Source organism: Myotis myotis, unplaced genomic scaffold, assembly GCF_014108235.1.
Source record: "Myotis myotis isolate mMyoMyo1 unplaced genomic scaffold, mMyoMyo1.p scaffold_m19_p_16, whole genome shotgun sequence".
Lineage (NCBI taxonomy): Eukaryota > Metazoa > Chordata > Mammalia > Chiroptera > Vespertilionidae > Myotis > Myotis myotis.
This window is the reverse complement of record NW_023416320.1, coordinates 11,522,148-11,793,899: the sequence shown is the minus strand read 5'-3', so window position 1 is coordinate 11,793,899 and position 271,752 is coordinate 11,522,148. Positions and strand designations below refer to the sequence as shown.

The following is a 271,752-nucleotide window of genomic DNA, read 5'->3' as shown; positions in this document are numbered from 1 at the left end:
TGACTTCAGGGAGGGAAGACACATGTAATCAGATATAAGTTCTATATTTCACCTCACTGAGCTGTTGACAGTTTTTGTTATTTTCATTTAAATTTCATTTTTGGGTCAGAATACTGAAAAGTGTGCAGACTTGGAGTGAATAGATCCGTGCTCTACTTAACGTGGACTGACCATGGTAAAATAATTTAAGCTTTCAGAACCTCTGTTTTGAAATAAGTACCCACCTCATAGACTTCTAAGGAATAAAAATAACTTATCTGAGTGCTGTGTGCATTTGTGTGCCTGGCCCTATACGGGCTGATGCTGTCATTATCCCCATAAAGACAACAAGGCGTGAACAGTTAAGTCCGCTTCCTGAGGGCGGGGAGTAGACCAGACCAAGAGCCGGCCCGGTTGTGGCGATGCTGTGGGCAGCCTGAGACACCCTGCCTCCCCTGCTGAGTCACCGCCTCTGAAAGTGCCTGGTACTTTACAGTGGCTCCATGTAAGTTCTCCCTCTTGTTTCTTGGCAGAATAAATGATGTGATTTATTGACATACTCTAGCTTTTTATGTGCGAATGGTTTAAACATTATCACACAATTTCTGATTTGCTGAGGAAGCTTTAATAACTGCTTTATGAATTAGAACCCCTGTCCATGCGTCTTCTTTTCTTTTTTAAAATATATTTTATTGATTTTTTACAGAGAGGAGGGGAGAGGGATAGAGAGTTAGAAACATCAATGAGAGAGAAACATCAATCAGCTGCCTCTTGCATGCCCCCTACTGGGATGTGCCCGCAACCAAAGTACATGCCCTTGACTGGAATTGAACCTGGGACCCTTGAGTCCGCAGGCCGACGCTCTATCTGCTGAGCCAAACCGGTTAGGGCTCCATGCATCTTCTTAGCAGTGGCCGTAGAGGGGCCCATAGGACCTCCCAGGCATCATCTCATCAGCTCTGAGGGCCCCTCCTCAGTAAAAGAACCCCTCAAGCCCAGAGACCCCTCAGTGCCAGGGAGGAGGAAAATGCTCAGGTCCATGACTGTGAGCTGCCCAACCTCACGCCACACTGAGAAGGGGAGGGTGCCTTTCTTAACCAGTGAAGCTTTAAAATGTCAAACACACCCTGTAAGACTCAAGAGGATGATTTCCATCGAGATCCCCGAGGAAAGACCCAGGTGTTGGCGGCCACAGTTACTAAGTTCTGTTAAAGGGGATTCCTCGAATGGAACTCCTCTCGAAGATGACAGAACAAATGAGCATCATGGAGGCTTATACTTTCTTTCTAGTCAGGCTTTTCTGTTTAGGAAGCATGACACTTCTCTCTGGTGATTTTTGCATCTGTGATTATGGTGGTGCTGTTAGATCCCCAGAGATAGAGTGACATCATCTTGCTTAATTACAGAATTTTAAAAATATATTTTTTATTGATTTCAGAGAGGAAGGGAGAGGCAGAGAGAGATAGAAACATCAATGATGAGAATCACTGATTGGCTGCCTTCTGCACACCCTACACTGGGGATCAAGCCTGCAACCCGGGTATGTGGCCCGACTGGGAATCGAACCATGACCTCCTGGTTCATAGGTTGATGTTCAACCACTGAGCCATGCTGGCTGGGCCAGAAGTGTTTTCATGTCTGCGCTTAGAAATCCACTGTGCTTCCCATGAACTTTAACAGGTATGTGTTCATCATGTGGAATGGGAATACACCGGATCCTCCGTGACCAAGCCTCCAGCCAGTCTGCAGTCCTCATTCTGGAAAGTGGCAGCCCCCGTCCCCAGCACCAAGGAGCTCTGCACTGTCTTCTGTTCCCTTTGACAAGCCCTACCCTCCCCAAGGCCTGCCCTGCCCTAGTCTTGAGCTGCAGTTGGAAGAGAGAGAGGCTTGGAAAGCAAGCAGTGACCTTGTTCTCTAGCCCTGACTCTGAGAATCTATAAATAAAAGGGACCCAGAGCTCCCACCCCCCCAAAATTATGATTCTTTTTGTACAACTTCTATTAAAAAGAAAGTCTTATTAGAGAGAAATCATTCCAGTTCCAGAGTTATATGGCCAAGTCCCCTTTTGCTGATCGGAATTCGGCATGTGGTTAATGGAGTCCTAATTACTCAGACTGTGGCCGGACTTGGGTTCCCTGGCTTTCCACTGCTCAAATAGCACTCCTCGCTGTAGAATAAATATAGCTGGTCAATTTATTTCCCATGTCAGCCTTTTAAAATAGTTACGGGTATCTGTTGTTTCTGGATCATTTTATTTAGGAAAAAAACAAGTTGTAACAGAATCGACACCGTGCTTCTGAGGGATGCGATGAGATGACCCACCTCCAGCCCCTGAAGGGAAGTACTTGGTCTTCCTACCTCACCACGTACCAGGTTCACAAGGAAACAAAATGAACAAGGCACACCGTTCACAGACCCCTCTGTTTGTGAGTGGGAGCAGAATGGCTCGGTGGCTAAACACACGGGCCTGGGCATCAGACAGACCTGGCTTTGGAACTCAAGCCTACAATCATCGTGAAGTGGCCTGGGTACCCACCACCGGCCCTGGCCTCAGTGCAGGGCCTGGTAACTCTCAATTATTAGCATAATGATATGATTACTTCCCCTGTGGGCCAACCACCGTCTTGAATGGTGACAGCCCTCCCACCCCCCCCCCCTCACCCCCCCACCCTTGCTCCCCCAAAGACAGGACAGCTCCGGTTCTCCTGTAATCAGTCAGGCCTCGGGCACTGGCTGATTGGGCTCCCGGATGACTGGACGGCTTCCGCTCTTGTTGGAGCTTTCATTAAATAATACCTTAATTATTAGCTTAAGAGGACATTGACCACAGTCCCTGCCAATCCCCCCTTCCCGCCCCCCCCCCCCCCCCAAGCAGGAACCCGAGAACACTGGAGGCTACAGGACCCTTTAAGGCAGCGGTTCTCAAACTGTGGGTCGCAACCCCTTTGGGGGTCGAACGACCCTTTCACAGGGTTCGCCTAAGACCTTCGGAAAACACATATATAATTGCATATTGTTTTTGTGATGAATCACTATGCTTTAATTATGTTCAGTTTGTAACAATGAAATTGGGGGTCACACACCACGAGGAACTGTATTAAAGGGTCACAGCATGAGGAAGGTTGAGAACCACCGCTTTAAGGACAGGCATTCCTTTCCAGGCCCGCACACTCTGGTTTGCCCCAGGGCATCGCTATAGGGTCACAGGACTGGGAGTTTGTTCACCCTCCCCACGTTTACAGAGGAGGAAACAGGCTCGGGAGCTTTGCATGCCCGACAGGCTGAATCCAGGCCATCTGCCCTGCGGGTCAGTGCTCTCTGCCATCTCTGAGCATCAGAGGCCCAAAGGGAAGGGACACAGAAGGCAGTGTCCCTGACAGGTGGGCTGTCCCGGTCACAGCTGTGTCACGGAGCTGCATCGCCGGCTCCGCAGCTGGAGAGGAAGCACAGCGACCTCCCTACCAGGGCCTGCTGTCCAGTCCCCCTGCCCCTCCTCTGCGGGCAGGACGACCTCCACAGGCGAATCACAGCCCTTAGCTCTAGAACAAAAGGCCGCGAAGGTGTCTGAAATGACTACTCCCTGCGGGTGACGTCATGCTGTTTTGTGAGTCTCCATGGACTGTGCGGATCCAGTTTCCGTTGTGAAGAACATGGGCTGGGGAGAAAAGTTACTTCATTCGGAAAATTCCGAGAAGCCATAAATACAGTCTGCAGCTGATGCAGGCAGACAATGGCTTGGGGTGGGGTGGGGGGGAGAAGCCCCCCCAAGAGGAGGGAGGCCACCCCTTCACCCACCCACGCCGGGCAGCCCGCTCTCCCAGGCAGACGCGTGCTCCCAGGCAGCCACCCCCAGAGGCCACTCCGCGCAGACTCCATACCCCAGCGGCCAGTTGGCTGGGGACATGTTTTCCCTGGTTCTCATCCTAAATTGCCTCCTGCACAGCCCGTCCCTGGTGCACCCGGCACCTGCCCCTCCTCAGCGGTTTGTTGACCGGTGTTTCTGAGTTGCTGTTAAAGAAAATTAAAAATAACATTTTGTTTTGTTTTCATTTCTCACTCACTTTCTAGCTTGCAATCTCTTGTAAATCCTTTCTGTTTGTGTTCTTTTCATTTTTCCCTACAGTCTGCACTGTGAGGAATGAGGGTGAAATTTCATTTTGCTTTTCATGAGAAGCTTAAGAGTGTAATTCCCAGTCCAGATCTTCAGCGAGTCAGGAAGGCGTAACCACTGCCAGGAAAGACGAGCACAGAGCTTAGATATGGGGGCAAATTTTCAAGAGATGTTGCATCTCTCTGTCCACATCTCCTCTCTCTCTCTCTCTCATAATAAGAAAACAATATGGCAACATTACAGACTTTTGGAAGACAGGAGAGAGTCTCCTTAACCCAGCCCCTCATTCCATTCTTATATCTTCCTAGAACCAGGTCCCTCAGACACAGCCCTCATTCTGTCTTCCCTGTACTCCCTGGCTTTGCTGGGGAACCCCCCCCCCCCAACTATGTCCCTCCACAAGTCTGACCTCACAGCTTCACTGTGTCCCCAGGCTCTGTGAGCGGGCCCCTAGGAAGCCAACTGTCTCCTGCCAGCCCCCGGGCCCACTGGCTGCCATGGGGCAGGAGACAGCAAGTCTGAGCATCCCCAGGCAGGGAGGCGAGATATGAGAGACCTTAGAGGTCCAGGTTAGAAACTCAGTGGGAAGAGACAGCCCAGGAGAGAGGCCCAGGACAGGCTCTGGAATGGACTTAGGCCACTGCCACCCCCACTCCTGCCCGCTCCTCACTCCCCAATCCCTACACACAGAAACCTGTCGTCTGGCCTCCGGCCGGGGAACTCCAGGCCCCCACTCCTGGGCCCGCAGGGTGTGGGGGTGGTGGAGAGAGCGGCTGTGACAAAGGTGACATATCCTGGGTGGCAGAAATGATCTCCAGGCATGTGTTTTGCAGAGGCCAGCAGCACGGTGTCTGCACGATGTATGTATCTGCAGATGAATCAATCACACCCTGCCGTCCCCCAGAGGCACTGTCACCATTGAAAGGAAGGTGGTAAGTTCCCTCTCATTCAGAGAATACCTCCCTCTTCTCAACAAGCTGCCCACGGGTTTCTCACCAAGACAGTCATTCATTGCACCGGGAAGGGAACTTGCCCTGTGGAAATTCCCACTTCCTCCTGAGAAGAGCAAGCGCTGTGCTGCCCTTGGTGAGTGAGAATTCCCCCTGGCCTCCCCGCCTCCAAGGGCAGCTTTTCCCTCTGGAAGCCTGTGTGGGTCTTATCCTAACGCTCTGTGCAAGTCTGCAAAATGCCCAGGGCAGACCTAGGGGCGAGGGTCCCACCGCACAGTGACGGATGGATTGGAGCAGGTAGCACTGCGTTTCCCAGCCCGGCATCGCCTTCCGATGGCACCATTTGGTTTTCCTTTGGGCAGCAGCTCTTTCCCCCCCTCTCTGTTCCTGTGCTTCCCCAGGGGCAGGGGCACGGGGCCCAGGCCTGGCTGAGCACAGCACACCTCTCTGGCCGCAGGGATGGACACACACAACCCAAGCCGGGCCAGTCAGAGTGAAGTTTGGCGGGCACTGCCAGACTCGAGCCTAGGGCACAGCCTACCTGGGAATGAAGCTGATGCCGAGAAGAAGAGAGCTAAGAGATGGACAGAGTCCTGAAAGCATCCTTGTTGCTTCTGGCCCCAGCTGCTCTTTTCAGTTACAGAACCAAGCTAACTTCCCAACTTCCTTCCTTCCTGTGGCTCTTCGGAAGCCTGTATTTTACTTGGGGGGCAAGTTTCCAAGGGAGGTATGACCTACAGCTTCGTGCCCAAAGCCCGTGGGAACCCCCAATTTCACATAACCCAGAAAGGGAGAACTTACTGGAAGGTTTCTTTCTCTATCCTTACAACCCTCATTCACTTGGTTAGAGGCTAAGGGGCAGACTTGGGGGGAATTGGAGCCTTTAGTTAGACTTCTTGTTCATTGAGTGTTGAGGACTATGTCAGAGGATGATGCTACGATGAGTAAACCCTGGTTCCTGCCCTCCAGTCTGACACCCAATAACAAGATGAGCACAAGATAAATAAATGCAACACAACCTGGGAAAGAGTGAGGGTAGAGGAAGCCGGGAGAAGGGGTACTTGGGGCGTGGAGAAGGGACGCTTGGCTGGCCCTAAAGATCGGGGAGGCTGAGCGGAGTAGGAGTCAGTGGTCGGCTGGGTGAAAGAAGGTGGAAGGGCACCCGTGGCCCACAGAACAGCAAAGGTGGAGGCAGAGAGCTGTGAACCGTCCTGGGGCTGTTAGGGGTCCGGTGGTAAGAAACGAAGCTGGGGGGCGAGGTGGGCAGAGGCAGGGACAGTTTGGAAACTCTCATCTCTGGCCCCCGAGCCCAACGTGGAGCCAGTGTGGGACCCTCTGAGGATTTTCAAGCAGCCCGCTAGGTGAAACGACCCGCTTCCCCCGCCGGCTCACCATTTCACCTCAAAGGCAACACATCTGGGCCCCAAGCCTGGTCTAGGCCCGCACACTCCAGGCCACCACACGGCCCCAGCAACAGCTCCTGCAGCTGAGACCAGCGGTCTGTCTAAGGACAATGTATGGCATTGGGCGCTAGTAATAGAGAGCCCAAATAGCAGTGATTAAATGAAAAGCATGTGTATTTCCTCTGGAAAGCAGTCCAGGGTTCACCTGGGGGCCCCGGGGTCAAACGCCTGCACTTCTGGCATTTGAATCACACGCCTAGACTGCAGGGCCCGCAGCACTGGCACCCCTGGGAACTTGTTAGAAACACAGGATGGGGCCCACTCCAGACCTGCTGCACCATAGTCCACATGATCACAGACCCCCAAGGGACTTACGTGAATACCTGTAGTTGAACATGTTGCCTTATCATTCATTGCAGCAAAGGCCACTGAGCACCCTGGGGAACTGCGGGCCATCTCAGAAAAAGCTGTCTGAGCGGACTTGTAGGACTTGGGCTTTGGTTGGGTGCATTTGGGAAGAGTCCAGGAGAGGAGTTTGCTCTGGATTGGGTCTGTCAGGAGAAGGGACAGTTCTATTGAGGCGGGACAGTAAGAGGCTGGGGAAATTCCCTGGCAGGTAGAACGGGGAAACGGAGACATAGCTCAACAAACTGGCCGAGCAACTTACGGCAGGTGCAGAAGGTCAGCTCCCAGAGACAACATGAGGCCTCAGCTGTAGTCCAGCTCCAGGTTCAGAAACGCAGCAAAACCAGGTGGTGACGCCAGGACCAGCTGCAATGGCTCACGACCCCCTGCCCTGGCGCTAACCAATCAGTGGAGACCAGGACCCTGAAAGGGCGCACCTGGAAAACTGAGGGATATTCTGCTGAAACTGTCCCCCGAGACCCCTCCCCTCACATTCTCCACCCGCAAGAGAGAGAGAAAACCCTGCGGATGAATGACCCAGCACATGGTCTCCCTATGGGGGGACAGCCCCATTCTCTCCCTCCTCTTCTTCCTCCGAAGGTACCCATCTCCTAAACGCCAAAGCCGTGGTTCTCAACCTTCTGGCCCTTTAAATACAGTTCCTCATGTTGTGACCCAACCATAAAATTATTTTCGTTGATACTTCATAACTGTACTGTTGCTACTGTGATGAATCGTAATGTAAATATCTGATATGCAGGATGGTCTTAGGCGACCCCTGTGAAAGGGTCGTTCGACCGCCAAAAGGGTCGCGACCCACAGGTTGAGAACCGCTGCTCTAAGGGTTTCCACAAGACTTGCAACCAGGGGAGCAATGGGCAGTGGCAGCTCATTCTGGGCTAACCCTCGAACCTGTCTCCACGGCCCCTTTAATCTGACTTCCCCGTGAGCCACAGCAGCCCAGCCTGGGCTCTCCTGTGGTTTCCTCTATGCCCTTCCTTGCTTCACTGTCCCCAGCTCTAATGAACGTGCCTTCATGGTCACCTGCACTCGTGTTGTGAAATCTTTCCTGCACGAAGTCAAGAACCCACCGCTACAGGCTGGCCCTTGGCAGACCCGCTCAGGGCCCGGTCCCCTGACAGGTGACACTGTGCCTGGATGTCTTAGTAAATGTTATCCGTAAGGGAGGGCAGCCCAGAGGGAGGCAAATGCTGCCATTGGTAAAGGAGCAGCTGTCACTCATGCTAACCAGGAGAGGGAGATGTTCTAGTGTTTTGGTTGTTTTGTCTTCCCTTGGACAACATGATGAAGTGGTCTGTTCCGACTCACTTCATCGCGTTGCAGAGTGGCCTTGTGGGATGTTAGTTGTTCTTCGAGATTGTTTATGTCCAAGGAGAGACCGTCCAGGCCAGCTTCTAGCAGGACGAAGGCCTCGCTGAGTGGCAGGCCAGGTGCCAGATGTCAGGGCTGCTTTTCCTCTCTCTCCATTAAAGATTGAGCGTTTTCATTGCGGTTCGTTCTTTGAGGTCGCCTCATGGTCCCATCCGTGTTCCGGGGCAGGACGGGGAGCAGGGTGGAGAGCACGGGGCCCAGCTCTCTCTAAGTTTTTAGGAAGCCCCACCCAACTCCTTGCGTTTCTACCTCATCGGCTGTCCCTCGTTTCCAGAGAATTGGGAAATCTAGTCGTGGCTGGGCATGCTGCCGCCCTTCCCAAACTCAGGCACCTCTGGAAGGCAGGAGGAAAAACAGCCTGTCTCCAGAACGCCTGGGCTCTGGCTGGGGAAATTCCAGGCCCCGAAGGGTGTGGCAATCCTATCTTCTCCTCCTTATCAGCGTTTCATATTCCTGAGCCAGCACTGGCCAGAACCTTTACAGTAAAGATTATGGGAGCCCGTCCTCAGGGTTGTTCTTGGAAGGTAGGAGTTGCTTCTCGTGTTTCCCATACCTCTGGCTCGGGGAGCTGAGTGGTATAAACATACCAGGCAGCACTGCCCAGGCCACGGGCGGGAAAGGTGCTGGGACAGGAAAGGAGGTGCCTCCGGGAAGAGTGGGTCTGCTCTGTGAGAAGGTGCAGCCCCTCCTCGGGGAGGATAAGCAGTAGGAAGGGGACTACTTAAAACCAGGCATCAGAGCTCCTAGGAAGCAAGCACGCCTTCCCTTTTATTCCTGGAACCAGCACCACAGGCGGGAACCCCAGAGGTCAGCAGCCTGTGCACACAGTAGGTCACACTCATGCCCAATTCACAGGGACTCCCCTCCACCCCCACCTCCCACGTAACTACCATCTCAAGTAGAACTTCTCTCCCTTCAGAGTGTCACCCCCAAAGGGACCCCTCACCAGGGAAGGCGTGCGACCGTGCGAGGTTGGGCCCGGAGACTGGGAGGTGGCCGTGCTTGAGGAGCCGGGCAAGGCTGGATCCCGTCAGAGGCGGGGGATGGGGCCACCCCTATCTCGGGGCCAGTCTTTGCCCAGCCTGTCTAACCCTCACCCCTCTGAGGTCCTGGCCCCAACCTAGTCTTCGGGGGGGGGGGGGAGCAGAAGGGGCAGTGCCTGCACTATCCCTGCCTCTCTCTCCGCAGCGTCCCCGCTCCAACGGGACCGACCTGGCTCAACCGATGAAAAAGCCATTGCCGTGTCCCGGGGGTGAGATGCACATGGTTAACAAGCACAGAAAGGGCACCGCCAGCTTGGACTGTCAGCCCCCTCCCCCCAACCAGCTGGGAGGAGCAGGGAGACCCTGCTGAGGCACCAACGCCTCCCCAGGCCTGGGCCCCATCACGGGACAGACACCCCAGTTCCAGGGGGACCAAAAGAGGCCCCCGTGGAGCCCCAAGTGCCACAAAGCCGAGTCCAGTCATTGACTTTCTCCACTTTCTTTCCTGCCCCTGCCTTCTGTTCCCCAGATAAGCCCTGATCCACCCCGACTTGTCCTCCCCACCCCACCTCCTCCATGAAGTCACCCTGGGCTCCTCCTCCTTGGTCTGTGGTTCTCCTCTGGGCTCTTGGGCACCTGTCTCTTCATCTCAGCACCGGGGCGGTGGTGGCAAGCAGACTTCGCAGGAGACAAAAGCATTGAGGGCCCACCTGCCCCTGTGTGACTTGGACAAGGAGCGTAACTTCTCTGTGCCTCATCCATAAGTGAGAATACTGGTGTCTGCCTGAGCGGCTCTTGGGAGGATGAACTGAAACCCTGTTTGCACTGAGCCCTGTCCAATGCTTGGCAACACATCAGGCATACAGTAGGAGCACAGTAAGTGCGCAGCGGCGAAAGGGGCTGGATCTCGGTCTTCGGTTGCCTCCCGTGGGTTATGCATCAGGGCATTTGTTCCCATTATTCTATGGATTTGTCTCACCGGCAGGACTGGAGAAGAACGAAGCTGGTCTCTCATTTCCTCCGAGCCTGAGCCGCCAAAGAGACAGCAGGCCAAGTTCACAGAACTCTTCTCACAAAAATGTTCACTTCTCATCCCCCTTCCCCTCACAGGCATCCCTAAAGCAAGAGCAGGCTGAGGCAACGCTCTGCCCCGCGGACAGATTCCAGAAACACTCTCTGAAGATCTTCGAGGTCCCATGTGAACCATGGCAGTGACTGGGGCGCTATCAGAGTGGTGAGCATCTATAGCATGGGGTCATTGAGACCCTTCCCCATTGACCCTCCAGGACCTGGACCCGCCATTTTATGCACAAATGTCTTCCGTCATCCCCACCATGACCCCAGTCTACAGGTGAGCAAACCAAGGCTTGGCAAGGTTAAGTACCTTGTTCAAGGTCACACAGCTGATAAATAGCCGACCCAAGAGGTCCCAGCCCAGCCCACACAAGCACTGGCCTAGCATCTGAGAACCCAGCTAGGAGCTAGGTGGGCTCTCCCCTGGGCCCTCAGCTTCTTCACTTTCTAAACGAGGAGGGGGTGGGGGAAAGGCCACCCTCCCACTGCCCCGGCAAGGGGTTCTGAGTGGGGACAGAAAGGGACTAAAGAATGAAAAAAATTGTAATTGATAGCTAACCAGGGTCTCTCTTGCAGCAACATATATTTCCATTTCCCCTAAGTCGGGCAACTCCGGACATGAGAAAAGCACCCAGCTGGTTGAAGAGCGCTCTTTAACCCGTGACAAGTCTTTTGAATTTCTGAGAATTTTCTGGAAGTCACATGTCATTTTCACTTTCACCTATTAAAATCGAAGCTTGCATTCAGCAGTTAGAAAAGCTTTGGGCGCGGAGGCGGCCAGCAGCCCACACACAGGCTGGGTCTCGGGCCTGTGCCGGAGGTCATCGCTCTCGGGAAGCTGCAGGCTCGGGCACAAACCGTGAAAGAAAGAAAGACCGGGGGAAGGTCACACTGGACCAACCGAAAGTGCTCAACGCCTGTCACGATCTCCACTCACTGTGGGCCTGGGGGTGGGACGCAGCACATCCTGAATGGAGATCCTGGGCTGGGTGGAGCCTGAGGCCTGGATGAGACCCCTCCACACACCTGCTTCCTCCTCGGGCATCCCTCCCTGCCAGCTCTGCCAGGTGGAGGCCAAACCAGCCCTGGCCATGAGTCAGAGCAAGGACTCACCCGGGAGGGGCATCTGCTAAGCTCTTGGAACTCAATGCAAAAGCTGCTATTTTAATAGTCATACAATCTTACAGGTCCCCCCAGTACCCTGGCTACCATGTCTGTGGCATCAATGTTAAGTTCACTGAATACGGAGGAAACCCTGTGCACAGGCCAAGCAGAGGGTCTGTGGTGTGTGTGTGTGTGTGTGTGTGTGTGTGTGCACGTACATTTTTCAGGAGCGAGGATATTTGCATAAGATATCTTTGCAGATACCAGACAAACAGGAAGTTTCAGAACCTATGCTATTTCCTTTCACTGTGAATCAACAGCCTCCTTTTCTCATAGAGAAATGATGAAAATCACAAGCTAGGGCACTGGGAGGTGACGTTCGGAGAGGAGCTCAAAGGCCTCCAAAGTCACCTCCTCGGTGGGAGACTTCCCTGGACCCACCTCTACCTGCACTCCACTCGCCACCCCGGCTTCCTGGAGCGCTTCGGGAGATGTTTGGATGCCAGCCCTAAACTCATTACCAACACAGCCTCCAGCCTCACAACAGGTTACAGTGTAACTTACACCAATGCTGAACGAGACCCGGCCAGGAGGCCGGGGAGCCCGCACCGCCAGTTCCCACGCAAGGGTTGTGTCCCAGAGAGGCACTGCGGAGTAGCAAGCACCCCAGACTGGGCACCAGAGATCCTGGGGTCAGACTCCAGTGCCCGCTACAGGCACACCTGCCAACTGCCAGTGCTGCTCATTTCCACGGCAGAGGCGGCTATGGCTCCTGGCACATGGTGAGCACCCACCGTCACCAGGCCACCGTTACCAGGCCGAGGTTTAGCTCCTGTCACACAGTTCCTCGCACAGCCTCCAGGGGAGGGACATGCAGAGAAGCAGTGGCTCAGGACAGACCCCGTCTCGGCCTCTCCCAGGGTGACTCAGGCCCTCTGGCCTCTCTGCTCAGCAGAAAGTCACAAAAGTGCTGGGGAAGGGATAGGACCTTGGTTTTATCTGCTTAACTCAAATCATAGTGCCTCCCACTGCTACTCCCGGGGTAGGAGCTATCTTCCCATGAACATTCTGCACATGTTTATCACAGCAACACATTCCTGGTGGCCCCGTCCCCGAGGACATATTTACAGTACAAGCCGAGCCCGTGTGGCTAACGTGTCACACACTGGGGCCCCTGTGCTGTCTGGAAGGAACAATCCAGAGAAGTTTATTGGGCGCTAACCACTGACCGGGTCTGTGTCTCGGGCCAGAGGCACTGCCCCTCCCGGTACTCCTTGGACCAGTTTGTGATTTTTAAAAAATATCTTTTTATTGATTTCAGAGAGGAAGGGAGAAGGAGATAAAAACATCAGTGATGAGAGAGAATTCTTGACCAGCTGCCTCTTGCACAACCCCACTAGGGATCAAGCCTGCCACCCGGGCACGTGGAATCAAATCGTGACCTCCTGGTTCATAGGTCGACACTCAACCACTGAGCCACACCGGCCCAGCATGCACCAGTTTTTAAAAAGGGTTCCCAAGGCGTCCAGAGCGGGAAGCAGCTCTCCACATAAGAACGCCGCCCCCAGCTGCCCAGAGACCCAGGTCACCTCTGCCCCCAGGGAGGCCGGCTGGAGCCCATATCTGCTAAGAGCCAGCACGGCCGGTCGCCCGGGAGGCCTGAGGCCTCCTGCCTGGGCGCTGACGGCCTGATGGGCCCCCAGTGGTGAGGACGCACAGCAGCCGTCTCTCCCGCAGTGGGGCTGTCCATCTGTGCACAGGCCACGTGTGTATGAGGTCCTCGCCTGTCACCTCATAAAAGATGCTCCCGCTGGAGGAGCGTGGAAGCCGTCCAGGGAGGGCGATGGCTGCACCGCAGAGCCGGCTCTGGGAGTGTAACCTGGGCGACCACTGCCCCTCAGAGCCAAAGGACCAGTGCAGACCCAAATGCGATTTTCCGGTAACTGTTTTATCCCAGGACATCAGTGCTGTGATCTTCCTGAGTAGAACCCAGCAGGAATTCAACTGAGGTTTTTTTTGAGCATCTACATCTGTCCCTTGCTATGTCATGACGATTAATAATATAACAACATTGTAACCATAAAGCTGCCATTTCTTGTCTGTAAACTCTACTCCTGTCTCTAGTAGGTACTTATATATTCTCTCGGTTGATGTATAATTGGTCAAAACCCCCTGAGAGAGGAATTGTAATAGCAATAATTACTATAATTATACTTTTAGTAATAATGGATAATTATTAAAAATAATAAAATAAATTCTATTTTAATAAATATAACATTGATTAAATGTTTTCAACATGCCATCTCATTTGCTCCTTCCAAGACTCCTGTAAAATAAATATTATTACCCCATTTTACAGATGAGTAAGGGGAGGCCTGGGACTCCAGCTCAGACCTGCTGCTCCAGAGCCTAGGAGCCTTCCCACTGCACCATTCGGCCTCCCTTCCCAGCCCTGCTTCTTTGCACTGGTCTCCTGCCAGGGGCAGCAAGGGCCAGGGGGCTGAGGAACCATGGCCAGTAGGGGTGTGGGCAGCGGAATGGCCAAGGTCCAGAATGCAACGCCCCCTGGCATGCCCAGCACGCCAGAATTCTGGGGCTGGCTGGCTCCCCGCTCCTCCCTGCCAATCAGTGCAGACATGTGGTAATTTCCTCGTTAGCACGACGAAGTACTCAGGATGACTTCTGAAGCTGCACTGACAGCTCTGGATTAGCCACTCAAACAATTCGATTTACTTTGGGGGTTGAAGTAGAGGACGTAGGACTGAAAAAGATTAGCAGAAAGTACAGAGTTCCCATATACTTCCTACCTTCCCTCCCCACTTTGCCCTTTCAGTAACACCTTAATTTGACTTTGGATGTTTTGTGTCTTCATGCCAGTGCTTAAGCTGTTCTGCGGATTTGCAGCTCTTCCAATAAGAGTGAGAGGCCTCCCAGGACACAGCTCTACCAGTCCAGCCTCCCCTCCGTCCTGCCCCTCCGCCCTGCCCCTCCGCCCCTCCCTTCCCCGCGCTCCCACAAGTGCACCTGCTCAGACCCCCCACGATGGGGTTCACACCTTCTCCAGGGTAGAGAAGCGATTCCATGGCTTTTAGAACCAGTTAAATTTCAGGTCTTGCTGAGTGTACACAACGATCTTATTTATGTCAGGCTAGATAGTTTAGAACGTCAATAAAATTTGAAAGTAAAATTTTGGAATAATTCTGGAGTATAATTGAACTCATTGTCGCACACTATTAGATGCTTGAATTTTAAAATATTTGCTTTCTCTCTCTTCCTGAATGTTGTTTTTCTTGTTGAATTGCTCCTTCCTCTTCTTGACATACATACCTCTATGTGGGAAAATCACACTATTTGATTAGCTCAACAGGGCAGGATGCAGTCTTATTTGTCTTGGTAACGCCTGAGTAAATATTTATTAAATGGATATTTTGGCGAAACTTGTCTTTTTTCCCTCTCCAGTTTGAACATGTCTTTCCACTGAGTCAACCTTTACAGATATACCCATACCCATGCATGGCATTGGGATGTCATTAACATATGATTTAATACATATTTAAATGTACTATTTACTTCTCTGGGTCACAGAGCCTTAGAGGAAATAATCAAGGGCATGAGTTCAACCTCAAGGGTGTAATCCTGGGATTCCAAGCCCCCAGGTCTCCGGCCTTTCTCACGAAGTCTGCAGCCTGTTGCTCCTGCTGGGAGGGCCCTTAACACACTGCCCCTTGGGGCCTCACATAGGCCAGCTGCTTCTGATCCCACTGACAGGCTCTGCCTTCACCGTGGTGCCTTTTGGGAACCAATTCATAGAGGAGCCCCTGGGGCCTGGGGCCACTGGTGCTGCTTCCCTCTGTAAGCTGACAGCTGATCCGTGAGTTTTCGTTTATTTTTTTTTTATTGATGTAACTTTAGTTAATAACATATACATTTCAGGCATGCAACATTAGAATTTGGTGTCCGTATACTCTATTGCGTGCTTACCACCCAAAGTCTAAGTTTCCATCTGTTACCATCTATTTGACTCCCTTTACCCATTCTGGCCTCCCTTACCTCCCTGCTCACCTGTAGCCACCATCCGGTTGCCCATCTGTATCTACAAGTTTGTTTTTGTTTTGTTATGTTTGTTCCTTTTTCGTTTTTTATACCGCACATGAGGGAAAGCATGCTGTTTCTGTCCTTTTCCGTCTGACTTGTTTCACTTACTATAGCACTCTCACGATTCATTCATATTCAGAGTGTCGCCAATGGTAGCAGCTCATCCTTTTCATGGCTGCGTAGTATTCCATCGCATGTATATGCCACATCTGGGTTTTCATTCTTGCCAAGCTCTCAGAGGAAGCCTGTCGTGTTTGATTTGTTTCACTGGTTTGTTTGATTAACCTCTGGCTCCTTCCACTGAAAGATCCTAATTTCCAGAGAACATTTTGAATGACTGTCACACTCAAAGTCTCTCCTTCTGCTGTCCCAGGTGTGGCCCAAGAAGAGCCTGGCTCAATGAGGGGGACAGCTCACCCCGCCCTACTTCGTTCAGGGGGCCGACATCTGGTGTCCCAGGTGGTAGCCGGCAGCTCCAGTGTCCTCTACACTTTTCTCCAGAAGCTCCAGGAGTGAGCTCTCATGAAAAAAAGCAAAGTTTCTGCGGCCCTCCCTCCGATTCCAGAATTCCCGCGATGGGCATGCTGAATTAGCCCTGCTTTCGTGAGTGTAGGCCGAACCTCCGCTAACAACTAGACCCCAAAATGCATTGACTCAGATACAATGGAAGGGTATTTCTAGATTATATAACATTCCAGGGTGGAAGTCCCAGGTGTCTCTATGCTTCATGGTGATGCAGTGACCCAGGCTCCTTCCAGCTTTGGCTCCATCATCCCCACGGGCCTTGAGCCAGTGAGAGGGGAGCAACAACATAGAGGGAGCGGGCTGCTACCTCATAAGCTCCCCCCGCGTCACTGGCTGCGAGTCAGTCTTATGGCTGCTCCCACCTGCCAGAGGGGCTGGGAAATACTGCCTGGCTCCCACCCAGCAAGCGGGGGAGATGGGTTTTGGTGGAAAGCCCACAGCTCCTACCACAGGCGCAAGTTCACCCTCCCTTACCTTCCTGCTCTCACCGCATTTGTCACCTCTGCCATGTGACAGATTGAAAATTTTATAACCCAGGAATGAATGCAATCAAGAGATAGCCACCTACTGCTTCTGAGGAGCAGATAATAGAATCTGCTCGCCGAGGACTAATCCTGGCTGTCACGGGGACACACACCAGGTCTCGGCGCTGGTCTGCAGCAGTGTTCTCTGCGTTGCTATTTTGTTTGTTTTAAAATTGATTGTCCATGCTGTTACTCATTATCCCCAGGCCTCACCGACACAGACCAGCCCCAGAGGAAATGAGAACCGAACATTAGCAGACATCTTCCCTGAGCACAAATACATCTCAGAGCTTCCAGCTCAGTATCAGTCTTGTGATATTAATCTTTGGATAAGTTCCATTCAGACACAGTTGCCTTCGTGATATTGCTAATGGAAACCAAGACCAGGCTTGGGAATATAGTTCTTGATACCACGGTCCTGTAGCCTTTACCCCCCACTCCAGCTGAGGCTGGCTCCGCCCATCTGTGAAGGAACCATAGACGCTAAATTGACTTAGAGGAGCATTGGGTATTTATTGGTTATTTATTGGATACTAGAGGCCTGGTGCACGAATTCATGCATGGGTGGTGATCTGGCTGATCGGTGGAGCGGGGGGACGACCAGAGGGAGGGACCATGGAAGGTTGGCTGTGGGAGTGCACTGACCACCAGGGGCAGCTCCTGCATTGAGGGTCTGTCCCCTAGTGGTCAGTGCGCATCATAGCAACTGGTCGACCGGTCATTCGGTCATTTGGTCGTTTAGGCTTTTATATAGAGAGATTTATTGGAATAATGTGAATTTTGAGCTTGGAGATGGGGGAGGGGCCTAGAACAAAGGGGGGATCAAATATGGCACCTCCAAAAACTGTGCAGTGGTCCATGGGAAATTGTCCAACTGGAGGCAGGCATCTGTCTGATGGTGAGAGACTCCTTAATTTTTTGTTACCTTATGGTTCCATTTTCTCTTCCTAATTGTTCTGACTGAGCACATCTCAGCCAGGGTCTGCCCTGTGCTGTTAATCCACCGACTTATCTCCACTCGTCCTGACACCCTCCCCTCACTGTCTTAGGGCTTAACATCTCCCTGATATTCTTTGGTCTATGACTTTGGTAAGCCTCCCATTTCCAGGTTCAGCCCTCTCCACCATGAAAGTCCCCTGCCTGTATCTCTGCCCAAAAGCCCCCATGAGAACCTCCTGCTGTGGGCCCTCCCCTGGCTGGCCTTCCAGGGAACCCGTGTCTGGACTGCTTCCTGCTTGCTGAGGCCCCAGGATCTGGACACCCCGAGGCATGGTCCTCCTTCTCCTTGGTGCCTCCCTCCATCTGCAGTCTGCAGTGGGGTTAATTCTTCTGTTTCAAGACCCTATATACTGTCTCACCAGAGGATATCTTTCCATTGATTTTTAGAGAGAGTGGAAGGGAGGGGGAGAGACACAGAGAGAGAAACATCAATGTTGAGAGAGACACATCAGTTGGTTGCCTCCCACGTGCGCCCTGACAAGGGCCAGGGATTGGGCCTGCAACCAAGGTAGGTGCCCTTGACTGGAATCAAACCCAGGACCCTTCAGTCCAAGAGCCGACGCTCTATCCATTGAGCCAAACCAGCTAGGGCCACCTGGTCATTTTTTTTTTAACCTCATTTCTCTCTGTTCATCAGATTGGATAATTCTTGTCAATATATCATTAAGTTCACCCATGCATTCTTCTGTCATCTCCAATCTTATGTTGCACCTATCAAATACATCTTTATTTAACATTATATTTTTCAGTTTCAGAATTTCAAGTTTATTTTTTAATAGTTTCCATTTATCTATTATGGTTTTCTATCTTTGCATTCTTTGTGAACTTATTTTCTTTTCACCCTTTATCATAATCATAATAGATGCTTTACACTTGATCTTAGCCAAAAGGCCGAGAAGCGATATATAATAGATGCTTTAAAGACCTAGCCTGCTTATTCCAGTATCTGGGTCATCTCCATGTGTCTCCACTGATTGCCTTTTCTCTTCAATATGGGTTGCATTTTCTGTACTTGAAATAGCTAATGATTTTGAATTTGACCATTGTGAGTAATACATTGGACAGACTCTAGATTCTATTACGTCCTTTGGTAAAGTGTTGGTTTTTATTATGATTGTTGTTGTTGTTGTTTTAGCAGGCAGCCAACTTGGTTGAACTCAAACTTCAAACTCTATCTCCCTTCCAGTGGGCCGCAGCTGCATTCTCTGGTCCTTTTAGCCTTAGGTTAACTGCTTGGATTTTGACCCAGACATGTACAGCTCAGAAGTCAGCTACAGATTTGGGCAGAGTCTACATGCAGAATTTTGGTCCCCCTCTTTTGATGTCTATGCCTTCCGGGATTTCTACCTCCCTGTGTAGCTGCTGTGGCAGCCCCAAATTCAGTGCTCTGATTCCTCAAGCCAATAAGATTTCCAGTTTGTTTCCAAATGATAGGTATTCTGCACACTTGACTGGGGGTGTCTACCATGAGGTAAAAACCAATAAAAATAAAAAAAAGTTTCAAAGAGAAGCTCAGATAGGGCCATTTTCTTCTTCCATGTGTCAACTCCCCTCCAGTTTCTGCTTGATGATGGTCATGATTTAATGGCTTCACATAGTTGCTTTTTATTCTTCGTCCAGAGTTTATCATTGTCATCTGTGTGACATCTGTGTGAGCGTTAGTCCAATATGAACTATTATACCATCTCTGAAAAATAGACCTCTGTCTCAAATACTTTTACTCCTTTTAGAGACCATCACTGGGCAAGTTTTTGGATTTTTTTTCTAGCAAGCCTACAAAATGCCGCAGTAGGTAAGAGCCTGGACTCTGCAGCTAAACTTCTTGGGTTCTTATCTGACGTGGCGTGACTTTGTGCAAAATACTTGCCTTGACTGTGCCTCATTTTCTTCACCTTTAAAAACGGGAATAAATCCAGAGTATCTCCTGGATTTGCTGCGGCGTTTAAATAAATTAACATGTGAAGAGCTTGGAGGAATGCCTGTTCAAACGATAGGTAAGCCAGCTTTGCTGAATTTATTGGCATTATTTCACTTCTCATCTCAGTAAACCTTTTGGTGCACAGGGCTTGGGGCAAAGTTAGCACCCCCAAAGATATGCAGACTGAAGATGCCAAACTATAAACAGAAGGCAAAGGTTGTGGCTCCAGGCTGCTTGTTCTTTGCTAATTTAATCAGTTGTCATCTTCCCCTCACCACCCATTTCCCTTACTCTTTCAATAAAATGAACTGGCCTACAAAGTTGACCACAAGTTTCGTTCCTTGGGGTGGGAGGACCCCCATGCCTCTTGCTAATAAGACATCCTGTTCTGAAGCTTTTCTGTCCTTCGTGTTTGAAGGGCTACGGCATTTGCAGTGTCTAAATGAGAAAGCCCGTTCTCACAGATGCTTTTCTCCTTGGTCACATAACCCAGCCTTGAGTTCACATTCTGAACCAACGACTTCTCCTACCTGGTGTAGTTTATTATTAACCGTTTCCTTTAAACTTTAAACCTTAGCTGGTGCAGCTGGACGTGGCTGGTGTTGTCGATCGCTCAGCCCTGTGCATCAGGAAGATTCTGGCACTTGCTCCCCTCATATTTTCTCTCTCCGGCTCCCCCATCCCACAAATCAACGTTTTAAAAAGCCACAGTGGTTGGTTTCCCTTTTTAAAATGTTATCCCCTGATGAGGCTGTGAGAGAAGGCTGATTTCGAAAAGGGTTTAGTTCCATCAGGAATACAAAGTTGGCCTGAAGTCCGCAGGAGGTGTATTTTTTTAAACATTTGAATTCGAATACTTGTAAGCAGGACAGATACCACCAATCTCTATTATGTTTTTTTAAAAATATATTTTTATTGATTTTAGAGAGGCAGGGAGAGGGAGAGAGAGAAACAGCAATGATGTGAGAGGATCACTGATTGGCTGCCTCCTGTCCACCCCCACTGAGGATCGAGTCCGGAACCCATGCCTTGACAGGGAATCAAAACATGAACTCCTGGTTCATAAGTCAACACTCAACTATTGAGTCACGCTGGCCGGGGTCTATTATGTTTTGACTGGCTCCTGCAGCATTTGGGTTTGTAACTCTTGTGGCATGTTCTATCTCAGGGCATCTAGAAAAGAACAAGAAACCCAGGGCTTTGGCTCAGTCATTGGCATCTGAGTCAGGGTGCAGAGACCAGAAAGCATCAGTAGCAGCAGATTCCTATCTGAATATAATCACCAGAGATATAGAAACACACTTCGTATGCCCCAAGTCCCAGCCCCTCAGTTCTAGGTCCAGCCGCTATCACATGTTATGTTGGTTTCTCTTTATGGATGCACAAGATATAGTTGAAAGTCCACATGCACAGCCCCATTTTATATCTCAAATACAGTGTCATTTGTAGGCAATCATCATACGGAACAAGTGTGAATGCTCCTATATAAGTCAGGAATGATTCAGTGTTTAACTGAATGAAATGAGGTTGACCCAGGTCCTTGAAACTTCAGAGGAGAGCTTGGAAGTCCAATGGGAGCCGCTGGAGCCCCAAACCCAGGCTGAATGTTGCCTACTGTCACCCCTACTGCCTCCCAGCCTCGAGTCTCACTCCACTCCCCCCTCCTCAACTGGGACTCTAATCACTAGCCAAAGGGATCCTCCTCAGTCACCACTTAATCTTCCTTTCCTGCTCAGAATGCTTTCAATAACTCCCAGGGCCCTCAAAGGAAATCCCAATTCAATAGTCGACTTACAGGATCAGCATCTTGACCTGAAGTACCTCCTCAGCCTGGACTCTCACTACACCATTCTCTCCACTCCCTGACTTCAACCCAATGCTCCAGACACGGTCATAGATGAGTGATGTCCAGTCTTTGCCATGCTGTTTCCTCTGCCTGGGCCACGACTTGTCCTTAAAACCCCACACCCGCTCTTTTAGCTTCCTATTGCTGCTGAAACCAATTGCCACAAACCCGGTGGCTTCAAATAAAACAAGTTTAAACTCTTAAGACTCCTGGAAGTCAAAAGTCTGAAATCAGTTTAACTGGGCTGAAGTCCAGGTCTTGGCTGGGCAGGTTCCTTGCGGGGGCTCTGAGGAGAGACCATCCGCTGGCATTTTTCAGGGTCTAGGGGCAGCTGGCATTCCATGGCTTTGCCCCTCCTCCATTTTCACAGCACATCACTCCAAGCTCTGCCTGTGGTCAACTCTCTTTCTCCTCTGCTGAAGTCAAATCTCCCTCTGTCTCTCTTATGAGGACACTTGTGCTTACCTTTAGGGCCACCCAGATGAGCCAGGAGAACCTCCCAGGTCCAGATCCTTAATTTGATCACGTTTGCACAGTCCCCTTTGCCGCATAAGGTAACATTCACAGGTTCTGGTGATTGAGATGGGACATCTTTGAGGACTCAACAACCGGGCAAACCCCCACCTGCCCTCTGGGTTCTGCTCAGACTTTATTTTTCTCCTCCGAGAGGCCTCCCTGGTCCCCAAGACTGGGTTCAGGGGCTACTCCTTGGAGTAGCATGCTGCACACCAGATCTTAAGTGCCTTTTTGTCTCCTTTCTCTCAACTATGAGCTGCTTGAAGGCCCACCTTCTTTCTCTCAGTATCCTCCCAGGTCTGGTACATAATTATCTGCTCAGTCAATATATGTTTACATGGCCCAGCTGGTGTGGCTCAGGGGTTGAGCGTCAACTCAGGAACCAAGAGGTCACGGGTTCTATTCCCTGTTAGCGCACAAGCCCGGTTTGATCCCCAGTAGGGGACACGCAGGAGGCAGCTGATTGATGATGTTACTCTCTCATGGATGTTTCTATCTTTCTATTCCTTTCCCTTACTCTCTCTCTAAAATGTGTGTGTGTGTGTGTGTGTGTGTGTGTGTGTGTGTGTGTGTATTTTTTACAGGGATGAAGTGCCCTTCTGGCTGACAACTTCAAGATGAAAAGCCAGTAAAGTCAGCACAGAGGTCCCTGGTCAAGGTGATGGAGGAGCCTGAAGAAAGCAAGGCCATAGGTAGGCGTGCTGGCTGGCCTGGTCACATGAAGCCCCAGAGGTGTGTCCCTTGTGTTTGGACTCTAGAGCTTTGCATTAGGTGCACCACAGCCCACCAGCAACAGAGCCCGGGCTCCTCAGCTCACGTGCACTGCTCGCTGCACCTGTCTTGTGGCTCTGACTCCAGAGACGTGCCCTTGGGAACAAGCACTCAGAGTCCAACTGCGCCGCACCGCCACGTTTAGACACTGATTAACGTTTCAGAGAAACACAATCATTAGGCAAATTCCACCCACCCATCAGGGGAGATAGCAACACAAGCAAACATTAACCTAGATACACAGGCTTATACCCCACAGCAGCCCTAGGACACAGGCGGTGCCAGCTTGCCCCTGGGTCCAGGTAATTGCATGGCATGGTTGAAGGGAGTGAAGCTGACAGCAATGTGCTTTCAGTTTATGTCAACAGACATTGGCACACGCCCCCTGAGTGTGGACTTATACCTCCCCAAAGTTCACGTACAGACAAGAAACATAAACACCAGGACCTCCCAAAGCTATATTGTATTACCTCGCAGCGGCACATGGCTATTTTTGACAAGGCTAGTCTAGTTTTAATTATTTATGCCAAAACACATAAGCCACTAAAAATGTCCTGCAGAATGGGGATGCAATGGGAAAAAGGCCTTGGTAACCTGAGAGCTGGCTGTAGCAGGCCTCCTGCCCTTGACTCCTGCAGACAGCAAGCTTGGCTGGTCACTGCTGCATTCTTTTGCTGTGTGGTAGAGGGAGAGCCAGTAGGAGAGGCTTCGTTTGTGTGTGTGTGTGTGTTTTTGTTGTTGTTGTTGTTGTTTAATATATTTTTATTGATTTCAGAGAGGAGGGGAGAGGAAGAGAGAGCTAGAAACATCAATGATGAGAGAGAATCATGGATTGGCTGCCTTCTGCACGTCCCCTACTGGGGATTGAGCCTGCAACCCGGACATGTGCCCTTGACCGGAATCGAACCTGGGACCCTTCAGTCCGCAGGCCGACGCTCTAGCCACCGAGCCAAGCCGGCCAGGGTGGAGAGGCTTCTTTTGGATGATTAAGCATGGAAACCAGGCTGGGGAGTCGAAAGAGCTCACCTCTTTGAGACGGAAAATGCCAAGCTAGTGTAGGACTGACCACCCCTGTCCAAGGCATCCACCTGGTCTCTTCTGCCATCCCTGCCCCTTCAGTGTCGGGAGCTGGTGCTGGACCTCCTGGCACTCACAGTCAGAACGCTGGTCCTGTCGGAAGCGTAACATCCCTCGGCTGACAGGCCCTATGTGCAGCGGCGTTGACCCTTTCCAGACAGTTCCGAGGACACACTCTCTCCTTATTTCGCCAAGAAACTCCTTCCCAGCCTCCACTCTCCTCCTCCTCTTCTGTAAATGCCTGCATCTGTAAACGCCTCCTTCACTCTGAGATCTCCTCCATTGGAGTCCTGTGCGCCAGCGTCCTGGGCAAGGGAGGAAGAGGGCCACAGAGATAGACCTCGGAATAAATCAGAAATGTGAGTTTGATTCTGACATGTCACATAACTAGTGTTAATTATAAAACTGGAATTTCTTTTCTCTATCACCAACCCTGACTTGACATCCAGTTTAGGGTCATGGTTCAGAGCATGAGTTTTGGTCAGACAGACCTGGCTTAGCGGTGGTTCTGTCATTTATGAGCTGTAGGCCCTTGAGCAAACTAGTCTACCGATTGCTCCTTAGTTTCCCCATCTGTAAAATACAACATCAGTGGTACCTACCTCACAGGGGTGTTATAAGAACTAAATAAAATTGTGCATGTAAAAGCCTTAACAGATCCTTATATATATAGCAACTGAGCAACATTAGCTATTGACAGTGATGAGATTGTGGGTAAATATAAGAGCAACAGACAGAAACTGTCTAGACGAGAATGTTGGTGAATCCGCCACTCTGTCATCCCTAGCCCATGCTCAGGGTAGATGAAGATATGTATGGCAGGTGGAGACCTTTCCCAAGAGCACATGGCAGGCCAGGTCAGGTAGGATGGAATTCTGGAAGCCCACCCACATACCTCCTGGATCTCTAAGTGAGGCGGAGAGTCTTATCTTGATTTTGCATTGGTTTGGTTTTCTGGTTTATTTTTTTTAGAATTGGCCCAAAGAAAAGTATTTCAACAGTAACCGTCACAAGTGGGTTACATGCCAAAGGGAGAATGCTGAGCCACTGCTTGTGATGGGCTGGGCCTTTCGGCTTCATATTATAGGTTGAGGCAGAAAAGGAAATGATTCAGGGATAGCTTTAACTCACAGAGCCAGCAGCCCCCTGGGGTCAAAAGCTATTTCCCATGGGTACCAGGTCAGAACCTTTAAAGAAGGAGCTACCGGGGCTGAAGTAATCACAGACAGACCCAACTGGTTTTTGTGGCCGATAATGTTGTGGTTTTTTTTTTATTATTTGTTTGTTTTTTAACATAATCCAGATCTCTAGATTGTAAGACTCATATGTTGGCCTCAGAAAGTGTTTATAAAATTCTTAGTTGAACTCCATCCTGGGGATAAATCAAACTGAAACTAAATTGCAGGCACCACCCTTGTATAGAAAGGCTGGAATTGGTCCCAGGTTTCCAAAAAGTGGACCAAAAAAACAAAAGAAGGGAATCATATGATCAAGAAGGCCTTGCCCCACACTCTCAGCTGTTTTCCAATTCCAGGAAAAATGCTGCCGTGGACATGGCAAAGGAACCGGGGGCTTTGTTAAGATCTGGTGTCCTGGGTGAGCCAGGACGGTGGGAAAGCCCCCTCTGCCTCCTTCCCATTGCTGGGGATTTAAAGAGAGACTCTGCTTAGCAACCCCCTGGGAGTGTGGGAAGTGAATGTTTCACCAAAAAAATCTGGCCCAGCTGTACTGGGTTACTCTTTCTTGGCCTTCCTACCAAACTTAAGCATTCGTATTCTCTATTTGGCCATGACTTCCTGTCCTGGTAAAGTAGAAATGATTTTAATGTGTTGTTTTGTTTTGTTTTGTTTTGTTTTGTTTTGTTTTGTTTTACCCCAGTGTTGGCTATACACTCAGATGTGTATCTTTAAGTTTGACTTGGTAGCAGGATAGACCAACACCATCAAGACCAGGCCAAGAACTCCATCCAGTAGAGAATCGGCTTCACTTCCAGGGGATGTTCTCAGTGCACTGTCCTCAGAGGGAAATGCTCAGAAGGTCATTTCCATGGAAAAAGAAGGAGATCTAGATAAGAAGCTTTCAGATAGTGGGCCTCCATCAGCTAACGTAGTTTCAACCAAGTCCAGTTTACATCTAAGCCTCAGAACATTGACAGAAAGTTTCTCCACAAACTTACTAACCTGTTTGAAGCTTCTGAAAAATCATTTCTTCATGGCTTATGAGAGCTCTATTACTGCGAGGCTGTTATCTTTTTAAAAGTCCATAAATTTCATTCTTCCTTTGATGGGTATGAGGTGAAGGGGTTGGAAAATAGAGCAAGCCACCTCTCTCCACACCACTCCTCTTTGGGCAGGGGCTGCCTAAATAAAAATATTTCAAGTGTCAACAAATTTTCCTTAGTTGGTGATACCAAAAATATCAGAGAGAAGTAATCTATTCTTCTCCACTATGGCCTCTGGGCTTCTAGAATAGACGGGTAGAAATATTTTTGTGTGCGAGTGAAACTCAGAACATACCAAATTTCATAAGTCACATTGTTTATTCCTACCACAGTGCATTTAGAGCATTATCTGACAGGAAGTTTACTGTGTAAAGAAACTCATTCATGCCCGGCCAGCATGGCTCAGTGGTTGAGCATCGACCTATGAACCAGGAGGTCACAGTTCCATTCCCAGTTAGGGCACATGCCCTGGTTGTGGGCTTGATCCCCAGTGTGGGGCTTGCAGTGTGATTCTCTCTCATCATTGATGTTTCAATCTCTCTCTCTCCCTTCCTCTCTGAAATTAATACACACACACACACACACACACACACACACACACATATGAAAAAGAAATTCATTCATTTATTCATAATTATCGAGCACCCTACTATGAATAGTTTCTAAGCACTGGGGTTACTCCATTGATGAACACACACATCCCTGACCTCATGGAGTTTATGTTCTGTAAATACTTCTAATTGGAGACAAGCAGAAATTACCTAACTGATTGGGCATTTCTTTGGATTCTATCATGGGCTAGTGGTGAAATAGTTAAGAAAGGAGACCTCAAAGGCTCTACAAATGAAATGGTGGACAGGCATTTGGGACTGAATGGAAATCTCCAAAGTGGCTTCCTTGGGGGCAGCCACCGTGGAGGAGCACCCAACCTTTCTCATGATGGGCGGGGCCTTTGAAACCAGGCTGAGGGTGACTCGCATGGTCACATGGGCATGGTCACATGGGCGTGGTCACATGGGGGTTCACAGACCACTTCTTCACTGATCCATTTCCTGAGCAGTGGCTGTTAGCTTGGCAATGTGAGAGGAGAAGAGCAAGAGGAAAGTATGGGAGACCTGGGTCTGATGGGAAGGAAGGAAATTTGGGAGGAACTGGGCTTGAGAAAGGGGGCTCCTGAAGGTCTGGCTGAGACGGTTGTGCGGTCCATCTTGGGCTCGGTGTGCCTGTGAGGCTGCTGAAGCCTTTGGAGCCTTCCCCTATATTCGGAGCAGAAAGGAGTTCATGGCAAGGACACTGGCTAACTCACAGAGTCAGCAGGAGCCTGGAGAACCAGTCTCATAGATCAGCGCCGGAATCCATGCTGCAGAACTGCCCTGATGGAGACACTGTGCCCCGTGGCTGCCTCGCCAGGAAAAAAGGGCCACCAGCCCCCCACTCCATGCCCACTGGTCCCATGTCTTCCGGAAGAAACCTCTGCTGCTCCCCTTGCCAGCAGAATGGGTCCCACCACGAGCCTTGTCCTTCAAGTCCTCACTCGGACGGACGCTGTAACGGACTGTGGGCACCCAGACCATATGCATCTAATTGCAGAAGAATCTGGGACTGGATTTCTGGATTCTTCCCGGTGAACGTAGGGCTCATAAAGCTGGAATTTCCCAACTCGATACAAGATCGGTTCAAAAGCTGCTGGACAGCCAGAGAACGTGGCGATTGCTTCACTCAACCCTTAGTTAACCCAGGGCCAGTGTACGCCACCCACCAATGTTAAGTGCAATGTCAACGACAACAAAATTCTCTGCATAGCACAGTTCAGCTCTCCCATGCAAGCTAAAACGACGCCTCTGCCTGAAATGGGGATAACTGACTCAAGCTCTAGTGGCTGGGTTTGAGTAAAACCTCAGAAATAAATAAATAAATAAATAAATAAATAAATAAATAAATAAATAAATAATAGTTGAAGTCATCTTATCTTTTTGGAGAAAACTGGCAAGCAGTGTTTATGACAAGAAAACTTCCAGTGGGCATTTATTTGGTGATTAAGGAATTATCTTTTTCTGCACCCCTTAGTCTCATGCAGGGGAGAGAAGCCATTCAGCTCAGCCAAGTGCGTCTTAGAGGAGGTGAGTCGGCGGGATTTGCAGCTTCCTCCTGTCTATGTGATACGCAGCCCCTCCAGGAGGGGTTCTGTAGCCCCGTGAGAGGCTGGTAGAGGAGGGGTCACCCAGCTGGAGCCACTTCTGAACAGGCTGGAAGAAGGGTGCAGACAGGGCTCAGCGGCCTGCAGGCTGTGAGAGAAGCTGAATTCTAATCAGAACCTGAAATGGGCCCGAACCGGTTTGGCTCAGTGGATAGAGCGTTGGCCTGCGGACTCAAGGGTCCCGTTCGATTCCGGTCAAGGGCACATACCCAGTAGGGGGTGTGCAGGAGGCAGCTGATCGATGTTTCTCTCTCATCGATGTTTCTAACTCTCTATCCCTCTCCCTTCCTCTCTGTAAAAAATCAATAAAATATATTAAAAAAAAATAAATAAAAGAACCTGAAATGGGACCAGCCCTCCAGGCTCTGATGCCAACAGCTGAGATGTTCAGAACACAGCGATGGTTTATTCATCACAAAAGAAGGACTTTCCAGGCTCTTTGGGTTAAGGACGTCTGTCTCTCTTCCTGCTGCCTGCACCATCTTTGCTCGTTCAGTATTTAGAGAGCAAAGAACAAAGCCCGCCTCGCCGTGGGGGTCCTCCAGCCTTTCTACACCTGTTGCCCCAGATGCATAGCCCAGCCAAAGGCGCAAATGTTAACTGAAGTTCTCAAATAAATTCTGAATCTGATGATAAGATTAATGTCGATCTATGCAAAGACGTATTATGGCCCTATGGAAGCCATGGCCTACACAGTCCGGTCTCAGCACAAGACCACAATACGTGAAAGACAGTCCAGCCACCGGAAAGCACTGCTGTTTAATGTAAGTTCTTTCTCGGTGCTTCTTGACCAGCATAAGGAGATAGACGTCCGGGCAGTACTGCTCGGCCTTTCTTTGCTCTTCCGTCAGTTTCCTTCTCACACCACACATGCTCTGGCTCCTCTTTCCCCTGAGATCTTGGGAGACACCCTCTTCAGTGTTTGTCTGGGTGCTTCTCACCCTTCCATCCTTCTCGCTTTCTGCATCACAAAAGCTCCTAGGACCTGGTCTTGCAACACAGGGGCCTGGGGGAGGCGAGGGGGAGCAGCGCAGGTGCGTTAGGACAGTAGTTTTTGAACAGGATCAAATCTCTGCCAAAGCAGATGAATGTTCATTCAACGCACAGTTGAGCCCGCTTCCTTTGGCTCCACCTACTTCCTCATTTCGCAAAGCGCCTGTAAATGCCTAAATGTGCCGCCGCACCTCGGGTAGAGACTGGAAGGTAGGGTGACATCTGTGGGACGGAGGCAGAAGGGATGCAAACAGCTACGGAAGAAAATGTGAGTTCCTGGTAGAAGTTATAGGGGTGAGGAGTCAAGAGGAGGGGAGAAAAGACAGCAGTGGTGCCGACCCGGTTCAGTCCGCCTGCATTTCTGTTCCCCGGGAGCGGGCTCAGTGCATAACAACGACAAAAGTGCTGTGTTTGCTGAGTTGATTATGTGCCAGGTACTTTACACAGAGCGTTCCATGGATTCCACATGGCGAACTCTGCAAGGTACCATCCCTCCGTTTCAGAGAGAGACTTGAAGACGCAGAAAGGGGAAACCACTTGCCAAAGGCTTCACCTGTTAGCAAGCGGTGGGGTTGGGATTCAAACCTGAACAGTCTGACGGAGAGACCAGGCCATTAACGTCCACTCACGCTTTACTGTTTCCTCACAGAGAGAGGCTCCGCTTGGGAGGGTGGAGGGACAGACACACACGGAGGCTCCAACCAGGCCACGGGCCGGTGGGCAGGCCTGGTGTGTGCCGCACAGAGAGAAAGAGAGGCCCTGGGGGAAATCCATTTATCAGGAGACACGTTGCTTTAGGGAACGCTGCTCGGGCAGTAGCTCAGCATTGGCTAGGATAAAGCACCCCCACGCACGAGCAGCGGGACGCACAGAGTTTATGTCCTGCTCACAGAAACGCCAGCCAGACAGTCCGGGTCAGGCAGAGCCCCTGGGCTTCTCCTCACAGTGACTCGGGACCCGGGCCCTTGCCCCTCAGGGACACACGGTGGGGAGAGGATGAGGGAAGACACCCGGCTACTTAGCCACCTCAGCCAGACAGTGTCCCATCCTTCAGGCTCATATTTCACGGGACAGAACTAGTCACCCAGGGTGGGTTGGCGGGGGTGGGGGGGGGTGGGGGGAGCGCAGACATTAGTCCCTGACTGGTCAGCTGCTTCTCCACAGTGACTCTAGACCAGCCGTGGGCAAACTACGGCCCGCGGGCCGGATCCGGCCCGTTCGGCTGTTCCATCCGGCCCGCGGAGCTGAAAGAGCAGAGGGTTCTCTTGCTCTCCCCTCCACTCCTTCACCAGGAGCAGTGTTAACACGGCAACGTCGGGAAACACGGCCGCAGCTCCTTCTTCTGAGTCCAGTTTAAGAACCCATTGTGGCCCTCGAGTCAAAAAGTTTGCCCACCCCTGCTCTAGACTCTGGATGAAGACTGTGGCTCTTCAGGGATCAGCCGGCATTTCTATCGCCAGCACACTGGAAAGCAGAGATAGTGAATGATAGCCCGGCAAACGCTGGTGAATGGCACCTGAACGTTGGCCTTGTGTGGGCTGCACTGGATGTGGGACAATCCAGAGACCTAGAATGGGTGTTTCTCTTAAGGAGTGGACCCAGGAGGTCCAGCGCCTCCCCCAGGCATGCGTGGCTTTGTGAATCTTGGCCTTGCCACCCAGATTGGGGTCTGCCCTTGTGTGCAGTCCAATGTCACTGTATCTGCCTCAAAGGCAGCCCTGCCAGAGAACTGATTTTGAGAGCAAGACCATCCTTCCTATGGGTTTAGCTCGAACCAGTTACACCTGGTCACATGACTTACTGAGGTTTTTAAATAAATTTCCTATTGACAGGCTGCGCTGGGAGTCCAGGCAAGACATTGAATCCCAGGATCTAAATCTGTGGGCTAAAGACATTACAAAAAGAATTTGAATAAATGGTGCTATCGGAAGAGAAAGGAGCCAGAAAAAAAGGGTGGGCAGATTCCTAGCAAAAAACACGCACACACACAGAACAAACAAACAACAACAAAATAAACCACCAAGCTGTTCTCAGAGTCCTAATTCAAATTTTATGTCTTTTCTCCCCCAATTTTTATTACGTATGGCTCATGTGTCCCTTGGAAGTTTGTTAATATTATTAGTTTTGGAAAGGCGCGTCTTGCTTCTTTTCCATGTGCAACTATTTATTTCGTCAGCTGGTTCTCATTTCTGAGAGTCGGTTCGATGGTCCAGCTAAAAGGATAACGGGCTGAAATGTCTCAAATAAAGCTTAAATAAATAACTAACTTTGGTCTTTGTTTTCCAGGAGTGGACAAACGCAGTACTGAATCTGTCGGAACTAACCAGGCTCCTACTTAGGAAAATGCTCCTAGAAGGAAGTAATAGTGGATTTGAAAACTGTTGCAGATTTTTCTGAAACAGCAGTGTTCTTTCTGTCCATCTGACACGTTGAACTTGGAAAATGGTCTATGACAGCTCTTCAAAATACCCTTCAGAGGAAACCTGCAAAATTTCCCTTAGTTTCCAGATGAGGAAACCGGCTCTGGCAGCACAGGCATCGGTCCCAAGGTCACGGGGTGAGCACAGAACTGGGAGATCCCAAGTCCCAGTTGCTCGCTCCTCTGGTCAAGCCCACCTTCATGAGGCCACTTTTCCTCCCTTACACAGGGCAGATTCCCACAGGCCCAGTGAGTGGCTATGAGAACTTACAGAGCAAATGTAGAAATTTCTACTTAATGAGTGCTCAGTGCCTTAGTCAGTGTAATCTGAGCAGTCACCTTAAAGGCCTCCACAGAGCAAAGTTTCTTCTTACTCAAAACCCTCTTTTACCTACCAGCCTCCCTTCACGTTGACACCTCTCTCTCTCTTTCTCTCTCTCTCTCTCTCTCACCTCAGCATCCTCAGTCATCTTCCTGATGCCTCCTTCCCTCCACACTGCCTTCTCCAGGCAACCCGGTCCCCTCTCTGCACAAGCTCGGCCAGTTTGAGCGGACAGGTAGAGTGGGCTTGTGCGTGCCAGTGTCCGGATGTGGGCGGTGAAAGGCCGGGACAGGCTCGGCTGCTGCAGCCCATCAGTGGGGAACAGCAGAGTCTAGCAAAGCAGGTCACAAACTTGGACACAGAGGCAGGTGGAACCAGACCAGAATTGGTGACAGAGGTAGCCACAGAGCAGACACAGCTGAGGCGTCAAGGAAAAGGGCTCTCTGGGCATGCAGAGATCCTGCCTTCAAATCCTGCCTCTGACAATTGCCAGCTGTGTGACTCTGGACAAATGCCTTAACTTCTCTGAAACTCGATGTCTTCATCTATAAAAACTGAGGCTATGCCAACACTAGCACATACTTACGTAGCTCTTACTATATCCCAGATGCTGTTCTGAGCACGCTACATATATGAGCTCCTCCAGTCCTCACACCAGCACTCTGAGTGTGTACTGTTATTAGGCTCATTGTCAATACAGAAAGGAAGATACGGGGACGTCGACCAATTTCTCCAAGAGTGAATGGATCATGGTGGCTGAGCTGGGCCCGGACTCAGGCAGACTGACTCCATTATCTCACGGGGTTGCTATAAGCTTTATAAAGCTTCCCGTCAGTGCCTGGCACAGAGTAAACACTCAATAAAGATTCAGAAACAAAAGAGGCTTGTGGTGCGGGCAGGCAGGGATGGGGTCAGACAAGACCAGCAAGGGGAAGAGGCTGTGTGGCACATGTGGAAAGCCGGGCTGCAAGAAGGATACGAAGTTGGCTGCTCAGACAGACCAAGAGGGGTCCAGGTTTGAACTAAGCCCCAGGTCTCAGCTTAGCTGTCACTTCTTCCAGGAAGCCTTCCCTGATCTCGCATGACTGAACTAGGGGCCCTTCCTGGCTAGTGTGTCCTCTGGCACGGGGACCACGCTCCTGTGCCACACTGCACGGCGATCACGACAGCTTGCTTCTTCCCCCCACTGTGGGCTCAGCGGCAGCATGGCCTGCTTACCTGTGTGCCTCTGGCGCCTGGCATCCAACCTGGCACATGGCAGTCTCAAGAGCTCTACTTGGATGAACGAATGAGTCAACAAATCAGCACCAAGGGCCCCGGGGCAAGGAGATGGACAAGATTCCTGCATCTCATCTGGCTTTAGATCCTCAAAGCGTGAACCCCACTGAGAAGTCTTCCCAGCGTCCTTTCCACTCCAGGTGTGTGGGTCTGGGTGGGGGCTGCATGGGCTGTGAGGGGTGTGGCTGGGCCTGTGGCCAGGTGGCAAACAGTTTGAACAGCTGGGCTCCACCAGCGCCTGAAGGAGGACCTGTGAGCAGCCCATCTCCACTTTTAGGCTTCTCTGGCCCAGACCACAGCTGTCCTGGGAGAGTGACCAGAACAGCTGGGAATGACACATGGGGAAGTCACCCTCTGGAGCAGTCCTCACACATTTAGGACCCCAAGGCCTTCCCAGGGCAGTTCACGTAATGTGTGGAGGGAGCAGGCCACAGCCACGCTCCTCTCGGCAGACTTCAGTGGCAGCTTTTCTTACCAAGTCCGTCCCCAGCAAGGTGGGCACTGGGGTCACCCTCCCAACTCCACTCAGCCCACCTGACTCCTTCCTCGTCGACACAGGCTCGTCCTGCTCCCTCCAAGCCTGGGGTGTAGGGAACAGCCCTCTCAGGTTCCCCACGGGAACCTCTAGGGGAATTCCAAGCCCCACGGATTGCCTGCCGTCTGAACTTGGCCTCTCACAGTTGCTCAAGAGCTGGCACACGGACTGGAAGGTCAGCACAAAACGCCTTGGTTTTCCTTCCCTTAGCGCAGTCGCCCCAGCCAAGCCCCAGGACGCAGAAATGCCTTCTTGTGCAAGCAGGCCAGGATGGAATAGGTGTTGGCACAGAGTGTAAAATCAATGCACACTCCTCAAACAAGCCCAAGGTCAACTTTTAAGATTTTACCCAGCAGCTGCCATCAGGCCAAGCTATTTCTACAGAGCGAGGCAGGCAAGGTTAGTCTCGTAGGGCACAGGGCACACTTTCCAAACTTGGCCCTTCCAGTTGGGAACTATCTGGGCTTGAGACTTGGACCCTCAACCTGTGCTCTCCGCACCTCCTGTTCTGGAAGTGAGTTGTAGGAGGAAACAGGCTGAGCAGCCACAGAGCTGGAAGACCCAGGTGACTCCTGCAGACACAAAGGGCCTCCTGCTCCTCTGGCCTCCGGAAAACGCAGTGCAGGGAGCATTCCGGCAGCCCTCAGATATCCCCAGTAATAAAATCCCTCCCTCAGTGAAACTGTTGTTGTGACATACAAGAACGATGAAGCCAGAGGCGGGCGAGGCCGACACTGCCGGCCGGCTCCGTGACAGTGCGGCGCGTCTCCATCATGCTCTCGACCGAGAGGGGCTCGGGCCAGGCTGCAGACCAACTGGGTGGGTGGCTGCCTCCTGGCATGATCTGAGGATAGTGGGGCATCGTGACACTGGGAAGACTTAGGGCCCAGCCCCAGTGCCTCTCCCAAGACCTCTGCACTGAGCAAAAGGAGATGGTGGCGTCCGCTCTACATTCATGAGGCTTAAACCAAGGGATGAGCGTAGGTGACTGTGTTACGCTTTTGTTCCTGGCTCTGACCCTGCCTCTGCTCTGTGATGCTGGGGCTGGGATTCTGAGAACCCGATTCTCCTTTGCCAACTGAGAGTGGCTGTCGCAGGGCGACCACTAAGATGCAAAATATAAGGAAGCACTTACTCTCACCTAGGCCCTGCCCCTCACCACGCTACTGAAATGCTCACAGAGATTCAGACTCAATGCCAGTACTTACCACCTGCAACTTACACACATACACCCCGGTCTCACTTAGGGAGAGCCACCCTCCTGAACATTCCCCGGGTAGTTGTTGGAAGAATTTAGGCTTCTTTTTCCCCCTCCAATGACAATACACGTTGCTTGTAATCAGCGAGGGAACCTTCAGGGCTTTAGTTTGGCTGCAGAAATCCCCAGGGTGGGGGGAGGGGTCTGGGTGGTCCTCGCCTCCCGCCTCTGGGGAGGACCAGCTGGGTCCAGTGGCTTGGATTCATTGCTGTCAGTGCCGTGCACAGCTCACAGCTGGCCTAACCGAGCCGTGCCAGAGGAAAGGAAGTAGAGCGAAGGACAGATGAGCAGTCAACAAGGACAGGCTTGGAAGAAGGAATACAACGGAGTCCAAATTGCTAAGAAAGAAAGAAAGAGGTGCCTGCAGCTTAGAGGAGTTGTCCGCCAAGAGCCATCAGCCATTCGTGTGGCCATTATTACCCCAGTTCCAAAGAAACCACGCTCCCATCTGGTTTACAGGAAACAAGCCCTGTGGTGGTTAATGATTCTGTTCCCATAATAACATTCAGTGAACAACCAACACCTTTCGCCCCACTTGGCGAAGAAAACAGGCCGCGGCCATGCAGTGCGTGGAGGTATGAGGCTCCCTCTGTGAGTCGCCTCTGCCTCCCTCCCGCACACCTGCTGCTCTAACCAGTGTCGACATAACAGGGCCAGCAGTTAAGCTGTGGATGTCATGCTCTGGGGCATCTTGGTCACAACCGCCACACGATCTCTGGGTCTATATTTTATCTGAGGCCTAACTCAGGTTAGCCAAATCCCACACCCAGCAGCTGAGGGTCAGAGGACAGAACTCCTCCCCGCTCCCCCCTCCCACCCCCCAATGCAAGAAAATGTAGAAGCAGCCCAAACACCGTAGCACAGACGGAGTGGTTTAAACAACAGAAGTTTAATTTTCACAATTCTAGAGGTTAAAAGCCCAAGATCAAGGTGTCAGCAGGACTGGTTTCTCCTCAAGCCTCTCTCCTTGGCTTGCAGATGGCCACCTTCTCCCTGTGTCTTCGCGTGGCCTTCCTTCTGTGTATCTTTATCCTAATCTCCTCTTCTTATACGGACACCAGTGATGTTGGACTAAGGCCCACACACATGACCTCATCTTTCCTTAATGACCTTGTCTCCAAATACACTCACATTCTCAGGTATTGGGGGTTAGCACTTCAACGAATGAACTTGGTGTGCGGTGGATGGGAAGACAACTCAGCCCATACAATACTAGTGATGGTACCTGCAATGATAGCTAACATTTCCTGGAGTTGTGCCAAACACTCAACTTGAATTTAATTCTTAAAAATAGTTTCATATGGGAGGTACCATCACTCTTCTCATTTTACGTATTAGGGAGGAAGGCTTTGGGCGGTTAAGTGGCTTGTCCAAGGTTACATTACTACGAAGTATTGAGTCAAAAGTATAAAGTATAACCTGAGGTGACCCCAGGTCTGTCCAGCTTCAAAGATGCCCAAATGTCAGAGGATAATTTCTCTTTCCTGCAAATTAATAAAAACCTTGAACTAACCCTTAGCACACATGCATTGAAGAGAATAAGGTGAAAGATCTTTGGAAGAGAAATAATGCCTTGGGCATTTCACATATTAAAGGAAGAATGTAATATCTACCATTTCTGGATGATAGCCAGTTTCACAGTTGAGACTAAGCTAAAGAAAAAGAAAAGCAATGAATAATTAAACTTTAATTGTTGATGTTCTTGGCATTGCATCAGAAAACAAACGCTGATTATCCATTTTGGAGAAAACCCCAGATCTCAAGAACACACGTTGTGCTATGAAATCTGAACCTGACACAAAGACAAGAACAAGGGCTAAATTGAGTCAGTAAGAAACATCTATGTTTATTTTTCTCTGCTTTAAATATAAAAGTATGTGATTTTATTGATAGGCCACACCTATCTCAAGATTATCTGGTCTGCCGAAACCGGTTTGGCTCAGTGGATAGAGCGTCGGCCTGCGGACTGAGAGGTCCCGGGTTCGATTCCGGTCAAGGGCATGTACCTGGGTTGCGGGCACATTCCCAGTGGGAGATGTGCAGGAGGCAGCTGATCGATGTTTCTCTCCCATCGATGTTTCTAACTCTCTATCTCTCTCCCTTTCTCTCTGTAAAAAATCAATAAAAATATATTTAAAAAAAAAAAGATTATCTGGTCTAACGTCTTCATTATCCTTACCCGTGAAAAGATTCTTATTTATTATAATTTATTCAAACAGTTTATCAATAATCCAACTGTATCATTTTTAACATAATATCTATTTTACCTATTCTTTCCTCTCTGTCTCTGCTACCTGACCTATCCTAGCTAGATACTAGCCAGCTATTACTAACAGGAAATAAAATGAGTAATTGTAATCTTGAACAGAATATTTCAAACATTCCAAATAAACATAAGTAGGGGCCCTAGCCAGTTTCCCTCAGTGGTTAGCGTGTCGGCTGTGGACTGAAGGGTCTCATGTTCCATTCCTGGTCAAGGGCACAGACTCAATCCTCCATCTGGGTCAGGGCACATTCAGGAGGCAACCAATTGATGTGTCCCTCTCACATTGATGTTTCCCTCTCTCTCTCTCTTTCTCCCTCTCTCCCCCTCTTCCCTCCCTTCCACTCTCTCTAAAAATCAATGGAAAAATATTCTCGGGTGAGGATTAAAATAAATAAATAAATAAATAAATAAATAAATAAATAAATAAACCTAAACTGGGCTTCCTCAAAAATGTTAGAAATACTCAGCAAATGTGGCTGGTATTTGAATTAACTAGTTAATGTTAGCTATAGCTCTGTAATTAGCAACACTGAATATGCCATTATCATTACAAAAAAGGTATACATCTACCATCTTTTGTACATGATTTATCTAAGTTACCATACAAAGCAAGATGGAAAGATTTAGTTTATGCCCTTAAAGAGGCAATAGAGGCAATATATTAATATCAATAATCTACTTTGTATATACCCAAACTGGAAAAAAATTGATATTAAACTGCTGACCTTGAATTTATCCACAAAGAGCATCTCAAGACTGAAATAGAGAAAAAATACATCACTCCCAACCCAAGCCTTCCATCTGATCTGAACATAAATCCACTTAAACGCTGAGTTCCTGAATGCATAATGCGAAGGGGCTAATAAAACATTTGATAGAAGGATTAAGTGACCAAAGTCAGTAGTGGCTACACTGAGACTTTAACTGCCACAAACATTAATCAACAAACCCTCTGAGAAAAAATAGTCCCTTTATAATAAGATCAATGCTGCTTGTAAAAATCATAAATAATGATAAACAGGGCTGATGTCAACAGCAATATTACCACAAAGATACACAGGCTCACAATTTTACACAAAATACCATTCTGTGCCCAGTTTCTATTGGTAGGGAAGAGGGTGCATTGCACTTGTTTCTTGGAGGACTCAAAGGTATACGGCATAGCCCACCATCACCCTCCACCACGGAGAACCCTGCTCCCCACGCACACTCTCATCTCCAGACCCTCTCTCTCTTCCTTTAATTTCTCCCTCTACACCAGTGGTTCTCAACTTTGGCTGCACATTAGAATCACCTGGGAATCTTTTTAAAATCTTGATCATCCTCCAGAGATAAGGCCCAGAAATCAGGATTTTAAAAAGATTCCCAGGTGATTCTAATGTGCAGCCAAAGTTGAGAACCACTGCTCTACACACTGCAATTCCCCAACACTCATTACATCACTCATTATCTCCCCCCTCCCCAACACACACACACACACACACACACACACACACACATTTAAGATTACTTCATTATCTCTTCCTGGCTACACTATAAGCTCTAGAAGGCAGGTGGCAAATGTTTTGTTAACTTTTCTAGCTACAGTCTAGCATGGTAGTCACGTCATACTGTTTACTTAATGACTACATTATAAATTAGTTGTTTTTTTTATCATGTCAATGCCCTCAAATCTGTTGTTGGTAGAACATACCTTTATGCCAATATATGATGTGTTTCCCTGGTAATAACATTTTTATTGACGAAGTATATTTTAAAAATGCCTTATCTTTGTTGATAGAATGACCACTGTACACATTGCTGAATGTTAAACTGGCTTGTCAGAATAATACTCAATTAAACTAAAATTAGATATTTTCAGTGATCGAGTAACCAACTCTCTGCAATATCCAAAGAAACATACGCAATGAACAAATACTCTTTTTTAACTTTTTCGAGGAGAGAGTTTCAGGGGGCACTGAACAATGACTCTCGCGTCTTGGTAGGTGACTCAGAATTTAGGAGCAAGATGACAGAGTGAGAACAAGACTGTCATCTGGAAATTCCCCCAAATGAATACTTGTGGCCCAGCCCATTTTGAAACTCTGCTGATGGTGTAGACCTGTTGCTAGGTAACCTTGAGGATAGGACCGCGACTCTCTGCCTCCACAAAGCTGTGTTCCAGCCCAAGTAAACAACCCCACTGCTTTAAGCAGTCGAAGGGCTGTCAGCGCAATATTTTCACTCAGCATCGAAAACCTACCACTTCCAACCGTGGCTGGTACACAGCGCTCTCCTGCTAAGAGGACTCTGCTACTTAAACTAAGAGGAGACACACTTGAAAGCAAGGAAGTCACAGTCCATCTGACTCTCAGGGCCAAATGCTCAGAAGACAGAATCCCCATTTTGTGCTTGAGTAGCTGTTCTTCTGCTGAAGCCAAGTGAGGAATGTTGAATGCAGGTGTCCACATTTGCATCAGTACCTCCCACATTGCAATTCTGCTCGACAGTAGCATTGGGTTGCCGGCTTGGTTCTGTTAAGCAAGGGAACTGTTTTCATGGACTAGATCTAACTGAGATGCTCTGCTCAAGTTGAACTTAAGAGTCTTCCCAGGCCTTGAAACCCTAACCTTATGGCAAAACCTTCTGAGGGAAAGACAGTGAAGTGAGCAATACCAGACCCCATTCATGCCCTGCTCTCTCTCTGCCAGTGTTCTGAAAGATAGATTTTAGAAGTAGCACTTATTGAGATAGGAGTTATTATTTTGTTGCAGTTCCCTTAAGCTGTTTTTGGGTAATCCTTCAAGAAACTAGGAAGCTCCCATTTCTTTCTCTCTCTCCTCTCTCTCTCTCTCTCTCTCTCTCTCTCTCTCTCTCTCTCTCTCCACATATGTATTCTTTATCTTTGACTCTGCATTTTAAATTTTTTTTTCATAAATTAAGTCAGTCTTTTATGTTGCTAATATTGCATTAGGGTTCAGTGGGTATTCTGAAATGGGTGAGTAAACACCTGGAATAATGATTTCAAATATGTCCACAAATTCTTTGCCATGCTCCATTTAAAAGGTGAAACCTGCCTGGCCGGTGCGGCTCAGTTGGCTGGGCGTCTTTTTGTGCACTGAAAGGTTGCCAGTGGATTCCCAGGCAGGGCACATGCCCAGGTTGCGGGCTCTATCCCTGGTAAGGTTTGTGCAGGAGGCAGCCGATTAATGTTCCGCTCTCACATCAATGTTTCTCTCTCTCTCCCTCTCCCTTCCTCTTTCTCTAAAAAAAAAAAAAAAGTAACCTTCTTCTCTTAAGCATGGGCCAGATGTAGTGACTTGCTTAAGTCATAAAAACAATAGCTTCTGCCTGGCTCACTCTTGTATTGCTTTCTTTGGTGGAAGCAGCCACCTGTCTCTAAGGACACGGAATTGGCCCTCGTGCAAATAGAGACACCGTGGGCTGCCCCTTCAGCTCCCAGATGTGCTTGCACATGCCTGCATCCTAGGGGGTGTCCTGCTTATTATTAATCATGATGGTTTGTGTTGGCTTTCTGTGTGCGAGATACAAGAGTAAACGCCTTAGCATGCTCATCGCTGTATTTTTTAATTAAATATATCTAGTGATGTTTATGATATCCATATGTTTTGGAAAAATCTGCACTATACCAAAAATTATCTATAAGATCATTGGCCCTTCATCTTGTTTATTTAATCCTCACCGCAATGCAGTGAGGAAGCTCGAGTTGTTCCTATTGTCCAGGCGAGGAAACCTCGGCTCAGAGAAAGGTCACAGGCCTTGCCCGAGGTCACACGTGGGCAATGGGTTTGCACTGGAGCGCCCAGCTCCTGCCCGCGGAACGCACTGCCTCCTGGAGCTGAGGCCTCAGGTACATACGTTACACGGAGCCCCTTGCGTGCTCAGAGGCTGCCTCTACAGTATTCCATCCCCAGGCCTTGCCGAACTGATGATTCTGAAGAGAAGGAAGGGGACTCCAATTATTGCAGCTCACAGAAATGGCTGCTAACAACTGTGGGCCTCGGGCCAGATGACTTCCTAATCTTCTCTTTAATTGCAAAATGATTGCCCCATCGTGTTAGCTAACACCTCCATAATGTCATGTAATTACCATTTTTTGTTTGTTTCTTTTTTGTTTTGTTTTTTGTGGGGAGAACATTTAAGACCTATTCTCTTAGCAACTTTCAGGGATATAATACAGTGTTATTCACGAGGACTTCCTATACTTAACTGTGATGTTTGGGCCAGTCCAAGGACTGGTATATGACATGTAACAGGGCCTGAAGACAGGCTTGAGACTAAGGCATTCTTGGAAGTTTTGATTGCACGAATTAATGGACATCCTTTGCTAGCTTACCTTTTGTTGTTTGGATAGCAAGTACGCCTGGATCACTAATATTAGGGTGAAACTAAAGTGGAAAGCATTCCATCGACATGGTCAGACACCCTGAAAATTATAGGGGAGCACACCCCTAGGTCCACAGTGAAGGGAGGAGCGTTAACCCCAAGAGGGGCCATTTTCCTCCTCTGGAATTCTGCAATGGTCCCTGCTTTTGAATCTCGATGTCCATCTCATCAAAACCAGTTCTGGGTGTTTTCCAACTATACTGCACTCAGCGGGCTTGGGAGTGAGCTCCGAATCACAGGCCTCAGGATCTGCCCGGAGGTCCCTGATTTCTCTTTGTGATACATTCCTTCTCCGACCAATTTTAAATCTCCCGGCGCTGCTTAGTGGTTGGTGAACAGCCTGCAGGGCGGAGGTCTGGGTTTCTCCCGCCAGTTAGACATCCTGGCTTTGGGCGCATCGGGACTTAAGTTCTCTAAGGTCCACCTCTCTCCTGCAATCCTCAAAGTCACCTGCAGGCTTTAGAGAAGATGTTTTCCACTTCAAAGTCACCCCCAAACTTGACTTGCCTCCCCTGATCCACAGTGAGAGAGAAAATTCAGCCCTCGCAATTCCGGGTTGAGTATGCACCCAGCCCACTGCTTCCGTAACAACGCAGCCAGCCTCTGACTCATCCTCACCTTGCAGATGATTCATGCATGTGAACAAGCTTAGTGCATCCCCACCACCGCCGCCACCACCTCCGGAGTGCTCCCCAGCCATTCTCTGCCACAGCCAGAGCCCCCAGTCCCCAGCGTCCTGTCCTTCTTCTAGCCCCCCCACCCCATGCTTCTCAGGGCTCAGTGGGGCTTCTCAGAGCATTCCAGACAACCTCCCAGCCCCTCTCAGCAAGAGTCGGTGATGCCAGCTGGCAGGAGGGGAGAGTTTTCAGAACAAGGGTTTTGCAATCAGGAAAACCGTGGGTCAAGTTTAAGTTTCTTCACTTGTTGGCTGCGTGGCCTTAGATCCATTCATTTATTTCTCTAGTCCTTGGTTTCCTCGTGTTAAATGGGAAGAAACTGGCCCTGGTCAGGGTGCTCAGTGGTTAGAGTATTGGCCTGTGCATCAAAGGGCCACGGGTTCAATTTCCAGTCCAGGGCACATACCTGGGTTGCAGGTTCTATCCTCAGCCCTGGTCCGGGCGCATGTGGGAGGCAACCAATCCATGTGTCTCTCCTTTCTCTACCCTCCCCCCCACCCTCCCTCCCGCCACTCTCTCTAAAAATCAATGGGAAAAATATCCCTGGGTGAGGGTTAACAAAACAAAATAAAAAGGGGAGAAACTGTGCTTACCACATAGAGGGGTCAGGAGGATTGAGTAACGAGGCATGGAATGCATGCAGCACAGAACCTTCTAAGAGGAAGCTATTACAGTGGGGCCTTGACTTCGGAGTTTAATTCGTTCCAAGACCGAGCTTGTTAAAGAGCTCGTTAACTCAAATTACTCTGTCAACTCACTGCAAAAAATCGTGAGAGACAGCTGGTATCTCAAAAAACTCGTTAGTCGGGACACTCTTAAGTCAAGGCCCCACTGTATTATCCTTTTAATGCTGAAGACTCAGCTCTCCTCAGAGGCACTGGGAGCCCTGCCCACTGTGAACAGCCCCAGACTTGCACCCAACCATCTGCTCCTGTTGTCTCACAGTGCACTCCACTTGCTCACTCTTCCCAGCAAGTTCCCAGAACATGTGATCCTCTTTCCTGCCCTGGTGACATGGCACTGGTTCTTCCTTCTGTGTAGAATACTCTTGCTCTTCTATCTCCTTCTTCCTTTTTGCCTGGCTGACTTATCTGCTAAGTCTCAGCTTAGTGCCACATTGAAGGGAAGCCGTGCTGAGCGCTCCCCTCCTCACCACCACCGCCAGGCTTGCTCAGTGCTGTTAACTGCTGTACCTCTTTGGAACACTATCTGTTATGGGTTCACTCAGCGAGATAGACCACCGACTCAGAATTTAAATTTAAGAGCCTTTATTAAGCTGGCCAGCTGACTACAGTTACAGCACCCCGCCGAAGCAGAGGCTGAACTGCAGCGCTGACTACAAGAGTTACATTTTATTATTCAATTTTGTGGAGGCCCAGAGAAAAATGTGTCTTTCAAATTCTGGGCCCCCCCATATGGAGGAAACTCTCTTTATTTATACTTTTTCCAGTCCTTTGTCTCCCAAATTTGGAATGAGACTTCCGGACCTTCTGAGAAAGAAGGCCTGCATGCTGGGAAGAGGCCATGAGACCATATCTCAAGGCCTGGCCTGATGTCAGTACCTTCCTATCTATGTGTTTTAGGAACAGACAGCACAGCATGACCCGTCTGGCCAAAGCGCCAGATATGCAGCCCAGCACACTATCCACAATTAGACTCACTTCATTATGAACTTAACCATTGTTATGTGTCTATCCCCACCCCCAACTATAAGTTTCGTGAGGCAGAAATTGTATGCTTCATGGTGTTCTCATCACCTATAAAATGGCTTGTCACATAGAATGAGAGAAAGAGAGGAGAGGACAGAGAGGAGGGGAGGGGAGGGGAGGGGAGAGGAAAGGAGAGGAGGGAGAGAGAGAGAGAGAAGGGGAGGGGAAGGGAGGGGAGGGGAAGGGAGGGGGGGAGGGAAGGGGAGGATAATTTCTCATAAACTTCCCATGGAATATCTCAGAAACATGACTTTTCTATAAATTTTAAAAAGAATTCATTTGAAAAATATTAAATTTTCACAACGCTTTCTACTTGCTTAGGGTTTACCTACCACACCATGTTAAAGTAATCCATATACCACCCCCACCCCAACTCAACACACACATGTTTTAGCCTGACTACACCTATGCCAACCCCCAGGTATAACTGTTTCTGTGGGAAATGCACGCCCAGATCCAATCAAGCAACCTAACTAATAGTCCTTGGAAGCTCAGTCTCAGGGAGTGGAGGATGGCCTGTCTGTCCGCCAGACCATAAATGAAAATGGGAGAAGTTTCAGGAGGGCTGTAGTTTAAGTTCAACTTTAAAGTAGTAAGACTGGTTTAGGTATGTGCTTGGAGAAATCAGCCGCTCACCTGGTGGCTCTCCTTCGTGTCTCCCACCATGCTGCACCATGCACCCCCAAGTCTTCTGATTCACCTGAATAGGATACCTGCTCCCCTTCCCTTCACCTGATCAGACTCAGCCCACCTTTTAGGTCCATCCTTGGAGCTTCCTAAGACTTCTCCAGACTGTGCCCACGATGCCCTTCTAAACTCTTTGGATATTCAGCACAAGTCACTATCTCAGTTTGCTCCAGGATTATCTCATACATCCTTGATCCTTTTATGGAACTGGAACTGAAGTCCTGGCCATCTCCTGCCCCTGGCTATCTATCGCACATTACCTCGGAGCCTCCCTCACCTCACAGGAGATGGGGAGAATCAAATGGCACCAGCCAAGAAAGCCCCAGTGTCATATCTGTCAACAAAAGGTGTGGTTGTTTACATCCACCGAAGGTTTCTACTCGTGAAGGGGAACCACATGCTTTCTAGGAAGGAAGGAGATCTTATTAGTTCAGCGAGCCCAGCTGTTGGGTTGTGCGGCGTGACAGGTAGCGAGGACAGTCAGAGAGGCCAAGAGAAGGCCAAATAAGAGAAGTTGCGGGAGATACGCGGCTGAAGGATTCTCAGACAGCAGAAAGGCTGGAAAGAGGAGGTTGTTGGAAGGAGAGCATGTGAGGCTACCAGTTTGAAAAGAGAGAGGGCGAAGAGTGGGAACATGAAGATGACGGAGAGATGGAGCAGCCATTGTAAGGGTTGGAACTCTGGGGTAAAGAAAGACATGTTTAAAGACGATTTTAAAGAAGATTGCCCCACGTGGCATCGTATATGACCTCTTTCTCCTCTTCCTTCGAAACCTTCAGTAAAAATCTACCCTGGTCCTTGATGTTCTCAGAATCAGATGTGTGGTGTTTTCGGTTCCTTTTTTTTTTTTTTTCAAGAAGACAACAGGTGTGGCAGCTCTCATGGTGGGTGTGGGGCAAACACACAGCGCCCCAAGGAAGCCCAGCTTGGGTGACAAATCGGGGTTTTTCCTTCCTTTCATGGAGGGTGTCGGAGTCATTCTTCATTGATGTCAAGATTAAAGAAGAAAACCACAGCTTGGGAAAATGGAAAACAAAACACTACCCTGAGTCCCCCCAGGTGAACACTGCTTTTCCTTATTTTTCTCAAATCCCCGCTGAACCTCTGAGAAATGTGTTCTTAACCCAGGACACAGAGAGATTTCTGAAACAAGGGAGAACCCAGATCTTTGACAACCTATGTTGTACCCATGGACAGCTGGTTGCTGCTTACTTGTGGCTCAATTAATAGGAAGAGCAAATAATAATTATTAATAATAATAATTTAAAAAGTCCATCAATTCTGACCAATTCTTTCCTGCCCCTTCTCCCAAATGGGTGAGAAGGTGCCCGCTCTGCGGGAGAGCACAGGGCCCCAGCAACCCCACCCTGCGGGCTGCACGGCAGGCTCACACTTACTTAATTTGAGAAACTGGAGCAAGCCAAGAGCAACAGCTTGTGATTTGTGGGTGTCCACCGTGCCAGAAAGCGCTCGGCCTGTAGGCGACAGATGGGAGGGGGCGGCATTCCTTAGCTGCGGTGGAGGGAAGGCCAAGGGCCTCTTCCACTGTGGAACTGGTGGCTTTTCTCTGCTGAGGAGAGCAGGCCACGCTGGGGTGGCCCTCAGGAAAGTCTGAGTCTGCGGGCCTCTGAGCCTGAAGGTCAGGTGTGGTTACTTTTAAAATAAACTCTTACGACTATAACTCAGGCTCAGCGCCCCGCTCTTGTGGCCTTGGGCTGGAGACACTGGCCACAGCTATGATTTGCATTCACCAAAAATAGTCTTTGCAGCATCTGAAAGTGAGGTCGGGAAGCAAGAGCCACGCTCAATCTCTCACTCTCCTGCTGCTGGGTTTCTCCGTGGGACCAAATGGATCACCTCGGTCCTTGCTCCTCCCTCTTGCTTCAGTTGCACCTGCTCAGGCTGTTTCCTTATTTTGGACCATTTATGCACCAGACACTGTGCTAGACACTGGGGTTCAACGGTGGACAAAATAGACATGGCTCCTGCCCTCGAGGGTCTTAGAGTCTTGTTGGGTGTGTATTCGTTCCCTATGGCGGCCATAGCAAAGTATCACCAACGAGTGGCTGACAACAGCGGAGATGTGTTGTCTCACAGCTGTGGGTGCCAGAAGTCCAAATCAAGGTGTTGGTGGGGCTGTTCGCCTTCCAAAGGTTCTAGTGAAAAATCCCTCCTGCCCCTCCCACCTTCTTCTGGTTGCTGGCAGCCCTTGGCATTCTTGACACTCCTTGGCCTGTAGATGCCTCACTCCGATCTCTGCCTCGTCTTCACACGGCTTTCACCCCTGTGTGTCTGTCCACATTTCTTTCTCCTTATGAGGACACCAGTCACATTGGATTTAGAACTCACCCTAAATCAATCTGACCTCATCTTAACAAATTACACCTGTAAAGACAGTATTTCCAAAAAAGGGCACGATCTGAGGTTCCAGGTAGATAGAATATGGGGGGGGGAGGGGAGCGGGGGGGGGGGGCACAGTTCAACCAGGTACAGAGTATCAAATGATAAACCAATAAACACACAAGTAAAAAGGGATGGGGCAGAATTACATGGCAAGTGCGGATCTGCCTGTTTTCTATGTGTTTCCACCTCCATCTTCCTTCTCACTAGGGCACCTGGTCAGTACACACCAGAGCAGAAACACCAACGAAAGGAAACAGGACTGTCGGGGCCACAGGAAGATCCTCGGATGCACACAGCTTGCATCCTCTCCCAGCTAAGGTCCCAGGTAAGCCAGGCCCTAGAGGGACATTCTATGGGGAGGACCAGGGAGAGGAGCAGCTGGGCTGTCCTTGAGTGGGGATCCCTCCCACCCCCCGCTCCATAATTCTCCACCTTGTCAAGAGTCCCAGGCACTTGTAAGTCCCTCTAAACCAAGGGGACTTGGACACCTCTGTGGAGATGAGGAACAAGAGGAACGGAACAGAACCCACTGGATTTTCATCTGAGCCGAGGCCCTGGTGGCCACACCAGCACTGTCTGTGTGATTACAGACGGTGCCTTCGCACAGAATCACAGATGGGGCTGCTTTTGAATGAGGACCAGAGAGGAGCTCTCTCAGGTGGGACATCTGGATGGGAGAACGTTCACAGGCAGAGGGACAGGGTGAGGAGCAGCTGGTGTCCTGGTCCCGGGTGGAGAGATCCGGGTCCTCTCAGCCTCTGGACTGAGGCCCTGAGCTGAGGGAAGCAAGCACGGGAGTCACACTAGGTGGGTGGAGAGGGAGGCAGGGGCTGGAGCATCAGGCCTGGCAGGTCACGGTGAGGAATTTGGAGGTCAAGTCAATAAGACCCCATGACAGAACAATGGCAGGTGGTGGTGGCGGGGGGCGGGGGGGGGGGGGAGGAGTCTGGATGAGAAAGAGAAGCGTCAAGGATGACTCAGCAGATGGAAGGTGGAGGAGCAGGCTTGGGGCAGGAGGGCATCGAGCATTCATCTGGGGTCATGTGAAGTTTAAGGTCGTTCCAGCTGGTCATGTGGAAATCCCAAGTGGGTAGATGAATGGTTGAGTCTGAGCTCAGAGAGAAACTCAGGGCCAGAGACACAAATGTGGGAGTTACCTCAGGAGGGTCAACCAAGGTCAGCGCATCCAAGTCAGCTGGGTGGCACAGGGGAGAGCAATGGGTTTTATTTTTAATTAAAAAAAAAAATAAGCAAAACACTCTCATAAAAATGTCAAAAATTCAGACCAGCAATAAGAGGGCAAAGCTGTACTGTAAACATGTCTCCGTGTCAATATTTATCCTACAACACTGTTCCACAGCTGGCGGGTTCCCATCATAGGAGTACTTAGTTGTTCCCGATATTCCCCCTTTATAATCAACACTGAGCTGAACACACTTATAGCTTTCGTGTATATTCTTTCATCCTTTCTTCAGGATAAATGCCTACAAAATTAGAGGTTTATGCTTCCCATGGCTTTTGGTCATCGTCACGGCACTGCCCTCCAAAATGGTTGGGCCTGTTTATGAAGCTATAGGTGTGGTGTGACCACGAGGAGCGCTCAGACAGGGTGGGGTTCTCCCCCGACCGCCCCCCGCCCTGTGCCCACGGGGACAGGCAGATCCATGGGGTGGGGGTTGTAGTCTCGGGGAAACGCTCCGATGCTCATGTCTGCATGGGGAGCTTGCAGGCTGAGAATGTTCCCGAGAGGAGTGGTTCTCCTGAGAGCAGAGGGCGGTCAGGATGGGAGGCAGCACTCTCGGGGAGCTTGGGGCTCCCCGCTGCTTGGACCTTCGATGACTGCGGGTGGGTCCATGTTGCTCGTGGTGACCAGGTAGAGGCAGGTGGGTTAATATGCTGCCTTGTGCCTCTCTTCAGTCTCTCAACCTCACCTATCTCTCATTACAGCCTCTTCAGGATCCAGTTCCAAGTGGGGCCAACCAGCTTCACACAAGTGCAGCCTGGCATCACCAAGTGGGCTTTTGGGGACATGGGGGGGGTGCAGGGGGTTCGGGGGATGGGAGCCGGAACCTGCTTGATGCTCAGCATGTGCAACCTGGAACCTTCCCCCTTCTCACCGACAATCTGTCCCCAGGCGATGGCCAACTGGACAACGCATCTTTGCAACTCTCCCTCACCCCCTGCTCTGCCCTCCTGGTCTGTCACTCACTGGATCTCACTCCCCAATAAAGGGCATGCCTTTGTCTTTGGTTTGGCCCTGGTTTGGGGGGAACCCAGGCTAACACAGCCACACATCTAGGTGTGAGACCTTGGGAAATGCCCTAATCTCTCTCATCTCAATGTTATCATCTCCCAGAGGGGGAAACAAGAGTGCTTCCTGTGGCAGGCAGATCGATGCCCCCTCTCCCTCTAAAGATGCCCATGGCCTAATCCCTGGAACCTGTGCATACGGAGATGGACTGAAGATCCTTAATGACCTGACATGAAAATAGGAAGACTATCCTGGACCATCCAGGTGGGCCCAGTGCGACCAGTGTCCTTAAAGAGAAAGAGGGAGGAAAAAGAGATGTGGCTGCCGAAGAAAGACAGCGAGATGCCGTGCTGCTGGCTTTGAAGGTGGGGAAAGGGGCCGTGAACCCCAGAATGTGGGCGGCCTCTAGCAGCTGGGCAGAGCGAGGAAATGGATTCTCCCCTACGGCGTCCAGAAGGGAGCGCAGCCCTGCGGACACTGAGTTTAGCCCAGTGATCCCGTGTCAGCCTTCTAACCTTCAAAACTGTAAGGTAATATATTTCTTAGCTTAAGCCACTAAGTTTGTATGTTGATTTGTTACGGCAGCAAATAGAAACTATGCACTGGCTCATGGGCCATTGTGACCGTTTGATGAGACGATATCTGTAAGGCACTTAGCTCAGGCCTGGCACAGAGGAGATGGCTACTGCTGATGGTCCTGGTTGGTAGCAACTAACCCAGAGTGCCTGTCTGGCTATTGTATTGAGCGAATATCTGAGTCCCACCCCTGGCGGTTCAGAGGCCTGGGAATGGGGAGGAAAACTGGAGCCTTTCGCGTGACACACGTGACCCTGATGTACAGCCAGCGCCGGGCACCTTGCCTTTGAGCCCAGTTATAGCCTGGTCCCACCAGCACCACTCACCCCCTGTTCCCTTGGCCCTCCTGTCCTCGGCCCCTGTCGGGCCGCCCCAGCCACCTGAGAAGGACACCAGGGCCTGCATTAGCTGCCACATCCCTCGGTCTGAAAATGCCTTCCTGCCTCGTTGATATTTTTGTCACTGCAAGTGCCTCATATTCTGGCTCCATCAATGCACTAGATCTGTGGTCGGCAAACTGTGGCTCGCGAGCCACATGCGGCTTTTTGGCCCCTGGAGTGTGGCTCGTCCACAAAATACCACATGTGGGCGCGCACGTACAGTGCGATTGAAACTTTGTGGCCCATGCGCAGAAGTCGGTTTTCGGCCTGGGCGAGTCTATTTTGAAGTACTGTTGATATTTGGCTCTGTTGACTAATGAGTTTGCCGACCACTGCCCTAAGTCATGTTTTTGAGGCGGGTGTCCCTCAACATCACCTGGAACTTGTTAGAATGCAGGTTCTCCCTCCCATCCCAGACCCACTGAATCAGAAACTCGGGGTGCAGCCCAGCAGTGAGTTTTCACAGGGCCTCCAGGGGGTCCCGATGCACCGTGAAGTTTGAGCCACTGCCCTGGGCATTGTAACAGATGCCAAAGGCAGGGCCCCACCTGCCAGGGAGATGGCACGTCTCATTGGGGCCTCGGTTTAGTGTCCTGTCTATTCCTATCACCCTCTGGGGTCACACAGGATGTAAGGCTTATTCATTAATTCAGCAGATATGAATTGAGTGCCCACTGTATGTGGGGTCCAGTGGGGTACAATTTAGCCTAGGGCCTGACCTCACAGAGCTAACAGTGGTTCAACAAATTACCCACCCAGTCATACCTTACAAGGTACGGTTTGCAGATTTTTTTTTATTATTGTCTAAAGTTTCACACATGTCTTCTTTTTCCCCAATTGACCCCCACCCGCAACCCCCAGCCATTTCCACCCCGGGCAAGCCCCCACCGCCCCAGTGCCTGTGTCCATTGGCTATGCTAATAGGCATGCATACAAGTCCTTTGGTTGCTCGCTAACCCCCCCTCCCCTACCATTTGTCTCTAGATTGATATATTCTTTTTATATATATATATATACATATATATATATATATTTTATTGATTTTTTACAGAGAGGAAGGGAGAGAAATAGAGAGTTAGAAACATCGATGAGAGAGAAACATCAATTAGCTGCCTCCTGCACATCTCCTACTGGGGATATGCCCGCAACCCAGGTACATGCCCTTGACCGGAATCGAACCTGGGACCTTTCAGTCCGCAGGCCGATGCTCTATCCACTGAGCCAAACCGGTTTCGGCCCGATCTATTCTTGTTCATCAAATTATGTTGATCATTATATCCCACATATGAGTGAGATCATGTGATATTTATCTTTCTTCAACTGGCTTATTTCACTTAGCATAATGCTCTCTAGTTCCATTCATGCTGTTGCAAATGATAAAAGTTCCTTCTTTTTTATTTTAAACCTGTGCTTCTGGGATGTTCTTAAAATGCAGATTCAGTTTCTGCAGGCCTGGGGCAGGCCTGGGGCAGGCCTGGGGCAGGTCAGGGGCAGGTCAGGGGCAGGCCGGGGCAGGTCAGGGGCAGGCCAGGGCAGGCCTGGGGCAGGCCTAGGACAGGCCTGAGAGTCCCCACTTCTAACAAGCTCTCCGGTGATTCTGAGGCTGCTGGTCTGAAGGCGACACTGAGTAACAAATCTTTAAATGGCTTAAGCAGTGGTTCTCAACCTGTGGGTGGCGACCCCTTTGGCAATCGAACCACCCTTTCACAGGGGTCGCCTAAGACCATCCTGCATATCAGATATTTACATTACGATTCATCACAGTAGCAACATTACAGTTATGAAGTAGCAACGAAAATAATTTTGTGGTTGGGTCACAACATGAGGAACTGTATTGAAAGGGCCAGAAGGTTGAGAACCACTGGCTTCAGGCCATGTCAGATCCATTATCCCATTGTGGCCCACAGTTTCTCTCATGGAAAAGTGGGAGGAACTACTAGCCTTGTTTTCAGGTGAGAAAACCAAGGTCCCGAGACTCTCACGTCAGAGGTTTGCGCCATGGAACCCAGGGGGCCGCTGGCCCTGTGCCGCCTTATCAAGAGGGGCTGGCAGCCGAGACGAAGGACCAAGGCGGCCCCCTGATTGATTCCTGCCATGGGGTTTTATCACAGGCCGCAGGGCCCTCCCTGCACAGTCCTGATTGGGGGAGACTACGGCTGCTGGGGTCTCCCTCCAGTCCAGGACGTTGATAAGAAAACAGATGTGAACTGGCAATGCCTCCCGGAGTTCTCGGGCCAGCACTGGGCGATAAGGATAAGGACGGCTCCCCAGTCCCCAAAGGGAAAGAATAACACGCAGCTTAGCAGCCCCTCTCACGCGCCTCCTCCGCTTTAAAAAGTAAAAGTCTCCCAACCTCCCTCCTTCGGGGAAGGGGAAATGGGGTGCGGGCTTTCCTTGGCTCGCTTCCAGCCAAGGCAGCTGGAATCTATTTGGCACATTCACGGCCACTCTTTCCTGGTATTGGCTAGACCTGGGAGAGCTGTAAGAGCCCTGTCCCCCCTCTTGGGCCCCTTCCTCCCCGGCCACCCTTCACCTCTGCATCTTGCATCCCTGAGTCTGTGAAGGTGGCATGATTCCAAGGGATAAGGAGCTCCTTTGGGAGGCCCCACCCCACATCATATCCAACGTATTAGAAAGCAATCCACAGGTTACCAGCCGTGGGCAAACTACGGCCCGCGGGCCGGATCCGGCCGTTTGAAATGAATAAAACTAAAAAAAAAAAAAGACCGTACCCTTTTATGTAATGATGTTTACTTTGAATTTATATTAGTTCACACAAACACTCCATCCATGCTTTTGTTCCGGCCCTCCGGTCCAGTTTAAGAACCCATTGTGGCCCTCGAGTCAAAAAGTTTGCCCACCCCTGGGCTAGACTGTCAACATCTGGCCAACTTGAACCAACACTATTTGTTATTTTGGAGGTAAGATAATAGGAGTTTCACAATTCTGCTTTTGAAATGATTCGCCTCCAAGAACGACATCCAGTGCATGATTGGCCATGATTTCTCAACAATCCTTATGCACACGAGGACAGCTTTGCAAAGTAAGAAAAACAAGCCTTATTGTGTTCAAGCACGCTGAATTTTTTATGAATTCCAAATGTATTTCTAAAATAAAGTTTAATGTGATATTTTTGTAACCATTTAATCCAACCTTCATTCATTTCAATTTATAGTTTTCTTTTCCTACTTTGGAGCTCCTATAATTTTTTTTTTTTTTCAAGAAGAGGTTTAAACGTTTTTGTAGACCCTTAAGGGTACTTAATGGCTAAAATGGCCCTGGTGAGGGAGGGTAGGCTGGAGAAAATTCCTGCAGCTGGTGGACACCGCCTGAGGACACCACCTACCAGCCAGGGGGACCTTCACAGCTCATCCCTTAGTCCCTGCATTTCCTTATCTCCAGGGATCTAGTTTCATCCAAGAATTTGGTTGCCATGGTGACGGGGAATCTCAAACTATGTGGAGAAAGCCAGGGAGAATCACCCGGTCCAGGGGTTTTGTTCAAATTGAGTAAAGTTTAATTACAGGAAGTGTGGTGAGCAGTGGGCAAGGGGAGTGTAACCTAGTCAGGACTGAAAAGGAGCCACTGGGGGGAGGGGGGACAGGGTGGCTGTGGGACAGGGGTCTGGGGCCTGGGCAGCTGTGGGAAGGCCCTGACGTAAGTTAGTCCTGTGGGCTTAGGCGTTAGATGGCCTTTCAATCCTGGCTCATCTCCCTTATCATGTGACCCTGGGCAAATGATTTCACCTTTCTGTGCCTTAGTTTCCTCTGCATGATAAGGTAATAATAATAATGCCGGTCTCCTAGGGTTGTTGTTGGAATTAAATGAGATACTGCATGTAAAGTGATTGGTATATACTAGATGCTCAAATAGTATTGTATTCACATATGTATATATTTATTAAATTCTATCCAAATAATAGCTGTTTTATCTATTTATGTTATATTCATATTATTTCTTACTTTTATTATTCTGGGTGGGGCCATTCCCAGTATCTCTGCCCTCATATAGTACCACATGCCTTTAGTCCTGAGAGAGAAGAATATGCTTTTTTCACCCTGGCCGGTGTGGCCCAGTTGGTTGAGCATCATCTGATACGGGAAGCAACCGGTTGATTGATGTTTCTCTCTCCCTTCCTCTCTCTCTCAAATCAATAAAAACATATTTTTTAAAAAAAGAAGAAAAGAAAATGTGTTTGTTTTTTCCTGATGGCTTCAGTGCATGTTAGGACCCTCAGACACTCACAGCTCTTATCTGCTCAGCTAAATCTAGCAGCAAAAACTGGCTGAGGGAGTGTTTGTTAAAAGTTAAAGGATGAAAACAAAGCCCCCCGAGAAATATCAAGCCAGGTGACTTTGCTATAGCAGAAGTAATGAGACCACAATTAAGGCAAATGTGCTGGGTTAGTGATTCTCAGACCCAAGGGTAGAGTGGAATAACCCAGAGTCCCCCACTGAACCCTGGGAGACGGGAGGCGCGGCACGAGGACTTCCAGGGAGGCCTTGCTTCCACCCCCACGCTGTCGGCCACAGCTGAGTGTAAGGGGGACCAAGAAATGGGTCAGCCACATAGCCAAGAGGAACACCAGCCAGCCGCTGGCACTACAGGCGATTTTAATGCACAGCTAAATTCAAAAACTGCTCTCCTGGGGCAAGAGGTAAAGAAAATGAAAGTTTTAAAAACTGAGAAAGAGCCAGAAGGAAGCTAACAAAACATCTGACGGTGGCCCTGCCGGCCTGGCTCAGTGGTTGAGCATCCACCTATGAACCAGGAGGTCACGGTTCGATTCGCGGTCAGGGCACTTGCCCGGGTTGTGAGCTTGGTCCCCAGTGGGGGAAGGCATGCAGGAGGCAACCAATCAATGATTCTCATCATTGATGTTTCTATCTCTCCCTCTCCCTTCCTCTCTGAAATCAATAAAAAAATATATATTTAAAAACACACACAAATATCTGGCAGTGGGAGAGAAACTTCCTGTTTACAGCGTGATCACACACACACCTCAGTGTCCACCCTCAGCATCCCACAGCCCCGTGCGCGGCCTCCACTGCCCCGGGCAGCACTCCAGGTTATCATGTGCCCATGTGCCTCCTCTACTAGACCGGGGCATGGCTTTCAATATCTCCAGTCCTGAGTAGTAAGTGTTGGTTAAATGCAATTGCAGAGGAGATAGGTGCCAAAGGCGAAAATGACAGGCGGAGGAGTGAGCTCCCTGTCATTCAGATTTCGCCTCTCAGTAGCCGGGCAGCCATGGGCAGGCTCCTTCACCTCTCCGTGCCTTGGTTGCCTTGTTTGTAAAACAGGGTTCAGGATTGCAACCCCCTCAAATGCTCGGTGTGAGGGTGATGTGAGCTTATCTACCCGAATGTGCTTAGAAGGGTGTCTGACTCATAGTAAGTCCTGGGTTAGCATCGTTGCTGTTTTTGTTAGTAAAGACACTAAGAGACCCACCACTGAAAGGATGTGAGGGCAGAAATGCGCAATCACAGCTAGAAGGGCCTGCGCGCACACAGAACAGGGCGTGAGGAGGAGTGTGATGGAGACAGAAAAGTTTCCCCATAGACCGCAGCCGGGAAACTTCAAAGCAGGTAAACATCGGAGGGTGACATTTAACTTGTTACAGCGCAGGCGGGAACATCGCTGTTGTAGGCTCGGCAGGCTCAGGCAGGAAATGGGGTCAGCCGGGGCTGAAGGGTTGGTTGACACAGGTGACTTAAGGAGTCCCACGGTTCCAGGTCGAGGCTGATGTTTTGAAGGGGACTGGAGGATGTGTGTGGGAGAGAAAGACAGGTACACCTGGGCAATCTGAGATGCACCCGCTATTACCTGACTCCTTCTGCAGGCAACTCCTTCTGACTGCTTTATTTTGCATTGAAGTTTCTGTAATTCAAAAGATATGTTGTAGCAGCCACATGATAAGATTTCAAAGATATAGAGGAGTTTTGAAGCTATATAGGGAAAAACCCATCCATTATAAGACTAAGAGGGAGATAATGCCATGAATTTCAGCTCAGCCATTCAGGGTTTAGGTTTATTTCTTGTGACAATGGAATCCAGACCACTCTGATGACTCCAAAACCAGGTGTCTACTTTGTGGGTTACCTGAACCCTGCTGGCTCTTTCTCCATTCACCTGCTCCTCTGAGAAGGTGATCAAGACTTGGAAAACACGGAGAGATGCCAATTATTCAAATCTAATAATAACAAAGGAAGCACTTTGAGCCTACCCTCCGAGGAGCCTGGGTGATGCAGGCCATGGCTCAGGGGAACTCCAGGATCCCTGCTGTTGTTAAGACTCTAGGATTCAAATCCTGCCCTCCACCTGGGGATGGTGCTATGGGTCCCCCCTCAGGAAAGTGGGCACCAGGTGTGTGCTTGGATTCCTTTGAGACCAGTCTGATCCTTTGTGAGGTGTGTGATCAGAGTTGGAAGAACAGCCCATGATTAAAGAATGTTACATCAGTTCTCTCCTGCCCCTGGCCAATGCCTACAATTCTGTAGTCAGATCATCAGCCCTTGTCTGAAGGCCTCGACTACCATTACAGTCTTCCATTACATATGTTTATCTCGTATAATTGCAAGTAACCTTAAAAATCGAGGGATCTGAGGAGAGGGGCTCAGAATCTGGTGGGGGTGAGGCAGGGACAGGGAGCAGTGGATACCTTGCAGGGGAGTGGAAGGGAAGCCAGAGTGGCCAAAGTACCTCACCCCTCTCCTACGTTTAAATTCCTCCTAGCTCTCTACTGCCCTGAGAATGAAATCCACGGGGCCTTATTATTAAGAGTGTCATCCCCAAAGCCTATACTTTCAGGGGTCATTTCTATGGCTTGTTACTAGAGAAGTTTCTCTGTGTAGAGCCCCCGAAACCACGAAGAGGAGGTGCAGCATTCTCTCCTGAGTGTGAAGCTGGCTTTTGGTGTTCCTTTGGCAACTACCACAACCATAGATGATCATTCTTCTCTTCCTTTGGGAGAATAAGAGGGAGAGGACACAGTGGTTTCTGTTTAAAAAAAAAAGTCTCCAGCCATAGCTGGTTTTGCTCAATGGTTAGAGAACCGGCCCTTGGACGAAAGGGTCTCAGGTTCGATTCAGGTCAAGGGCACGTACCTCCGTCCCGGCCCTGGTCAGGAGGCCACCAATCACTGTGTCTCTCTCACATCAACGTTTCTCTCTCTGTCTCTCCCCCTCCCTTCCACCCTAAAAATCAATGGAAAAAATATCCTCCAGTGAGGATTAACAACAACAACAAAAAGAATGCCACCTCCAAATGCAAAAGACACAAGATGTGGCAGGAGCATGAGTTGCTGGGGCGGGGGGGGAGGGGGCGCGGGCAGAACTGTTTTTCAACCTTGAAGTCCTCTAAACTATTGATCACTTCTCATAGCTCTTATCAGCTTAAATCTAAACACTTGTTACAGGCAACAGAGTGTGAGCTAAGAAAACTACCCAAAGCAGACATGCTCTGAAATGTGAGAGCAAACTTTCATTCTTGTATGATTTCAATGTGAACTTATTCAGGACAGCTGTACCTGGTTCAGGCTCATAAAAGCAGCCCGTAATTGATTTGCCGTCTGTGATGGACTCACCGGGGAAAAAGCAGGCACCAAAAGAACAAATAAACACGCTATCACTGGAATAGTCTGACCCCCCCCCCCCCCGCCCCCCGCCCGGGCTGAAGGCATTTACCCTCCTCTAGCTTGGTGAGATGGAAGGAAATATGTGATGATTGCCAAAAGCACTGAGAGTGAGGAAAAGTAGTTCCTTCCTTTAAAATAATAAATCTTTCTCATTTAATGAAGGGAAAAAACCAAGGACCCACCAAGAGCACTTGTCCTTATTTCAGTCATTATTACAAACTGGAGTTTCTTCATGTCATTGGTTTTACTTGCCATGTGGCCATGGGTTTCTCTTCCCCACCCCAGATATTAGCATAGCTCACCCATCCCCCCTCTCAGGTCTTCACTGAAGTGTCATCTTCTCCGATACCTCCTCTCTCAATCTCTATCTAAAATCCTACGAAATCTCTCTACAATCAAGACCTCTACATAAAGTTCCCTCGCCACTACCTGTTCACCTTTCGCTTTTCAGCTTCTTAGCATTTATTGCTATTTCTCATACTGTGTGTTTTATTTATTCTGTGATTGCCTCCTCTGCTAAATCATAAATTCCACGAGAGTAGGGATCTTTGTCTTTTATTGTTTGTTTTATCCTCTGTCCCCAAACAAGCATAGCGCCTAGCACACAGTTGGCTCTCAATGTGTGTTGGTTGCACAGATGAGAGAAGAAATGAATCTATTTCTTCAATAACTACCAAGAGGTGCGACTAGAGAGTCATGGACAAAAATATCACTTACTCAGCCTTTATTTTCTACCAAGGACTGGCTAAGTGCTTTCCATATCTAAGGCAGAAAACCCCGAATGCTATTTGAAAAGATGGTTGCAAATTGTCCCCCTGGCTCTGGAGGAGGGGGCAGAATTCACCCTGAGGATCAAGCTGTCTGCTGCGGAGGAATTCAATGGCACTTTGCAAAAATGAGGGGCCATTGGCGGAAGTCGCTCTTCATAAATGAACTAAAATGATGAAGGTAGCATCCTTGGACAGCGTGATTGGTCATTTTTGTGAAGGGACTGCCAGTGTTCCCTCTGAATGTCTGAGCTCGGTTCAGGAAGAGTTCTGGACTTGAGAGTGAAAGCACATTTGAGAAGGAACTCCATTCGAAGGGAAGAGAACCCAGAACTGGGGCTGCTGGCTGGTGTCCGCGGAGAGAGGCCACCAGGGTGGGGCTTCTAATGGGCATCCCTGACAGGCCCACAGTGATGCTTGAGACCGTTTTAAAGTTGCCCCAATAACCTTCAGCAAATCTGTTGCACGAGACTATTGGGAGAGCACACCCTTGTACAGCTGCACTCGGTGTTAGAATATTTATTTCTGGAAAAGAGCCTCTTCCCCCATCCCTACCTCAATGGCCTGGCCCCAGCCCCAGCACCCTCAACCTCCCCAGATGCAGACACCTTTAGGACTGATTGGCCACTGCGTGGGTGCTGGGGGCTAATTCCAGCAGGTCATAAATGCAAGAAGTTCCTCAAAAGGTTGGTGGACCTTGAGGCTTCATCAGGGCAGAAGATACATATTATTGCCTGCTGGAATAGCTGAAAGCATTTCCCCAAACCTAAAGATTTGCATATATTAGTGCCTGCTGCCTGACAGCCAAAGGCAGTTCCCCCAATCTGACAATGCCTACTGTATACCAAACCTTACCTTTGATATGTATATCTGCTTTGCTTTAGGGCAGTGGTTCTCAACCTTCCTAATGCCGAGACCCTTTAATACAGTTCCTCATGTTGTGGTGACCCCCAACCATAAAATTATTTTCATTGCTACTTCATAACTGTAATTTTGCTACTGTTATGAATTGTAATGTAAATATCTGATATGCAGGATGTATTTTCATTGTCCCAAAATGAACATAATTAAAGCATAGTGATTAATCACAAAAACAATATGTAATTATATATGTGTTTTCTGATGGCCTTAGGCGACCCCTGTGAAAGGGCCGTTCGACCCCCAAAGGGGTCGCGACCCACAGGTTGAGAACCACTGCTTTAGGACAATTTGTGTTAATAAAAAGATAGGGGTTCAGAGATTCAGGGAACTTGGTTACTGAAGCTAGGTCTCCTCTGGCTCCCAAAAATGCCTTTCAAATTTATATTTCATGCTTATCTCTTTATTAATTTACTCGCAGCCCTTCTCCAGATTCCTGAACCCTTTGAGATGCTGAAAAACACCCCGGCACCTGGGCCACTGCAGTTGTTAAATATTTTGACTCTCACCCCTGCCTCCACACACACCAGCTCAGTTAGGGAGTTAAGTGGGGAGAATAGAGGAAGGACCAGTGTTCACACTGGGGTTGGAGCAGAGCAGAGGGAGGAGTAGAATGAGGAAGAGTGAGGAGACAGCTATAGGCAGAACCGGGGAAGGTGCCACGGGGTGGGAGTCTGGGGGTACGTGAGAAGCAACACTTAAGGCATGTAAGTGCTTGGCAACCTCTTTAGAATTATCCGGAGGGAACTGGTTTTCTCAGTCACGCAGAGCGAGGATTCAGGCTATTACATTTGGGTATTAAAAGCAAATGAGTTGACAAAGGACCAGGAAACGTGGGGATACTGAGAATACAAACCAGGCAGCAAGAACGGCCCTTCCCATGCTGATTCCGCTCGTTTCCATTTGATATCAGAGCATGGTTTGTGTCAGCAGAGAACAGGCTGAAAGAAAGCAGTACAATTCCCCTTGTGTTTCATCAGACGTTCTGCTGTGCGAGGAGGCGGGGGGCGGGGGGTGGGGCCACGCCTGGCGCTGGCTCCACGTGCGGTTTCAAATCTGACACATTCCACAGGCGTGGGCCTGCGGGGCCGGAACACGGGCACCCGCTGTGTTTGTTACGCTCTCTGATCAGCTCCCGCAGTCTTTTCTTTTCACTTCATATCGGGGAGGTTAATGGGAAGCTCTGAGGCGGAAATACAAGCAAACATTGCGGTGGGGGTGGGAGGTGCTGTGCTGCCGTCTCCATCGCTCCACTCCTCCCCGGCTTATTGACCGGAGTTCTCTCTCCCCCGTTGTCCTTCCATTCAGATCTGTCCTTTTCTTCTCACGCTCACGTCCTTACTTTATGGATAAGCTCGCATCCCACTCACGGACCGCACAGCCGCCCACGCCAGGCACCGAGGGGGAGGCTACGGGCTCACAGAGGCTGACGAACGGTCTCCATCTCGCTGCAGAAAAGCCAGCATAGGCCTGGGAAGCAGAGAGCAAAAATGGGTGATTCACCCAGACAGCTGGGACTCAAGAGAGGGAACTTCCCAACGCCCGGGAGGAAAAAGCAGGGGGGGGGGGGAGGGGGGCGTCCCTTTGGTGGTTCCCTTGCCCTACAGCAGTGGTTCTCAACCTTCCTAACGCCGCGGCCCTTTAATACAGTTCCTCATGTTGTGGTGACCCCCAATTTCATTGTTACAAATTGAACATAATTAAAGCATAGCGATTAATCACAAAAACAATATGTAATTATATATGTGTTTTCCGATGGTCTTAGGCGACCCCTGTGAAAGGGTCGTTCGACCCCTAAAGGGGCCTCGACCCACAGGTTGAGAGCCGCTGCCCTACAGGATGGTGGACACTTGGAGGAAAACATCTCATTTGAGACGGAGCAGGTGTGTCTGTGTGCCTTGCAATACTCATTCAGGACGTTCCAGAGCCCACGTCCCCTCCGCTGCTTCTTGGACCTTCGTGCCTACAACTCTCCCCTCACCCCACTCTGCCGGCCGACCTCCCTGTGGTTCCTGGGACCCGCCTGGCCGACTCCACCTCCGAGCTCTCTCTCTGTGTGACACCCTCCCTCCTTTTCCTGGGGTCCCCACTCAAATGTCACCTTCGCAGGGAGCCTCCGTGATGACTGTACAAAAGATTAACATACATCTCCAGTCACTCTCTCCAGCCTTCCCCAGCCCTGTTTTTCTTTCTAGCATTTCCCTACCAGGTCCATCTGACATTTGCTTAATTTCCATCTCTCCCCATCCGTGTGTAAGCTCTAGATATGAGGCGTGTGTCTGTCTTATTTGCGTCCGAGTCTTCAATACCCAGAAGAGAATTGCCACAAAGCAGAGGCTCAATACATACTCTTGAATAAATGCCTGAATGGTCCCCCAACTCATTCACCACCAAATATTGGATTATTACACACATTTCTTGCAAAAATCACTGAAAACCTGTCTGAGTTCCTAAGAAGTGGAAGCTAACTGAGGCACTGTCATAAATGTTGTCATATTTCCAGCCACAGGGGGGTGGAGGGGCTGTAGTAGACCTTGTTAGCTTCATCCTAGGTAAAAGTAAATCTGCATTAGCCTTTCCAGTCCCTCCCTCCCCCCACCCCCACTCCCAGCCCCAGCCAGGGAACAGGAGTGCCCAGGCTGGAAACTGCTGCTTTAGACCTTCAGTCAACACTTCTCACTGAAGGAAGACCCATCCACAGGCAGTGAATACACCTGCCAACACCCCATTCAGACTGCACAAGAGCCGGACTAGAGAATATCCCATGTGACCACTCCATAGCTAACAACTATTTCTCAGGCACCTACTAGATGCTGGCAACGCAGCAATCAGCAACAGAACGTGGAGCTCGTGCTGTAGAACGTAGGGTGAGTGCTTACTGACTTGAATTGAAAGTGACCTTGAAACCTAGACTCTCCAAAGACATGAGTCCATGTTAACAATTTTTATTCCCAAAGTTCTGGAGATGGATATTGGTGGTGGTTGCACAATGCTGTGAATACACTCTCATGCTACTAAGCGGACACTTAAAACGGTAAATTTTACGTTATGTTTATTTTACCACATTTTCATTCTCTTTCCAGGGATATGCCCTCCCTACTGATGAATTCTGTAGGGTACCAACCTGCACTTCTTTTACTACATTTCTTTTTTGGGGAGGCTAGGTAGAAAAGGGCCTTTTGCAAAGGGTATTGGGTAGCTCACGGAATTATCAGGAGAAACAGGGTTGGGTGGTATGTTGAAGAACAGCACTCATAGCCATCCTGCAGAACTGCTCTGTCACCATGGTCACCAGGCACTGGGATGCTACAATTTGCAATGCTGCTACTTAAACCAGGAACTTACTTTACTGCAACTGCCACTACCTTCAGTAGCACCAAGAACTTGACCTTTCAGTCACTGCCACTTTCCCAAATTCCTTCTCCACCTTCACTGGAAAATAGATTTTGAATGGCACTAGCTTCTTACATATACCACTTTCAGAGAGAGGGCTCATGTGGGAGTGAATGGTGTCTGATTCGTGGAGCCCAGCTCACGTGCCTGTGCTTTAGCTGCAAGAGATCCTGGGAAAATGTTTTCAGAGTTCTACCTTGGGTTCATAAGGCAGGACTTTCTCCAAAGACAGGAAGAGTTTTCAGTAGGTGCTGTGCTGCCAGGAAATGTGACAAATGAACACCCTTACACAAAGGCTCTCACCGATTTTCTTTCTACCCACATTTTTACATCTCCAAAGCTTTACACGCTGCTGCTTCAGACCCCTGTAGAACGGACACTGGAACAGTTGAGAGCCTCCCCCAAATTTCTCTGTGTGCAGTTGCACTGGGGATTTTGAGTTCACTGACCAATTTACTGATGGACTAACCAATAGACCACCTAGCAGAGTGGTTCCCCATCTTCTTCTTACTGGTAGACATGTTACCAATGACACCCAGCATCTCCAAAGGGAGGCAATACAGGAGCGCTAATCACATGCCAGGCACTGTGCTAAGTGCTCTACACACAGGAGCACATTGAATCCTCCCCACGACCCTCTGAGATAGGGACTCTTATTATTCCCCATTCTACAGATAAGGAAACTGAGTCAAGAAGGTAGTCAGTTGCCCAAGGTCACACAGCTAGTGACACGAGGAGCCAGGAGTAAAACCCAGGCGGCGTGGCTCCAGTGCATGTGCCCATCACCACCTACGTCACAGCATAGCTGGCAAACGCCAAAGATTATGTGTAAGTCCCAGAGCGTTAGCTATAGCTGACTTCCTGTACTATTCAGAGAGCAGCTCCAAGTCCATTCTAATTTCATGTTTTCTTTAAAGACATAAATCAGTGAAAAATGTTTACTATTAGATCAGTAAAAAAAACAAACAAACATTGATGATGACAGAGCAGAGGAGACGGATTCACAGAAGCTGGGGAAAGATGGCTACTTCTGACAGGTTGGTGCCAGTCAACTCCAGATGGGTTTGAGGGCACCGCCAGAGTGAATTGGAGCTTCTGATAATTGTAACTATTATTTCCATAAGGCTGGGTGCTGATCTAAGCTCTTTACACACGTTAACACCCCCACCTACTTAAAGGCCCTTTTCCCCAGGACCTAGTCCAAACCTATGCCCTTGAGGGTGCCTGCAGTGCAGCCTGGAGGGCCCAGGCAGGAAAGGTACTAGTATGTCTATCTCGTTTCTTGGACCTGTCAGCCCAGCCCTGCCTCCTAGAAGTCAATTCCAGAGTGAACAGTTTCAAGTACCTGTTGGTGAGCTAAGGTGGCCGGCAAGAGCGAGAGAATGCCACTACCCCAGCCTGAAGCAATCTGCCCACTCCCCTCCCCACCCAGGAGCGCGCTCTGATCAATGCTAGGCTGCTCTGAACAGCCACCTGCATCTGCTCCGTCCTCTGCGGCGTTCATCAAAGGACACGAAGTCCCAGAGGCGAAGCTGACAGACGTGCCTTATTCTGACCTGACAGCTTTCATGTCTGTGTCAACTAGTCTCCCCCTATTCAGAGATCATCATGGCTCCTGCCTTCCTTCTAATAACACAGTAAACACCCATCGGTGACTCAAGGCAGATATTGGTTGCTGCCTAAACAGCACCTTACACAGGTTCCCTTGTGATCCCTGAGTCACCATCCACCATCCTCACCAAGCCCTAAGCTGGTACAGCACGGGCGTGCTCCACCTGACCAGGCCTCCCCCCCACACCCCTCACTCCCCTCCCTGCGGCTTCTTGCCAAGGCTGCTTTTCTGGGCTAATTAGCACCCTCCACCCCCACCCATCCTCTGCTCTGGTGCCCACTCAGGCAGGCTGGAATTGAGGGAGCTCTCAAGAGCTGTGAGAACTGAGCAAGGCTTGGAAATCAGGAGACACTGCAAACTGGGAGGCCTCCACCCCCATTTTAGGGCAGCCCCTGTTATGAGAGCAATAAAGAAAGCGCAATTTATGCCGTTTAGAAGCAAATGGCCCTTTCATCTGGAGTGGCTGCTGCTGCCAAGCCCACGCCGCCAGGGAGGAGGAGGGGCCCAGCTGCAGAGCCCGCCTCCAGGCCGCTGAGAAGGCTGCCTGGCCCAGCGCTGCTGCTAACGCAGCGGGGAGCTGCAATCACGGGGGAGGGGAGAAGTCTGTTTACACTTCTGTGTCCCCTGGATGCTCTTCCAGCGGTGGGGGGGTGGCGGGGGGCTGCTCCGGGTCCAGGCACAGGAGGCAGGAACGGGGCCAGAGCGTGAGCGCTTGCCTGACTGTGATGGATAGAGAGGAAATCAGTGGCATGGACAGCAGCACCCAATCACTGGGCTCATTTCCAGGAATGATACTGGAGATTTGCTGTCACCAGAGAAAGACAGACAGCACCCTTCTCACCCTTCACGAGGCCACTTTCCGCCCCTCGGTGTGGCCTGGGTCTGAACTGGCTAGGTCACTGCTATCTGCATGGGGTTCAGCTCTGGGCCAGGCTACTGAGTCAGCGTCTGATTTTAACACGATCCCCTGGTGCTTCTCCTGTGCACACAGGTTGAGCAACACGCTAGACCCCTCTGTGTGGTGAGGCGAGAGAGGGGGAGGAGGCGAGAGGGGGAGCTAGGAGGGTTCAGGCGCTTCCTTTGTGGGCCTGCGAGTAGCACAGGAGAAAGTGGCCCGTGAGTAACACAGCAGCTCTTCCTGCCTGCAGGAAACTCCTCAAATCAAGACGCTTGGGTGGTGAGTCACCATCTCTCCTCCTGCTCTTCCAAGTCCTACCAGTTCCTCCTCTACCCAGCCAGGTACCCCACCAGAGTGCATGGCCTGAGCCCTCAGCGAGGCACTGTTTGTTTTCATTCTGCCTGTTGGACACCACGCTCATCAAGCACTTATGGAGCCAGGGGCTCAGGCCTCCCTCCCGGGAGCTGCCAGTCCAAGGCGCCCACCGTCACCCTCCTGTGGGCACAGCCGGGTCCCAGCCATCGGAGATGGGCAGGCAGGTGACCTTCATCACGGAGGCCCCTGGCAAGCTTCCATCGACGGCCCCTTTAATTTTTCTCTTGTTGCCTCACCATCACCACCACTGCCGCCGCTGCCGCCAGGAGCAAAGAAAAGTTACATTACAAAATTTATTTGAAAGAAAACCCTCAAAGCATTTTTTACTCTTGCAGCTATTTGAAGAATGTCGTGCTGTCAGACGGTGGAGAATGTCTGCTCCAGCATCCATCAGCATCATTAAAAACGCCACCTCTGATGTGGCGAACGTGAAAAGTGGAGTCTGTTACGCAGAAGTGGGCCTCTTCTCTCTGTAACAGAAACCACCGGCGCCACATGTGCATATCGCCTTACCCTGGAACATGCTTCTGGCACCGTCCCCGCGGCCCCTGCCCGCCCCGTCTCTGCTTCAAAGAGGCAGTCGCATGGGAAGGTTCATTTATTTGAGCAGAAATAGGTCAATGTCAGATGTTTCAAAAATGCATTACTGATGTGCAAGTCATGTGAGCTTTATTTTCAAGTCAGCTGCTTGTACACAAAGTGTGGCTCTTTTCAAGTAGTAGGTATTTGACAGAAAACGGAGTGTGTCTGAGCGTGTGATGTCAAGGGCCTTGGGCTGTGCCGTGTCCCCGAGCCCACCACGGTCGCTCCATGCTGTGACCGTGGCAGGAAATGCCTGTGGCCGCGGGAGTCAAGGGATGAGAGACAGAGCAGACACCAGGGATGCATCTCTGAGTGCCTCGCCTGCTTCTCTCCGCAGGGCAATGCCAGGCCCCCAGAAGGCTCGGAATAGGAAATAGAAAGTGAGGGTGAAGATTTGGGGGAAGTGAGCCATAACAACCCTCAGTCCTTGTGGTCTGTAGAACCCCACGGAGGTGAGTATCCTATCCTATGTGGGGGGACCGGGCTGTGTTAGGCCAAGAATAGCAGAACCCGAGGCAGGGATTCTTGTGCAAGTGATTTACAGAGAATGCTCCCAGGACAAGGGGCGGCAGAAAAATTAGCAAGGATGTGGTGTCCCCGAGGGAGCTCAGAGAGCAAATATCACACCACCAAGCTGACCCCTCCTTGATGCAAAGTGCCATCCATAATCAGAGACCAAGTCACGGACAGGGGGTAAGAGTGTGAACAGGGGAGTGAGGAGTAGGAGAGTTTGAAGGAGTTCGGGGAGGTATACCAGCCCTAAAGGGGATCTGGGAGGGGCACCAATAGGATCTACTACATTTCCCAGGTCCACCTCAGGGTGCATTTGGGCCCACCTGTCAGGCCTTTGTAATAAATCTATCAGTTGGTTTTGTGGGTGCATGTGATTTAGGAGAAATTTTAACACTCCTCCATCCTGACCCTTTAGCCTTGCTCTATTTTTCCCCAGCACACTTATCACCACCTGACATGCTGTGTCACTCACCTATGTTTATATTTACTAATAGCTGCTCCCACACACTAGAAAGCAGGCTCCATGCAGACAGGTCTCTTTATCTCTTGAGTGATTCATCCCCAAAACAGTGTCTGACATGTAGAAATTGCTTGGTAAGTATGTGTTCCTAAAAAGTATTATGAAAAACGTATTCCTCCTGGTGCTGCTCAGTGATTTTTGCGATGCTTCTTTGGGTCCAAAGAAATCAAATTTTGACCTGAGCAGGGAACTATACCATGTCGGAGGGGATCGTACAGCCCAATTTTCTCAGATTTCAGTGTGTTTCAGAACCACCTGGGGATCTCGTTAACATCATCCTTCTTGGTTTCCATACCCAGAGTCTGATTCAGTGATTCTGGAAGGGGCCCAAAATATGCACTTAAAAGATTTAAAAAAGTATAACCATTGATTTGGATGTAGGTGACCTGCGGAACATACTTTGAGAAACACTGACGGAATCTGCAAAACTGGCTCAGGCAGGTATAAATAGCTTCCCAGACCACCCTGCTGCTCAGCCGCAGCGTTGGGGTTAGACCTGGCTCCCCTCACTCTCAGTGCAGCCTGTTTTCCACTCATGGTCTCCCTTAATATATGTTTACAAGCTTGTACATACATCCGTTTCCATGTGAGCATAAAAGCTTGCTGAATACTACCACTGTAGCTGGGCTGTGAGGCATAACTGGATAGTTATCTTTAGAAAAATTTGACTTCACAACTTTTTGTGACTTGTATTGCCCCATGTTTTTGTGGATTCTTTTAAAATTGTAAATGTGTTGAGATATGCTGATGCCATAATCATTCAACGAAATGGAACACAGGGAGAGCCAGGAACCAGGGCCCTTACTGGGACTGATTTGGGGAAGGGGGGACGCAGTGTGTATACTGAAAAGAAATGGGGAAATTGCATGGAAAAATGGAATGATGCCACATGATTTAATGCATGGTGAAGGGCTCCAGGGAAGCCCAAAAGGAGACAGTAAGCGAAAAACAAGTTGCAAGGAAGAATTTCTCTGGCTGGAAGAAAGGAAAGAAGGTAAGTTGGTTGACTTAAGCTATTTTAATAAAGGACATTTCGTTCACCATGAATCCTCTGGTTGAGACCATTGCCCATCCATGGAAGGAGTGTGCCTGGCCTGGAGGTTTGATCCAAGAGGGATAACAGTGATTGCTAAGCGATAAGCCATCTACCAAGAGTAGACCCTTAAAGTAAGAACGACTAGTGTGTCACCGTGTCTGGCGTTGGCAGTGGGCCCGGTTCTGTTTCCAGTTTTCTATATTATCTCATTTGGTTCTCCTAGCAATGCTCTGTGGTCGATACTGTCACCAGGCTCTCACCCCAAAGCCCTCCACATTTCTCAACACCTAGACTATGTCATGAGCTGTGCCTGCTAACAGGAACTGAAAAGCATTCCGAACCGCAAAGACCAAGGTGCTGGGCACAAAAACCAAGATGGCAATGGGGCACCATGTGCAAAAGGACCGAGTGTGACAGGGGAATAAGTGCGTGTGCCTGAAAGAATGTACTCCCTCCGCGCCACAGCCTAGAAACACAGGGGGCTCCTTCGCGTCAGGGAGAAGGTGCCATGAAAGCGTGAGCTCACCCCTCTCCACTCCTTGGTCAAAGAATAAGGCTTCCGCTCTTTACCGAACCTGGTTCTATTGGATCAAACAGCGCTGGGCAGAAGGACCTTGGTGTGGGTCCCTGACCCTGAAGGGTCAGCAGCAATACTCTTACCCCCATTGAATAGATGAGGACAGAGAGAAGTTCGGTCGGTTGCCTAAATTCACACATTTACGAAGTATCGGAGCTAGGACTTGACCCAGGCAATCCGTACTCAGATCTATGCTTTTCACCAGCCACTTCTCTCCTGAAACATAACAGGCAGGACTTCTTTCTCTCTGGACATTGCCCGGAGGTCTGGGGCAGGAGTGAACTGCAGGCATGTTTGTGAGGCGGCGGAGGACGCACTGAAACGGGACTTGGGAGAACAGAAACATCCAGGGTGGACCAACAGGGTTTCGTCTGCAGTTGATGTAAGTTCTCTCCTCTCCTCTTTGGTATAAACAGGTTTGCCATGCTCATGATTGCGTTTGTGACAGAGTTTCTTCTGGGGAAGGAGCTCGAGGAGGACAGAGAGGAGCCCGCTGACATCTGGCTTCTCAGGGGAGAGAGGCACTGGGTTCAAGGGCGCGGAGTCTCCGTGGACCAGTACCTCGTGCTCTGCATCCGGGCCGGGATTCACCGAGCAAGGACCCGTAGAGGAGAGGCGGATCCTAAACCTTGGTGGGCTGAGGCTGGAAGGCTTCAGAAGGAATCATGCTGCCTTGGCCACCGAAGCTGTGACAAGAGAGTGAGAGACTGACCTGGGCAGACAGCTGTCGGCCAGAAACTGAAACCAGAGCGAGTGACTAAAGTGCGGACCAGACCTCAGACCAGAGCACAAAGAACATTATTTTCATATATTTGCCACTAAGTAAGGGCTCTATGGTAGGGGTTTTCCCGGAATTCAGCCTAAATGGGGAGAGGCTAGAGGTGGAAGGGAAAGAGGAAATAAGTGGGTCTGATAGTGTTGGTGCAGGTTCCTCCCCAGCCCTCGATTCTCTTTCCCTCCTCCTCCCTCCTCCCTCCTCCTCCCTCCTCCCCCCTCCTCCCCCTCCTCCCCCCTCCTCCCCCCTCCCCCCCCTCCTCCCCCCTCCTCCTCCTCCTCCTCCTCCTTCTCCTCCTCCTCCTCTTTCTCTAGCTCTGCCATGTCCTGTCTCCCTCTTCTGTGCTCGGCTAAAGGGTGAGAAGGCAAATGAGATAAGGGTTTGAAGAATGGTCTGTAGACTTAACCCAGGAAGTATCTGCACTTGAAATAAAGAGCAATTTGATACCCCTAAGATGTTCTACACGGTGACTGGGTGTATGGGGGTTGGGGGCGTGGCAGTGGACATGTGTGGTGTGACATCTGCTGCTCTCCTTACTTGCTCAGGAAGCCCTATGCACCCCCCTGCACGCGCGTGTGTGGGCGCCCCCCCCCCCCCCCCCACACACACACACACGCCATCCCCTTCACTGAAAATGCAGTCGGGACAGTACTCCAGAGAAGGCTGCCTGAGGGCGTCTGAAGGAGGAGACTTGGTCAGGTAAAGAAGGTGTCCCAGAAATAATGCCTTTTGCCTGTGAAAGCTAGAGGAGGAGGAGGCACCACTGCCGATGCAGTAACATCAGCATCTCACAGCAGCCCCTCCGGGTCCTTCTGGTAAGTCCTTGCTAAGTACCGGTCTGGTATTAATAGTCCCTAATGTGCCAGCAGCAGTATATCCTTAGAAGACTGGCTCAATGTAACCCAGACCCTCTCACCTCCCAGCACCCTCTCTGAGCCTAGTAATGTTCAACTTTTAATGTTACTGTGGCCTCTTAGGTACCCGCAGGCTAGCCAGGTCTGGGGATATTTGGATGACACAGCAAACCTACAAAAATAAAAGGTTTTTGTCTTATTATTTTACAATTCAAACCATGCTCCCTGCTCCTTTGCAGCCTGCATTCCCAATTTCTCAATGAAACACAGAATGGTGGAGTCACCTCACTGCTCCTCGCCCCACACTTGGCTTTGACCCAGTGCCCAACGCGTCAGCATGCCCTCACCTCTGGGAGCAGGCAACTAAAGGTTACACAACGTTTGTACTTTAGCATAAATGACACGGTTTCTTATTTGTTTTTTTGTTCAAGTTCTCAGTTGATTTTTGAAGAGTGAGGTTGATTTTCTGCATGCAGCACAACATTGAGGGTTTGGAAAAGTTTTGGTCTAGGACAGTGGTCGGCAAACTGCGGCTCGCGAGCCACATGCGGCTCTTTGGCCCCTTGAGTGTGGCTCTTCCACAAAATACCGACTTCTGCGCATGGGCCACGAAGTTTCAATCGCACTGTACATGCGCACCTGCACGTGGTATTTTGTGGAAGAGCCACACTCAAGGGGACAAAGAGCCACGTGTGGCTCGCGAGCCGCAGTTTGCCGACCACTGGTCTAGGCAATCCACAACCAACATGAAAGTGTTTATAAAACCAAATGGTGAGCTTTGACCATTGAAGGGCCAGACTGGGGAGGGGAGGAGAGACCAGCTGATGCTGGGAGAGCCAACCACTGAGGAATCAGGGCGGGGCTGGGACACTCTGGAGGCAAGAGCAGTCAGCCATAGGGCAGGGCTCCCAGGACCCAGCAACGGCCTAGCAGGGGTGGGCAAACTTTTTGACTCGAGGGCCACAATGGGTTCTTAAACTGGACTGGAGGGCCGGAACAAAAGCATGGATGGAGTGTTTGTGTGAACTAATATAAATTCAAAGTAAACATCATTACATAAAAGGGTACGGTCTTTTTTTTTTTTTAGTTTTATTCATTTCAAACGGGCCGTAGTTTGCCCACGGCTGGCCTAGAGGGTGACACAGGGTGTGATAGGGTGGGCACAGCACTGCAAAACAGGGGCTGCTGGTCCAGCCCCTTGAACTCACTTTAGCTTGCACTGTGATGACAGCTCTTCCCACCCCTCTCTGGCCCTGTGCCCTCTGACCTCTGATACCTGTTGATGCTCGGTTTCTGCTTGCTGGCCTCATTTCTCTCTTTCTAAGGTGTGACCTCTTATGCACAAGTTCAGGGCTAATGCCAATGCTTCAAAGGGAGATTGCTCAAACTGAGCCTGAGCTGACACTCAGCAGGTAAACAGCAGCCTGGCATGCCAGTTGCTAAACATTTGGACCCTTGAGTTACACTCAACCTGGGGAGAGGCTGGCCCGGGGAGAGGTCAGCGGCGGGGTCAGGTCACTCCTTCCCCTCACGATCTGTATTATTTCAATCGGTATTTTTCTTTCTCTCTTTCCCTCTTCCTTGCCTATACTGTTGAATACAAAGTGAATTGAATGTGTTTTTTGATGTGTCTCAACTGCGTTTCAACCTTGCTCTTCATTCCTGTGTATGTCTTAGGTCTGGGCTTCCCCAGTGGTTGCTAATCCTCAGCTTAGCTCAGATGCCAGTGTTCCTGCCACTCACCCACCCACATCAGCACTGTGAACACCAACATGTGACACCCCGTTTGGAAAGCAGTGCTGGTAACAGCATCCTCAGGCTTTGTTCTGTCCCATCAAGGCCTAGCCAGGGACTCTTCACGCCCATTCACCAAAACAGCAGACGTCTCAGACCCTCTCATCAACACTGTGTTTTGCCATCCATCTCTAATATATTTTGGTTACAAGTAAGGTTTCCACCTTTAGTAAATAAAGATGCAGGACATTGGAGGATTACTCAGTGGTTGAGCATCGACCCGTGAACCCGTAAGTCATGGCATGATTCCCAGTCTGGGCACATGCCCGAGTTGTTGGCTAGATCCTCAGTGTGGGGCATGCAGGAGGCAGCTGATCAATGATTTTCTCTCATCACTGATGTTTCTATCTCTCTCTCCCTCTCACCCTCCTCTCTCTGAAATCAATAAAAACATATTTTTAAAAAAAATTAAAAAGAGGATTGGTTTCAACATAGGACTACATGTTTCATAAAGTTTTCCTTGTCCGAAAAAAATGTGTGTAGAGAAGCATTGTGCATGATTCACCCCTTACCCCCAACATTTATCAAGGACTTGTTCCAAGCCCTGGGGTTACAGAGGGTTACAGAGATGAGCAGGACACGGTTGCTGCCCTCAAGCAGCTCCTGTTCTGCTGGGAGAAACAGACACACCAGTAGACAGCTATAAAACAATGTGGCCTGTGTCCTGACTGGGCCATCATGACCATCCAGAGCACATCCATGGGAAATGGTTCAGTTTGAAATGTTGCCTTCGTTAAAAGTAACGTAATGAATGGTATTATGTAGTGGAATAAATGCCAACTATGACCCCACTAACATAAACTACAAAGATGCCTTTAAAATGAACAGAATTTGCAAATGTTAATATATTCCACACATTTTAAATGGTAATAAGGCTTTACCACAAACTCCTCAGTGCAATCAGAAAAAAAAAAGTGATATTTAATGAGAAAAGGCCTTTCATTAAGTCACTGAAAGATAATCTATTATGTAACCTGATGCTCAAATTCACAGAAAATAATTTTTCAAATAGATGTGACATTTAAATTGTTAAATAAGTCTTTTGGGATATAGCAATCGGCACAATGGCTGGGACAGGAAACATTTATGAAATAAAAAAGAAAGGAAACATTTATGAAATAAAAAAGAAAGGAGGGAGGGAGATGGCTAGTTAGAACACTTGGGTTCTAGTCTTGGCTTTGTCACAAAGTAACCAGGCACCTTAGATAAGTTGGTTAACCTTCCTGGGAATTTATTTCTTAACTAGTAAAATTAGGGGGTCGAATTTATGGGTTCCAAACGTTATTTAGCTGCAGCACCCTTTGTTCATCCTTTGTTCAAATGAAGTATTAACTTTGAATATGTTACGTGGAAGTATATAAGTGTGGTGGGGGAGGGGGAGTTGTGTGTATTATGTGGTGTATGTGGTGTGGGGCATTTATGATGTGTGGAGGTGATGATGTATGGTGTGTATTGTGTGTATTGTGTGGTCTATGCGTGGGGTGTGTATGTGATGTATACATGTGTGGTGTGTGCTTATGTGGTATGTGTTATATGTATGTGAGGTATGTATGTTGTGGGTGTGGTGTGTATGGGTGTGTGTGTGTTGTGTGGTGTGTTAGGGGTATAATCTTGGTTCTTTCCTATGTTCCCTGCCTCTGGTGAGCCCAGAGTCACTTCCTCCAAGGAGTGAAGTCTGAGGGCTATTGGCCTAGAGGATCCCTGAGGTCACTTCCGGCTCTCACACCGATGCTTCTATTATTGCAAACCCCGCAGCCCCAGAATGGTGGCTGAGGAGATGTCGAGGAAAACCTAGCCCACCTGTGGAGAGAGGAGGCAGAAAAGTGGGGCATTTTGAGCGGATCAAACATGAGAGCACGCCTGAGAAGCCAGGGACAGGCGACAGAGCTGCTCTTTATTCTGGCTCACTTTTAGATTAAGTGCTTAAATGAGGAAAATATAAATTATTTCAGACCCAGAGACAGGCCTTCCAGAAAAATCCACAGGGCAACATTACCAGCGCAGAGAGCTGGCTTTTCCCAGCCTTCTCTGTGTAATGCTTGCAGCCAAAACACCGCAAAGGAGAGCGGCAGTCTTGAGAAAGTCCTGCTGTTAATACCTACTGATAACAGATGTGGTTATGATGGAAGCTGAGCGAACACAAACACATTTGCCCAACTCCAAACCTCAAGCACATTCTCCATCATCTGCAGCAGACTGAGCCGCTGCTCAGAGCAGATGCTTGTCTTTGCTCATTTGTGGACGCTGCTTCGAGCCTGTGTTGGGAGAAGAGAATCTGAGGTCTCGGCTGGCAAGTGTCTGAGGGAGACGGCAGGTCTGCTCATAGGACGGCTTTGGGGCTGGTGCTACAGAGGCCTCTGTGTTTATACAAAGTGTCCCCCAGTAACGCTAAGTACATATTTCTCGGAGGAAGGCTCCAGAAGGCGGAGCGTGGCTGAGCTGAGCTTTCACAGTCTTATGACTCAAGCCTTGGCCAAAACCACTTCCATACACTCGCTATGAGCTTCAGCCTGCGTTAGTGCAAAACCACATGCCATCTGGAAATGGCTTTGGGGAACTCATGCACTGGGAGAGTGAGCTTCAAAACTCCACCCTCCCAAAGCCCAGCCACCACAACTGATCACGTTGTCAGCCCTAAAAGTTTTCTAGAGAAGAGATTGGAAAATGGTTACGTGAGCTCTGCATACCAAGTCAGCAGAAGAGGCCTGATTTGAGCTTCTGGCTTTGAATCTTGCACTTAATAAACTATTCCAGCCACTTCTTTGTACAAATTACTTCCATAGAGTGTGGGGAGAAGCCATTGTCAACAGCATGCATTTATACACAAGTCCAAACCTCATAACATTTCATTTTTCTCAACAAAGCCCTCTGTGCCGAGAGACTAACTATGGCTCTCGGAGGAGCACTTGTAGCCTTCCTTTGAGCGTCTGGCAGGAAGGAATCGGATTTTCCGCTGGATCAGTATTAGCTAAAATGTTTGTCCTTATATATTCCCTGGAGTTCCCTACGCTTTGTTGGGTCAGCTCTTGTCCTTTCTGGCAGGAGCCTGAAATCACTGCTAGGGAGCTTGAGTTGTGAAGTCACCCAGGAAAGGTCTTGTTTAGACTGGAATTAAAGACCTTGACAGGATACTTAAGCTTTCCCTTCTCTTTGTCCAAACTCCTAAGGATGGGGCTCCCCGGCTAGTCCATACACATCTGTATTATGTCTACTCCAGATGAGCTTCAGTCACCCAGAGCAGCATCTATAAACAGAGTGCAGTCTGGCTACCAAGCAATGTCTACTGTGCAGTTCATATGTGGTTATAACATATATGCTAAGACAGGAAGGCAATTCCCAAATCGGTAACAGTGTCTTTCCTTCACCTTCTGTATTTTCCAAAATTTCTACAATAAGCAGATATTACTCTTATAGTAGAGGGGAAAGTGTGTGTGTGTGTGTGTGTGTGTGTGTGTGTGTGTGTGTGTGTGTTGAATGTTATGTGATTGTAATGCCATAACCAGCACAGCATGGACTTTGGAGTTTGCTCTCTAGAGAGCTCAAGCTCCCAAACCTAGACTGTTCATTGCATTTCCTAGAAAGTGTTCCTGGTCTCTATCTTCCTGTTATTCAAAAAATTTTATCAACCTCCGACTTTCCTTCAGTAATGGAGATAACTTAGGAAACATTGGCAAATGTTCCTAATTAGGGTGAAACCAGCAGAAAATGATGGAAGCGTGAACAATAACTTAATCTGTATCCATTTTATTTTTACGCGTGCTTATGCTTAATTGATTCTAGAACACGCTTATTATCAAAGGGCTGACCATTGCTGACACTTTGATGTATTTCTCTTCTTCCACTGGGCAGATGCTAAACGCTGCCCAGGCCTATGCCTCTGGAATGCAGGGCCTGGGAGCTTTCTGTTCCAGCTGTCTAGACAGAACCTTGAATGTCATTCTTTCTCAGTACCTCAGGGGGACAGGAATGGGCTGCATGATTCTGTCTTCCTGTCTAACCCTCTTTAAAACTCAAAGGAAAAACATTATTTGTATAAGGCTGTCCAAATAAATCTGATATTGTGCCCAGATTCTGATTTACAAAGATCAGTAAGATGGACTTGAAAAGAAAAATGAATAGCCTTCACTGATTTTGCTCAGTGGATAAAGCATTGGCCTGCGGACTGAAGCGTCCTGGGTTTGATTCCAGTCAAGGGTACATGCCTGGGTTGCGGGCTCGATCCCCAGTAAGGGGCATGCAGGAGGCAGCCGATCAATAATTCTCTCTCATCATTGATGTTTCTATATCTCTCTCTCTCCCTCTCCCTTCCTCCTTGAAATCAAAATATATTTAAAAATAATAATAAAATTTTAAAAAGAAAAATGAATAATAAAGATACAACGTGCAGAGCACTTTGATAGACATAAGCGGAGACTGCAGCCAGGAGCACAGCAGAGGAGGCCTGGGGACACCTCTCCATGGCACTCCTGCATTCCTCCAGTTGTTGAGTTCTTGGGAGCAATGACTCCAGGAACCAGCCAGTGCAGATTCAAACCCAATTCTGTCATTTACTTGCTAAGTGGCAGTGAAAAACATAGCTAAAGTTTTCTGAGTCACAGGGTACTGACCCTTCCCGCTCACATCCTCCCCCTCCCCCCGACACCCCTTCACCCCCTGCCTTCTCATAGGGTTTGTAAGAGAATGAATGACTCAAGATAAGGTCAATGAAGCCTGGTGGTGGCCCACGGGAACATTCCTGAAGTTGGTGGCATGACTGTGTCCTATCACTTCCTCCTCAGGGATCCTGAACTGGCACCATTGCTGGTTCCCAGAGATGAGAACTTGAATGTGAAGACAGAGGTTCTGATGACTCAACAACAGCTGCCTAAGCAGGTTAACCGAAGGCTGAAGTGGACACATCACAGAGCTCTAACCTGCTTCCCCACTGTGCTTAGCCAGTTTGGGTGAGAGGCAGAGGAGAATACAGTTTTGAAAATGACTGGCCAGCTGTGGGTTCAGGAATGGACACTCAGCCCCGGCCTGGCTTTGCCTCTGAGGCAGACTTGTTGAGTGGTACAGCAAATACTGGCATGGGCTTCATAATGCCAACTTAGCCCTCCTGTTTACCGGCATCATTGCACCTGGAATCCACACAGAAACTATCACCATTTGCTGAGATGGAAGAGCGTGGGGAGGAGAACTGATATTTTTTTGTGATTCTTCTGTACACTGGACTCTCTGTAAGATGCCTTCACCCAGTCTCTCATAGAATCAACACAATCATCCTGTGAGGTTTGTAGGTACAATACTCTCACCCCAACCTTACAGAGGAGGAGGACGGACACTGAGGTTGCTGATAGGATGGAACTGGCCTAGCCCACAGTTAGCAATGTGTGAAGTGGTGTTGAACCCTTATGTAACCAGCACCAAAGACTGTTTTCCCAACACTTACACGGTAGTTTGACGCAGAGTAGTGCCAAGAACCAGGAAGTCCTCTACACAGCAGCTAAAGTACACAGCATCGACTTCATGTACTGAAAAGAGGCACTTTCCCAGGCGTTTGCTAGGGGATTTTCCCCCCCTGCACGAAGCAGGAAAGATATCAGGTTTCCTCCAAGATGAAAGTAAATCTCATTGATTCCCAGTAATGCTTTCCAATAAGAACAATTTGTTCAGACCTGCCTGTTCACCATTTAGAACCTATTTTGTCTTGGTCTCCTCCAAACCGGGTGCCACCATGTCATCAAGGGTTGGGATCTTACGCAGAGAGAAGATAGGTTTTGAGTGCTTCTCTAAAGATACAGAGAAAAGGCTTACCTTGATCCCCAACTCTAAAAGTGAAGAAATTGTTTGGGAACTCAAGAGTTATGTGGACAAGGCCTCGCTCAAATTCACATTTGAATGTAGAATCCCTTTGTGAGTGTGGTCTACTTACTAACTCACTGGGAAGAAGAAGTTCACTGAAAAATCGCAAACGTGACTTACAAGTAAAAATGTATTCTTTTCTTTTCCCTTCCTAAAAGAATGTAGGGCAATTCATTTTGAGTATGAGATCAGTGACACAAGGAGGATGTTTAAAAATTTAAGTCGGATGCTTCCTTTATCTGTTCTTTACTCTCACAGAACTCTGTGCTGCTCTCTTTGACCTCTTACTCATACTTATTAGCCAACAATGAGACGTGACCGTTAAGAGCCCTGCTGGATCCTGCATGGGAAGTACTTTGTAAATTGTTCTGAAGCAATGGAGTCGTTCCCACTATTATCCATTAGGGCATTTCAGAGAAGATGGGTTTTGGTACGTAGACACTCCAGTCTCATCTTAATGGTGAAGAGCAAAGCGTACCGCAGTGCAGCTTAAAGAGCCCACAGTGAGCTAGGACAGATAGTCCTGGCAGCACAGCCTAGGATACCAAGGTTTGGAGAGTTAAAAAGACTTCCAAACACAGTGATTAAAAGCCAGTGTTATAAAAATGTCCTCATATGAGTTTAAATAGGAAAAAACATTTTTCAAAGCCATTCATAAGTTAAGTTTTAATAATTTAGGCAGCTAGCAAATGAACATTATTAAACTCAAAACTGGCATTAATGGAAATTTTCCATTAAAGTCTTTTTTTTTCCCCCCTACGCAACACTCAAAATGCTTAGATATTAACCAGTTGTTATGAGGACTGTGTTGTTTATCATTATTTCATATCATGAAATTTCAGGCTGTGGGATTATTTTCACAATTAAATTTTAGAATGTTATAGTTGGCTATAAAGATGCAGCTTTGCCAAATTTGGGTATGCCTGTTTCAGCCTCTCCCCAGATCAATTGCTATAACGACATTTTATGAGAGAGGAAGTTTTCACGGGACATAATTTTGGAAACAGGCAGGGATACCCAGATGTTGTGCTGCCTTTTGAGTTCCCAAATCCTTTTCTGTTTCCCTGCCACTTGAGTCTAATCGTGATTAAGTATGCCTGGAATAAGTGCCAGAGTTCTTTTCAGCATTTTATAAATCAGACACCCAAATGCCAACCCTCTAAACATAGAGAAAATGACAGGCACTGAGACAAACAGACACAGGAAACCAAAGATGATGTGAATGGGGTAGATTTTTCTGAAACCCTCCTTTGTAAGCAGAATTGGGAGTCGGGCAAGGGAAGCCCCTATTTTTTTCTATAATAAGGTATCTTTTATCCATAAAGATGTCTCTAGCAGTGACTACTCTGAATGCATCCATCCACACACTCCAATCCTATATCTTTTGTGACTAAAAGATATGCTTTTGCAATATGGCTGCCTGAAAGGTGGGTGAAGAGGGGAAGAGGAAGGTGATGGGCAGTCTGAAGCCTCAGAACAAGAAAACAAGAGGCGCACATCTTCTCGACCTTGGCCATTGGACATAACAATAGAGGATGGTCAGAATAACCACTCGTCCTTGGCCAACAGACTCTGTGACATATTATTGGGTTTATACATAATGTGAGAGAAAGGCCATGCTCCCTGAGCAAGCATCTACTTTTTGAGTCCTGACAGTTTACATTTTGTAGTCACGAGGGCAGAGGTGAAGGGTAGATGTCACATATTAGAAGAATGCTGTGTAAATGGTGACGAGCACAACATTTTGGAGCAAATAGCATGCGTTTAATTTCTAACTACCACGTAGGGCTGTTGAGCCTTGGGCAATCGTCTTTAACAGCTTTGTGCCTTAGTTTTCCCATCTGTAAAGTGGGGATCATCACACTATCTGCCTTACAGCGTTCTTGAGAAGATTAAATAAAATGATATGGGTAAAGTGCTAAGTCTGTGGGTAGCATTGTGTGTGAGTTATTTGTTGAATACCCAGAACCCACGTTAAGTGCTTTCATATAATATTTTATCTTTATAACAAACTTAAAAGGTAGGTAATATTATTTCCATATTAAAATTAAAGACATTGAGGCTCAGAAAGATTAAGCAAATTGCTCAGGTGTACACGGGTAAGTGGCCTCACTACAACGCATTGAATCCGGGTGTGTCTGCTCCAACATTATGTCAAACACCATTGGTGTCCCTGGCTAACTTCAGCTGCTGCTTGATAAACATTTACATTATCGTCTAGATTATTATATTTCCAATCAATTCTATTGATTAGAAAATTATTCCTCTCTCCATCATCATTGGTCTAACTCAGTGGTCGGCAAACTCATTAGTCAACAGAGCCAATATCAACAGTACAATGATTGAAATTTCTTTTGAGAGCCAAATTTTTTAAACTTCAACTATATAGGTAGGTACATTGTTATTAACTTAATTAGGGTACTCCTAAGGCGTAGGAAGAGCCACACTCAAGGGGCCAAAGAGCCGCATGTAGCTCGCGAGCCGCAGTTTGCCAACCACTGGTCTAACTCATTAAAATTAATAGCTAGCATTAGATTAATGTGTTTGACACCTGAAGTTGAGTCACTCCGGACTTTGAGAGAAAGGCCTATGTGTCATGAGTTTTGGTGCAGTTGGAAAGAAAGAGAACTGTGCTCCTTCCTTCCTCCCTCACCAGACAGGAAGGGCCAGCAAATAAGCAGCTGCCTCTTAACAAAGTGACAAAGCTGGGGGCAGCCTGCTGCCAGCCCCATGACCAGGCAGCCATTGTAAATGTGGGCTCTCCTTCAGGGACCCCAGAGCACTCAGGAATGTGGAAACAGGGCTCCCTCACCAACAGCACTCGGGCAGGAAGCAGGCCTTCCTGACGGGCTGCCTCGCTCAGCTTCCTGGTTATAGAAGAAAGAGAAGGAAGAAAAGCAACAGGAAAAGACTAACTTAAAAATAATAATAAAACGACGACAGTGTTCAAATAACACAATGATTTGAAGTTTGAGTTTAGAAGAGGTATTTATCCCTTCCATCTGCCAAATGTTGGCAAAGTCCTTTGGAAGCGTCTCTAAGATCCTTCTGCTTGGATGGGGGCCCTGGGAGTGGGAGAAGAGGGCGGCTCTGGCTGGAGCAAGGGGAGCCATTTCTAGAAGACCTAGCAGCTAGGGCTCTATACTACCATCAGAGGAAGGCTTGCAAGGGCCTGGTGTCTGTAGAGCATTTGGGCTGGGTATGGCCAGAGAAACAACTCATTATTACATCAAGAGATGAGCTTGTGACCTTGACTTCATAGGCCTCTTCACCTAGCCAAGGATACTAACTAAAGCAATACTTTAATACATCCAAACTAGTATCTAAGATGAAAATAATGAATAGGCAGAAGGAGCCACTTACTATATTGGAGAAATGCTCCTAGACAATTTCTTTATACTTGGCCCTCTTGGAAAACAATAGTGTGTAGAGGCATAGAACTGATTGGTTAGTTACTCATGTTACAAAGATTTTTCCTTACAAAAATTATCTTCTTGTCTTCTCTAAAAAGCAAATTAAAAAAAACACACACAAAACAAAACTGCATATGTCTAGCCACACAATTGCCAATACCCCTTGCTTTACCCAAGATTCCCAAATGAGAATCTTACATGGCTGCTTCAGTATCATCTGGGTGTTTATTAAAAAGAATCTGTGAGTCTTTCACCAATCTTACTGAATCAGAATCTCTGGAGATGGGAATCTGTATTCTTAACTGCTCCAGGTGATTCTGAGTGAGAGTAGAATTGGAAATAAATTTTCACACAATATTGATTTCTAAAATGTTGCATTATCTGTTTAAAAATTGATTTAAAAAGAAAAAAGGCAAATAGATGAGGTTACTTTATTTTTTTAAAAAATTACCTAATCATGAAATATTTTTAAACATATGGAAAAGTACAAAACATATTAAGAGACTTTGGTGTATCCACCAACTCTATTCCTTATCCATTTTATTGACTTGCTTCCCCACCAGTGGTGTATTGGTAAATCAACTCTCTGTTCTTGATTTATTTCCACAACAGTACTTATATAGCTTGAGATTATTTTGTGAAATTGCTTGCTTTATGTGACCATATTTCCCACTAGATTGATGTTCCAAGAAGACAGGAAAATATCCATCTTATTAATTTATCATTGTATTCTCAGCATCTAGCACAGTGCCTGGCACTTAGTAAATGCTCAATAAATACCTATTGAATGCATGAATAGACATATGTCCATCCCAAATGCTATATTCCATTGGGGGTAGAAAATAAAATAATTTTATAAAATAATAATGATAGACATTATTCTTGGTTGGCAAAATTCAAGATTCCAGAGTCAAAGTAGTTACAAACTATTTCTTCTTTTTTTAGTGTTTTTATCATAAAAGGGAATTAAATTTTGTCAAAAGCTTTTTCTGCATCAATTGGGATGATCATGTAATTTTTTCCCCTTCATTTTGTTGATGTGATGTATCATATTGATCAATTTTTGTATGTTGAACTATCTTTGCATTCCAACAAACCTGGAATAGAGTGAAACTATCTTAACATAATAAAAGCTATATACCATATGCATTGCTGAAAAAGTGAAAGCTCTTCTCTAGATAAAAACAAAGCAAAGATGTCCCTTTCTACCACTATTATCAATACAGTATGAGTAGTTTTAGCGAAAACAATTAGGCCAAAAAAAAAGTAATAAAAGGCATCCTAATTGAAAAGATGGAAGTAAGATGATCTCTGTTCACAGATAATATCATCTTATATTTAGAAAACTTTAAAGTTTCCACAAAAACAGTGTTAGAAATAATAAATGAATTTAGCAAAGTAGCAAGATCAAAGTCAACACGCAAAAATCAGCCATATTTCTATACATGAACCATGAACAATCTGAAAATAAAATTATAAAAACAATTTCATTTACAATAGCATCAAAAAGAATAAAATTCTCAGAAATTAACTTCACAAATCAGGTGAAAGACTTGTACAATGAAAACTACAAGACATTGCTAAAAGAAATTACAGAAGACATAATAGAAACACATCTCATGTTCATAAATTGGGAAACTTAATAAAGTTAAATTTTCAATGTTTCAGCAAGTAATCTACAGACTGACTACAATCCCTATGAAAATTCCAATGACAACTTTTTATAAAAATAGAAGAACCTGCCCTAAAATTTATATAGAATCTCAAGGGACACTAAATAGCTAAAACATTCTTGAAAAAGAACAAAACTAGAAGACTCACTCTTTCTGATTTTAAAACTTACTACAAAATACAGTAATAAAAACAGTGATTTGGCATAAATACATATATACACCAATGGAACAGAATAGAAAGCCCAGATATAAATCCTCATGTATATGATCAAATGATTTTTGGTAAGGGCACCAACACCATTAAATGGGGACAATAAAGTCTTTTCAACAAGTGATGCTGGGAAAACTGGATATCCACATGGGAAAAATTAATTTGGATCCTTACCTTATACCATATGGAAAAATGAACTCAAAATGGACCAAGAACCCAAATGTAAGATCTAAAACAATAAAACTCTTGGAAAATAACACAGGACAAGAACTTTACCCCATGGGACTTGGCAATGATTTATTGGATATGACACCAATGGCACAGGTAACAACAACAAAATTGGACTTATGAAAAATAAAAATTTTGTGCATAAAGAGACAAATCAACAGGGTAAAAAGGTAATCCACAGAATGGGAGAAATATTTGCAAGGCATATACTTGCTACAGGATTAATATCCAGAATATATAGGGAACTCATAGAACTCAACAACAAAACAACAATGGGCAAAGGGAATGAAAAGATTCAGAAATGGGCCAAGGAACAGAAGACATTTCTCCAAAGAAGATATACAAATGGCCAATAACATAAGGAGATGCTCAACATCACTAATGATTAGGAAAATGCAAATCAAAACTACAATGAGATACCACCTGATACCCATTAGGATGGCTACTATGAAAAAACAAAACAAAAAACAGCTCTAGCTGGTTTGGTTCAGTGAATAGAGTGTCGGCCCTGGCACTGAAGGGTCCCAGGTTTGATTCAGGTCAAGGACATGGACCTCCATTGCAGGTTCAATCCCTGGCCCTTGTCAGGGTGTGTGCAGGAGACAACCAATCGATGTGTCTCTCTCACATTGATGTTTCTCTTTCTGTGTCTCTCCCTTCCACTCTCTCTAAAAATCAATGGAAAAATATTCTCAGATGAGGATTAACAACAACAAAAAACAAACAGGAAATAAATGTTGCCACGGATGTGGAGAAATTGGAACCCTTGTGTACTATTGGTGAGAATGTAAAATGGTACAGTCACTGTGGAAAAACGGTATGGCAGTTCCTCAAAGAATTAAAAATAGAATTACCATGTCTGGGCCTTCAGCAAGCCTGCAAAACAACTTTATGACTGTTTTGGTACCTGCATGGTAATATGTTTCTGTGTGTGGCAGAATTCAGCTGGAAACTCCCATTCATTGTAAGGAGACAGTGTGGTTATGGCTGTCACCGACCTTAACTATTGAAGACTATGACAGCTACCAATGAAAACCAGTAATTTTAAATATCCAGATTGGCGTAGGTCCGTTGGCCATACCTGCTAACTCTGGTAGATTGGAGATGAGTCTGATTTCATTTGATTTTTAAAATTAAAAGAATGTGACATTTCCTCCTGCAGTGCCAAAGAGCAAATGCATAACTATTACATGCTTATTCCGTCAGTGCTGCCAATGCCAACACGTGGATGGTCTCTTTTACAATCACTGTTAATGAAAGTCAGTCTTTTTAATAGTCACAACTGGTGTGTTAGAGACACCCCTTGTTGGCACTGTGTGTCTGTAATCTCAGCAAAAATGGATAAAGGTCCTGCCTAGAAAAGGTGGGAGAGAAGTCTCTCAGATCTTCTGTGTTGCATGTGGCTCTCCATGTTTTGTCTTGAGATATTCACTTATCCCTTCATTTCTATCCAACCAGGAGATATGAAGCCCCTACAAGCTAGTACTCTATTAGTCCATGCAAGGATTAGAAATATGAGTTAGATGTAAACCCTGGGACCACTGACTTTATAATCTGCTGAGAAAGAAAGAAATATGTGCCAACATCACTCTATTATACAAACCAGACTTTTAAAATAGAGGGATAAATATCACACTGGGGGAGCTCTGATTGCGGGATGATCAGCCTTCAGAGAGGAGGATGAGGTGACTCTTGAATGAGAAGGCATTTGGTAGAGAATGTAGAGGTTGCTCCATGTGTGAGGAAAGTCCCAGACACAAGAAAATCCCAAGATATCCAGGGGAAAGTGGGTAGAAGATCACAGCAGGAGGCAAGGTTTGGAAACAAATCTTAACCACACCCAGTGCCGTTTGAGCCTGACCCTGAGGAATCCTGCCATATGGGCTGGCGAGGAAACTCAACCTCCATCGGTTCACCAGCTGGGCTGCAACACCAAGAGGATGGGTGCCTTTTCTCTTTTTACCTTATTATTATCATCACAGAGCATAAACTATTTTATCATGCAAGTTGGTAAAAGAAAATGGTGAGTAAGGCATACAAAAGTCCTTTGATATCCTTAGTCATTATTTTTCAATTATCATCCTCTCGTATGTGAGATTTTTTTAGCAAAAATAGATACAGAGGCAGAGCAGCATCGAACAGACTGTCAAAATACAGCGGGAAGGGTTGGGGGGCCGGGGGTGGGGAGGGTAAGAGATCAACTGAAGGACTTGTATGCATGCATATAAGCATAACCAATGGACATAAGACACTGGGGGGTAGGGGAGGCCAGGGGAATGTCAAAGGGCAGGGGGGAAGGAGACATATGTAATACTCTTTGTAATACTTTAAGCAATAAAACAAAATTTAAAAAAAAGAATTCCTGTTTATAGAACTCAGAAAAAAATAAAAAATTGAGATATATGTCATATAACATCCAATTCACCATTTTAAAGTATATGCTCTAGGGGTTTTTAGTAGATTTACTATGCTGTGCAGCTACCACCACTGTCTAATTTCAGAACATTTCTATCACCCCAAAAAGAAACCCTGTACCTATTAGCCGTTACTCCTCATTTTCCTCTTCCCCCAACCCCTCGCAGCCACTAATCCACTTTCTGTCTCTACGGGTTTTCCTGTTGTAGACATTTCACGTAAGTGGAATCATATGCTACTTGGTCTTTGTATTGGCTTCTCTCCCTTAGCATCGTGTCTTTAAGGTTTGTCCTCGTCGCAGCATGGTGGGCCCTTCGTTCCCTCTTGTGGCTGCATACATGGGCTTCTGAAAGTGGATTCCAGACTGAGAGCTCAGTAAGAGTCTTTCCCTTTGAAGGTGTTTCTTGGAGGTAGAACTTAACCTGAGCTGGGGAGCATGCAGCCTTTTTCTAGGAGGCAATTTCATTGTATACAATTCACATGTGGACCCAATTTACTCCCTCTCTGTATGCACTCTTTCTTCTATTCAGTTTGAGAGGCCCCCATAACAGGGGGGCATGCTTTCCAACTCAGCCAGGATATTATAAACAGCTTGCCCAGTCTTTAGCAGGAATGCGACTCAGAGGTGCAATCAGGCAAGTGGCTGTCCTGTAATTAATTCCTTTGCTTTAACATAATAAGCTATCGCAGAGGAGAAATTCTGCTAGACATTCTGCTCATTGTAACTGAACGTAGCCCGGAATTACTAAGCCCACTCTTCTCCGGCACAGTTCACTTAGCTGCTGCACACACAGCAGGGAATCGGAGGCAAACCAGAGCCGTTGAAGCTACAGCTAAATATAATTCGCTGCTCTGTTTCAGAGCGTGGCCCGTGGAGGTGGAGTGAGGCGGGGAGATGGGCTGCCATTGCTCTTTTCAGCAGGAAGTGGCTGTGTTTCCTTGTATTGTAAGTTATCTCCCCATCGTGAAGATTCCATAACTAGGAAAGCAATGGTCCTCTTGGATCCATTCTAAATGCACGCATTACCTATCGCAGTGTAACAGGGGAAGACGGCTTTATTGTTCAAAGCCCCCATCTCTTTTAACAGGTTATAGTGAACATTAAAAATTTTGTATATTGTGATTTTCTTTTTTTATAATTGTTACTGTCTAGAAATCTCTTTGCTAACTGATTTTCTAAGTGCTGCCTTAGAATAGATTAAATGCTCAGAAACCAGGGAGTTTCTTCTCACCCAAGTTTCTGGGTGATTTGGCGTGTTTCCTTAGAGAGTTTAGGTAGGATTTAATTGTGAGTGCTTGAATGTCTGAGGTAGGGACAGAGGAGAGGAGCTAACGGGTAGTCACAACTTGATGGCAGGACACAATTAATAAGAAAAGTTCAGCATTACTTTTCTCTAAAACATGAAATTCTACTCATGGTCCTTATAGGAACATGGACTAAGAAAAGCATGTCATGTAGCATCATTTGGCTTCAAGAATGTGCTGTGAGATCAACAAGGCATGAGCGCTACAAGCCATCCAGTCGTATGGCACGTGTGGCTGACACACCAGCGTGCCCTCCCATTCTCTCTTGCCTGTCTCCAACAATCACTCACTTTCTCAGACTCCTTTGCATCTAGGAAATGCCACGTGACACAGCTACACACAGAAAGCTTTTGTGACATGAGAGAAAATGTGGCTATTGTGAGCGGCTTCCCTCTTCCTCCTTCCTTGAGAGTGGTGTGAGGCTAGCAGCTACGGCAGCCTCGGGGGCAGTCCTCTTGCTCTGATAAGGACAGGCCAAGAGACCTGAGGGTTATTAACCCTGACAACACCCCACTGAGCTGATGATTCAACACCATCAACTGCTCACTTCCACCCTTCATATTGTGTAAGAAATATAAACCCCCTATTTGTTTAAAAACACTTTTAATAAGTCTTTTGCTGCTTGCATACACTAACACAATTTTGGGATAGAACTTTATTATACTAGTATACCCATCCTCTGCTCTATTAATATTTACTCTAATACTTCTATCTAAAATCCACCATTTCCCTCTTTTCTCTCTCCTGTGTATTTCAGTTCTGTGTAAAGTCTGTTTTTATTGTTTCCACAGGTTCTTTTCATGGAAATTTAATAGAAGTTTCAGTTTTAAATTGGGAGGGGGCGGCAAGGAAAGATCTACAAAATCCATTTTGAAAGACATCTATTCATGAGTAGTTTCAATTTCACAATCTAATGTGTGTCACTCCATTTAGATAAAAGTGTTTCTTGGGGCAGTTGCAAACCACACAGGGCAGAACGCGTTGTTGTGGGAGAGCAAGAAAGGGAAATTGTGACGGTGTGTAAGTGCAAAGCTGACGACAGCCTGTTTGTGCATGAAAAAACTTTTAGAAACCCATAACCTTTTAGCATCTTCAAATGCCAAAAGCAGAGTGTGGAATAACCAGAGTAGAAAAAAATGGGGCCTTAGTCTTGATTTTTGTTATAGTAATACACCTTTAAATTGTCAAGAAACATCTATCTTTAGAAACAAATTAATCTCGAGTTTTAATCATTTTCAAATTATTTCCTTGAATATGTGCTTGTGGCTTGTTTAAGAGAGTCTGGGTAGCTAGCTGGCAGGCTGTGTTGTCTGTTAAGGATATTGTCCATTGTATCATGTAGTTTCCTGTTTATTTGGACCCTTGGGGGAAATGTTCTGTTTGATCATGGAACTGAGAATATTTATAGCTGAGCAATAGCTTCATTTTTATCTCATGAATATGGTAGCTGATTTCACTTCAATAGAATGCTGATTTTTGTTTTATTGTGTGTGTTTTTTTTTAATTATCTAAAAAGCGGCACAAGTTTAGCAGCATTAGTACCTATTAGGAAAGAGTGAGTTCATTAGGTCAGATTTCCATGTAATGGCTAAGAACGGCGCCTCCATCTGATGTTTCCTAGCATTGCCTCAGGATATGCAGTGCTAACTAACAGTATATGAATTTTTAAAACTTTACTTTCTGCTATCACCAACTTTAGGCATGTTTGTTTAATGATAATAAATAAAGGTTAATGGGTATTTTAATTAAGATAACAATTATAAAAATATATAATTTCTTTAATATCACAATTGAACTTCATTTTTCACCATGGTCAAGTCCAACCCAGATTCCTTCCCAATGTGGCTCCACCATCTCTAATACACAGCTTCCAGGGCTGCCCTATCACTCTTATCAACCTTGCAGAAGAGGAAAGATGCGGGAGCCTGAGGAGGTTTAATGGGCCAGGATACTCATATTTCATTGGCCAAAAGTCAGCCATAGGGCCACACCCAATTGCAAGGGAAGCTGGGAAATGAAATCTAGCTGTGTGCCCAGGAAGACGGAGAAAAAAGAGTGATCGAAGAGCTAGGCAGTCTCCACCTGACACGAGTTCCTGCTCCCCTGGGCTGTTCAAAGTGATGTTGTTTCTACGCAAAAGACATAGAAAAAGTATGCAGATAGTGAAGCCACTCAAACTCATAGTATTATTCTTCTGTGTTAATTTTTGGGAGTTTTTTAAGTGAGTATGTTTTGATCAGACACGACACCACCCAAGAGGGATGCCAGGGGAAGTAGATGGAGAAAGCTTTGCTAGGAAACAGTGTGGTCATTGGAGACGAAATCCTTCCACTTGGCAGTCCCCGTGGGGAATCGACTGGCTATAAACCCTCTGCTGGGGGTGCTGTCCTGGGCATCAGTCCCAGCTTTGTTTCAAAGCAACAAGAGAATCTCTTCCTGGGCATGTTTCCTGGTGATGCTTTGAAGGCCTGCAATCAGAAAGTGAACAGACTGTAATCTACTTTTAATTCCAATTTGAAAAGTGGTAGGATAGGCTCAGACAAAAACCAAACAAGAACAGGCCTTGATTGGCTATAGAAACAACATTTATCTTGGAGTGTTGACCGCATAGCATTATTCTTGTTGGCCTCATATCAGTTTTTTATTTAAATACATAAAAAATTAAACATATCCATGTAGATATCGAAAACCCTGCCTGTGTTAGGATCATGCCTTTTAAACAGTATTTAGCACCTCGAGCCGTTGGGTCCTGCACCACTTTTTCATTATATGGAGACTAAAGAAAGGCTGGCTTATTTTGTCTCTTTGGCTCTTAGACACCTGGGAGTTCTTAAAAGAGCTGGGAATGGTCCCTGAAGAATGATGCTTGGGCAACTGAGCAGAAGAAAGCTGAGGGCATCAGAATGAGTGGAAGTCCTGAATGCGGAAAAGAAAAAACAAGGTTTGGGAAAAGAAATGTGAACAATGTCAAGGAAGAGGTACCTTGACTTCATACATTCATTTCTTTAACAAGTATTTTAAGCAATTCAGCGAGTCTGATACCGAGGTAGGAATTATTAGAGGTAGGGGTGGAGAGACAACAGGGAGGAAATAGAAAATAAGTTTAAAACAGTTCCTGAGCCCAGCCGGCGTGGCTCAGTAGTTGAGCATCAACCTATGAACCAGGAGGCCATGGTTTGATTCCTGGTCAGGGCACATACTTGGGTTGCAGGCTTGATCCCCAGCGGGGGGCATGCAGGAGGCAGCCAATCAATGATTCTCTCTTGTCATTGATGTTTTTATCTCTCTCTCCCTCTCCCTTCCTCTCTGAAATCAATAAAAATATATTTTAAAACACACACACAAAAAGGCTCTGATATCAAGAGGTTACAATTTAATAAGAGAACTAAATACACAAGATAGTACAGGGTTTTGTTTCAAGAAGAACTGGAAGATATGAAAGAAACTGTAGAATCTAAAGCAAACCAATCACCCATGAATCATATTGATTTCTTTCTATGCCAAGAAGCCTTGGCCATTCAACCCCACAACTAACTACTAAGCCTGTGTCCTAAACAAGTGCAGTAGAGATTACACAGAGCAATCAATATAGTTTCTGTTTTCACACAATTGCTCTCTAGGATGGAAATAAAATAAGGACAGAATAATGAAAGGGCACCCGGAGTATAACTGTCAGGTGAGAGAGACTCGGTGGCGTGGATGGAGCGTGGAGAGAGGGGTCCTGTCCTGTGCCTGGGAAAGGGGATAGTACAGATGGGCCTTGAATGTGGAGAACTTTGAGAGACAGAGAAGAAGATCGACCGTTCAGGAAAAGAAGGCCGGTTAAGCCAAGCAGAAGGAGTGGTGCAGGAAGGCTGGGAAGGTAGGGTGGGTGTAGATTGCAGCCTTTACATACCAGGCTGGGGAGGTGTAACATGATGAGAGGGAAAAGGGAAGACACTGAAGATTTCAAACATGGGTTACAAGAGGTGAGAGGTGATATGATCCAGCCAGGACTTTAAGAGATCATTTATCAACAACATGTGAGACAGATGGTGGGGAGGGCAGAATGAATGAGGAGAGAAATTTAAAAATATTTGCAATAAGGTACGTGAATTAGTAGAACCAAATTTTGGTTTTGGTATTACTGAGGATTAGTTTTGACTGCAAGTAACAGAAAATCTGCCCAAAGAGAGGCGAACACAAATATGAGATTATTTCAGGCTCCTGTGAAGGTCCAGGTAGGCAGTCCAGGGCTGGTGTGGCGACTCTGCAGTCCTCAAGGCTCCACCCTCTTTGTCCCCTCACTCTGTCATCCCTGGGAGTGGCCACATCTGCGTGGTAGCAGCAAGACAGAGGAAGGGTCAAAGAAGAGAGAGGGCAGAGAGCAGACACGGGTGCCTTAAGGAAAATCGCCAGATGCTTCCACATGATCCTTCTGCCCCCATCTTGTTAGTCAGAACTCAGCAACAGGGCCACATCTCGCAAGGGAAATCTGGTAAATAAGGTGTGTTTTCTGGGTATCCATATTTCCAGCTGGAAAACCAGAGATTCTGTTACTGAAGGAAATAAGAAGAGTGGAGATATAGGGGCTTCTCTGGCTTTCTCTGCCATTGTGTCATAAAAATTAAAAAAGCAAGCTAAGAGGTTGTAACTTCATAATAGCTCAAAATTATTCTCCAGCTCTTAATGAAAAGAATTTTTAAAACAAAGATTCCATCCTAGAATCTTGTCTTAAAGCTGAGACAAAGTGACGCTCTCTTTCTCGGATAACTCCGGATTTGACTCCATGGCCAAGGCTATCCAAAGCACTGAGAGCTGGTTTGTCCAGGTCTCCATGGCCCTGCCTTGTAACCCCCTCTCTCTGAGTTGTTTATAAAAGGAAAATAATTCCATTGTCATTGTTATGTTGTTAAATTCAGTGAATTATACACCAGCAATGTGAGCCTTATGAAATCTCTGTCATCACTGCGCAGAAATAAAGCTGTGAGATCCTTCCCACACTCCATTCCTCTCGCTCTGAGCTCCAGCAGCCAACCCCCTTGGTTCACGTTGCCATAGCCCTTCCGACGCCTCTCTCCCCTCTACAGTCCGCCATGCCCTCCAATGCCTGAAGACGCTTTGGAGGGCATTGCTGACGCTCAGCACGTAACTCATGACTCTGCATTGCTCACAGCCTTAAAACAACACCTTGGCCTTGCCTCCCAGATCTGCCAGACTCTTACTCACCTGACCAACTCAACCAGCTCTTCCTCTGAGACATTGCTATCGCATCCTGGTTATTTTGGGGCAATATGAAAAGTGTTCTGTGCTCTCCCCCTTTACTCTGCACCCTTTGCCTTATTTTTGTGTTACTGAGGATTAGCTTTGACTGCAAGTAACAGAAAATCCCCCCCAAAAGAGGCTACCCTGCCAGCCTACCTCTCAGTCAATAGCTACCCACAGAGTGACATTTTACTCTAGGGACTGAGCTAGATGCTGGGGGCTCGCAGTGAATGAGACACATGGTCCCTGCTCTCGCGTAGCTTCCGTTCCAGTATGAAATGGGACATAAACAAGTAACGACAAGTGTGACAATGTCACAATGAAAAAGAGACTGGACTTACGGGCACATTCACCAGGACACCTAACGTAGACTGGGCTGTCAGACGAGGCTTCCTTGAACACGCAATTTGAGCTGAGATGCAAGGGATGAGTAAAAGTGACAGAGGTGAAGCGAGGAGGTGAGAGTGGGCATGTGAAGGGACAGCAGTGAAAAGACAGAGGAGGGGAGAACACATGGCAAGTTGAACCAAGTAAGGGGCAGAGTGACCGGCCCACACGGGGAAGGCGGGCCAGACTTGTACTTAGCCTCAGAGGCTGTCATAGATGAATTCTAAGGAGATAAAAATGAATAATAAAGTGCTAACATTTCTTGGGCCAAGTGCCATGGTCATTACTTTACATGGAGCGTTCATCTCTCCCAATAGCCACAAGGTCATGTAACTACTAGTATTCACTGTGGAGCCAGAACTCAAACTCCGACAGCCTGCCCCAGCCCTTTCAGGCTGTAACGTGCTTTGTACAAAAATTCAGCGCAGACTCAAAGGCAGTATGCCAAAGTCATCCACGGGCAGTTTAGACCCAGAAGGAATCATTTCTCCCCAAATCTCTTTTGAATACTTCTATTTCTGTAGGAGGTGTTTCCCAAGGCCACCGGAATGTGGCGAAAGAAAAAGAAACCAGGTTCTTTTTAAAGGAACTCATGAGGAATAACGGACTCACGGTCAGGCTGCTTCTCTGGTCAACATCCTGTCAGGAAACTTCCAAGCACAGGAGACTTGAGAAGGAAGGAGTGTTTTCCCTCGCCTATCATTTGGGTTCCTGTTTTGCTTTCCAAAATTTGCATAGACTTTTTTTTTTTAATGCTTTTAGGAAAAATGGGTTTTTAAACATCTTTTCCAGGAGACAAGATTTATGTTGGTGACTGATCAGCCACAGGAATGACAGGGATCGGCTTGAGTTCCCTGGGAATAAATTCTGCAACATCTGCTCGGACGGACGCCGACTCTGTGCCCCTTCACCTACTCGCTTGGAAATAGCCACTTCCTCCCCGGTGCTCTCTGGTCCCATGTGCTCCCGGGGCACTTTGGCAGGCTTCTTTGCGTATATGCCTCTTACTCTGCTAGACTGCCAGCTCCTTGGATGCCTCGTGTGGTAATCCCTGAGTTACGTGGTGCCCAGCACACAACAGCCACTTAATAGATAGATGCTTTTGGAATGAATGAGCAAACAATGGCCGCTTGAAGGGTGCCAGCATTGACGAGTACCTCTGTGACAAGCACTATGTCAGTGGCTTGCAGGCATCGTTTTATTACATTCTCACAAGCCTCGCGAGCCATTCAATTCTTACAACTTACACACAGTTACTCTTACTCCCCATTTTTCAGACAAGGAAATGGGGGCTCAGGGAGCTCAGTGAGTCACACAGGTAGTAAACAACTGAGCCAGGAACAAGCTCGCTGGTCTTTCCCATTATACCTCTTTGATGCCGCCTCCTCCTCTTCCCCCCCCCCGCCCCCCTGCCCGCCCACTCCTAAAGTGGCAGATGGAGGAAGTCAGCAGCTCAGAGCGTTTGCTCATCCTTACAGGTACTGGCCAGTTTTTTAAAGCTGTCTCCCATTTAGCATAAGACTTGCTTAGGGATAAGTCCAGCAAGATGAGGATATGGGGGCCAGCCTGGGGAGGGGGAAGGAAGGAAGCTGTGGGCCCCGTCAGCCAGGCCAGGGCTCGCATCCTGGTTTTGCTACTTACAAGCCGTGTGACTCGGGCAAGGTGTTCGGCAGCTCTGTCCCTCTTACACAGGGACAATACACCTGCCACGTAGGAGAGTGAAGCGTTCATCAGACACTGCAAGTAGAGTGGCCAGCGCACAGTGAGTGCTTTAAAAAGGGTAGCTGTTTCAGCATCAGCAGCCTAGCCGACACTGTCCTCCAGCTCTAGTAGGCACAGCGATGTCCCTCTGCCTGGAGCACTGTTCGGCCCCTCTGCTACCTGCATGGCATGATCCTCCAGAGGACACCTGCCCCTGTCTCCTATAACCCTGTTTCTCAGTTTGCTGCTTGTTTATTTCTTGTTTGGTTTGGTTTGGTTTGGACTAAGTGGGGTGTCAACAAACTAGAACCTGCAGGCTCATTTTATCCCTCCCCCTGGTTTTGGATGACCTACAGAATAACAATGGGTTTTACATGTGTAAATAGCTAAAAATGTTTTTAAGTACCACTTAATGGCAGGTGAAAATCATATAAAATTCAAACGTCAGTGTCCACAAAACAAGTTTGATTGGAACACAGCCATGCTCGTTCATTGACATGTTGTCTACGGCTGTCTTCCTGTTACAACCACAGAGCTGAGTAGTCACAACCAAGACTGCATGGTCTGTGAAACCTAAAGTATTTCCTATCTGCCCCTTTACAGAAAAGGTTTGCCAATCCCTGGTATAAGCAAATAACGACAGAAGATTTCTCACTCAGAAATACCCATCCAACCCTTTTCCTCTTCCCCCCTCCTCACCCGATCCCCAAATATAGCCTCAGGTCAAAAAAATTCTCTCTCTTTTTTTAAAGGAGATGTTGGTTTATCACATTATATAAGTTTCAGGTGTGCGACATTATAATTCTACATCTGTATATATAGTTGACCCTTGAACAACCTGAGGGTTAGGGGTACTGACCCCTATGCAGCCCAAAATCTAAATGTAAAACCTTTAAAAAATAAAAATAAAATAAAAATTAAAAAAATAAGTGTATAACCTTTGACTTCCCCAAAAATTAACTACAGTCATCCCTTGGTATCCTCGGAAGGCTGGTTCTAGGACCCCCAGAGATACCAAAATTGATGGCTGCTCAAGTCTTTTATATAAAACTAGAGGCCTGATGCACAAATTCGGGCCGGCTGCGGGAAGGGGCCACAGGCAGTTGGCCAGCCCTGCCCCCTGGTCGAACTTCCTCCCGGTTTAACTCCTAGTCAAGGGGACAATTTGCATATTAGCCTTTTATTACATAGGATGATATAGAACAATGCATATAGTTGGCCCTCCACATCCTATGTTAGCTTGAATCCACAGATATGAAACTTGGGGATACAAAAGGCTGACTGCATATTTATATTAAAAAACCCACATTATAAGTGAGCCTGCACAGTTCAAAGCCATGTTGTACAAGGGTCAACTGTACTGTGTCACGCTCACCACCGAAAGTCTTGTTTCTATCTACCACTGTACAATTGATCCCTTTGCCCTCCCTCTAATCCACGTCCCTGCAGAAGTCATTTTGGATTAACACACCGCAAATACTCCCTGAGAACTTCATGCATGTACACCATTCTTCACACTTTCATTTATTTGACTTATTCACACCTCACCTCAGCATAGAGGGGGGAGAAAGGAGAAGGTGGAGGAGAAAGAGCAAAAAAAGAGGAGAGAAGCCATGAGAAGGGTAAGCAGTCATAAATAAATGTGTTCCAAACAAGCAAATCCATAAAGAGCCAAGATAGGGAAAGATTTAACTGAAATGTGTAAATTCCCCTGCAGTTGACACAATCAAGTCATCTTCAAGAAAGCCAACATTCTGACAAGAAGGCAACAATAGCAATAACACCAGCTAGAGAAGATGATCAATCAGGCAACTGCTGTTGAAACAATGTGATATTTATCCAACGGAGGCACTGACCAATTCACAGAGATGAACTCAAAACCCCTGGCAAAATTTGGCTGTCCTAGCAAATGAGCCGAGGAGTCAGAACTATCTAAAAGTAGTTACTCAGTCCCTTGGAGAAAAAAAAAAAGAAAGAAAAGCAGCAGCAATTTTGGCATTAAAACCTTAATGTTGAAAGACTGTCATAATCAGTAAGTCCTAAAGGGAGAAAGATAAGGGCATTATTTTAAAAATTAAAAAGTCTACACATTCATTTGCTTAGCATAAATCTTACTTTATGGATGCAAAGAAAGCCCCAGTGATGATAAAACCAGAAGTCTGGCTTTATCATCCATTCCTAGGGACCTTGTAGCAAGATTTCTGGGCACAGGCACAGGGATTATGGAAATACCAGAATAAGCCTAGCAAAGCATTTCTGACTTTAAGACAAGGACCAGAAATGAAGACCACAAGTGCGCACATGTGTGCCAAAGTCAGGTCCACTGGGCTTTGTTTTTCCCAAGTTGTGCTCTTGACACCGAGGAGAGATCTCATCTAAGCAGGACGCACAGAGGGCCGTGAAAAGCTGAAAAATCTCATTCCCTCACCTCTCAGGCACTTGCTAGTAACAGAAGATTTAAAAAAAAAAAAATGAAAGCAGAAACGCAAAAGGAAAAGCGGTACAAACAAGAAGACAGTAATACGCAGGCAACACTGTCTACTCTGGTTCACTTAGCATTTGCTTGTGCTCCTGGCTCTCCCAGTCCAGGGCTCCCACAAGTTTATGCCCAAACTGTAAAGGGCACCCTAATGTTTACTGCCACAAATTAGGTAGGAAAGGGAGTAAGGAGGCAATTGAAAGAGATGCACTCCTCTAAACTGGCAAGGTCGTGGAAAACAGTTGAGAAACTGTCAGAGCCAAGAGGAGTCTTAGGAGACGCACGACTAATGTAGTGTAGCATCCTGGACAGCTGGAACATGCAGAACTTAAACATGAGAGATTGTGAATTTTATCCCCTTAGACGTGCAACTCTTTCAAGTCTAAATAGCATTTTAATTTAATTAGTTTGGACAGTTGTATCTCCTCAGCTGAGATTAAAATAATAATAGTTTCAAACCATGCAGGGTTTTCTTGCAAATTTGTTTCAAACTAGAGCAGATGATAAGGAAGAAGATTTGAATCTTGAAAGCATTATCTTTGTTATAAAATCCATTCGGAGCATTTTTATCAACCTCTGATTGTTTTAGCACAAACCTTGAGGAGTTGGAACATTTTTGTCTGAGATGCATTTCAAGTAGCAGAGAAATAGTTGTCGGGGGGAAAAGAAGACCTGATTCGAGCAGCAGAACAGTGTAAGCAATCAGGATCGAGCGGAAAGAGCACAGGCATTCTGGAGGTCACAGACAGGGGTTTGAGTCCTAGGCCCATCCCTTCAAAGCTGAGTAACCTCGGCCGAGTCACTGTTGGACCTCCGCTTCCTCATCAGTCCGATGGGAACAGGAATGTCACCTTTGCCAGGTTGTTGTAAGAAAGAGAGACAGTGTTGGCAGAGTGCCTTTCACATCTACTCTCAGCAAATGCTTGTTCTAACAAGAAAACGGCATTCCCGATCTTAAAGAGTTTAGCAAGGATGCAAGCGAATAGCAACACAGAACAACTGGGAGCCAGGTTTATAGGAAACAGAGGGTGGAAAAAAACTTAGGTCAGCTAAAAGTGAGTGCTCTGTGGAAAGAACAACTTGATTTGCATCAGCAGAGTTTTTTGGAAGGCAGGAAAGACTAATAAACGTTTAGCCTTTTGGCATAACTGAACTCAATTACAGTGATTCCGCTGAAGTCAAGTTTATAAAAACGGCTTCCCTGTAACCCTCGGATCAAAGTCTTCTAAAACCAGTACATTCCTAGACTTAAACAAGAAAACTACTGCATCTTGAAAAATGGTACAAGGAAAGTGAACCTGGGAAAATATTTACCAAATTGCACTCTGGATGCTATAGGGAGGGCGGGGAGAGAGGAATTATAGAATTATACAATTTCAGATCTGTTGGGTTAAACAAAGTCAAACTTGTTTCTAAGCTTCTTTAAAAAGTAATGCATATACTTGATAAAAATTCAAACGTTAGAAAAGAGCGTAAGATGAAAAAGATGAGATGGTGACAGTTCATGCTTTAGAATAAATGTGACTTTTTTTGTACTTTTGTTTTAAAATTAAACTCCAGAGTCCTGCTTGATCAACATTCACAAACCTAATGTTTTGTGCCTTACTGGCTGCACAAAGTTCCATCTTTTTGGAAAAGGATGCTGCTGCTGACTCTAAAATTTGTCTGCATTCAAGGACACATTCTCTTCTCTGAGCCAAGGTTTTTGTAGAATGCCAGGACAGGGAAGTGGCATAGAAACCATCAGAAAAGCTGGGCTAATTGGCAGGGAGCTGTTGCCTAAATTAGAATTCCAACTGCAAACAACAGCCGTCGAAACCTCAGCCCCGAACAAGGTATGTGCCTGGGAGCTTCTCTCGGAGATGGAGACGAGGAGAAAACACGGCAACTGGCTGTTTACTGGCCTTTTATTGCTCTCTTCCAGCCTCATTTATCCTCGGCTGCAGATTTCATTCCCACCGGCTGCCTTTGGACACCTTCCAGCATCTGTTCTGCACTCCACTGCCTCTCAGTGTTGGTCCAAGCTGGCCAGATCCCTACAGCTATCCTCCTCTTTCTACTGAACCCCATCTGCCCATCATCACCTCCAACATGCAACACACGTACACATTCTATGCTTGTACTTCTTTAATTCCCCACTGAACTCACTTAGATTTTCATTACTTATCTTTTATTCATTCGTTTGATAATGTTATTTACCTAACATCCATGCATTTAGAATGAAAACTGTGCCAAACACTGCCAAAACAACCTTTAAATGACTATTTCTTCTAAGCAATTTTATAATTACCACAGCGACTGTGTGTATGTACACAACTCTCTGTCTCACTCTCTGTTCTGTTACTAACTGGGGACATGATGGATCTTTGTACCCTTAAGTGCTCTGGACTCTGGCATACAATTGGTACTGGGCAAATTCTAGTTAACCTACTGAGAGACCAATGCTGCCAAGAGCAGCTGTTCTAGCTACCCTCCACGGTGAAAGAAAGTAGATGCACTCTGTCTCACTTCTGAGCCACACTAATCCGGCTGACTCTGACCCATCCTCCTCACCAAAACAAACATGGAGTATTTATCCCCAACAAGTAACCACATGTCCTGACTTTGGCCCAAAGCAGAACACTGAGGCCTAGAATCCTAGTTCTTTGCCTAAAAGCTCCTCATTAACTGTGAATTGAAATGACATCTTAGAACACAGGGGACGAGGAGACAGAATTTGAGTCCCCGTGCGGCCACACACCAGCTGTAACATCTTAAGCCAGCCACAACGTCTCCCCTTTAAGGGCCTCATCTGTAAGATGGAAATGCTGGTACCTGCCTCCAGGGGCTTATTGGGAGTGTAAAACAAGAGGGGCTGTGCTAAAAAGCCCTTTGAAAATACAAAGGCTTACAAAAATATTGACGAACCTTTACTGCCTTCCTTTGGTTCACTAATTGCCTTTCAAAAACGGCCCACAGAACCTTTTAAACCGAACTCCACACTGATGACTCAGACCTTTAATTTTTGCCATTTGGCGCTAGAATTTAAAGCCAAACCTGGCCAAAGAAAATCTTCACTGACTTTCCTCACCATCAGTCATGCCTCAGGCCCTGCCGGCTGGCTCCCATCCTCAGAAATCTCATAAAGCTGTGCCCTTAAAGGTCATCTATGAACTCAATTCGCCACGCCCAAGGACTTTTTCCTTGCCAATCTACTGGTCAATTGATGCTACCAATTCTTCTTGCCCCACGTCAGAGACCTAGCAATAGTGTGTTTTCTCCAGTTCTCAGACCCACCTTCGCAATACTTTTGTCCGCACTTTATTCTCTTCCCACATCCTACCTTGAGAGGCTCCACTGCTCTGACCTCCATTCTCCTCTTTGAACCCACACTCTCACTTTGTGGACTCGCCCACCTCAGGACTTCAGGGCCCACTTTCTCCGAAAACAGCTCATTGACAGCTTTCGCCCTGACCTTCCTCTAGGCCTGCTGGATGCTCACATTTGTATGGCTTACCATCAGCTCAGCCATGTCATGCCTAAAGCAAAACCTGTTCTTTCTCCCCCAGACTGCCTCTTCATTCTGCGTTTTCTCTTCCTTGTCTGCCCTCCTCCCCCCAGGGTAGTAAATCACCCATGTCTGGCAGTTCTTTCAAAACACCTTGTGCAAGACCTAGTTACTTCCTGGAGAGCTTGGCACTAGCTCTGCATCTATCCTGCATCCCTATTGGGCCTACCTTCTTGACAAAAGGGGAGAGTCTTTATTTGTGGTTTAATTATACACTAAATTTTAAATTTGTGAAAAACGTTTCTTAGTAACCAATATCTGCTAAGCATTTTTTATACATTGTCTTGGGAAGAAGGTTTATTATTCTCATTTGGGACTAAAAAGATGCTGTAAAAGATTATATAATAGGTGTTTTTCAGATCAACAGATTGGGGGTCCTATGGTTTCCCCACTAATATTAATGGCACAGATTTTCTAATTGTGTAAAGGTGTTTTGGGACCCAGTACCTCCCCTACAATTCGTGCCCGCCCGCTCTGCCCCACCCACCTCAATGTTCCTGCCCAGTGAACGCACCAAACCCAGGGAAGCATTCCAGTTTTTTTCCATACACGACCTGTCACTTTCTCCCCTGCATTGCCAGAACACCTTGCAGGCGTCACCACTGCCATGAAACCCCACCTCTGCCCCCGTGGGCAGGAACATGCCCGCAGTTTCACTCAGGAACTAGAAATTAGGCTGCCCACAGAAAGTACCTGAGGGTTGTTTGCTGTTCTCGTTGGTGTTGTTTTTTTAATTCTCACCCAAGGATATTTTTCCATTGATTTTTAGAGAGAGTGGAAGGGAGGGGCAGAGAGAAACATCGCTGTGAGAGACACATCCATTGGTCGCCTCCTGCACGTGCCACAACTAGGGCTGGCGGGGGGGTGGGGTGGGGGGGGTATGGGTATTGAACCTGCAACCAAGGTATGTGCGCTTGACCAGAACTGAACCCGGGACCCTTCAGTCTGCAGACCAACACTCAATCCACAGAGCCAAACCGGCTAGGGCAGAGTACCTGAGGTTTCGATATGATTGGTTTGAGTTTGCATGCTATTCACATTCTAACATTTGCCTTTTTTTATAGCTCTAAAAAGAAAATCATGACTCTTGGGCTCTTTTAATTACTAAATAATGTGTCTAATAGGTTATGTAATTTCATCTCTGTGCCCCTCACCCCTGCCACCATTCCTGTCACTTATCCCTCATTCTTCATGGGAAGTCCAGCCCCATTACCACCCTGCCTGAGCTGGGCTAAGACCACACAGCCACGTTATGCACCCTTCTTCACTTATCTTGAGGGGTAAGTTTGCCCATCTACTGCCCCCTCTCACCTTCCAGATGCTTCTCCTGTTCTCCCAGAGGCTCTTTCTGAGCTCAGTGAACAAATTCAGCCCCGTGACATTTACCCCCTCTCCTCTAGAGTGCCTCAGCGCAGTTGCACTTTGCCTAACCTTACACAACGAAATCATGGCCAAAAAGAAAAAAGTCACAATACTCCAATTCATCTGCTTCCAGGAGCTCTCTTCAGCAAGCTGACTGTTGAACTAACTGAAGATGCCTGTCTCTCTGTGATGTGTATTCTTGGACTATTGGTCCATCAGAGTCAACTCCTTTGTGCTAGTTGTTTATTAAAAATTGCAGGCAGAGCTGCCAAAAGGCCAACAGCGACATTGAGACATAATTCATCAGCCAGCAACAAAGGGGCTCATGGGAAGAGAAGACAATCAGGGAAAAGAAAGGCCTGTGGATAGACTTGCACTACTTCAAGAACAGTCGGAGTCAGAACAGACCATCACAAGAGTGTTAACTGGGGCACTGACAGGACGGATCTCCTTCCATATCAATTCACAAAGATGCTTATGCCCCAGTTACCATTTGAAACATTTACTTATTTCTTTGGGCTTCTAGATCGGTGACCTAGTTCCCAGTTTGCCTTTGCACATGGGGTAGAGGCTCCACATTCAGAAGCACGGAGCCAGTCCATTTCACTCTGGACAGGAATGGTCTTCAGGACCACACCTGAGTCAGAGTCAGGAGCAGTAGAAAGATGACTTGCCTTTGGGTGTTGGGCACACAATGCAAGATACAGACACGTATCACAGAATTGTACACTTAAAACCTATACAATCTTATTAACAAATGTCAGCCCAATAAATTTAATAAAAAGAAACTATTATTTTTAATAATATTTAATATTAAAATAACACTTTATACTTTTTCCTATAAATTACTTCATAAGATTCTCACACGCCTGTGAGATGGGTAGAGCAGATATCATGTGTCCCATTAATAAGTGATCACTAGGAACTCCAGTGGTGCAATCGGTTAGCGCGGTACTTATAAAACGAGATCACTAATCTATTGCATGTGGGAGCATTTAACACTTAAAGTTTTTGGCAAGTCTTTGGAAACTTATATCAACATTGATGAACCAGTGTTATTCTCCGGGAATGTCAAAGGGTAACTCATATTTTCTCCATAAATTTCCTGGAATCTTGCATGATTTTGGAGTCTAAGTATAATAACTTATATTAAGTGGATCTGTGGCTCAGAAATTGCTGCTGTCACAAATGATATATTACTTCCCCTACTCCAAGAATATAAGACAAGTTACTTCTGTAATTCATAGGGCAAGGCAGAAATCAAGACATACCAAGTACACAGATTAGGTATAAAATAATGTAGCATCATCCCTCTGAAATACAGCGCTATTATGAGAGCCATAGATTCTCTCTTCTACATAGAAATGAGCATGGTGTATGGTCACAATTGGAATTCTACTTGACAGAATACATGGTGCAGAATGAATAAGCATTACTCAGGCAATTCACAAGTATACTCTCAATCCTCTCTTACTGTTCATTATACCAACAGAGTCTTGACTTTTAAGGGAATGCTTGGCAACAGTTAAAGCTGACGCTTTAAAAATGTGAGTTTGGGTATAGATATTGATCTATGGAATAAATATACAATAGCTGGGCCTTCTGTCCTGAATTCTAGAGAAGCATTTGTCTGCTGGTAATCTTATTTGATAAGTCCAGAGGAAAAGAATTCTATCATCTCATTGCTAAATGCAATTCCTGTGAAACTTTCTTATTCCTGAGAGCAAGTCTTTCTTATTCCTGAGAGCAAATGAGGTAAGCGATCTTTTTTATTGAATAGAATGATGGAATAACGTTTTAGAAAAATTATAGGGAATAAGCAGAAAAGCCACATGGGTATGGAAAATCATGAGTTTTTACCACATAACTATAAAATATAAAGGAAACTTCTCTTGGGAATCCCATGGCTCACTTGATTCAACAACAGTGATTTATTTTCATTCAGCCAGGGTTCTAAACTTTGGGAGTATATGGCGTTTTATGACACACGACTCTCAGCATCAGCTGTGACAGAGGAAAATGGCTGTTGATAGAATAGTTTGGACTAAGCTAATGAGATCCTTAGCTGGCAGCATCTAATACCCTCACAGGAAATATTAGGATGGAAGTCAGCCAACAAGCCCATCTTCATTTGCCCTTTCCTTGAGTTGGCACAAGTAGTAGGCACTTCTTTATTTCTCTGAAAAATTAATTTCTTTGAAAAAATCGGAATGGAGTCATTTCACATGACAGCCACGCCTATATTTCAAACTAGGTAAAAGCTTTAAAGTAACTGCCTATCTCACTGGCTTATTCCATCCCATCCTTGTCCTCATTATGTCATCCTGGGTGTTACGTCATGGCTACTGAAGGTGGAGGACCAATCAATAACTGGAGCCATTTGAGAGGGGAGTGCCAGAAAGAAATGACCCACAAGGAAGTCTGGGTCCGTGCAGAGAAGCGTCTCGTATGGCAGATTAGGAATAGGCAATAGCAAGCCACAGAGGATTTCTAATTAGGGGTGCTACAGATTGAATCTTTGTGTCCCCACAAATTCATATGTTAAAATCCTAATCCTCAAGGTGATGGTATTAGGAGGTGGAGCCTTCCAAGGGCGATCAGGTCATATGGTTCCATTCTTCATGAATGGGGTTAATGCCCTTGTGAAATAGACCAAGAAAGCTCGTTTGCCCCTTCCTCCATGTGAGATTCCAGAAGACAGGCGGCCCTCAGTGAGGAAGTGGGTCCTCATCAGACAGCAAATCTGCCAGCGCTATGATCTTGGACTTCCCAGCCTCCAGAACTGTGAGAAATAAATGTCTGTTGTTTATACGTTATCTAGTGTATACTATTTTTGTTATAGCAGCCTGAATGGACTAAGACAGGGACTACGGCATAATCCTATTTGTGCTTCAAAAAATCACTCTGGTGACAATATGGCAGACAGATGGGAAGGGAAAGACAATGTGAAATTACTTGGAAAGTTCTAGAAATAGGCTGAGGGGAGAAATGCTGAGAGCCTGAATTAAGACAATGGCTCTAAGAATCTAGAGAAGAAAACAGATTCAATACTTAGTCAGCAGGTCCTATTCATTCTCTCTGTGAAACACCCCTACCACTTTAGTCAAATGTCCCCTATAGAATTTTGTTTTCTGCCAGTGTAGGCCGCAGTCCAGGATCATGAATTGAATTTGGTTGTTATGTCTCTTCAGCCTCCTTTAATCTGGAACAGTTTATCAGCTTTCCATTATCTTTCATGACACTGACAATTTTTTAAAAGTATAGATAGGTCAGTTCTTTTACGGACTGTTCCTTCATTTTGATTTGTCTGGTGCCTTCTCATGATTAGATTCAGGTTATGTCTTCCCAGCTGGAATAGCACGGAAGCGACTTCGTGTCCTTCACAAGGTCACATCTGGAGGCCACATGACGTCTCCTGCTGCTGGTTATGTCCATCTCCATCACGGGGTCAGGATGCTGTCTGGTTTCTCCACTGTATACTTTCTTCCCCCTCTGTGACCAATAAGCAATCTGGGAGGAAATACTTTCAGGCCATATAAATGTTCTCTTCAGCAGACTTTCCTCCCCGGATTGAACATTCTCTAGTGATTCTTATCCAGATTAGTCTTTCCCATGATGGTTGCAAAATGGCAATTTTTCCAGAACTCCATTTTTAACTGGGCTCATTACTGCCTGAAATAAGGGGTTATATATCCCAGTCCAGTTGTGGATTTGTGACTAAATTATCATAGAAGTGTTCTGTGGGGCCTCCAGTTAGTCTCTTTAAAAGCACAGGAATGCGGGGCTGGTCTCCTTTCCCTCCCCATTCCTTCGCACTGCCTGCAGCACAAACATCATAGCGGCGGGCCTGGCAGGCAAATTAGACCACCTTGGACCTTGCAAATGAAATCCTCAAACAGAAGATGAAAGAATAGAAAGATAGAAACGTGGGTCCCTGTTTTCCTCTCTGCTTCAAACTGCAGCTCTCCCCGCTTCAGCTCTGCCCATCGGCTGTGCTCTCTTTCCTTTCCCCTAAATAGCTGGCTAAATGTGCAGGTCGTATTTCTTCCCAAAGTGATACTACATGCTTTTAAACAAAGAGTAGGAATATAGTCAACATAAAGAAGTAAGAATTTGACCCGAAACACCAATCAGAAAGAACATATGCATCCCTATGTTCATAGCAGCAAAATTTACCATAGCTGAGATTTAGAAACAGCCCAAGTGCCCACCAGCAGATGAGTGGATTAAAAACTGTGGTACATTTACACAATGGAATACTAGGCAGCTGTAAAAAAAGAAAGAACTCCTACCATTTGCATGGATGGACCTGGAGAGTACTATGCTAAGCAAAATAATCCAGTCAGAGAAAGTTAAGTATCACATGATCTCACTCATATATGGAATCTAATAAAAAAAAAAATAAACTGACGAACAAAATAGATTCAGAGACATAGAAACATGGAACAGACTGTCAAATTTCAGAGGGAAGGTGGGGGTGGGGGAGAGAGATTAACTGGGGAACTTACATGCATATATACATAGCCCATGGACACAGACAATAGTGTGGTGAAGTCCTGGGGAGGGCGGGTACAGGATGAAGGGGGTCAATGGGGGGGAAAAAAAACAAACGACATCTGTAATACTTTCAACAATAAAGATAATTTTTTAAAAATAATAAAGCTAAAAAAATTAATTTGAAAGAAAAATAACTCACATGTTCCAGGTGCCCTCTTTTTCTTCATATTTTATTACATGTGGGTTGTTTCTTGCTCATACTCTCTAAACTATTATAATTGCTCTGCTTAACACAGTCTTGGGAATCCTGTAATAAAGCAGCCAATGTAATATTAACAAAATTTAGTAAATGGTGCACACAGACAACCTAAATTTCAACAAATGTCTGCCGTTGTATAATAATAAACACAGCAAAACTCTGCTCATTTTAGACTTAGTGGACAGAAAAATTTAAATAAATGAAAAATCTGAATTAGAGACTTTTAAAGAGCTAAAATTTTTTATTACTTTTGGATACCTAGAGTAACTTGAACTGCTAAGGGTGAAGGGCGGGGTGTCCTCAGAAACCCTATTTGCCTACTTTAGCAATAATAACACGTGGGTAGTTAGTAAGATCTACGTACATATAAATAGCAAACACACTTATCTCCTTTGAAAACATTTCTTCTTTTAACTACCACAACCAATCACTTCAAGGACTAATCTGGTCTTTTTAGATGGCACTGAGAGTTATTCTGTCCAAGAATGGTTTCATTGGAATTTGCATTTTATTTTAATCTCACTAATTAATGTTATGTCCCTGACAAAATAAAGAGTTAGAAAAGGTTACATTGAATTAAAATACTGTATGTGATTTCAACTGTGAGGGATAGATCAAACTTTGTACTAGGCTGTGGTAACCCTCAATCTATCACTTTTAATTTTTCATAAATAAGTAGGCGATAGTTTTGTTATAGTATTATCCATGTATGGGCCATGGAGTTAGAAAAACAAATCAGGATTATCCCGAGGACTGTATACTGAGAATTTGCGGATTTTGAAATACTTATACTGATGCCTCTCCTCCCCACAAAAGTCTAAGGATAAAGTAAGGAAAGAGCAAAGTGTCATGCAAAACCACAAGATTTAGAGTAAAACGGCTTTAGTTTTTATCTGAAGCACAAAGCACCGTGATTTGAATAAGTCAAATAACTTCTCTGAGCTCGTTTTCCAGCTATAAAATGATACTAGTAACACCAGAACTTTATTTTGAACATTAAATTCAATCATGCATGAGAAAACGTCTTGAAAAACTGTTTAGTACCATTCAAATGCTAGACTAAAACATGAAGAAACGTTTAATTTGCATTTTATTGTTTTTAAAATAGAACTGTTCTTGGCCTAGGAGAAAAATTTCCTCTAGCACTTGGCATCTTTTGAAAAACTAATAACAAATGCTTCCACCCATGGTTGACTCATAATTATTTCATACTTTTGTGAAAAGAACATGGTAGAAAGCAGTGGTTTTAGACAAATTGTAAAGTCACCCCGGCATTTGTGACAAGTTGTTGGTCAGGAAAGCATCCCTGTGTAGATGCAATGTGGTGTTTAAAGTGGTTTTTACTGAAACATTAACAACTTTTAGCTCTGTTGTTAAAAATGAATTTGCATTGTTGGTTTAACCCAGAGTACAGTTTTACAAAGATAAGTGAGTAACAGGATCCTGAGAGATGACAGAAAAATATTGAAGGGGAGACCCACCTTTAATATGTTTTTGTATTTGTACATATATGAAAACCAAAATAATGACTATTGACTAGACTAGATGGTGATAGGTGATAGCACCTAACAATTTGTTTATTGTTAGTAGGGACTGTAAGTGCTGAACGGCGAATAACAAAGAGGAAGAGTAAACATGTAATAACACAGCACCTATCAGAGCTCAGAAATTTAGAAATTTCACTCTGGTTGAAATGCCAGTCACTTCCTCCCTGCCAAACTCTCCTGAGAGCGCTGCCTGCAGGCCGGAAGGGTGTTCCTTCAGGAGTGGGGGCCCGGCACTGCTCTCTGACCATCTCATTTGATCAGGGGCAGACAGACACACGGCTCAAAACGGGTCAATCGTATTCTCGGACACAGAGAGGCTGAATCGGAAGGTGTTGGCATTACAGATGTGAGGTCATGAAGAGTTGCCAAAATCAGCAGCATGGCAGCCCCAAAGCCATGTGCAAGGCAGTGTTAGGAGGAAAAGGAAACTAAAAACCTGACAGAGAAGCAGAATAGTCTGCAGAGAGGAATGTGCAGCAGATGTGAAACAAGGACAAGGTGAGGTTAGGAAACCAGGAAACTCCAGGGAGAGAGAGAAAGATGGAGAGACAGCATCGAGGAGAGGGAGGCTGTCTTGCATGCTTACTTTCTTTGGTTGAGTTCTGCGTAATGTCTTAAAATAAATCTTGTTTCCTTTACGCTGCTGGCTCGTGGGTTATGGTTCCTCAGAACCAAGGGATACTTTAGGAAAACCCTCACTGACTGGACTGGAACCAAACGTAAGAAAGTAAGCAAGAAAGACATCTGCACAGTCAAAGTGCATTTCCAAACACTATATCGTAAAGCTCATGTGACACTAAAACGCTCTCATTGCTTATTTAATTTTTATCACAGCTATACTGAGATAGTCGCACGCTATAAAATTCAGCCTTCCTGTTACCTGTTTACTTTTACTTTTTTTAGCCCCACCAAGCTAGTGGATCTAGTGCCCTGTCTACAAGTAGCCTTAATGACAAAGAGAGAATGGCTAGAAGCAAGCCAACTACAGCAATAAAAAGTGATGGTTGACAGCCTAGCAGCAAAGGAAGAAACAGAAAAACTAAAAATAGGACAACAATAATTCCAAGGGGGGGGGGGGGAGGGAGGCCGGGGAAAAGAGCAATCTGGGGCCATGTAGAGTATTTTTGTTAGGCTCTTTTTGTTCCGAGGAACAGCTCAAGTTACATCTAATATTAGGGGAAGGAGTTCCAAGGAATTAAAAAAAACACACACACAAGGATCTCAGCCCCACAGGGCCTCGTGGGAACCACGAAAGGCCAAATCACCAAGCCTCTGGAAGAACAGGCGTCTAGTGGAGCCAGACCTGAGGAAGACTGGACCCAGGACGCCAACAAGAATCCACATTACCCGGGACTTCAGCATCGGGAGTTCGTGCATCCTCACCTACTGATGAACTAGTTCATTTACGTGATTCAGCTCTCCTCTGGCTGCGCCCAGGGGTCTTTCAGCCTCTCTGCCTGCCCCCATCTGGCTTCCTCATCCTCTCTTTGGAATTTGTAAACTGCCAGCTCTTGTCGCAAGCAGCAGACTCAGTTTTGTTGTTTGTTGGCACAGCACGGTGCTTTCCTATTGTCAGGAATGCCAAAGTCTTTGGGTGGGCCTGAATGTGGCAGTCCCCTCATTGCCACCTGCCCTTATCTTGGCCACGCCCCCTGCACTCATCTCCATAGCCAGCTGGGTACTCTCCCCACCTCACAGCCCCTGCTCAGGACTGCTATCTGCTTCCTGTCACTTTTGCTTGCTCTGCCTCATGGGCTCTCTCTATACACTCCTTTAGCTCCCATTGCAAACCAGTACTTCCCAGGGCAAACCCCCCGAAGGGAGAATCTGGACCACTGTGCCCATTTTTAGCTAAATTTTGCCCACTGGTTCATATAGTAGACTGCTGGCCGGTCCAGAACAGGGCTGCTGAGGTCAGGGGCCTTCTTCGCATCATCTGCTGTGGCTGAGATGCCTCAAGTTTGCTTAGATCAGAACACAGCTGTTGGGCCAATGCCTCAGCAGGGACTATTATCAGCCAGTCACCTGTAGGAGGGGCTTCGGGGGAGACAGACACCGCAATTGTCCAGTGCGTGGATCAGAGTGACCTAACTCTAAACCTTAAAAAGCCTGAGAGTGTCAGGCTCCATCTAGCCTCCCCCCAAATTAATGTCTATGATGCTAACAGGGAGGCTTTAAGTAAAAGTTAAATTGTGTTCAGTGTCCTTGAAGGAAGCAGTGATGTCTACAGGATACTTTGAAATAATTTCCACTGAAGATTATAAAACTTAAGATAATGGAAAATATTTAATGTGTACTTGGATATTTGAGAAACCTTTGATTTTCAAAAAATCCAATTTTCCTTTGAACTAAGAATTAGCCCTGGTAAGTTGTTAAGAACAGAAGCCCCGAACGTCTTCTAATCCTGGTTCTGCCACTTACCAGCTAGCAAATTCTTTAGCAATGCAGTGCCTCAATCTCCTCATTTAGAAAACGAGGGTAATACCAGCAGCTATCTTGTAGGGTTGTCAGATTAAATGAATCAATCCAGATAGAACCTTTAGATTGAGTATCTGGTGCACAGTTAGTGCTAAAAGTTGTTCATCATTATTATTACTGCTGCTGTCGTTTTGTTCTTATATAAAAAGGGAGCTACGTACTGATACATTAGTAAAACTTTTATAATGGTTAAGGTTTTCCAATCTGTACATATTTATTCTCTTTTCTTGGACATTTTGTTCTCACTTTGCCACACAAATAACGTATTGCATTTCCATATGAAACAGGCTGCTTTAATCACCCTGCTGTACTGTGTAACAGCAGTGCTCTGTTTGGGGGTGTCTGAGTTTATTTTAGCCCTAGTCTGGTCTGTCTGCCCATGAGCTTATCTAGAGCCTAGACTGGAAGGCAGCGCAGGCACGGCAATCTTCAGAGCAGGCTCCACTGCAGACAGTTGTCAATTTGAAAGCAAACACCTTTGAAAAACAACAAAGGCTCTCGCTGATGCCAAAGGATTTATCTAAAGACTGCCTCTCTTTGGAGTCTCTGGCCAGTTCTAGGATGACTTCCTGCCTGGAAACAAGACAGAATAGTGCCGGAATGCGTGCATGCCAAAGGGGCTGGGGCTCAAAAGGAGAAAGACTTGGTAGTGAAGCCATCAGAACCAGCTAGGGAGCTTATAAAAATATATCAATGCCGGTCCCACCTTGGGCCAGCTAAATTCTAAACCTCAGCTGTGGGGAGGGGCACGGGGAGAACAAACAGCCATATTTTTAAAGTTCCCTCAATGCTCCCCCCAAAAGCTCCCCACTGTTCTAGGGCTTCCTCTAATTTGCTTCTGCCACTGGGCAGGGCCTCCTCAGAAGTCAGGTGTCCAGGCAGGAACAGAAGAAAGGAGAAAAGAAGACACTGCCCAAGAAGCTGCTCATCACAGCAGCCTCCTCACCAGTCAGCCAGGCCTTACCTTCTGCTTAGCAATCAGCAGAAACCGAGTGGGAAGAGAAAAGAAGGTTCTGATTAGTGTGGCCTGCCTTCACAGAGCCTTCAAAACAGTTAGGAAGCCAATATTCACACACAAGCAATGATGGCAGAGCTGTGGAGCCTTCGATTGAGGCTGTGATTAAAGGATGTGCTTTGAGAGTTCAGCCAAGGGTGAGGGGAAAGGTTGACATGGAGGAGATGGAACCTTCTGAGGATGAGTAAGATTTGGGGACAAAGGGAGCATGAGGAAGGCAGTTACAAGAACAGTGAATAGAATGAACAGGGTCAAAGAAAGGGCATGGGGTGGGGCAAGTAATAACCAGGGCACTCTAGCTAGGGTACAGAGCTTTCCTGGAAATAGAAGGAAATACACTTGGATGATTTCAGTAGAGTGGGGCCAAATTATAAAGGGCTGGTGTACTAGTCTGAGTAATTTAAACATCATGCAATAGGGAAGAGGAAGCTGCTGTGGGGTCTTGAGTAATGACAGACAATGTTTTCAAGTAATCTAACAGAATACTGGAGGACACCAGAGGAGGAAAGATGACTGGGTCATAGAGACCGTTACAATAATACCAATGTGAATAAAAAAAAAAACCACAAAAACATATGAAGGCCTATGGTCACAGTAGAAAGAGATAAAGAAAAAAAGTAAATTCTAGAAATAGGTTTACATTTTTTGAGTATGTGCTAATTTTGACTTTGATTTTTAGCAGACTATATAATACATGTACATTATAAAATTTGAGAAATCACATAAAAGAAAAATACCGTGCACAATCTCTCTAAACTCAAGTAACCACTGCTTTGACATATTTTCTTTCTAGTTTTCCATATATTTTTATGCATTTGAGCTCTCACTGCTTAAGCAATTTTGTAACATGTCTTTAATATAATAGTGTGAGAATCTTCCCGGGCCTTAATAGCTCTGAGCTTCATTTTTGTAGCTGTGTGGCCTTAGTTGGTATGGATACACTGTGATTTACTTGTCGGACAACAGCTTTCAAATTGCCATCAATTCTCCTGGTAAAATAGTGCTGTGTTGAAGTACATCTCTATGCATTAATCTTTGTCCATCTTGATGGTTTTAACCCTAGGATAAATTCCTAGACATGCCATGACTGCATAAAGCTTTTTTTTTTTTTTCCAGAGTTCTTGATACTTACTGAGAATTTGCTTCCCAAATGTATGGATTAATTGGCACTCCTGCCAACAGATTATAGCAACACTGGATTCACTCTACCTTTGCTAATTTGCTGGAGTAAAATATAAAACCTAATTTCCATTTTTTATTTGTGAGGTTGAACTTTTTATGTGCTTATTTAGTCACTTGTAGTTCATCACTATGAATGCTCTGTTCATTCTCCCTTTCCATCAGAGAAATCGTAAGAAGGAATAAATTTTAAGATTGAATATATTAAGGATGAAAAAAGAGAAAAGAGTCATGTTTTTGGCAAAAATAAACAAGACAAAGTAAAAAGAAAAAAAAACAATCCCATAAACAAAATGAAAGGTTAAATAGCAAGCTGAAAAAAAAAATGCAATATATATGGCAGGAAAGAGACTACTTTCCATAAAATATAAAGAGCTTACACCAATCAATAGGTCACTAATCTAACAGAAGAATGGGTAGCGGACATGAACAAATAGTTCTAGAAAAGGAAAGGAAATACAAGTGGACTTTCAACACAAACAGATACTTAACCTCACAATAAAATATGCCAGTTAACAAGTTTGCAAAAACCAAAATGTTTAACAACAGACTTTGTCAAGAGGCTGTTGGGAAACAAGCACTCATCTATTGTTCGTAGACTGTTAATTTATATGCTCACTTTGGGGAATAAATAGACAACAGATATCAATTTGGAAATGGACATATCCTTTGACCCGACAATTCCACTTTAAGGAATTTATCTTACAGATCATTCACAATGTGCATGCAATAATATGTAACTCAGAAAATACTTGCAGATCTGTTGGTAAGAGCATAATACTGGAGACAATGTAAGGTACATCAATAGGAGGTTATTTAAATAATATATGTGCATCTATACAGTTGAGTATTACTAATCCATTCAAAAGAACAGTAGGTACTGATATACTATTTCTCTAAGATATATTGAGTAAAAAAGCAAGGTTCAAAAACTATGACTTGTAAAAGGGATGGGGTAGGGAGGAGATAATATATATATATGATCTGCATTTGCTTGAACAGGCACAAACTTGTTTGGGATTGATACATTTGACACTGATAATAACAGCTGCCTGGGGGAGGGGTGCTGAAGGTATGGGAACTGAGCCAGGGAAGTAAAAAGAGAGTTTCCCACTATGTTTTGTTCCTTTTGAATTTCATATCATACACCTGCGATGGGAAAATGTGGCTGTTGAGAGTATGATGATGGCTTTTCTACACTGTGTGAAATCAAGGTTCAGAAGAGCAGCTGCTTGGATTCTCTCCGAATTATGATTCATATAAAGCTGCCTCAGTTAGCACCCCTCCCCACGCACACCCCCCTTCCCCACCCCCCCGGACGTAAGAAAAAATGGTAGGGGCTGTGAACGTTGACTTCCCTGTTATATCACCAGCATCTAGCCTAGATGAGGAGTATGTCTTAGACTACCAAGATTCTAATCTGAAGAACAGAAAAATGGAGAAGCCATAGAGAAAAACAGACAGGTCAATGGGCAAGGCAGACTCAGCGACAAAAGCATTTAGGAGTGAAAAGAAAGGGCTTTGCAAAAATGTTGCAAGGGGGTCAGACTCCATGCAGCCTCGGAGGCAGCCTGCCCGTTCCCTACCCGGGCTGTGTGTCTACAGCAAAGTGGAGAGGGCTGTGGAGAGATGAAGCCGGAGACGTGGGCAGGGCCAAGTTGCTATGGGCCCTGGAAACCATGCAAAGGAGTGAGAAGAAAAGAGGGAAGTTAGAAAGAAACTGAAAGCACAAGCATATTGTTCAGACTACTCTGGCTTCAAGAGTCAGTGGCCTAAACCAAAGAGGGAATGTACTGGCTTGTGTAACCGGAAAGTGTCGGAGATTGGACAATATCATCAGGATATTCTTTACCTTTCCCTGTCCTCACACCCACTTTTTGTGCTGGCTTCCATCTCTTATAGCCTCTTTCCATATGCTGGCTTCTGGCAACTCCAGCTTTGTGATGAACAGATAAGTGCCCTACCAGTTCCTGATAGTTCCAGTAAAAATCTTAGAACTGATTTTCATTGGACAACTTGGGTCATGTCCCCATCCTTGAAATAACTATGTTCAAAACGTTAATAGGTCAGGCTCGGGTCATATGATCACCCCTAATGGGGCAGGAAGGCAGTCCCCCAAAGAAAGTAGAATGCCAAAAGTAGAAAGCAAAACCAAAAGCCCCAGGGAAGTTGTTTCCTTCTCTACACATAAAAATGGGAAAGAATCTTTGGGGAAAGAAAAAGTGAAGATGCTAGAGAAGACAGGGAGATTGTGGGAGCAAAGCCTGGAAGACATGGGAAGGGACGGAGTTCAGGCAGGAACATGGGTGGCTGAGATGATTATGGGCTCGTGGGGCTGGGAAGACCTTCAGCTCCCCTCCCCGCTCCATTACAGGGCCATCTGACATCCACTGGGATGTGATCAGTGATGGATAGTTCATGATTTTGGAAAGTATTGAATTTTGTCATACAGATTTGATTCTTTAAAATGCCTGCTTTTCATTAAACTGAAATCTAGTTCTCAGCTTGCCCTACAGATTAACAAACCTTAAGGCTACTACCTTATCAGATGGTCCTTTAAGTGCCGGCAGACACATTCCTGACAGCATTTTCTCTTTCGGCCAAGCCCACAAGTACTTTTGACTGCATATTAGGCTACAAGATTTCCAGCCTAAGTGTCTTTCTCTGGATTCATGCTCGTTTGTGTGTGTGTCTCCTTAAAAGGCACTAAGCCTCCAGATGAGGCCTGACCACCGCTGAGTTCAGTGAGACCATCTTTTGTTTTTGCTCCCTTTAAAAAATCCTCACCTAAGGATATGCCTATTGATGAGAGAGAGAGAGAGAGAAACAATGTTGACAGAGGAACATCAATTGGTTGCCTCCTGCACATGTCCCAACCAAAATCCCAAAACCTAGGAATGTGTGTTGACCAGGAATTGAACCCATGACCTTTTTAGTGAACAGAATGACACTCCAACCGACTGGGCCACCTCGCCAGGGCTATTTTTGCTCCCTTTATCTGGACGTTATACTAATGCAATTTAAGATTTCATTGGATTTTTTTTTTAAACACTGTATATTACCAACAAAAAACCCAGGTCTTTTTTTCTCATGAATGGTTGCTAAGTCAGGCCTTTTGTAATTATGCAAGTGGTAATGTTTTTGTGTGGTTTGTTAGTGTTTTTTTTTTAGCCAAGAAAATGGAACTTTCTTATTTTTTCTTTTAAATCTCTTCTTCTTGTTTCTTTCAGACCCATCCTGGTTTTGGTCTTGCCAAAACATGACCCTTTATAACCAGGTGGTATAAGACCTGTAGACTCTGCTGCGAAAGAATGGACCCCTCATTAACCCAACTCCTTTGTCACATGTTGTACCACTGATAAATGGGCAGCCTTTCTAGCCCAGAGCTGTGTGTGTGTGTGCGTGCGTGCGTGTGTGTGTGTGTGTGTGTGTGTGTGTGTGTGTGTGTGAGAGAGAGAGAGAGAGAGAGAGAGAGAGAGAGAGAGAGAGAGAGAGAGAGATGAGCTTTGTCCTATGGTCTCAGGTCAGTCACTGGCAACCTTTGCCCCCACTTTAGTTTGTATCAACTGTTCTGGATGAGAGAACACCATTTCACCCCTCTCCCATGGCCAATGAAAGCGTAGTAGCCAGGCCTTAGCCCGTTTTCTCAGTGGTTAGAGTGTCAGCCCTCGGACTGAAGGGTCTTGGGTTCAATTCCAGTCAAGGGAACCTACCTCGGTTGCAGACTCAATCCCCAGTGCTGGTTGGGGCGTGTACGAGAGGCAACCAGTCGATGTGTCTTCCTCACATCGATGTTTCTCTTTCTCTCCATCTCTCCCCCTCCTTTCCACTCTCTCTAAAAATCAATGGAAAAATATCTGTGGGTGAGGATTAACAAAAAGGAGGAGGGGAGGGGAAGGGAGGGGAGGGGAGGGGAGGGGAGGAAGAGTAGTAGCCAGGACAGCTCTAGGGGGCATTTAGAATCCGTCTCAGCTGGCCTGTGTTTTAGAATAGAGCCCTTCAGTGGGAGCCCTGACTAACCATCACCATGTAACCAAGTGGTCTGATGAGCCTTTTACCCACCCACATTCCTAGATACCTACTCCCTAACATTCTTACTGGAACTGAAGACTCTGTGCTGTGCCTGTGTTATCTGAGGGGTCCGGATTCCTTTATGACTCCCTCATCTGGTTCATAGAAGAACCTTTCATGGGGCTATACCTGCTTCCAGAATTCCTCAGGGCCTCTCTGATCTAAGATTTGCATTCCTACATGTCACCTCAGGCTTCTTAGACGAACCCTTTGCATGTAGACGTACTCCAAAGTGAAGTAAAATTCACTTAGTCCTTTGGAATTGATGATTTTTTAAAAATTTTTATTTATTGATTTGAGAAAGAGAAATATCAATTTGTTGTTCCACTTATTTATGCATTCATTGGTTGATTCTTATACTAGGGTATATGCCTTGACTGGGGATCAAATCCATAACCTTGGCGTATCAGGATGATGCTCTAACCATCTGAGCTACCCGGCCAGGGCTGAATTGATTTTGACTGCAGACATCTCCCTGATAGGAGGTGCCTCTTTTGCTTCAGTTCATTTCCAATGCTCTCTCAGCCCCAACACCGCCCTCCTAACAGCTTGAGCTGGCTTACCCACCAGGAGTTCCCAAGTGCTCGAGGCTCTGAGAAACTGTCAATTACGATCATTAAACAAAATGTGCAATTGGGACACTGAGGATGTGGTCAAAAGCAGAGCCTCTTTCCTAACCCAAAGAAGGGAGGTAAATTGTGCCAGGAGTAGATATCAACTGTCCGTTTGTGGCAGGATAGTAAGAAGCTAGGAAAATTCCTTGACACGCAAAATAAGGGAAATTGAGACAAAACAATTAAACAAGGCCAAACTATTTGAGCAATTTACAGCCAGACAATGAATCACAAAGTTTTAATTTCCCCAACCAAGGACACCTAATAGCAAATGGTTTACACATTCTAAACCAGGGGTGGGCAAACTTTTTGACTCGAGGGCCACAATGGGTGCTTAAACTGGACCGGAGGGCCGGAACAAAAGCATGGATGGAGTGTTTGTGTGAACTAATATAAATTCAAAGTAAACATCATTACATAAAAGGGTACGGTCTTTTTTTTCAATAGTTTTATTCATTTCAAACGGGCCGGATTCGGCCTGCGGGCCGTAGTTTGCCCACGGCTGTTCTAGACAGTGCCCAGATAGAACGGCCTGGTCTCAGACCCTCTTCGATGACGTTCTTTGAAAATAAATCTATCCAGAAAATAACCCCTGACATCTCTATATATACATTTTTTAAAAATTTTATTGTTGGAAGTATTATGTATGTCCCCTTTTTCCCCATCGACCCCTTCTAGCCCACCCCCTGCCTCAGGTCTCTATATGTACATTCTGATGAATTAACATATTGAACACACCTGGAAAGCTAATGAATATTCTGGTAAAACCCTCTCCTGAGACCTCCCTTAGGATTCTGGCCAGCCAAAGAGAGATTAAAGCCTCAAGACAAAAGACCCATGGCAAACTCTAGCTAGAGTACGGCCACACCTTGTATCTCTGCTCTCTTTCTCCTAAATTCTAAAGGACCCCACGAGACTTGCAACCAGGGGAGTAGTGGGCAGTGGCAGCTTATCCCAGGCTTACTCCCTGAACCTGTCTCCAAGGCCCCTTTTCCTCTGACTTTCTCTCTCCTGTTGCTTCTTCTACCTTAAGCCCTTCCTTTGTTCCACTGTCCCCAGCTTAAATAAACATACTCTCAAAATCACCTGGACTTGTTTGTGAAATCTTTCCTGCATGAAGTCAAGAACCCATACACTACTGGCTGACCTGAGACAGGCCCACGGCAGGCCTGGTTCCTGGTTCCTCAATGCAAAAAAATAGTGCATAAGAAGTAATTACTAAATCTAACAGGAAATTTTGTAAGAATTCTTAGATACTGAAACATTCTTCCTTACCAATTCAAAATTAGATCAGAAAATGAAAATAATTTTTCTTTGTATTTGTTAGCTTGTCTAAGATTAAAAACTGAAAGCCCAAGCCTATATGTGTGGGACTTTTTCATAGCAAAATAGAAAGAAAGTACCTGGAAGGCAATCCAAATAAAATCATTTAAAAAGAAGTCATGCTGACATATCTGCTGCGGAACTGTTCATCAGAATGTTTAGACCGGATCCAAGAATGTCAATCCACTGGCTCGCATACTGATTATTTTGGGACCGAACACAGAATTCAGAAGGAAAAATATAAGATTAGCACTCAAAGAAACTGCCAATTCTAAATTTAAAGATATTAGCAAATATATTCCACATTTCTTTTATCAAAAAAAGTCAAAATACAGTTTTGTTTTTAATATGAACAGTTTAAAGTGTCTAAAATAAATATCAGTTATTTCAGAACAAAAAATATTAAGAACCATAAGGTGTTAGGTCTTAGAAGAGGAAAGAAGGAAGAATTCGAGAGCTCATGGGGAAGAAAATGATACTGGATTTTCCCCGGGTCTGGACCAAAGACAGAGAGACGTGAAGAAGAGGAAGCGAGAGATGACATGTGGGAAGGGAGGGTGAGGGGGCTGATGCTTCCCCAAAGACCTGGATGTTCCAGTAAAGGAAGGGCGAGAAACTACTTTTAAAAAATTTATTTTATTGATTGATTTTAGAGAGAGGAAGGGAGAGAAGAAGACATCAATTTGTTATTCCACTTATTTATGCACTCATTGGTTGATTCTTTTATGTGCTCTGTCCGCACCTCACCCTTGATACCTTGGCGTTCTGGACAGTGCTCTAACCAACTCAGCTATCCAGCCAGGGCTGAGAATCCACTCTGCTTCCCTCATTAGACTATAGATTTTGTTAGGGCAGCGAATGGATCTGTTTTATCCCCTACTGTAAAACCGATCACCCAGGACAGTGCATGGCATATTGTTGATTCTCAATTAATATTTGTTAAATAAAATTAATGAGTGTGGGCATAGGGACTTAGAAGAGCGGGAAATGCTGGGAATAGCTTTGTTAGTAGTAAACAAGAAATGAATAATGGGGTTACTAATTTGAGTTTAGGTGGCATGCATTTAAAGCGAATCATTTTTCTGAAGTTCAGAAGCAAGAACAGAAAAACAGACAGATGGGAACTGACATGACCAAGAGAGTAGAATGGAAAAGGGGTAAGAGGGTCTGATATGCACATGAGAGCAATAGAGGCTAGGCTGAAAATGGGGTTAAGGGTGGAGACAGAATGAAGGCAGCAATAGACTGTCAAGGTCAGGAGATTACACGTACTTCTAAGGGCTTTAGGACAAAGAACCTCTTTAAAACATCAGTGTAGCATATAGCTTTGTAACAGGCTAAGCATCCAACTCAAATTTTTACTCTAAATTATGTGACGTGGACTGTGATTTGTTTTTCTTTGTAGCCTGGTTTGTTAACTAAATGAATTTTTAAAAGGAGGGGAAAAGGAAGGTAATTAGATAACGACATGATTGACATGTCTTATGTCATTTAAATTATGAGCTATTCAGATCTTTATGCACATATAAACGTCTATAAATATTTGCTATATATAATAATACTCACAAATCCATATTCCATCACAAACACCTGCAGGTATTTTGTGCAATATGGATTAATAACAATGATGGAAAATCTATCAGTTACTTGAGTTGTGTTCTATCTTCTATGCTGTAGGATGAAGCCAAGATCTTGTAAATACTGGGCTTGAGGACCCAGGGAACAAGCTGGAGATTTGGAGTTATTGAGGGCAGAGAACTAGAACCGAATTCCTGGGCATGGGCACCTTGTCCTGATTGGAAAGATAACAATTTGACCAGGACCAAGAACCAGGGGACTAGCCAGGTCGAAGGGAGGGACAAATGAGCAGGTAGTCAAAATCCAGAATTACTGTGTGTTTGCCTCTTTGTAAGAACCAAAAGTCAAATTCTCTGCTAAGACCCTTTAGCCTTTTAAGTTCTTTGCCTTCAGTATCAAATGTACTTTCCCTTCTAGGATTTCCTATTTAAAAGATGAGTTTTTTGAAACTTTTTTTTTTTTTAATATATTTTATTGATTTTTCACAGAGAGGAAGAGAGAGAGACAGAGAGCTAGAAACATCGATGAGAGAGAAACATCGACCAGCTGCCTCTTGCACATCTCCCACTGGGGATGTGCCCGCAACCCAGGTACATGCCCTTGACCGGAATCGAACCTGGGACCTTTCAGTCCACAGGCCGACGCTCTATCCACTGAGCCAAACCGGTTTCGGCAAAAGATGAGTTTTTTGAATGAATTTTCTTATCGCCTCTTGTTGAAATGTGTTCTTTTTATTTTGTTTTAAATTTTTTCATGCCATTTATTTTTCAAATACACATATTTAGGTTTCTCAGGCTGGAAAATTTTCACTTGTGAAAAATAAATGCAAAGGTACATGAGAAGTCTAGTAAAGAAAATATAGTGACTCATTGTTAAATGGGAGTGAGGTGGGAGTGGAGATTGAAAGGAGAAGAGAATTAAAGGAACTTCCCCCCTCCTCCAGCTTTCCTAATCTTCAAAATGTAATATTTCAAGGGACTTCATTGTTCATTTTGAAGGAAAACAAAAAACTCTACACTCATTTTCATATTGCCTTTATAAGTCAGTAATATTAAGATGGAAACAAAGGAAATACCTCTTTATGACTGATCATCTGCTTTAGTCATCCAAATCCTTGAATCTGATTGCACTGCAGATTTGTACTTTTGAAAATAGAATATCTCAAGTATTGTTTTGAAATCTCAAAATGCTTGCTATTAAGTTATTCCTCTTCTGTTTAACTCTGAAACACAAAGAAGATAACATAAAAGGGCTTGTGTGACGTATGGAACAACAATATACAAAATCATCTGGATTAGGCACCTTCCTCCTCTTGGTAAAAAAATGTGTGGTAACACAGTTTTAGTGTGTGGGAATTTTTATTTGAACAAAGCCATCTCAAAATCACAGCCGCATAGTAATTGTTCAGTTTTCCTCTCATGGCCTTGAGACATAGTGGTTAAAAGTTTTGCTTTTATCACAGGATATAAAACCCCTAAGAAACTATTTGAAATTGAATACAGATCTCTGGCCCTGAGACTTCAGATATTTTTCTCCCTTGTTTAGTTATCCAACTATTTTAAAAATCTTATTCTCTTTGATCACTGATAGGAATGTTGGCTTGGCACAGTCATTTTAGCTCCACACTTTGAAAACTCCCAAGTATGAATGTCAACAAGTTAACCAAGGGTTCTAAATCCTCCCCCCCCTCTACCCTGCCCCTCATCCCCATCCCCAAGTATCATTTAATACATTCAAGGTATGACATGTCATCTCATGCCCATCTTTTTAGATCACATAGACTTTCAATTAGCCATTTTGGATTCTGACCACATTTACTAGGAAATAACTGTTTAAATATGTCTTCTAATACATTTCTGATGGGATTCCCCTGGCAAAGGTAGATGCGATTTTTTTAAAACTGAAACCATCCTAGAAATAGACTTGTTTTTGGAAATTGCTGATGAGTTTCCTAGCTAGCCTACATGGAGCTAAAGTGACAATTCCACTGAAGAGGATAGATGGCAGAGAAGGACGAAGGTAGCACTCTGCCAAACAGGCTGTTCACGTCCAGCAGGAGTTAGTTCATACCACACTGCCCCTTCCCACTGTTCTCTCTCTGCTTAAATGTTTTGTCTTCTTACTGTTTCAGTGCTGAGATCCTGCCAAAAATATTAAACTCAATTTGAAAGGAAATGGAAAATATAAAAATAAAACTTCAAAAAATGTTATTACAGGGAGGAATAATTTTCTTTAAAATTCTATTGTTCTATGATACTCCATCTTCAAATAAAAGCCAGTGAAACCAATATCCACTCATCTGAAAATAACACTTTTGATAATATTTACTGAGCTATTACTATGTGCCAGGCACTCTGCTAAATGCTTTATAGTTAGGATTTTATCTAATTCTCACAGAAATCCCAAGAAAGAGGTACTTTTATTGCTCTCATTGTAAAGATGAGGAAACAGATGTAATGGGACCTTGATCTATGAACATTCATCTCTCTGTAACATGCAGACCTTGGGGATATTGAGGTTGCCATAATAAAGCAACTATTGCAATAAAGCAAGTCACAATTGTTTTAGTTTTTCAGGGCATATAAAAGTTAGTATGTTTACATTATACTATAGTCCAGTGATTTTCAATTGGTATTTTCAAAAGCTAGTAAGAATTTTAAAAATATGCAATACCTGACTATTTAGTGGGACACTGGTCTCTTTTCCCTTATATTGTCAAATAAAAATAATGACAACAGTCAACACAACAATAGTCATCCAGTGTGAATGCTATCTTGAAGCATAAATAAACAGTTCATATAATAGAGTTGCATCTTGTTGGTCACATCACATTACAAGGTTGTGTCTGATTGGTTAATTCTTGGTACCAAAAATCCTTATATACCAGCATAGGCACCTAATTTTTTATAAAGTCACTTTGGAGCAAAAAGGGTAGGTAATTACTATTGTAATTTTTAAGGAAATCAATCAAAATTATACTTTTGGGTCAGATCAGCAATATATCACACACACACACACACATATATTGGTGTGCTGCAGAATTTTAGTAAGTAGTTTATGTGTGCCATGAGATAAAAACGTTGAAAACTGCTATAATCTCTTAAATATACAATAGTACTATGTCTTAAAAAAAGTACATACCTTAATTTTTTTAAAAAGAAACACCACTTTATTGCTGAAGAGGGGCAGAAATCACTATAGAGAACACGATCTCTGTAGATTTGGAGTAAATTTTTTGAAGCAGATTTAACTAGATGCCCAATGTATTCACAAAATAACTTAGTATTCCATCCATAGACTATCTAGCTTTGAGTCTTGTACACTCAGCGCAACCTCCTAAGTAAACTAGTTGTAAAACGTACTCCTCCGTGATTTCACGGAGGTGAAATTTGTCACGTGGTTTTATGTCAGCTGCAAACCACAGGGTATTGGCCCCCAAGACCCCACAATGTTGTCAAGGCATCAGGAAGAACAGTTGCCTAGAGACTGTTAGAGGCCACACACTTGTCACCAAGGACTCTTGTTCATGGGTCATCATTATCATCAGATTCCCTAACCTGCCTTCCTCTCCATCGGCACAGGATTTCCTTGTGAAGGTGACAGCCTGAATGCTGCCTAATTAGGCTATGTGATTTCAAGAGTGAATGTACTTCGTTACATTATTTGGTGTAAGGTTCTAGGTCATATCTAAAAATACCCCAGCTTGAAAATTAACCCAATCTCTCGTTTGCTTTTGTCTGGAATATTTTCACTTTCTAGAGAATAATACAGAAAGCTAAATCCAGTATTACGTAAGTGTTATTCGTTTGTTAAAACTATATCTTGTAAGTGAGAAAATTATTCTTTGTGTACATTTAAAAATAATCCCTTTCAGTTATATAACTAGAAATCAGGACCAGTTTGTTTGTGGGCATGTGTTCATACACATTTTTTTTTTATACCTGTCTTGCTTCAAAAAGGATAACAGATGGGTTACAGATACATATAATATAGCGCCAGAAAAAATCTGAAGTTGGTGAAGGAATGGAAACAGAATTTAAGCCAGGAGTGAGTTATGTATATAAAGCGCATCCTGTCTGATCTTATACACAGACCGGAAGGCCACATATATGGCTCTAAGCTTTCTCACAACCAAGGGAAACACTGTTAGTTCCACAATTACGTATTCAGAAGACAAAAACAAGAGATCATAAGCAAGGGAAATAACTGTATCAGGTGCTAAAACCGAGGAAAAATACTTTCCAGATCTTGCTAGAGAGATTATTATAGTCACAAACTCCATGGCACTTTCTTATAAATCCCTTAATGAAGGCCCAAAGTAATAGACCAAAGTGAATTCTTTAAGGAAATCTGAGGAGAGGAAGGAGCCATGGTGTGTTGAGCAAGGCCACTGTGGAGCACATCCACAGGGCACCATGCGTGATCTGTGTCTGTGGCACGTCCTGCGGTGACACAGGGCACAGCTTTCACATCTGTATACACTGGGCTCAACACTGTGGGTCAGAGGAGTTCTGTAACTTTCCTACGGCCCCACAGCGAGAACCTAAATGCTGAAACCTTGTAAAGGAGAAAAAGGAAAGAACCGTATAAGAAGAAATGTCTATGACCCTGCCAGAAAGAAAAGGAACCAACTTGGACCTCAGTAAATTTATTTACATAATGACGGATAAGGGTGAGTGGCCAGGAAGTAGCACATTCCAGTGAGTCAACTCTGCCTACTGAGAATCTCCCAGGTCTTCCTGGATGAGGTCCCACGACTGCCTCCCCAAACCACATTAAATGACTGTGGGAATAAAGGCCCCAAGCTCCAACTCCTGGTTGCATTTCTTTCCCCAGCGAAACAAACTCCAGGCAAAGCTTCCTGCCTCCAATAGCCTACCCAGTACTCCTGTAACATGACAGGACAACACTTTACCATTTTTGTGTCTCCCAATGTTTAGGGAAGGCATGCCACGTGGGCATGGCTACATTTTCTTTCCTTGTCCTTGCTCTTTCCTTGGCATTAAGTTCCTCACCTTCAAAGTTTAGTGGGAAAGACCTGCGCGTAACAATGAAGTACTTCACACAGCAAATTACAGAGGTGAGCACAGGGTTGCTGTGGATTGCCTTGGCCTGTAAGAACAAGCAAAGGTTAATGTAATTGAGCCAGGCAGAAGAGGAGGAGGAGGAGAAGGAAGAAGAAAGTAGGAAGAAAGAAGAAGAAGAAAAAAAAAAACAACAGGAGAAAGGAGGATGTATGGTACCACAAAAACTTGATGTAGCTGAAGAAATTCATACTTTGTGGCACCAATGGAGGGGCCAGGCTGCCTGTATGGTCCAAATCCAGCTCTGCCACTTACCAACTACATGACTTGAGCAAATTACTTAGGATCTGGAGCTTCAAATCCTAAGACATTGAAGGGATAATAATAGCACCTACCTCTTAGGATTCTTATGACAATTAAATGGCTTAATATTTATAAAGCACTTAGACAGTTCCTGACATGTACTATGTACTCAATGAAGAGTAGCTATTATTGTAACCCCGTTGTTCTCTTTCACTCATTCCCACTTTTATTCCATTCTACACAGCCTTACAGATTCTGCCTCTAAAACAAATACCGAGACCATTCACTTCTGTCTCCATCTTGGGCCAAAGAACTATGATTTCTTTCCTGGATTCTTGCAGTAGCCTCCTAACTCGTCTTCCTGCTTCCACTCTTGTTCTCCCACAATCTGATCCACAAAGCAAACAGAGTGATCCTTTGTTGTTGTTGTTGTTAATCCTCACTGGAGGATATCTTTTAGATTGATTTTTAGAGTATAGGAAGGAGGGGGAGAGACAGAGAGAGAAGCATATTGATTGGTTGCCTCCTGCAGGTGCCCCAACCAGACCCAGGGATTGAGCCTGCAACCAAGGTACGAGGTACATGCCCTTGACTAGAATCAAACACGCAACCCTTTAGTCCACGGCCGACGCTAATCACTGAACAAACCAGTTAGGGCCAGAGTGATCCTTTGCAATGGTAAGTCAATCACACATCGTACCAACTATTTAGAGTTCTGCTTATCAGAACTTTAAAAGGTCTTTAATAATGACTCCCTCTCTCTCTCTAACCCCATGCCTTTTGTATTCCCTCTTTTTAAAAAAAATGTCCTTTATTGATTTTTTACAGAGAGACAGTTAGAAACATCGATCAGCTGCCTCCTGCACACTCCCTACTGGGGATGTGCCCGCAACCAAGGTACATGCCCTTGACCAGAATCGAACCTGGGACCCTTGAGTCCGAAGGCTGATGCTCTATCCACTGAGCCAAACCAGTTAGGGCCGCATTCCCTCTTACTCACGCTACTTCAGCCTCTAGCTGCCCGGACATGGCAAGTTTGTCTTGCTAGGACCTTTGCACCTGCTATTCCATCTGCCTTCCCCATCTCTTGTTTTCCTTCTTCTTGTCCTGGAGAACACAGCTCAAATGTCAGCAGAGTGGACTTCAGTTTGAGACACTGAAGTAGCAGCCTACTTGGTTTCTGCCTCTCCCAACCCCCGGCCCCAAGGCGCCCCCCAACCCCCCGCACGCGCTCCCCCACTCCAGAATGTAAGCTCCATAGAGCAGAAACAAAGGCTGTCTTTTTCATTACTGAATTCCCAGTGCCTATAATAACAAATCTGTCTCTCCAACATACCAGGTACTGAATCGGTATTTATTAAATTAATGTCGAGTAGATTAGAATAGAGGAAGAATGGAGAAGGCCGCCAAACATTAAGGCACCAGGGGCCAATTATTATGCGTTTGCAGGAATCCGGTGGGAAATGACGAGACAGTAGCAGTGGTTTTCAACCTTGGCTGTGCATTGGAATCATCTGGGGAGTGATTCTTAAAAACCCTGACGCCTGTGGACCATCCTCAGAGATTCTGATTTAACTGGTGGATGCAGCCTGGGCATCAGGATTTTTTAAAGCTCCACCACGTATTCTACGTGCAGCCAAAGTTGAAACCAATAGCAGAGTGAGTGCAGGGGTGTTTAGAATGTATCATAAGTAGGACATGGTTGCTAATTTTGAATTGGAAGTGGCCAAAAGGAGGGTTTCCTGGGAAAAAAAATCCTAGATTTCTGCCTTGGGCCTGGGTGAATGAGACAGGCAAGTTTTGAGAAAAAGATAAATTCTGCCTTGGACAGACTAAGTTTGAGGTGCCTTTGGGGATTCAAGTGGAGATGTTCAATAGATTTGTTTCTTAATAGACTTACGTTGCCTTAGTGAAGAGTAGGAAATCCCTCTACTTTTCAAGAAGACAAGCAGGAAGAGGCATTCTGGAACATATGACAATTGCAGTGTGCCAGGCCACTCCCACCCAGCACAGCCTCTTTACTCAAAACCCCCTCCCAAGCCCATGCCCCATCTGTTCTGAAACGTTGTTCAACATGTTGACATATTTTCAAGAAGGATTACATTATGTATGAGTACTGTTCCATAAATCCATTTAAATCACTATTCTTGTACTACCTTTAGGCTTAAACTATCCCTTTGATTAAATTGCTGGCAGCCTTCAAATAGCATTTAAAGGAATACACGCCTAACAGCTTAAACATTTCCAATATATGAAAACAAAACATGCCCATCATTACTTCCTTTTAGTTTCGTCGTTAAAGATACTTAAATTGCCTCGCTTGTTTTCTAATTGGTAAACATTTACTGGGTTACCAAAGACACCAAGTACCATCTGAAAGACCATGATTCCTTGGTTTGTTTCTAATTTAAATTAAACACACTAACACAAAGACCGAAAGGGCGATATATTTAGTTAAGTAACAGATGGCAAAGGGACATTCTGTCCAGCATCTATCACATTCCATTTCTCAGTATTCCAAGGAAGAGCACATTTAAATCTTGAAGAGAAATAAACTAGGAAGGAATGGACCTGGTCTGGACTGAATATTTACTCAACTAAGAATTGATAGCAAGTCATGCTTAGGTTAAAAAAACTCAAAAGGGGATATGAACTGGCTTAAAGAATACAAGGAGGTGGCCCGGCCAGTGTGGCCCAGTGGTTGAGCACGGACCTATGAGCCAGGAGGTCACGGGTTCAATTCCCGGGTCAGGGACATGCCCAGGTTGCGGCCCGGTGTGGGATGTGCAGGAGGCAGCCAATCAATGACTCTCTCATCATTGATGTTTCTCTCTCTCTTTTCCTCTCTGAGATCAATAAAAATATATATTTTTAAAAAAGAATATGAGGGGATGGAACAAAGCTAAAGTAATTCCGAATATATCACTAAGAACTGAAATATGAATTCTCAATACTTAAACGACTTTGTGAAATTAGGAAGGGGGGGGGGGAAAGTCAGCGGAAAATATTCTGCGAGCCCTTGCGTAGGGTGTTAAATTGTGGCTCAGGCTGCTCCCCGCAGCCCCCGCGGAAGACTGAGGTCTATTGACACTAACCGGGCGCGGGCGGGGGAGCGCCTCCCTCCGGGAGGGACATTCCCCGGCGGACAGCGGACGGCGGGCAGCGGACGGTGGCAGGACTCGCCGCCCCGCCCGGCCCCCCTCTCCCGGAGCCGCCCATCCAGCCGGGGGCCCGGAGGACAGAGGCATGAATACGTCATGGCGTGCGAAACCCCCAAGTCCAGCATCTTCCTGCAGCTCAGGGGCAGCCGCCGGCTCCGGGCGACCTGCTGCGGGGGCCGCGCTCCGGGACCCGGGGACTCCGGGCCGCAGGCGGGCCGCTCCCGCACCCGCGCGGGGTGAGTATGCGAGCCATCGGCTGCACCCGAAGCCGCCCGCGCCGGCCGGGTGGGCGTGACGCCATGACGTAGGCACGCGGGCGGCGCGGGGGGCGGGGCGGGGGCGGAGGGGGCGGGGACAGCGGGGGCGGAGGCAGGGCGGGCGGGGGAGAATGGCAGTTGCGGCGCTGGTTCCCGGGAGCGGCCGTTGAGACTGAGCTGCGGAGGAGGAGCTGGGGAAAGCGGCCGTCGGGACCCCTCCTCTCCGTCCCCCCGCCCCGGTTGAGAGGCGCCTCGGCGCGTCTTCGGGACCCTCCTCCATACTTCCTCCTGCTCCGCCGCCGCCGCCGCCGCGAGAGGGGCCTGCTGGCCCGCCACCCGCGCCCGCCGCCCTGAGGAGTTGAAGGTACGGGAGGGGACGAGCGGAGGCTACGCCCGGGAGCGGGAGGGCAGGGGCGGCTCCCGCTTCCGATCCAAGGCGCTCTGGCCCCCCGCTGCCTCCGCGCCCCTCCCCGGGACGGAAATGGATTCGGAAATGCCTCGGGAGAGGCGCCCCCGCCGGTGCTCCGCGCGGGGCCGGGGCCGGCGCTGGCCCGGGGTCAGGCCTCGGTCTAGTTCCGCGCCCGCCGCCCGGCCCTGCGTTGGCGCCCGGGTGGCCGCGGCCCGGGGCGGAGCGTGGGAGCCGCCCGAGCCCCGTGCGAGCCGTCCGGGGGCGGCCGCCCTGCGGGATGGTGACGGGCCGGGGCGGCGCTCCCCTCGGCACCGACTGCCCCGGCCGCGGGGGGACCCGGCGGGCGGCGGGGGCGGAGCGCATTCCTGACGGGTGAAATCGGCTCTAACGGGACCCGTTTCCGGGCCTGGCTGCAAATGAGGAGCCGGGGCCTGCGCCCCCCAACTCCCGCTGCGGGGGCGCGAGGGGGAGGGAGGCCATGCACCGGGGGAGGCTCCTGCGAGAAGACCGCCAAGCGCTTCCAAAGCAGAAATTTCACCGATGGAAAGGGTGCCGTCTTGGGGTCAAGCATGTGTTAAGGGGGGCCCATCAGGATTGTCTCCCTCCTGCCAAATCTTCAGGGAGTCCCCAGCCTCCCCCCAGCGAGGAAGGCCACTATGTTTAATTTGCATTTTCTCCCTGTCATCGGAGTTCCCTTCTACCATTGTTCCTTCCCTGTCCCTTCATGGGAAGAAAAGAAGTTTAGGGTTCAGTAAACCTACGACAAGGGCAGTAAAAAAAAAAAAAAAAAAAAAAAAAAAAAGAAGAAGAAGAAGGGGAGAGAGTGGTTAAGGCTGTAAATGGGGGAAAGGAAGGTCTCGCCCTGGCCGCTGTGGCTCAGGTGGTTGAACGTTGTCCGGATTCCCCGTTAGGGCACCTCCCAGGTTTCGGGGCTTCGATCCCCTGTCCCGGAACATATGGGAGGCAACCGATCGATGTTTCTCTCCCTCTCCGTTTCTCTCTCTCCCTACCCCTCTCTTTACAAAAAATACTTTTTTTTTTTTTTTTGTAAAGAAAGGTCTTATTTTTTTCCCATTGCTCCTTGGAGGTAGAAATATACGAACGGTGCTTATTCTGGTTTTCATTTATTATTCAAAATATTGCAGGACGTTATGTTCCGTTGACGTTGGAAAGGACAGCGTTTAAGTGCCGCTGCAATGTTCAAACCCAGGTTGGCTGGAAATGATCGTTTGAAATGATAGTTTTAGTAAACAGTGGAGGCAGAAAGCAACCCTTTCCTGTGACTGATGGCCTTAAAATGTTTGTGATCGTTCCTTTCCGTTTCACTTTTTGCAGCTAAGACCATGGCTGTCTATTTATTTATATTAGTTGAACTTGATTTCTTGACCCTTTTGATTATATGAAGGGTTAGTATTCCTAACTTTCATTTTCAATTTTGTCATCCTAATGCAAATCTTTCTACTTCTGCTTATAACTCAAGCTTATTACCACGTTTGTCTGTTTATGCTTCCTTAACACCCAGCTGTCCGAACTGAATCAAGATGTAAATATTTCTCTATTTAGAAAGTGGTGCTGATCTGTTAACTCTTATTTTCAAATGTTCTTTCCTTGCTACGTGGTTAAAGGTTTAGAATTAAGTCTTAGGACATAAACCAAATTGTGCAACAACAATAAAAACTTTTATTTGTTAGTTTAATATTCTCCTTTTTATTACTGAAATGTAAATTTAATGTGTCTTTGGGAACTATATTTTTTAAATATATTTTTATTGATTTCAGAGAGGGAGAGAGAGGGAGAGAGAGATACAAACATCAATGATGAGAATCATTGGCTGCCTCCTGCATGCCCCCTACTGGGGATCAAGCCTGCAACCTGGACATGTGCCCCTGATCAGAATCAAATCCAGGACCCTTCAGTCCCCAGGCCGACCCTGTATCCACTGAGCTAAAGCAGCTAGGGCTAAGGGAACTATTTTAATGTCACCTCAAGAAGTCCTTTTGAGAAAAAAATTACATTTGGCAACCAATGTTAGTGTATTTTTTCAGTATCTCTTACTTCCCAGAGGATTCCTGTATGATTAATTTTTAAAACTGCAATATTAGAATCTAATGAACAAAATAAACTGATGTACAGAATAGATCCAGAGACATGGAAGTATTCAGCAGAGTGATGAATCTCAGAGGGAAGGCAGGGATTAGTGGGGGAATTTATATGCATACATGCATGGCCTAAGAACACTGCAATAGTGTGGTGAAGGCCTAGGGGGTAGGTTATGAGATGGAGGGGGTCGATGGGAAAAAAAGGGAGCATCTGTAATACTTTCAACAATAAATATAAATTAAAACAAACAACCTGCAACATTATTTTAGGATTTGAAACACAACCCAAGTCCTAGTCTCTGAATAGTAGCTACTTGAGGCACTGTTGCTTCACTTGATGGATGCCTCAATTGAGAGTTAGAGTTTATATGTATAAAGAAGAGTGTATTTTACTGTCATCTAGCCAGTGTTGGAATCTTTTATTTTGGTGTGATTTGTAGAATTTGGGGTGCCTTTTTACTTGACTAAATGAAACCATATTAGTATATGCTTTTAAAGATACCTCAGTAGCTTAATAGAAAATAAATGCATTTTACAAATTTGAAATAGGGGAGTCACAAAGTAATATTTTTGCAGTTGTGAATGTAAAGCACTTGGGGTCACCTCTCTTTTTTAAAAATATATTTTTAAATGTATTTTTAAATATATTGTTTTAGAGCGAGAGGGGGAAAAAAAAGAAACATCAATCAACTGCCTCCTGCCCATGCCCCAACTGGGGATTGAATCTGAAACTTGGGACGTGCCCTGATGGGGAACTGAACCTGCCACCTTTTGGTGTAAGGATGACACTCCAAGCCACGCTGGCCAGGGCTGAGGCCACGTCTCTTCAATGGGATCAGGCTGAGAGATGCTATTTGTTGTTACGGGGTTGTTAGATGGAATTAGGGATAGGTCATTTGAAGCAAACTTTTTTAACATTTGAAAGAATTTTGTGTATTATAGCAGGCTCTTATTTTATCTTAAACACGTATTTAGATTTATCACAGAAATTCTTTGGTTTCTAATCATAACACCACTCCCCCACACTTTTTCTTTTAATTTGGAGGGCACGGAATCTTGAAAAATGTAGTTTTCTGAGTTTTTCAAGGGCAAGAGGGACGATAAATATTTGTGAGAACATATAAAAGTCCCTAATCAAGTGTAGGGCATAGAGCAAGGGCATATACACATGAATTCCCTCCTTATATTTCTTCTCCAGTCAGGTTATAAAGGAAATGTTAGAGAATTGTGGGATGTTTTTTGTTTGTGTGTTTTCTGATGTTACTAAAAAGTGACAATTGATTGTTACTGGCTGATTTCATGCTGACTAAGCTATATGCTCTTTGATTGTTGGAGCCCATATAAAAATTAGGCCATTTGAGGCTGAAGGTTAAGAAAAGTCGAATTTCTAAATTTATATTTGCACATTCTATTGTATTTGGCAAGCTAGCACTAGTAGAGTTTAATGCTGGTCTGAAAGGACCCATGGTCAAATATGAAATAAATTTAGCTTAAAGATTTTGGGTTGACGCTCCTTTTTAGCAAACCTCACTGCATCATTACTAATCTGACTAGAGGCCCGGTGCACAAAATTCATGCACTGGGAGGGCGGGGGTCCCCCAACCTGGCCTGTGCCCTCTCACAGTGCAGGAGCCCCGCGATCTATCACCCCAAGAGGTAGCCCCCACCAGCCATCCGGGGCTCCTCGATGGATTGCCCCAAAGAGGTAGGCCTGAGCCAGGGGTCCCGCCTCCACACCACACGGATCCACGGGACCCTCAGGCCTAGCCACATGGCCTTGCCCACCCGCACACAGCCTCCTGGTGATGGATTGTGAGGGTGTGATAACCATTTGCATATTAGCTCTTTATTATTTAGGATTACTTATAGAGAACAGTTAAATTTTCCTTAGGTGATTTTGTTTCTCCACTCAGGAGTAGATACTATTTTTCTTCGGCTTTTTTTTTTTTTAAGTCATAAAATATCAGTTCTTTGTTAGCTGGCAGAAGATGTATAACCTTAAAACAACTATCTATGTAACCATAGCTGCACAACTAAAGATTGATGGTTAATAGTCTTTTGCTAAACACATCTGTATTTCAGATGGTGGTAGACTTCAACCAAAAATGGCAATAAAATCATTTTGGGTGTTTATAAGTTGGGTACTAAATTTGTTTCTCAATACCTATCATATGTCAGTAATACTTTCTGTATTAAAGTGGGAAAAGTTAGCACCTTTTCAGAAAGTCGTTTTTGAAATCCTGTTTGGGAGAGTTTCATATGTGAAAGCCTCAGCAGGACAAAACTGATGAGTTGTTTTAGCTCTCAAATAAGTTTGTACATTGAATTATGAAGCAAAAGCCCGTTCAAAATCACCATAGTTTGTTTAAGCCCAGAAGAAACTCAAAACTCAGTCTTGGGTTCAAAAAAACTGGAGTTAGCCCCTTAAAATTATGTACACTTAACATTTTCCATCTCTGCCCTTCTCTGGAGACCCCTGAAAATATAAATAGCCCTGCTGTAATGTGAATAGTAGGCAGGTTGCCAGTTGATGAGACAGACACTCAGGTAGAGGTGAGCCATAAGAGGGAGCAAATTAGTTAGAGGCAAGGAGCAAGAAACCAGGAGAGGCCCAAGGGGTGTAGCACAGTGATTGAGCATCAACCTGTGAACCAGGAGGTCACAGTTCAATTCCCAGTCAGGGCGTATGCCTGGGTTCAGGCTCGATCCCCAGGGGGACATGCAGAAGGCAGCTGATCAATGATTCTTTCCCATCATTGATGTTTCTATCTCTCTTTCTCTCTCCCTTCTTATCTGAAATCAGTAAAAATATGTTTAAAAAAGAAAAAAAAAGAAACCAGGAGAAGCTATTGGGAATGTGATAGTGGTAGGCTTCTAGATAAATATTATATAACATAATATATCCTAAATTAAATTATTATGCATTATCACAATGAGATAATGTATGTGAAATGTGCCATAGAAGTGTAGGTAATAATATAAACTATAATGGCAGGGACCATTCTCTTTGTTCACTCTTAAGGTCTTTGCATAAAGTCTGACAATAATAGGTGTTTAATAAGTATTTGCTAACTGAGTAAAGTCCATATAATGTATCTATTTCATAACTTGCTCTATGTTATGTATATCCTATATAATAAAACCCTAACATGCAAATCAACCAAACAGGGGAATGACCGGTCACTATGACATGCATTGACCACCAGGAGGCAGACACTCAATGCAGGAGCTGCCCCCTGGTGGTCAGTGCGCTCCCACAGGGGGAGCACCCCTCAGCCAGAAGCTTGGCTCACAGTTGGTGAGCGCAGCAGCGGAGGTAGTAGCCTCTCCTGCCTCAGCGGCACCACTAAGGACCCCTCGGGGGATGTCCACCTGCAGGGAGTGGGCCTAAGCCAGCAGGCGGACATCCCCCAAGGGGTCCCGGACTGAGAGAGGGCACAGGCCTGGCTGAGGGACCGCCCCCCGCCCCTCAGTGCATGAATGTCATGCACTGGGCCTCTAGTAATCTTAATAAAAGCCTAAGAGACCTTTATGGCAGAATGACCAGTTGCTATGTTGCACACTGACCACCAGGGGGCAGACACTCAATGCAGGAGCTGCCCCCTAGTGGTCAGTGCGCTCCCACAGGGGGAGCGCCACTCAGCCAGAAGCTGGGTTCACAGTTGGTGAGCGCAGCAGTGGAGGTGGTAGCCTCTCCCGCCTCAGCGGCACCACTAAGCCAGAAGCTGAGGAGCAGCAAGCAGGCGGGCGGTAAGGAGCAAGGGGTCCCGGACTGTGAGAGGGCACAGCCTGGGCTGAGGGACACCTCCCCTCCCCCCAGGCACAAATTTTGTGCATTGGGCCTCTAGTATGAGTCATAAATGTAATCTAAGGTTTTCTACGTCACATTAAAAATAAAAATAAATAGATGAAATTAATTTTCATAACATATTTAACCCAGCATATTCAAACGATTATATCAAGGTGTATTAATGAATGACTTTACAGTCTCTCTTTTTTTAAAATTGGTTTGAGAGAGAGAGAAACAAAAACATCAATGTGAGACAGAAACATGGCTTGGCTGCCTTCCGCATGTACCCACAACCTGAGTATGTGCCCTGACTGGGAACTGAACCCGCCACCTTTTGTACCAGACAATGCTCCAACCAACCGAGTCACACCTGCCAGGGCAATGTTCTTTTATTCATACTAAGTCTTCAATCAGTATGTGTGTACACTGGGCAACATAGCTCTAGGGGCATTTTGTGTGAAATGTTTTTCCTTTCTACAGAAAGCTTTTTCTGTGTCTTTTGATACTCTTTTTCTGATTGACATGTCTTTTGAGACAAAATACAGAAGCGTATATGTCATTTAGCTGGAATTATTTAGTTGAATTGACTGTCAGGATACCTGACTTCTCTCAGTTTTACAACTTCCCCAAAGTGACTATGCCTCACTCTCTCTGAATATAAAATGAGGGAGAATGTGCTATCATCTATATCATCTATTTCACTGGGTTAGTATAAATTATATCTTTGAAACACTCAACTACTAAAGATTATTACAAGGAGGTTTTTTCTTCATTATTAGTAACTTGTCATAAGGAGTCTCAGAATAAAAACAAAAGGAATAAACTCCCCATGAGATTACCACATATGGGATCCTGTTACCTCTCACATTGGAATCAGTTACAATGCATAATCAGTACACGATGCTCTTGAAACATATAGAATCAGGAGAGGTAACTAGGCTGTTCAAGCATCTTGTAATTTCTTCTGATCTTCTGATTTTAAATTTCTAACCTATTTCAATATTGCCCAAGCTAATCTGTCCTTCAGGTTTGTTTGTATGAATAACTGCCACTTCTTTTATAGGCATCCTTAAATTAAAAATAATGAAATAAAGTTCTTTGGAAAGAGGATGTGGGGACTGATAAGTGTATATTAGTGAGCAAAGTAAAACGATCCTTTAGAAAAGCCTATCATCACAGGATATGTGATGTATATGTATAGCACAATGACTAATTCTGTCCAAACCAAGGTTTGCTCAGTAAGCAGCTGTATATAGCCAAATCGTACACATAGTCAAATCGGATGGATAGCTCTTTATAGTCATACCCTTTAAATTAAAGGGTATAGTCATACCCTTTTTGATTATGGATGAACATCCTTTAGGGGTTTTTTTGTATAAATAAAATATATTCTAATGATGTCCTTAGAAAAATTATCTGGAATCAGGCCCTGGCCTGTGTGGTTCAGTTGGTTTAGCACTGCCCCATGCACAAGGTCACTGATTTGATTCCCAGCCAGGTTGTGGGTTCAGTCCCCAGTAGGGGACTTGCAGGAGGCAGCTGATGTTTCACTCTCTCTCCCTCTCCCTCACCCTTCCTTTCTCTCTAAAATCAATAAAAACATATTTTTTAAAAATATACCTGGAATCATGTTTTAGGTTGAATGGTAGCCCTCAGAAAGATATGTTCACAACCTAATCCCTGTGAATGATACCTTATTTGGAAAAATAGTCTTTGCAGGTGTAATTAAGTTAAGGATTTGAGATGAAAGGGTCATCTTGGATTATCTGAGTGGGTCCAAAATCCAGAGATAAATTGTCCTTATTAGGGAAGAGCAGAAGGAAATTATATGCAGAAAAAGAGAAGACAAACAAAAGAGGAAGAAGCAATGTGACCGTGGAAGCAGAGATTGGAATGATTTGTGCATGAGCCAAGAAATGCTTATAGTCACCAGAAGCTGAGAGGCGAAAAACAGATTCTCCCTTGCAGCCCCAAACCAGGACTATGAGGAAATAAATTTCTGTTGTCTTAAACCACACACTTTGTGGTAATTTGTTACAGCAGCCACAGGAAACTAATACACACTCAAAAGTTTTTATTAAGCCGAAGGTCTATGATTACATCTGTTTTATATTCTGCATTGTAACTGTCAGAGACTAGCCTGTTTTAAAACTTTCTCATGTCATCATACCCGACATTTTGCCCTGTGCTTTTTCTAGTATTTCCTTATTGTTGCATCGTTTGCCCTGCTGAACAAAGAAAGCTTGGAATGAACTAGCCAAAAATCTTTGTTTCATTGCAAAAATTGAATGAATAATGGTTTTTCTTTCTGTAGTAGCTTATTTTTTTGTAATGGATTGAGTAATGAGTATTATTTGTAATGAGTATTATTAAAATCACAAAGTACCTTTTTTTTCTACCTCCCAGTCAAGAATAGGTAAATGGCAGGTGTGTGTTTGTAAAGCTGTTTAAGAACCATCTCTTTGGGGAGGCTTTGGAGCATGTGGGAATTATTTATTCTGAACTATTAGTTTCTGTTTGTGGGAGATCATACAATCTTTAGGATAGAGCTCAAGGCAGTATATTTGAGTCTTGGTAAGCATTCACTTTCCAAAAAACTTGCTGGAAACTGATACTTGCCTATGCCAATAAGCTGTTGAATCAGCCCCTCTTCCCCTACTAATACGTAGTTGGGTTGAAGTTATTTATCCCGTTTTTAATAATAGACCACTCAAGGTAGATTTGTCGCTACTAAGCATAAGGCTGAAAACATTAGTTACATTTACTTTAGAGAAATTCATGTACTATAATGATGTCTTCCAAACGTCCAACTGGCTGGCTCTTCATAAAAAAGCCATTTCAGAGCCAACTTTTTCTTTATTTATTTCTGTAATCCTTTCAACAGTTTTATCCAGTAAATGGTTTAGTTACATGTATGCCATACCTTATGCTGGATTCTTCACATGTGTTATTTTATTTAACCCTAATGATCCTACAGACTATAAACATTATTATTATTTCTAGTGTACAGTTGAAGAAACCGTCTTAGTAATTTAACCCAGTGTCACACAGCTAACTAATAAGGGTCAGAGACTGAACTTGAACCCAAATATTCTGATTCCAAAGTCCATGCTTTACTCTCTGAATAAAATATATGCTATCATTACCCATATCTGTATAGTATTAAAAACATTTTTCTCTCCAGGCTATTCTAAATTTTTACCTCAGATTATTTCCTCCTACTAAGTAGGTAAGATAATTATGTCAGAAACAGACAACCCCAAAATCTCATAGTGGAACACAATTAAAGTCTATTTCTTACTCACACGAAGAACTGTGTAGATGACTCTGGTGTCCAGATTCTTTCCATCTTGTGACTCAGCTGTCCCCTAATGCCTGCTTAGGGTTAACCACTAGAATTACTACACTTAGCCAGCCAATGGGAGAAGAGAGAACTTGAAGGATATTTAAAGGGATGATTTGGGGACCAGTTTTGGAAGGGCCATACATTATTAGTATACTCACATTGCATTGGCCAGGACTGGGCACATGGCTGTATGTAGCTGCAGGTGGAATGGAAATTAGTTCTTCTATATGCTCAGGAAGAAGATGAAACAGGTGAGTGTATAACATCTCTGCCACAATTGTGTTTTCTCTGTTTTACAGATGATACAGAGAGGTGGTTACTGAACTAAAGCCACAAAACCACTTGGTGTAGCAATCCATAGAACCCAGATTTCCTTACATCTGCATATAATATGCTCATGTTTCTGAGGAGACATTCAAATAATTGAAAGACATTTAGATTTTTAGCACCATAGTTGGGTCTCGTTGGGCATCAATTATTTTACCACTTTGTGTCATTATATTTTAAATATATTTTTATTTATTTCAGAGAGGAAAGGAGAAGGAGAGAGATAGAAATATCAATGATGAGAGAGAATATTGATTGGCTGCCTCCTGCCTGCCCCCTATCTGGGATCAAGCCTGCAACCTGGGCATGTGCCCTGACTGGAAATCAAACCTTGACCTCCTGGTTCATAGGTAGATGCTCAACCATTGAGCCACAGCGGCTGGGCTGCATCATTATATTTTAAATAAAGATATTATAATTGAATTAGGAAGATTGAAAAACTTAAAAACAGTTTTCAGTGATAATTGCCATTTTAAGTGAAGATGATATAGCACTCTAATATCTTTATGTACATGTTTATAATCAACTGTCCTTTGAGAATACAATATTCACCTTTTTTTATGATTTTGCTTTATTTAATACTAGGGGCCCGGTGCACGAAATTCGTGCACTGGGTGGGTGGGGGGGAGTGTCCCTCAGCCCAGCCTGCCCCCTCTCACATACTGGGAGCCCTCAGGCGTTGACCCCCATCACCCTCCAATCGCAGGATCGGCCCCTTGCCCAGGCCTGACGCCTCTGGCCTAGGCGTCCGGCCCGGGCAGCGGGGACCTGCAGTGGCAGCGGGGGGTGCCGCGATCGCGCGGGCTCCGCCCCTGCCCCTGCAGGACGCCTCTGGCTGAGGCGTCCGGCCAGGGCAGCGGGGACCCGCAGCTGCAGCGGCCCCATGATCGTGGGCTTCACTTTAGGCCCAGGCAAGGGACCCCTAGCTCCTGGGACTGCCAGCTTCGACTGTGCCCAGCTCCCATCGCTGGCTCCACCCCTACTTCCTGCTATCACTGGCCAGGGCGGAAAAGGCACCTGATTCTCCGATCATGGCTGCCCCCCAGCTCTTAGCTCCCCCCTGGGTTTCCAATCACTGTCAGTGGCAGGGGGCTTCTTCCTGCTTTCCCTTTCTCCTCCCTGCATTGTGCCTACATATGCAAATTAACCGCCATCTTGTTGGCAGTTAACTGCCAATCTTAGTTCTTAGTTGGCAGTTAATTTGCATATAGCCCTGATTAGCCAATGAAAAGGGTAGCTCGTACGCCAATTACCATTTTTCTCTTTTATTAGTGTAGATAACATGTGATCGGCCAGTGGTCGGCAAACTCATTAGTCAACAGAGCCAAATATCAACAGTACAACAATTGAAATTTCTTTTGAGAGCCAAATTTTTTAAACTTAAACTATATAGGTAGGTACATTGTTATTAACTTAATTAGGGTTCTCCTAAGGCTTAGGAAGAGCCACAGTCAAGGAGCCAAAGAGCCGCATGTGGCTCACGAGCCACAGTTTGCCAACTGCGGCTCTAGGCCATCTGCAACTTCATGTTTATTCTTGCATTATGGATCTGAGACATTTGTTTCCAAATGAAAGTTGTTTTTTAACTTTCCCAATAACTTAAATCTCTGGAAAGAGCTGCAACTTCAAATCTTAATATAATAGAAGTATGTTCTAACTGAGCTAATAATTGGTACAGATATGAATATTGTATGAAGGTAGATTAGTGAGAACAGAAAAGATTTACAGAAACTGATGTTAACTTTTACTGGCAAATTAAAATCTAATATCTCAGCAGTAGCAGTTAACCTTTTGTTATACTTTAGACACCTTGGAAAATCTGTTGAAAACTACTGATTCTATCCCTAGAGTACATATATATTCACAATTTAGTTAGAGGTTTAGAGATTTCATGGATTTCTCTGAAGCTTACCCATATATTAGCTGTTATTTTAAATATTGTTATCCTTCTCCAAAAATTTATTAAGGTGCCTATTATATTTTTACTTTAACAGGCTGTAAAGAGAGATGTTTAGTAAGTCAGTTTTATAAGAGAGTCTGTCTCCTTAATATTATTTGGAATGCAATAATTATGCCCAGGGTCTGCATTGCTGCTATAACTGAATATGGCGGCTATATTGTGGACTAGATTTATTAGAGGAAAATACAGCATTTCCAAATTTGTGGTTGGTAAGATGAATAACATACTTACTTAAAATAATTTTAAACATTTAAATAACCTTTTTTGAGCAATAGCAAACTTCATTATAATGAGTGTAGTGATTTACTACTGTTCAGAGAAAGTCACATATGGAAATCCAAACAATTTAATGCCTCAAACTTCTCTTAATGAGACGGGTTCAGATTTACAAAAGCTCTATTTACTTTGTGCCAAAGTTAGCTTGTGTGCCGATACATCATTTCTAGTACATCACTTCTAGTTATGGTCTGATCAATGGATGGCTTAAGGCCATTAATTTTGTTTTTTGGTAGTCAACTGCAAAATTAAATTGGACGTAACCAAATTTAATTTGATAGGTGGTTCTTTGCAACTCTCTGTATAGGAGGTGCTGGATAGATACTTTCTTTTCTCACTGCCCCAGAAACAACACTAAGAGCAGAACCAAAAAAGTAAGTCACGTTTTAGGATTTCCCCCACTGTTTATTTTCCAAGCCAAGGCAGCTGCTGCAGCTCTCCGCCTGGCTGCAGCAGGTCCCAAAGAGAAATCAGTGTCTCACCACCAGCTCCTCCCCACTTCCAAGGGAGACTCGGTAACATATACCCTTGACCCGATGCAGTGCTCTAAGAACAGAATGTCTCCCACTTTTCTGTACTGCACAGTTCCTTCCAGTTATGAGACTTTTGAATTTTGAATCTTTCCCTACCTAGGGCCCATTCTTACTTCTCATGTACCTTCCATTCATAATTGCTGCTTGCACCTAGCATCACTAAGATGGGTTCCAATATTGCTGAAAATGAGTGACTGGAAACCCCATAGGCTGCAAGGATGGTTTCACATGGGCAGGCACATTGCAAAAAGACTGCATCCTGCTATGAAGGGCAAAATCCACCAATTCTGCCCATCTGACCCTGTCCTCTGAGTCCGCCTGTGCCTGGGCAGTGGCAGCCTATAAACAGAACACACGGGGCTGGGCGGGGGGCGGATACATAATTTGGTGTCTACTTGTATTTTACTGCTTATTTCTGTTTTAAATGAGAATGCAAACTTTCTTTAGTATTAGTGGTTCTTAACCAGAGTATACACTTAAATTACTGAAGAACATTTTCAAAGCATACAAGCTCTGGACCCCATTTTCACTTTGATTGGGTGGTTCTGGGGCAGAATATTTTTATTGTTTGTGAGGTTCAACTAGGGTTTTTTTGAACTATAAGTAATAGATGCTCATGATTGAATTTTAAACTATTCTGATGGCAGAAAGTGAATACTAAAGATTGTTCTTCCTAAGGCAACCGTTATTAATGGTTTTGTAACATTTTTTCCAGAAATTGTGTACATATGTAAGCCTGTGTGGGGTGTTTTTTCCACAAATGGCTCATACTATTTTGCAGTTGTTATTGTTCACTCAGCATTATATAGAGAGATCTTTCCATATCATTGCAGATAAATTATGATTGGTTCGTTTATTTTTACCAGTTCCCTATTGGATACAAGTTATTTCCAGGTAAGGGCTTTTCTTTTTTCCCCCCTTTTTGTTTTGTTTGCTTCTATCAGCAAGGCTAACGTGAATTTCTTTGCACAATATGTCTTGGAACACTTGTGTCATATTTTTTGAAGGATAAATTTTACATGTAGGATTGCTGGTCAAGAATATTTCTATTTTGAAGTTTAATAGATATTGTCAAATTGGTTCCCCTAAATTGTGCTGATTTGCACCACTCCCAAGAGTATATGAAATGCTTTTTTCAGTACACACTGACCAATCTTTATAGTCTTTGTCAATCTAATTAATGCAAAGATGGTATCTAATGTTTAGATTTTCATTTCTCTAGTAGTGATTATTGTTGAACACTATTTCCTACCACCATAATTTTTGTAATTCTTTTTCTCCAAACTTCCTCTTTGAATCTTTGCTCATTTTGCTATTAGTTTGGACTTTTACTTATTAATATGTAAAAGCTATTTGCATAGTGAGGAAATTTGTTTGTTGTTATATATGTTTTCCCAGTATATCGTGTATTTCTACTTTACAGTATTTTCTACCATACAGGAATATTAAAATTTTAGTATTCAAATTTGTTTTCTTTTGAAGCATATAGTTGTATATTTTAAAAAGACTTCCTAAGTAGAATAGCCATATGCTTCAATTTGCTCCTGTTATCCTAGTTTAAATTTTAATAGCTCTTTCATTCACTCTTATAAGGTTCTCGTTTGGATAATAAATTATATGGCTATCACATTTCTAAAAGTGTTGGGGAATGTTGGGGGAAGGTGGAGGGATTGAGCAAAAAAGAGAAAGAGCTTATGGATAGGGACCACAGTGTGGTGATTACAGCGGGGAGAGGGGTGGGTGGAGGTGGAAAAGGGTACAGAGGGATAAATGGTGACAGAAAGATAAACAAAATAAAAGAAAGGGAAAAAAAGAAACATACCTCAGGTGATACTGATTAAGTGCCACCAGTTTTATATTTTCAGTGATAAATTCTTAGGACAAGGTCCCCGAGAGAGTCCCCCTACAATTCTGTTCAATATCATTATAGGGGGGATGTATCCTAGAACAGAATTGTAGGGGGAGTCTATTCCGGGGACCTTGTCCAATATAGATATAGATATGGGTATAGATATAGGTAAAACCCTGGAGTACAGAAAGCATTTTGAGATGTAAAAAAATAAAAAGACATATAAAGAAGAAAATTTGGCAGAATTTTCTTCACAATTAATGGGAGAATACTGCAAATAATGGGAAAATATAAACTGATGGACATGAATAAAGTTTTCCTGAGTAAATTTTTTTCTAGATTTTTGTGTTGGGAAATCAATATGACTTTCTCCAGAATATGTGTGGATATCAGAAGTTGCTTCTTTCTTTACCTTTAACTGTGGTATAATGATCATCCAGAAAAGTGCATTAATCATGTTTGTAGGTCAGTGTTTTATCACAAGCTGAACATACCTTGGTAACCACTACACATGTAAAAGTTCCCTTTTTGCCTTCCTGCAAAAGGTAACTACAATCTGACTTCTGACATCATAGATTAGTTCTGCTTGTTTTGAACTTTATATAAATGGAATTATATAACATTTTTTTGTGTGTGTGAGATTCCTTCTTGTTTTATGTATAGCAGTATTTTGTTCATTTTCATTGCTTCTGGTATACTGGAGTGTGAATATATTTTATTGATGGAAATGTGGGTTGTGTTCAACACTTTTGCTTATAATAACTAATGCCGCTATGAATATTGTTATGCATATCTTGGATGCATGTATGCATTTATTTCTCTTGTGCTCTCATTTCTAGAAGTAGAAAGGGACAATAAAGTATATATATATATTTAAATTTGGTAGATACTGTTTAACAGTTTTCCAAAGTACTTGTTCCATTTTTTACTCCCACTAGCACTCCACATTTCTACTAATAATTGGAAATGTCAGTCTGAATTTTAGCCATCCTACTGGGTATAGTGGTCTCTCAATATGGCTTTAATGTGTATTTCCCTAATGACAAATGATGTTGAGCACTTTTCCCTATCCTTTTGTGAAGCGTCTGTGCAGTCCCTTACCCGTTTTTCTATTGGATTGTCTGCTTTGTCTTACTGATTTGTAAATGTTCTTTCCATGTTCTGGAAACTAGTCCTTGTTAGTAATATGTGGCAGATGACTTCTCTCACTCCCTTAAAACTGTTTCTTGATTTTATTGTATCAAATTTAGTAGTCCTTTTTTAATGGTAAGCACTTTCATATGTTCTATTCAATAAATCTTTATATTGTAATAGTCTCTTCTATGGACTCCTAGGAGCTTTACAGTTTTACTGATCCCATTTAGAATTATGAACTATCTGGAATTGAATTTTATGTATGGGTGAGCTATAGGTCAAGTTTCTTTTCTCTTCTCAGATGGCAAACAGTAAAACAGTACTATGTTGTTTTGTTTTGTTTTGTTTTTGAAAAAGCTATTCTTAGTGTTTAGCATTGTCATCTTTGACATAAATCAAGTGGGATATACATGTTGGATTTTCTGTATCGTAACTGTTATTTTCATTGGTCTTTGTGTTCATCCTTGTGATATACCACACTGTCTTTTTAATTATTGTAACTTTATAATAATCACTAGAGGCCCGGTGCACAAAATTTGTGCACTGGGGGTGAGGGTGTCTCGCAGTCCGGGAGCTCTCAGGAGATGTCTGACTGATGCCTTAGGCTCCCACCACGGCTTCTGCACTAGCCAGCCATGAGTCCAGCTTCTGGCTGAGCAGCGCTCCCCCTGTGGGAGCAAACTGACACCAGGGGACAGCTCCTGCGTTGAGCATCTGCCTCCTGGTGGTCAGTGCATGTCATAGGGACTGGTCGTTCTGCTGTTTGGTCTACTTGCATATTAGCCTTTTGTTATACAGGATTATACTTGGCTTTATAAGAGCACTCCCCCTCCAACACATACTTTATTTTTCTTCAAGATTGTGTAAGTTGCACTCAGTCCTTGTATGTACATGTGCATTTTATTGTCCATTTTTTTAAAAAACTCCTAAATCAATGGGGAATCATTGAGGTCTGATAGTTAATGATAAAAAATTTAATAAGTTCAGTTCAAATCTAAAGCCTTCTAAGATTAGAGAATGTCCTTGTTCTTTTAGCATTGGTTTTATATTCTCTTGTAGACTACTCAGTATATTAACCTTACTTAAAAAACAAAACAAAACTAATGGTTAAGAACATACTTGTTTGAAATTTTGTAGTGAATTTTTAAGCTTATTTTAAAAACCTGTAGACTAAGAATATACAATTAAATGATCTTGGTGTTTTGTTTTGTTTTCCAGAACATCTATGATAACAGTCTTCTGTAAATCGAACTCTTTCAAGAATTCTCTGAAGAAACCAAGTAGGATTTTCGTACATCATGACTTAATCTGAATGCAAGAACAAGAAATAAGTTTTATCTCTAAATATAATGAAGGGCTGTGTGTAAACACAGACCCTGACTCACTTCTAATGAGCATTTTAGACATGAGTTTACATCGGCAAATGGGTTCAGATCGAGATCTTCAGTCTTCTGCTTCATCCGTGAGCTTGCCTTCAGTCAAAAAGGCACCCAAGAAAAGAAGAATTTCAATAGGCTCTTTGTTTCGGAGGAAAAAGGATAGCAAACGTAAATCAAGGGAGCTAAATGGCGGGGTGGATGGAATTGCAAGTATTGAAAGTATACATTCTGAAATGTGTACTGATAAGAACTCCATTTTCTCTACAAATACCTCCTCTGACAATGGATTGACCTCCATCAACAAACCAATTGGAGACTTTATAGAGTGTCCTTTGTGCCTTTTGCGGCATTCTAAAGACAGATTTCCTGAGATAATGACTTGTCATCATAGATCTTGTGTGGATTGCTTACGACAATATCTAAGGATAGAAATTTCTGAAAGTAGAGTTAATATCAGTTGCCCAGAATGTACTGAACGGTTTAATCCCCATGATATTCGCTTGATATTAAGTGATGATGTGTTGATGGAAAAATATGAAGAATTTATGCTTAGACGGTGGCTCGTTGGAGATCCTGATTGTAGGTGGTGTCCAGCTCCAGACTGTGGGTAAGAAGATTTTGTTAAATTTTTCTTGAATTAATATTTTTCTTTGTGGATAAAATAAGAATTATACTGACTTTTATTCGAAAGAAAAATCTTAACATGTTAGGTAATTCATTCAATAGACAAATATATGTTAAGTGCATACCATGTGTCAAGCAGTGTTCACTGTTAAAGCAAGACACCTATCTTACTCATTTTGATGTTGTCTCTGCATCACATATTCACTTAACACATTTTTTCAGAAGAAAAGTTTAAGGTGGTAGAATGCAAGATCTAGTTTTGGGCAAAATTGATTTTCCCCATCCATTTGGAGAACTTTTATTTTCAAGTAATAGGTGAAATGATCAGGGATTTTGTTTGTTTTTGGTGGGGGGAGGTCATTTATATAAATTGAAATAACCCTTTTGAAAGGTACTTTAATATGTGTCATAGTGTGATGTGTTCATGTTGGTGTGCGTGAGTATTTGCTAGTCTCAAGACCAAGAGGTTATATATTTCATTTCCCTCAAGTTTTTAAATTACAAATATCATTTTATCAACATTTAAAATAAGATAATTTTGCTTATATATTTTATTATGTTAATAGCAGCTTCTATTTATAGAGCATTTACTATGTACAGTTGTCAGAATTGGAAGAAATAGTTATATGCTCCTCAAGAATAATAAAAGCCGTAAACACTAGTTATGGTTTAGCATACCATTAGCAAACCAGAGATTATCTATAAGTAAGAATTTGGGAAAACGAGAATTTCCAAGATTATCTGTGTATAATCTCAGAGACCAGGCTGAATTTGAATTTATCAAATGACAATTTCAGGACTCATTTTCTGAATCATATCCTTTATTAAAAGCTTGTTGAGTAGCAAATTTTCAGATTGCATCTAGCCTATATTTTATAATTATATATGAGAAAAGTAATATGTTTTCAGCCTATGCAAATCCCAATTCATTTTCCATGTCTTAACTATCCACTAGCACTTAACTATCCACAAGGGATTTCTGTGTAATATAAAGCATTAGAAATATCTAATTATTTAACATTTTATGAATTTATTAATTGTGTGTGAAGAACTTAGAGACTACTCAGTATCAGTATTGAATTATGCTCTTCCTATAACTGCAGGGAGCTTGTACTATAACATAAATAACAAAATAATATGTTAATGATACTGTCTAAACTGAGCCAACGTTGGCTGTGCTTTCAAGGTTGGCAGAAGCAAACTGTGGGACCCATGAAGTAGAAAACGCTAAAGAAAAAGATGGGAAGAAAATAGGGATAATGAGCAATACTTTTAAATAACTTGAGCAGGAGACAGAGGAATAGATTACATATGTGTGTATCACTCTTGATCCCATGGAATTCTGCACCATATTTTCACATTCATTAGAGTAGATTTCAACTTGCATAGCAAATTTTAGATTTAAAAAAAAACAACTACTTGCAAATCACTGTAGTAAATACTCCTATAGTGAGAATTCCAATAGTGAGGAACATGTCTATATATTGTTTTTGATCTGGCTTTCTAACGATCTTTTATGGGACCCTAGGATAAGAAGTACTTAATAGGTTCCTTTAGTGTTTAATATCTTTAAAAGAAAAAGTCTGAACATGATGGAACAAATGAAAAAGAGACTTAAACATCAGTACCTGTGTCTAGAAGAGGTTAAGACAATAAATCTAAGGGTACAAGCTCTCTGGTCACTGAATAGGTGTATTCTCTTGTGCTGGGTTGATTATGTCATATTAGATAATATCAATACTATCAACCTAATAGAACACAGTAGATAGAGCTGACAAGATTCTAGTTTATACAAAAACTTTACTTTAGGGCAATGGTCAGCAAACTGCGGCTTGTGAACCACATGCGGCTCTTTGGCCCCTTGAGTATGGCTCTTCCACAAAATACCACGTGCGGGCGCACATGTACAGTGCTATTGAAACTTCGTGGCCCATTCGCAGAAGTCGGTATTTTGTGGAAGAGCCATACTCAAGGGGCCAAAGAGCCGCATGTGGCTCGCGAGCCGCAGTTTGCCGACCACTGCTCTAACTGGTTTGGTTCAGTGGATAGAGCGTTGGCTTGCAGACCAAAGGGTCACAGGTTCGATTTCGGTCAAGGGCATGTACCTTGGTTGCAGGCTCCTCCCTGGCGCAGGCCCTGGTGTGTGGGGGTGGGGGGCTTGCAGGAGGCAACAATCGATGTGTTTCTCTCACATCGATGTTTCTCTCTCTGTCTCTTTCTCTTCCACTCTTCCTAAAAATCAATGGAAAAATATCTTCGGGAGGATTAATAAAATTAATTAATTAATTAAAAGATACTTGTCAGTTCATGTGTAGTTGTAAGAAATATTACCAAGAAATCCTGTTTATCCTTTACACAGTTTGCCCCAATGGCACCATTTTGCAAAGCTGTAAAACAGTATCACCACCAGGATACTGGCATTGATAGAACTGCCAAATTTCCCATTTTATTTGTACTTGTTTGTGTGTATGTGTGTGTGTAATTATATACCATTTTACCACCTGTAGTTCTATGTATTCACCACCATAGTCAAGGCACTGAGCAGTTCCATGACAACAAAGATCCTCCATGTTGCTCTTTTATAAATGTATCTACTTTCCCTTCCCCACTGCATCGCTGGCAACCACTCATCAGTTTTCCATTTCTAAAATTTCATCACTTCAAAATGTTATATAAATGGAATTATTCAGTATGTCACTTTTTTAGATTTATTTTTTTTTCACCAGCATAATTCTCCAGAGGTACATGTGGGGTGTTAAATGTACAGTAGTTAGTTTCTTTTTGTTCTTGATAGTATTCCATGGTATATAGGCACTATAATTTGTTTACCATATACGTGTTGAATAAGGACATCTGGGCTGTTTTCCATTTGAAGCTATTACAAATAAAGCTGCTGTAAATATTTGTGTACAGGTTTTTGTGTGAATGTAAATTTTCATTTCTCTGGGAAATATGCCCAATAGTGCCCAGAACTTATTTTAAAGTGCCAAAAATATTAACTCAGATAATAGGTATTAGGGCTAGTCACAAATCTACTGTTCTCAGTCTTTTATCTGAAGCAGAAAACCCACTAAACTTTCTGTTTGAGCAATTCAAGGGTGTATACTTTTGGTACCAAAGACCACTTTTACCATGCATCTTAGAAGCACAATATGAGAATTTATGTATAAATACAAGATAATCATCAAATGTATGAATTGGCACAGTTTGTCATTAACTGACGGGTGTTGCTAGTCCATAGTTACGTTTTTAAATAGCTAGAGCTAGTTTCTTTTATCATTTGATTTGAAAAGTAGCAAGTAATTGTAAATATCAGAAATGAAGAAAATTAAAACCCTAATATTAGGAAAAATGCTTTTAAGATTTTTGATGTATTTCCTTCTGGTATTTTCTCTATGCACACAATAGAATTTAATAGAATTTTTATAAAATTTGTACTGTATATGCAGTTTAGATTATATATACAATTTGGCATCTAGTTAAAATTGCAAGTTAAAAGTTAAAATTGAACTTTAAAATGCTTTTTAGCCCTTTAAATGCCATTTGTGAACTATTTTTCCCCCTCTTTTTATATTGATGAGATAATGTTAGGACTTATAACTATTTGCTCATGCATAAATAGAAAGCTTCTTCGGGAATAGGATTTAAGTGGGATAATATTTTTACTTAATGAATATCTCTTATATTCATTATATTCATTATATGTCACGTTTTAAACTGTTTTTCTTGTTTCTTTCAAGATATGCTGTGATAGCATTTGGATGTGCTAGCTGTCCAAAATTAACTTGTGGGCGAGAAGGCTGTGGAACAGAGTTTTGCTACCACTGTAAACAGATTTGGCACCCAAATCAGACCTGTGATGCTGCTCGGCAAGAGAGAGCCCAGAGTTTACGCCTGAGAACCATACGTTCTTCATCCATTAGTTACAGTCAGGAGTCTGGAGCAGCAGGTACTTATGTCTAACTTTTTTAATAAAATATTTGACACATATAGAACACTAGTTATTTTAAGTAAAAAATACAATATTAAGTTCCTGTTCTCACCTGTTCTTTGATTTTACAAAAGTGTCTTCATGTGTTAACAGTTTTGTTCCAGAAGCACTCATTCTTTCCTATGGAAGATAGTGGTATTGAGATTGGAAAGATTTTAACAAAACACACACACAAAAAAGGAGGTGCCATGATGATTTATAGTAACTGATAGCAAAACATGGTCCAAAACTGTTGTTTATAAAGGTGTTTTATGCAAAGCTTAGCAAGTATTTTTAATAAAATACTAATTTTGAATATGTTACCTTTAGATTGCTTCTAATTATGTAAATATCACAAAGTAACAGATTAAAAACAATATCATATTTTGTGAAATACATTTTTTTTGTTTGTTTGTTTTTGTTTTTTGTGAAATACATTTTTTATTTAAAGATGTCTCATTCAATTTCAGGACCAAGGATTCAAAATCATACTTTAAGTGGGGAGGACATTAGGAACTTTGGGCCTTTGACTAGCAGTTTAGAAATTACCCGAGGATCAATCTATGTATGAGCAATGTATGCATCTCATAAACCTCAAAATTTATAAGCAATTTTCTGAACATCTTAATGTTTTTTGAATAAAATTTCAAAAAAACTATTTTACATATATAGAATTTTCATTGTTTATTGGAATTTCAATCATTTATAGAAAAATTCTCATTTTTTCCTACTTAGGTAATAGGAAAAAACTTGGAAAATATAGAAATTTGTCAAGAGAATAATTTATATTCCTACCAGCAGTGTATTGAGATAGTTATGTACTTTATGGTACAAAAAAGTCTTTTTCAACATTTAAAGTTGAATTTTAAAATTAAACATTTAAAATTAAATAAACTTTAAATTCAACATTTAATACTTTATATAATGTACATGGATTTTCATGCTTGTTTGCTGATTGACTTGTTTGTATTTCCTTTCCTCAAGATTTGGGGTAGAACTCAAACATTAGTAATAATTTGTAGTTAAGGGTCCAGAAATAATTCAGAGAGGACCTGAATATATCTAAACTGTCCTCTGGAGGGTCAGCTGTAGCCATTGAGTGGTCCACTTGGAAATGCTATCCCTCGCCTCTCAGTGCGGATGAGTATTTATTGGCTACAGGACACAAAGTTGCAGAGTATGAGAATAGACCTTAGAATCAGACTGTCTGGATTCAAATCCCAGCTTCTCCACTTAGTCTCTGTGTGGCCCTGAACAAGTTACTTATCTCGTCTGCAAAATGAAGATACTAATAATACTTGTATCTGTAAGTTTGAAACATGTCCTGGCTTATAATAAACTAGAGGCCTGGTGCACAAAAATTTGTGCACTCGGGGGCGGGGGGGTGGGGGAAGGTCCCTCAGCCCGGCCTATGCCCTCTTGCAGTCTGGGACCCCTCGGAGGATGTCCACCTGCTGGTTTAGGCCCGCTCCCTGGGGGATTGGGCCCAAGCTGGCAGTCAGACATCCCTCTGGCAGCCTGGCAGCCCTCGGGGGATGTCCATGGGAGATGACCTAAGCTGCAGTCGGACATCCTTAGTGCTGCTGAGGAGGCGAGAGAGGCTCCGGCCGCCACCGCTGTGCTGGCAGCCATCAGCCTGGCTTGTGGCTGAGCAGAGCTCCCCCTGTGGAAGCGCACTGACCACCAGGGGGCAGCTCCTGCATTGAGCATCTCCCCCCTTGTGGTCAGTGTGTGTCATAGTGACCAGTCATTCTGCTGTTAGGGTCAATTTGCATATTACCCTTTTATTATATGGGATGCTCTGGCTGTATGAGGTAGGGAAACTTAGTTAAACCACAGTCTCCTGCTAGAGATTTGCATATGTGTAGACCATCATTAAGAGAAGAAAAATAAAAGACTAAGATGACTTTTGTTATTAATTTTAAAATCAACTTTGTCATTCAGTCATCCAGATGAATGTTGGTCTTTCTCACAGTAGTCACCATGGGAGATTTTATGTTCATTTCAGCAGTGTTTCCTTGGAATGCCGTATTGATCATAACCTTTGATCCTGATACATTCACTTAAATTATCCCCTTATTGTCAGTGAGTTTTTTGGGTATGACCAAAAATTCCTTTGGAACTAAGACTAACAACTAGAATATCATATCAAGTTGAATCACTGGTTTGGAGTGGATTCAAAGTAAGATGTAACTATATGATCATGAGCGTGATTTTTTTAAATATATGTAAAGTAACTTTGAAAGTAATTATGAAAGAAAAACTTTTCCAAATGACTTGAACCAAATAGTAGCATTGTTGGAATAAATATAGTCTCTCAAAGTGATCATTAAAAAAAACAACCTTCTGACCTGGCTGTTGTTGCCAAGTGGTTAAAGCACAGAAAATATAGTATAGCTTAATGCTTGCCTCTTAAGAAGTTGGAACCATATACTTGAATTCAGTGCCTAGCACTATACAAATATAGCTGGCTACTAGTAACAGTAGAATAATTACTGGTTGCTATTTAAATAGATGCTAAAGTTTAAAATAGTTGTATAATTTGAGATAACTCTTACTCTGTGTCAGTGATCCCTAAAGTTATGGACCCACTTGATTTTAACTTGGCACCTTTGTGCAGCATAACCATATTACTATACATGAAGCATACAACAATAGCATTTAAATAAATGAATAAAAAGAACAAAGATGACAAATGAAAAACAGTCATGAGCATAACCAACAAATGGTTGCTATAATTCTGAAACCGTTTCCATTGTTTAAATGTTCATAAGTATGTAACTCTTCCTTAACCTCTTACCTCCTTCCTTTTATTCTGAGTACTGATTCTTTGGAAAGCCCGTCTCTGTGAACTAAAATACAAGAAAAAGGCTTGCTTTTCTGAAGATGTTTGTATTATTTGTATAGTACTTATAGTTGATGTTACTTAGAAGAGAGAAGTAAACTCAAAGTACTTTATTATATATATAGTACTACTTCAGATTAAATATCAAATTGTCATTTTCCATTAGTATTCACTCACTAATAGGAATAGTATTAAGTGGAGATGGTTAGAGAAGTTGTAGATATGGAGTGTCACTCAGAAAAGACTACACTTTGGGGTAGGGAGAAAGATAAACTTTATGGCCGGGGGAATGTGAAGAGGGGGAAAAGAAGAAAAAAAAAAAAGATAAACTTTATGTAGTCCACAGTTTATTTGGGGCTGTCCTTGGTTTTCCTCTTTTATCATTTTGTTATTCTTTGTTCTTATTATACTGCTGCTGTGTTTGAAAACGTTTACAATTTGAAAATTTAATGTAAAATATGCTCCTTTTCTCAGAATGGAAGAAAAAATACTTTATATACTAAAAATAGTGGGCTGAAGCTATAGCTAACAAACTGTATACATGATAAGATTTTTTGGGGCAGTGCTACAATTGATTATTCAATAGAAATTGTTATTTTTAGACCAGTTTTACATATTAAGCATGTCTATTTATTTTCCCAATAGCTGATGATATAAAGCCATGTCCACGATGTGCTGCTTATATAATAAAGATGAATGATGGGAGCTGTAATCATATGACATGTGCTGTCTGTGGTTGTGAGTTTTGTTGGTTGTGTATGAAAGAAATTTCAGATTTACATTATCTAAGGTAAGTATATTGAAGGAGCTATTTCCATCTGAATATCATTTTACATTATAAGACAAAAGGACTTTTTAAAGTGTTATTCTAAGCATTTTTAAATGGGATTATGGGGTCTTTTTTATTCTAGTTACATAAATTTAAAAGAAACCATATTATTGTGTTAGTCAATTGGGATTAATAACTAGTCAAAAATAGAAAACATTCCCCCTCCCCTTTTTTTTTTAACTAGAAAGCTAGTATTTACTACCCCATGTAATTATGCTAGGTCATAAATCTTTCCATTTAATTTACTCATGTATAAATTTTCTCATTTAGGCTGCAGTGTGAGTTTATGATATAATCAGATAACTATCTAAAATGGATAAAATAAACATTTTTTTAATAATTAATATACTCTTCAAAAACTAACCTCAGGTTTTGAGGCTAATGGAAGTCTATAGATAGATATTTAAACTAAATCCCACTTATCAATATTTTTAAAATATAATTTATGGTGGTACTTATGATTTTTTGGCTTTTAATGAACTCATTTTAAAGAAAGGGAAAATCTTATTTCTAAGTATGAGAAAGTCTCTTATAGTGATTACGTTACTGTATTGTAGTAATTTGTTGTGATATTTTGCAGCTTAGAACATTATAATTTTTTCCATTAGTCCATCAGGATGTACTTTTTGGGGGAAGAAACCCTGGAGCCGAAAGAAGAAAATTCTGTGGCAGCTAGGAACACTCGTTGGTGCTCCTGTAGGAATTGCTTTAATAGCTGGCATTGCTATCCCTGCAATGATTATTGGTATTCCTGTATACGTGGGCCGCAAGGTAAAATGCATAATTCCTTGTTAGTTCATTATCTAGTCTAAATCTTTAGGGTTGATGATTTTTGCTTTGTTTTTGTTTTGTTTTGTTTTGTTTTGTTTATGTTGTTAATCCTCATCCTGAGGATATTTTTTCCATTGATTTTTAGAAAGAGTGGAAGGGAGGGGCAGAAACAGAGAGAGAGAAACGTGATGTGAGAGAGAGACATTAATTGGTTGCCTTCCACACATGCCCAAACCAGGCCTGGGGTCAAGCCTGCAACCGAGGTACGAGCCCTTGACTGGAATCGAACCCAAGACCCTTCAGTCCACGGGCTAATGTTCTATCCACTGAGCCGAACTGACTAGGACTGTTTTTGTTTTATTTTGTTTTGAAAGACTAAGTCATTTTCAGTATCTTCACTATAAAACAACTACTATTTTTTTCATAAGGCAATAAATTTTTAGTGTTTGGCAAGCTCATATGGATGTTTAAAAGTAGAATTGTTTTAATATTATCTGAATCGGAAAACTTTAGTACATTTTCATTGTAAATGAACTTTAAGTATAACGTACTAACAAATACACACCTGTCCATTTTTCTCATGGGTATATCCTTGTATAGTCAAGTCTATAAAAAGTTAATGGCTAAATAATACATGTCCTCAGGCAAAGAATAACTAGCAGTTTTTAAATTATTTTCAACTTCAGTTCAAAGCTTTTTCTCCCCCTTAGTTTGTTGCTATTAATACTCTTGTTGTAGATTGTTAACAATTTTGTGAAAGTCCAAGCACCAGTACTTACCACTTGCCTATGAGTGGTAAGCAAATAATTCTTTTTTGAAAGGTTAAAGGGATAATTTATGAAGTGACAAAGAAGTTTGCTGCTATCTAAATTAATAGAATCTCAGAATTGAGAAGTAACTTTAGAAATTATCTAATGCTAAGCAGAACAAAGTATAGGATTTTTTTAAAGGAGGGTGGGAGTCCTTACTGTGTGGTAGGTGTTTTATGTACTTCAACTCATTTTAACCTCACAGCAATTTATGTGTTAGAATATGGAGGTTTATGTAATTTATCTTAATTATACAAGAAGAAGCAGCGCTGGGATTTAAACCCAGATGCACAAATTCTGTAGGTAAGATCCCTGATAAATTTCAGTCTAGCCATTTGGGTACTTCATTGATGGGAAACCACCAGCTCCTGAGGCTGCCCATTCTGTTTCCGTGTAGCTGTAATTGTTAGGAAATTCTTAGGTTGAGTCTGGATCTGTTTCTCTTTAAATTATTTTGTTTAGTTATAGTTCTGACTTTTAGGACCAAACTCAAGGCAGGGCTGAGCCTCTTCCATATAATAGCCAAATTTTTTTATATTCAACATATATTATTGTAATAACCTGAAAAATAACAAAACATACTATTTTTAAATTAGCTTTGGTTCAGAAGAGAGACATATTTATGAGCCAAATGTCTATTTTAGAAGATTGACATAACTAAACTTAAATTGTCTCAAACATAATAGCTGATTGTAATAACTTTTTATGTATTATCCAAAGCATGGTTTTGCTGAGAACAAAACTGTTTATTTGATACTTTGAAGCAGAAGGAAAAGAGAGACTCTTACACTGCACACATCTACAAATAATTTATAGAGGAGAGATTATTTACCTCATTGTGCAAGTCTGAGGTGCAGTCACAAGTCTTCTTTTTTCAAACATGTACTCAGAGGGTTGCAAGGTGATGAATTAGTTTTCCACTGAAATAATGTTCTGTGGGGTTCAGGGACACAAACCAGCCCAGGAAAACCTATTAAGTTGATAAAGTACCCAAAAGTTGAGCCTTTATTTGTAATAACAAATAGAAAATGTGGGACAAAATAGTAAAAAAATAAAGTTGAACCAGAACTAACGGGATGATATGATCACTGTAACTGAACATTGGTGCTTGAGGATGCAAACTTTTCTGGAAGACTCCTTGCCCCTGGCAGCCTGCCTCTCCCAGTCTGCTCCATCAGTTTTTAGCTTTGGCTTTCCCTGTTTCAATGCTAAGTGTTTCAGGAGTAGGAGTGAGGAGCAGCAGGAATTGGTTGCAGAATTGAAGAATAATGAAAGGTACTTTGGGAAGGTCTGCAGTCTCTGTCTACATGGATCATTTAGGAAAATGTAGAGGCCCATTCCCTGGGCACATACAGTCACTGCTGGGAAACAGGATTTGGTGGGGAAATAGAAATATTCTTTGTCAATATATGCTTTGCCCACTTCCCCACCCCAGCTTTATCACTGTTTAATACATGCTATGATACTCCTTGTACTTTCAGAGCCTCCCAAATAACCACATAATAAGAATAGATTTCTTAAAGCTTCACATTGTTTATAAGTCAGATACTTTATTTGCGAGACTACCTGCACACTTTTGAGGCCGTTTGCATCTGTCTTGAAACAAGGGAAAATTTCCTTATTAGCTTTAGCCCTTGCAAACATGAGAATAAAGATACTGAGCTATTTCCCGAAGTACATACATCTCACAAGCCACTTTCATAGTGATACTAAATTTTGTCTGGTAACACCTCTACAGTATAAAGAAGCTAAGTAGATCCAACACCTGTCTTCTGACAGTATAGTTTATTCTCTCTCTACCCCTTACTCTGAGCTATAAGTGAAAACCCAGGATCCTGAGTCTTTGGTAATATTATATTTTTCTTCATAAATAGGGATCTGAGGAAAAATTGATTCTATTTAGTGTTGTTTGCTTATTAGTACTGCTTTTGAAGGTCAGTTTTTAAAAAGGTTGTAGAAACCACCCTTATGAGCTAATTATTATTTAGGGATGCTTATTTGGAAGGAAACCTGTGGAATGCTAAATTTCATAAAGTAATCCTATTAGTCAAACATCCAACTCATAGCTATGTTAGAAATAATACTTTTAATGCCTTTTTTGCTAAAAACATGATTATACTGTTTTTTCAGAAAAATTACAACTACTTGTAAACACAAAGTATAAAATCTATTAAATCACTCTATTATGTAAGCAAATTAATAAGGAGCAAATTATGTAAGAATATGGTCTAAGAACAATAATATGTTGACCTTGAATCAAAACACTTAACTATGAAGTTACAAGAGATAATTGCCTTAAACTTCTAGCAAATGTGGGTCTGTTTCATTTACATAAGTATGTAATATGTTTTCTCTTTAATTTCTCACCCCGGTGTTTATTTTTAATTCAAGATTCACAATCGATATGAAGGCAAGGACATTTCCAAGCACAAACGGAATTTGGCCATAGCAGGTGGTGTAACATTGTCTGTAATTGTATCTCCAGTTGTAGCTGCAGTAACAGTAGGTAAGAAAATGCTTAAAAATACTAATGACCTCAGAATTTATAAAATTTAAGTTTTGTGGAGGATGTTAAAATAAAACATATTGTTGAATGTAAAAGAAGTTACTTATTTTAAGATCATTTAAGCTGAACCTACTGAAAGCCTCTTATTTAGTAATTATTTGGTTAAGGTGTTATAGACTCAGAGCCCAGCCGTGGGGTAGTTGGTAATTACTAGTGTCAGACACCCTTTCCTCCCTCCCCCAAGGACAGTTTAGAACAGGGGTGGGCAAACTTTTTGACTCGAGGGCCACAATGGGTTCTTAAACTGGACCAGAGGGCCGGAACAAAAGCATGGATGGAGTGTTTGTGTGAACTAATATAAATTCAAAGTAAACATCATTACATAAAAGGGTACGGTCTTTTTTTTTTTTTTTAGTTTTATTCATTTCAAACGGGCCGGATTCGGACCAGCGGGCTATAGTTTGCCCACGGCTGGTTTAGAACCTTGGCACTGGAAAAGGTTTACATCTTTTTCCTCCTCATGTATGCCACCTGAAAGGCTAGATCCTTTGAATTTGCTTGTGTCCCTAAACAGCTAGATAAATCCACTTTTGGACTTACCTCCTATACACCGTCTCGAAAAGACTTTCTGTAACTCATGTTTCTGTGATTTAGTTTTTGGTTTATAATAACTAATATAATTTCTCTTTAGGTATTGGTGTTCCTATTATGTTAGCTTATGTCTATGGCGTTGTTCCAATTTCTCTCTGTCGAAGTGGAGGTTGTGGAGTCTCAGCAGGCAATGGAAAAGGAGTCAGGATTGAATTTGATGATGAAAATGATATCAATGTTGGTGGAAATAACACAGCTGTAGGTAAGTCCTTTAAGGAAAGGAAGGGAAATTAATGTACTTACTAATAGTTTAAGTAGGGGGAGGCTGTAGACAATATGCAAGCCAGAATTTCCATTACCCTCCTTTCACTGAGCCCAGTAGTATTCATCTAGAAGTACATCAGGAAATAAACGGCCAAGGAGAGGTGAACGGATGAAAGAAGGTGGAATAGTTTCTAGTGGAAACATAATGTCATAGAAATTCTAGAATTTTAATCTTAAATTTGCCTGAAACATTGCAAATCAGTAAGAAAAGGATATGAAGAGTAATACAGTTCATAAAAGAAGAAATACAGATGGCAAATAAGTATCAACCCAGTGTTATTCAAAGAAAAATGAATTAAACAAGAACTGGAGAATGAAAAGGCCCTCATGTGCTGCCAGTAGAAGTGTAAGTTAATAAACCTTAAAGCATGCACATGTTTTATAGTCCAGCAGTTGTTATAGAAATGTGTCAGGCAAATATACAAAGATAACGTCCACTTTCTTACCTCCCATTCCCTCTTGAACTACTCACTCCAATCATATTTTAGTCCCTACCACTCCAGAATTTGATTTCTACCACTCTAACAAAGCAGACCTCTGTGTTGCCAAGTATAGTGGTCAGTTCTTGGTTTTCATCTTAATATAAGAGTACACCTGACATGGTGGACTGTTCCCTCATTTCTAAAACATTTTCTTTACTTGTCTTCTGGAAAAGTATTTATCTCATCATATCTCCTGGCCACATCTTCCCAGTCTTCTTTGCTGGTTCAGTTTTCTCTCCCAACCTCTAAATTTTGGAGTTTCTCAGTTCTCAGACTTCTCTTCTTTATCTACACTCACTCCCTAGGTATTCTCATCTATTAAATAATTTATAGAACGACTGCTCTTAAATTTGTATCTAGGCTAGAACTCTCCTCTGAACTCCACACTTGTACATCTCTTTTCTTTAATCTACACTTGAATGTCTGATGAGAATTTTAAGCTTAAATTGTCTGTAACCAAACTCTTCACTCTAAAATCTGTTCTTTCCATCATCCTCCCCTTATTAAGTAGCTTCTCCATTCTTGCTGTTGCTTGGGCTAAAAGCCTTCACTTATGATGACGACTCCTCTTCCCTTCTTACACTGCATCTGATCCATCAGCAAATCCTGCTATTTTCTTCAGTATTTGGTCATAATCTAACCATTCTTACCCTCCCCACTGCTATTCTATTAATCTAAGCTACTACTGTCCTATTTCCTGGACTATCGTAATAGCCTCTTAACTGATCCAGCAGCTTCTCAGTTTCCACTCACTATTCCACTATGCAGCCATCAGCCCTGGTTGGTTTGGCTCAGTGGATAGAGCGTCGGCCTGCGGACTGAAGGGTCCCAGGTTGGGTTCCAATCAAGGGAACATGCCCGGGTTGCGGGCTTGATTCCCAGTAGGGGACATGCAGGAGGCAGCCTATCAATGATTCTCTCTCATCATTGATGTTTCTATCTCTCTCTCCCTCTCCCTTCCTGTCTGAAATCAATAAAAACATAAATAAATAAATAGAACTTAGATCATGTCTTTCTTATCCTCAATACAGTTATAGTAACTATACTGGGAGGAAAAAATCCAAAGTCCTTATAACCCCACGTGATCTGTCCCAGGCTGTATCTCTGAACTCATTTCTTGTCATTCTCCTGTTTTATACCACCACCCCTGATGTTTTCGAGGGTGCCCAGTATACTTCCACTTCTTGGCTTTTAAACATGAAGTTCCTATTGCCTGCTTTACTCTTCCCAAAGGTGATTTTGTGGCTCACTCCTTCAATTTCTTTGAGTCTCTACAAGTGTTACCTTATCAGAGAGGCCTTCTAAAACATAACACTATGATCACACTATCTGAAGTAGCCCACAGGTATGCACACACACTTCTTACCACTCTCGCTGCCTTTTTCTCACTCCCTTTTACTCTGCTTTATTTTTTCTCATAACATTTATTATTATATAATTTTATTTATTGCTTTCCCCAACTAGTATATAAGATTCTTGAGGGCAGAGTGTTTGTCTCTTTGATCCACTGTGTCCCCAGTGCTTAGAACAGTGTTGGGTGAGTGTAATAGGAACCCAGTTTGGAGCAAATAAACGAATCTGTCAATACAAAGCATGTGAAAAGTACTATAAGATTGAAATATAGTGGTATCAGATTTTGTAGTACTTTGTAGACAATTGGAACCATGGAATATATCTAGGTATCAACTTTGGCTCATTCTTATTGACCTAGCGAATAATAAACTCATTATATGACACCCTTATTAAAAACTGTCACGTAATTTTCCTCCAACGTTAGCTTAAGTTTTCAACACTCAGATTTTTTTATAGAATTCCTAAATCTTCTGGATTAAAAAAGTCCTGGCCAGTCTGGCTCAGCAGTTGGAGCATCAGCCCACAAACCAAAGAGTCTTGGGTTTGATTCCTGGTCAAGGGCACCCATACCTGGGATGCAGGTCTGAACTCCAGCCCAGGGCAGGGCTGGAAGCAACCAACTGAAGTGTCTCTCACTTCAATGCTTCTCTTCCTCTCTTTCACTTTCTCTCTCGCCTCTCCTTTCCCTCCCTCCTTTCCACTCTCTCTAAAAGACAATGGAAAAATATCCTTGAGTGAGAATAAAAAAAAAAAGTGACTATCTAAAACTGAGGGCCAGTTGTTAATCCAGCTTTGTTCTCTCAGATATTTCCCTTTACTCTTACCCCATACTTATATGTCCCTACCTCAGACATTTTTTTCTATTCTTATGTATATTTTATAATTTATATGATAAAATGCCCTATCTGAAATCATGGAGGAATTTAAGAGGGACGTTATTAATTATACTTATTTAATTTATTTGAAATATTTGCATTTAGACACAACTTCAGTAGCAGAAGCAAGACAGAACCCGAGTATAGGGGAGGGAAGTGTTGGTGGTCTGACTGGCAGCTTGAGTGCAAGTGGAAGCCACATGGATCGGATAGGAGCCATTCGGGACAACCTGAGTGAAACGGCCAGCACCATGGCACTGGCTGGAGCCAGCATAACGGGGAGTCTGTCAGGAAGTGCCATGGTCAACTGTTTCAACAGGTAAGAAAATGTGCTTTGTTTTGTTGTGTGTTTGCCTTCTGTTAACTACAGATTATTAACTTGATGAGGAGAATTTTGAACATGATTACATATTTCCCTACTGTGTCAGGGTTGAAAAAAGTAATGTTAAGAAATGAAATTATTGGTAAACAGTGAGTAAGGAGATTTTTACTTGTTTAGATTTTCTGTAAGAATATACCTATGATGAGGTAGAATTAAGTCGAAGACATAATTTTGCCATGTTTTTTGCTGCCTTTGTCAGATGTTACGTTTGAATGGTGGGGCTGCTTCAGTGGGCACAGTAAGGGCAGTGCATGGCGTGGTCCTGGTCTTTGGAGGGGGCAGCAGCTGGAGCTTAGGAAATGAGACCTTGGCTGAGAGCCAAGGGAGCGGGGAGTCAGGATACCCAGGAATGCTTGACTGAGGCTGGGAGCGTCCGCTTTTAGTTAACGCTTATTTCATTCTCACCAAGTCTTTTACCAAGTCTCTCCTATTTATCTCTAAATAGGAGAAATTAAAGCATTTTTATCTTCCCTTGTTTCCTCTTTACTCGCTACTCTTTACCTATGTTTATTAGCTTCTTTTAAAATGTAGACAGTACATGAATTAAAAGATAAATTGGTCATGCTTCTTTTTAGGTAGTTTGCTTTTAAGCACAAACTTTTAAGTTATAGTGATCTATATTATGTCTTTTTTAAAGACTCAGATGTTAAATTTATAGAACCATTTTTGACATATAGATGCCCAGGATTTTTTGATTCACTGATCTTTCATGAAGAATGGTTTTTTGATTTTTGTGTGTTTTTTTAAAAAATATATTTTTATTTCAGAGAGGAAGAGAAAGGAAGAGAGATAGATAGAAACATCAATGGTGATAATCATTGATTGGCTGCCCCCTGCACGACCCCTACTGGGGAGGGAGTCTGAAACCTGGGCATGTGCCCTTGACTGGAATCGAACCCGGGACCCTTGAGTCTGCAGGCCAACACTCTATCTACTGAACAAAACCAGCCAGGGCATGAAGAATGGTTTTTAATGTATTTGTGTTTTGCACTGAACATGCCAAGCAAAGTGCCACATCCTGAGTGAAAATAATATAGCATATTTAACTTGAACCCCTTTATGTCTTTGTGCTATTCTGTTGCTACCTTACTTGGCAGACAGCTAATTTTTCTTATTTCATTTGGACCGCTGGTACTATTCAGTGCACTGCAGTAGAATTTGAATAATCAAATAAAAAGAAACTTTAAAAATAATGTGTATAGTAGTTTCTAAAATAACTTATTGTTACTAGGGCTCTTAACTGAATTACTTAAAAATACATGTTATGCCCTACCTGGTTTGTCTCAGTGGATAAAGTGTTAGCCCACAGACTGAAGGATCCCAGGTTCGATTCAGGTCAAGGGCATGTACCTCGGTTGCAGGCTCAATCCCCAGCCCGGTCAGGCCCATGTGGGAGGCAACCAATGGATATCTCTCTCACATTGATGTTTATCTCTCTGTCATCCTCCCTCCTACTCTCTCTAAAAATCAACAAAAAAATATCCTCAGGTGAGGAGATTAACAAACAAAAGAAAGAAACATATTCTAGCCCCACTGGAGTGGCTCAGGGATTGAGCATCAACCCATGAACCAGGAGGTCACGGGTTTGATTCCTGGTCAGGGCACATGCCTGGGCTGCAGGCTTGATCCCCAGTAGGGGGCATGCAGGAGACAGCCAATTGATGATGTTTCTCATCGAATTTTTTATCTATCCTTCTCCCTTCTTCTCTCTCTAAAAAAAAAAATTAATAAAAACATATTTTTAAAAAGATACATGTTATAATAGTGCTGATGTCATATGTATTTTCTGTTTTTATCTGGTATTTCCCTCTTAAGGTTGGAAGTACAAGCAGATGTACAGAAAGAACGGTGCAGTCTAAGTGGAGAATCTGGTACGGTCAGCTTGGGAACAGTTAGTGATAATGCCAGCACCAAAGCAATGGCGGGATCCATTCTGAATTCCTACATCCCGTTGGACAAGTAAGGAAAGAATTGTTATAAAGTCAGAAGTATTTTAAAAATTAATTTTAAAAGAATTATCCCTATCATTAGGCAAAATTATCATGAATAATGGTTATCAACTATTAGGTTCTCTGGGAACAGAAAATAGTGAGATGTCCAGACTAGGCCAATCCGTAGAGACAGAAAGTAGATTAGTGGTTGCCAGTGTTGCGAGAGGGAAGTATGGGTACAAACTGCTTAATGGGTGTAGGGTTTTGGGGGGGGAGATGAAAATGTTCTGAAGTTAGGGCAGCAGTCATTGATGACAACTCTGAATATACTAAAAAGCACTGAATTGTACACTTTAAACAGGTACATTTATGTAGCTGCTTCTATTTTGTTTTTCTTTCAATTGAAACAGTATTATAGTCCTTTAATTTCACACAGGACTTTTTTTTTTTTTTTTTTTTTTAGTAGAATGTATCTTGCATTAATTTATTCTGGCAGCTTTTATATAGCCTTTGAATTTTTCACATAGACACCCATTCCCCTTTGATGTCATCTGAATAAAAATTAAAAGGAAGTTAAAAATATATATTGGTTACTCTTATTTTTCAGAGAAGGTAACAGTATGGAGGTGCAAGTAGATATTGAATCAAAGCCATCCAAATTCAGGCACAACAGTGGAAGCAGCAGTGTGGAGGATGGCAGCGCCACCCGAAGTCATCCTAGTGGTTCATCCAATGGCTTGCCTGAAGGTAAATCCGGTGCCACCAAGTGGTCCAAAGAAGCAACAACAGGAAAGAAATCAAAAAGCGGTAAATTGAGGAAAAAGAGTAACATGAAGATAAATGAGACCAGAGAAGACATGGATGCACAGTTGTTGGAACAACAAAGCACAAACTCAAGTGAGTTTGAGGCTCCATCCCTCAGTGACAGTATGCCATCTGTAGCAGACTCCCACTCTAGTCACTTTTCTGAATTTAGTTGTTCTGACCTAGAAAGCATGAAAACGTCTTGTAGCCATGGTTCCAATGACCATCATGCCCGTTTTGCTACTGTTAGCATTCTTCCTGAGGTAGAAAATGACCGCCTGGAAAATTCCCCACATCAGTGCAGCATTTCTGTGCTTTCCCAAACTGCTTTGTGTTCAGAAGTGCCGCAGTTGAATCCCATTGCTGGAGAACACGGTAACAATGGAATAAAACCCAATGTTGATTTATATTTTGATGATGCACTAAAAGAAACAAATAACAACCACTCACATCAGACAATGGAATTAAAAGTTGCGATTCAGACTGAAATTTAGGCCTATAAATGCTGCAGGATAATTACCACTGAGCAACTTTGTTTGGAGCTTGTTGAACTACACGTGACTACTTTAAGTTTCAAGTTACCAGCAAAGGCCAGGTTACATAGTCATAATGCAGATACATTTTCTGTATTCAGCAAGGCATTGTGTTTCATGTGGATCTTAATTACCAAACTATGAAATGAAGGCTTTAATAGTGCATTATTGTAAGGACAATGATCCTTTCAGAGAAGTATGTTTTGTGCATTTGCCACAAAATACTGCTTGAGGCACATACTTGTGTACTTATAAATTTGGCTTAATTTATAATCAATATAAAATACTAATGAAGTTCTATAGCATTCTTGTGAAGAAAACTTGAGACTTAGGGTTAAGTGGTTAATGACATTTTATTGAAACCACTAAGGGATACTGTTTTAAGAACCTTGCAGGTTACTCTCAGTATATGATACTCTTTGTAACATTTCTATTCATAACTGGGCATAAATTTTTTTTCATATGCAATGTGAATATGTAAAGCTTAATGCAGCCCATTTGCTACCATTTGGATACTTAGACACTTTGACCAAGATTGTGGCAATTTTTTGCACAACTTTGAAATAGAAATACCTGGTATTCTATATATCTTGTATATTGTTGATGCCATCATAGAAATATAAAGGTAGGTAATTAAGTATACTGACAGCACCAAATAAGATATATAAAACTGTAAAACAAAATTCCATTAGTTTATAAGTATTACAAATAAGTCACCTTTCACTAAGTGGAAGTTTGCACCCCATTGATTCTTGGTGCCTTTGGTATAGACTAGATTTTAAGAGTCTAGTTATTTGAGGATTTTTTCTGTATTACTTTCCATAATGTCCTCTCTAGCCGCCTTGGATTATGTAGGAGAATACAGGCTAGATAATATTATGATGATTAATAACAATGCTGAAAAAGTATTAGCCTACCAAAGACACACTCAGGCTTTAGTGAATAACTCGCCTAACCTCAGTTTTTAACTCATGCGAATCTTCTCCATTCATAAAGTCAAAGTACGGTACAGCTTGTACCAAGTACCAAGGAGGGGTCCACGTACGGCTGGCTTTATTTTCTTTTGCTTTTGTTTATGGAAGATGTTCAGCTGACATAAACAGAAGTTGGCCAAAATACTGCCTGTACTGTTAAATTTCTGTATAATTCACTTAAAATAAAACAGGTTAACCTCACTGATAGCAGTTAAAATGTTCCATCTTACATGTTTCTTTTAAGTATTACCATTATGGTGCTACTGAGCATTTTCTTTTGATAAAAAGAAAAATGCCATGGGCTGCAGTCTTCTGACATCACTTTTTCTCACAGGTCCATTCATTACTATGCTTATAACACTAGTGCCAGTTATTTTATTTGATAATGCTTATTATGGTATTTGTATATTTGTTTGCATTCCAATTTTGTTCGTGAGTGTGTATACTGCATACATAAAATAAATGTAAATACTAATGTATTGCTGCCTACGGTTTCTGCATAAGTGTTTTTATAAGAACAGGAATATTCATTTGCCATGTGATCATTATTCATAAATATTGAAAGCCATTGATATAATTCTGCATTCTGGTCTCAGCCCAAAGAGAAGCATTTACTGAACTTATCAGCAAACATTTGTTAGAAACCTTTCTTCATGTCTAATCTCTGCCTGTCCTTCAGAAAGGAGTTGCTTAATTCATCAAAATAATTTCATTTTTAAAAGGAAATTGGCCGTAACCGGTTTGGCTCAGTGGATAGAGCGTCGGCCTGCGGACTCAAGGGTCCCAGGTTCGATTCCAGTCAAGGGCATGTACCTTGGTTGCGGGCACATCCCCAGTAGGGGGTGTGCAGGAGGCAGCTGATCCATGTTTCTCTCTCATTGATATTTCTAACTATCCCTCTTCCTTCCTCTCTGTAAAAAATCAATAAAATATATTTTTTTAAATAAGGAAATTGGTTGGAAAGCAAATAGATTTGATCTATTATTAAGTTGTGAAGAGATAAGTACTATAATCCTTAACAGAAAAGTAAAAAGACCTTATAAATCTATTTTAAGAGATTCTACTCTAGCAACATTATATTATGAAATGAGAGCCAGTTAAATACAAGTTAATAATTGTAATCACTTTCTATTCTCGTAGCCTCTAAAAAATGCACAGGTGGTTTTTCTTTTTTCCTGTTTCAGAATTAATACTTCATGAAAATAATCTGTATGAATATGTTGACTGCTTTCTTGACATTTCTATAAAAAACTAAAGATTAAATGGGAAGCTAAATGATTTTGGGAGGAATACAGCAAAAGTGCCAGTGCAATTCAGTTCACCCCATCGCTCTTCTGATTGTACCCCCAACCAGTACCACCTCAGTCTCAGTTTTAAAATGGACTAGACCTTTCAATTGGCTTCAGAAGTTCCTTCATCTCTCAGGGGTTCTTCAACCATGGATTAATTTAGGACTAAGTCATATTCCCATGGAGCTCAACTCCAGACTAGCCTAGAACAAGAGGACAGGGTTCAAGACAGGCCTTAATTCACCAAATCTGGTAAAACCCTTTCTACTTTGCTTTCTTAAGGCCTGTGGGGAAAATCACAAGATAGTGAGGAAGAAGAATGCAAAGATTATAGTAGTACAACCTGTTGTTCATTATGGAAAACATCAGTTTAACTCAATTGTCTTAAAAGTACAAATGCTCCTTCAGAGCACTGAATTAGTTAGCTCTTTGTTAAATGTACACAAGCCATTGCTTTTATTTTCTTGGCTAATTGTGTTAACTAGTAAATATGTAAGACTTCCCATACCATATTGTCTAGCTAAATACGAACTTTGATCACCAAAAGATAAAATAGAGTTGAAAACCATCATGTGATGCTTTAATTCCTATAAGACATGGGAGCAAAATGCCTAAATTCCTGCTCTTTAGATCATGTTGCCTTTCTATTCAGAATGATCAAGATTCTCAGGGCTACATTTTATTTTTTTATTTCTTTTAAATTTATCTTTACTGTTGAAAGTATTACAGATGTCCCTTTTTTCTTCAATGACCCCCCTCCACCACCCTCTGCCCGCAGGCCTGCACTGCACTATGGTTTGGGTCCCTGGGTCATGCATATACGCATGTTAGTTTTTTTGTTTTATATGGTTCCTTTTAATGGACCTGTTGTTTCATTAGTTTTCATTATTAAAGTATGAAATATCATTGTTAAAAAACCAGTATTTACATACTGGTTGGTTTTGAGCGTCTAAAATAGTATTCTATCAGGGAGAGTTAGAGTGGGGAATAAAATGACTAGAGGTATTGGGTTCTATACAGAGAAAACCGGAAAGGTTTCTTAGATGACATTTATGCAAAGATCTTAAGGAAGTGAGGGAAGAACTATGGAGACATACCTAATGGATGAATATTCCAAAAAGATACCTTCTTCCAGGTGAGTTAATGGACAATTTAGACATCAATCTTGGAATTTGTTGCCTCGTTAGTAAGGTAAGTCTGCCACCTTGTTTTCCTAGGAGAGTGTCTTGATTGTTCTTGGTACGTTACATTTCTATACACATTTTAGAATAAACTTGTTGAGTTCTACCAGTTGTGATTGGGATTGCATTGAATCTATAATTATCCCTTTAGAGGTCTTTCATATCTTTTGTTAAATTTTATTCCCAGGTATTTGATATTTTTTCGATGTCATTTTATGATTGTTACTAACAGTATATAGAAATACTGATTTTACTTATTTTATTTTTTTTAGAATATGTTTATTAAAGCTGGGGACAGTGAAACAAGGAAGGTTTGAGGACAGGAGAGAGCCTAGGCAGGGCTGCTTTGGTTCCCTAGAAATGACATAGGAAGGTGAGCCATGTGGGGCTGTGTGGACTCACTGAGAAGTTCAAGTCACAGTGACAGAAGTGAGCCTAGAAGAGGCTGTTTAGCTCCACCTGAAAGTCAGAGAAAAAGGGCCTTGGGGACAGGTTCAGGGGGTAAGTCTGGGAGAGCTGTAGCTGCCCATTGCTCCCCTCAGTGCAAATCTCCTGGGGACCCTTAGATTTAGAAGATGCATACCCCGGAGGGAAGAAAGGCCTGGGCATGCTGGGGTGGAGGTGGAGGGAACTCTGAGTCCTAATGGTTTTCTCTAGGTTCTTTGAGATTTCTACATATATAATCATCTGTGAATAATTTATTTTTACTTAACAAAACTTGTACCGTGCTTTGAAGTGTCAAACACTTTGTACTTTGCCCAGATATGCATAGCTGGCAAGTAGCAGAGCCAGGATTCCAACTGTCTTATTTCTTCTTCAATCTTTGCATCATACACAAATCTATTTTTCTGATCTATTTATATGGGCTAGGACTTCAAGTATATAGTGCTGAATAGCAGTGGTTATGGGCAAATTGTTGACTTGTTAATAATCTCAAATTGTGATATTTGTGCAGATATAGATACACTTTAACTTTAGTTTTATCAAATTTATTAAATTTAGTTTGCCAACAGTTTTTACCTTGGGAAATGTTGAATTTTATTGGCTGCTATTTGGAGAGGGGGGGACATCTATTATATAATTGTGGTTTATTTTAATGTATTAATATGGTGAATTTGATTTTTCAAATGTTGAAGCTAACCTCCTGGGATAATCTTTAATATCAGAGTGTGTAAGATTGGAGTTATGACTTCCTTGAATGTTTAGAAGTTGTGTAGGTGGTCTGGGTCTCCTGAATTGTGTTTTAGTATCTCAGAGCCAGACTTTCAGGGTTAGTGTTCATATGTATAAAACAAGCAGTAAGGAATGGCAAGCTTTTCCCTATGTAAGATCTTATTAATCCCAGAATGTGTCGATTTTGTGGTAAAACATAGTCCTGCTTTTGTTGTTTTCTTTCCAGCCTTTCTGGAAAGGACCACCTATTTCTGCTATCTTTTGTCCTGCACAAAGGAGGTAAAATTTAGATATTGCACAACCCACGTGCACCAGGTGTCTCCAAAATCTGAATTCAGGATACTGGGGAAAAACAAATGTTTTTGTGGGTTTTTAAAAATATTTTTATTGATTTCAGAGAGGGAGAGACAGAAACAATGGTGAGAGAATCACCCATCAGTTGCCTCCTGCACACAAAGGATCGAGCCCGCAACCTGGGCATGTGCCCTGACCAGGAATCGAACCCGTAACCTCTTAGTACATAGGATAACACTCAACTACTGAGCCACACCAGCCAGGGCAGGAACTTTTTTTTTTTTTTTTTTTTGGCCTTATTGTATTGTGGATTCAAGCTCCAGTACAATGTTAAATAGGAATGGTAAGAGTAGACATCCTTACCTTGTTTCCATCATAGCATGGAAGTATTTAGTCTTTCATTCATCCTTGGCCTTTATTCCTTCTGGTAAATTCTTGACAGGCTTAACGCGATGGCCTTTTTGAGCTGATTGGGGGATTCCAGAGTTTGCCTCTAAGTTACTGTCTGCCTTGGGTGGTTTGCTTTTCCCTCAACTATTAAAATTGAGATATAGTTCATGTATCATAATATTCACCCTTTTTAAAGTAGAAAATTCAGTAGTTTTTAGTATACAACCATCACCACTATCTAATTCCAGAACATTTTTATCACCCCCAAAATAAACCCTGTGCCCTGGCCAGTGTGGCTCAGTTGGTTGGAGTGTCGTCCCATACACCAAAAGGTGGTGGGTTTGATTCCTGGACAGGGCACATACCCAGGTTGCGGTTTCGATCCCCAGTCGGGGCATGTGTGGGAGGCAACCATTTGATGTTTCTCACATGGATGTTTCCCTCTCGTCTCTAAAGATCAATAAAATGAACCCTGTACCCATTAGCACTCAGTTCCCATTCCCCTGTTCTTCAGCCCATGGCAGCCACTAATCTACTTAGTCTGCATAGATTTGTCTGTTCTGGACAATTCATATAAATGGAATCATATAATATGTGGCCTTTGTGTCTGGCTTTTTTTCACTTAACAATGATTTCAAGGTTCCTCTATGGCAGTGATGGCGAACCTTTTGAGCTCAGCGTGTCAGCATTTTGAAAAACCCTAACTTAACTCTGGTGCCGTGTCACACATAGAAATTTTTTGATATTTGCAACCATAGTAAAACAAAGACATATTTTTGATATTTATTTTATATATTTAAATGACATTTAACAAAGAAAAATCAACCAAAAAAATGAGTTCGCGTGTCAGAGGTTCGCCATCACTGCTCTGTGGAGTAGCATAAATCAATACTTCGTTCCTTTTTATGGCTGGTTAATATTCTATTATATGGAGATACTACATTTAATTCATTCATTCATTAGGTGGACACCAGTTGCTTCTACATTTTTTGACTATTATAAATGATGCTTCTATGAACATTTATGCATAAGTTTTGTGTACATGTGTGCATGTTTTCAGTTTTCTTGTGTATAATACTAGGAGCAGAATTGTTGGGTCACACAGTAACACTGACTTTTAGAAGAACTGCCAAACTGTTTTCCAAAGCAGCGGTACCATTTTACATTCCTATCAGTAATATATGTGGCTCGTAATTTCTCTATCTCCTTGCCAATGTTTGTTGTTATATCTATACTAGTGAAATATTTTCCCTTGTTTTAACACAAATATGAATTAGAAGTTAAAATTGTGTTTGTTAAAATAGTCCTCCCAACCACTCCTTAATTACAGCAAATGTTTGGCAGAATTTTACAGTTGGGAAATGGGCATAAAAAAAGGTCAAGGGGTAGTTAGATGAAATTTTCAGCTATTTTGGGATTTGACTTAGGTCACTATTAAAACCCTAAGGAAAAGTAGAAACCCCAGTCTATTTGGTTTGCAAATGTCTTGTCTGGTCTCCGCCTGCTCCCCAGCAAAGCATCGGCAGTGGCTGAATTGGAGGCAAAGTGTCCAGTGCAGGGTGATATGACTTCTGCAGAATAGTTCAGTCCTACTGAGCTCTGGCTTCTCAAAGGCCCATCTGTTTAAAACCCTGGCTTAGAGTTTACCTCTCCCTCTAACTGTTCTTGATTAACTCTTGGACCTTTTAATAACTTTGACACTTGCAACAGTTCATTGATACTTTTTTCTACTAGAGCAGTGGTTCTCAATCTTCTGGCCCTTTAAATACAGTTCCTCATGTTATGACCCAACCATAAAATTACTTTCGTTGCTACTTTATAACTGTAATGTTGCTACTGTTTTGAATCATAATGTAAATATCTGATATGCAGGATGGTCTTAGGCGACCCCTGTGAAAGGGTCGTTCGACCCCCAAAGGGGTCGCGACCCACAGGTTGAGAACCGCTATACTAGAGTATCTTGAACTTGGATTTATTTTGTTTTGTTTTCCCAAATTAATCATATAAACTCAATAAAAGGAGGAGCTATCCTTTTTATTTATGCCCCACTATACTTTATTCTCAGGGCCATAAATAGTTTTGTTCATTTATAACGCTTATGGAAGTCAGATATTATTGCCCACTCCTCAGCTTCTAGGACAGTGGGTTGTATATTCCAAGTTGCCTACGAATCACAATAGATGCTTTAGAAGTTAGATTCCCTACCTCTTAGGCTCTATAAGATTTCCAAGTGATCCTGATGCAAATATTCCAAGAACTACTCGAGAAATATTTACAATGTCTTTGTAAACTTATCAGTCATAGGAACTTCTCTGATCTGAATTTTGGATCCCAGAGCACGTTTTAGGGCAGTGGTCCTCTAGACTCATTCATTCAACACTTCCTAAGCACCCACCAGCCTATGCCAGACTCCGAATGTACCACTCTTTGTGTTGGCTCACCCCAAAACGTGACAGGTTGGAAAAGAAAGACACATGCTATTACAGAGAGGTTCTCAGTGCAGCTCAACTTGTGGAGAAAACTCTTGGATTTACATGTGTGTGTTTTTGTTTTTTTTTAAAAAATATATTTTATTGATTTTTTACAGAGAGGAAGGGAGAGAGATAGAGAGTTAGAAACATCGATGAGAGAGAAACATCGATCAGCTGCCTCCTGCACATCTCCTACTGGGGATGTGCCCGCAACCCAGGTACATGCCCTTGACCGGAATCGAACCTGGGACCTTTCAGTCCGCAGGCCGACGCTCTATCCACCGAGCCAAACCAGTTTTGGCAGATTTACGTTTTAACGTGACTAATGTCCAAGAGATGGCACCAGCCTTGCAAGGCCAGCCACTTCCCTGGCTATACTACTACTATTGGAGGGGTCTTCATGTGTGTTTCTTATCCAGTAAGTAAACATGAAAGTGCACATAGTATCTCCAAAGAGCTTTTTAATCTTTTCTCTAACAACAGAGATGAGATCATTAGACTTACGGGAAGAAAGCAATTATACACATGAAAGATGCTTATTAAGCACCACTGGCATTTTACACGAACTACGTAGCATTACAGCCCTGAATTGGTATATCCTGCCTCATTTTTCAGATGAGGAACCTAGTCTTTGAGGCTAAACGGATTTGAGGTTTAATTCCAGGTTTTTCTGATGCCATAGTCTATGCTCGAAAGCAGTTTGCTAGAGAAGAAAAGAGAAGGCAGTTGTGGGAATCTATTGTATTCTATCTCCTGCTTGTTTGTCATCAATCTTTCTACCATCTCCTTTAACTTTTGGCTAGAGACATCAAAACCTTCAAATTTGACCAAATGCATTGTACTCAATAGGCAGAGATTTCTGCTAACAGACATCCCTTATGTCAGGGGTGGGGAACGTCCAGAGGGCTCTGTAAGGCCTGTGAAATCATTTGGTCTGGCCCTGCCAAGGCATTAGGGGGGAGTTAAATGTTTGACCAAACAGAGCAGGCTAATTTTTAAGTTGATAATTTTGTATGACACAAGAATTATGTTATAAACATCCAAATGGCTTTTGGCAGAAAAAAAGGTTCCCCACCCCTGCCTCATGTAGAGAATTGAGACAGGATTATATGGCCTCCACATCAGTCTTTAGGGTGGTCCTTTTGGCCTGAGTGGTGCCAACTGGCTAATAAAAAATTGGTGATAAGTCAAAGGAAGGGAAACTGATTGGAGAGGTTCCTTCTGTTAAGGTCAGGCGGCTGAGGATGACCAGGGTAGTGGATCATGGGATCGTGTGGTAACAACTGAAGAGCCTGGACACGAACTGATGGTACACAGTTAGATGTGGAGCCCTAGATTCACGTTCTGTTGTTTTTAATATATTTTTATTGATTTCAGAGAGAAAGGAAGAGACAGGAACATCAATAAGAATCATTGATGGGCTGCCTCCTGCATACCCCCTACTGGGGATCGAGTCTGAAACCTGGGCATGTGCCCTGACTGGGAATTGAACCGTGACCTCCTGGTTCATAGGTCAACACTCAACCACTGAGCCACACTGGCTGGGCATATATTCAGGTTGTATTCACAAGGGGTGTTCATCTGGTCCATGAACCAGAAGTGACAGTCTCTTATATTATATACAGTTGAGAAGTAATTTTATGTGTTATTTGAAGCAACCATCATGCCAGCCCAGATACTTACTTCTCAATCATTTAAAAATATGTAAACTTCCCCTGGCTGGTGTTGTTCAGTGGTTTCAGCACCAGCCCACGCACCAAAGGGTCATGGGTTCAATTCCCCATCAAGGGCATGTACCTGGGTTGCAGGTTCAATCCCTGTCCCAGTTGGGGTGCGTGCAGGAGGCAACCAATCCATGTGTCTCTATCATATTGATGTTCCTGTCTCTCTTTACTCCCCCCTTCCCTCCTTCCCTTCCACTCTAAAAATCAATGGAAAAAATGTCCTCAGGATTAACAGAAAAGTAATGTGTAAACTTAAGCGCAGTGATTGTAATCTGCTTGGGTGTCATACCTCTGGGTACTGTCAGTTAGAGTTAAGGGCCTTTGGGTTTCCCCCTTTTTCTGTTGTAGTATTATGTCTTTCACTCTTAGGTCTAGAAACTTCGCTTACAAGGTGCTGAAGAACTTGCTGGGAAATCCCCCGCACTGCACTCGGTATAGAGTTACTTTCTTTGAGACTTCTTTTACAGCAACCCATCACATCCAAGTGCTAACAGTCTACTGAGATAGAAGTTAGTAATTAGCTTCTCACTCATCAAAGATGATTTATTGACTCTCTACTGTGCCAGGCATGTTGCTGAACAATATGGAGAACTAAGCCAGACAGTCTCTGTCACGGATAAGCCAACCCAAACCACCAAAACCATGGTTAGAGCTGACAGAGCCACGCACGTGGCACTGAGAAAGCTCACGGGTCATTTCACAGCCAGGGCAGGTGAGGAGAAGCTGGGAGTGACACTGCACTGGGTTTTAAAGGAGGGCCAAGAATCGAGTTAGCCTGTGGTTTGGGGGAGGGGGGAGGGAGGAGAGAACATTTGGAGCAGGGAAAAGTCTGTGAGCAGCACAGTAACGTTGCATATAAAATGGTAGAAATACCAGAGATTTACTTATACAAGTAGTTCCTTTGGGAGGCATTATCTGTCTGAACCAACACCTGGTTTTCTTCCCCTCCTGGCAAAGGCAAGACTACTCTTCTGCCTCTTTGTGATGGGTCAGCGCCCTGTGACAGGAGAGTGGAGGCAGAAGTGCTGTGTGACTTTTGGGGGTGACATTTTCTTGATCTGTCATGTTCCTTGTAGTTTTGTGTTGCTGTTATCACAGTTGAGGTGGCAGTGACTGTTGGGATTCCTACCTGAAGGTTTCCTCAGTTTTTTAATGGGAAGACTTGTTCCACTCTTATCGCTCCCTCTTGTGGCAGAATCCTTAATCTCTTACATCTTTTCTTATAACTCACCATGCTGACTGCTGGAAACTTCGTTTGTTTTCCAGAAAGTGGTGCTATAGCTCGTTCGCAGCTTCTTCCTGGCCTGCACACCCTGGTCCATTTTTCTGAGAGCACTGATCAGTGGATCTGCTTTTGCTACCGCACACAGGGGCATGTACTAGTACAAGGCTCCGGCCACAGAGTGGGAGCGGGTGCGGGTTTAGCACTTGAGGCGCTGGGGGTGCCCACGCACCCGGTGGGGAGCTCGAGTGGGATATTCCAGGGGCTTGCGGACGGACTTCCTGATGAAGTCCTGAGGGGTCAGCAGGACCCGTGTTCCTTTAATGCGCTTTGACATTCTTATCTGCTTCCTTTACTTTCCTTTTCCTCCCCTCAGTAACAGAAGTGTGGCCCCCGTGCGCTGGCCGCGCTGGAGAGAAGTGGATTTCTCTAGTTGCCACCCACACAACTGGAACAGACAGGCATCCACTCACTGCTCTCCACCTCCTCGCGGGACAGGTTGCCACCAGCGGGCGGACAGCTTAGTCCCAAGCAGCTAGGTGCTGGGTATGTGACTGTCAACAGGAGGCGGTGTTTCCTTGTTATGTCCCTGTTCTAAAGTAACTAACACACTCCATCACTTACTTTTACACAAATTTAATAGTATTACAAAGGAGAAAACTGGTTTGTTTGTTGGCTTGAAGACTAGAACTAAATACTATTACAGATTTTCATTTATGAACAAAAAAGTTTAAAAGAAAAATGGCATGTTTTGAAAGATACCATTTACCCACAACAATATTTAAAATATTCTGTAATGAGCCCAGCTGGCGTGGCTCAGTGGTTGAACTTGGGCCTATGAACCAGGAGGTCACAGTTCGATTCCTGGTCAGGCCACATGCTGGGTTGTGGGCTGGATCCGCTTTGGGGGGGTGTGTGCAGGAGGCAGACGATCAATGATTCTCTCTCATTATTGATGTTTCTATTTCCCTTCCTCTCTGAAATCAATAAAACAAATTAAAAATATTCTATTATAAAAAAATTAGATAAAACAATTAGATAAAGCAATTAGATATTCTTCTTTTATCTTCACTTTTAAAAAACAAGAAAATGCTCCAGAAAAAGAGAACTGACTGAAGACTACAGGAATATGTTTGATGGTATACTGATAGAAACCGGAATGTTTTATTTTAAGAAATACCTTTACCCTCCATTAACAAAAGAGCTTCAAGAGTTCTTCACTTTTCCTTTGACATTAAGGGAATAAACATGGTCCTGCTTAAAAGAGGGATAAAAGAGGGGCAAGAAGACATTTAAATATTTGGGGAAATATGGGGTTGACAATGCAAACAGAAATGAAGGCTTAGCTTGCTCTTAAGTATTTGTTGTTTTGTTACTGCTTATACAAGCAATTTATAAGGGAAAGGAGCTTTTTAAAGTCTAGTAAAAAGTGGTAGAAATTTTTGGCAATTTTTGTTCTTAATAATTAGGCAATGCTTCCGTATTAGAAAAAATAAGTTCCTCTTATAGCTTTAAATTGATAATCACAATTTATTTAATAATCATTTCATATTATGGATTTAAGTATTGCATTTTATCTTAGCAGACTGTAATATACAAGTAGTATAAAATGGGACTTATATGTATGTGTTAGCCGAAAATAAAGGTGACATAATCACTGTTAATGATTTTCACTTTTAAAAATGCATTTTAAAGAAATATATTTCTGTCAAACCTAAGTGGATGCCTTCATAGCCCAAAGAAATACAATTTAACTCAAATTTTTAACAAGTTATTAAAGGAAATGTATGATATAAATTAAAATGCATCTGAATAAGTTCCAAATATACTTATTATTAAATATAAAGATGTTAGCTCTGGTACATAAGAAAATATTTACAACTGATAAAAAGCAGTTTGTAGAATATACATGTTCTATGTATAAAAATAAGTAAAATATTTTATAGTCCAGACCCAGGGATCTTTTCTAAGCAAGGTTTTATCCATGCAACTGTATGACAATACCATCTCACTAGTGTTACTGGAGCACATGCATGCATGGAAGAGATCTAACAATAATCCTGATTTAAAGCTCATACTGCCTTTTTAGGGCCTGTACATCTTCTAAAGTAAAATGTTTGTTTGGTGTGTCCGAGAGGTCATCAAAAAGCTGTTCAATTTGCTCCTTTTGGCCCTTGCTAATTAGGGTCAACATCATCTGAAAGAAGGAGAAAAATTATATTAGCATAAAACATTAACATGTCAAAGTTGTAGAAAGCCTGTAAAAATCAGTCTCTTTCAATGAGATACTCTGGCACTTACCTTAAACCTTTCTGCTTTACTCAGATATAGAAGATGCTGATATACCAATGAGGGATCTTTATCAATAAGTTCACTTTTCAGAGACTGAATGAGGAGGAGGAATAGATCCCCTTCGAGTTTGTTACTCAGCAACGCTGGCAGATCCTTCGGCTCAGTGATGGCTAACAGATGTGCACAGGCTGCTTTATCTTTTCTAGCACTGACAGCGTTCATCGCCTGCCCGAACTCATAGGCATTGCTGGGCTTGGTGATGGGCAGTTTCTCATCGTGTCCTGGTGGCCCACAGCTGGTGTCCCCCTCAGAGGCAGGGCAGCCCGTGCAGACCTCCTCGGGGGTCCTTCCAAGCTCTTCGTGGCCTTCATTCACCTTCACAAGGAAAAACAATTACACCCTGACACAAACAGCCACTGCACACATCCCACGTTACATTTATTAAAATGGGAAGGAACTGAAAAACACAAGAACACTGTATTTAGTCAAGTTCGTAAGTGAAAATGTGCAGTCTGTAATCGTAAGATCTACTTTTTGAGGAAGAGATGTTTTAAGGTACTAGTATTCATTCATAAAAGCATTTTTTAAATTTAAAATATTTTTAATATTGAAAAAAATTTTTTAAGAATAGTTTGTTGATTTCTAGAGAGAAAGAAAGGAAGAAGGAGAGAGAGAGAAAAACATCAATGTGAGAGAGCGCAAAACAATCGGTTGCCTCTTGCACACCCCCTACTGGGGATCGAGCCTGCAACCCAGGCATGTGCTGGAATCAAACCAGTAACCTTCTGGTGCATGGGATGACGCCCAACCAACTGAGCCACACCAGCCAGGACTCTTTTTATAATTTTCCATGAATAAAGCTGCTGTATAAAAGAAGACCTATAACAACTTTATCTTTCATACTTTTAGTTATTTCTTTACATTTAATAAAGAAGTAAACTTATTTTTCAATTCTCTTAAAACAGTTTTCTTCCATCCTTAAAGGAAAAACACTTCCTAGCCTCTTACATTTTAGCTCCTTACTCTTAATGGAAATGTAATATGATATATTAGTATTCATGAATACACAGGAATTCATGATTGATATTCTTCACTGAAGGCAAAGCAGAAAGCTGTATCGCACAAGACACCAATTTAATCTGAAATCAAACGTAGTCCAAAAATCTCTGAGGAGGCCAGTCTTAGAGTGCTAAAAGGTCTGAATCAAACTGGAAAATCTCTATGGCATGTGGCTTGCCAGGACCACTGAAACAAAATCAGTCCTGTCAGCATTTTCTGGGTCTACCCTGAAGCAAAGCTCAGTGGCCATAGGCTCCCAGCACAGTCTGGCGTGGAAGCAATACAAAACACAGGCCAGACAGGGAGGGAGTGGGGGACAGGGGCAAACAACGGAAAAACCTAATGCGGACTCCCAGTACCGTCCATGACCAAACCAGGAGAAAAGAGGCTAAACCACGGCACAGGAAAAGTTTGTCTTTACAAACGGTTTAAATTTCTTCATTGGGCATCAGAATAAAAAAACACAAAATGTAAAAGAAATTGATAGAACTCACAGGAACATGACCTTAGAATCTAATATAACATCCCCCAAAAAGTACTTTCAAAGATAATCAAACACAAATACCTCTTGAATCTCAATTTTCCTTCTCTCCTTTTCTTTGTTGAGTGATGCTGCCTGATCCTTCACATTAAGGAATCTGGTCACCTCTTCCAGTTCCATCTTGGCCTCCACAATACTTGAGTCTAGCCGGAGAACTGTATTGAGATCATTCAAACTATTCTGATAATCCTGCAAGTAGAAGGGCGGAGGCAGTCATTTTCACAGGTAACAGAAGGACACAGATCAGCCCGGGGCAGGGAGAAGGACGCTCGGGAGTGCACAGTGGCGCAGTGGGCTCCTGTCAGCACCACGGTTAGAAAGCTGGGCCTTCAGGGTAACACTTGGGCTAAATTATTATAACCCATAACACAGTGAGCATCTATAATAAAAGCATAATATGCTAATTAGACTGGACAGCCAAACAACCTTCTGGACATCCTTCCGGACGAAGCCGCTGCTGCGAGGGCCAAGGCAAGCCGCAGTGACTGTGAGGGCCAACCCCCTTGCATGACTTTCATGTATCGGGCTTCTAGTCCTATATAATAAAAGCCTAATATGCAAATTGTTTCCTTGGCCAGGAATTCGACTGGGAGTTCGACTGGAGGGGAGAGGGGGGGCTGGGCAGCCAACCTTCTGCAGCCCCTCTCCCCAGCTGGCCCAGCCCCGATTGGTCCAGGCTGGCCAGACCCCATCCGTGTACAAATTCGTGCACTGGGTCTCTAGTCCTCTATAAGAGACAGCACACAGAATCCAGAGTTAGAAGATTCTGGTTAAACTCTCTACCACCATGACCTTCACAGTCGCTAACACACAGTGGGCACATGTTGTCGGCTAAATAAGTGAAATAATGAACATCCTCATATTAGCACCTACTCGCAGTGAAACCTGAACAAGATCCTACGTAACCTTCCTGAGCTTCAGTTTTTCTTATCGTTAAAGTATGAATAACAGGAGCTTTTCTATTCTAGTTTCCACAAGGCTCTACCAAGTAATAAATGAATTAAAATAATATGAGTGGTTTAAACCTATAAAGGGCTAAACAAATGTTAGCTGCTACCAGATTATCTGTTCCATAAAACCCATCAAAGTTTTATACTGTTCAAATAGGCTGGAGTTGACATTTATTCTCCCATAAAGAGCCAGACAATACATTGGAGAGATCGAGGGGAAAGAAGAGAAATCTAAGCTTACCAAACACAGCATGGAATCCAGTAGTAGAGACATGTACCACAAAATCAGCCACTGTGACAGGCCACATTCCAGAACTACAGACTAGACCCATAGTTTTTTATTGGTTGATGCTTTTTAAATTTTTAAAATATATTTTTATTGATTTCAGAGAGGAAGGGAGAGGGAGAGAGAAACATCAGTGATGACAGAATCATTGACTGGCTGCCTCCTGCATTTAAATTTGTGTGTGTGTTTTTTAATCCTCAGCTGAGGATAAGGGTATTGATTTTAGAAAGAGAGGAATGGAGAGAGGGAGAGAGAGAAGCATCACTATGAGAGAGAAACATTGATTGGTTGCAGCACATATGCTCCCTGACTGCACCCTGACCGGGGATCGAACTCACACCCTGGGTATGTGCCCTAACCAGGAATCATACCTGCGACCTTTCGGTGTACAGAACGAAGCTCTGACCAACTGAGCCACGCTGGCCAGGGAAACCCATGTTTTGATTAAACCAAAATTAATTCTGTGAGGAGGTGAAGAATCCCAGTGATGTGCAACCTGAGTATTTATGACATATCCATCACAGCACGCACTGCAGGCTCAGGCCCAGGACAGATAAGCAGTGTCATGTGACCATCCTGAGGGACTAGCTGTAATGCCACATCCCCTCCCCCTTAGCCCGGCAACACAGGAGAGCAAGAGTAATGGAGAGATGAGTTCAAAGGCATAACCTTAAATCTTCTCTAATTTATCAAAAAGATAAGGTAGATTATTTACAAACTGTAGCACATTATGTACTATTAGTAACAAATCTAGGCACCACTGTGTCACAACATCACAACAACACAGCTGGAACATGCTACCAAATGCCATTGTGTTCCATCCTAAGTGTTCCAGTCAGGGGCCATCCTGGAAGGCAGGGAAGTGGGGCAGCTGGGCAAGCCGAGGAGTAATAGAGCCAACTCTGACCATTCTCAGCTTTTTGCAAGTATCATTACTCTCACAATAGCCCTATGAGTACTAACTTTTATTGTCCCCATGTTACAGATAAGGAAACTGAGGCACAGTAAGATCATCTTGGGATGATCAAGGCAAGGGCCCGAGGTGAATGGTAATACAGCTGTGGAGCTCAAGGAAGAGAGGCCTGAAAACAGAGATTTGTGAGCTACAAAATGAAAGTCCGCCACCACAAGCGTCAATACGAGTTTTCCCATGTATTCCAGAAAAGTTGCTGCCTAAAGAGCAACCTGTCTGGTTGGAGGGGACCTAAGAAGACGGGAAATACGCCTTGATAATGCCACAACAGAGGCAGGCAAGTGTGACGAGAGGGCAGGACAGCAGGGCGGCAGCATCAAGCAGGAAGGCGGTGGAAGACAAGGGGGCCAGTCTGCCGGCTCCACTGAGTGGTCAGGCAAGGTTTATTCACCTGAGAGATGGCCACGGCCACATCCGTGTGCCAGGAAATGGGAACAGCGTGAGGAATAAGAACAGCTGTGGTCTGGCCCTTGTGGAAACGTACGTCTTAAGGAGGGAAACAAAAAAGAAAAAACAAGCAAGCCCAGCCCAGCCCATGTGGCTCAGTGGTTGAGTGTCAACCTATGAATCAGATCACAGTGTGATTCCCGGGCGGGGCACATGCCCAGGTTGTGGACTCAGTCCCCAGTAGGGGGCGTGCAGGAGGCAGCCAATTGATGATTCTCTCATCATTGACATTTCTCTCCCTCTCCCTCTCCCTTCCTCTCTCTGAAATCAATTAAAATATATATATTGAAAAAAACAAGTAAAAAAAATTAATAACATGTCATTAATGCAATTAAGAACACCAAAGGTTGAGATGGATACTAAGGAAGGGGAGGGATCTGAAGGGAAAGCAGCCTGCAGGGTGGCGGGAAGGAGAAGGTTATACAAACAGGGGAGTGTGGCTCTGGCAGGAAGAGGGCAGTAAAAGCTGCTGCTGATCTCACTGGGCCTTAAAAAAATGAAGTACAATCACATGGGTTTATGATGACATTTACCATTAATAGATGTGCTTCAACTAATATCAATAAAAATTGGCTATTCCAGAAATTGCATTATGATGTAGGCAGATTACCCCAACAATAGAAGTTTTTTGATGTCTTGGTACCGTAGCCTCGCCAAATGGCTGTACATTCCACAAGGTAGGACCTAGGTCTCACTCACCTCGACGGTCCCCAAGCCTAGCACAGAAACGGCGTTCAATCAAAGAAACAAAGTCCACAGCAAAATGTTCGGTTACCTTTTCTTGTGAAGAACAACTGTACATTAAGGAAAGCTCTGTGTTTCTCAAACTGGCACACAGAGAAATGGAAGCCAGCTAGGAGAGAGACAGGAGATCCAAGCAGCAGAGTTCCCCTGAGAGCTGGGGGCACCTGTCACGGTGGGCCCTGGTGCCACTTCCTCATCCCGGCCCCGGAGGAAGCGGGTCCAGGGGTGAGCGACACATTAAAACTGCCGCAGCCCGTGCAGGTCCTGGAACAATTCCCTTGGCACAGAGCTCTAGTGACAGGGCAGACAAATCAAGCCCCAGGAAGTCAAACCAGAAAAACAAGCTGCCGGCCTCCTCATGTAGTGGAACAGGATTCCTCAGACTTGGGATTGTCTTTCTACATCCACAATACAATTTCTGGAATTTGCTCCAGGAAGTATAAAACTCTGGTCTTTCACTCGGTACATCTTCTGACTTCCAGTCGGGTAAACAAGTTCCGAGTCAGGCAGCCAGAACGAGGTCAAGCTGCTGAAGTGTTTGGACATATGGAAACGCGTGCGTCACGCGGATCTACCCTCATGCACCCAAATCCACTGAGGTCAGTAAAAGTTAACTTTGAAGAGGCCACTTTAATTCATGGTGCCACACACTGCCTCGGAAATCTTTGGTGAGGTTTACAAATGAGTGCTGCTAACAAAATAAAAACAGGTAGGGTGTGTGGGTCATGCAGGCAAGTGTGGGCTCCGGGCTGGTGACTGCATCACGTGCTGGGAGGGTGGCACATCCAGCTCCATTCAGACAGAGGCCCCTGCGCTCAGGACCCTCCTAGATCCCACCCTCTGCCCCACCTCTTTATGTGGCTACAACTGTATTCTTTAAAACACTGAGTGATTGATTTCAGAGAGGAAGGGAGAAGAGAGAGAGATAGAAACATCAATGATGAGAGAGAATCATTGATCGGCTGCCTCCTGCACACACCCCACTGGGGATTGAGCTCACAACCTGGGCCTGTGCCCAACTAATCTATAGGGGCAACAATTAGATAAATGGGGTGGGGTGAGAGGGGGGAGATTAAAGACAATGGGCAAAAGGAACTTTCTAGAGAGATGAAAATGTTCTCTGCCTTAACTGAGGCAGTGGCTATATGGGAACAGACATTATTCAGGTCAATAGCCAAATTAAGAAAACAGTCCCATTTACAATTGCATCAAAAAGAATAAAATACCTAGGAATGAATTTAATGAAGGAGATGAAAGCCCTGTGTTCCGAAAACTCTAAGATACTCATAGAAAGATATTCTAAAACTTGTATGGACCCACAGAACATCTCAAATAGCCAAAGCCATCTTGAAAAAGCAGAACAAAGCTGGAGGCATCACACTTCCTGATTTCACACTATACTACAGAGCTACAGCAATCAAACCAGTACAGTACTAGCATAAATACACAGATATAGATGAATGAAAACGAACAGAGCCTAGAAATAGAAATAAACCTATTACATTTGTGGCCAATTAACTTATAACAAAGAAGCCAAGAATTATCTCTGGTGAAAGGAAAGTCTCTTCAATAAATGGTGCTGGGAAAACGAGACACCACATGCAAAAAAATGAAACTGGACCACTTTCTTACACCATACCTGAAAGTCAATTCAAAATGGATTAAAGACTTGAATGTAAGACTTGGGACCATAACACCAGAATAAAACATAGGCAGTAAGCTTCTTGCCTTTGGTCTTGGTGATGATTTTTTGGATCTGACACTAGAACCAAAGGCAAGAAAAGCAAAAATAAACAAGTGGAACTACATTAAACTCAAAAGCTTCTGCACAGCAAAGAAAACCATTAATAAAAAAGACAACCTACTGAGTGGGAGAAAATATTTGCAAAACATATATCTGATAAGGGATTAATATCCAAAATGTACTAGTATAAAAAACTCATACAACTCAATAGCAAAATAACAAACAATCCGATTAAAAAATGGGCAGAGGAGCTTGCAGAGACAACTTCCCCAAAGACATACAGATGATCAAGAGGTACATGGGAAGGTGCTCGCTCTAGCCCTGTTGGCTCAGTGGGCAGAGCATTGGCCCTCAGAAGGAAGGGTCCTGGGTTCAATTCTGGTCAAGGGCATGTACCTTGATCCCCAGTCCCGGTCGGGGGATTTGCAGGAGGCAAGCAATCAATGTCTCTCTCTCTGTCTCTCCCCTTCCTTTCCACTCTCTCTAAAAATCAATGGAAAAATATCCTCAAGTGAGGATTAACAAAAAAAAAAAAGAAAAGAAAAAAGATGCTCAACATCACTAATCATCAGGGAGATGCAAACCAAAACCACAATGATATCATCTCATGCTTGTTAGAATGGCCATTAGAAAAAAGACAAAAATAACAAGTGTTGACAAGGATGTGGAGAAAACGGAGCCCTTGGGTACTGTTGATGTAAAGTGAACTGGTGCAGTACGAAGTTTCCTCAAAATTAAAAATACTACTTGTGTGTATATATCCAAAGGAAACAAAATCACAAATTCAAAAAGATATCCCACCGCCAAGTTCAGGGCAGCGTTATTTACGATAGCCAACAACTGGAAACAACCTAAGTGCCCATCGATGGAAGAATGGATAAAGAAAATGTGGTGTATATATACACACTGGAATATTATTCAGCCATAAAAAAAGAGGGCAATCCTGACACTTGCAACAACATGGACCTTGAGGGCATTATGCCAAGTGAAATAAGTCATACAGAGAAAGACAATTACCATATAACCTCACTACTGTGTGGAATCTAAATAAACAAACAAACCAAAAAAAAACCCGAACTCATACACAGAACAGATTGGTGGTTGCCAGAGGTGAGGTGAGGGGTGGAGAATAAGCACTATGGGTGAAGGTGGTCAAAAGGTACAAACTTCAAATTATAAATAAATAATTCATGAGGGTGTAATGTACAGTATGGTGACTGTAGTTAATAAGTTAATAACACTGTAATATATATCTGACAGTGCTAAGAGAATAGATCTTAAAAGTTCTTATCACAAGAAAAAAATTTGTAACTGTGTGGTGATGGATAGTATGGTGATCATTTTGCTATATATACATACCATTATGTTGTGCACATGAAACGACTATGTCAATTTAAAAAAAAAAATTGCTGAGAAAGAAATCCAAGATCTGCACATTTACAATGTGTGAATTTCACTGGATTAGACCTTAATCAAAATGACTATTAAAAATGCCATTTCAGCCCTAGCTGGTTTAGCTCAGTGGATAGAGTGTCAGCCTGCAGACTGAAAGGTCCCGGGTTCGATTCGGTCAGGGGCACTATCTCAGTTGCAGGCTCCTCTCCAGTCCAGGCCCTGGTCAAGGCTCATGCAGGAGGTAACCAATCAATGTGTTTCTCTCACATCGATATTTCTCTCCATCTTTCCCTCTCTCTTCCCCCTCTCTAAAAATCAATGGAAAAATATCCTCAGGTGAGGATTAAAAATAAAAATAATAATAATAATAAATAAAATAAAAAGATGACCAGCAGAAAGCATAATAGGCCAGGGTTAGTATAAAAAAAAAAAAAAGCCATTTCATTTTGTTTTGTATGGTCTGCTTTTCCCTTGTGATGTTATTTTAGACAAACATGATCATTCATTCAAGTTTTCCATGCAGAAGAACCAGCATAAACAAAAGCAGCCCTGGCCGGTAACTCAGCTGGTTAGAGCATCATCCCAGTACACCAAGGTTGCAGGTTCAATCCCGCATCGGGACACATGCAGGAAGCAACCCATGAAAGCATAAATGAGTGGAAAAGCACAGTCAGTGTTTCTCTCTCTCTTTCTCAAATCAACAACAACAAAAATATTTAAAGACCAAACCAAAAATAAACCCAAAGCATAATTATACAATACTTTCTTTGAAAGTGTGATTCTCTTAAAGAATGCCACTCGATAGTCCCATACTGATCGCCAGTCAGTTAAGACCCAAATCAACATGAGCTTCCCAATTTCTGACATGTCTCTACCATCTTCCCTCTGACGCCTTCCTCCCGCCCCAGACAACCCCGGTCCTTTGCTGGAGAATCCAATGGCAGTGCTGTGGCCTGGAGTAAGTCAGTAAAAAAAAAAAAAAAAAAATTCCTGTCCTTTAAGTAGACTTTTCATAACTAACAACACTCTTCAGAAAATCAGGAAATAAATCACCATTTTTGAGCTGGAAGGAGCCTTAGAAATGATCTAGCTCCACGTTATAATCAGGAGAAAGCTGAGGCCTCGTCCAAGCTTTCAGGCTGGTTGGTACAGAACTGGGATTCAATCCCAGGATCATCTCACTCCCGTTCCTAGGTCCCGAGGCTGGCGGTCAGGAAAACCACCTGACTTGTTCGGAGCTGAACTGTATGTGTTGAAATGAAGAGGTCCTCACCTTGAGTCCTTTATGGGCAAGAGCTCGCCTGTAGCACGCTTTCACGTTCCCGTCGTCTATCCGAAGCGCCTGATCACAGTCCTGCTTTGCCTCTTCAAACTGGCACAGCTTCAAGTAACAGAGAGCTCTGGTGTAACAAGGGAACTCAGTATTATGAAAAGGAAAGACACTATACCTATAAATTTGACTGCTAAGGAAACTCAGAAAATAGCTCATTAGGTATGTATCTATAGACCACGGCTGTTTCTCAATTCACACCTAACACTGACGTACAATCATGGCATTTTCTGGCAACACATGTAATTATGACACTGTGAATATAACTGCAAACAAAATACAGCCCTGGCCCTCAAGGAAGAGACAATTGAAACAAGCAAACAGCCCTAACTGGTTTGGCTCAGTGGATAGAGCGTCAGCCTGCGGACTGAAGGGTCCCAGGTTCGATTCCGGTCAAGGGCATGTACCATGGTTGCGGGCACATCCCCAGTGGGAGTGTACAGGAGGCAGCTGATCAATGTTTCTCTTTCAGCGATGTTTCTAACTATTTCTCTCCCTTCCTCTCTGTAAAAAAAATCAATAAAATATATTTATAAATAAATAAATAAATAAAACAAGCAAACATGCCCGGCTGGGTGGCTCCATTGGTTGAGCATCCCATGTACTAGGAGGTTACCAGTTTGATTCCTGGCCAGGGCACATGCCTGGGTTGCAGGCTCCAACCCTGGTAGGGGGTGTGCAGGAGGCAGCCCATCAGTAATTCTCTCTCACTGATGTTTCTCTCTTTCCCTCTCCCTTCCTCTCTCTCTCTCTCTCTCTCTCTCTCTCTCTCTCTCTCAAATCAATAAAAACATATTTTTAAAAATAAAAGCAAACACAGTAAAATCTGTAAAGGGTACTCTGGGAGGACACAGCTGAGAGTCTCATCAGATCTGGGGGGGGGGGGGGGGGGGCTAAGGAGAGGGCAAGAGCAGCCAGAAAAGACTTCCCAGGAGAAGAGACATTTAAACTGAAGCCCGGAGTCTGAAGTGACAATTACCCAAGCAAAGGCACTGGGGTGAGAGTTAAGATGTAGGGAGAGGAGAGTGGAGGTCAAGGGCCAGCATGTGCATTTTTATCAATTTTTTTGGTTTTTTTAGAGAGTAGAGGGAGAGGGAGAGAGAGAAACATTGAGGTGAAAGAGAAACATTGCCTCCCATATGCAAACAGACCAGGGATAGAACCCGACACCTGGATATGTGCCCTGACCAGGATTTGAACCGGTGACCCTTTGGTGCATGGGATGATACTCAACTAACTGAGCCACTCCGCATAGGGCAGTATCTGGATCATATCCCATGTTCCTAACGGGATAAGAAAAGTGCCAGATGGCCGTAGCGTAGGGATGAGATTGGGAGGGCGGGCAGGCCAGATCACAAGGGGCCTTGTAAATTGTGCCAGGGAAGCTGAGCTTTATCCGGAACTTAATGGGTTTTTAAATAGGGGCTGACGTGTTCACCATGTTTAGAAAGATCCCTCTGGCTGCCACTTGGAGGACGAGAAAGGAGGGAACAAGACTGCAGGCACACGTGAAGGGTGTTGCAGACAAAAGGCAGAAAAGGGAGGCATTAGTCAGGGGGGGATAACCCATCAGGAGCGCAGAAGGGGAGGGAGCGCTCAGGTCCGAAACTCAGGGACAGAGTAGAGACCATAACTGGAAGGTGGTTAAATGAACTGCGGAGAGAATGAAATGGCCAGAGAGCATAGAGGATGAAAAAGGGGTCTACACCTTTAGAACTCCAAGAATGCCCGAGGGAGAAGAGGAGAGGCAGACAACTGAGCCGTGGGCACTGCCGCCAAAGGGAGAGAGGGCTGTCCGGGACACTGAGCAGCCACTAACACAGAGGCTGAGCAGAAGGGTAGGAAAATACCTGGTGCGGTCAGTGACAAATTTTTGGCAAAAAGGTTACCAATAGAGGAAAAGATACAAAAACAAAGCCGTGAGAAGTTCAGTTAAAAGAATTAATCTGAAATAGCTAGAAAGCTCACGCTAAGAGTCCCTCTTCTTTAGGAACTATACCTTATTTTTCTTTGTCATTCCAGATTCCACTTACTCCCTAAAATTCCCCAAATCACCATCGTCTAGGTAACTATCTTATACCACAATGTGGTGAAGATAGCACCTGAGCAGCATTCTAGAACAATCTGCCCATTCCTACCGCACACTACAGAGGCTGACCCCTTCCTTTAACACAGTGGTTCTCAACCTTCCTAATGCCGCGACCCTTTAATACAGTTCCTTATGTAGTGGTGACCCCCAACCATAAAATTATTTTCATTGTTACTTCATAACTATAATTTTGCTAATGTTATGAATCGTAATGTAACTATCTGATATGCAGGATGTATTTTCATTGTTCCAAATTGAACATAATTTAAGCATCGCGATTCATCACAAAAACAATATGTAATTATATATGTGTTTTCCGATGGTCTTAGGCGACCCCTGTGAAAGGGTCGTTCGACCCCCAAAGGGGTCGCGACCCACAGGTTGAGAACCACTGCTTTAACACTTCAAGAGAAGAAGGGCACTTATGACACTCCCACCAAGGAGGACAACACTCAGGCCTGTAGCTGCAGCAAGGCCACCGCCTGGAAGGGTCAGAGCACCCATCCAGGCCGGAACACCAGCCTCTGCGTAACACAGGCCACACCCAACCTCCCAGCCCACCACACCACATGTCTGCAATCTCTCCAGAACTCCTATGCCCCCCCCCCCAACACACACACCTCTTAGACAATTTGCTACATAAATTATCAGAACCATGGAAAAAACTTTCACAATGAAAATATTAACATAAGAAATATATAAAGTTAAAAAGAACTTGCCTGTTTGTATAAATGGCACATTCCTTATTGTTAATCTGTAAGCATTCACTGTATTTACTAAGTGCGTCTTTATAGTTTTTGTCCTTTACGTATTGGTTTCCTTCTTCTTTAAGGGTTTTAAACGTTTTTTCATCTATGGAACCCAAAAGATAAAAACAGAGGAAATGCTTATAGAAAGCACCTCTACAAAATCTCAAGTGCAGCTGTAAGGACATCTCCTATTGCAAATCAACTTGCCCCATACCGTGCGGAGCTAGAGTCTAAATGGAATAAAACTGTATACAAATTAGAGAGATAAACTGGCTGTAAGTGGAAGTGATTTACAATTATGACACTTTTTTCAAAGTAGAAAACATGTAAAATACAAGTATTTCTATCATCTTCATCCACATTGGCATCCCTTTTCCCTGCGAGAGACAGGAATACCTAGTGTCGCCCTTTTCTCTGACTTCCCTGTGAGCTAAGGCAGCCTCGCTTAGGTTCTCCTGTGGCTTCCACTATCCTCAGCCCTTTCTTGTTTCACTGAGCCCAGCTTTAACCAATGTGCTTTCCAAAATAAAAATAAAAATAAAAATTTAGTGTTTCATTAAATCACTATTTCGTGAAAAATGGACAAACCAACCCACGGAAGCATGAAGGAGACATCTGTCCAGTACCCTAAAGTTCTTGGGAAAGTCACACCTCCTCCAGTCTTCACTCCTGTGGCTTAAAGCAACCCCTACCCTAGCCCTACCTTTTGGGGTAAACTTTGGGGTTTTTTTGATCAACACATTATATTTCCCTGGCCAAAACAATCTAACTGGTCAGGGCTGGGCCTATGAGAGTCAACGAGCTGCACTATGAATTTTGTGGCAGCATCTGATAAGGTAATTCTTGCTCTTTCCCGGGGAATGAGGGTGAAAGGAGGGGCGATGTTGCCATCCTATGAGACAAAGGAAGAGTCTATCTGCGAATGGGGCCAACAGAGCAAGAGAAAGGCCAAGACAGAGAGCTGAAGGAGAATGAGGCCTAAATCCAGCCTTCCCACAGCTACCCCCCTGTGGCCTTCTCCACTGTAAGAGCCCAAAACAACCTGTTTTGTGGGGTTTGTTTCTTTCTTTTATTTATTTATTTATTTTTTGCTTCAAGATATTAAGAGTTGGGTTTTGTTATCTGTGACCAGTGTCCTAACTATTATCATTAGCTATTGTCTTGTAGTGATCATGGCGGACTGCCTGCGCAGGATCCATTCCCCCCACCCCAACCCCCCACTCCCGTCCCCCCGAGGGTCCCTCGCAGCTACCACCTTCTGTTCAGCCCATGTGTTCAGGAGAAGCTGACCCTAGTGATCAGGAATTTAGGCCTAAGCCAACCAGTGCATAGCATTTCTCCATCAGCACATGACCCATTAGAATAAGTAGCAACAGTGCCCGGCTGGTGTGGCTCAGCGGTTGAACCAAGAGGTTCCTGGTTCAATTCCTGGTCAGGGCACATGCCCAGGTTGTGGGGTCTATCCCCCGTAGGGGGCATGCAAGAGGCAGCCTATTGATGATGTTTCTATCCCATAGATGTTTCTATCTCTCTATCCCTCTCACTTCCCCTCTCTCTAAAGATCAATAAAAACATTAAAAAAAAAAAAAGTAGCAACAAAATTCGAGCCAACAGAACAACAGGATAAAAAAGCTATGACTTTGGGGCAACATATTTCCTCATTCTTAAATTAATGCCACCAAAAGCAATGGTGTTTCTCTCCCTTTGGACATTGATATGTACAGACATGAAGCCTAAAACGGCTGTGGTTCCATTGTTTCCGGCCAGAGCCTGAACCCTGATGAGCTGTGCATGATTTTAGAGCCTATCTGGGCCCTTTTAGTTACTTGAGCCAAAACCATTACTTATAATTTTCTGTTACTTACAAGCAAAGTTTTCTAACACACATAAACTGTTAGAATTTTACGTTTTAAATCTATGTAGTAACTTTACCCTATGAATAACTTTATATACTGGTAAATAAATAAAAATCCTTAACCTAAAATCTAAACTATACCTTTAAATTCTGTGATCTAAAAATCTTGATAGGTATATTGAATTTATAGCATAAACTTGAATGTAAATGATAATCTTATTTGTCCCTCTGTACAAATGGCATAAAATCTTAATTTTTCATTTTCTTATTTCAAATAACAGAATATTTCTAATGTTTCAAGTTTCAAAGGGGTCAAATGACACTCCCCATGAATGCTGGTATCTATAAGCTCTAAAACAAAATAACACAGTATTTCCGCCCCTCAATTTGCTAAAAATTAAAAACCTTCCCTCCAGCTTTTCTTCCAACAAGGTGTGTAAGCCCCTGGTATCCATTCTCACTAGTAATCAGTACACCAGGGACAGAAAGAGCTGACTATACGTGTCCTTATGATTAGCTATGACATATCTACAGTATGGTTAGTATATGTACTTTGTAAATTATAGCCACCCTTCATTGAGCAAATGCTTTGAGCCAGGCCCCATTAATAACGGACTCTAGAAAAGCAGAGATCGCTGTGATTTCCCGGGGACCGCTAAGTCATCTAAAAGCCTTGGCAGATGGTCCCTGCATCTTCTTTCAAGGCAATGAGAGATGAAGGTCTAACACTAGCCCCTGGGACACCACGGCTCTGGAGCTTCAGGGTTTCTGCAAGATGAAGCTCATCCAGGGAACACACAGGAGTTCCTCAGCAGGCAGGAGAAATGAGGCCTCAACTAGCTTTAAAGCAGAAAGCAAGAGGGCAGTCCCATTTATTAACCACGGCACAAAGCAATGAGGTCGGTCCTACGGCAATGCAGCCACGTTCACAACTATGACACAAGGCAGAAGTATCTGCTGCCTACTTACGTAGTAGGGTGCTTTTTATTTCAAACGCATCAGTCTTAATGGTGTCACAGAGAGCTACACGCGACTTGACTCTTGTCCTTCTTACTGTTAATATAATGCTATCTTTATTGAGGCTACTGTAATCGTACAGTCAGCACGTGCTAAGTATTTTACATGCATCGCTCCATTTATTCCTAGGAGCAACTCCATGAGGTAGTTACTCATGTTAATCCCTATCATATCCATTAGGACACTGGAGGTGTGAAGCAAGTTCGTAAGACTCTGTAGTTAGAAAGAGGGTAAACAGGGCCTTAGTCCCAGGTCTGACGCCTACATTTATGCTCTTATTCTACTGCTCTACTGTGAAAGGTACAGGGCTCAACCCTTGAAAGAAATGAGTACAGACTTCCCCTACCTGTGCTGCCCGGTTGGTGATGGCTGCAGGAATCTCCCACTTGGCCTGGGGGCGTCTCTGCCGTAGGCCGCCACGCTCGCAACTGCGCAGAAGTGGGCACAGAAGGTATGGGTGACAGCTTCTCCCGCCAGCGTGGTCCATCCAGATCCATTAAAATTCTTGTTATTCTAAAAAGAACATGAGTTTTCGCTATTGATCATGCAATTTGCTTTTTATATTACCAAAGGTCATATCAAGAGTTAAGATTTACACCCTGGCCAGTGTTGCTCAATGGTTAGACTATCAGCCCATGCACCAAAGAGTCATGGGTTCGATTCCCGGTCAGGAGCACATACCTGTGTTGTGGGTTCACTCCCCACCCCAGGTTAGGGCGCGTGCAGGAGGAAACCAGTCAATGTGCCTCTCTCAAATCGGTGTTTCTCTCTCTCTCCTCTCTCCCTCCCCTCCACTCTTTCTGAAAAGCAATGGAAAAAATATCCTAGGGTGAGGATTAACAAAAACAAAACAAACAGGTAAGATTTACAAATGCTATGCATTTGTGTACTTCCCTGTCCACATAAACTCTCCAAAAGGACTTTTTAAAGTTGCCAAAAACTATGTAATTTTATTTTACTTTTTTTTTTTTAATCCTCACCCGAGGATATTTTCCATTGATTTTTAGAGAAAGTGGAAGAGAGAGGGAAAGACAGAGAGAAATATCGATGTGAGAGAAACAAATCAATTGGTTGCCTCCTGCACGAGCCCGGACCAGGGCCTGGGCCAGGGAGGAGCCTGCAACCCAGGTATGTACCATTGACCAGAATCGAACCCGGGACCCTTCAGTCCTCAGGCCGATGCTCTATATACACTAAGCCAAACCAGGCTAGGGCCTCCAAATTATGTAACTTTAGATTCTTTTTGTATCAAAAGATAAAAATTAAGACATCTGTAATTTGTTTAAAAATATACATGAATAACATTTTAATTTTTAAAAAGGTGAAATATAAAAACAAAATTGAGGAGGCCTAAAAGAAATGTCCCACATAACAAGTAATATGACTACTGAATGGATAATGTATTATTCCTGAGAATGCTCAGAAGCACTAGGGAAGTTCTATGCCCAGACTGTAAAGATAGGGGTACAGACTGGGCTACCCCGGTGGGATACTCAGAGAGTCATTCCAAGATTATGGGTTCAATCCCTAGTCAGGGCACATACAAGAATCAACCAACAGCCCGGCTGGTGTGGGTGTCAACCTATGAACAAAGGGGAGCCTGGTCCAGTTCCCATTCAGGGCACATGCCCGGGCTGTGAAGTCAGTAGGGGATGTGCAGGAGGCAGCAGCTGATCCATGTCTCTCTCTCACCGATGTTTCTATCTGTCTATCCCTCTCCCTTCCTCTCTCTCTCTCTCAAACCAATCAATAATAAATAAATAAATAAATAAAGCCTGGGCTAAAACCGTCATGTGGAATATTGCTTTTTCTTAAAATATTTACCTGCAGTTAAAATGCTCTTACCTTATATTGCTTTCATCTCTAAAATAACTCACTTTTTTTGTGTTTTCATATGCATAAATAATAAAGAATAGGATACTGGAGTCTATGAGGGTCCTTGTATTAATGACATTTCCTAATAGCCATCATAAAATTCAGATTAACATCCCCGATTATCACTTTCATCATTTTTAACATATAAAATATCACACTTTTATTTAAAAACAAAACAGAATTATGTCTTTGGAATGAATCTGGTTTTAAAAGGGTGCTCCTCAAGACTGAAGGTTGGCTGGTAATTAGTAGAATGCATTCAAGTTAGTTAACTCGGTAGTACTTTTTGTGTGAAAAATTTTTATATTTATAGAGACAAATAGCGTACACATAATTTCCCAGTTTTTTAAACTGAAACTTCAATATTTGCTCTTTGGTTATGATAACCAAGTATCATATATTTTGGTGTAAAAAATAAATTTGAAAAATAACGTATAACAGTAACCACCCACAACTGCAAAAGAAAAAGAAGCTTTAGAAAATAAGAATTTTCAAGCAAAACTTGTATTACCCGCAGGGAGGAAGGAAGAAGCAGCGAAAAAGAGATGATGTGTTGCCAGGGAGTAAATAAGTATATGCAGGGAATTTTACATATAAGATTCCTAGAGAGGAAGAGAGGAGTGTGATTAATGGGAGACAGAAACAAAATACACACAAATGTTTCCGTAAATAAAAAACTGCTGTCGCTTAGATGGAAACGCAAGCATCCATATGGGGTTCATGAAAAAGAATGGTGAAAATTTTAAACTGGCTATTTTACAGAAAAGCATATATGGCAATACCAGACAAAGCCTCCTCATTTTATATAAAATATACCAGCAAGAACCACTCAATTTAAAAAATGAGTCTTAAAAGTTAGTTTGTATAAAAGAACCTTCTTGCACACATATAAAAAGTATAATGCAATCCTCAAAAAATTCAACAGAATTACCACATCACCCAGCAATTTGACTCTTAGGTATACAACAAAAGGAACTAAAAACAGGTATGCAAACAGAAACTTGTACTTCAATATTCATAGCAGCACTTTTCACAATAGCGAAAAGGTGGAAACAACCCAAATGTCCATTGATGGATGAATGGATAGACAACTGTAATACATCTATGCAATGGAATATTACTCAGCCATAAAAAGGAAGCACGGATATATGCTACACCATGGATGAACCTTAAAAACATTCCCTAAGTGAAAGAAGCCAAACACAAAGGGTTCATAGCCTATGGTTCCATTTACATGAATTATCCACGGAGCCAGGAAGGAAATTAGTGTTTGTCAGGGGATGTGAGGAGGGAGAATGAGGAATGAGAATAAGAATGAGGAGTTTCCTTTTGGAGTGATGAAATGCTTTAAACTAGATAGAGATAGCACAACACTGTGAATATACTAGAAAAGTCACTAAATTACATACTTTAAAATAGTTAATTTTATGTTATGTGACTTACACTTCAACTGTTTTAGAAATCATAATGCAGAAGGCTCAGAAATGTGAGTACACGGTCTCTCAGACCTCTCTCTCCCTTCAGAGCGTTCAGCCTATCACCATGAAGTGCGACTCCTAAAACAGCTCTTCGGCAGGCCCTTCCTCTCTGTCAGATACGCCAGGTGTCTTCCTGCTTTGTTCCACGGGAACCGCTGACTCTGGGAGAAGTTCCCACTTCCCCTGACGATTTTGGAGACTCCCAGGGAGAGCCCCACCCAGCACCAAAGTGAGCTATGCCCTCTCTGCTGGAGAACGCATGCACTCAACCTTTTCCCTGAGGATATCTGCTGTGCAAGTTCCCGAAACTACAGAGATGGATAAAACACAAGTCCTGACCTCAAGGAACTCCTAGAAGGATGAGAGAAAGCATATTTTACAAGAAGAGAAGGACAGAGCATTTGCACACAATATGGCAGCTGGGTGATAAGAGGCACGGTGTTCTGGGGGCACTGAGGCAGGAAGCCTGAAGTGCATATATGGTGTGGGGAGAGAGATGAGTAGATCAGGGAAAGCCATTTCCTCCAGGGAGCAATCCGCTCCTAAAGGATGAGATGGAGTTAACCAGGAAAAAGAAGAAAAGAAAAAAGAAAAAGGGTGTCAGGAACGTAGGAGGAGGCAGCAGCTGACATGCAGTGAGGTGGCTCTGCAGCAGGGCAAACGGCTTGGGGAGCTCCCAGGGGACCCTCCTGATGGTACAAGCTTGAGAGGAAGGAGGAGGCTGTGAATGCCCAAGGGCTGATCTAGGTCCAGTCTAGATCCAGTAACCAATAGCCTGCAAGTACCTGCCCTTGACCGGAATTGACCTATGGACCCTTCAGTCCGTAGGCAAACGCTCTATCCACTGAGTCCAACTGGCTAGCGCTTGGTGGCATTTTTATGCACCAATAATGAACTCTCAGAAAGAGACACTAAAAAAAATCCCATTTACCATTGCAACAAAAAAAAGTAAGATGTCTAGGAATAAACCTAACCAAGGAGGTAAAAGACCTATATTCAGAAAAATATAGGACATTGAACAAAGAAATAAAGAAAGATACAAACAAATGGAAGCATATACTGAGTTCATGTATTAGACATAATTCCACACTGCCCAAAGCAATCTATAGATTCAACACAATCCCTATTGTAATCAAAGCAGTCTGGCAATAATAGATCCATGGAACAGAACAAAGAGCACAGAAATCAACCAGAGCCATTAGGTCAATTAATATTTGACAGTGGAGGCGAGAGCATACAATGGAGTGCAGACAGTCTCTTCAATAAGCGGTGCTGGGAAAACTGGACAAGCACATGCCAAAAGAAAGAAACGAGACCACCGAGTTACACATACACAAGAATAAACTCAAGATGGGTAAGAGGCTTAAATGTAAGTCACGAAGCCGGAAGAATCCTAGAAGAAAACACAGGCAGTAAAATCTGACGTCTCACGTAGCAGAATTTTCACCCGTCTCCTAGGGCAGGAGAAACAAAGAAAAAAATAAACAAATGGGACTACATCAAACTGAAAAGCTTTTGCACAGCAAAAGAAACCATCATCAAAATGAAAAGGGAGCCCACTGTATGGGAGAACGTATTTGCCAATGATATATCTGATAAAGGTTTAATTTCCAAAATATATAGAGAACTCAACAAAAGGAAGATAAACAATCCAATAAAAAAACTTGGCAAAGGACCTGAGTAGACACTTCTCTAAAGAGGACATTCAGATGGCCAAGAGAGATAAATGAAAAAATGCTCAGTCATCAGAAAAAAATGCAAATTAATATCACCTCACACCTGCCAGAATGGCTACCATTAAGAAATCAACAAACAAGTGCTGGTAAGGATGTGGAGAAAAGGGAACTCTTGTGCACTGCTGGTGGGAATGCAGACTGGTACAGCCACTGTGGAAAACAGGATGGAGTTCCCTCAAAAAATTAAAAATAGATCTGCCTTTTGATCTAGCAATTCCACTTATAGGAATATACCCCAAGAAATCAGAAACACCCATCAGAAAGAATGTATGCACTCCTATGTTCATAGAAGCGTTACTTACAATAGCAAAGATCTGGAAACAGCCCAAGTGCCCCTCAGTATATGAGTGGATAAAAAAGCTGTGGTACAGGCCAGGCCAGTGTGCTCAATGGCTAGAGTATTGGCCCACAAACCAAGGGCTTATAGGTTCGATTCTAGGTACCTGGGTTGCAGGTTCGAATCCTGCCCTGGTCAGGGGCAAGTGCAGGAGGCAACCAATCAATGTGTCTCTTTCACAGCAATGTTTCTCTCTCTTCCCCTTCTTCCTTCCTCCCTTCCACTCTCTGAAAATCAATGGAAAAAATCTCCTCGGGTGAGGGTTAACAAAACAAAAAAAAGCTATGGTACATTTACACAATGAAATACTATGCAGCTATAAAAAGAGTTTTTACCCTTTGGACAACATGGATGGACCTAGAGATTATTATGCTAAGCAAAATAAGCCAGACAACATCACATCATCTCATTTATAAGCCAGATAACATCAATTACCTCATTTATATGTGGAATCTAATGAACAAAATACACTGACAAACAAAATAGATTCAGAGGCATGGATGCATGGAACAGACTGACAGCTCTCAGAGGGAAGGTGGGGGGCAGGGACAAGAAGAGATTAACCAAGAACTTATATGCATAGCCCAGGGGCACAGACAATAGGGGCGCGGCCTGGGGTGTGGCAGGGGCTGAGTGGAGGGTGGGGAAAGGAGTGGGGGAGATGAGGGGACATCTGTAATCCAGTTCTGTTAACAATAAAAAAAACTAAAAAAAAAGAATATTCACTGAATAGTAATAAATGGAGAAATATAAAGGAAACAAATATAAAGGTATTAGAGGCCCTGGCTGGTGTGGATCAGTTGGTTGGAGCATCATCCCATACACCAAAATGTGGTGGTTTCAATTCCCAGTTGGGGCACATACCCAGGTTTCAGGTTCAATCCCCAGGTTGGTCGAGGTGCATGTGGGAGGCAACCTATCAATGTTTCTCTCTCACGTCGGTCGTTTCTCTTTCTCTCGCTCTCTCTCTTCCTCTCGAAAATTAATTTTTAACATTGCAAAAAAAAAATAGTTTCAAGGTATTCGAGGACAACTCAATGTATTATGGAATACTTAGAAATTAAGATGGAAAGAGAACCATTTGGTTTGGATGGAGGGAAAGGCAGCAATCACTCGTGTAGTCAGTCACTGAGAACACTCGCACGCTCTGACACCATTCTTGAAGGAGGGAAAGAAAAAGAATCTCATTCCATTAGAAAACATCTAACCCTCAGATCACGTTACCTGTTAATACTGTCACTGGCTGTCTGGATTCCGCAGTCTATTTGCAACACCGTTTTGTAATCCACATAAGCTTTCTGATACTTCTCTAAAGTTTCATAGGCCATTGCTCGTCGAAGAAGAGGTTTAACGGAGAATGGATGAAGTTCCAGAGCCCTAAAGAAGACAAAAATATGACATGTCATTTGTTCTGAAAGTTACTCTTTAACTTAGACTAACTGAATGTACCCTGCGGCACTGGACTCAAATACACACCTACCTGGCATTTCATCTTCAGGACCTGGCAACATGCCAGAAAGGCAAACCCTGAGTAGCAGAACAATCAAATCTGTGGTTACTTCCTTTCTTTTAAACCAGGACCAAAGCCCGTTGGCATTCATTTGCTCTTCCCCCACTGAAACTGAGCTCCCTGGCAGCAGACAGTGCGCCTCACCCACCTCTGCACCTCTTTCTACATCCTCCCCTGCCCTCACCCCATTATACCCTCACTCCTAACACACCCTCTCCCCACACACACCCTAATAGAGCCCATCACGGCACCAGGCACAGAGCAGGCTTTCAACAGATTGTTGTTGAAGGATTAAAAGGGAACTTTTTATTTGCACCTATGTATTTAATAAGGCACCTTAGCACAGAACCACAAAAACTTGCATTGCTGTTTGAAAATTAGCTCTCCAAAAATTAATACAGTTTTTTATTATTCACCTGCTTCTAAAGAGCCTCAAAAATAGACCAGAGGTCATCAAGGAGGCATACGATGACTTCCTTTTTTAATATATTTTTATTGATTTCAGAGAGGAAAGGAAAAGGAGAGTTAGAAACATCAATGATGAGAGAGAATCATTGACCGGCTATCTACTGCACGCCCCCCACTGGGGATCAAGCCCGAAACCCAGGCATGTGCCCCGACTCAGAACTGAATCTTGACCTTCTGGTTCATAGGTTGATGCTCAACCACCAAGCTGCACCAGACAGGCATACAATGACTTCTTTAAGCCGTGAATTTTAATCTTGGACTACTCTATGAAGTATTTTCAGTATCACTAGAGATGTACTTCAAGGTTATGTTCACTGGTTTTGTTTGAAGTAACTGTGTAAAGCTACTACTTCGCTACTTAAAGTAGTTCATTATATTCTGAAATAGAACATACAATCAAGATTGTATTGCCCGTCTGGTGTGACTCAGTGTTTGAGAATGGACCGATAAGCCAGGAGGTCACAGTTCAATTCCCCATCAAGGCACATGCCCAGATTGCGGGCTTGATCCCCAGTAGGAGGTGTGCAGGAGGCAGCCAGTCAATGATTCTCTCTCATTGTTGATGCTTCTATCTTTCTCTCCCTCTCCCTCCCTTTCTGAAATAAAAATATATTAAAACAACAACAACAACAACAACAACATGCCCTAACCAGTTTGGCTCAGTGGATAGAGCGTCGGCCTGTGGCCTCAAAGGTCCCAGGTTCAATTCCGGCATATACCTTGGTTGTGGGCACATCCCCAGTAGGAGGTGTGCAGGAGGCAGCTGATCGATGTTTCTCTCTCATCGATGTTTCTGAACTCTCTGTCCCTCTCCCTTCCTCTCTGTAAAACATCAATAAAATATATAAAACAACAACAACAACAAAAAGAGTTTGAGAACCAATGCTCTGGAGTGAAACCACCCATGCCCCTTATGCTGGAGGTCAGTACTGACCAACAGAGCTGGATTCCTAGGCCCAGAAGACAATGTTTTAAGGACACCTTACCTAAGCTCCACCCATCTCCTTCCCCAGCAGGCCGGCTGTCCCTTCAGACAAACCTCCATTCTAGCCTCCCTGGACACCATGGCTGGAGTCCCATCTTTCACCTCCTCTTGGGTCTACAATGAAACACAAGTTTTAACAAGAAAATGCCTGCCACCTTAAACAATCTCACTTAAGGACAACGTGAGTCCACTGTTTGACAGTAGCCTTGTCTGTACAGGTACTGGGTTTTTAAATAAAGAGTCCTAGATTTCACTCACTGTAGGGAATACCTAAGACAAGTCTGAAGGGTAATGTATTAGCAACGGACACCTAAGTGGAAAGGGTTGAAGGGAAATAATGTTTTGACACCCAAAAACCTGTGCTTTTTGAGCTCAGCTGGAGTGGCTCAGTTGACTGAGCATTGTCCTGTGAAAGGTTGCCAGTTTCATTCCTGGTCAGGGCACATACCTGGGTTGCAGGTTCAATCGTTCAGGACACGTACTGAAGGCAACAGATCAATGTGTGTGTATGTCTCTCTCTCCCTTTCTTCCTTTCTCTAAGCATGTCCTCAGGGGGGACGGGGGGAAAAGCCTGGCCGATGTCACTCAGTGGCTGAGCGTCTATCCATGAACCAAGAGGTCACAGTTTGATTCCTGGTCAGGGCACATGGCCAGGTTTCAATTTGATCCCCAGTGGGGGGCATGTAGGAGGCAGCTGAATTGATGATTCTCTTATTATTGATGTCTCTCTCTCTCTCTCTCTCTCTCTCTCTCTCTTTCAAATCAATAAAACCATATTTTTATAAAAGCTGGCTATTAAGAAACAAATGAATTAGAAATGAACCTTTGATCTTTCCCTCCTTTCCTGCCCAAGAGATTGAGATAGGAAAACCTGCTCCAGGAAAGCAATCTTGCCCATACACATCTTGGCCTAATTTGAATGAAGTATGGTCGGCAGAAAGGCCTCAAGCAGGGGCCTGTTTACTAGATCCCCCTGCCATCTCATTGTTTCTGGGTTGTCTAGCAAATCTTTACCTGCCATGTGTGTTCCCCTCCCTTCTTTGTCAAAAATTATATATATACCAAATTTTACCTCACTGTCTCTTTGGAATTTTCATACGTATGTGAATTCCCCATGCACATGTGCTAAAATTTGATTTTCTCCTATTAATATTCCTCTGTTACTTTGATTATGAGCCCAGCTAGAACTTAGACAGTGGAAGGAAAAGTATTATTATTATTTTAGCCCTCTCACAGGTTCTTGGCTGCAGATCGCAGTGCGCCTGATGTTCTGCAAATTCACGTGGTCTTGTTGGTTAGTTATGGGCAGTGGTAAATGTTTAACATCCGGCTCTCCTGGAGAAAAAAAGCCCAGGTTTATGGCATTTGCCAATTTTCATGGTATTAGTACTGCACCATGGCAGACTTCGAGCTACCCACTTGACTTCGACCAATTCACAAATCCCTGAAAATGTAACAACAATTAGCTAATGTGAACTAGCACAATAGTGGATGAGGTCTAAAGTCAGGCCAGAATGAATATAAATATTATTTATTTAAAATTTGAATGTAAAATTGGCAAAAAATCCGAGCACCAAGACCTTAAAAAAAAAAAAAAAAATCCTCACCTGAGGACATGCTTAGAGAGAGGAAGGGAGAGAGAAAAAGAGAGAAACATTGATTAGTTGCCTTCCATACGCGCCATGACCAGGGATGGAACCCGCAACCTGGGCATATGCCCACTGGGAACCGGCCCTGGGACCTCTTGGGTCAATGGTCAACCACTGAGCCACACCAGCAAAGGCCTTCTTTTTAAACTGTAGACATAGCCCTGGCCAGCTGGCCCAGCTGGTTGGAGCATTGTCTTTACATCAAAAAGTTTAGGGTTCGATTCCCAATCAGGACACATACCTAGATTACAGGTTCAATGTTTTTCTCTCACATCAATGTTTCTTTCTCTCCCTCCCTCTCTCTCTAAAATCAATATACATATCCTCAGGTGAGGATAAAAAAAATGTAGACACAGATACTAACAAGTTTTTACCCATTGCATTAAACTGATACTACCAGTGAAAAAAAAATGAATCGTTCACCTTATAATCAGGGTGTCCACTTAAGTTACTGTCCAAACGGGGGCTTCTGAGAGCAAAAGGGGGTGATATGAATAATTATACCAGACGAAAGGAGTAATCCAGGAATGTTAAGGTCAAACCAGGACATATGAGTTCTTATTTTCTAGATTCACTAATAACAGCTTCTTTCCAAAAGGCTCCTGAGGAAGGCTCACTACTTAATGGTAAAAGAAAACCATACTTTTTATTCATGAAAGTGTGTTTCCTCTATTTCAGCATGTAACTGGCAGGGCACCATGGTGACTACTGTGCTTGGGGGATGCAAAGCTGTATAAGACATGGCTCCTGACCGCACAGAGCTTGCAATCCAAAGCCGGGGAGGACACAAGCACCTGCAGGCGAGAGAGTGACAGTGCAAGTGTCCAGATGTGAAGATGACCAGGGAGGCTGAAGGTGCCCAGGGAGGCTGAAGGTGACCAGGCAGGCAGAGGGGGGCGTCGAGGGGGGTGGCTGAGCAGAAATTTCAGAAGCAAAGGTGTGCAGGGCCCACTGAAGACAGTGGGCCGAAGGGGAGCAGAAGGCTTGTCTGGGGAGCAATGTGGTGACAGAGCAGTTTAGAACTGTCTGGGAGAGTGTGCTGAGCTAGGGAACACCTGTTTGAAACAGTGTGAGCAAGACCGTTTCCGGAAAAGTTCTGATGCCACGGTGGACTGCAGGAGGCAGGGAGGGTAGGGGGAAGTTTTCTCCCGCAGGCCAGGCCTGCCATGAAAAGAGCACGGGAGGTGGCAGCAGTGGAGATCTGAAAAGTGTGCACAACCTTCTATGACTGTCTCCCTATAGTATAGCACCTATAGGCTAAAGAGAATTTATGGTTACCAGTCAATTAACATACCTTACAACTTCTTAAGAAATGAGTCATGCAGAAAACTCAGAAGGGCGGTAATTTACCGCATCCACCACCTCGAAACGATTTAACAACGCGGGACAAACCGGAAAGCGGCCGTTTACCTGTTACAGTCTTCAATGCAGCCACTGCAGTTTCCTTCCTTGAGGTGACACGCTGCTCTATTTGAATATAAGACACTTAGATCGTCCGCGCTTCCGCTTCCTAAAATCACATTGAAGTAAACACAGTTAAAATCCATGAGCAAACTCCACTCCTCCGGCATGACACCACGGCGGGCCACAGAGGTCCCCGGCGGCACTGCAGCGCTGGAGACGGCTGATCGCGCAGAGCTCGGGGGAGCCGCGCGCCCGCCCGCAGTGGCCCGGGGGCTGGGACCGCGCGCGGGGACCCTCGCCGGGGCGCACACTGCGCATCCCCAGGTGCAGCCCGCTCCCCGGGGTCCAGCCACGCACCGCCCTCGGCCACCGGGGAGGAATGCAGACAGGCCAGCGCCCGCCTCTCGGGAGGTGCCGGCGCCTCTGCCCTCCAGGGCCCGTGACGCTCAGCCCGGGGGCCGGGGAACCGCGGGCGGGCGCCGCTCGCCTACCTGCGGGCTCCAGCTGCGCGATCGCCGCCGAGTACTTGAGCGCCGCCTCGGCGAACTGTCCGGTTTGGAACAGCTCGTTGCCCTGGCTCTTCAGGCCCGAGGGGCCGGCCGGGGCGGCGGGGGCGGGCGGCGGGGCGCCGGGTGCCGGGGACGCGTCGGCCGCCACCGGGTCCCGGGCGCCTTTGCTGCCGCCAGGGTGCCCGTTGGCGCGGCCGGCGGGGGCCGGGGCGCTCGGGCGGCCCCGCTGGTCGGCGCCGGGCCCCGGCGTGCGACCCCGCCGCGGCGCGCCCTTCTCCGGCCGCTTGCCCGCCTCGCCCCGGCCCGTCATCTTCCTCTGGATGTTGCCCATGGCGCGCGCGGCGGCCGCGGGCTCGGCGGCCTCTGTGGGAAGTGGATGCGGGAAGTGAGTGTTTGCATCATCAGGAGAAACTACCGCGGCCGCGGGGGTGCCGGGCGCCGGGCCGCGGGCGGGCGGGGCGGGGAGCCGGGCGCCGCCCTCTCTCGGGCGGAGTCCCGCGGCCCCCGCACCTCCAGGCCGGTCCGCCCGCCCGCGGCCGAGCCCCCGGGGCTCTCCGGCTGTGGACCGCAGCCAAGCCCGTATTTAACTCTTTAAACACGGAAGGGCTTCTGATTTGCAAACCAGCATTTCAGAGTCATTCCCTTCATCAGAGCCCACAGGCAAAGGTAGATCTTACAAAACAGGCGCTTTTCTTCCAGGTATGATTTTCGAGCGAATGCAGTTACTAAAAGTTGAATACAATAATTGCACCCACGGCTAGGGTACCTTTCCTTACGTTAAAGAACTAGGAGATAAAGGTCACTTGACAGAAAAATAAAGCCCAAGGGATTTGTAAGTCACTTTAAAGCGAACCTAGCAAAGACATCACATCAAATAAGCACCTTGATTTTAAAGTGAGTCTTTAAAAGACGGTAAGTTTTGGGCCCTGGCCAGGTAGCTCAGTTGGTTAGAGGTGGGTTCCATCCTGTCAGGGCACATACAAAAGAAGCAAACCAATGAATGCATGAATAGCTGGAACAAATTCATGTCCTCTCTCTCTCTTCCCCTCTCTAAAATCAATCAACAATTTGTTTTTTAAAAAGAGAGTTTTCCATTACAATGATTAAAAAAAAAAAAAAAAGATCGTATAATAGTGCTAAACCCTAGATTGGACCCAGTCATGTTATAGAATAGTAAGAAGCTAGAAAAATTCCAAAATAGGGGAACTGAGACAGACAGTTAAACAGCAGTTTGCAGCAACCTAGTAAATCCTATTTTCCCTAAACCAAGGACACTTAAGAGTAAATGGTTTGCACCAGGCAGGTGTGGCTCAGTGGTTGAGCGTCAACCCATGAACCAGGAGGTCAAGGTCCGATTCCCCATCAGGGCACGTGCCTGGGTGCTGGCTTGATCCCCAGTGTAGGGTGTGCAGGAGGCAGCTGATCAGTGATTATCTCTTATCCTTGATGTTTCTCTCTCTCCCTCTCCCTTCCTCTCTGAAAGGAACACAAATACTTAAAAATAAAATAAAACCCCTGAAAATGAAGATGCCAGTGCACTCTCCCAGGGAGCATGCCCCTGCCATTCCCTTCCCCTTCTGCTCCCCCCACCACCTCCCGCTTGTATGCACATATCCCCTAACCTCTAAGGGACTCCATGAGACTAGCAACCAGGGGGGTAATGGGCAGCAGCAGCTGGTCTGGGGCTCACCCCCTGAACCTGTCTCCAAGGCTCCCCTTTCCTCTGACTTCCCAGTGAGCTAAGGCGGCCCAGCATAGGCTCTCCTGTTGCTGCTTCTATGCCCTTCCTTGTTTCACGCTCCTAAGTATATTTTTGCTGAGGTCAATACACTCTTGCTTGCTTTTCTGCACTTTGTCTCTTGATTGAAATCTTTCCCTCAAGAAGGCAAGAACCGAGGTGTCTCCCTCTCCCCCGTGACAGCAGGCTTATGAAAGCAAGGCTCCCATCTTTAGCTGATATCTGCTGCTGAAGTCCCCACCCAGACAGAACAGAAACGGGTGGGAGCACAGGTCAGTGTCAGCAGTAACCATGGACAGCTTAGTGTGATTGCTATCCTCCCATGTCTGACCGATACTATTACTAAATAGCTGCAGTTTATTTAGAACTTTATATGGGCCAAGGCCTTCACATACATTATCATTAATTTTCAGACCAAGTAATATCATCCCCGCTTTACAAATAAGAGACACAAGAAAGTAGCTAAGGCATTTGCTCAAGCACAGAGCGCGAAAAGTCCCAGCGTAACTGGGATTCAAATGAATTGAACTGAATGCCCTGCCGTACCTCTTTCCTTAAGATGGAATGTCCCTGAACAACCTGGCCAGCCTCTGTAAAGGTAAACAGAGGCCAGAACATGAAAGTCCTGTGAGTCCTGTTAGGTGCTGCACTACCTGTAGGACATTCCAGAAGACTTGCTCAGGAGGTGACTCCGAATGTGGACCAGAGGAGTGGCCTTATCTAGAGACATTGACTTGGGAGTTGCTGGCACATAAAGAATCACTGAAGTTTGAATGTGGACTGAGTCATTCAGATCAAGTCTTAAAAGATGGTCACAGGAAAAATCTACAATGGAGATGGAGGAGTGCCTGAAAATGAGGGGAAAAAAGCCAGGAGGGCATACCAAGAAGAATGAGTACTTCAGGGAGAAAGGAGTCAGCAATAAACATCCAAGGAAGTAATGGCCAACAGTGTCATTTGCACAAGGACTGAAGAGAACCAACAGAACTAAAGACCACCAGGATTTCAGTAGCCTTAGAGGGTCGTTCGGGTAGTTGGTAGATGCAAAAATCCTCAACAAAATCCAAGCAAACCAAATCCAATAGCATATTAAAAGGATTATATGCCACGATCAGTGGGATTTATCTCAGGAATAGAAGAGTAGTTCAACAGTAGAAATTAATTAAGTGGAAAGATATTTCTTTTTTAAAAAACATCTTTTGTTGTTGTTGTTCTTAATCCTCACTCAAGGATATTTTCCATTGACTTTTTTTAGAGAGAGTGAAAGGGAGGGGGAGAGACAGAGAGAAACAGCAATGTAAGAGAGACACATCGATTGGAACAGGCCGGGGGATTGAGCCTGTAATCGAGGTACATGCCCTTAACCACAATTGAACCCAAGACCCTTCAATCCACGGGCCAGTGCTCAATTCATTGAGCCAAACTGGCTAGGGTGAAAAGATATTTATTTTCTTTTTTTTAAAAATATATTTTTATTGAACTCAGAGAGGAAGGGAGAGGGAGAAAGAGATAAAAACACCAATGATGAGAGAGAATCACTGATTGGCTGCCTCCTGCACGCCCCTACTGGGGATTGAGCTTGCAACCCAGGCATGTGCCCTTGACCAGAATCAAACCCAGACCCTTTAGTCCACAGGCTGACATTCTATCCACTGAGCCAAACCAGCTAGGGCTGGAAAGATATTTCTTGATCATAGATAGGGAGATTTCATGTTGTTAAGATATCAATACTAGCCAAAGTGAACTACAGATTCAACATAATCCCTATCAAATTCCATAGACTTTTTTGCAGAAATAGAAAAACTGATCTTCAATTTAATATGGAATTCCAAAGTAGCCAAAATAATCTTGAAAAAGAACAAAATCAAAGGACTCATACTTCTTTGTCTAAAAAATATGTTTTTATTGATTTTTAGAGAGAGGAAGGGAGAGGGATAGAGAGAGAGAAACATCGATGAGAGAGAGGAACATCATCGATTGGCTGCCTCCTACTGGGAATCAAGCCTGCAACCCAGGCATGTGCCCTGACCAGGAATAGAACCGGTGACCTCTTGGTTCCTGGGTCAACCGCTGAGGCACACAAGCCAGGCAGGACTCATACTTCTGATTTCAAAACTTACTAAAAGCTATAGTAATCAAAACATTGGTGCTGCCCTGGCCAGTATTTCTCAGTGGTTAGAGCATCAGTCTGGGCACAGAAGGGTTGCAGATTCCATCCCTGGTGAGTGAGGGAGGCAATCAATGGGTCTCTTTCACAGCGATGTGTTATTTTTTTCTCTCTCTCCTCCCCCCTCCATCCCTCCCTGCCACTCTCTATAAAAAAAATCACTGGAAAAAAATATCGTTGGGTGAGGATTAACAACAAAAACAATCCAGAGTGGTACTAGCATAAAGACAGACAGATAGACCAATGGAATAGAACTGAGGGTCCAGTAATAAGCCCATACATCTATGGCCAATTTATTTTTGACAAAAGTGTCAAGAATAGTCTCTAAAAAGTGATGTTGGGAAAAGTGAATTTCCACATGTTAAAAAAAAAAAGCAAAGGCTAAGTTGGACTCCTCCCTACCACAATTAATCAAAATAAATCAATGTCCAAAATATGAGCTAAATCATAAAACTCTTAGAAAAAAAACATAGGGATAAATCTACATGACCTTGGATTTAACAATGATTTTATATATGATACGAAAGGCTCAAGCACAAAAGAAAAATATATTGGACTTCATCAAAATGTAAAACTTTTGTGCAGCAAAAGATGTAATCGAGAAAGTAGAAAGACCACCCACTGGATGGAAGAAATAATATGCAAATTATTATCTGTAAGAATCTACTATCTAAATATGTAAAGACTTATGATCTATATATATACAAGCCTAAGCAACCATTACAATCGAATGATCAGAACGACGGGTCCACTAGTCACTATGATGAGCACTGACCATGAGGGGACAGACATTCAACACAGGAGCTGCCCCCTGGTGGTCAGTGCGCTCCCACAATCAACCTCCCACAGCCAGCCAACCTCTCCCCGTCCCTCCCCCATCCCTCTGGCCCCGTCCGGCAGCCAGCAGGTCCCTAGGCTCCGGCCAGCAGCTGGCAGGCCCTGGCCAGCTTGGCCCCAATAGGCCCTGATTGCTAGCCAGGCCTAGGGATCCCACCCATGCGCAGATTTCGTGCACTGGGCCTCTAGTGCATCAATAAAAAGGCAAGTAATCTAACTGTAAAATGGCAAAAGGACTTGAATAACATTTATCCAAAAAGATATACAAATGGCTTATGAACACATGAAAAAGTGGTTAACACAATAAGTTATTAGAGAAATGCAAATTGAAACCGTGAGGAATTACCACTTCACAATAGCAAGTGTTTGCAAGAATGTAGAGAAACTGGAATCCTCAGACATGGCCACTGGGAATATAAAATGCTATAGCCACTTTTGAAAACAGTCTGGCAGTTCCTCAAGAAGTTAAACACAGAGTTACAATATAACTCACGCATTTCACTCCTATACTCAAGAAAATCAAAAACATGTCCACACACATAAACCTGAATATTCATAGCAGCCACCTGAGGAATGGATAAAGAAAATGTGGTATTATCTATGGTGGGCAGTTGGACATGAGTAGGGCAAGGACCATAGGCCAGGTCAGAAGGTCACCAGAGTGGAAAGCCCCAGGTGCCTGGCAACAGACACTCAATGGTAGGGTGGGACCTTGCCTCCATGGTGACTTTTCCTCCCCAAGCGTATCAGTGGTCACTGGGTTTGGAACCCCTGACCTTTCCCCGCTAGAGGTAACATCTAGGCCTCAGTTGTATTTCAGCTCCAGGCCCAGAGAAGCAACAAAACCAGCTGCTTTGAATAAAGACCCCCTTCCCTGGTGCCACCATCAATCAGTGGAGACCACAGCCCTGAAGGACACACCTGGAAAGCTGCTGACCATTCTATTCAAACCTTCCCCTGGGACCTGCCCTGAAGTCTCCACCCTAACGCCCTTAGGATGGAGGACCCGGTGCGCTCTCCCTCCAGAGAGCATACAGGTGCCTTCCCTTTTCCTTCCTCCTCCCTGCCCCAGGCCCCAAGGGCCCTTCCTTTGTCTCCATAACTTGCCTTCCTAAGCCCATCTCTTCTAGGAATTACTTTCTCTACCTCTGTGATTTAACAAACAAATGTTCTCTTGGCTCTGAATTCTTTTCTAGCCAGAACCCAAGTACCGAGGCTGCTGAACTCAGGTTGGTCTGACCCCCCTGGTCAGACACGCGCTGCTGTTCCCGCCGCCTGCCACATAATGACTAACAATTCTTTCTTGGAATGTGGTGGAATGGGAAACCACCCGCAAAGATTCCAACTCAATGATCTCCTCCGGACTTTAACATTATTTTCCTAATAGTGACTTGAATTTCTCCTGTCTTGTCCGAGGCGCCAAGATCTCTTTTTACAAGCCATCTAACAATACAAGTTGGTAGAAGTAAGCATAAAATAGTTCTATTCATTTTATTTCGTTTTAAAAGGATGACTTTAAAATGGCTTCCAACTTTTCATTCCACCTAATCTTTTTTTTAAAAATATACTTTTATTGATTTCAGAGAAGAAGGGAGGGGGAGAGAGACATCAATGAGAGAGAGTCATTAATCAGCTGCTTCCTGCACGCCCCCTACTGGAGATCGAGCCCAAAACCTGGGCATATGCCCTGTCCAGAATCCAACCCGGGGACCCTTCAGGCTGACAGTCTAGACACTGAGCCAAACCGGCTAGGACTATTCCACTTAATCTTGATTTGCTTTCCTGGTAAAAGGGAACTAATTGGTCTTAAAATTTATATTCTTCTTATCAAGAAACTTTTGTTTTCTGAATCTTACATATTTTTATGTATTCCATAATCTACAAAATAATTTGGGGCCATGAATGACAAAATCAGAAATGATTCCTGGTCAGGGCACATGCCCAGGTTTCAGGTTTGATCCCCAGTAGGGGACGTGCAGGAGGCAGCCAAATGATGATTCTCTCTCATTATTGATGTTTCTATCTCTCCCTCTTCCTTACCCTCTCTTTTACAAATTAATGAAAAAATATATATTTTTAAAAAGATGATAGCCTGGCCAGTGTGGCTCAGTGGTTGAACATCGACCTACGAACCAGGAGATCACGGCTCAATTCCCAGTCAGGGCACATGGCTGGGTTGTAGGCTTGATCCCCAGAAGAGGGCAGCCAATCAATGATTCTTTCTCATCATTGATGTTTCTATCTCTCTCTCCCTCTCCCTTCCTCTCTGAAATCAATTTTTAAAAAAGATAGTCAGGAATTAAATTGAGCATTAGAAAACAGTGTCAGGTTAAGAAGAAAAATGAGTTTGGGAGATTATATTAAGAAAAAGATGAGCCCTAGTCAGTTTGGCTCAGTGAGCGTTGGCCTGCGGACTGAAGTGTCCCAGGCTCAATTCTGGTCAAGGGCACATGCCTGGGTTGCAAGCTCAATCCCCAATAGGGGGCATGCAGAAGGCAGCTAATCAATGATTCTCTCTCATCATTGCTATTTCTACCTCTCTCTCCCTCACTGTTCCTCTCTGAAATCAATTTTTTAAAAATATATATAAAAAAAATAAATACAGGAAAAAGAAAAATGAGCTATATTAAGAAAAAGATTAAGGCTACAAAAAGTTTGATAGACTAACTCGTCATATAAAAAAGTAGTATTCTACATAACCAAAAGAGAAAAAATGTTTTACTCTTATCTCTACTGCCATCTTCATGTTTTCTTTCGCTTTCTTTTCCATTTTCATCTTCTGAGTTTTCTACTTCCTGAATAACCATCCTTTTCCCCTTGGTGTGAGTCTTAGATGCGGGCGCAGAATTTTTCAGCTCTCTTTCAACCTCTGACAGGGTTTTCTGCAACATAATCACCATATTTAAGGAAAAAAAAAGTTTTCCTTTAATAAAAAATAAAACTATTCTTTCAGGCAAGAATATAAGCTATTAAAAAGGGAACAATGATCATTAACGTAAGGCTTTTCATGGTGGTCTGTTGTTTTTCTTTTTCAAACAACTTTGTTGCTTTGTCTGATTATAGACATACATGGTTGCTGTAAGAAACCTAAAGCATTAACAAGTATAAAAAAGGCAGAAAAAATTATCTGCCACTTAGGTAACACTTGGTATTCTGATGGTCATCTTCCTAGATATGTTCATGTACATATATATTAAACATACCGTTAAAAAAAGGAAATACTATGGGGAAAAGATGTGTTCCTAAATGGGGCCTTACAATGAATTCACTGAAATGCTGCCTTGACAAATGCAGCTGATGCTCTAGGGACTTTAGCTGCCATTCAGAGATAGATACCCAGCAGGCGTATGAGGAAAACTGGAACTGCTTGTTGGAATACAGTGCTGCACGAGATTCTCATTTCTGAATATATTGTGAGCAGAGAAACTAAACGACGTCAGACTATCTTTTTAAGGATGTATGCCTTGGAAAATAGAGTATCTCTCCGTGAACTGCCTTGGGAAAGAGAGTATCTCCCTCCAGAGGAAAGAGCAGGTTTGCTCTCTGGGAAAATGAAGATAATGTCTCCCTCTCACGTTAGTTGGGCAGATGTGCTTATATTCCATGAAACCTGGGGATGCCTCCGCTGGGACACGGATGCACTGAGTGTGCAGCATCTACCTGGGCGTTTCTGTGCTACCCCCATGAGACTTGGGAGCCAGGGGAACTGACATGGACTTGAAGCTCATCAGCTTGCTATGCTGCAACCAAGTCCTTTGTGTCCAACCCAGGAATCTTGTATATTCCTCTCGGCCACCTTGTTAATTTGCAGGTAGGGTAAAATCTCAGACCCTTCACAGTTCTCAACACTTACTCTACTCTTCAAGGCCTTACCACAGACCACCCCCCCCCCACCCGCCACACACACACACACACACCTGCCCAGTGCACATCTGAGTCAGTCTGTATCAGTGATGCATGCTTTGCATGCACGTTACGGAGAGAAACCCTCTTTTATGGCCACCAAGCTCGTGCCTAAGCCCAGGAAACGTGTACACTGCTCTGCATAATAAATTGGAATTAGCTCAAAGAAAACCACTGCCTACAGCATTGCAGGAAAGAAAAAAAATTGAGTATTTGTCCTTCAGAAGTAGGTTTACAGTTCTGAACAATTTAAGAGCTTGCTTTCTTCCACTTCAAATTGATGTTAACCTCTTAGGGGTGTCTGGGATGTACCTACTTGTTAAATCTGTAACCTAATCCTCAGCATCATGTGTCCAGCAAGATTGATGTCACATAAACACAGAAGCAGCAAACTACGGAATTCTGTGAGGAATCACTTTCTGTACTTACTTTGGCCAACTCGTTATCAGGTTCAGCATCCAGCACTTGGCGCAAATCCTCCATCGCGTCCTGGAGCTTGTTCTGATGTTTAAATGTAGTGGCACGGCGCAGAAGAGCTGAAATTTTACTAAAATAAGTTGCTTGTTTTAACATATGGCGCTATGGTTAACAATTTTTTGAGTGGAAGAACGCAAGTAGCACAGAACGGTTTAGGATGCCACTGTGCAAAGCTTAACGACACCCATTCTCATGTTGTCGCACATACAGAAAATGGTACTGAGGTAAACAAGAGGCTGCACCAGGCACCTGTCCCCTCCAACCACCTGGCCCTCTGGCAGCCCCAGGCCCTGCCAGCTCCTCCAGCGGCTGAGAGATTCTGTGCTGTGCGACATAGTGGAGGCTTCTCGTTAAACAATGTTTGCCTCCTTATAATCACCACTAGCATTATTTCACCACTTTCTGAAAACTTTGAAAATCATTTATTCAAATTTAGGATATTACTGACCAGCATCTGACTCAGAATATGGGGTCATTAGTGGAGTCTTTATAGCAAGTTCTAAAATAACCAGAAGGAGGTATTTCACATGGATAACAGAGAATCCTGATGATTAAGTCAGCTAGGTTCAGAAATCAAGTACTTTGGTAATTTGCATCCGCTTTTTAAATATGTTTGAATGTATAATAATTATTAAATCCTGAAAATAAATGCCTTTTTAGTCCCATCATTACCCATTATATACTGAGAGAATTTGTGTAATAAGTCATTATTTTGAAAAGAATCAGGCTTAGTAATTCTGAAAAGTGAGAAATTTATATCTGATATATTTTAATGTGCTATTTTAAAGCATAATTTTGACCAATTTGATGTTAGTTTTAAAATAAACAATGGAGCCTGGCTGGAGTGGCTCAGTTAGTTGAGCACTGTCCTGTGCACTGAAAGGTTGTCAGTTCGATTCCCGGTCAGGGCACATACAAGAAACAACCAGTGAATGCATAAATAAGTGGGACAACAAAACCGATTGTCTTTCTCTCTCTTACCCTATTTCTCTCTAAAAATCCTATATAATAAAAGGGTAATATGCAAATCAACCGAATGGCAGAACAACCGGTTGCTATGACGTGCACTGACCACCCAGGGACAGACGCTCGATGCAGGAGCTGCCCCCTGGTGGTCAGTACACTCTCACAGGGCTCACTGCCAGTAAGCACAGCGGCGGTGGTTGTGGGAGCCTCTCCTGCCTCTGTGGCAGTCGGACATCCTCTGAGGGCTCCCAGACTGCGAGAGGGCGCAGGCAGGGCTGAGGGACCACCCCCTCCCCAACCCCACCCCAGTGCACGAATCTCGTGCACCCGGCCTCTAATAAAGAAAGAAAGAAATAAATGGAAGGAAGGAAGGAAGGAAGGAAGGAAGGAAGGAAGGAAGGAAGGAAGGAAGGAAGGGAGGGAGGGAAGGAGGGAGGAAGGGAGGGAGAACAAACTATGGAAATATAAAGATAAATCATTTTGCCCTGGCTGGTGTGGCTCAGTGGATTGAGCATTGTCCCATGCACCAAGAGGTTGCTGGTTTGAATCCCAGTCAGGGCACATCCCGGGTTTGCGGGCTGAATCCCCAGTAGGGGGTGTGCAGGAGGCAGCCAATCAAAGATTCTCTCTCATTATTGATGTTTCTACCTCTCTCTCCCTTTCCCTTTCTCTCTGAAATAAATAAAAATTAAAAGAGAGAGAGAGAGAGAGAGAGAGAGAGAGAGAGAGAAAGAGAGAGAGATGGTAATGATGACTGCACAACAATACCATTGAACTGTATACTTAAAAAATGATTAAAATGGTCAATTTATATGTATTTTACAAAATAAAAAAAAAATGGAAAGAAAAAACCCCATAGTTAAATGCAAGCTTGAGATAGTTCTTTAAAAAACACATATATTTTATTGAATCTTCTGAAATTATCAGCTACTTCAATGCAAAACCAGGGACTTAAATTCCAAGTTAAACTTGACATTAAAAGTAACTTTATGAAGGTAATGATTCCATATAGAAACTTGAGTTTATTTGACATATGCTTAGTGTGAACATAATGAGTGTCTACAAAGAGTCTTTAAGGATCCTGCTGTAAATTTAAAAGCGTCCTTTGCATATGTTTTACCTTTTACGTTTCCAGGCTCTAACTCCAAGACCTTTTCACAATCCTGAAAAGCACTGTTCCAGTTCTGTAGTTTGAGTTCTGCTTGAGCTCGATTATTATACGCTGCTACGGTGGGAAGCACGGATATGCTCCTATAAAACAAACGCTCATTGGCAACAAGCAGGCCAGTGGTAAATCCAAGAAGGCAGAGAAACGCAGCTTAAGTTAAAGCAGAGTGGTAGACACAGAGAAGGGACTGGTGGTTGCCAGAGAGGAGGGTGTTGGGGGGCAGGGGGAAAAGGTTAGGGCTGTTATAAAAGTCATGGGGACATAAAGCACAGCACAGGGAATATAGGCAATGCCATTGCAATAACTATGGAGGGTGTCAGGTGGGCACTGGAAATATTGGGGGAATGCTTTGTAATGTATATGATTGGCTAACCCAGCCGTGGGCAAACTACGGCCCGCGGGCCGGATCTGGCCCGTTTGAAATGAATAAAACTATTGAAACAAAAGACCGTACCCTTTTATGTAATGATGTTTACTTTGAATTTATATTAGTTCACACAAACACTCCATCCATGCTTTTGTTCCGGCCCTCCGGTCCAGTTTAAGAACCCACTGTGGCCCTCGAGTCAAAAAGTTTGCCCACCCCTGGTCTAACCACTATGCTTTATACCTGAAACCAATACAAAATAATGCTGAAACAGAAGTGAATTTATGATAAATACAATATCTTGAGTGAGTCTGACATAGGCCATTTAGCTTATTTATATCCTTTCAATAATTAAATTTAAATGCTACCATTTCTTTTAAAATAGCAAGTTTAAACCACACAAAAATCTGCTCACCTTGTATAGTATTTCACAGCCTCTTCATAATCTCCTGACTTGAAAGCTTCATTTCCTTTTTCCTTTTCACGAGTAGCAAGAAAATCCTTTCCCTTCTCAGTCAGACCTAGAAACAAATGGTACCTGCTTTAAGTAAACGTATAATTTAATAGAATATTTACAAAATGTTAAATCCAAGAATGCTTATTTTAAGAGAAGCTGAAAATTGTAAATAATTAAAAGAAAAAAAATGATTTCCTAAATTTAGTAAAGTTTCTTTTCTTTTTTCTAATCATTCACAATTTTTGAGGGTTTCCATATTTTATGACTGATTTTGTTTCTCTTTAAAGGTACTATACGCCTATGGACTTCAAATGAAAACAAACTGTTCCATCATTTTGTTTTGAAGCAAAAAGAAAATAAATTTGAGGGATTTGAAGGAAAAAGAGGATTAAAAAAAAGAAATGAAAAACAAATTAATTACAGTAAAAAATGGTTTGTATTTTTAAGTCTTACTAAAATTTAAGAAGTATAACTGTTAATCATATAAAATTAAATAAAGGATAGATCTGAATTTGTTAGAAGTGGTCAACTTGCCAAAACCGGTTTGGCTCAGTGGATAGAGCGTCGGCCTGCGGACTGAAGGGTCCCAGGTTCGATTCCGGTCAAGGGCATGTACCTGGGTTGCGGGCACATCCCCTGTGGGGGATGTGCAGGAGGCGACTGATCGATGTTTCTCTCTCATCGATGTTTCTGACTCTCTATCTCTCTCCCTTCCTCTCTGTAAAAAATCAATAAAATATATTAAAAAAAAAAAAAAAAAAGAAGTGGTCAACTTTAGGAGAAAATGCATAAACTTGTCATGAAAATCTGTAGCATTTAAAGAGAAAGCCTTTGCCCAACTGGTTTGGCTCAGTGAATAAAGCATTGGCCCATGGACTAAAGGGTCACAGGTTCGATTCCAGTCAAGGGCATGTACTTCGGCTGCAAGCTTGATCCCAGTGTGGGAGGCAACCACTTAAAAAAAAGAAAGAATGTCCTCTAGTTTGACAGTTTTTATTATAACTTTAAAAACTTAAAGACTACTAAATTGTTCTTATATTTCCCCAATTACCTGCTGTGTCTAGTCTTGTCTCAATTTTAGACAAATGTGACTTGTTGTTTATTAGAGTTTTTTCTTTGCTATCTTCATCAATTTTTGAACATTCCTTTTCCACATCAAATCTTAAAAGAAAGAATAAAAACAAAAAAGTACAATACAATACATTAAAAAATACTAATGATATTCTTGTATTTGTATCACCATGCCTTTAAACACACATTCCAAAAATGCATAATAGCTTATATTACAAGTTTTCTGTATTCTTTCTTATTAACCATGTAATTTAGTGAAAACTTAAACATTAATCAGATCTAAACTATTTAGATTTTTGTAATTAAAATTGTAACACATTTCTCTCAATTTAAATTTTTTTTAACTATTTTATTTTTTTACAATATACAAAATAAATCAGTCTCTATGCGGTCTCCACTTTCGTTCCTCAGATATCAGAATTCTCGCCTGCGAGTTTTCCATTGATTATTCAGTAAGTTTTTCTGTATTTTAGTTGTAATTCCAGTTTGTTCCTGGGAGCATGTGCCCGCAGCATCCACTTACTCTGCCGCCATTTTTAATCTCTCAATTTAAAATTTTTGTTCTTTTTTATTTTGGATAGGTATAAGGATTATATTATTTATTTGTGGTTGCTCTCATAAACAAAAGGATGCAGGAGATTTTTATTTAATGAAAAACAAGATCAAGAGTGCTTAGACTATATACTCTGAGTACTCTACTGAAGTACCTTGCTATTCTTAATGTTCAGGTTTGTAATAATTAAGAACTTATTACAGTATTTTGTGGTAGAGAAGTTTTCAGTGACAAATTTTACATAAAAAATGTAAAACATACTTATCCCACTCTGCATAATCCCTTGGAATATTCTTTTTAGCCGATCTACTTTTAGAACATTTTCCCTAAAAGAATAAAAACACACGTTATGAGACATACTTAATATAAGATTAGCAGGTTTTATTATAAATGCAATGTGAAGAATTGGATTAATAAGAAAACTGAATGAATAAGAAAAAGACATACCCTTTAAGCTATAACAAATCCAGTATTAAAATTATTAAGAAAAGAATATATATCAAGCTTCAAAGGATTTTAAATTTGTAGCTAATTCGCCCAGCAGGTATGGCTCAGTGGCTGAGCGTCAACCTATGGACAGGAGGTCAGTGTTGGATTCCAGGTTAGGACACATGCCTGGGTGCAGGCTTCATCCCCAGTAAGGGGTGTGCAGGAAGCAGCCGATCAATGATTCTCTCTAATCATTGATGCTTCTATCTCTCTCTCCCTCTCCATTCCTCTCTGAAATCAATAAAAAAATATTTTAAAAAAATTGTAGTTAATCTCAGAGCACTCTATAGGACTTTAAGCACATACATAAAATTTTTAAAAAATCACATGTGAAATGATTATTAGTGATTTTCTGATAATAAAAAAGTAATAAACTATCACTCATTCTTTTAAAACCTAGGCATTGGAGAATATTTTGCTGTATTACTCAAAGCTGGTTTGTTTGTAATAACAGACACCCAACTTGGACTAATTGTATTTAAAAAGAACACATTATTGGCTTATGTAACCAAACTGATGAAAGGCAGGACAGGGATACTGCTGGATGAGAGAGTCATATGGTCTCTCTCCAATTCCTCTCCCCACCCCTTCCTCATCCCTGCTTCTCTCTGCCTACTGATTTTGTTTTCCCTGCTGGCTACTTGCTTTCTCCATGTAGTAGAAAACATGGCCACAAGCAGCCTAGAGTTATAACCTCACAGGCCTCCGAATCAGAAAGGAAAAGGACTCTGCTCTCCATCTTTAGAGAAATCCCAGGGAAGGGTTCTGATTGCCTAGCGTGGGCCATGCGCCCATCCCTGACCAAGCACTAGCTTGGTGCTAGCGAGTGGCCCAACCTGGGTCACATGCCCAATGGAAGCACCAGAGGCAGTGGGAGAGAAGCAAACAATAGCCATTATGCTCACAAATAGTTTCTTAAATTATTTCTTAGAAGTTAGCCATAATCTGAAACCATTTTGAGCGGTTTTGTAACGTGGTGCATTGGTCACGTGGAGTTAAGCAGATCTTCCAAATATTCATACATTTCGTCATACAATAAAAAACCGTATCTGCTAATATCTTCACGGAGCTCCTCAGAAAAGTCTGAGTACGGGAAATTGTTTTGTCACAAGCAGGTATTCAAGAGCCACGTAAGAATATGAAATACTCTTCTAGATTGTACTTGAAAGCTCAGGTATTATCACTGGCAAAAAGCACTGTCGGTTAAAGTGACAGGCCCACTTTGTTCATTCTCAATGCAATGTCTGCCAAAAAACCAAGTCTGAATAATCATAAATTTTTGGAGAAAAATTTATTCCAGAAAAAAGTGGCGACTGAAGCTGCCAACTCAATCACACAAGTGCTTCTCTTGAGATAACAATCATCTTTCACGTCACAGTGAAATGCTTTCTGCATACTTCCCATTTTATCACAAAGAATATTAAAAACATGTGTCGTTTCTCTCTCCCTTCCTTCCACTCTCTAAAAATCAATGGAAAAATATCGTTGGGTGAGGATTAACAAAAAATAATAAATAAATAAATAAATAAATAAATAAATAAATAAATATGCCCTTGCCCAGGTGGAGTAGCTCAGTGGTTGAGCGTCGACTATGAACCAGAAGGTCACAGTTCAATTTCTGGTCAGGGCACTTGCCCAGTTGTGGGCTCGATCCCCAGTGTGGGGTATGCGGGAGGCAGCCAATCAATGATCCTCTCCCGTCACTGATGTTTCTATCTCTCTCTCCCTCTACCTTCCTCCTGAAATAAAGTTAAAAAAAAAACAAACAACAACACAAAAAACTGGTCAGAGTAGAAGAGACTGAACAGCAAAAGAAAAATGAAGAAAGGCAATTAATCTAAGATGCAAGTCTTCAAAAGAAAAGGCAGTTTTATTTTGATTCATCAATTAATGAACAATGGTCTACTCATGAAGGTAATAGCACATGACCAGCTGAAAGAAATCCCTGCTCTCCTAGAACACATCACCGTTTGGCTGCACTGACAAAACTGAGATAGCTCTCCTCATGCACAACCTTCTTCCCCTATCCACCACATCCCGCACCAAAAGGCCTACTTTGGCAACATGAAGATGGCTGTTTGAACCACGAACTGGAGGCAAATTTTCTTCCTTTGCTGGAAATGTTTCAGTTTCATGAAAATATATTTTACTTTCTTCTTTTTTAATTTCTGTTACCCAATTCTGAGGGGGAAAAAGGAGGAAAATGAAGGCAAATATACAATTTTAAGTAATTAACCAAGCATTAGAAAAGACTATATGTCATCAAAATTCCCCATGGATCCGTCAGTTTTTTAGGTGACAGTTTGCTCGTGCCATTTTCTCTACCTGGAATGCCCTTCCTACTCTTCTTTTATTTGGGGAAAATACACATATCATAAAATTTACCCTATTAATCATTTTTAAGTGTACAGCTCAGTATTATTAAGGAAATTCATATTGTTGTTGGCCTTCCTACTTCTCACTATCTTGCAAGATCTTATTGACCATCTCTCCCAGTAAGCTTTCTCTGAGCTTCCGGTTTGGTTTAAAAATATTCCCCCTCTTAAGCAATAAAACAATAAAAAAAAAAAGATAAAATGTTCCCCCTCCATGTATTAGCATAATGGTTTAAAATAATCTATTTAGTGTTCATCCCTTTCACCACACTGTAAATTCCTTGAGGGCAGAGCCTATGTCTTAATCTCATTTTGTGATTCCAGAACATAGCACAGTGTCTGGCATATAACAGGTTCACAATAATGTTCATTAAACTGAATTGTCGCCTGGCTGGCATGGCTCACTGGTCGAGCATTGACCCAGAAACCTGGAGGTCACGGATTGATTCCGGTCAGGGCACAAGCCCAGGTTGCAGGCTTGAACCCCAGTGGGGCATGCAGGAGGCAGCCAATCAGTGATTCTCTCTTATCATTGATGTTTCTATCTCTCTTCTCCTTCCTCTCTGAAATCAATAAAATATATTAAAAGAAAAATAAATAAATAAAATAAATTGTCACTGGTGCCAGGAAAATACTGAGTAGGGTATTTCTTTATTATCTGTGAAATTCTATTATTTATTTTTCATCAAATATATAGTGAGGGTGTAATATTTGCTAGACATTCTTAAAATAGGCTCTGGGATATAGAAATAAACTCTGTTACCTGTCCTATTTGTATAGAAGGCAAGGAGGATGGAGGGGGCAAACAGGAGAAGCAGGAGAATAAAAACACAGTAAGGGAAGAAAGGGAGAGGAGGAATTGCAGAAGAGAGGAAGGAGTGAGAGAGAATGGGAAATGCAGGAGAAGTGGCAAGGCAGACATGAAAGAAAGGGGGATGAGAAGGAGACTGACTAAAAAAGTGACCTGAAAGAATACACAGTTGGGGTAAAAGCAGGCTCTGCAACGAAAACCAAAAGGTTTTGCCCTGGCGATGTGGCTCCGTTGGTTGGGTGTCACCCTATGCACAGAAAGGTTGCGGGTTTGAGGCATGCAAGAGGCAGCCGATCAATGTTATGTTCTCATATCAATGTTTCTCCCTCTCTCTCTCTCTCCCTATGCCTTCCTCTTTCTCTAAAAATCAATGAACTATTTTTAAAAAACGAGGTTTTATCCCCCCAAAATAAAGTCAAAGAACTCTAAACATAAACCACTATTGTAGCTATATTAATAACCAGATTTTCAAATTCAAGTCAATAAAATGGTAAAGTGAGAAAGCTGATGAAAGTTTGTAAAAACATAGCATTCTGAACCCAGGCAGCCTGGCTCAGTGGTTGAGGGTTGACCTATGGACCAGGAGGTCAGGGTTCGATTCCCAGTCAAGGCACATGCCCAGGTTGGGGGGCTTGATTCCCAGTAAGGGGCATGCAGGAGTCAACTGGGCAATGATTATCTCTCATCATCAATGTTTCTATTTCTCTCTCTCTCTCCCCCTCCTCCCTTCTTCTACGAAATCAATAAAAATATTTTTTTTAAAAAAGCCTTTGGCTGACAAAAAAGAAACCTAGAATTTTGGATAAGTGAGGTAGACATATATACAACATGACAATGTCACAAAAATCGGTGTTGATCTATACCTTTATATCGCCATCAATTTTTTCCCATTCTCTCGCTGTGAAACTGGATTCTGTCGCTGCAGGTTTGTCTTTCCTCAAAGCTCTACTTTGAGGAGCCAATCCTTGAAGGCGCTTTTCACAAAACTCTATAAGTTCAGGATAATATCCTTCCTCTCCAGACCTTAAAAAATAGTACAGAATTTTAGAGGTGCCGCTTTGTTCAGAGATCAGCTAGACCAGCGGTTTGCAGGCTGGGTTCCACGGAGCCCAGGAGCTCTGCGGAGACCTCAGGACTGCCCCGCAGACAGTGGCATGTGGGGCTGCTGCTCCCACGCACCTTCCTCAACCAGTGCAACCTCCGTTATCATCTGTTCATCCGTGCAGGGATGCAACGGAAGAGAAGGCGCTCCAAAGACACACATTTCCATCACACACTTTACAAGGTGAATGAATAACATTTCCTCTCCTCTTTAACACACATATGTTCCTTTTGTACATAAGGTAATTTTAAACTTAAAAATGGAGATTAAATATTAGAGGCAGGCAGAAAGTGAGACTCTGGACTTCCTTTCCAAGGAGGAGCTCCTAGCTTATCTCCGTCCCTTCCCCCAAAGGGATGGGAAGAAAATGGCAGAGGAACAGTTTAGAACAGGACTCTAAATACAACCAGGAAACAGAATTCCTCTCTTAGAGGGTTAAATGGAGACATCTGTTCTAGTTTGTCTTTTTTTAATTATTATTAAAAAGAAAATCAAGCCGAACCGGTTTGGCTCAGTGGATAGAGCGTCGGCCTGCGGACTCAAGGGTCCCAGGTTCGATTCCGGTCAAGGGCATGTACCTTGGTTGCGGGCACATCCCCAGTGGGGGGTGTGCAGGAGGCAGCTAATCGATGTTTATCTCTCATCGATGTTTCTAACTCTCTAAACCTCTCCCTTCTTCTCTGTGAAAAATCAATAAAATATATTTAAAAAAAAAGAAAAGAAAATCAATTTTTGCCCTTCTCCTGTAAGTCTGTTCACTTTTAAATTTTTAGAAAAATAGAAATATATCCCATTTTCAAGTAAAATTAAAAAACCATCATTCCAAGTCAATGCAATATAATTTCATGAAGCTATTCATAGAATTTCTTAGAACCAACATTATTACTATGGCTTTCAAACACTTTCATCCCGTAAACTTCTCATTTTGTTGATCAGTCCTTGGTCAAATATTCATGAATATGTTCTTATACTGCTGAGGAAAACAAAAGGGAAAGCAATGACATGATTCCTATTTCCATTTCAGAACTGATGAGGTTGTTACATCAACTCTGGCTGGGGACAAGCAGGGCTGCCTAGGGAGGACATGACACCAAAGGCAATGAGAGAGAAAAAGCAAAGGACACGGTGGTAAGATGAAGGGTCCGGGGGAGAAAAGAGCCACCGCAGAGATGCCACGGTAGGGATGCCACGTTCCACACGTGCTTCTGCAACATCAGGCTACTCCCCAGCGGAAAACCCCCCAAGAAACCTGAAATACGTGGCACGGGACAGTGTTTCTCGAAGTGGGTTCCCTTGACCACCTGCATGTCAATCAGCCAGGCACTTGTTAAAAACACAGATTCCAAACAAAACAAACAAATAAAAAATACAGATTCCTAGGCCCCACCCCAGATTTCCCAAAGTAGAATTTCTGGGAATGGGACCCTCAAATTTGCATTTTTAACAACCACATGTATATGGAAGTTTAAGAATCACCACCATGGGGTTCTTAACCAGAGAAGGCCGGGTTCCCTGCTTCCTGTTCTGGCCTCCGGGCTGGCTTCCCCGCCATCCTCCAAGTGACCAGCTCACAGAGTCACCAGATGGCACGAAGTGGGAGAGGCCAAATAACCTTATCAGCATAGGCTGGTGAGCTACCCTACATCCTCCTGGCGACTCTCACAGTGACCTTTTCCTAGACAATGCGAAGGAAGCAAGAAAAAGGCCCTCCTCAAATTAGCCTACGGTGCACGGAGGAAGTACACCCAGCCAGACCACTGCAAACTAACCACAGGATCAAAACCACTATTGTGGAACCTAATATGGGCAAATACAACGAACAATAGCGATACTTGAAAATGTCTTCCAACGTTCCTAATGCAGCCTCAGCTTTTAGAAGGCAAGAACAATATAATTAAAACTGACAAATTGAAACTAGAAATGATTTTTAAATGCTTACCTAAGCACACAAAGAATTTTTTCCAAATGTTTAACGTCTGAACATTTTTCAATGTACTTGAAATCCAAATGTTCAACGGGAATTTTGAATGTTTTTGTGGTTCCAAAGCCCAACAATGATGGGCAATCTTTGGCAGTCATGGCTGAAATATAGTACAGGAAAAGTTATGAATCTAGTGTGTGTGTGTGTATATATATATATATATATATATATATATATATATTCAATTTGGATAGCAGTAACCAGCTAGGTACTTCTTTAATAATTATGTTTTAGCTCTAACCAGTTTGGCTCAGTGGATAGAGCGTCGGCCTGCGGACTGAAAGGTCCCAGGTTCGATTCTGGTCAAGGGCATGTACCTTGGTTGCAGGCACATCCCCAGTGGGGGATGTGCAGGAGACAGCTGATCAATGTTTCTCTCTCATTGATGTTTCTGACTATCTCTCTCCCTTCCTCCCTGTAAAAAAAAAATATATCAATAAAATATATTTTAAAAAAATAATTATGTTTTATTTCTAGAGAAAAGGAGGAAGGCTACTGATTTTAAACTCTCTCTCCCTGATAATGACAGCTAACATTCATGGAGCTAAATTACTATGTACCATATATGGATTATCTCCACTTACGTAATGCTGAAATTCAATGACTAAGCAGGTTTTGGTGCTATAAAAAAGGTAAAAAAATACTTTCCTCTATCCAGTTAAGTTCAGTAACTGAGGCCCTGTGAATTAAATTGATAGAACACACATTAACAGAAGGAAACATTTATTTTATATGCACATGGGGGCTTCACAAAAAAGTGAAAACCCAAAGAATCTGTTTAGCGTGGGAGCCTATATACCATTTTTATAAAGGGTGATAAATTGTGGAGAAGTAATTAAACAAAGGAGAAGGGGTTTTAGCTTCCAGGAGAAAGTATATATATGGGAGAAACTAATGAAAGGGTGACCTTTCAAGGCGCTCTCTACTCCCAGCACCTGGAAAACAAAGTGGGGCGCGGGGCTGAGAGACACCCAGAGGCCCTCTGGGCCCCACGCACCTGGGCCCCCACTCCCACCCACTGGAACCAGGAGGTCAGGGTTCGATTTCTAGTCGGGGCTCATGCCCAGGTTGCAAGCTCGATCCCCAATGGGGGGTGTGCAGGAGGCAGCCGATTAATTAATCTTTTCATCATTGATGTTTCTCTCTATCCCTCTCCCTTCATCTCTAAAAGCAATACTTTTTTAAAATCATTGCCCTAAAGTATATTGGGTGATAAATTTAAAAATAAGCAGCAGCAATGGGCCTAATTCACTTGAAGTATTTCCTTCAGCATGCCTGCCCTCTATGAGTCTAGTCATATATCGGACCTCTGCAGAAGAAGAGGATGCTCTGTCAGCTTCACCTCCATCTTCCTGCTGGCTTTAACTTAGGTATAGAATATAGATAACAGTTTGTCAGCATTTGGATGAGATATGGCTGAGAAATGAGATTATGGCTTTTGCACCATACCGGAAGGGTCTAGTATGATGAATGGCTCCCATCACAACATAACTTTAAGGGTGGAAGTTACAGGAAAGCAACATAAAGAATTTTTAAATTATTGATGTTGCCCAGAATACAATCGTTTGTCTTAGGATAATTTACCAAAGAGCTGGAGGATCTTTGATAGGAGAGGTTTAAACATCTAATAGGATTAAAATAAATTACCTTAAATGGAAGGTATCTTGCAACCCCTGAGATTTTATTATTTGAATAAAATATAGTGAGAAACATCTGAAATGATAAGACTTCTCTTACCTAATCAAATAAATTTCATTCTGAACAGTTTTAACATTTCTGAGAATTCTTTTTGAAAACTACCACTGTTGGTAGGATACACATTCTTAAGATTACAAAATATTCGCAAGTTCTAAAATACAACTTGTACAAGACTTTATTTGCTCTCTTTAAAAAAAATTTTTTTTTTTAATACTTATTTCAGAGAAGGGAGAGGGAGTGATAGAAACCTCAATGATGTTCGGCTGGCTCCTGCACGCCCCCTACTGGGGGCCGAGCCCGAAACCTGGGCATGTGCCCTGACCTCCTGGTTCATAGGTCTGCGCTGAGCCACTGAGCCACACCGCCGGGCTTATTTGCTCTCTAAAACTCTTCCACGCCTGTTTGAATTTTTGTTGCAGATTAGGAAAACCTTAATTTTTTCTCCATCATCCTGATCCACATCCACTTCCTGTACATATTTCCTACTCAGCTTATCGTAATACCTCCAGTGGAAACTGTGATGAACTAGTAACACGAAAACCTGTTTTCTTCCCCCTTAAGCATCCTTTCGAGATCCACGGGGCCGAGCGCCCTCTGCTGCCTGAGGCCGAAAGGAAATGACAACCTCCAGCCATAGCAACGGTTTCTATGTACAACGCAGCTCGAGAGGGCGGAGGGACTGGCCGCGATCCGCGAGCTCTTACCGCCAACTGGCAACGGTCAGGGGGCACTTTAGGACCCTATGAATGTGTTCCCCACTCCCAGGCTTTGGTCACCAGGAACCCCCGTGCTGCGACCCCGCCCCAACATCCGACTAGGAAGGCTGTTCAAGCCACAACGCGCCCCTCACCCTCCAGCCCACAGTGCATTTGCTCCTCCGCGTCCGCCTTTCGACCCGGCGCAGAGGAAGGACTGCGACGGGGACACGAAATTTACTCCTGGAGGGCAGGTACTCACCTGGTTCTGAACCCCGCGCCCAGCAAATCTGACCCGCTGCGCTGCGGTGGCAGGGAGGGGCGTGTCGCAACGCCTGAGCAGCAAGTGCAACGGGCTGATCGCCAGGGGCGGGGACTAGCCCTCTGCCGGGTGATTGGCTAGTCCCCGACCCCATCCCGCTGATTGGCGCTACGGAAGCCAGCTTCACCAGGAAAGAGGACCATTGGGAGTGTGAGTTCCCTTTCCTCTCCTTTTCAATTCTTTTCGGATCGAGTTAAAATACTGCTCCTTTGGATTGTTGTGCTACCTGCAAGGTAAATTGGTATCTACTCCTAAATTACAGAAACATAATTAAACGTTCAGGATGTCTACACTGCAACCTAGATTTCCTTCCTCCCCTTTATACAGAAGAGTAAATGAAGACAAGATTCCCTCTTTCTTTTCATGCATTTAACATTTTCTGAGTGCTGGTTATGAGTCAGACACTGTACTAGGCGCTAGATACAAAAGTGAAGAAGATATACTACAATTCAGATAAATAAAACAGTAAAGCTCATTTGTGGGAAATTCTTTTTGTTTTATAAAATTTCAGCTCTTTCACTCATAATTTTTTTTCTGGTTATAATTATGTACATATATATTTATACTAAATGAACAAGCAGGATAAAAAGCAACCTGAAGGAAAAAGACTATAGAGGCAATGAAAATTACCGGTATGGTTTTCATTGAGAGAAGACATTGCATTCAAGAAACAAGGAGATACATAATTCAAGATAATGTCCCCAAATTGAAGAGCTTGGGTTTCCAGACTGAAAGTACGCAAGTGAGCAAAACAGTGGAAAAAAACCATACAAATGCACATACCGTAAAATTTCAGGGCACTGGCAAAAATTCTTAACAGAGAGAAAATGGGTCACAGACAAAGGATTAAGAACAAGCATGGTTTGGGACTTCTCAACAATACTGGAAGCTAGAAGACAACAAAACAATCCTTCAGAATTCTGATGCTGGCAAAGAGCACCAGAAAAGTTAGTTCATTTCAGGCTGAGAAAAGCCTGGGGAAAAGGACAGGCAAGAAAGAAAAAAGGCCTCTTACCTGCTTAAGGAACTGCAAACATCTTAGACCCACCCGCTGAAGTGGTGACAGAGGTAAGAGTCAGATTATCAAGGACTAAGCACAGTATTCCAAATCATTTTTTATTTTAGCAAAATGAGGAGCCACTGAGGATTTTCAGCAGGACGGTATCATGAAATTTGTATTCTTGAAGGAGCAATGTGAAGAGCATGGAGGACAGCAAAACGAGTAGCTGGGCGAGACTCATCCTAAGGCCAATAACAATCGTGTGTGAAAAACGTTAATATTACAGTAATGGTAATAATAATTAACATGAGCTATTATTAGGCTGAGTTTTTATGGATTCTTTTATCTTCCAACAAACCTTTGAGGTAGGTGCTTATGGTACAAACAAGGAAAGTGAACCGTGGTAAGATCATACTGCCAGTGACAAGGGATATTTATTATTCCTTAGGACTGGTCATTTCTGATTCCACATATTTTTGAATTTTTCATACCTTAAATCTCTGAAAATAGCTTCAGAGTCTCCAAGTACTGTACTGACGACCATCATTAACTCTTCCACTTTGACAATAAAGCTGAAGTTAAAAGAAATAAATTAACTGGCCAGTCACTGAGTAGCAGGACTGGATGTGAACCAATTTCCATGCCTTTCTCATGGACATGCTTGTCTAAGTAAGCAGCTTAGTAGCGAACAAGTGATGTGTGAACTTCAAGCCCAGATTTTTATATTCACAGAGCACTATTCAAAAGAATTTTTTAAAGCAATTTTATATTTATTGTATCATTTTTTTTCTTAAAACTGTCCAGATAGGCAAGAGATAAAATCATTTCCATTTTATAGATGAAGACACAAAGAGGGAAGTAACTGACTGAAATGGTGAGTTCCCGAGGTAATACTTTCTCCATTAAACATCTGTCTAGTTAACCAAATAACAATATTCAATTAAATTACTGACAGGAAAGGGATCTATGATGGAATCAGCGCAGTTAAGAGCAACATTATCCAATGAGTTGGGGTTTTCCATAAAGAGATATCTTATTTGTTGGAACCCTCTTGTCTAAAAAAGACAAGGTCAAGAAGGAATATAGCACAATTACCAAATTATGAAAGCCATGGCGAAAGGAAAACCCAGATCAAGAAGAACTCTTTAAAAATATGAGCATGGTGGTACTTTGTATAGTACATAATAAATTTTATAGAACTTGGAATATTTCAGACCTTCAAATGAATGTTAGGGAAACCAATGTGATGATCCATAATGATGATAATATTGGACACACATGGAGTATCAAACTATCGATATCCCTAAAATCAAGACAAAAGTTTTAAACATTTATCTAGTAATTCAGTGTAAACCAACCCCTACTTTTTTATATCGTGAAAGCAGATTTTTTTACTTTAATGAATGATTACACCTGGAACTGCACCTGCCTTAATAGTCTTCATCTGTATGTATGTGGGGTTGATTTTCCCTTATAGAAAGCAACCATTGGTTTCTTCTCCCTTGTCCAAGATTTAAAAACCAGTCAAGCATTACATACAAATACAGAAAGGCCTCCTTCAAGTAACAAATGAAAAATGTAACTCCGCATGATGTATGCACACTGAGAGTAAGTGTACTGTTATACTCCACACAAAACGATGCTGGAGATTTTACTAACAATTGATAATATAAAACAGTGGTTTCCAAGGAACGAACTGAATCACACCTAGAGAGCCCTAGAAAACTTTATTTTTAACAAGGGCCCCAATGACTCTCGGTTTTGATTAAAAGTGTGGTTTGGCGAAGCACTTTTAACCTTTTTCATGTCAGGTGAAATATACAACAAAATTAAATTACACACACACAAAATTAAATTACAAATCATGGAACTGAACAAAAAAAATCTTTATAATAGATACCTAAATACAATATGGTTTTAAAAATGAAATCATGTATATACTAGTAGTTGTATTCATAAAGATAAGTATACTCATCAAAAACTATACAACAACAGCAAATCCAAATGCAAACAGATATTCTTCTGAATTCCATTTCATCGAGCGTCAAAAACCACCACTGTAGAAAACTGAGTTAAGGACAAAAAGAGTAAGTTATATAAAAGACTTTAATACTTCCAAGTCACTTTCTCTTTACAATGTGCTAGTTTGTAATTTAATTTAAAAGCCCAAAAGTATAGAATTCATCATTATGACTATTTTTATTAGCTGTCTTTCCACTCTTTCCACGATACAAAAGACCAATGTGCCAAAAAACAATGAAGCAGTCCAGCCCATGTGACTCCATGGTTGAGCATTGACCCACCCATGAACCAAGAGGTCATCAGTTCGATTCCCCGTCAGGGCACATACCCCAGTTTTGGGCTTGATCTCCAGTGGGGGTCATGCACGAGGCAGCCAATCGATGTTTTCTCTCTTCAATGTTTCTCTCTATCCCTCTCCCTTCCTCTCTAAAATCAATAAAAACATATTTTTACTACACGACAATTTCCTCTCAGTCTTTCAACTAATTTGAAAGGCTCACTTTTTCCATTTGGTAGCATACATAATATTTGTATTTCTCCTATAATTTAGTTTATCCATAAACTCAAGCTCACATGAGTATTTAGTTAAACACAGAATCCCTGAAAATTAGACTTAGGAGAACCAAAATCAACTAGTATTAAGATTATATAGTATCTGATTATACACTGACATACTGGTCCATGAAAATGCTGTCTTTTTTGGGGGTAAGAAATCCAAAAGTTATTACCATTTTTACCAGAAATTAGTCTTTGAGTATCAACCCAAGCATTATTCTTAATTTCTTCCTACCTCTTATTTAGAAAGCATAGTTAAAAGGATACATCTTTTAGTCCTTTTCTTGTACATTATCCTGTATCCACATTCTCTGCATCTGATTGGATCCCTGGATTTTATTTCATTTTCTGCGTGACATTCTAGAAAAGTAAACACATTAATTCAGTACCTAAAAGGAAAACATTACAGACAAGCAAATCTTAACAATATTTTTCACTCAAATCACTTTTTCTTTAATTCACACCTGAGGATATTTTTCCACTGATTTTTAGAGAGACTGGAAGGGAGGGAGAAGGGGGGGGTGAGAGATAGAGACAGAGGGAGAGAGAGAGAGAGACAGAGAGACAGACACGGATGCCCCGGGAATCCAACCCAAGACCCTTTGATGCCCAGGCCGACGCTCTAACCATTGGCCACCAGCCAAGGCTTATTACCAATATATTAAGGGGGGAAGAAGAGTCTGGGCAAGCACTTTTTCTAGGAGGGACAATAAAATCTTGAGAGGATCTTCATGGTGGCTAAAGTTTCTGCTTCATAATTTTAAAGGCGAGCGACTCATTTAAGCCAAAGAGAAAATAGTAATTTTTAAAAAGCGAAGCAAAATCGTCTTACTTCATGTAAGTGCTACTCTTACCTCCACAGATATATATCATTGGCTGCTGCTTGGGGGGTTGGACGTCCTTCTGGGTGTCCATTGTTAACCCCTGAAATCAGATTCAATACGGAGCATCACACACCCAACCAGCCCTCGTTCTTCCCAGAGAAGGCTGAAAAGGTCCCCATTCCTAATCTGTGCTTTTCCAAATACCATGCATAGGTCTAAAGGGCGAAATAAAACAACAACAAAACAACACCCCGCAACGTATTGTGCACTTATCCACAAACCGGACACAGTAATAAACGCTTCGCATATGCGATCTCACTTACACCTGTTACTTTACGATCATCTTTACAACAGTCCCGCCAGGCATTACGCTTATTCCTAAGCTGAAGAAACCCGGGCTTAGAGAAGCTAATAACGCAGGATCAGGAGGAGGCAGACGAGTTCAGGACTGACTGCAAAGCTCGCATTCTCACTCAGCACAAGGAAAAGTCCCATTTCTCCAAACTTTCGCAAAGGACAGCCAAAAACTGACCTCTCTCCACGGGAGATCGTGCGCCCCAGAGACAAGGCGAATAAAACAACCCCCAATGGCTACGCCGCTAAACTAAAGAAACCAGGCAAAGGGCTAACAGCATCGGCTCTGTCCCCAGCCTCGCCCAACCCCAACCCCACACCCGGCCTTTAAACCTCGGGCGCCTTTCGGGTTTGGGCCCAGATACACCCCAAATCCCAACCAGGCGAGCCCCCTACTCACTCAGCACCGGCAACCTCCTCCCGCTGCGATTCCAAACCGACAGCGCCGCACCTCGGCGTGCGCACCCCACTTCCGGCGCCAGCTTATGACGCAACATAGTCCCCGCCCCTTTTCCCCTTCAGTCCTGGGCCGGGCCGAGGTGCCCGGATTGAGCCGGCGGAACAGCCGAGGTTTTTGCACGATGGACTGTGGACAGAGATTCCCGCTTCGCCCTCGGCTATTTTCATTTTTCAGGAAAGCAAAGCATTTTTTTTAACAGTTCCCCAAGTTTCATGAGGCTTGCGTTTCTGATTAAAGAAGTCGGTAGAAAGTATCACTTCTTCAGGCGGGCAGAGGGGGTGAGAGAGAAACCGCGAAAAGGATGTTCTGCCGGAGCTGGTTTGGCTCAGTGGGTAGAGCGTGGGCCTGTGGACTGAAGGGTCCGGGGTTCGAGCCTGGTCCAGGGCGCATGCCCGGGTTGTGGGCTCGATCCCCAGGAGGGGGCGTGCAGGAGGCAGCCCATCGACGATTCTCGCTCGCCCTCTCTAAAAATCAATAAAAATATACTTTAAAAAAATGAAACACAATAACTAGATAACAAGATAACATGGTGTTTTAGAAGGTGATAAATTGCTCAGACAAAATTCGGAGAAGAATTACAAATGCTGGGCAGAGACGGGGCGTGTGGCTGTAATAGAGATGTGTTTGAAGAGCTACGCTCTCTTAAAGAATGTGTAATTCACGCCCTAACTGGTTCGGCTCAGTGGGTAGAGCGTCGGCCTGTGGACTGAAGGGTCCCGGGTTCGATTCCAGTCAAGGGCATGTACCTGGGTTTCGGGCACGTCCCCAGTAGGGGGTGTGCAGGAGGCAGCTGATGGATATTTCTCTCTCATCGATGTTTCTAACTCTCTATCCCTCTCCCTTCCTCTCCATAAAAAATCAATAAAATATATTTTTAAAAAAGAATGTGTAATTCACGAATCCTTAAGTCCTACAGGTATCTCAGCAACCTCATACTGAATTCGTCTTAATTTCTCAAAAACCTATACTCTTCAGTCACTCCATGTCCCCCCGGGCAGTGGTTCTGCCAATGTACCATGTGAGCCCAGGTTCTTCTCCACCCCCACTCTCTTCCAGAGTAATGCAGTAGCTCACCTCCCTTCCTTCTGCCCACCATGCTGCCACCAGAGTCTTTCTAAAATGCGCTGCGTTGCCTGGAAGATAACCTGCAGACACTGAAGTTAATATGCATGGACAACTCTCCATGCCTTGGCTTCTTACTCTTCTCAAGAATTTTTTTTTCGCCTTTGCCTCAAACAAATCTTTGTTTCCAGCTATAACAAATGTAATTTCTCTAATGCGCCCAACTGTTTCAATTTTCCTGATCTTGCACATTTTTTTGTTTTTTTTTTAAGTCCTCACTGGAGGATATGGCGTGTGTGTGTGTGTGTGTGTGTGTGTGTGTGTGTGTGTGTGTGTTTGGTAGAGAAAATAAGGGAGAGAGATAGACACAGACACAGACACAGACACAGACACAGACATGTGAGAGAGAAACATGGATCACCTGTCCCCGACCTGACCAGGAATCAAAAGCCTTTTCCTGCATAGGATGACACTCCAACGGAACCATCCAACCAGAGCCTTCACATTTTGCTTTGTGTTTGAAATCCCACGTTAACTGCTCTTTGTTGTTGTTGTTGTTAACCCTCACCCAAGGGCATTTTTCCATTGATTTTGAGAGAGCGTGGAAGGGAGGAGGTAGGGGGGATAGAGAGATGAGAGAGAGAGAGAGAGAGAGAGAGAGAGAGAGAGAGAGAGAGAGAGAGAAACATCAATGTGAGAGACACATCAGTTGCCTCCGGTGGACCCCAACCGTGGACAAGACCCGCAACTTTATGTGCCCTGACGGGAATTGAACCCACGATGTTCGGGTGCACAGGACGCTGCTCCAACTCACTGAACCCAAAGGCCAGTGCTTACATGCCTTTTGAATTGTCGCTTGTCCTTCAAAATCCACCTCACTTTATGAAGTTAGCTCTGCCCCCTCACCCCTCTTTCTTTGGGCCACTGCTGTTCCTCTCTTATAGCACTTACACCAGTGAGCCCCTTAGGGGCAGTAACTGTGCCTTACTCCTCTTTGGATTTCCAGTACCCAGACCAGTAATTGGCACATCGTTGGAGCTTAATAATTGTTAGTGAATTTGACTTTATGTCCTTTTGGATGACTAAGGGGCAACAGATGGAGAAATGTCCAGTCGGAGTAGAGTGGTGGCAGCTGCGACTGGCTTAAAAGTAATGACTGAAGCTTTGAAGGAGAGCTATGTTAGCACAGAATGGTACAAGTAAGGAAAAGGCTGAGGTAGGGAATTCCATTTTAGGGACTAGGCAGAGAAAAAGAAGCCAGGAAAAGGAGACTAGGGAGAAGGATGAAGCCTGGTTTATAAAAGGTGCCCAGTAAAATAAGATAAAACATCCGCTTTTAGATGCCTAAAAACCAAGCACAATCCTGTCTAGAAATACGTACTGTAACCAAGTTAGACCTTTTAGACCATAGACTGCGCATATCTGTGCTTCTAACCTAAAAGAGGTCATTCTGTTTGTCACCTGCTTTTCGGACTTGTCTCTGGAAACATTTTCCAGTAAATATTCCCCTACATTGTTTTTAATGGCATCCACTATAGGACCTAGTATCCTCTCTATAAAGCTCCCCAAAGTGAGAATGAGGAGAGGAAGAGCCTATCAGATTGGGAAGCCCTCGTGCGGCTTTGGGTGGGGAGGAAGGGTAGGCAGGAGAGGACGAGATCCCCCGAGCGAAGTCTGGGGCGGGGCGGATGGAGCGCGGGGCGGAGCAAAGACTGGGGCGGGGCCTGCGGGGCGCAGGGTGGCCTGTGGGGGCGGGGCCTGCGGGGAGGGGCGGGGCAAAGACGGGGGCGGAACCTTCGAGGCGCAGGAGGACTGTGGGGGCGGGGCCTGCAGGGCACGGGCGGGGAGGGGCGGGGCGGGGCGGAGCAAAGACTGGAGCGGGGTCTGAGAGGCGCAGGGAGGCCCGTGGGGGCGGGGCTGAGCAGAGACTGGGGCGGAGGAAGGGGCGGGGCTGAGCAGAGACTGGGGCGGGGCCGGAGGAAGGGGCGGGGCGGACGGTGGGGGCGTAACGGTTACTCGGGGCGGGCAGTTCAAACCGGAGGAGGGACGCTCAGCGGCCCCACGCGAACCTGGCGTGGGCGTTGCCATAGCGGATCTCCCTGGGGGCGAGGCCACGGCTCCTCCCGGGCGCACCAGGCAGAGCTGCTTCTCTCCCCTCCCGCCCTTCGGCTCGGCGTCCGGCCCCGTGGGTGTGGCGGTACCTTGGTCTCCAGTGGGTGGCAGTGGGGGTCTCGGGGTGTGGGGCCCAGAGGGAGCCTCGGGGCGTCCCTCAGCCCCGCGCCCCACTTTGTTTTCCAGGTGCCGGGAGTAGGGAGCGCCTCGAAGCCGTCCCTTCACTCTCTGGGCTCCAGGTGACACCGCTGGCCCTCGGCCTGTCAGCGGCTCTCCAGGCCGCAGCCGCCCCGCGGGGGAAGGTCGGGAGGGAGGCGGCGGCGAGACCGTTACCAGGCCGCGCGCGCCCAGAGCACCTCGGGGAGGCTAGTCGGCGCCCCGCTCACACTGCGGCCCCAGAAACCCGAATTTGGGGCTTTTCCTCAGTTCCAGCACTAGCTGGAGGAAACAAGGCGGTTACGTTTCCTGTTGTCAGGAAAAGCCGGAGGAAATGTAATGTGCTTTAGGCCTTTCCAAGTGTTCGAAATAACCCCTGCGCCGCACTTTGCTTTCCCTCGACGGTTAGCAGTCACCGGGCTGCTGCCCGTTTCGGTTAGTGATTCTCGCTAAACTCTTCTCTTTAAGCGGCATTCCTCTGACATGAATTTTAAAGGCAAAGGGAGAGATTTTCTTGTGTGGAAACCCACTTAACTTTGGCATCTAAGAGCTCAAGATTTACGGATGGTAAGATTTTCCACTTTATCAGACGAAGGAGATTTGGTTTTAATATAGTTAAGTATTTCATTCTCCTATTTGATAAGTGCTCTTTTTTTTCCTCTCTCCCTCCTTTCTAAGAGCACAGTAGAGAGAATCGTTCTCAACCCTTTTTCAGGAGCCTGGTGTGAAAAACTGAATAATATTGAGGCGGCTTGTTGGATTCATCAGTGAACTGTTGAGTCAGTAAAATTAAGTAAGTCCATGGGAATTCCGTGATCTGGCATGAATAATTTTATTTTTTTAAAGAATTTGTATTGATTTCCGAGAGGAAGGGAGAGGGAGAGAGAGATGGAAACATCAGCGATGAGAGAATCATTGATCGGCTGCCTCCTGCGCGACCTCTACTGGGGGGGGGGGGGGGGGTCAACCCATCCTGCGCATGCGCCCTGCCGGGACCTGAACCCAGGACCCTGCAGTTCGCAGGCCGAGGCTCCGCCCACTGAGCCAAGCCAGCGAGGGCGGGCATGAATAATTTTAAATAATTTAAAAATTAGTTTTGAAGAACCAAGTTTTATTTCAGACTAATGTCAGGATAGTAGAAAGATGACCATGTTGACAACAAAGATAGCACGTCTGAGGCAACTTCAAATGTGTAGATGAACAGGAAAAAAATTTAGGAAGGTTTTTTTTTCTGTTTATAACAAGTAGCCTATGGGTTGTTCTTTTTATGGAGTAATATTTTTTATTCTTATAAATCTTTATTGTTAAAAGTATTACATATCTCCCCCTTCTCCCACTCCCACTCACCCCTTCTAGCCAACCTCCCCCCCCTCCACTTTGTTTTTGACAATTTGCCTCTCAGTTTCCCAAAGGCTAGCACGGTGAGACACCTAGTGGTGAAGTGTAGAATAGTTGCATTTGTTTTAACTTTTTGAAAGGACTCCTTAATTTTGCCAAATGACATGGACGAAACTGTTGATTACCAGAATGAATCTTAGAGAAGGGGGAAACATTCGTGGTTGGGGGTGAAATGTTAAAACATATTCTATTTTATTAATATATTGAAAACAAATTGTTTTAAAATATAATACAAATTCTAGAAAGCAAAAGTTGATAGTCTTGGCTGGTAAGCATGTGCAAAAGAGCAGTGATTCTCAGGATCTAGGGGATCTAGATCATAAAGAAACATGTGAAGTTTGCCAGAAAGAATATAGATTGAGCCAAACCGGTTTGGCTCAGTGGATAGAGCGTCGGCCTGTGGACTGAAGGGTCCCGGGTTTGATTCTGTCAAGGGCATGTACCTTGGTTGCAGGCACATCCCCAGTAGGAGGTGTGCAGGAGGCGGCTGGTCGATGTTTCTCTCTCATCGATGTTTCTAACTCTCTATCCCTCTCCCTTCCTCTCTGTAAAAAATCAATAAAATATATAAAAAAATATAGGTTGAAAAAGACATACTTTGCCCAGTAATAATGATATAATGATCATTATAAAGAAACCATTTGATTTTGTGGTTAGAATAGCAATTAAAAAAAACACCACCTCATGCATTCAAATATTTAACTGATATAACTTAGGCATAAATAAATTACTTTCCCATTGCAGTCAAAATATATCTTCTCATGATTTTTTAATAGAGAAAAATTATATTTGATCTGGAGAAAACTTTGAAAGATTAACAGTTATCTTAGTATCCTTTGATATCTTCCTTTGAGTTAAGATTTAATTTGAGTTTCTAAAAAGAAGGAATGTGATGATACTGTTGGAAAAATTAAGGAGTAAAGTATTTGCTAGTGTCATTCCTTATTAATATATAATTATTGATTCACATTTCTTCTTTAATTTACTTGAAATTTTTATTTGGAATTTCAAGAACATTATAAAGAGTGGATTTCCCACAAATAGTGATATTTTAGTGCTGTTATACTTTAATGCCATTAAAACCATAAGGTAATAAAATCATGTAAAAATTATGCTGCCAGATTTTTTTCTCCTCAAGTATGGTTCAAGAAACTGTGCATGATGCTTAGACTATGCATAGTCAAGTAAAAAATAACTTTTGTATTGTTATAAAATTTGTGTTATTATCTGTACTCATCACAAATAGTATATTTTGGTGTAAGTTGTCAGGCTGTGCATTTGAAAGGAAGAATAAAATCTGTTTTCATGTTTTAGAAACAGGTTTTGAAGATGTCAGAAAGGCATTCAGGTCAGGTTGGAACTGGAGTAGGAAATGAGATGGACTCTTCTACTGTCACTATCAAGTACACCGGCTTCAAAGATTTTGATAGTGGCTACAGTGAGTTGTTAAAATCTTACAGCGTTGATAATACATTATTTTTGGTAAAGCAGGAAGATGACCCAACAATAAACTATGAGTTTTTTGAACCTGTAAGTCCGGGCTTAACAGATCCTTTAGAGACCCCTACTAAAAAAAAGAGATTTCTCATCTTTAGGAAGAAATCAGCCATACCCCCAGGCTTTTGTGAGACTCCTAAACTTGGTGGAAAACGTTATTTACGGCGGCGCAGAAGGCTGGATGTATCTTTCTCTCCTCTGAAGGGAAACTATGAATCAGACAATAGTTCTATAGAAAGTAGTATAAGCGAAGTTCTCAACTTTGAAGAAGATATTCCAAGCAGTGCTTCAGGTTCTCCAAGGCAAAATAATTTTAGTGCTTTAGTTACTAGTACTTTGAAAACAGAAGAAGCGACTTTAAGCCCTCAAAAATTGAGACTTAATTTTTCTCAACAGAAGACTTCCACAGTTGATGACTCCAAAGATGACTGTAGCCTGTTTGAAGATGAATGTATATCACCAATTCAGGGCAATAATTTTAAAGACTCTATCACCCATGACTTTAGTGATAGTAGTCCATGTGTTAACGATGAGAATACATTTCCCAAACTTCTGGACTCCTCTAGTAGTGGAACAACTTGTGAAACAGATGAGGACATATTTGTGGCTCCAATAAGTAACCTTGTAGCAAATATTAAATTTAAGGCAGGTCAAAGGTTTTTTCCTCAAGTGAGAGGCAATATTTCAACACCTGAAGACAGTGGTTTTAACTCACTTTGCTTGGATAAATCAGAAGATTCCCTCTCCGACCAGGAAAGTTCTTTTCAAGAGCTACTTCAGAAACATAAGGGAACTCTCAAAGTGGAGGACACCATAAGAAGGTCAAGGCGCCTTGGAAGGTTGAGAAGATTGTCCACCCTTCGGGAGCAAGGCTCACAGTCTGAGACAGAAGAGGAAAGCCAGGTCATCCACTCTGAATCTGAAATAACACCAGCAGCTTCTTCAGACATCTCAGACAGTCAGCCCAGCAGTGACAGTCAGAGTGAGGAACTGATTTTAGGTTTTAATAATTTATCAAACACCCCAGCCTTGCAGTTAGTGCATGAGCTCTTTATGAAAAACAAAAAGAGAAGATGCCAGCAAAGTGGTACACGCGAATTCTTAGAAGACAGGGATGAGGCGAAAATAGCTGTACTGCAGTGCGTACTTGCAGGACTGATTGGCAAGAAAATGGGTATAGAAAAACTGGACATCTTAACAGAATTAAAATATAGAAATCTAAAGCATATTCTTGCAGTTGTTTTAGATTCCTTGTCTGCAGAAAGCCTATGCAGGTAAGAAATATTTTTTTTTTCTGAAATAAAAGACTTTTAACATGTTAAGAAATTTAAAAATATGTTTTTATTAATTTTTTAAGAGAGAGAGAATGAGGGAGAGGGATAGAGAGATAGAAACACTGATGATCGATTGGCTGCCTCCTACATGCCCTGTATTGAGGATCGAACCCAAAACCTGGGTATGTACCCTGACCAGGAATTGAAACACGACCTCTTGGTTTCTGGGTCAATGTTCAACCACTGAGCCACACCAGCTGGGCAACTTTTAAAAATATGTATATCTTTATTGATTTCAGAGAGACAGGGAGAGGGAGAGAGAGATAGAAACATCAATGATGAGAGAGAATCATTTATCAGCTCCCTCCTGCAAGCCCCACATTGGACATCGAGCCTGCAACCTGGTTCAATCCACTGAGCCACACTAGCCAGGCTAAAAGCCTGCTTTAGAAGCAATAATATAGTCTTTGGGATAATGTTCATGTCCCTGTCATTTGGGAGGAGAGTTTATAAAAGTTGTACTTTAGATTTTCAAAATGGCAGGCTTTATTCCATGAAAGTTATTTAATGATTTATTTAATTAGTTCACATCCTGTTGTCTGATTGAAAATTTTAGTAAAGTATAATACTTGGTCAGAAATAATATAAAGCATTATGGTGACTAAGAAATTACAATATACAAAGGATAGCATTTAGTTATTTAAGTTCCAGAGACCAAGGGAATATAGATTATTTCATTTTAATTGCTAACATCAATGGAAATTAATTTGGGGAATTTTAAGGGATTAGAAACTGAAGAATTTGTGATCCCAGAGGTTTCAGTGTATTGAGTGCTGCTATATAACTAAAGAGAAAACCAAGACATTAAGGAGTATTGAGGGTGGGGACTAGGGTTACAAAGTCTAAAGTGAGACCCTGTTCATACTGGCAATTTTGAAGAGTCCCAGGACTATCAGAAGACAAGACTCTTGGGAATGCCATAACTAGCAAGGCAGGAAGTCATATGAAACAGGATTTCTTCAAGGTAATGGTTGGGGGAGGACATGCAGGAGAGTTAGTGTACCTCTTTTTGATAGGGATATGTCAAGAGTTTGGTTCATAGAGTCCTTACTGTTTTTATGGCTACACAATTTCTATTAGAGCCCTGCTTCACCTTCCTTGCATAAATTGTAGGCTATTGTAGAGAATTGTAGAATTTCATAACTGGAAGTCTGACATATCTAGTCCAATCCTATATTTTGAAAACGAGGAAACTGAGCTCCAGAGATGTAAAGTTGAGCAGCTAATAATTCAAGGATATAAGGATAGATCTAGATCTACAATTGATCCTCTAAGTTTTCTAATCTAGAATTTCTAATCTAGAATTTTCCACAAACTCATTAGGGTGTAAAGCCTTTCCAAATAGACTTGATCAGGAATGTACTTGGTTTGACTCAAGTAGGATAATAAACAGATTAGTGCACATATATGTGTACATATTTTAAAATGTTCAAATGAGATAATTTGTTTAAAAGTTAAGTGATGGTTGAGATAGATATAGGAATTTTATTTTTATATGCTGGAGTATGACTAGTTAAAATAAAAACTTAAGGTGATGCTTTTGGGTATTCACTTCTGGGAGTAGTTGATACTTAGTCATCTATACTAATAAAAGGGTAATATGCTAATTAAACCGGGTCATCTTCTGGTGTACGACTTTCTTCTGGACAAAGCCATGGTGGTGGGGGCCAAGGCAGAGAGGGTAGTTGGGGGTGAGATCAGGCTGGCAGGGGAGGACAGGTAGGGGCAATCAGGCAGGCAGGCAGGTGAGTGGTTAGGAGCCAGCAGTCCCAGATTATGAGGGGATGTCCGACTGCTGATTTAGGCTCAATCCCAGGGATCAGGCCTAAACCATCAGTCGGACATCACCCAAGGGGTTCCCGATTGGAGAGGGTGCAGGCTGGGCTGAGGGAATCCCCCGCCCCATGCATGAATTTCATGCACTGGGCCACTAGTCGATATATAAAAGCCCAGCGACCATTCTGGTGGAACAACCGGAATGACCAGAACGACCAGTCACTATGACACACACTGAGGGAGCACCACTCAGCCAAAAGCCTGGCTCATGGCTGATGACGCAGTGGCAGTGGCGGGAGCCTCTCTGGCCTCTGTGGCAGTGCTAAGGAGCTGTGAGCCAAGCAGTAAGGAGTGAGCAGGCGGTGATAAGGAGCAAGCAAGTGAGCAGTTAGGAGTGAGGGGTCCCAGATTGCGAGAGGCCACAGGCTGGGCTGAGGGAACCCCCACCCCCGCACGAATTTCATGCATTGGACCTCTAGTATTTTAATAATTGCCTTTCCTGCCCAGCCCTTAAAATTTATAGTATTTGTACTGTAGAATGCCTGTATAATGTTAGCAGTGTTCATTCTTTTTTTTTTTTTAATATATTTTATTGATTTTTTACAGAGAGGAAGGGAGAGAGATAGTCAGAAACATCGATGAGAGAGAAACATCGATCAGCCGCCTCCTGCACATCTCCTACTGGGGATATGCCTGCAACCAAGGTACATGCCCTTGACCGGAATCGAACCCGGGACCCTTCAGTCCGCAGGCCGACGCTCTATCCACTGAGCCAAACCGGTTTCGGCAGCAGTGTTCATTCTTGGTAATTGGAGATTATAGTTAGTTGAAATAGCTGTGGCAAATACCCAGTGTACAGTTCATTTCTTCCCAATAAATGGGTGACTTTCTGCGTGTTTCTTTCCGTCATTCTGCTATAAGATACATGTACCAGTTTAGGGAGAGGCAATGGCAACTGAAGCAGCCATGGTAGCTGGAAGAATAGTAGTGTTGACAGCTCAAGTATTAACTGGGGGGCCCTTCTTAATATGTGACTTTGTTTTTCTTTTTTTTTTTCTTTTTTTATTGCTTAAAGTATTACAAAGGGTATTACATATGTGTCCATTTTATCCCCCCGCCCTAGACAGTCCCCTAGCCTCCCCTATCCCCCAGTGTCTTATGTCCATTGGTTATGCTTATATGCATGCATACAAGTCGTTTAGTTGATCTCTTACCACCCTACCTCCTGCCCCCCAACCCTCCCCGGCCTTCCCGCTGCAGTTTGACAATCTGTTTGAGGCAGCTCTGCCTCTGTATCTATTATTGTTCAAAAGTTTATAATGGTCTCTATTATCCATGAATGAGTGAGATCATGTGGTATTTTTCCTTCATTGACTGGCTTATTTCACTTAGCATAATGCTCTCCAGTTCCATCCATGCTGTTGCAAATGGTAAGAGTTCCTTCCTTTTTAGAGCAGCATAGTATTCCATCGTGGAGATGTACCACAGTTTTCTAATCCATTCATCTACTGATGGGCACTTAGGCTGTTTCCAGATCTTAGCTATAGTGAATTGTGCTGCTATGAACATAGGGGTGCATATATCCTTTCTGATTGGTGTTTCTGGTTTTTTGGGATATATTCCTAGAAGTGGGATCACAGGGTCAAATGGGAGTTCCATTTTCAGTTTTTTAAGGAAACTCCATACTGTCTTCCATATGTGACTTTGTTTTTCAACTGTCTTTTAGTAATTAGTTAGTTTAGAGTAATAAAAAGACCAGATTAACAGTTGAAGGATTACCTTTTCTTTCATAGTGAGTATAGTCAAAGTTATTGATTAATAAGCAATCACTGAATATAATTTTTTTCTTTAGCTGCTTCGTTCTCTTAAACTGTGATTTATAAGATAGAAATTTTGTAGTGCTGCCCATAATAGTATTTATTATTTGACATTTAGTACTTCCAATGAAGGATTGATTGTTCTTATGTTTGTGTAATGAAAATGACAGATTTGTTAAATACATTTATAAGAGAAATTGATTTAAAAAACAAAAAACCTTTTTTTAAAAAAAATATATTTAATTGATTTTTTACAGAGAGGAGGGGAGAGGGATAGAGAGCTAGAAACATCGATGAGAGAGAAACATCGATCAGCTGCCTCTCGCACCTCCCACTGGGGATGTGCCCGCAACCAAGGTACATGCCCTTGACCGGAATCGAACCCAGGACCTTTCAGTCCGCAGGCCGACGCTCTATCCACTGAGCCAAACCAGCCAGGGCACAAAAAACCTTTTATGCTATAAATGATAATCATTTGCTGCAAGTCATGTCCAAATTTTCAATCTTAGTATCACATTTGAAATGAAATCCTCTTAATCAGTCTTCCATAGACTTATATTGGCTTTATATTAAACTGTGTTTTCCCCTTAACCATTTATAAAGTAATATTTTATCAACGTAATGCTGACATATATTTAATAGGATTTCTTTCATATGGTGAAACCATAAGAAACTGATATAGTTTAAATCACATTTTTAATGTAAATTTTAGGTTTAAAATTTACTGTCCAAAATCTTTAAAAACAGTTTTTCTTATTAATTGCCATATGCAGAAAATGTTAATCTTGTGGTATATATATAATATAAGGACTGATCTTTTTGTCATAGTGTTTGGAGCGTGAGCAGAAATTGGCGTGAAATTATTGTTCAAAATAAAAAAGCAAATCAGAGGAGGAGATTTTATCTCACACAACTGAAAACAGATGCTAAGGTAATGTATATAATACTTTTCTAAAATGGATTCTAAAATATAAACATCTATTAATCCCATATTGCTGGACAACCAAATTTGATTTTCCTATCTTTTACCCTTTTCCATTTAGTAAACATTCACTCTCAACTCTTTTCTTTTCCCAAACTCTATTTCCTTCTGGACTGTAAGTGGAGTAGATTACCTAGCATCAAGGACATCTTGTTGGGTTTTGTTGTTGTTTAAGTGTATGTGCTGTTAGCAGTATTTGAATACAAGTGATATACTAGATCCTATCAAAATTAGATATTCCTACAGCATTTTTCAGTCTTTTTAGTGGATGGCATGTGCCAGTTGCTTAGAATACAATGGTGAACATTCCTGACATGGTCCCTGCTCTCTTGGAGCTCATGTCTTGTGAGTGATATAGGTAGGGGTGACCAGAGTTAATTCTATGAGAACATTTAAAAGGAATGTTTGATACTTGGGGATCAAGAGAAGGCTTTTCTGAAAAAGTGTATCTCAGCTGAGATATTATAGTGTTCCAGCAAAAGGAATAATATATATGAAGGCCTAGAGGTGAGTGAGCATGGCAGATTATGACTAGTAAAGCATCATAAACTTGTACCTCCTTTGAAGATTTGAGATCCAGCTTTGAAGGTATAAGAAAAATCCTCCTTGCTGTAATAGGCATCTGATGATTCTGGCACCCATCTTTCTTGTATGTTCAACTTTTAGACCTTTCTTAGGCATCAATACCAAAAGAAAGTGAGAGTTCACCCTTTTATTCTTACCCTAGTAGAAAGTATTTAATAACATATTAAAGGAAATTTCCAATTTTATTAAATACAATAATTGAGATGAAGCACAGCATAAGACAAGAGCACCCAGATACAAATGGGTGAGATTCTCATTACAATGAAATATTAGGGACCTGCTCTGACTTTTTATTTTACTTTGAAGAAAAGTTTTACCATTTTGTCTGTAATGAGTTGCTTTACAACTTATTCATAGCTCCTGGCAACTTACAGCTACAGCTGTTGGCTTTGGGAGCTTATAATAGTGAAGATATTTATTGCCTTCCTAATGCATCTTTTTAGAGTGCTGCCCTACATGCTAACGACAGACTTAAAACACACTTTTTTTTTTAAAGCTAGCACCTATTAATATTAAACTTTAAGCCTCATGTACTCCTTACATATTGTAAGGAAGAAACTTGTGATTGTGTATGGCAACCTTTTAGGTAATTCTAAATAAAATATTATTTTCATAGCCTAGCCACCATTTTTTTAAACCTTGATTTCTTAAAGGACTGTACTTTTTTCCCTTATTGAACTCTTTTTCCTTATTTTGGTTTGCTTTAAAATTTTTAAAAAAATATTTTTATTGATTTCAGAAAGGAAGGGAGAGGGAGAGAGAGATAGGAACATAAATGATGAGAGAGAACTATCAATTGGCTGCCTCTTGCAGGCCCTCTACTGGGGATTGAGCCCACAACCAGGGCATGTGCCCTTGACTGGAATCGAACCTGGGACCCTTCAATCCACAAGCTGACACATTATCCACTGAGCCAAACCAGCTAGGGCTAAAATTTTTTTATCAAAGTAAAACAAATGCATAAAGTTAAATTGGACAATGAGACTTATAACAAAACACATCCTCCTGCCCTATGCCTTCGGACTCTTGATTCTTACCCCATTAAGACAATCACTTTCAATTCTTCAGTTGTTCCTTCTGACATTTCCAAATAGAACGCCTTAACTGCTATTTTTTTGCATTTTTTTTCCTACAGGATTGTCTGTTCTCTAACCTCTCATCACTACTAGCACTATCTACCCACCTCTCTGAATGCTTTTCTCCCTTCCTTCTATCTTAATGAGTTTGTTTACACCATTTGGGAGTGAATCAGAATTGTGCACTCACATTATGAAGACTGTTGAGATTATTATGACTTTTTGACAGTTGTAATATGCAGATTTTTTTCTTATATAACTTTTTTTCCCCCCAGAGTTAATAATTGCCCAGTTTCTTTCTTTTTTTTTGCTTAGTGTTTCTCTATACAGGTCCCCGATTTCATCTCCTATTATCCACCAGAACTGGAAATCTCCTCTCTGCAAGTCCAAACATATCAGGTATTCTACCTGTTCCTTCTTTTCCTCAGGGACATCCTTCCTGGTGTCCTATGCCCTCTTATTCTAATACGGACTGGATGCTTTCTACCAAACTATCCTAATGTATCATTAACCAAAACAAACATTATGAAACAAAGTTGTTAGACAGTTTTTCTCACACTTGATTAGCATCACTGAAAGCTCCTTATGTGTGCAAATTAGAAGGCACAGACCAGCTACGGGTAATAGGATCTCAATATCATGTTTGCTTTGCAGCAGTGAGAATGAACATTACAATTGGAATACTACACCTTTTCCATTGCATTTCTAAATTTCCTGTATTCTGCACTTTTTTTTATAATCATGGAAATGAACAAACATAAGGTGACTCCACTCTCACATTTAAATGTTTTCTGGTAACATGTTGATGACTATGTTTCAGAAAATTTTGATGTTCACAGACATGTGCCTTTGTTAACTGTTTTGCTTTGTACTGTTCAGAGATAATTGCACACACAAATAATTGCTCCAGAACAGGGATTGAACTATTTAATTCACTTGGCACCTTAGGTGTTCCATAATACTTGTTAAATAAACGAACGTTACTTCTGTGGCTGAAATTTGCTTCAAGAAAATTTCTATTCTCTTGGTGCATGCATAATCACTGTGTTTACCAACTTCATAAAAATTCATTGAAATTTTGGTGTGCTATTGTGTCATGTGTTTGTGGCCTAGGCTACAAATCATTTATAGAAATGTAATATAGGGATGTATTGAGTCCTTGAAAAAGTTCAACCGCATTCTAATTTCTGAAAACCAATATTCATCCATTACACTTACGTATATGTTGTTAAACTGTTAATCATGTAATTGACCATGACCAACTAACCTCATTTCCTATATTTATCCTACTGTAATTTCTCATGTTCTAGGTTTCCCCATTGCTAGGAGCCAATAGTGGCTAAAGAAGACTATCAAGGGAGAGGAAATACAATTATAGTTGGACACATGAGGAAATTTACCTGCAGTTCACTTTATTTTGATAATTGGTTAAGAATGCCAAGTTGTTTTTAAAAAACACATTTTCATAACCAACTTCAACAAAATAGAAGGCTGTAAGGATTACTCATTAAGATATTTCTTGGCTGAATATTTGAGTGCTGTGGGAATCCAATTCAGATAAGAGTATTGCTTTTTATCCCTTTAAAATTATCAAAGCTATTAAAAATTTAATGGAAAAAATGAATCAAGTATTTACAAGTATTGCAAAAAACAGCCAAACAAATTGAGTCTCATAGTCGAATCCCATTATTCTTTTGATATATGGCAAAGGTAAGAACCTTCAAAGAATTTCATGATATCCCATAGCAAACTTTTAAAAGGATTCATCCCCTTCTTAGATTCTGGCTTAAAACAAGTTGGCAAACTCCAGTCTGTGGGCCAAATCCTCACTATCACCCATATTTTTTTTGTTGCTGTTGTTAATTCTCATCTGAGGACATTTTCCCCATTGCCTTTCAGAAAGTGGAAGTGAGGGAGGGCGGGAGGGAGGAGAGGAGAGAGAAACATCAAAAGATTGCCTATCGACTGGTTGCTCCTGCATGCACCCTAACCACAACACAGGTACATGGCTTTGACTGTAAATCGAACCTGCAACCCTTTGGTGCACTGGCTGGCTAATGCTTCAACCACAGAGTCACATCAGCCAGGGCCCATCGCCTCTATTTTTATTTTTTTTTAAATATGCTTTTATTTATTTCAGAGAGGAAGGGAGAGGGAGAAAGGGATAGAAACATCAATGATGAGAGACAATCATTGATCGGCTGCCTCTTGCCTGCAACCTGGGTATGTGCCTTGACCTGAGTTGAACTATGACTTCTTGGTTCATAGGTCGACACTTAACTGCTAAGCCACACCTGTCGGGCTATTTTCAATTTTCATATATGGGTTAGGGAGAAAATTCTAGTTGTGTAAAACCACGTCCAAACATTTAAATAGATGTGCATCAGAAAGCTGTCCTAGAACTTTTGATATTACAGTATTGACTCCTCTTGTCTTTTACCACAGCAGGCTGTATTAAATGTTCAGGATGCTGCCACTCGGTTTCAACTTTCAAATCGATCAGCTTTAAGATCTGTACAAGCTCAGGCTAGGACACCAAGTTCTCAGAAAGAACAGGTTTCAACATTTTCTCCTTGGGGAGAAGTTTTGACACCTATAGCAAGCTCTTCAATTATTGACTCACATAGTAAACAGGAAGAATATGTTAGGGTAAGTATTATCTTATTAGAAATAAATATTTACAGAGTTGGAAATAAAGTGATTGTCTTCAGTGGTTCTCAACCTTCCTAATGCCGCGACCCTTTAATACAGTTCCTCATGTTGTGGTGACCCTCAACCATAAAATTATTTTTGTTGCTACTTCATAACTGTAATTTTGCTACTGTTATGAATCGTAATGTAAATACCTGATATGCAGGATGTATTTTCATTGTTCGCGACCCACAGGTTGAGAACCGCTGGTCTATATGAAACTAGAAGATTTAGTGTATATACTTTTTTTTTTTTTTTTTTAATTAATGTTTCTCTTTCTCCCTTACACTCTAAAGTCAATAAAAAAAAAAAAGCGACCATAAATCCAACCAAAAGACCCATGGCCTGTAAAAAGGCAAGGTTAAAAACATGGAAGTTTATTGTAGGACACAGACAATGGAATGTCAGCGCCTGCACATCCATTGGTTCTCACATCACCCATGATTTGCATTTAAAAATTGCTCCCAGCAAGATTTGATTGATCATGTAGTGTATATGCTTTTACTGCAGGTTGCCAAAACACTTTTTACTGATGAAGCCTTAAAACCTTGCCCGAGGTGCCAATCCCCTGCTAAGTACCAGCCATATAAGAAAAGGGGACTGTGCAGCCGCAGAGCCTGTGGTTTTGACTTTTGTGTGTTATGTTTGTGTGCTTATCATGGGTCTGAAGAATGTAGTAGAAGAGCAGCAAGGCCAAGGAACAGAAAAGATCCTCTTCCTGGAAGTGCCCAGAGTAAGCGGAATTTAAAACGCCTCTAAAGAGACTTTAAATATAAAAGAAGCATTCCCCCAAGCAACATTTAGTCTGACTTAAAATTATGGATATGTTGAAAGCATGCAAAATTTCCCATTAATGACAGGTGATGATTTATTTGCTATTTTGTTTATATTATAATCCATGTCATTGTATGTTTTCTTTAAGGTAGTAACTTTAGAAACAATTTTATTTTACTATGTCACTTTTACCCATTTTAATAACTTAGTGTTTTTAAATAAAGAATTTCATTGTTATCATTTATATGTATTTAACTGTTTGATGTAATATTTAAAGGTTGTGCATTTCATCACTATGTGTTGAAATGATCTCAATCACTTTTTAAAATAGTTTTCCAAATAATATTAACATTTTTGAACTTGAGATAGATGGTCTTATAGATTTGGAAAATGAGTATTTGACTGAAATGAAATATAAATAAAATGTTTCAGAAGTTCTATTGAATTTATAATTTCAAGCTTTCTCTTAATTTGGTGAGTGTTCTATTTGGGCAGACTTCTGGTTAAATAAAATGTATTTAATATTAGAGAGAACCAAGATGGCGGCCTTAGTAAATGCCTGTACTCACTGACTCCCACAACCACATCTAAAGTACAACTAAAATACAGAACAACATCATTTAGAACCACCTAAAAGCTGACTGAATGGAAGTCCCACAACTAGAGAAGTAAAGAAGAAAGCATACTGAGACGGGTAAGAGGGGTGGAGGGGGCAAAGACGGCTGGACCGGCATCCATGTGTGGCGTTTTTTCAATCAGGAGGGAGATAGTCTCTGCAGAGGCCGCCGGTGAGGAGCAAGACCCCCATCCCAGGCTCCCAGAGCTGGGAAGAGAAATCCCCGTATTTATGGGCTATAAAAACCAGCGGGGATTGGGACTTAGTAACAGAGGCTGCTGGAGACCCAGGTGCTCCTTTTACTTTATTTTTTAATATATTTTTATTGATTTCAGATAGGAAGGGGGAGGTAGAGAGAGATAGAAACATCAATGATGAGAGAGAATTATTGATTGGCTGCATCGGCACACCCCCTACTGGGGATTGAGCCTGAAACCTGGGCATGTGCCCCTGACCAGAATCAAACCTGGGACCCTTCAATCCACAGGCCGACACTCTATCCACTGAGCCAAACCAGCTAGGGCCCAGGTGCTCCTTTTAAAGGGCTGGCCCATGAACTGAACTTATAACGTTCCTCTTCCTCTGAGTAGTACATTGTATATATCTACCACAACTTCTTTATCCAATTCTCTATTGAAGGACACTTTGGTTGTCTCCATTATACATTAAAAAAAAAATTTTTTTTTTTTTATTGATTTCAGAGAGGAAGGGAGAGGGAGAGAGAGAGAGATAGGAACATCAATGATGAGAGAGAATCATTGATCAGCTGCTTCCTTCACACCCCCTATCAGGAATCAAACCTGCAACCCAGGCATGTGCCCTGACCGGGAATTGAACCATGACCTCCTGGCTCATAGGTGGATGCTCAACCACTGAGCACCACCAGCTGTGCTGTTATACATTATTTCAATAAGACCATTTTGAAGTGTGAATTAGATACGGATATATTTGGAAAAATCTTCCCTAAATTTTAACCCACTAAAATTTTTTGATTAACTGCTAAATATTAAATTTTGTCTATATCTTTTTGAATTTTTAGAAGCTAAACAAAAGTATGAATTATTAGTTGTATTCAATATAATACACAGTCCATAAAGTTTACATCTCATTCCTCACAGTGACTCTATAAGGCAGTTATTATCTTCCTTTTACATATCAGAAAACCAAGAATCAGGTTAAATCTAATATCACAGTCAGGATTCTAGCAGAGGTAGTTTGCCACTTGTACATGACAAAAGTCTTTGCACAGTCCCTGTTGTTAATTTTGGTATGCATGTAATTACCATGTCTTACATGGGAGATTGTTTTACCATTAAAAAAAAAATCTAGGTATACCAGGGGAAAAGGTCTAATTTAGAATAATTCTGCCTAAAAAGAGTAGTTTCTTAGCTCATGATTGACTTAAACAACTTCAGTATTGGAACACTAAATGAATTGTATGTATAATATACTATTATCTGAGACTTCAGTTCAAGAGAAAGGCCACTGTTCCAGGCCCAAGGTCTTTGTAATCTAAACAAACAAGGCATGACAACAAGAATAAATTTTACAACATTCCAGTAATTACTACATTCTTACAGGTTTTAATTACAGAGTGAGAGAAAATAATAAGAAAAAGCTCACCAAACATTTATTGATGGTCTACTCTGTGTTCCCAAGAAGTTCCAAAACAAGAGGGATGATTAAATTTGGCACCTTATTTTTGTATTTTGTTTCACTTCTTAATAAGGACATAAGAACAAAGAGTGTTAATTCTGGGGGAAAACAATGAATGCTTTACCCTCTACTAACATAAGAACCTCTCTATCTTCCCCTCTATGGTCTGTCTCTTTGACAGCCTTGTTAGCTGATTGGCAGGAATATTCTTTCTATTTGACTTCTATTTGTTTCCAGAATTGGATAGGTATTTCCTATTTCTGACCCCATCATTTGGTAAAAATGGTAAGAAACTTGTGGTAAGTAATATAAGGAGAAACAACACTTTAAGAATTATCTAATCCTTTTATACCAGCATTTTTATGGGTGCAAATAAGGATCTTTAAATTTACCCCAGATATTTAAATTCTTTTTTTAATATATTTTTTATTGATTAAGATATTACATATGTGTCCTTGTCCCCACGTTACCCTCTACCCCCCACCCCCCCCACCCCCGCTCATGCCCTCACCCCCCCGTTGTCCATGTCCATTGGTTAGGCCTATATGCTTGCATATAAGTCCTTTGGTTGATCTTTCCCCCTTACCCCACCCTCCCCTACCTTCCCTCCAAGGCCCGACAGTCCAATCAATGCCTCTCCGTCTCTGGATCAGTCCTTGTTCATCAGTTTATGTTGTTCATTATATTCCACAAATGAGTGAGATCATGTGGTATTTATCCGCTCTCCAGTTCCATCCATGCTGTGGCAAATGGTAAGAGTTCCTTTTTCTTCTTCCTCTTCTTAAAGGATACCTTTCAGCATTTCATATAATGCTGGTTTGGTGGTGATGAACTCCTTTAGCTTTTTCTTATCCGTGAAGCTCTTTATCTGACCTTCTATTCTGAATGATAGCTTTGCTGGATAAAGTAATCTTGGTTGCAGGTTCTTGCTATTCATCACTTTGAATATTTCTTGCCACTCTCTTCTGGCCTGCATGGTTTCTGTTGAGAAATCAGCTGACAGTCGTATGGGTACTCCCTTGTAGGTAACTGACTGTCTTTCTCTTGCTGCTTTTAAGATTCTCTCTTTGTCTTTTGCTCTTGGCATTTTAATTATGATGTGTCTTGGTGTGGTCCTCTTTGGATTCCTTTTGTTTGGGGTTCTCTGCGCTTCCTGGACTTGTAAGTCTATTTCTTTCACCAGGTAGGGGAAGTTTTCTGTCATTATTTCTTCAAATAGGTTTTCAATATCTTGCCCTCTCTCTTCTTCTGGTACCCCTATAATTCTGATGTTGGTACGCTTGAAGTTGTCCCAGAGGCTCCTTACACTATCTTCATATTTTTGGAATCTCTTTTCTTTTTTCTTTTTCGGTTGGGTATTTTTTGTTTCTTTGTATTTCAAATCTTTGACTTGATTCTTGGGATCCTCTTGTCTGCTGTTGGATCTCTGTAAATTATTCTTTATTTCAGTCAGTGTATGCTTAATTTGTTGGTCCTTTTTCATGTCCTCCAGGGTCTCACTATACCTATTGAGGGACTCACTTAATTTATCGGCGGTTTCCATAAAATTCTTGAAAAGCCTTATAAACGTGGCCTTGAACTCTATATCCAGTCGTTTGCTTTCCTCCATTTCTGCCATTTGTGACCTCTTTCTTTGTCTCCGCATTTTGGCTGCTTCCCTGTGTTGATAGAGTGGCTTTGTGTGCTAGGTGTCCTGTAGGGCCCAGTGTCTCAGCCTCCCCAGTTACCTGAGGTGGGCACTCTTGGTGGACCCCCTTGTGGGCTTTGTGCACAGTCTTGTTGTAGTTATGCCTTGGTTGTTGTAGGATCACTGGGAGGAATTGACCTCCAGGCCAATTGGCAGTGAGAATCAGCTGTGTCTGCAGTGGGAGAACTTCTGTGCTGGAGACACCCTTCTGGGGCAAGACTTGCTTCGGTGGGGTTTTGGTGCTCACTGAGTCTGCACCCTGAGTGTGTCCCTTATGGGTCTGAGGAGTTGTGATCTGGATGGTCCCCCTCTGACCACTGGGTACAGTGGCTCTTGGATCTAAGGAGGTGCTAATTTAGCCTCTGCCTGAGGTTACCCAGCAGGAGCTACTAAGAGAACTTTATTAAGTCTTATTATTATTTCTTAGCTGTTGAGAAAACATTTTTGATACTTAGCACTGAATAAAGCTAAGTTTTTCCATTACTTTTGCTTAATTCATGACAAAAGGCAAAATTGTCAGAAACTTATGACACAAAAATTTACTGAACATTTTCAACAATTTCTTGTTTGAATTAAGTTATTTATAAAGCTTTATTTAAAATTGTGTCTCTCAAAAATAGTGTAACATAGAAAATGCTTTACATTTAAAAGACTGGAATACTCGTTTCTGTGTGGAGAAGGGTAAATAATTCAAAGTTCTCACTAAATATTCCACAAGAGGGCACCAAAGACTTATTCATGGTGATTTTGGCTGTCCTTCAAAAAAAAAAAAAGAAATTTAGCTTTTGTGTATTTGACATTGATGTACTGTGACATTGTCAGATAGGGGAAATGTTCCTTGAGTTAATTTTTAAAGTACATATAGAATAAATTTTGGTAATAATTATTACTCAGAGTTGCTAATTAAAATATTTTAGCTGGCTTGCAATAGTGCAGTTTTCTGGGATGACTTAACAGAACACCTTGTTGGCAGCTGGGTCTGTGCCTTAGCCACCTGTGTTTACTTGCCCAGTGGCTCTGTCCTCCTGGCTCCCTTACCAGGGACTGTGGAGCCAGAGGAATAGAAGGTGAGGAATGGTGGTGGCACATTACCAGTTATTTCCCTCCAGTATTCTCATTTCTGCAGAAGGTGGTGCTTGGTTTAGGTGTTGTCCTGGGGTAGTCGGGAACAGACTAACTGGAACCTATGTGATGGGTGTGGAAAGCATAGATGACTTTCTGTGATTGGTCCAGAGTTAGAAGTGGGGACAAAAATAGGTAGTTACTGATCAAGTTCTGACCATTCTGGGCCTTTTGCTGCAGAGGCTGTAGTTTGGTTTTCAAGTCTGATTGCTACAGAGGTTATGGTCAAAGTTCTGTCATATGTGGTCTGACCACTGTCCATTTGTATTCAGACTTTTAGCCATATAATATATCCCATTGCCATCAAAAATTAAAATCACAATGATAAGATGAATTTCAGCCTTTGGTGCTACTACTCTTGTTTACACACAGAAAGGTTTAGAACTAGGCTTAAGTTGTACCCTACCACACCAAGCCCAAGGAAGGACTGGTACTTTTAAATGAATAAACAGGGAGGACGCCTGAAATTTTGCTCTTGGTTGTCAAAGACACACACACACACACACACACACACACACACACACACACACACACACACCAGTCTCTCCAGCAGTATTTGGGAGGATCATTAAATTAGTGCACCCTCTTGCCCTAAGCAGGCTACATAGAGTAGCCCTAATGCAAGTTAATCCTTGCAATTCAGGTTAGCCTTTGTGACATTTGCTTTTGGGCTCATATTTGTAACCTGATCATTTTTCTTTGTCCACAGAAGCTTAAAATGATGATATCACTTCTTCCTTGTTCCATGGTTATGTTGGCTTCTCATATCACAGTTTTAGCTGTTTCGTAGGGAGACTGAGATGCTCTCCAAAGTCCCCCCAGTTGAATTGCAGGTGTACTTCAAAGTCAGTGTTTAAGTAAGGCCACCTCAAACACATCCCTCACATTTGCTAACAATATGTCCAGAACCAAAAGGGAATAAACAAAAAGTTAATCCCATTTATCCATTTATTATAAAGGAATTTATTCTTTTTTTTTTTTTATATTTTATTGATTTTTTACAGAGAGGAAGGGAGAGAGAGATAGAGAGTTAGAAACATCGATGGGAGAGAAACATCGATCAGCCGCCTCCTGCACATCTCCTACTGGGGATGTGCCCGCAACCCAGGTACATGCCCTTGACCGGAATCGAACCTGGGACCTTTCAGTCCGCAGGCCGACGCTCTATCCACTGAGCCAAACTGGTTTCGGCGGAATTTATTCTTTATTTATATTAATCCTCACCCAAGGATATTTTTTCCATTGACTTTTAGAGAGAGTGGAAGGGAGAGGGAGAGACAGAAACATTAATGTGAGAGAGACACATTGATTGGTTGCCTCCCACACTTGCCCTGGGGATCAAGCCTGCAACTGAGTTACATGCTCTTGACTGGAATTGAATACAGGACCCTTCATTCTACAGACCAGTGCTCTATCCAGTGAGCCAAACTCATCCAGGCAAGTTAATTCCATTTGTGTAGATATATTTTCCATTATAAACTTCTGGTTTTGAACTGCATTGGTTTTCAACAATGAAATAGATTGTTGCAGAAAATTGCCTTTTTGAAAAAACTAGCTGGTTTGGGGGCCAGAGACAGAATAAAATTAGTTTTAAAAGTAAAACCTAGTCATCAGGGAAATGCAAATCAAAACCACAAAGAGATAACCACTTCAGACCCAGTAGGATGGCTATAATAAAAAAGTCAGATAATGAGTGTCAGGGAGAATGTAGTGAAATCAGAACCCTCATCCACTGCTGGTAGCAATATAAAATGGTTTGGCCAATTTGGAAAACAGTCTGGAAGTTCCTTAAAAAGTCAAACACAGATTTGCTAAACCATTTAAATTACCTTTTGATCTAGTAATTCCACCTCTAGGTATATATCCAGGAAAAATGAAAACATATGCCTACACAAAAATTTGTACATAAATGTTCATAGCAGCATGATTCATAATAACCAAAAAGTAGGAACAACCCAAATGATTATTAACTCATGAATGGACAAATTATGGTATATCCATGCAATGGAATATTATTCAGCAATTAAAAGGTAAGAAGTACTGATTCATGCCACAACATGGATGAAGCTTTAAAACCTTATGTTAAGTGAAAGAAACCAGTCACAAAAGACCAACATGTGGTATGATTCCATTTATATGAAATATCCAGAATAGGCAAATATAGAGATACAGAGGGTAGATTAGCGGTTGCTGGGGAGGGCAGAATAGGAGATGATAGCTAAAGAAGTTTCTTTGAGGTGATAAAAATGGTCTAAAATAGATTCTGGTGATAGTTTGCACTTCTCGATATACAGTCAAACCTGTTCTCAAATGTCTCCCATCTTGAACAATTCAGTTCTTGACCAAGTTGTTTACAGAAAAAAATGTCTTGGTGGTTGAACAAAACTTCAGTTCTCAACCCAACAACTCTTTCAAGCTGTTACCTCAGCATGACAAAAAGCATCTCTCAGGCGACAAAGGAGAGAATGCTCAAGCATGAGTCAGTTAACTGCTACACCTTGTATTGTTAACATCTCAGGAAACTGCTGTGAATATTTTTTTTTTTTTGCTGGTGAAATGGACAATTAATACAATTAAAACATAAAGAGGCCATCAAGAGTGCTGATGTTGCTAAAGCTGTGAAAGCACTCATGAAACAATGATCACAGGCAAAGGGGTAAAAAATTTATTATTCATTTGGATAAACAAAAGCATTAGTCGGTAATAGAATTTCAGAGGCAATGTTATGTGAAAAAGTGAATATGCTGTATATTGACCAATGAAAGATACCCCTGAAATGAGTGCTGGAAGTGATTTGTTTAAGGCTAGTAGGGGGTGGTTCAATAAATTTAAGGAAAGTATTTATAGATTAGATAGTACATTAGACATGCACTGTATATAAGAAAGGTTAAAATAGGGAGATGTTACCGACTGGGGTTACCGGCTGGCACCTTGGTTCTTCTCATTGGCACAGAAAACAATTTAAGGACAATGAAAACAAAAGTAAAGCAAAGTGGATTTGTTGAAAATACACTCCAAGCGAGGAGCAGACCAGTTAAGAGAGAGAATGGCCCCAAACTTCCTGGGTTATTTGGTTTAAAAGAGGGATTTTCTGGTTGGAGACTTTCATTTGCATCCAAGAATGACTGACAGAAAAAGGGTTATATAACTACTAGAGGCTCTGTGCATGAAATTCGTGCATGGGTGTGGTCTCTAGGACTGGCCGGCAATCGAAGCGTGAGCATCTGGTGTCGAAGGGCAGGTCCCAGCTGACCTCTGGGCCCTGGGCAGCACCTGGGCCCCAGGACCTCCCTCCACCTGAGTCACTGTGCACGAATCCCCACAGAGAGATGCGGTGAGCACGGCTGGATGCCATGGGCCTGGGCGCAGCATGGGCCTCTGGGCCACCCAGCAGCTCTGCATGGAAACCAGGCAGGCAGTGCGCACTCTCTCCTGGCCAGCCTCATGAGACCGGCTCCTGCACGAACCCATGGGAGCCCGATTGGCCCCTGTGGTCCTGGTGGCTGCGGCCTGGCTCACCCATGGTCCTGCTCTCATTGGGGCCCACCAGGGCCAGCAGTGCCTCCACTGCCGCCTGCTGCCAGTGCCGTGTCGCCAACGCCCACCATGTTCCGCGACGCCCTCTGGTGGTCAGCGCACATCATAGTGAGCAGTCGAACTCCCTGTCAAACAATTTGCATATTAGGCTTTTATTATATAGGATATTTCTTCAGTGCATGCCCTTACCCATATTGCATACATAAAATCCCATGGAGGTGGGGGGTTGGGAGAATCAAAATCACAATGCAAAAATTTGAGATGTTTTTATTGATTTCAGAGAGAGGACGGGAGAGAGAAACATCAATGATGAGAGACATCAATCACTGAGTGGCTGCCTTCTGCATGCCCCCTACTGGATATTGAGCTAGAAACCGCAGCATATGCCCTGACCTGTAATAGAACCAACAACCTCCTGGTTGCTGCTCAACTGCTGAACCACACCAGCTGTGCTCGTGTGATTTTCTTAAATCACATGAGATTATTTTTAGAGAGAAAGGCTGCATAGCATGGTTGTTAAAGAGCAAAGACTTTGGCCCTGGCCAGTGTGGCTCAGGTGGTTGGATGTTGTCCCATGAATCAAAAAGTTGCCAGTTTGGTTCCTGGTCAAGGTGCATGCCCAGGTTTTAGGCGCCATCCCCCTTGGGGTAGTGTGGAAGGCAGCCAATCTATGTTTCACTCTCACATCAATGTTTTTCTTTCACTCTCTCACCCATCTTCTCCCTTCCTCTCTCAAAAAAATCAATCTTTTTTTAAAAAGAGCAAAGGCTTTGGATTTGACAGATCTGGATCAACTTCTGGCTTCTACACTTTCAAACTGTCTTTGAACAAAGTATCTCACCTTTCTAAGTCTCAGTTTCCTAAACTGTTGAGAATAATAATATCAATCTTTTAGGGTTTTTGTTGGAAGCGCATAGTAAGTTTGCAATTTATCTAAAATAGATAAATCTCTGTGAACAGGACACAGTGCAGAATGATTACAATGGAGAGAAGGTGTTTCAACAAATATGTACTGAGTGGTAGGCACTCAGTAGTGAGCTATGGGGACTGGGGCATAATACAAAACATATTTCCTTCAGTCCCCAGGAATTTGTCTGGTGGGTGGCACTGAGGGTAGAGGGTGCACCTCCTTGTACAGATTATTTTAATAGTAATATGGTTTTAAGAGTATACAGAAGCAAGCGGAGAAGCCAATGAAAGTGACTCATGGGAAGGTATATCAGGGAAGATGACACCCACGCTGAGTATTGAAGGATGATAAAATTCGGCCTGATAAAGACCAGAAGGGCTTCCCTGGTAGCAGAATCAGCACAAGCAAATGCCTGAAATGCCTATGTATCTGTCACCTCTCTAGTTCATGTCTCCCAAATTCCAGGCTCCCCTCTGAATTGCAAACTAAACATCTTCACTTGGGTGGCCAATAGCCTTATTAAAATCTCCCCCACAAGGTGGTCCACTTAGCTTTTCCCATCTCTGATGATGGCGACTCCAGCCTTCTGGCTGCTCATGCCAAAATCCTTGGAGTTATTCTCAACAACTTAATGTTGTGACATCCCCATATCCAACTTGTCTGGAAATTCTCTTGGCTCTACCTCTAAAAAAATGCAGAATCTGAGTTACTGCTATGGGTATGAGCCATCAGCTCTTGCCTGCGTCTACTTGTGGTCATTCACATTCTCTATACAGGACCCAGAGTGCTCCTTTTCAAATAAAAGTAAAATCACTGTACGGGTACTTCTCCATTCAAAACTCCTATGGTTTGAATTTCACTCGGGGCCCACAAAACCTTTCATGATTTGTTTCTTCCACTTCCCTTTACCGTTCTGTTCTTTTCTTCTACTCTCCCTTCACTCCATTTGGCCCTCTGATTTTGTTTGGCCAAGGTGGTGGTTTATTTGTCTTTGTCTATGAAATACTGAAAAGGCAGGTGTGATGGTTCCTTGCAATACAAGCCCCCCATTGTCTTACTCCTTGCCTAACATTCACATACCTGCAGGCTCCTGGCTGGCATTAGAGACTCCCCACCCCCACTCTCACTGTAGGAGGCAAGTATGGAGTCACTGAAGGTTGTAAGGAGGTCAGATTTGCATTTAGATTATTTTGCTTTCAGCATGGAGGATGGATTTACAGGGAACTCCACTGAGAGAAAAGACTATAAGAGGAACAACTTAATGGAGTTTTTACAACAGTCCAAATGGGTACCTGTGCTAAGGCTGTGTAGTGGGGGTGGAGAGAATTTTACAGATTCCCACAATACCTTAAGGTAGAATTGTTATTGACGGGGTCTGCGCTTGGAGCAGGCCCCACTGGTAGTGTGTGGGTTCTTGACTTTATGTAGGAAAGATTTCACAATAGCAGCCCAGGTGATTTGGAAAGTGTGCTTATTAAAGCTAGGGGCAATAAAACAAAGGACGGGCTTAAGGTAGAAGAAGCAGTCAGAAAAAGTCAGAGAAACGGGGGCCTTGGAGATAGGTTCAGGGGATACGCCCCGGATAAGCTGCTGCTGCCCTATGTTCCCCTGGTTGCAAGTTCTGTGGGATCCCTGACAGTTTAGGAGAAAACCAGCAGTGATATGAGGCGTGGGCATACTCTAGTGAGAGTGCGCTGAGGGTAGAGTGTGTTTATTAAAGCTGAGAGTACGTGTATTAAAGCTGGGGATAGCGAAACGAAGGAAAGGCTTAGGATAGAAGCAGCAACAGGAGAGAGTCTAGGTGGGACTGCTTTGACTTTGAGAAATTAAAGTTTCAGTGACAGAAGGGAGCTCACTGGGATGTTAGAGGAAAAGGGGCCCTAGAGACAGGTTCAGGGGGTAAGCCCAGGACCAGCTGCTGTTGCTCACTGCTCCCCTGGATGCAAGTCTCAGAGGGACCTTAGAAAAAGAGCAGAGACAAGACATGGGTGTGTGGCCCATAGCTTCTTTTGTCTTGAGGCTTTTTATCTCTCTCTGGTCAGGGGATCCTAGAGGAAGTCTCAGAGGAGGGTCCCAACAGAATACTCATTCGCTTTTCAGGTGTGTCCTTTAACACATTGATTCGTCAAAATGTGTATATAGAGGGGTTAGGGTTATTTTCTGGTTGGTTTTATTATTAAAGAACGTTATTGAAGAGGGACCAGGACTGACGCCGGTCTGCCCAGGCAAGGTCTGGACTGTGTAACCATTTGCTGCTCCTAAGGTTGCTCAGTTGGGAAGATAAACCTTGTGATTAGCTGACTGTAAATTGCTCAGATGGTTTGGCCTTGTTTAACTATTTTGTCTCAGTTTCACTATTCCACCTGTCAAGGAATTCCCCTAGCTTCTTACTAACCTCCCACAGAACTAGGACCCCGTACTTGACTGAATATGTGCTTTTTGCTTCGAGTCACTTGGTGCTGCCTACTGAACTTGGAGTTTTTGTAGGAAGGTGAAATTTGAAGATAAGGAGCAGGAAAATGTAAATTTCCTTTTGGACATTTGGATTTGGGAGCATGCAAGGAAAAGCCAGCATAGTGTATAGCAAGCAGTAGGATTTACAGTTCCTGGGCTCAAAAGGGGAGGACTGGGCTGGAAATTTGAGTTGACCATGACTTAAATGTTCATTTTTTTCTAATTACAAGTTGTTTCAAATTTCACTTTTCACTTAAACTCAACGTAAGTTTTTCTGATACACTACCAGCATCCTGAAGTTACTGTCCCCTCTAAATGGCCTCCTCGGGTGATTTTTAAAGCTTAGATATCTTGAAAATGCAGCAGTCCTCACCAATGGGAGCAAAAGTCCGGGAAAGACCTGGCTTCACGTGCTCATGAGCTCATGAATGATATTCGCTTGTTACACAGGCATCCATGCAACCGGAAATGAACTCGAGAGATGCGTGTCGAACGTCCTCTTTCATTAGCAAGAAAACTCTTGAGCCCACTGCTCCCTTCTCCCTCCTCTTCTCAGGCCCGCGGGCCTTTTCTTACTGTGGGTCGTCCCATTGCCCGACGGGCAGGGGCCTCCTGTTTCGGGAGAACCGGCCTGTAACGACGCGCGTCTCCAGGGGCCTGGGCGGAGGGGGGGGGGGGGAGGGCGCCCGGGTGGGTTCGGGGCGCGCGTGGCCCCCGCCAGTCTGGCCACCGTCCTGGCCTCGGGCGCGCGCCCTGCCCCGGGCCGCCCGCCGCCCGCATTGTCTAAGCTCCATAGCAACTCGGGCGAGGCGGGGCCGCACCGCACCGGCCGGGCCGCGCGCTCCGCGTCGGCTGCGCTCCCGGGACGGACCGGCCGGCGCTGTGGGCGCTGGGCCCGACGCCGATGGGGCCCTGACGGCCCGGGGACGCGCGGAGCGCAAGGGCGGCGGCATGCCCGAGCGGCGGCTCACCGCGGGTAGGTGGCGGCCCGCGGGACGGGGCGGACGGGCGCCCGGACCCCGACCTGCCGCCCGTGTTACCGTCCCCGCCCCGCGTCCCCTCTCCCAAACCTCGGAAAACGCCCCCCCCCTCCCCCATTTCCCCGGAGCGTTTTGTTACCATATTCACCACCTCTTCTCCCCCCGTGGACACTGCCCCGATGGCACCAGGTTATTTTAATTTGCTTAATTATCTGCTGTGCAGCTGGACTCATCACAGGGAACCCGTGACCCGCTGGTTCCGGAGGCCTCTCCCCCCATTTTAACCTCGAATTCCAGCGTGAGGTCCAGTCCAGGTGCGGAAAGTGCACCGAGGGCTCCCAGTTCACCGAGCTTGCCCGTGTGTAAGGGAGGGCGAGGTGCTTTCAAAGGAAATCAGATCTGAGTGAGATAATGTAATGTTTTATCTTGTTTCAGAGCCACCAACTCTGACAGAAGCAGACTTTGTAAGTACAATTTAGAGGGCTGCTATTTTTCCTCTGGCTTTTATTTTATTTTTAAATAGCAAATGTAGAAAAAAGCTGTATATTTTCTTTTCTTCTTTTTGCCAAATGAGTGTGATAGAAGCTTTGGCTTAGTAACAATGGTGCTGATGGAGTACAAGACCCTTTTACAGGTACATTTTTAAGAAGGGGCTCATTGATCTTTGTAGTGGATGCTATTCACTGTTAAAGTTTGTTTACATAAATGGCCTCATTTAATTTCTTTAAACTCTTTAATGAAACCCTATGAGAGAAAGGTTTTATATCCATGGTTTTATCGCGATGAGGCCATGCAGTTCCTGGTTGTAGTAAACATCACTTGATGGTGTTGATTGAAAATAAGTGGCCAACTTAGAGTTATGGTTCCTTTAAAAATGTACTGAATGTTTTCACGTCAGACTTCTGGAGAGTTGAGTAATGATAAGTACTTTGCCATATACATTATGTATATTGCCCTTCGGGCGAGTACTATATTTAGGATGGGTTTTACTGTGTTTCTTACTGTGGATTTAATGAACTTGTCCAAGGTTAAGCAGCTAGATAGGAGGTAGCAGAGCCTAACTCCTGCTATCGTCTGAATAGGATTTCAAGAGCTATAGCGACTTCTCTGCATTATTTGCTTATGTCCTCCAGCACTTATTTCTCTGGTTGGCCAATTATCTTATTTGCTTTTGGCTTTTAATTCAACAAACATGAGTACCTTCTAAATTCACAGTGTAGTGATCAATGCTGACGATAAGTCTTGAAAAGTTCACAGTCTAGCAGGGGCTCTGAGAGGAGAGGGTTAGGGCTGTGCCTGCTAGCACCTTCCACGTTCGCCCTCTCAGGGCTTTGGCCCACTACCAAGAGAGAGACCAAGGGAGAGAGGCACATAGAGGACGTCACAACTCCTCCATCTCCTCATTGCCTTGGTATAGCTGTGTAGCAGCAAATTTCTTTTTTTTAAATATATTTTATTGATTTTTTACAGAGAAGAAGGGAGAGGGATAAAGAGTTAGAAACATCTATGAGAGAAATCGATCAGCTGCCTCCTGCACGCCCCCCACGGGGGATGTGCCCGCAACCAAGGTACATGCCCTTGACCGGAATCGAACCTGGGACCCTTCAGTCCGCAGGCCGATGCTCTATCCATTGAGCCAAACCGGTTCGGCAGCAGCAAGTTTCTTTTCTTTTTTTTTTTTTTTTAATTAAATCTTTATTGTTCAGATTATTACATTTGTTCCTCTTTTTTCCCCCCCAAAACTCCCCTCCTCCCAGTTCCCGCCCCACCCTCCGCCCTCACTCCCCACCCACTGTCCTCATCCATAGGTGCACGATTTTTGTCCAGTCTCTTCCCGAATCTCCCACACCCCTTTCCCCCCCAAGAATAGTCAGTCCATTCCCTTTCCATGTCCCTGATTCTACTACAATCACCAGTTCATTCTGTCCATCAGATTATTTATTCACCTGATTCTTAGATTCACCCGTTGATAGATGCATATTTGTTCATAATTTGTATCTTTACCTTTGTCTTCCTCTTCCTTTTCTTAAAGGATACCTTTCAGCATTTCATATAATCCTGGTTTGGTGGTGATGAACTTCTTTAGCTTTTCCTTGTCTGTGAAGCTCTTCATCTGACCTTCAATTCTGAATGATAGCTTTGCTGGATAGAGTAATCTTGGTTGTAGGTTCTTGGTATTCATCACTTTGAATATTTCTTGCCACTCCCTTCTGGCCTGCAAAGTTTCTGTTGAGAAATCAGCTGACAGTCGTATGGGTATTCCCTTGTAGGTAACTGAGCCTCTTTCTCTTGCTGTTTTTAAGACTCTCTCTTTATCTTTTGCTCTTGGCATTTTAATGATGATGTGTCTTGGTGTGGTCCTCTTTGGATTCCTTTTGTTTGGGGTTCTCCGCGCTTCTTGGACCTGTAAGTCCATTTCTTTCACCAGGTGGGGGAAGTTTTCTGTCATTATTTCTTCAAATAGGTTTTCAATATCTTGCTCTCTCTCATCTTCTGGCACCCCTATAATTCTGATGTTGGTACGCTTGAAGCTGTCCCAGAGGCTCCTTACACTATCCTCGCATTTTTGGATTCTTTTTTCATTTTGCTTTTCCGGTTGGGTGTTTTTTGCTTCCTCGCATTTCAAATCATTGACTTGATTCTTGCGCTCCTCTGGTCTGCTGTCGGGAGTCTGTATAATATTCGTTATTTCAGTCCGTGTATGCTTAATTTCTAGTTGGTTCCCCAATATAAGATCGAGGGTCTCATTAGTTTTCTTGTAGATCTCATTAAGTTTATCGGCGGCTTCTAAACAATTATTGAGAGACCTTAAAAGTGTGGTTCTGAACTCTATATCTTCCATTGACAATTTTGTCCTGTTTCTTTGTCTCCGCATTTTGTTATGCTTCCTTGGTGCACCCCCTAGTGGTCTTTGTTCGCAGTCTTATAGTTAAACCTTGATTGTTGTAGCTAATTCCAGGGAGGGTTTGACCTCCAGGCCAAGTGGCTATGAGAATCAGCTGTGTCAGCAGTGAGAGAACTTCTGTCCTCTAGGGAGGTGCTAATCTGGCGTTTGCCTGAGGCTATCCGGCAAATGCCTCAGTGCAGGGCTTGGGCGGGGCGGGTCGCACAGGATCAACACGGTGGGCCGGAGAGAGCAGTTATGGCGGCTCTCAGTCCTGTCCCCAGGGGCTCTGCCTCTCTGAGTCCCAGCACCCGCTGCAAAGCTCAGAGAGAAAGAGCAGCAAGTTTCTTTAAGCGGCTTCCTGAACTATTCTTCATTCCAGCCAGAGGCCAGCATGTCTGGGGTCAGCTAATCTTTCCCGTGCAACTCCAGCATCCGTGCTCCAAAAAGCCCTCAGCAGCATCACACTTAACCTCGGAGCAGTCTGCTGATCTCTTCAGGATTTTGTAACTTTCGAAGCCTCTATCAGTTGCTCCTCGTTCTCTTGGTTCCTTTGATGCCACTATCTCCCAGTTCTTCCATCTCTCATTTTATGTCCCCCCTTCTGGCTCCTTTTTTTCTTTGCTGGTGAAAGTGTTGACCTTCTTCAGGATTCTGTTCGACAGGCTTTCTTTCGGGGAGCTCCTCTTCTGCTAGTTTCAGCTACCCTTATTTCACAGGGCTTCCACACTTACTATGTACCGGTTAATAATGCGGATTTTTTCAATAGATGGAATTACACATATGTTGATATATATGCGATTTGATATGTATGCTCTTTTGTTGTATTGACAACAAGCTTCAAAACTTCGTATGTCAAATTTTCTGAAGATGTTAACATCATAGATATTTTTACGCTTAAAAATGTCGAATTTCGTGCCAATAAAAGCATTTGTGGGAAGCTTTAATTCATTTATTTTGAAGAAAAGTGTTTCTGAAAGTTATCGTATACTTTGGGAAGCCTATGGTGAACATGCTCCCATCTCAAGATACTGTGAACGCTGGTTTCAACGCTTTAAAAGTGATGATTTCAATGTGAAAGACAAAGAACATCCAGGTCAACCGAAAAAATTTGAAGACTAACAATTACAAGCATTATTGGACGAAGATGCGTGTCAAACTCAAAAACAACTTGCAAAAAGATTAAAACTTGATCAGCAAACAATTTCTGATCATTTACAAGCAATGGGAAAGATTTTAAAGGAAGGAAAATGGGTGCCACATCAACTGTACGAAAGACAAATGGAAAACTAAAAAGTCATCAGTAAAATGTTGCTTCAGTGGCACTTAAGAAAGTCTTTTTTACATTGACTTGTGACTGGCGATGAAAAGTGGATTTATTTTGAGAATCCCAAATGCACAAAATAATGGGTTGATTCAGGCCAACCATCAACATCGACTGCAAGGCCAAATTGCTTCAGAAAGAAGATAATGCTCTGTTTTTGGTGGGATCGGGAAGGTGTGGTGTATTATGAGCTTCTAAAACCAGGTGAAACCGTTAATACTGATCACTACCGACAACAAATAATCAATTTGAACCACGCTTTGATCATAAAACAACCAGAATTTGCCAGAAGACATGGCAAAGTAATTTTGCTTCATGATTGTGCACCATCACACACTTCAAAACCAGTTAAAGACATGTTAAAAGATCTTGCCTGGGCAGTATTAACCCACCTGCTGTATTCACCAGACCTTGCTCCTTCAGATTACCACTTGTTCCGATCGATGGCACACACACTTTCTGAGCAGCACTTCAACACGTACGAAGAAGTGGAAAATTGGTTCTCAATGGTTTGCCTCAAAACAAGAAAAGTTTTATTGGGACGGTATCTACAAATTACCTGAAAGATTTGGGAAATGTGTAGATAGCAATGGACATTACTTTGAATAAAGCACTTCTGATGTTTCTCTTGAAATTACCATGTTTTCTTTGATTACAAAATCTGCATTATTAACTGGTACACCTATACAGGCCTCTGGCCCAGACAGCTCTTCTGTCAAAACTCTATATGCATTGGGTAATGGGGAGCCTTCATCATTTGGATGTCCCTGCATCACCTCAACAGTCTAAACTCTCTCCCTAAGAGAATTATCAAAAACCAATAAAATCCAAAGTCACCTAAGCCGGAGCCTTTTTTCCTTTCCTTCACCTCCCTCCTGCAAGTTCCTTTCATAGCCACATCTTTTTCCCCATCCTCACAGCTACTGTCTTATTTCAGGCCCTCCTGGACTTCAGCAATACTGGGCATGGACTTTGGCAATACTCCTAGCTGATACCACTGCCTCCAAAATTCCTTCTGCCAACTCCAGTTTTTCTTTGTCTAAAGCATAAAGTGCAAATCTCTGTGCATCAGCTATGCCAGGTGAGATTGCTTTGCAGTCTAACTTTAGATTTTCCTTCTCATGTCACTCTTACCCTGGCTTCCAGATTGCTACTAACTCTTTAAAAAATTATCATGTTACTCGACTACTCACGTCTTTTCTTAATCCTACTATTTATTGAATGTTGACTAGATGCTAGTATTTAATCTCAAAGCAACTCTGAGACCACACATCTAGTAACTGGCAGAGCCAGAATGACAAAAGCCTCCCTTCCGTATTCAAGCTTTTCTAGAATGCTTCAACCTTCTTTAACCTCACCTCCCAATTCTTTCTATATGATAAAGACAATGTTCATACTGTGTTTGGTTTATAAAGTACTTCCACATGCTTCTGCCCCAGCCAAACTGCCCTGCTAGCCTCTTTGCCTTTGCTGTCAAGTTTCGTCTCAGTTGCCCTCCCTCATCTATTTCACAATTTTGCACATTCTTCACCACCCAGCTCATTTCCTCCATGAAACCTTTCCAACCTAAACTTGTCCAAACTGCCTTTGAGCTCTGGGCAGCTTTCAGTTGAGACCAGTTTGTGACTAGATCCTCAAATTCATAATGTCACCAAGTATTATCTGTCGATTAAATAATTCATATGTTTTGCATGTATATTTCCCTCTGTTTTTCAGAAGTTTAAAAATATTTTTTCTCATTAATATTTTTAGAAAAAAGTATGTGGCAGAGATCTCTTGTTCCCCCAAATCCATTCTACCCCTTTCCATAATATGTACTAGACATAAAGTCTACATTGTCTAGCTTCCCTTGCAGCTAAATGTGGTCATGTAAGGATGCATGGCAGATCCAAAATCATAAAGATTTATCCTTATGTTTTCTTCTAAGTATTTTATAGTTTTAGCTCTTACATGGATCTTTGATCCATTTTGAGGTTAATTTTTGTAGATAGTATAAGATAAGGACCCAACTTCATTCTTTTATATGTGGATAGCCAGTTTTTCCTAGTATCATTTGTTGAAAAGAGTATTCTTTCCCACTAAATTGGCTTGGCGCTCTTGTTGAAAATCATTTGATTGTATATGAGAAGATTTATTTCTGTACTCTGTTCTATTCCAGTGGTCTGTATGTCCCTCTTTATGGCAGCACCACACTGTTTTGATTACTGTAGTAAGTTTTGAAATCAGATTATGTGAGTCCTCCAACTTTATGCTTTTTCAAGATTGTTTTGGCTATTCAAGGTCCCTTGAATATGAAATTTAGGTGTTTTTGTTCTACTTCTTTGAAAAATAAAATGTAATTGAAATTTTGATGGAGATTGCATTATATCTATAGATTGATTGCTTTGGGTAGTATTGTCATTTTAACAATCCATGAACATGGTATGTCTTTCTATTTATTTATGTCTACTCTAATTTCTTTCAG

At 43.6% G+C, this 271,752-nt stretch overlaps 5 protein-coding genes, 1 long non-coding RNA gene and 1 pseudogene across 12 annotated transcripts in view; 4 read left to right on the top strand and 3 right to left on the bottom strand.

Moving 5' to 3' along the window:
- Nucleotides 1-57,024: 57,024 nt before the first annotated feature.
- On the top strand, nucleotides 57,025-57,227 carry LOC118671055 (annotated as a pseudogene).
- Nucleotides 57,228-106,990: 49,763 nt separating this feature from the next.
- LOC118670676 lies at nucleotides 106,991-125,971 on the bottom strand. The gene is made up of 4 exons (XR_004972432.1): nucleotides 125,866-125,971; nucleotides 121,926-122,072; nucleotides 119,353-119,470; nucleotides 106,991-107,093 (listed from the first exon to the last, which is right to left on the bottom strand). It is a non-coding gene; the product is annotated as an uncharacterized LOC118670676 (long non-coding RNA).
- Nucleotides 125,972-129,704: 3,733 nt separating this feature from the next.
- Nucleotides 129,705-183,808, top strand: RNF19A (ring finger protein 19A, RBR E3 ubiquitin protein ligase). Of its 4 annotated transcripts, XM_036337891.1 has the most exons (12): nucleotides 129,706-129,959; nucleotides 146,537-147,304; nucleotides 151,062-151,270; nucleotides 154,782-154,926; nucleotides 155,574-155,736; nucleotides 158,937-159,051; nucleotides 159,743-159,904; nucleotides 162,782-162,995; nucleotides 164,874-165,017; nucleotides 165,597-165,886; nucleotides 177,421-177,590; nucleotides 183,158-183,808. In XM_036337891.1, exons 2-11 carry the CDS (start codon nucleotides 146,631-146,633, stop codon nucleotides 177,567-177,569), a joined length of 2,265 nt encoding a protein of 754 aa, XP_036193784.1. In that variant the 5' UTR covers nucleotides 129,706-129,959; nucleotides 146,537-146,630; the 3' UTR covers nucleotides 177,570-177,590; nucleotides 183,158-183,808. The 4 variants fall into 4 exon arrangements, with proteins under 4 accessions (XP_036193783.1, XP_036193784.1, XP_036193785.1 ...); XM_036337892.1 differs by lacking the exon at nucleotides 177,421-177,590 and having other exon boundaries at nucleotides 129,707-129,959; nucleotides 183,158-183,802; XM_036337889.1 differs by lacking the exons at nucleotides 177,421-177,590; nucleotides 183,158-183,808 and having other exon boundaries at nucleotides 129,707-129,959; nucleotides 165,597-167,779.
- On the bottom strand, nucleotides 178,551-227,041 carry SPAG1 (sperm associated antigen 1). The gene is made up of 18 exons (XM_036337887.1): nucleotides 226,887-227,041; nucleotides 224,709-224,868; nucleotides 222,715-222,840; nucleotides 220,432-220,496; nucleotides 219,598-219,707; nucleotides 218,505-218,610; nucleotides 217,675-217,805; nucleotides 215,541-215,647; nucleotides 213,931-214,090; nucleotides 206,449-206,829; nucleotides 205,964-206,063; nucleotides 201,166-201,318; nucleotides 194,862-195,028; nucleotides 191,614-191,746; nucleotides 188,749-188,875; nucleotides 180,961-181,125; nucleotides 179,346-179,711; nucleotides 178,551-179,241 (listed from the first exon to the last, which is right to left on the bottom strand). The coding sequence occupies exons 1-18, from the start codon at nucleotides 227,024-227,026 to the stop codon at nucleotides 179,110-179,112; spliced, it is 2,829 nt and encodes a 942-aa protein (XP_036193780.1). The 5' UTR covers nucleotides 227,027-227,041; the 3' UTR covers nucleotides 178,551-179,109.
- Nucleotides 227,042-232,123: 5,082 nt separating this feature from the next.
- POLR2K (RNA polymerase II, I and III subunit K) lies at nucleotides 232,124-234,886 on the bottom strand. The gene is made up of 4 exons (XM_036337886.1): nucleotides 234,799-234,886; nucleotides 234,075-234,144; nucleotides 233,488-233,580; nucleotides 232,124-232,700 (listed from the first exon to the last, which is right to left on the bottom strand). The coding sequence occupies exons 2-4, from the start codon at nucleotides 234,133-234,135 to the stop codon at nucleotides 232,678-232,680; spliced, it is 177 nt and encodes a 58-aa protein (XP_036193779.1). The 5' UTR covers nucleotides 234,136-234,144; nucleotides 234,799-234,886; the 3' UTR covers nucleotides 232,124-232,677.
- A 3,240-nt stretch (nucleotides 234,887-238,126) lies between these two features.
- Nucleotides 238,127-252,302, top strand: FBXO43 (F-box protein 43). Of its 4 annotated transcripts, none has more exons than XM_036338630.1 (8): nucleotides 238,127-238,271; nucleotides 238,657-238,755; nucleotides 238,904-238,981; nucleotides 240,901-242,357; nucleotides 246,839-246,941; nucleotides 248,969-249,052; nucleotides 251,099-251,302; nucleotides 251,855-252,302. In XM_036338630.1, exons 4-8 carry the CDS (start codon nucleotides 240,916-240,918, stop codon nucleotides 252,101-252,103), a joined length of 2,082 nt encoding a protein of 693 aa, XP_036194523.1. In that variant the 5' UTR covers nucleotides 238,127-238,271; nucleotides 238,657-238,755; nucleotides 238,904-238,981; nucleotides 240,901-240,915; the 3' UTR covers nucleotides 252,104-252,302. The 4 variants fall into 4 exon arrangements, with proteins under 4 accessions (XP_036194523.1, XP_036194521.1, XP_036194524.1 ...); XM_036338628.1 differs by having other exon boundaries at nucleotides 238,867-238,981; XM_036338631.1 differs by having other exon boundaries at nucleotides 238,133-238,271; nucleotides 238,867-238,981; nucleotides 252,015-252,300.
- Nucleotides 252,303-264,966: 12,664 nt separating this feature from the next.
- Nucleotides 264,967-271,752, top strand: part of RGS22 (regulator of G protein signaling 22) — a 108,300-nt gene continuing 101,514 nt past the window's right edge. The window contains exons 1-2 of the mRNA XM_036338586.1: nucleotides 264,967-265,076; nucleotides 265,516-265,544. Of these exons, the coding sequence (XP_036194479.1) occupies nucleotides 265,052-265,076; nucleotides 265,516-265,544 (54 nt within the window). The 5' untranslated portion in view covers nucleotides 264,967-265,051. The remainder of the gene's footprint in view (nucleotides 265,077-265,515; nucleotides 265,545-271,752) is intronic.

Excerpts from the sequence above, each read along its gene's own strand:
- RNF19A (XM_036337889.1), top strand. The coding sequence starts at position 146,631 with ATGCAAGAACAAGAAATAAGTTTTATCTCTAAATATAATGAAGGGCTG. Across the intron at positions 154,927-155,573 it reads TCAGATTTACATTATCTAAG|TCCATCAGGATGTACTTTTT; the intron begins GTAAGTATATTG and ends TTTTTCCATTAG. Across the intron at positions 159,905-162,781 it reads TGGAAATAACACAGCTGTAG|ACACAACTTCAGTAGCAGAA; the intron begins GTAAGTCCTTTA and ends ATTTGCATTTAG.
- SPAG1 (XM_036337887.1), bottom strand. The coding sequence starts at position 227,026 with ATGACTGCCAAAGATTGCCCATCATTGTTGGGCTTTGGAACCACAAAA. Across the intron at positions 224,869-226,886 it reads AAAATTCTTTGTGTGCTTAG|GTCTGGAGAGGAAGGATATT; the intron begins GTAAGCATTTAA and ends CTATTTTTTAAG. Across the intron at positions 181,126-188,748 it reads TTGCCCATAAAGGACTCAAG|GATTATCAGAATAGTTTGAA; the intron begins GTGAGGACCTCT and ends TTCTACTTGCAG.
- POLR2K (XM_036337886.1), bottom strand. The coding sequence starts at position 234,135 with ATGGACACCCAGAAGGACGTCCAACCCCCCAAGCAGCAGCCAATGATA. Across the intron at positions 233,581-234,074 it reads AATGATATATATCTGTGGAG|AATGTCACGCAGAAAATGAA; the intron begins GTAAGAGTAGCA and ends TTACTTTTCTAG. Across the intron at positions 232,701-233,487 it reads CAAGAAAAGGACTAAAAGAT|TGGTGGTTTTTGACGCTCGA; the intron begins GTATCCTTTTAA and ends AGTTTTCTACAG.
- FBXO43 (XM_036338630.1), top strand. The coding sequence starts at position 240,916 with ATGTCAGAAAGGCATTCAGGTCAGGTTGGAACTGGAGTAGGAAATGAG. Across the intron at positions 249,053-251,098 it reads TGCAAGTCCAAACATATCAG|CAGGCTGTATTAAATGTTCA; the intron begins GTATTCTACCTG and ends CTTTTACCACAG. Across the intron at positions 251,303-251,854 it reads AACAGGAAGAATATGTTAGG|GTTGCCAAAACACTTTTTAC; the intron begins GTAAGTATTATC and ends CTTTTACTGCAG.